The sequence below is a fragment of the Amphibalanus amphitrite genome, unplaced genomic scaffold (assembly GCF_019059575.1).
Source record: "Amphibalanus amphitrite isolate SeventyFive unplaced genomic scaffold, NRLGWU_Aamphi_draft 000132F_arrow, whole genome shotgun sequence".
Classification (NCBI taxonomy): Eukaryota; Metazoa; Arthropoda; class Thecostraca; order Balanomorpha; family Balanidae; genus Amphibalanus; species Amphibalanus amphitrite.
In genome coordinates, this window is record NW_024881627.1 from 1 (window position 1) to 281,655 (window position 281,655).

At 52.2% G+C, this 281,655-nt stretch overlaps 18 protein-coding genes, 1 long non-coding RNA gene and 1 other non-coding gene across 59 annotated transcripts in view; 10 read left to right on the forward strand and 10 right to left on the reverse strand.

Moving 5' to 3' along the window:
• Positions 1-2,390: 2,390 nt before the first annotated feature.
• On the forward strand, positions 2,391-6,303 carry LOC122382055 (calpain-A-like; the record flags this gene model as incomplete). The annotated part of the gene is made up of 4 exons (XM_043366937.1): positions 2,391-2,641; positions 2,953-3,070; positions 3,500-3,621; positions 3,821-6,303. Coding segments are annotated over 4 exons (719 nt in total), but the record flags the coding sequence as incomplete, so codon positions are not given.
• Positions 6,304-6,425: 122 nt separating this feature from the next.
• Positions 6,426-11,169, reverse strand: LOC122382011 (E3 ubiquitin-protein ligase rnf146-like). 4 transcript variants are annotated; one of them, XM_043366850.1, is made up of 6 exons: positions 10,947-11,169; positions 9,300-9,585; positions 8,891-9,047; positions 8,597-8,738; positions 8,152-8,282; positions 6,426-7,876 (listed from the first exon to the last, which is right to left on the reverse strand). In XM_043366850.1, exons 1-6 carry the CDS (start codon positions 10,958-10,960, stop codon positions 7,629-7,631), a joined length of 978 nt encoding a protein of 325 aa, XP_043222785.1. In that variant the 5' UTR covers positions 10,961-11,169; the 3' UTR covers positions 6,426-7,628. The 4 variants fall into 4 exon arrangements, with proteins under 4 accessions (XP_043222785.1, XP_043222787.1, XP_043222786.1 ...); XM_043366852.1 differs by lacking the exon at positions 10,947-11,169 and adding an exon at positions 9,755-10,184; XM_043366851.1 differs by lacking the exon at positions 10,947-11,169 and adding an exon at positions 9,848-10,098.
• Positions 10,285-12,257, forward strand: LOC122382002 (EF-hand calcium-binding domain-containing protein 7-like). Its single transcript, XM_043366841.1, has 3 exons — positions 10,285-10,514; positions 10,955-11,951; positions 12,186-12,257. The coding sequence occupies exons 2-3, from the start codon at positions 10,980-10,982 to the stop codon at positions 12,255-12,257; spliced, it is 1,044 nt and encodes a 347-aa protein (XP_043222776.1). The 5' UTR covers positions 10,285-10,514; positions 10,955-10,979.
• A 903-nt stretch (positions 12,258-13,160) lies between these two features.
• LOC122382012 (ATP-dependent RNA helicase SUV3 homolog, mitochondrial-like) lies at positions 13,161-21,558 on the reverse strand. Of its 4 annotated transcripts, none has more exons than XM_043366854.1 (15): positions 21,497-21,558; positions 20,770-21,089; positions 20,389-20,489; positions 20,101-20,222; positions 19,642-19,810; positions 19,228-19,339; positions 18,469-18,771; positions 18,125-18,266; positions 17,689-17,830; positions 15,987-16,145; positions 15,403-15,582; positions 14,971-15,119; positions 14,352-14,563; positions 13,905-14,020; positions 13,161-13,611 (listed from the first exon to the last, which is right to left on the reverse strand). In XM_043366854.1, exons 2-15 carry the CDS (start codon positions 21,047-21,049, stop codon positions 13,555-13,557), a joined length of 2,244 nt encoding a protein of 747 aa, XP_043222789.1. In that variant the 5' UTR covers positions 21,050-21,089; positions 21,497-21,558; the 3' UTR covers positions 13,161-13,554. The 4 variants fall into 4 exon arrangements, with proteins under 4 accessions (XP_043222789.1, XP_043222791.1, XP_043222792.1 ...); XM_043366856.1 differs by having other exon boundaries at positions 21,446-21,509; XM_043366857.1 differs by lacking the exon at positions 21,497-21,558 and adding an exon at positions 21,410-21,419.
• A 543-nt stretch (positions 21,559-22,101) lies between these two features.
• Positions 22,102-30,350, forward strand: LOC122382033 (serine-enriched protein-like). Its single transcript, XM_043366899.1, has 6 exons — positions 22,102-22,446; positions 22,856-22,991; positions 26,966-27,083; positions 27,406-27,563; positions 28,201-28,329; positions 29,070-30,350. The coding sequence occupies exons 1-6, from the start codon at positions 22,253-22,255 to the stop codon at positions 29,463-29,465; spliced, it is 1,131 nt and encodes a 376-aa protein (XP_043222834.1). The 5' UTR covers positions 22,102-22,252; the 3' UTR covers positions 29,466-30,350.
• Positions 30,351-33,616: 3,266 nt separating this feature from the next.
• On the reverse strand, positions 33,617-49,976 carry LOC122382059 (PAT complex subunit CCDC47-like). Of its 11 annotated transcripts, none has more exons than XM_043366950.1 (10): positions 49,905-49,976; positions 43,330-43,609; positions 42,175-42,285; positions 41,751-41,925; positions 40,541-40,668; positions 40,061-40,219; positions 39,567-39,752; positions 39,099-39,272; positions 36,231-36,365; positions 33,617-34,562 (listed from the first exon to the last, which is right to left on the reverse strand). In XM_043366950.1, the coding sequence occupies exons 2-10, from the start codon at positions 43,597-43,599 to the stop codon at positions 34,461-34,463; spliced, it is 1,440 nt and encodes a 479-aa protein (XP_043222885.1). In that variant the 5' UTR covers positions 43,600-43,609; positions 49,905-49,976; the 3' UTR covers positions 33,617-34,460. The 11 variants fall into 11 exon arrangements, with proteins under 11 accessions (XP_043222885.1, XP_043222877.1, XP_043222886.1 ...); XM_043366942.1 differs by having other exon boundaries at positions 39,099-39,275; positions 49,905-49,933; XM_043366951.1 differs by lacking the exon at positions 49,905-49,976 and adding an exon at positions 49,808-49,825.
• LOC122382060 (chromatin complexes subunit BAP18-like) lies at positions 44,644-52,955 on the forward strand. 4 transcript variants are annotated; one of them, XM_043366953.1, is made up of 5 exons: positions 44,644-44,838; positions 50,392-50,527; positions 50,999-51,093; positions 51,550-51,651; positions 52,114-52,955. In XM_043366953.1, the coding sequence occupies exons 2-5, from the start codon at positions 50,510-50,512 to the stop codon at positions 52,379-52,381; spliced, it is 483 nt and encodes a 160-aa protein (XP_043222888.1). In that variant the 5' UTR covers positions 44,644-44,838; positions 50,392-50,509; the 3' UTR covers positions 52,382-52,955. The 4 variants fall into 4 exon arrangements, with proteins under 4 accessions (XP_043222888.1, XP_043222890.1, XP_043222889.1 ...); XM_043366955.1 differs by lacking the exon at positions 44,644-44,838 and adding an exon at positions 50,228-50,264; XM_043366954.1 differs by lacking the exon at positions 44,644-44,838 and adding an exon at positions 50,258-50,286.
• Positions 52,956-53,558: 603 nt separating this feature from the next.
• On the forward strand, positions 53,559-87,625 carry LOC122382062 (lysosomal-associated transmembrane protein 4A-like). Of its 8 annotated transcripts, none has more exons than XM_043366960.1 (5): positions 53,559-53,704; positions 84,085-84,268; positions 84,629-84,972; positions 85,672-85,828; positions 86,266-87,625. In XM_043366960.1, the coding sequence occupies exons 2-5, from the start codon at positions 84,122-84,124 to the stop codon at positions 86,494-86,496; spliced, it is 879 nt and encodes a 292-aa protein (XP_043222895.1). In that variant the 5' UTR covers positions 53,559-53,704; positions 84,085-84,121; the 3' UTR covers positions 86,497-87,625. The 8 variants fall into 8 exon arrangements, with proteins under 8 accessions (XP_043222895.1, XP_043222898.1, XP_043222894.1 ...); XM_043366963.1 differs by lacking the exon at positions 53,559-53,704 and adding an exon at positions 82,191-82,395; XM_043366959.1 differs by lacking the exon at positions 53,559-53,704 and adding an exon at positions 82,245-82,391.
• Positions 87,626-88,169: 544 nt separating this feature from the next.
• LOC122382061 (cullin-4B-like) lies at positions 88,170-100,671 on the reverse strand. The gene is made up of 13 exons (XM_043366957.1): positions 100,064-100,671; positions 99,752-99,925; positions 96,666-96,858; positions 96,173-96,361; positions 95,503-95,836; positions 94,988-95,180; positions 94,610-94,746; positions 91,653-91,817; positions 90,801-91,022; positions 90,328-90,435; positions 89,820-89,990; positions 89,440-89,598; positions 88,170-89,143 (listed from the first exon to the last, which is right to left on the reverse strand). Exons 1-13 carry the CDS (start codon positions 100,197-100,199, stop codon positions 89,048-89,050), a joined length of 2,277 nt encoding a protein of 758 aa, XP_043222892.1. The 5' UTR covers positions 100,200-100,671; the 3' UTR covers positions 88,170-89,047.
• Positions 91,386-91,457, reverse strand: Trnac-gca. Its single transcript has one exon. It is a non-coding gene; the product is annotated as a tRNA-Cys (tRNA).
• Positions 100,672-101,406: 735 nt separating the features above from the next.
• On the reverse strand, positions 101,407-143,113 carry LOC122381995 (CCR4-NOT transcription complex subunit 10-like). Of its 7 annotated transcripts, none has more exons than XM_043366830.1 (13): positions 142,920-143,113; positions 141,491-141,734; positions 141,200-141,350; positions 107,105-107,241; positions 106,754-106,867; positions 106,140-106,398; positions 105,668-105,870; positions 104,610-104,737; positions 104,185-104,332; positions 102,862-103,078; positions 102,174-102,334; positions 101,866-101,935; positions 101,407-101,640 (listed from the first exon to the last, which is right to left on the reverse strand). In XM_043366830.1, the coding sequence occupies exons 2-13, from the start codon at positions 141,725-141,727 to the stop codon at positions 101,585-101,587; spliced, it is 1,881 nt and encodes a 626-aa protein (XP_043222765.1). In that variant the 5' UTR covers positions 141,728-141,734; positions 142,920-143,113; the 3' UTR covers positions 101,407-101,584. The 7 variants fall into 7 exon arrangements, with proteins under 7 accessions (XP_043222765.1, XP_043222762.1, XP_043222766.1 ...); XM_043366827.1 differs by having other exon boundaries at positions 142,916-143,008; XM_043366831.1 differs by having other exon boundaries at positions 142,936-142,980.
• Positions 108,174-109,460, forward strand: LOC122381998 (1,5-anhydro-D-fructose reductase-like). Its single transcript, XM_043366836.1, has one exon. It carries the CDS (start codon positions 108,318-108,320, stop codon positions 109,308-109,310), a length of 993 nt encoding a protein of 330 aa, XP_043222771.1. The 5' UTR covers positions 108,174-108,317; the 3' UTR covers positions 109,311-109,460.
• On the forward strand, positions 121,216-123,731 carry LOC122381996 (1,5-anhydro-D-fructose reductase-like). Its single transcript, XM_043366834.1, has one exon. It carries the CDS (start codon positions 121,728-121,730, stop codon positions 123,285-123,287), a length of 1,560 nt encoding a protein of 519 aa, XP_043222769.1. The 5' UTR covers positions 121,216-121,727; the 3' UTR covers positions 123,288-123,731.
• On the reverse strand, positions 136,751-137,993 carry LOC122382000 (1,5-anhydro-D-fructose reductase-like). Its single transcript, XM_043366839.1, has one exon. The coding sequence runs from the start codon at positions 137,991-137,993 to the stop codon at positions 137,022-137,024; it is 972 nt and encodes a 323-aa protein (XP_043222774.1). The 3' UTR covers positions 136,751-137,021.
• LOC122381999 (1,5-anhydro-D-fructose reductase-like) lies at positions 136,751-140,330 on the reverse strand. The gene has a single exon (XM_043366837.1). The coding sequence runs from the start codon at positions 140,214-140,216 to the stop codon at positions 139,242-139,244; it is 975 nt and encodes a 324-aa protein (XP_043222772.1). The 5' UTR covers positions 140,217-140,330; the 3' UTR covers positions 136,751-139,241.
• A 160-nt stretch (positions 143,114-143,273) lies between the features above and the next one.
• Positions 143,274-150,196, forward strand: LOC122381997 (reticulon-4-interacting protein 1 homolog, mitochondrial-like). The gene is made up of 10 exons (XM_043366835.1): positions 143,274-143,479; positions 143,788-144,022; positions 146,083-146,231; positions 146,537-146,692; positions 146,983-147,150; positions 147,500-147,624; positions 148,081-148,266; positions 148,541-148,718; positions 149,124-149,314; positions 149,641-150,196. The coding sequence occupies exons 1-10, from the start codon at positions 143,423-143,425 to the stop codon at positions 149,681-149,683; spliced, it is 1,488 nt and encodes a 495-aa protein (XP_043222770.1). The 5' UTR covers positions 143,274-143,422; the 3' UTR covers positions 149,684-150,196.
• A 497-nt stretch (positions 150,197-150,693) lies between these two features.
• On the forward strand, positions 150,694-155,178 carry LOC122382001 (elongator complex protein 5-like). Its single transcript, XM_043366840.1, has 5 exons — positions 150,694-151,084; positions 151,457-151,783; positions 151,950-152,110; positions 152,391-152,581; positions 154,964-155,178. The coding sequence occupies exons 1-5, from the start codon at positions 151,030-151,032 to the stop codon at positions 155,073-155,075; spliced, it is 846 nt and encodes a 281-aa protein (XP_043222775.1). The 5' UTR covers positions 150,694-151,029; the 3' UTR covers positions 155,076-155,178.
• Positions 155,179-155,418: 240 nt separating this feature from the next.
• Positions 155,419-225,404, reverse strand: LOC122381994 (serine/threonine-protein kinase 26-like). 8 transcript variants are annotated; one of them, XM_043366825.1, is made up of 12 exons: positions 225,380-225,404; positions 222,492-222,589; positions 187,155-187,250; positions 170,701-170,829; positions 165,214-165,379; positions 164,437-164,594; positions 162,953-163,138; positions 160,326-160,468; positions 158,653-158,833; positions 157,298-157,411; positions 156,530-156,847; positions 155,419-156,160 (listed from the first exon to the last, which is right to left on the reverse strand). In XM_043366825.1, the coding sequence occupies exons 2-12, from the start codon at positions 222,513-222,515 to the stop codon at positions 155,945-155,947; spliced, it is 1,731 nt and encodes a 576-aa protein (XP_043222760.1). In that variant the 5' UTR covers positions 222,516-222,589; positions 225,380-225,404; the 3' UTR covers positions 155,419-155,944. The 8 variants fall into 8 exon arrangements, with proteins under 8 accessions (XP_043222760.1, XP_043222759.1, XP_043222761.1 ...); XM_043366824.1 differs by lacking the exon at positions 225,380-225,404 and adding an exon at positions 225,203-225,267; XM_043366826.1 differs by lacking the exon at positions 225,380-225,404 and adding an exon at positions 225,134-225,220.
• Positions 225,405-244,895: 19,491 nt separating this feature from the next.
• LOC122382031 lies at positions 244,896-247,185 on the reverse strand. Its single transcript, XR_006256620.1, has 2 exons — positions 246,874-247,185; positions 244,896-245,945 (listed from the first exon to the last, which is right to left on the reverse strand). It is a non-coding gene; the product is annotated as an uncharacterized LOC122382031 (long non-coding RNA).
• A 453-nt stretch (positions 247,186-247,638) lies between these two features.
• LOC122382045 (serine/arginine repetitive matrix protein 2-like) overlaps positions 247,639-281,655 on the forward strand; it is a 34,421-nt gene continuing 404 nt past the window's right edge. The window contains exons 1-14 of the mRNA XM_043366924.1: positions 247,639-247,916; positions 260,745-260,791; positions 267,543-267,584; positions 270,782-270,882; positions 272,658-272,767; positions 272,981-274,003; positions 274,348-274,487; positions 274,721-274,935; positions 275,460-275,587; positions 275,969-276,545; positions 276,945-276,995; positions 277,210-277,505; positions 277,893-279,315; positions 279,364-281,655. The exon at positions 279,364-281,655 is cut by the window's right edge and continues 404 nt beyond it. Coding sequence (XP_043222859.1) covers positions 260,786-260,791; positions 267,543-267,584; positions 270,782-270,882; positions 272,658-272,767; positions 272,981-274,003; positions 274,348-274,487; positions 274,721-274,935; positions 275,460-275,587; positions 275,969-276,545; positions 276,945-276,995; positions 277,210-277,505; positions 277,893-279,315; positions 279,364-281,655 — 6,404 coding nt within the window. The 5' untranslated portion in view covers positions 247,639-247,916; positions 260,745-260,785. The remainder of the gene's footprint in view (positions 247,917-260,744; positions 260,792-267,542; positions 267,585-270,781; positions 270,883-272,657; positions 272,768-272,980; positions 274,004-274,347; positions 274,488-274,720; positions 274,936-275,459; positions 275,588-275,968; positions 276,546-276,944; positions 276,996-277,209; positions 277,506-277,892; positions 279,316-279,363) is intronic.

The window sequence follows — 281,655 nt, forward strand, 5'->3', positions numbered from 1 at the left end:
GAGAGAGAGAGATGGAGAGAGAGAGAGAGAGGAGAGAGGAGAGAGAGAGAGAGAGAGAGAGAGAGAGAGAGAGGAGAGAGAGAGAGGAGGAGGAGAGAGGAGAGAGAGAGAGAGAGTCTATGAGTTGTAGTTTAGCAGTGTGGTTCAAGTTCAGACATCGGATGCCAGCGAAAGACTTGGGTCTTTTGCAAAAGCATCGTTGAAAGGTACCACTGGCGTATAACCAGGCTCAGTGTAGTATGTTTGATATCCACATTCCTCTTTCCTTTGATCGGAGACCTTTCCTGGCATTGCTAATGCATACCGTAAATTGTGAAGAGTATTCGTCATTTCGTTGAAAGCCACAGCCTTTCTTACCCAGAATCTAACCAGCGTGCCTTTGATACCTGTAGGTACCAAAGCCTCTGGATCTGACAACGCGCGGAGTGCAAATGTCAGCGAGTCGCGGCGTATGTTGTGCAGCGGAACACAGCACTCTTTCTCATTAGGAGGTCTTGGCGGAAACGCGGTTACCATGGTAACATTAGCCACGCCCGACCGCCGGGAGTTTCCAGGAGACCGTACAGAGTTCACTCAATATACCCTGGTACAAAGTAGATCGTATCCGTTATTCACCTGTCTCCGGAGTAAGCGATTCGCCGGCACGTTTCACCTGGTTCCGGTCCCTGTATGGTTGACCTGTCCCCGGTACTTGTCATGATCCACCCGGGTCTCCTCTGTCTTCTCTCGCCTTTCTGTCCAGTCTCCTGTTTTCTTTCTCCTGGCTGTCCAGTCAGTCTGTCACCCTCCGCCTGTTTCCGGACTTCCCCTGTCACCTGTCTCCGGATTATCACGTCATTCATCAGCTATCTCTGGGTCTCCCCGTCATCCTTCATTAACCTCACAGGGGTCAGAGTGGGTGACCGTGATGTTCGTTTGTGAGTCGATCCGCCACTGGTGTCCTCTCAATATGTCTCCAGTCTCAGTGCTCGATGTGGCAGGCCGCTGTGTGCATCCTTCTGTGGTTGAATTGCGCTGAACTCAGCATGACGTAGGTATACGAGCACAACAGGAGGAATGCCTGATGCATTGTGTACAGGTCTCGCGGGTTTTAGCGGTAGGTTTTGCACCTAGAAAATTTAGTGTACTTCAGGCTATATCTTCGTCGGCTATATATCTATATAGATATCTGGCTATATCTTTGAAGTGTTGAAGATGCGATCGACTTGTTGGGTAACAAGCCGGCCATGATCGTGTAAACTGGCTTCATCGTAGATCGATTAGTTTCTGAGATATAACCGGAAATGTGAAAGTGCAAAACCTACCGCTTAATCTCGCGAGAGCCGTACGTCCAGCAGAGCATAAAACCCCAGTTGTGCTGACTCATAATGAAAAATCCCCAATGTCATCACGGCTCAAATCGTAAGATATCGGAACTAAAAAGTGCATTGTGTTATCCTTACCCAACGGATAATCAGCCCACTCCCAGTGCGTCGTAGAGACCTGTCGGCTGTATTTACAGCAAAGCTGGTAAACTAGCCCAGGCAGCAGCTCGGCAGGCTGAGCGCCCTATCGACCGCTGGCAGTGGTAACTGATCAGCCGACAGTGTCAAGGCCGATACTTGCAGTTGCGGCCGTTAGTCGACCCCTCCCCCTGTCTGTCGAGGGGGGGAGGCGCCTGTTGCCCGGGGCTCTTCCTGTGAGGGAGTTGTGTAGGCGTAGGGGAGGGGAGGGGGAAGGAGCAGCACTCAGCTAATGAGCTATACCGGTCGACTGGAGAACGCGGCGGCTGCGCGCCAAATGAAATAACCAGCGGTGATTCCCGTCCGACTGAAAGAGACCGACCTACATCCTTTGAAGCCATGGAAACGAATAGTAGAGCCATCGCACGCGCCTTTGACCTGGCTGAATAAGCAAGCAGCTTACCCATGGCAATATACTTTACAAACTGTGCTCGTTCTCTCAGCAACAGACCTCTTCACTCCTCCACGCGACATTCATTGGAACGAAATCCTGATTACTGACTGTCTGCCGGTGTTGCACTCCTCTGTTGGTGATCTACGCAAATAAATAAATAAATAAATAAATAAATAAATAAATAAATAAATAAATAAATAAATAAATAAATAAAAATGACCCTAGCTGTCCACACACTCCACACCCTGATTGCGTCTTACCAACCGTCTGACCGTCTCTCTCCGTCAGTGATGAACGCTGGTCGGGTGTGGACGAGGTCACCCGGGGCCGACTGGTTGTTACTCGGGCTCGATCACTGGGTTCACCTCTGACCTGTCTCTCCCCGGCAGTGACGAGCGCTGGTCGGGGGTGGACGAGGTTACCCGGGGTCGACTGGGGTCACCTCTGACCTGTCTCTCTCCGGCAGTGACGAGCGCTGGTCGGGTGTGGACGAGGTCACCCGCGGTCGACTGGTGGTTACTCGGGCTCGATCACTGGGGTCACCTCTGACCTGTCTCTCTCCGTCAGTGATGAGCGCTGGTCGGGTGTGGACGAGGTGACCCGGGGCCGACTGGGTGTCACCTCGCTGGCTGACGGGGAGTTCTGGATGGAGTTCAGCGACTTCTGCGCCCAGTTCGAGGAGGCCTCCGTGTGCACACTGGGGCCTGATTACGACAATGACGGCCGCGTGGACCACGTGGGACAGGTAAGGCCCGGTTGGGTCAGGTCGGGTCAGGAGAGCTCGGGTCAAGTCAGTAGAGATGCGAACGGCTCTTGTCAGATCGGAGGAGCTCAGGTTAGGTCACGTCAGGTCGGGTCGGGTCGGGTTGGGCTGGGTCAGAAGCGAGAGGTCACCGCGGGGTCAACGAGAGCTCGCATAAGATGAGAGGAAGCGAGTTCATGCAATTGCAAGAGGTGCAAGAGGCCTCTGCTTGGAATAACTCCCCAAATGAAAGCCGTAAGAAGTGCATGCACCCGACAACTACCAGTGACATAAGGTTTTGTTTTGGGTTTCAGGTGCAGCAGATAAGGGGCGAGTGGGTTCCGGGCAAGAACGCCGGAGGCAGCCGGAACAACTTTGAGAAGTTCGCCACCAACCCTCAGTACCTGCTGACCGTGGTCGACCCGACACCAGGTGAGCCGGTAACAACGGGCGGGAACAGTATAAGGTGGTAATTAGTGAGGCGGTCTGGTTTGTCACTATCTCGCAATACTTACAGCCGTTGGTCGACCCGACACCAGGTGAGCCGGTAACACCGGGGGTGGGGTGATGTTGCGAAGCTTGGGCACAGGAAGGATTCGACTGCGGGCAGATCTGAAAATAAGCTTGGCTTGAACTGAGCAGCCGTTATCCGTCAAACTGATCTGAATGATCAATGTTCTTGTTACGAAGAAGGGTTGCGTTTAAAAACGCTTCCAATACGCGGAACGGTTACGTTTTCAATAGTTCCGTTAGTACAGCGACAGTATGCCTTACATCATTTTTATGATGCCGCTCGAGCCTGTCGAAGAGTCCCACCCACGTACACGACTGACGCCTGTCTCGTCTCCCGTCCTTCCCCAGACGAGACGGATGACGACGACTCGGATAAGGTGCCGGTGCTGGTGACGCTGATGCAGGAGTACAGGCGGTCCCAGCGGCAGTTCGGTATCAAAATGGCACAGATCGGATTCCTCGTCTACAAGGTGAGACTTCTCTGGACAGCGGACACCATAAACAGCGCATATTTCAGCAGACAGCTTCAGTTGCTCAACAATCAATAGCGGCATTCAACGCAACATTTCTGCTATTCACTCTGAACGAATTAGCTGAAGACCGCTGGACGGTTTTACTGTCCCAGCCGCCTGTTTTATCCTCTCACCACATCCGTCCTTTGCGTCACAGGTGGACAACCCGATCCAGCGCGTGCCGCAGAAGCACTTTATGTACCACTACGAGGACGCCTCGTCGGGCACCTACATCAACTACCGCGAGGTGGCGGCGCGGCTCGAGCTGAAGCCCGGACACTACGTGGTCATTCCGGCGACGTTCGCGCCCGAGACGCCCGGACACTTCATGCTGAGGGTGTTCTCAGCCGGTAACTTCACCCTCAAACAGCTGCCCGACGCGTAAACACCTGTGGAAAGCTGTGGGCAGCTTCACTCTCAACCAGCTGTCTGATGTGTAACGGCTGGCAGAGCCACAGCTCTGTGGCCAGCTTCGCAATCAACCAACTGCCCGACGCGTAAAAGGCAGCAGGCAGTTTCACTGTCAAACAGCTGCTTGGTGTTGCTTGTATGAAGCTGGCAGCTTTCATCTCTAAACGACAGTGTGAAGTGCAGGCGATCGTCAGCCAGTGATCGCTGTCCGGCGAAGCGAACCGATCTCTGCGCGGGGTACGACTGACAAGGACTGAAGTAGGTGGATGATCCAGCCGAGGACTAGAGAACGGTTTCAGCCTAAGAGACTAGCAGTTGCAGATTACGAGTTACGACACTGTGGCCCAGATAGCCCCAGACTGCGGCAGCTGCGCACTGGCAGCTTCAGACAGCCATGGCGGCTATAGACTGCAGCAGCAGTGGCTCATACCGCTACACTGGTTCCGTCAGCGACAGATCAGCGGTTTTCTGGCTGCGACAGCTGCGGAGAAGCTAAAACCTTCGACCATTCCGCGGCAGACCATTAGGCGGCAGATACCATTCCGAAAGCCGCTGCTGTGGTCGTTTCCCAGTGCGGTACCGGTGGGTTTACGAGTGCGGTATCGGTGAGTTTCCGAGTGGCGGCATCGGTAACAGTTTCCGAGCGGCGGCGGTGGCAGTAATTTCCGAGTGCGGCGGCCTCGTACGTGGACCGCTGCGACTGAGCGGCCAACGTGAGCCGATCTCCAGTAATGGAGCGGCGCTGACTGTACTGATCCCGAGCCCTCCGCCGCCGACCCTGAGCCTTCCGCCCCGGCCGACTGCGCACAAATAGCTCTCACAGCTCCGACAGTACATGTTACTCAACCCCGGCACAATTAGGCTCCAGCGCCGCAACGCTAGAGCAGTGCTGGATTTGCTGGAATGTGAATGGAGCTCTCTGATGCTACATGACGCTTTTGACAGTCTATGATAAGCATACATCGTATAGTATACCTAGTCGCTGTAGTACTCTTACAATTTACATCGGCTATAATTTTGCCGGACGTCAAGCGCATTACATTTTTGCTATTGTGCCATTGTCCGCTACAGCATTCCATAAATATCAAGGCAGCCAGCGTATTGAACCACCATAACGATTACATTCCCTCGCTTCAGCGTCAGTTAGGCATATGCTCGCCGGACACTGCGGTTGGCCAGCTAGGATATTATCCACGTATTGATCTCATCAATCACGACAGGTGATATTAGTTTCCATACTCCTACCAGTCACACTGTTTGCGGCGAGTACCTGTATCGGCCGCGTCGGACGGATATCGCTTTCATAGTCGTGTCACCAGTATCCCCTGGTTACCTGGCTCGCACCAACTCCCGCCTTCAGACCTCCTAATGCACTTCCCCAGTTCTTTTAGCGGCACTCGCGACCCTTTCCTCAAGTCTGGTCCCTTTTCTGCGCTCTCACGGTGCCTTCTGGTGCAGTGGAACAATGCTACAAATCCGACACAAAATGATGATAGCGTACTGAAATGTTCAACGCACTGCGTTAGCTACCTATGTTAGCATTTGATACGCCGGTGAATAGTTCTCAAACTATCTTCATCCGTTGTATGTCGATTACCTTCGAGTTACCATTGATCTACTGATGAGTATCTGGTCAGCGTCTTTGTATCGGAACAGTCCGGACAAGGCACCGCCGATCGCTGTGAACGGCGAGCCGGGTGCCGCAGTGCAGTGTGTTGACGTAAACCGTGTGGCGATGTCGTGGTGCAGTGTGCCGGTGCCTGTCCGCTGATGTGCTTTACAGCGCCGACCTCTCTCGCTCGCTCGTTGTGGATCAGTCGCGGATCTCGGGGGTGAGTGACGCACAAGTGCGACGGCGAACTGGTTCATCCAAATGATAATCTCGCTCATCAGATACTCAGCAAAAGAGCCAGAGTGGGCATCTAGAAGCGCAATGAATTTTACTTCAACACGGGTGGGAGCGGTCTATGACATAAGGTTGTGTGCGTTGATTTATTGTGTATTATCAACCAACCACCTAGATAGAAAATATTCAGTAACATTTTCTGTGCGAAAATGTCTGTGATATCTCGCATACATAGCTGTGTCAAAACAGGCGATATTTTGCTAAAGCATCTAGTAGTCGGTAGCAGCACGTTTCGTCTTAAACAGAAAGTCTGTTTGATGGTTTAATTTGTGATACGCATCGTGCGCCGCAGCATTAATTCGTAAATACACAAAACAACAAAATGTGTTTTTGAGCTTTGGTCACCCGCAGCACATCTAACGACATATGGCCTCAACCTACGATCCTGACCCCATGAGGTAAGGCTCTAAATTAGATAAGACGAGTGTCTGGAACCAGCACAAACTTATTTCGGCTGAAGCGTGATTTCCTTTATTAGCGAAAGCAACTATGATTGTGAAGCTCACAAACGTATCATTCTTTACGTGAAGCAATACTTTGTACACACATACATCTATCAGGTACGGGCGGGAGCGCCACCTTCAAACTTATCATAAATAGCACGGACGCAGCATTGAACACAGGCACCGTGTAGCCATCACCGAATTTCAGTACGGAATCAATGCTCGCTTGATTAAGTATCAAGCTGCATGCAAGACAGCTTTTCTAAGCAATTTTTTCCAAGCACAGCAATCCGCGTGCACGATTGTGACTGTCTAAGGTAGACACTCCTGTACGTTAGGTTAAGTATATGCTGAATCATATATGTATAGGGCACAGCATGACAGCAACTCTAGGGCAATTTCCCTTAAAACAGAACCCGTTCGATTTTCGAATGTGACATTGGTCACCCTTCACAGGGTGAAAAGTACGTGATACACGCATTGCACAGTCAAACACTAACAAACCAATATAGCTCAGCCATACTGTGCGTCTCTGGCTATCAGTAGTCGGTCGATGGCCAGAGCCGTTGCCTCGCTCGTTTGCATTTTCGATTCGGTTAGGCACAGCGATACGCAAGTAGCGTCGACCCGGCTCGCACACATTGTCCAGCCAAACTGGCTTCAGTTACCTCATAGCCCATAGCGAGTCGACAAACTAAGACCAACTGGCCCAGTTATATGCTTCGCACAGCGCATAACTCGGCAAATCCGTGCATTGCACCCTGAGAACAGTAGCCGGCATGTACATTGTACACTCTGAGACCCGAGTCCGGTACAACAACTGAAACCAATCGGAACCAATATCCAAAGTCGGTTCACGACACAATTTTGACTTCGCGACGCGTTTGAAAAGCTCGTTCTAAGTTTAAACTCCCTCATCAATGTAACCACCAACAGTTTCAATCAGCTTACTGCTCGTAATACTGGTTGAGGGGAGGCTGATAAACCCCAACTGCCACCCCAACTGCTGCTAGTTCTACGGCAAGAGGAAGAAACCAATCACAAATAGGCCTGTCTTTTGCCACTAGCCGAATACCAATAACCAGACCACTAAAATCCTCCATCTAGCCCACTCTGGGTCAGGTAAATCAGCCCCAGTGCGCCCTAAGGCGTAGCAGCCGACCTACCTGACTACCTGAGGGAGCTCCCTCCCCCTCCGAGCCTCATCACTGCCTGCGCCGCTTTTTCCGGAGCCCGGCCACCCCCTTACAGTTGAGCGCCGGGTCGGGCGGCGCGTCAGCCGCCTCCCGTCTCACCCGTCTGCGCCGGCCCCGGCACTGGTCGTGGAACTGAGTGAACGTTCCGAAATCGACCGTGTACAGCTCACCGGCCACGGAGATCTGGACGGAGGGCTGCTGGGCGGAGAAGGCCGTCTCGATGTCGCGACTGGTGCGCTCGTCGTACCGCCACCAGCCTGGGGAAGAGCGGGGTCAGAGGGTGGGGTAAATTTAAAGGACGAGAGGCCAGGAGACTGAGGCAGAAGGGACGCCATCAACGATTATGAAAATCATCGAAGATGGTGGCGATTTTGACTTTATGGAATGCAAACAGTGATATGAGATTTGCAATTTTGTGGCATGTCTTGCAAGAAAAAAAAAACTGTGATCGTTTTCAGTGGACAAGGTCACTGATCTTTTAAACCCTTTGCTAGCCGGGTCTGGATGGTGTCATTATTTTGATGCCACTGACCGTGCCTGCCCTGGTACAGCCAGTGGTGACTCTGACTGGTGTCCGTCAGCTCCCGCTCCACCTCCGTTTCGTCCAGCAGCCGCGGGTTGTTGATGAATTTCTCAGTCACCTCGGCTCGGCAGTACGCGCAGCTGGCGGTGTGAAAATGTGGGAAGATGTCAGTAGCCAGCCGCGCACAGCGGCGGGGGCGGGGCACTGATAGATACCGAGAATGGACGACATGCAGCTAATTTGTGATTCACATTGCACAGACAGACACCAAGGTCATACAATTAAATAATCTGTTGAAACGTACCACCCAACTGCTAGATTAAATAAACGATCGCTTAGCATATCTCGAACTTACAATACCTGCACTAAGCATTCAATGTCTACTCCCCTGCATCAATGGATACAATTCGTCCAGCTGACGCCTCCCCCGGCCTCGGCCCCGACCATTTCTCACCGTGCCGACAGTTTGGCGGCACCCTTGACGCAGAGGTAGCAGAAGACGTGGCCGCACGGCAGCTTCACCGGGTGCAGGCACGTATCCAGGCAGATGCCACACTCGGGCTTCTCCTGCTGGGCCGACCCGGTCGCACCGGCCGCTGGGAAAGATATCACAGAGATCAGCCGTGGGCAGGATGGCGAAAACCGATACACAGACTACACCGTCACCGGTATAGCACACATTTTACGATGTTTTACAAACTAGGTGGTGGGGATACTACTGTAATCCATAACAAACGCAGTAACTTACCGCTGGTTGTCGCAGTTGAGCCGCTAGGTCCTGGGTCGGTTGAGCCTGGTGGCGAAGTCCCGTATTCATCGTTCGCATTTGGACTACCAGAGGCACTGGTGGCAGCTGGCGTCTGCTCCGTCGTATCCAAAGGAGCTGCGGTGGCATCAGATGATGGCTGGGAGGAAATGGATAGAATAATGATAAGAATGTTGTTAACACATCAAAATCAGGAATACAGCTTATAGGAATAAGGGAACATTCAAGTTCAATTAGGTTTTGACTTTGGTAGACTAAAGGATTTAATTGACCTAAAGCAAGAACCACAGCTTTAAATATGACGAGCTAGAAATGACAAATACCGACAAATCTGAAGTAACTATTATCAGTAGAGTTCACTGAGTCTACACAGCGTGCAGTACATGCTTACCGAGTCAGAATCCAGACTGCCGGCAGTGAGGAGGCCGGTCCGTGGCCGTTTTACGGCACCGGGTCGTCCCGCCGCCTCGTCCGCAGGTCTGTCTGCCGAGCCACCTGGTGGGGGGTCTGCCGGGCTGACTGCCGCCAGAGTCACTGGTACGGCGGGCTCCAGCAGCTGCACCAGCGAGGCAACGCGGGCTGACCGTCGCGGCCGCCGCCCACCGGCATCGGGTGGTACCACAATGATTGTCCGGGACATCTCCAAACAACTGGGGGAACTGGAATCGTGCCAGAATCTGGAAAAGTAGAGATGGAAATCAAACCAAGCAGGGATTAGTTGAAAAGTTTGCACATTTCGTACAGCTTTTAAATTGATGACTTCAGTCATAGATGCAAGTATTCATCAAGAAATTAGAGGCCTGTTTTACTAACAAAAGAATAAAATAAAAAATTAACACCACCTACGGTATTTTTCTTCTTGTGCATTGTTGGCAAAATTTTAGGGTGACAATTACCACCCCGGAACTGCACTGCATTGGCATCTGGTTGTCGATGTACCTGCAAGACCCAAGTGCTGAACACTTTTCTGGCTCCTATATAAGCTTTGAAATTCTACAAAAAAATAACTGTAATATCAATATGTAACCCTGTTATCAATATATATCAATGGCTACCAAGCGAGAACGGACACGCAGCTGTTAGGCCAGCTATCGTTCGATAAGGCATTCTTGTGATTTTCTGTTCATTATTATTCGCAAGCTGATCTTGCGCAAGAAAATACTATGCTGTCATTTGTGGTTGGCTCGGTTACCATGGAAATTTGATGAAACAATTTCATTTCGAAACGTTTTTTGAAGATTTTGAACAAAATATTTTGTCGCAGCTGCGCTATTTACTTTTCCAAGCCCTTTCCCGAGTCCTTGGTCAAGTCGGGTCAAACCGTGCTTGAAGTTCTCTATATACCGTGGTGCTTGAAACCGTGGGTCAAACCGTGGGTCAAGTCAAGGGTCAAGTCAAGCGTATCTCAAGGCAAGCCGAGTCCGTTGAGTATCAAAGATCTGCCGACCAAGGCAGTATATACCCTGCCGACTATTGAGTATAAAAAGAGGGTAAGTATCTTTTCACAATACTTAAAACATTTGAAGAATTATAAGGGCCTGGAATGCACTAAGTGTCGAGACTCAAAATACAGAGCCACTGGAAAACCCGAATAAACGCTGCATTCGTAAGTCAAAGTAGTACCTAAACTTGGAAACAAGTACCGACCTACCCTACTACCTAGGTTTTTATTTTGGTATGTTTCTAGCGTTTCTAGGTAGATAGGTAAGGAAGACATGAAATAATTTTATGATGGTTTTTAAATTTTAATGCTTTTACCTGCGACGTAATGGTATTACAATTTTACGTTCAACTGGTGGCATTAGAAAAAACAAAATAGCAAAATAATGCAAGATCAAGGTTCCAAAAGCCTGTGAGCGCCTCTGTTGTGCAAACCTCATCTTGATGGTGATGCTCTGCTTCCACATTTCATAGCAATTGAAAAGTAGGCTATGGATGGAATGAATGCATGTCAACCTGAGCATATTAATAAGTGTTCATGAGCTAGTTATTTGAAAGCAGATGTTAAAAGATGTGTTGAAAGTTGACTTTTGGTTACCTGGGCAGTTCCATTTCAGTGCCGGCAGATCAGATGGAGTCGCTCTCGGAAGCAGTGGAGGCTGTGACCCAGCACGCCGGAGGGCGGCCGCTGCAGTGGAGGGAGTGGAAGCAGCAGCTGATGCAGGGAGGTGACGCCCTCTCCGCGGACGAGATCGCGCAGCTGGAGACGATTCTGGCGGCGCGCGGAGACCCGCCGTCGATGAAACTATTCCTGGACGACTACGCGGACAAGCTGGCGCAGTACGAGGCGACTCGGGCGGCGCTGCGGCCGAACCATCTGGCTCTGGACGCTGCTCCAGAAGTGGCGTCTGTGCGCGGCTGCGCCATCCTCTCCGCGGAGGGTGACGGCCCGCTGGGGCCGCAGCAGTGCACCCAGTACCGGCTGACGGTGCGCCGGCCGGCCGGCTGCCGGCTGCTGCTGCAGCCCGCCGAGCCGCAGCGCTGTCTGCTGCTGCTGCTGTGGCGCAGCTCTGACGGCGCGCTGCTCGGCGTGGCCTCGGCGGCGGCCGGCGGCAGCGCGCGGCTGGACCGCCGACTGGAGCCCGGAGAGTACACGGTCACCGCGGCGCTGCTGCGCGAGCCTGACCGTGCGCCGGACTCGCCGCAGCGCCAGCTGTTCACCGTGGACCCCGGCGGCGAGGTGCGGCTCACTGAGGCGTACACGGCGCACCTCCGGGAGCTGTTTCGGCTGTGGGACTTTGACGCCAGCGGCGGCCTCAGTCGGGACGAGTTCAGTGCGTTCAACGAACTGACCGCCGGCGAGAAGGTGCAGGACGAGGAGTGGGCCATCGTCGGCGCCAACTTCGAGACGCGCAACGGCGAGCTCACCGAGGCCGGCTTCGTGCGGCTGCACGAGCTGGAGGCGGAGGATAACGCCTCGGAGCCGGGAGAGCTGTGGCTGTCGCTGACGGCGCTCGGGTTCGGGCCGGACCTGGCGCCGCGCCGAGTGGCCGGGTTCCAGCTGACAGCCCGCTGCGATGCCGCTGACGCCGCCGAGCTGACGGTCGGCGGGGTGGCGCCGCTGCCGGCCGGCCTCCTCCGCCGGCTGGCGCTGGGCGGCGACGCGCCGGCGGCCGGCTGGCGGCGCGTCACGCTCGAGCATGCCGTGCTGGTGGTGTTGGTGAACCTGGGCGCGGCGCCGGTCCGCGCCGAGGTCGACGTGTCGCGCTGTGTGGGCTGCCGGCCGCTGGTGGCGCGGCCGCCGCGCGTCCCGCCGGCCGGCTGCGCGCTGGCCCAGTGTCTGCTGCCGGAGCGGCCCGACCGGCCCTGGAGCGTGGAGATCACCGTGGACGCCGTCCCCGACCAGTGAGACGACCAGTGAGACGCCGTCCCTGATCTGTGAGATGTCCCTGACCGGTGGGCTGTCCGTCCAGACCAGGTGTCGGCGAGTGAGATGCCGTTCCGTTCTCTCGTCGTCAGTCGACATCCACACAGATGGGAGTAGACAGGCGCAGTTAGTACGAGTACCTATGCTTGATAGTGGGCCGGACTCCGAAGGTGGCGCCTAGTGATTGAGAAAGTAGCCGTCCGTCGTCCGTCGTCTGTCCGTCTTGATGGGATAGCTTCCATCTGTAATCGTCGGTCAGTGGCGTAGACATTGCAAAGGTCTCGTGTTTCTAGTCATTTTACAATTTATATCGTGTCACCGTATTGGCAGAGTTTAACTGGGCGCTACGGTTGTTGCTCGTGAGGTATGTTTTCCACAATGTGTTTTTGTCCACGGTCAGGCTGAGTGCATACTGAATAAGTGCCAGCCCAAGTTAAACTCAGTTTCACGGTCGTACTTCGTATGATTTTTCTAGTCAGCACGATAATCTCTTCGTATCTGTTTTGCACCAATGAAGCGGTGACAGAGAGAACTAGCATTGCATACTTATCGTAGATATAAATAAGCGCTATGTTGATATCCGGCTTGGCAATGGCCAGCGATAGGCAAAGACCATGGTAAGTAGCGTTACCTATCGTGATATGTTTATGACTGGTGATGAAAGCATTCCGTCCACTGCAGTGTTGGCAGTTATGTATTATTTAACTGTGATATTTTGCTAAGTATGCAAGGCTAATTTATTGCCAGGATTTTGTTCATTTACGAATAAATCGTTCTTAGAACTCAGCGGCTTTGGGAACGAACGGAGCAAACGCTCAAATGCCCTGATTCATTTAGCACCGAACAACGCCATCTACCGAATGTGGGCGGAAAACACCATTGGCATCCGGTCTTCGCCGTATATTGTCTGACACGGTTAGATCACTGGCAGTATCACTATCACTTTCCTCCTACCCTAGCACTGTAGCGCCAACCTCGGCGCCGATAACAAGTCACTGGCAAAAACAGCCCACCGTACGACGAGCCTCTCCGCTCGGACCCCGCGATTGGGAGCCTAACAACCACACCATCGTTATCCGCCATATCGTCGTCGTGTGTCTGCCATCACAAGGGTCCTGTTCGGGCCGCTGACCCACCGATCCGTGGCAGTAGCGGGGTCAGAGCCGGACCAGCACACAGTGGGGTCTGGGAGAGTGGAGGACTAAAGGCCGCTACACAGCCGGGACGAGACGCGGGCTGGGATGATTACAAACGCTCACCGAAGGAAGGTGGGCGAGTGTCACCGGCGCTTCCTCGACTTGCCCTCACCGCGTCCACCCGTCGACGGCGACGACTTCTGAAAAAAGAGCAATGAATCTATAAAAGGGAGGTGAGGGGGACGAAGTTACAAACAGATCGCCAGACATTGTTTGGACAGGTCTGACAAAAAGTATGGGTCATGCCAGGGAAAGTGCCCCATGTCTATAGCCTTAGCCACATCCGCTAAGAAAACAGTTGAACAGTGGACACTGAGAAGCGTACCAGTAGCGGTATTCCTTTAAGAGCACGTTAGGCGCCCCATCCAGCGGTCGCACTCACGCCGCACCAGCCGACCCCCCCCCCCCCCCCTGGAGTCCCCGATCCGCTCACCTGTCTGTTTTTCTCCCACTCCTGGTGCAGCTCCTCCATCATCTTGTGGGTCAGCAGGCCCTGGGACAGCAGGCGCTTGGACAGCTTTCCCAGCCGAGCCGACTCGTCCGAGTCGTCTGTAAAAACGGCGGGCGGCGGTCAGAGGCGGCGGCAGTTCACAACTCAGAGCTAACAAAACCAGTCTTTACAGTCTAGTTTAATCGATCTTTTACATAAAAATAACATTGCTAATAATTACAGCCCCCACTGACTAACAAGCACAATTTCAGCCGACTAGCTGGTTACCAACACCTTGTTTCCGCCCCATCTCAAGAGTGTGTACTGCTCCGTCGCTATCACTCGCCGCTATTCTGGAGTTAGGCCTGCTCTGTAGCACTGGCCCAGTCTCTCGCTATAATTCCGGAGGCTACAGTGACTGCTGTGAGTGCTGTAGCTGTACTAACTTACCGTTATTCTGCAGGTAGGCCTGCTGCCGCCGGCTGGCCGTGTAGCGGTCCTCGTCGTCCACCCGTGCCGCCGCCGAGGAGGACGCGCCACCCGCCTCCGTGTTCTTCAGCAGCTGCACGATGTTGGCCACGCCCTCCTGGATTGTGGCGTCCAGCTCTGCCTGCATCTCACGCACCTCGTCGGCCGCGGGGAACAGGTCCATGAACCGGTAACTGGCGGCAGCGGGGGCACAGAGCGTGGGTCAGGACACCTCGTCGGCGGCAGGGAACAGGTCCATGAACCGGTAACTGGCGCAACGACACACAGGAGGTCAGAGCACCGCACACTGCTGATGGGGCATTAAAAACAAGCGGGAAACAGAGTCATTCAGACATTGGAGACATCCTGCCTCACCTGAATCATCTGAGACGTCCCACTAAGGCCACAATTAGACATTCCCTCATTGTCTCACCTGAGCCAGATAGCTACATACCAGAGTCTGAGACACAAAGTCGGCCTATTGTCTGAGCCAGGGATACACTCGTCTCCCGTACTGTCTCACCTGAGCCAAACTTACACTCGTCTCCCGTACTGTCTCACCTGAGCCAAAGTTAAACTCGTCTCCCGTACTGCCTCTCACCTGAGCCAGAGGTAGAGGTCGAGCACGTCGAACACGTGTTCCAGGTGCACCAGGTCCAGGATGGTGGCCGGCGTGGTGAACGGCCAGCCCACGTGCGAGCACAGCCAGTCCACCGTGATCGGCTCGTTACGGCTGTACTGGCGCGCAAACTGAACACACAGAGACAACGTTATAGTGGCGGGAAAACTAGACACAGCCAGTTCACCGTGATTGGCTCATTGCGGCTGTACTGGCGCGCAAACTGCATAATGCATGCATACAGTGCGTCAATATACCGCACAAACTACCCGTACGAACACAAGATGATCAAACAAATAGCGGATCCGTTAACAAATCTGGAACCTGTCCCTAATGTTAATTATTCCCAGTGGCAGCGAGCAGTAGAAGCTGAATGCTGAAAGACCCCTCACCCTGACGCCGCCCGCCACATACCTTGAGGAACATGTTGCAGATGAAGGGTATCTTCCTGTCGATGGGCGAGCAGCAGAACACGTATCGGACGCGCAGCGGCAGCGGCACGTGCTGGATCATATCGGCCAGGAACTTGAAGCTGTCCGTCTGACACATAAAGTACAGAGAGTCGTCCACCGTTGACAGGTTCACGAAAATGTCCTGTGGGGATGAGATAGCGCAGAGTTAGTCAGCGAACCAAAGAAGATAAAACGCAATTAGTAACTGCCAGCCTGAGAAGTTAGGACTAATTTTTATCATCAGAGCTATCCGAATTTAAACTTCTAGCAGCAACACGACAGATGTACTAAAAAACCGACATTTAGACTGTGACAATCACGCATGACAGAGTAAATGACCCGAGTGACGGCCGCTCTCACCATCAGGTTGGACAGGGTGGCGTTGGGCAGGTGGTACGTATACCCTCCCCCTCCGCTACCCCCACTGTCCGGCCGCTGACCGCTCTCACCATCAGGTTGGACAGGGTGGCGTTGGGCAGGTGGTAGGCTGAACCCCCCCCCCCCCCTCCCCACTACCCACACTGTTAGGCCGCTGACCGCTCTCACCATCAGGTTGGACAGGGTGGCGTTGGGCAGGTGGTAGGCGTACAGCTCGATCTGATCGGCGGTGGGCTGCAGGCCGGCGGCTTCCAGTGGCGGCGGCTCCTCCTCCAACAGACGCTGCAGCGTCGGCAGGTCGTGAGACTTCATCGTCGTCACCGTGCCCTGTCGATAAACACAGAAGTTAGAGCACATAACTTACAGCCATCACAGGCATTTGCCTGCCTGCCGACAACATACCCTGTCGGCAGGCAGGTAAGAACAGATAACCACAGCCACCGGAGACGGCCATTACTTATTGACCAAGTGTTGTCGATTAGGGGAGAGTGGGGTAATTTGGCCGCTTTTTTTTAGAAAACGATGTAACTTAAAATTGACGACACATTTCTGCATTTTCTCAACGCTGGCAGGTGTCGCATTCATTTTACTTTACTGGACAGTGAACTTGAAATGATAGAGTAATTACTTATATTGAAATTGTGACGTATTACAAAGGTCTGCAAGGCGGCCAAATTGCCCCACTAGCAGGGTTATTTGGCCGGGGGTGTGGGGCAATTTGGCCGGTGTTAGTTTGCGGTCAGGATTTTCTGTTATATTGCGAGTCAGCTTCAGATTCAGCAATGACGTGTGTCCTATGACGCATTTATCACGTTTTGGAGGTTGACTCATGGGGTCACAGGGGTCAAAATAGCCAAATTAGCGGCTCTAGATGCGAAGACAGTTTTTTACGAATAACTTTTGAAGTAATCAAGCTAGGCCAAAACTTCGAGTACCATCGTAATTCTCTCGTCATTCCGCATCGAAACATATATTTGTTGACCTCGAGAAGTCAAGGTCAAAGGTTGACCTCAGGTCACGTTACCTCAGGTCACTTGACCTCAAGGTCACGTGATTTCAAGGTCATCATGCATATCATTCGATGCGCCTTGGCGAGCTGAACAGAATGAGACCATTTGTGCGGCTGTACCATTTTCATGTAAGGATTTATTAGCAAAAAACGTTTGGTAACCTTTGATGACGTCACATGCTCTTACAGTTGACCAATCGGAAGTAAGGCATCAAAGTAGTCAAAGTTGGTCATGAATTATGTCATTTATGGTACAATTGACCATGAAAACTCGGCCGTCCCAGCATAGTGACCATGAGCGCACCGGCCAAGTTGCCCCGCTAGTCCCGGCCAAATTACCCCATATTGCCATTCTGAAAATTTTTGTGTATAAAGTCATCACGGCTATACGGAATTAAATGAAATTGCTCTTGTAACCGCTGAACACCCCCAAGAATGGCGCTATAATGTCTGAATTCGTTTTTAGCCCAAATACTGCATGTTATACAACTTTGTAAACAGAAGTAAAAGTTACCATTTTCTAATGAAATTAACGTTTTATTAATTTTGAATAAAACTAAGAGGGGCAAAGTTTTGACATTTGTCCTCCAGTTATTTCTACCCATGACAAATGAATAGAGACTAGAGTTATTTCACTCACTTTTATTAGACATCGTACAGGTGGGGGCGGCCAATTTACACCACCGGCCAAATTACCCCACTCTCCCCTACCTATAATATGTGCAGAAAGATGAACAGAAATATTAGAATATACCGTCACGGTCGCACATCATTTAATCTCAAAACATTCGATCACGGCTGACAGGAATAGTGTCCTGCTTCAATCCAGACTGAAACGTTCAACGCACGCTAGTTACCCACCTCCTCCCACTGTGTGCCGTGCCGGCCGGCCCTGCCGGCGATCTGACGCGCCTGGGAGCAGCTGATGACGTCTATCTCCTTCTCGCCCTTCTCGTTAATGGTCGGCTTCATCAGCGAGTGGAAGATGACCCGGCGGATGCTCCTGAGGTCACGGAGGGTCACGGAGGATTACCGGCTGGGGCAACGAGCACTGGCCGGTGTTAGGAAATCAGAGAAGCGTACAATGTGAACCTTGCCGTCTACACTGAGCACAGATTGTGTTTAAACGGTACTAAAGTGAGGCGCAGACAGGCACGTCATCAAAATTACTCCCTTCATCAAAGATATACCTACCCAGGCACTTTCCTTCCAGGGGACGTCAAAAGCTTAAGAGCATCAAGTCCAGTAGAGGTTGCATAGCCACTAATGTCCCCGAGGGCAGATTCTCCCCACTCACAGGTTGAGTCCCATTCCGATGGCGTCCGTGGCCACCAGAATCTTGCACGGGTCGTCCGGATCGTTGAAGCGCCGCGCCTGCGCCAGTTTGGCTCCGGGCGGCAGGCCGCCGTAGATAACGGCGCACTCGTGGCCCAGACGCTCTGACGAGTACAGTGGAAGGGGGAGGGGTGTAAGGTACTGGTAAGCAGGCGGGGAGGCTGCGGTGCTGTGACAGGAACGTAACTGGCACGTTGCACAGACACCATAGCATGGCAGGAGCGTTGAAAGTGAAAACTTGCAGTTAGCCAACTTGATGAGTAAGTGTCGATAGATACAAGACCTTCCACTGGCAGACCAACTCACCAATCTCCCTGGACACCTGGTAGATGTCGTTTTTGCTGAAGCAGACGATACAGTCGCCGGGCCGGACGTTCTGGGTGCTCTCCAGGGCGGTATCCTCACACACCAGCGGCGAGAGTCGTTTGTACCGTCGCACCTCGACCTCCTCGCCGCAGCAGAGCGCCATCTCCTGGATCAGCTCGAGGGCGGCCGGCTCGCCGCACAGGTGCACCTCCTCGGCGGCGACTCCGAGCAGGGCGCGCGTCCAGGCCCAGCCGCGCTGCGGGTCGCGCAGCAGCTGGATCTCGTCAATCACGGCCACCTCGTCTGCAGCGAGAGGGGGAGCGGTGTTAGGTGGGTGGAGGACGGAGCGGGAGAGAGGAGGAAGGGAGAGGGAGGAGGAAAAGGAAGAGAGAGAGAGAGAGAGAGAGAGAGAGAGAGAGAGAGAGAGAAAGAGAGAGAGAGAGAGAGAGAGAGAGAGAGAGAGAGAGAGAGAGAGAGAGAGAGAGAGAGAGAGAGAGAGAGAGAGAGAGAGAGAGAGAGAGAGAGAGAGAGAATAATAAAGATACGGGATAACGACAATATAATTGCCTGTTTGCTTATCGGAGGTTTACGGCACGCAGACTAAAAAGGTCATTTTGCACCCATACGACGATAAAATTAGCATCGTGCTCAGCAAAATTGATCAAGTCATTACACTCAACTGGTGTGGATTTTGTCAAACACTCCGTGGCAGCTCCCGTTCCGTTCCCGTATATATTTTCCCGTCTCCCCCTCACTCACAGGGTGTTTTGACGGAGGTCATTTCCACGGTACAGGCGACGTGTTCAGAGGCCAGTCCGTCGGGCCGGCCGAGCCGCCGCTCCTCCCCCGTCACCAGGTCACAGCTGGTGCCCTGAGCAGAGTCACGGGGCATGTGAGGTCACTTACGAGACTTAGGTGGTATAATTCATAGAAGTTGGCTTTAAGCCCATGGGACTACGAGTCTGCCCGAAAATTGTAATGTGACAGTCGGAGCACCAAGCATTAGAGGTAACCCGTCTGCAAGTGTCAAACAACAACAACAACAACAACAACAACAACAACAACAAAACCAACCTAGTCTATGGTTACACTGTTTCAGCCATTGAATGGCATCAAAACGCACAGGTCCCGCTAGTCGCCGCCCGGGTTAGCCCACCCCTACCGGCCCCTCACCTGACCGTTACACTTCTCGAACACCTCGGCGGCCAGCAGTTTCAGGGGACCGCAGTAGACGCCCGATCTGGCCGCCATGAACCGCTGCAGCGCGTGGAACGTCTTGCCGCTGTTGGTGGGGCCCATGTGGAACACGATACGACGGTTGATAGCGCGCGCCTCCGGGTACCTGCAATGGCGAGGAAGTTAGTTGGCAGACCGGGGGCAGAACAGTGGAAACGGTAGGCCGAGAGGTTTAACTTCCCGGAAACAGTCGCGGAAATCGAAGGCAGCTGCAGTATTAGTTATTGAGGGCAATAGCCAAAGAGCGGTCATTCAACTACACAGTGGCGTTAAATGCCTCCACGGCACATCACATTGAAACAGCCTGTGCCCAGATGATGAGAACACCACGAGCCCTGATGGTCATGAGCGCAGCAGAGCTCACCAGCCCCCGCTGGGCGACGCAGCTCTACCCACCAGTTGGCTGGCTCCCGGAGGTCGCTGATCTTCTTCAGGTCATCCATACACTCCAGATGGGGGAAGATCGTGCGCGCGTGCCGCAAAAAGTACGGAATCAGATCATCCGTGTGACCGGCATCCTGCGAGAAAAAAGACAGTAATCTCTGGGTCATGAGATCATTTGCCAAACTAATCTCTTGTGTCATCTCATTATTCTAACTCATCTCAAAATGTTGCATTATTCCTTAGCCAGTAGGTATGTACCTGACCATGAAAATGTCACTGACAGCAGCATAGATAACTCACACGCAGAATGTCGCTGAATATGATGTGCAGATCGGGCGGCAGATGAGCGGTCTCCACACAGTACCGTCGGAAACTGACGTACGCCTGGTGAAACAGGTATGCTGTGGAGGCATGGGGGGGATGGGAGCAGGAGATCAACAACTGACATGACAGTACAACAAAAGTGATGCACTGAGCACTGGCCAATAGCACAGTACAACACAAACAAAAATATCTGTCGTCTGATTAGCATGAAAACCAGTCACCAGAAAATGAATTGAACACAGAGTAAAATAATTGGAAAAAGGAAAATGAACAATTTTAAACCAACAAACATCAAGCACTGCAAATGAGATGGGTCCATTTCAACAGCAGCACCACCTTATCAACCAAGCCACTCACTGTCAAGGCCATTCTCGAGGCTGATACGGCGGATCTTTGGCCTCTGATAAAACTTGTTGAGTATCCTCAGCACAGCTGGCTTGACCAGTTTGCCAGCTAGCTCTGAGCCCACAGAGTTGATATCATCTGATTGGGATGGCTGGATAGGCACTGGCACAAACAGTCGCGAGATGTCGTCTGATTTGTGGCGGCTTGGGCCCACTGCAGCTATGGTCACTGGTCGCAGGGGTGGCACCCGCCTCAGGGCGGCCAGCCGCAGCCAGGATCGTACACTGCGCATTGTGGCAGCTGCTCAGATCGAGGCAATGCCAGCAGGCGCCCTGTGAGGTAAGATGGTAAGATGAAAATGGCTCCCAGCCAGCTCAACTCCGGAATAAAAATAAGACGAATGGGAGTCAAGTTTTCCTAGCATAATTTTTCTAATGACTTCTCCTATTCTATGACCGAAAGATTGGTGACAAAAGATGAGTATGACCAATATCCGCAAACTGACACTGACACAAATTCCAGAAACTCAAAACGCTCAAGCCTTGCTCAAAACCAAACTGTGCGGCGCGGCTATAGACTTATAGAGTCGGCCATCAATACATTATACAATGCGTGCTTTTCATAGCTTCAAAAGTGCCGATTGAGACTTCACTGTCGTAAATAGCGTATATTTTTTACTAGTGCTAACCTTTTAATGCAAAAACTTTATTATTGCATGCAAACAATACTTTTCCCTCACCTTTTCGACTTCAACTTCAAGTTTTGCACCGTGTTTTCTCCACACAAAGCGTGGAAATATTTTGTCTAAGCTGCGCAGTAATCAGAAATAGTTTGGCAGCATAAAATTGCGATGGAACACCTAAAGGTAAAGGAATTCCCTTCCAGTGCTCGGCGCCAATTGCAAATAACATGTCAACATCCTTCCGTGCTTTATTATCAGCATAATCATTATTCGATTTCGGTTCGACTAATTTAACACATAAAAATGTTCGCAAACGCTATCTTTCTAGAACAATATAGCTGAAAATATGAACCCTGAACCAAACCGTCCAATGTCCATGCCTATTGCCTATACTGATACCATAGGTAAAAAGCATATCAAAAAAGGCTCTTACAGGAAAAAAAAACGTTCGATGATCAAAGCTCTGTCCATAGTCTCCCGCTGTGATCCCGCCGTCAAACAGCCGGCTAATGGCCCGGTTGGATGACTCTGACGGTGCCAGCCGGCGGGGGTCGCCGCCCCCCGCCGTCCAGCTCTCCGGCTCACCGCACGGTGCGCTGCGGAGCCGTATCGATCGGCGCGCCCGGACCGCCGCCGCCGGCAGCCGGGAGCCGCCCAGAGCTCTGCGCCGTGTCGCGCGCCACGCCGGCACCCGGCCGCGCCTCCGCCACGGCACGAGCAACAGGTGAACGGGAGCGGGCCGGCAGCGGCAGCGGGCCGGGCAGCAGCACCTGCGGCAGCCCCTGCGGCCAGCCGGCGGCCGCCCGCCCACCCATGACCTACCTGGCGGCCATGGCCGAGGCCCTCTCCGAGCAGCCCGACTTCAACATCTTCGAGAACAAGACGGGCCTGGCAGAGGACCTCAAGTTTCTGGCGAGCATGCCTGAGCTGTGTGACGTCACGTTTCTGGTGGGCGACACGCGCGAGCCCGTGTGTGCCGTGAAGGCGGTGCTGGCCTCCCGCAGCAGGTGAGTAACGGCATAGGACGAGATGACTGGTGAATGGTCAACCGGCCATAGCCATTAGCCAGGTAGGTCATGGTGACACAGGAACTGACCCGCATATGGTGGATTTGTGTATGTGTGTACCTAAATATTTATTGCTGCTACCGTCTCTTAGAAGGATAGACTTAGACAGACCATGCAGATGAATGGTCGCATGTGCGGCTACCCACTGCAAAAATCCCGGTACCTACCCTTATCCCACATTCATCCGACAGTAAACGGACTCAAAGGAGGTATTAAGCTAGATAACCGATACCCAATTTACTTGTCACTCAAACCATCTCGATATAATTTGCTGGCGCTATTCGCTAACGACCATTTGCAGCCATATTCCATACCCTTTTCACATGTATTGTTCGTCTGTCCTTCACAGGGTCTTCCACAAAATATTTTATTCGTCGTCTTCCCCGCAGCGGAAGAAAGACCAGCCTCAGAAGGAGAATAAACTGAGACTATTCCTGAAGAGGAGTAGCGAGCCCCTCCTCAATTTACAAAACACCACCGAAAAGGTATATATAACTAGGAACACATGATGACGTCTATATCTTACGTTTATATTTTCCTTTGGTGACAGTGTTAGTTAATCGTTTCATTTTATGTGTTCGGAACAAATCTCAACATACCAACTAATAAATGTATCATAAATCGTTGGATATGTAGCTTATATAAGTAAGTGTTTCATTGTTTCAGTCTTCCACCACGACCGAAAGCCTTCCTTTCTCTGTCCGGGTAGATGTGATTGTTCGCTGTTTTGCCGTTTTATGTTGCCGAAGCGTCATTATTCTTTTCCTCAGGTTAATAAATATCTAAAAAGTTAATTGTTTTCAAAACGGGCTTCGCTGAGGAAAACTAAATATTATAACCAAATATTTCGGCTTTATTGATCAGCCTTGTTCACTGGTTTGAAATACCAGTGAACAAGGCTGATCAATAAAGCCGAAATATTTGGTTATAATATTTAGGGGAAGTTGGGGCAATGCCGGAGTTGGGGCAAAGCCGAAATTCGAGATATTTCGAAAACCGTAAGACATGGATGCCACCTGTCAGTGATGCTCTGAAGCTTAAGTGACTACAATTATCGCATGTTTGTTACGAGTCGTCATTCGGAATACTTCGGCTGTGAGGGCGCCAAGAGCGTTTTCAAGGTACGCGTTCCTTGTACTATATGCGCCTTTGAAGCTGCATTTCTTACTCATTATGCTACCGTTTGTCTGACCAATTCGGTCAAGTAATCTTCAGCATGTCTTTGCATAAGTGTGCTGCCTATTTGAAATTTATACGGCACGTTGAAAAGTTATGGGCCTGCAAATGAAAGTATGGCTGGCTGGGGTAATGCCGAAAACGTGCAATTACGCACGTTAAAGCACGCTACGTGGACTTTACTGCTGTATAATAGCAACGCGAATTTTTAGTCACACAAATTACACTTTCAACCGACACAACGGCCTGTTACCTATAAGGAATTATTTACCTGGCATTTTCTTATTATATCACACAATTATAACTTCCAGTGTGCACCAAGCGTCCTCAAGCTCTTAAAACGCGTGTCAGCTTTGATAAATTCTGGATAAAGTTTGAGATAAAGTGGCAAAACATCAATGTCGGCATTCCCCGTAGATCATTTCTCCCATTTTCGGCTTTCCCCGCAGTCCGGGGCAACGCCGAAAAAGTCACTTCTTTGATATTTTTAGTTTGTGCGCTTAACGGTATGCGAATTCATCAAATGCGCCTGGTATGTTTGAAAGGCAAAAGACTGGCCTCTCGAATGACGCCAACAAGAATAGCTTATGTTGTCTACCTTGCGTGCTACGGGCGTCAGAAAAAAAGTATTCGGCGTTCCCCCAACTTCCCCTAGTTTTCCTCAGCGAAGCCCGTTTTGAAAACAATTAACTTTTTAGATACGTTTTATGTTATAATTGTCTCATCGAGGATATAACATTAACATTACGCATATTTAGTGTGAATACTTTAGGTGATTGTGGGCCTTGGTGAAACGGTAACCAAAACTTGTTACGAGTGACACCGCGGACCTACTACCCGATGTCTTTCTTTCGCGCCGCGCGTGTTCATACTCAACCATCCGGCCGGTGCGATTTTAATTGAGTCGTTTTTTTATAGAATTATTACAGATTAGGTATGTTGCATTGTTTATGAAACATGTAAATCAATTCATATAACATTAAAACTGGGCGAAATAATTTAAAAAAATATATGCCTGTTAAAAGGGCAGAGGTCGATAAAATGCTTGGAGTTGCTCCAACGAACATCTTAGTCCCATCACTGTCTCCAACTTAGCCCTCGCCTTGCGGGGGAGCAGCCTCCCTAACTTTTTTTCGCGAATAGCGTAAAAGTTGGTGTCGCGTAGCGCCGCAAAATTTGGCACAACGTCTGGGAATGAGCCTTTTGCTACCTATCCTGAAAATTCACTGCCATCCGCCGCGTCGGCACACCGGTATCTCCTCACCTTCTCCCTATACGGCCTTGATTCCCCAACTCACACCATCACACTACTGCATAGTTACGGTGACCGGTCGCACGGTGGATCTGAATGCCTACGTTTTCGCGCCAAAGTCTGAAACAACTAACGATTATCATCAGCTTAGAGATAATCAAATTTAGCATTTTAAAGCTTTTAATTTAAAAGTTTATATGTGTGCTTTAACGCACTTGTCCTTATTGATTGAGAAAAGAGCGGACTTTTTATCGTATTACCTAATACGAAGTAACGCAATCGAAGTGTGATTTCGGTCCACTGTGCGTTTTCAGGCGCGCTCGATAAAACACCCAGGCCTGGAGAAAGTTGGAAGGGTGATTTTCTGATCCTCCTCACCACAAAATGACCCTAAGCGAAAAAATGCCCGCAGGGCGCTGCCAACGCGTGCCAGCGGCCCTGCTAGTAAGGGCGAAAATCAATGTATGTGTATGCGGAGCACACCCTTAGCGCTACGATGGCTCCTTGGAGACACCTGGAGAAACCTCTGCCGGCGGTAAGGTCCCTCGCAGACGGCGCGGCACGGCGGGAGCTCAGCGGGTGGCCTAGCCGGAAAGAGGATAAAAATAGCCGACTGGCCCGACCCAGCGAGGGGTGACCGAAGGGTGACCAGGAGTGAATGAGGGAACATACACGCGGTACCGAGCAGCCGATAACAGCACCGGACGATTAGTAAGTCATAAGTCAATGCTGTATTTTAGGCGTAAGGAAGCATCCATGTAGACGGGCGGACTGTCTCCAGCTCTTCCAAGTATTGCTAATATCTTGCTCCAACGAGCGTTGGCACGTTGGAAGTTTTATCGACCACTGTAAAAGGGCATTGAAAGCCACATAAAGGCAAATGAAGCGAATGCTCTGACGATGAGCCCTCTGGAGCCGCCGTCTGACCGGCTGACTGGATCACCACTCACCACTCACGGCAGCCGGTGTTTCAGCGTCATGGCCTGTACGCCCAGCAGCTCCCCACCATCCCAGAGGTAAACTAGCCAGCCCCTTCCTACCCGGCCCGAGTGCTGCCTCCGGCACCGGCCTAACGGCCAGACCACGCACGCACGCCTCTGATGCGCCGCACGGGTCCCCTTGCAGCGCCACCCGCATCCACCCAACACCGGACCATAATATAGCCCACCTCTATCGGCGGTTGGCCTAGCACAGACCTTTTTTCAGCGATCTGATGACATTTTTGAAGCAGAGTCTTGGACAGCTCTTTTGCTAACCAAGAGGAAGCGCCAACACTTATTTTTGTAGTTGGGCTTGACCCGCCCGTGAGCCGTTTGTCGTTGTTAATGTTTAGTTAGTAATGCATGCGGCACATGTGTGGTAACTGGTAGCTAATGGATAACTATACATAAATGCATCTTAAAGTAGATATTCATGAATGCATGATCAGTGTGTAGTCACGTAGTCTCAGCTAATTTTAGAAAACATCCAGTGTTTCTCGTAACATACATAATCTTGGCCGAAATAATAGCCGAACTGAACAGGGAATCATCTTCCAGCAAAAGAAACAGTTCGCTGTTCGGTGACGGACGAATTGTGGCCCACTGTTAAGTGTTAGTTACAGCTAATGCAGCCCCACGCTTTAATTTTCCACAGCGACTGAATATGTGGCTATAAAAGCTTATTTAAAATTTTCACAGCGTGGCCGGGCCGTGAAGTGACCCGACCACCTAGTCTCAGCCCTGGTCTAATCGAGGCGAACTAGGGGCCTGATCGACCCATTTGCTATGGACAGACCTCGTCTCACAAATGATCTGACCATATCTGATGAGTGCCTTGACCTAGTCTGACCAGTGAGTGACCCCTCCTTGTTTGACCGGTGACCTGGTCACCTGACCCATCGGCTGTCATTTGACCGGCGACCTGACCAGTGACCCCTCCTTATTAATTATTTGACCGGTGACCTGACTTGTGACTTCTTGTTTTACAGATGACATTGCCAGCGACCTCTCCTCGTTTGCATTGTGATCTGACCTGTTTGGTGCCCTACAGCCAGCGCAGAGCCAGCACCAGACGCTCATCATTGAGGAGTTCGAGCCGGACGTGTTCCGTCAGCTCATAGAGTACATCCACACCGGCTGTGTGACGCTGCAGCCCAGGACCCTGCTCGGTACGTTATTCCCTGCAGCCGCGGACCCTGCTCGGTACGTCTACTGATTCCCATTGAGGGATACTTCCCATTTATCCCCACACTGAGGGACACGCATTTCCAGTTCCCACACCCTAGAGCTAAAATGGGGATGTCAAGTGCCTCGATAGGTATGTCTGGGGCTGGGCGCTGTAGCGCCAAAAGCCTTCCGGATAAGGGTAGGCGCACACAGAAAAAAATCAGTCGACTATTGCCACGCAAGATTACTTTACTAATAATTGCCACGGACCAGCTCTAGTATTGTCACTCAACCAATACTTCGTTTCGTATATCCGTGCACCAGGTCTGATGAACGCGGCCGACTACTACGGTCTGGACGAGCTGCGTCGCGCCTGCGCCGGGTTCGTCCAGTGTTGCATCAACGTGGACACCGTGTGCGCCCTGCTGGCCTCCGCCGAGCGATACATACAGTACAAGTGCACCAAGTCCATGGTGCAAAAGGTGAGAACACAGAATATGACGTACCAAAAATAAGACTAGGTTCAATCCACGGTTAATTGTCATAAACGGAAACGGAATGCAACCATCAATCGTAAAGTGTAAAAAACGATTTAATTCGTTAGGAATTAACAACCATGTATTTAAAGGTTCACCCATGTTTGAATAGCCAACAGGCTCTTGAGAGATGGAGAGTGAAAAATCGAGACTTTCTCACAGTTGCACGAGATCCCTCCGAATGATACGCCGTCTTCACTTCAAACGCAGACAAGACAAGAGGCAGGCTCGATATCAGTCACCTCAGCTGGGGCTGATCAGACGGGAGATACGAGGTGGTTCCCGCCCATCAGCATCCGAATCCCGCCTCGGTGTGTCACAAAGGCTGATGCGTCGGCACGCAGGAGTCACTATTAGCAGAGCAGGAAACGCGACACCGCCCGCCGTCCGCCCAGAAATCAATGCCAGCAGTATAGTGCCTGTATCTAGGCTGTGCCGCCGGGCGGAGCTGTGCTGCGGTACAGCCTACCATCCCAGTGAGACGGCAGGACGGACGGCGGGCGGATACACTGGCGGAGAGTCGGGCGGACGGACCTAACGTCACGGGTGTGACGACCGTCACGTCTCTGTGTTCTGCCGTCAGGTGCTGGAGTTTGTCGACCTGCACGGTAACGAGGTGCTGAATCTGGGCTCGTTCACTCTGCTGCCCCAGCACGTGGTCCGGCTGATCCTCGCCAGGGAACTCAAGGCCGACGAGGTCACCAAGTTCCAGGTCAGTTGGTAGACGCCGCTACATGGTTCCCGCCACCCCTCTCTCTCTCTCTCTCTCTCTCTCTCTCTCTCTCTCTCTCTCTTCTCTTCTCTCTTTTCTCTCTCTCTCTCTCTCTCTCTCTCTCTCTCTCTCTCTCTTCTCTCTTTTCTCTCTCTCTCTCTCTCTCTCTCTCTCTCTCTCTCTCTCTTTCTCTCTCTCTCCATTCTTCTGTTAATGAACAACTTGACCAGTCCGTCACTGTCAAAAGTTGATTCTCATAGGCCGCAACCGCACCTCAGTTCGGACAGTTCCCATAGGCGCGGGAGCTGGGGGGGGGGGGGGGCAGTTCACCCCCCCCCCCCCAACTCTGGGGCCATGTTGGGCGGTGCCCCCACAGCTTTGAGACGGAATACCACACTTTTTTTGCAAATGTTTTCTTTTTTGTTGAAAAAGCCAAGGGATGAAAAATAAGTGGCCTAAAACCGGTGAGAAAACTAGATTTGGGGGTAGGTACCCTAGGTTGATCTCTATTACGGTGTGCCCCCAGTCTGAAGGTAGTTCCCGCGCCCCTAAAAGTTCTATTACGAAAATTAGGACATTCGAATTTTGTTGGTAGCTCCCAGGATTCCCGGCGCATGTCGCAACCGGCTCTGAAAAAAATCCATCATCCCAGTTTTGCTGAAACTGTGCGGAACGCGGATGTAAAGCGGGTGTTATGCGGACATTATTGGACCGACACTGTGTCTTTTAACGCTCACCAGGCGGCGCTGATGTGGTCCAAGAAGTACTGCGACAATTCGAGCCTGGACCTGCGGGAGATCATCTCCACCTTCCTCGAGTTCATCCAGTTCCACAAGGTGCCGGCGACCATCCTGATGAAGGACATCCACCCGCTGGGCATCGTGCCCGACCACATCATCATGAACGCGCTGGCCTACCAGGCGGACCCGAGCAGCGTCGAGCCGTCCCGCGTGTCGCCCAAACGCGTCCACCGGCGGCGTGAGCTGTCCGTGCAGAGCTCGCTGGACCCGTCCGGCAGCACGACCACGCTCTCCTCCAGCACGTCCAGCGACATCAACAGCGACCGGCACAGCTCGGACGGCAAGCCCGGCCTCGAGGGCGGGTACGCCGGCTCACCGCTGGGTCGGCCCAACTAGCCTCGCTGCCGCCGCCGATACAGGAAAGGAACCACTCATCACACGTTACCCGGCTGTCTTATGGGGTGGAGTGACTGTTAACGAGGGCTGCTGAAAGGGCCAGACACTGCTCTGATTGAAGGGCTCCAGTCTGGTGAGGAGAGACCTGCGTGTGATCGACCTCGAGACGAGGGATGCCTGACCGGGAGTGTCGCCGTCACCGCCGGCTCTCAGATAGAATCGGATAGGATCGAATCGGATCCCTGAACCACCCGGGCGTCTGTCGATCAAACCAAACCGGCGCTGATGCCCAGAACGGTACCACGGCGGCCGGGGATCGATCAGCTCACAGCCCAAAGCATCGACGTCTGCGTATAAGTAGTCTTGTGTTACGAACAACTGTCCGTTATAACGTCAGATAAGCGGATATTAAACAGTTTCTGAAAACGTGTTGCTCGATTAAACATCGCAGGGGTGAAAATGTTGACAATCACAACCGACAATCAAGCTATTAATTTATGACAATCATGAAACAGTAGGTACAGTTTAAAGCTGCGCATATCGAATGCACTTAGAAGTGGACGAAGATGATCAATCGACTAAATTTCGAGGTTCACGTCAATAAAAAGTCACACTTTGAGCTTCGACTTCAATATGAGGAATTTTATATTGAGCTATTGTTCTAGTCTAATCTAACGACCACCCACTCCGACTCCACTCATCGGAATTCGTTGAGGTTCCCGGTCGATTGCTGTGGAAACTGTACGTGATGCCGTAGCCGTATCTGTATACCTATATGGCGGCGAAAGACGCCATGTCGACTGTGTGTTGATATTTGATGTGAAATGTGCGGCAGGAGTTGCTGTGGAAAATGTATGTTAAAGGGACCCTCCCACCTTCAAAAAAGTTTATGAATTGGCATGAAAGTGATGTCGCTCGGTTCAGAAAGAGCGAAAACGAATATCTACCTAATTTCACCGAAAAATATTCACCGGTTTTCAAGATATTAGACTTTTACTTTTGTTTACTTTTTTGGGATCTCCGCTGTTTCTAGCGACTTTATTTTAGAAGTGCGGCGTTTGCGGCAGATGTTGCGCGCAAATATTATATACCACCGCGTGCTACAAAACGTTTTAGTCAAACATTTAAAAATCGTTAGATATTTGCGCTGACGTCACACATTCAGAGGGGTATTCCTAAGCATTAGCCCCTCTGAATCAAAATGCTGCAATTTTGAAATTCAATATTTCCGATTTAAGGAATTTCTCGATGTTGTGAGTGCCGAAACCGGTAATTGTGAGCCAGGGACCCCATTTTGGCTATCTCAACTCAAATCTAATGTTAAGGTGGGAGGGTCCCTTTAAGTTGGTGTTTTGTGGCGGCGCGCGCCGGAGAACGGTAATAGGGTAATGCATATATTTAATACAACGGTGTTGATAAAAACGGAGTCTAACTGGGGATCAAGAAGGTAACTAAATGTAGTTACACGTTAGAAGCTAGACGGAGGTTGGTTATTTTTCTCGAAAAGGCGAGCTTTAAAATTACAACACATGTGCAGTTTGGTGCGGTCGAAATTTGGGATATCGCAGGGCAAATACGCTTCGCCCGCATACATTGCCGCCTAAGATCAGCTTTGCCCGCCCACCGACTTCGCTCGCTCGTAATTATGAGCAGATCAGACACGGACAGGACAGGAGTCACATAGTCATTAGTCACGTACACTAAACTACAACTAAAATGTCCGGTTCGGGCACGGGTATTTATGACCGTGAGACGGGCGCCGTCTGTCCGGGTGGCCACGGCCGCGTGCCCGGCCGCCGCTGACGGAACTGGTACATCATTTAGGCTGTCTATCAGTCGACATAGCCACGGGCGGGACCCAGTCACGGTCTCTGCCCGTGGTCCGAGCCGCCGGTTCACACCGCGGGCCGAGCTTCAGTGGCCGCTCGGCGCTCGACCAGTCCCTGACCGGTCCGTGCTGGTCATGGCGCCGCTACTGGTGACGCTGGTGATGCTGGTGCTGGTGCCAGCGCTGGTCGCCGGGGGAGGGGTGTATGTGACCCAGCGGCCCGGCCGGCAGTGGCGACTGCTCGGCGCCGCCGCCCTAGACACCCTGAATAACATCAGCCTGGGCCAGTGTCAGCTCTCCTGTCTGCAGCGCACCGGCTGTGTCAGCTTCAACCACTTCGGCGAGTTCGGGCCGTGCGAGCTGTTCGGGGTCGACATCTGCTACAGCAGCGGCATCTACGCCGCGCCGGCCGCCGGCTGGAGCTGGTTCCGCGTGTCCCAGGACCTGCGGACAGAGTCGGCCCAGCAGCTGTGGTCGACCGACGCCTGCCAGCAGCACGGCAGATGTGCCGACTCGTGTCTGCGTAACCTCGGCGAGGGCTGCCGTCACAGCGCGCAGTGCCGGCAGTCAGCGCCGGGCGGCACGGCGGTCTGCAGCGGCGACCTGACGTGTCAGTGTGACAGCCAGCACTGGCAGTACAACACCACCCTGTGCCTGCCCAGGGGGAAGCGGGTGCACACGGACGGCACCTCCTGGCTCTGGCAGCGGATCGTGCCCACCCTGTGTGCGGCCGAGTTCGAGGTCAGCACCGACACCGAGGCCCGGCTCACAGTCTCCGAGCAGTACTCGCTGCAGGCCAACCGCTACCTCTTCAGCATGTCCACCAACCAGGTGGAGGCGTGGAGGTACACGGCCACCAGCAGCTCGCGCGTCTACCTCAGCTACGTCAACCTGCTGTCCACCACCACCGCCTACCGGTACACGGTCTCCTGGTGCAGCGGCGCTCTGAGACTGACCCGTAACGACTCGACCACCCGGCACGTCGCCTGGGACGACGGCATCGCCTTCTCACCGTCCTACCTGGCCGTCTGGTCGAGCTCCACGGTCGGCTCGTGGCTGCTGGACGGGCGGCTGGTGGACCCGTGGTTCGGCCTCGACTGGAGCCCGAGCCGCAGCTACTACCTGCCTCGGGACACGCTGCTGGCCCGGCCACGCGCCGAGCAGAACTTCACCGTCCAGTTCGAGTGCCGCGTCGCCCTGGACTGCCAGTGGATCGCACTGGACGGGTTCCGCTATGACGCCGCCAGCCGCTGGCAGATCATCATAGGAGGCTGGCTGAACACCAAGAGCGGCATTCAGCGCGCCGAGCCGTTCGGCGACTGGTCTCTGGCCACCCAGGTCGATTCTCCGGGCATCCTCAGCACCACCGAGCTGCGTCTGTTCCGTATCCACTTCTCGCCGACCAACATCAGCGTGTACCGCTCCAACGAGACCACGCCGCTCATGTCTCTGGCGGTGACGAGCGCGTTCACCATCCGATATGACGGGCCCATGATGTGCTGCAGCGATGACAACATCGAGTACCGGCTAGTCGAGTACGACAGCGGCTGGAGCCACGAGGGCGGCTTCCAGTGGGGAGTCAACATGCTCTGACCGACCCAGGACTACCAGCGGGGACGGCACGGCGCACGAGGATGCTCGCAGATGTACGTACACCGCGAGTGCCGCAGTAGCAGGGCAGGAGCTGTGTACGCCACGACAGCGACCCTCGGCGTACCGCAAAATCCGTCGCACAGCCGTCAGCTAGTGGACGGGCGTCATTTATATTTAACGCACATACCACGCAATTTTCGGGAAAGTTTGAGTGCTTATAGCTTTACGCAATATAGTTGACAAAGACTTTGGTGACATGTTGTGTTGAACCCTAAATGCAAGAAAAATAATACATTTATTCTTAGCAATCAATTTTGACCTAAAAAGCGCAATCCTAGCCTTCAGGTTCCCCGGGTGTTTTCCTCATCTACTTTGCCTTTGCACGCCGCCCGGCGCGAAAAAGCAGACTCGAAGCGCACTGCACCATTTCGAACAGACACAGACCGTTCAGTTGATGTCTGGCATTGTATTATCTGCCCTCATCCAATACAAACACTGCAGCCGATTGGGGTCAATGGGTCGTCGGTATGGGACTTGGCCGCGCCGCCGGCGAGGGTACTAGGAGCGAGTATTGTAGTACAAAACGTGCCCGTCGCGATCGCCAAAGGGCGGGGATCTCTACTGAAGACCTGCCTCCACAGTCCACACTGCCCACAACGGCATCAGGGATGGCAAGGTACCCACTCCGCTGCAGAGAGGGGGACTGTCACCGCACCAGACACACCGTGAGACCACCTGATCTCAAACACCCGCCACTCATCGCCTGAACAAGGCCGAGTAGCGCACAGCCCAGGGGCCACGCAGGCGGATGTCGAGTTTGTATTTGGAAGAGTTCATTTCAATCGATAAACAAATTTTACCACATAAAATCAAACATAATAATCCAATATTACTAGGGGATACATAAGCGCTACCGATAACGACACATGAGTAAGTTTCCCAAGACTAGTGCCGTCATTTTTAGTCGTAACAAAATGACTCAATATGGCGCCGTCTGACACATTAAAATGCGTTCTCCGCCCGTCTCCGCAGCGCCCGCGTCGTGCCGCAGTGATCCCCGCTCCCAGGGAGTCAGTTCATATGTCACTGACTGGATCGAGTGCTGGACCGGACGGTGTGCCGGACGGGGCGGCACCCACACCGGGAGTAACCAGACAGCACACCGTGCGTCACACACCTCACACGCCCACACCGGCACACCCACACATACAGACGGGGACCGGGCCCGACCACACACCGCCCCGCGTGTCACCACCGGCGAGACAAACAGACACAAACACCGGCCCACAAACAACAAACAGCCGACTCTGCACGGGCAAACACGGGGGCCTCATCAAACTAAAACAAACAAACAACCCACTTTTTAACTAGGTATATATATGATATCCACACGATATTTTGCGAAATGCCCGGCCGCTGAGATATGAGTTCCCGTCCCGGCACGCCGCGGAGTCGATGGGTTGTATGAGTCGATGGGGGTTGAATGGCCAGCGCCCGCTAGTCTGCTTGCCTGTCGATGACTGTGGCGCCTCTGCCGCCCGGCGGGGCGGGGGCGGGGGCGGGGCCGGGGGCCCTCACAGCGCCTTCACCTTCATCTGACGCATCTGGGCGCGCCGCTTGGCCTCGCGCTTCTCGTTCTTCTCCTCGAGGCGGCGCTGCTTCTCCGGGTCCTCCTCCTGCCGGCGGACGGAGGTCACCGGTGACGTCATATACCACGAGCCGGTGACGTCACACAGAACACAGATCCACGCCTACGTCAAACCTACGGTGTACCATACCATCCCAGTGAAGCAGCATGTATAATTAACCGACGACGTCACACAATACACCGGTGGCGTACAACTCGATGCACCTATGACGTAATGCGTAAAATACTACCACAGTGACGTCACATACACTGCTGACGTCACGAATATCGGAGATGATGCCCGTCGGCGCAGACAGGTAAGGTTACCACTGATTACGTACCGAGGTCCAGAAATAAAGCTGCATTACAGAGTATGTGGACAAATGTTCCTAAACTAATGGGAAAGAGAAATACGAGGGAACATCAAAGGAAAATAACACTCCCCATTATCATGTCGCGGCTAGCTTACATCCACACCCAGCTGGAATAGGAACTTGGCATTTCACCGAAATCGTACTCAGTATTTAATCACGTTCACGACGACATTCTTTAGTTATATCATCCATTCCTCACAGCACCGTCAAGTATATGGTGGACCAGCCAATCCTACCGCAGCTGACCAAATCAAAATTACTCCCAAATAGGGCCGAGCACCGTGATGTCACTCCGGGCCACATTCTTCCGGCTCCTCTCCGCCCGCCCCCCACACCCGGTCGGATCGTGTCGCCGCACTCCCGACAGACGGTGCCGGGGCGGACCGTGCCATGGAATACGGGCACCGGTCGGCAGAGGTAGGCTGACTGGGCGCCGGGTGGAGCAGAAATGGACACACTGAGCGGCCGGAGGGAACCGTCGCGGGTCTCAATGGAGGGATGGTATGGAAGAACGGCGAGAAACCACATTGAATGACGTCGACGTGGCCACCAGAGCCAGCTAAGCAGCCGGCCATATCAGAACCGCCGGCTAGTGTGCAGCGTGCTCAGTTTCGAGCGACAGACTACACAATGCTGGTAGTAACAGCGACGAGTGACGCACATACGAGTTAGTACTCATGGCGTGCTAAGGTATTCGACATTCGTGATAGGATTTTCACATGGACAACACAGTGAACCACAGCGGGCACGAGGGTTGTGGTGGGCGGCTGAACGCCCAACTACCTTGGGTGGTCTCAATAAGTCATGTGACAGGCGTCGCGATTAATATTTTGTGAGCGCACCGTTAAAAATGCAAACACTGAATCAGCGGTAAATGAGCGCTAATGACACGTCGACAGAAACGATGAGCAGACGGCATCTATTTGTGATCCTACTTAAGATCATACAATTACCGGTCAGAGAATCATTAATGAGCGAGGTTAAAAAAAAATGAGGAATTAGACCTAGCACTTGCAGCTGACATACGTCCCACAATTCTCGTTAGTTACGATAAAGAATAGCAGATCAACGATTGATGACGCACAGCTCTAAAAGGGCACCGATATGCGAAGAAACACAATTCATGGCTAGATGTCGTTCCAACAATCTATCATGTCGCACAGCTCTAACAGGGCACCAATATGCGAGCGAAGAAACACAATTCATGGCTAGACGTCGTTCCAACAATCTATCGACCGGTCACGTCACACCGATTTATTCACAGCTAGTTCACCTCACGCCGCAGTGAACGACCCCCACCTCACGCTATTGGCGACCCACCGCCGGCCGGCCCGGGCTCTCACCTCCAGGATGCGCTCCTTCTCGAGGCGTCGCTTCTCTTCGCGCTTGGCCTGCGCCTTCTCGGCACGAGACTGGTGCGTCTGCTTCAGGAAAATCTCCTGCACGCGCAGACGGTTCTTCTCGGCCTTCAGACGGCCCTGCGGATGACAGATAGACGGGTCAGTTTGAGGACCGCTGGCACACGCCCTGCAGATCGCTGATACCCCCAGTTTAGGGACCACCGACCACATCGGCTTTCATCGACAAACACTCTCGTCGAACGCGTTAAATGTCAGTTTCGATAGTCAATACAGTAACTCTAGGTGCGTTCAATAAGTAAGTTCCGGAGAGCAATTACATAAAATTCACGCGGTCTAAGCACGTGATTTTTTCAGGGATTAGAATTCAGACCTTTATGTCGAAGTGACCGCATTTTCAGCTTCTTATTCCATTTCTGTGACGATATGGAGCGGATCAAATAACACCATTTTTTTAGACTGCTTTAAAAATGGCATCGACCGCCCGAGAGGATCAACGTTCAGTGATACGATTCCTAGCTATCCAGGGCTAGCCGGCGGCTAACATCCACGCCAACTTCGTGAATGTGTACAGGAGCCATGCTCTTAGTGATTCCGCAGTTCGGAAGCGGAAGAAAAAGTTTGGGAAGGGGAGGGAGAGCGTGCGCGACCTGGCACGTGCGTCGTGCAGGCAGGCTGAGGACGTTGGTCACAGCCACTGACGTCGCCAAAGTGGAGGAGATGGTGATGGCCAACAGAAAGATTACTGTCCAGGCGATAACAGAAAGCCTAAACAAGCCTACGCCAGGATCATTAGAGACCATCTCCTGCCAGTAATCGCCAGTTGCCGCCCCGAGAAGGCCCGTGGTCGGTTCATCCTCCACCAGGATTGCGCGCCTCCTCACCGTGCCCTCGTGGCGAGGGATGCCCTGCAGGCAGAGGGCATCGAGGTGCTCTAACACCATCCCTACTCTCCCGACGGCACGCAGTGACTATTGGCTGTTCGCAGACATGAAGAAAAATCTCCGGGGCCGGAGGTTCGGCTCGCGGTCTGCACTCGGGTCTGCTTTTTACCAGTATGGCGAAAAGACCCTCACTCAAAGCTTCCGTGCGGCCATCCGGGACCTGGCCAAGCGATGGGAACGATGCGTTCGCCTGCAGGGCGAGTTCGCCGAGCCGTGAGCCATGTTTGGTTGAGGTGTGCCAAAAAATAAACGAGTTATATCAAAACGGAACTTACTTATTGAACATACTGGTATATCCTCATAGCGCTAATTCGCCGCGTCTCCCACGCTTTCCACAGCACTGGATGAAAATGCAGTAGTTTAACCTTCCAGGCGGTGGGGGAGGGGGACATTTTTTGCCCCCCCCCCCTTTAGTTTTTTCGATATATCTCGAGAGCCGCTGCGCCGATCGTCACCAAACTTTCAGTACCCTCCCGGGAGTAGCTAGCGCACATGGTGACCAAAATTTTTCCAAAGGCTATGATAGGTTGGCCGCTAATGACGTCAGAGTGACGTCATTTCTGCCATTTTCGACCCAAAAAAAGGTTTCGCGGGAAGAGCTGTCAGGCCTACAGCTTTAGAGATACAGAAAAATGTTTCAGACATAAAAGGTGTAAAATTTAGAGGGCTACAAAACTGCTATTTCGGTTTTCCGAACTTTTTGGATTTTGACCCTAAAAAAATCAAAAAATAGATTTTTTGAATATAATAGCCAAAAAATCCAAAAAGTTTTTTGAATTTAAAAAAAAAAACGGAATATATGTTATAGTCCCTACCGCCTTCTATTTACATACCAAATTTGAGATCGATACCTCTTTTTTTTGGCCAAGTTATAGCGAAAAAACTGTTCAAAATTGATGACGTCAAATTTTCATACTCAATTTTTAGCAATTCAAGACCTCGTAGCGCAAAACAAAGACCACCATTAGACTTCCCGTGACGAGCTGCATCGAATCAATACCCATTTTATGCAAAAATATCAACTTTGAAATTTGACCTTTTTTGACCTGACCTTGACCTGACCACCAGAAAGTGACCTAAACCGTACCTGATGGTCTTATAACCAACACCATTGAGTTGGAAATGAAAAACTAGCCATAAAACATGCATCGCACAACCTTAGTAAAGTTGGGTTTATGTGGTGACCCTTGGTGACCTTTGGTGACCTGACCTGTGACCTGACCTGGTATGACCAGTGACCTCTAATAGCAACATATGTACTAGACAACTGACGCCTTATCGCTGATTTTCGACAAAATGAGTTTTAGTCGGTGTTATAGCGCTTTCCCTAGAAGCCCCGTGAACGGTGAAACATTTTATCTTTGACCTGACCTATGACGTCATCGGTGACCCCGAGGTCAATGAAATTTGGTTTCCTACGACAAATTTGACAGGGCTATCGAACGCCGTTTGAATTTTCCGGATCTGTCCAGTAGTTTCGGAGATACGGGGGGGGGCAAAAAATGCCCCCCCCCACCGCGCGGAAGGTGGCCGGGAGGCCCACCGCCTGCCGGGTTAAGATCGACTACGACTAAATGTGCTGTATGGTCGCATCAGAAACAATGAAGTCATTTGATGCCTGGAATTATTATGAACACCACGATATAGTAACACGACTACACCTGACTCATATCCCCGACATAAATTTCGCAGCACTCGGCCGGAAACTGAAATATCCGCTGCGGAAATTCCGCACCTTTCATACCGCGCAACACACCTCCACACTTCCGGAAAACACGGAAGCCCCTGCAGTGCTCCCCTCCCTCCGCATTTTACGGCTTCCTCACCTCCCGGGCACACCCTCCCCTCTCTCCGGCACACCCTCCCCTCTCCCCGTGCGCCCTCCTCTCTCCCTAGACGCGTCTCTCACCTCCCTGCCGAGCTTGCAGCGTTTCATGCGGTCCACCATGTAGAGAACGAGCTGCATCAGGGGTCGGACGGTCTCGACGTCTGCCGGCTGCAGGCGGCCGCGGCCGGGCAGGTTGAAGCAGAACGCCAGCGTGGGCTTCACCTTGGGCAGCTCCACGGGAGCCTGATCGTCCAGCTGCTGGTGCGGGTGGGGGGGGGGGGGGGTGTCAGCGAGTGGGTAAAGGTGGGGATGCCGTACTCATAGCGGTTGAAAGACGTTGACATTTGAAAATGGCTCCTAGCCAACTTCTCATTATCGTAGTTGGGAGATGGAAATAATAAACTCAGAACGTGAGCTAATAATCTTTGTGACGCGCCTAGCGGCACCAGTCACTAGCCTCTAACTGTTGTCAGCAGTACTTGTTCTGGGCCCCGAGTACTGGTCGGACAGGCACCAGAGCGAACACGTTCTGGTGTAGTTCGTACTGACCTGTTTGGGCCCCGAGTACTGATCGGACACGTGGATGTACTCGACCAGCTCGGGATACTTGTTAACCACGGCCACCACCCGCGCGTCGAGCACGGCCGCCGCCGCCTCGTGGATCTCCGAGAGGACCGAGAAGTGGGCCGGCAGGCCGAACCGCTCGGCCGACTTCCGCTCCGGGCAGTAGGTGCTCTGACGGAGCACGGACGAGCAGAGATCGGTCACGGCAGGTCACGGCAGGCCGCTCAGGGCGGGTCGACGGGTAGAGGGATATACGGGGCTGCAAACGCGCACATGTCTGACATACTTTCCTTAAAGGTACTGGACAGAGCGCCGCTTCAAACAAATAACGCCGGTTTTAAATTTATCGCAATCATTGTCATGTAAACACAATTGGGACACAACTGAAAAAAAAAATTTAGTAGCGTGCAGAAAAGGAAGCAAACCAAACCAGGTCACAACACCCATGAGTCATGGCCAGCAATCAGTCTGCTACTCACAATATCGGTCATCTCTTTGGCCAGCCGCGCGGCCGACTTTTTGTTGGCCAGGCAGAAGACGAACGTATCCATTTCCTCAGCGTTCATGGTGACCCTGATCTCCACCTGGTCCGAGGCTGCCTTCATCATGGTGGAGATGACCGACACCAGGTCCTGCCGCTGTGGACGGGAGCGGCGGACGGTCAGCGGGGAGTTCGGAATTCGGGGGATAGTTCAGAGGTAAAGTAAGACGACATTGGTTCCACAATTGCCACGAGAGAGGCGGAAACAGTCATCAGCTATACAATAGATTAGATCATCCCTACTGGCTGCCTGAAAAGTGTGACTCTGAAAAGTAAAAAGTAGGCCAAAACAGCTTCCGAAGCATTCTTCGATCAGCACCCGACTAATCTCATTCACTAAAGGCTATTAGTCACTGAATAGAGCTGCAGCTATTAGGTCCATTCAGCCAAAACTTTCGCCACCGCCCGATGTCTTTACCTTGAGGAACTTGAGCTGAACGAGCATTCCCTCGCAGCAGACCCGTCCGCTGCACCACAGTGTGTACATGTTCTCCGACTCTTTGAGCAGGCCGGCGCCGCTGCCCGGCTCCGCCTTTCCGTCATCGCCTGGCGGGAGGACAGACAGGGTCATCATCGGGTCAGAGCAGGGAAACAGTTTATTCAGAGGAGGAGCTTAGCGTACTGTCGGTTGGGAAGAAGGGAAAAGGGCACACCACAGCGACCGACAGACGTGTGGCTGCCCTCCAAATCGCTAGCAGCAGAATCATCCACCATCGACATCGCATCACAGGACTCTTAGAAGCGTCAGCTTTTTATCGTGTTTCTTGATCATAATGACAAGACACGATCAGAAATAGCAACCCAATCTGAGCGCGTCCAGCAATAGTGTCACAGACCTCCCTACGTGACATCCGACCATCCGGCGCGTCCGGTGGGCCATTTTTACCCGGCCCTCGGCCGTAACGAGCTCGGTGCGCGGTGCCGATCCGAACTGTCCCCCCTGTGACGTCACGAGGGGTCCGGCAGCGTGACGCGGTGCCCGCCACAGCCGGCGGCAATCAGGCGGTGTCAGCGCCGGTGTAGCGGGGATCAGTGGCCGCTGTATCGGCGGCCACACGGACGCGATCAGCAGCGATCGATCGGATTACACAGACACGCAGGAGGGATTAGCGCGGTCCGGCGAAACAACACCGCGGAAATAGAACGCCAACGCGGCAAACGGAATTAGCAGAACACGAATATTCATGGAAATCTGGATCATTTATCATAGCTTTGTCTGAATATATCCACGCGCAATTGATTTTCATAGCAACCATCCGTTATTCGCATTAAGGAATGAGCCCTTTTAATTTAGTATTTACTAGTTGCATTATCTGGTTCTAGTAACGAAATTGTATCGGCTTTGCCACTTTTTTGTTGGGTTAGGCCCTTTCGGTCTGACGAGACCATTTCAGGACCGGGAGGATGATAGGAATTAGGGGGAGACATTAGTCTGGGCGAGCACCCTGGTGAGTCGCCGGAACTAACTCACCGCACCCGGCTACGGGCGTGCTCTTACCGCATGGGATAAAAGTTGCCCGTCCAGCCCGGAACAGGGTGTTGAGGTGAAGAGGAGAAGGATCTGAATGTCCTGAGGATGGAAACGAAGGAACGGAGGACTTTGTCACACCATCCGGCTGCATACGTACCGACCATGGAGAAGTTGCTCTCCAGGAGGTTTTTGTGCGCGCTGAGCCAGGCGTTGGCCAGCTTCTGGTTGCGCGTCTTGCCCGACACGAAGTTGATGAAATACACCACAATACCGGCAATCATCAGCATCTCCACGTAGAACTTGTCCCAATTGGTGGAGCGATGTACGGGCACCTGTAGGGCGTCACCACGGTTATCGAAAGATCGCAGCACAGAGCAAACAAAGAAAATCAGGGAAATAATGAAACGTAGTTCCACACACAACCATCAGTAACGCGAAAAAAACTGAGAACGATGATCAGCAAGCTATTCACTGGGCTCTCCAAACCAGAATCTAATAAAAATCGCAGAGAAAGCATACTAATTAAAAATCAAATTATTTTGATGGTTCAGCAAAGGAGTCGAAATCCGATCGATACTCGCATTGGCTATGGTGATTTTCGGCTGCTCCTTGCTGCTGCCCCTGCTGGGCGATGCTGATTCAAATCCTTCAAACTCTTCCTCGTCTTGGAAATGTTCAAACTCATCTTCCGTCTGTAATATGAGAGGGGTGATTTAACAAAAACTTCAGTTTTCAACATATCGGTACATATCAGGAGGATATAAATACCAGTATAATGCCTTTTGGGCGAAGAACGAGCGAGCGAGATAGTGAGCCCCGCAAGTGCGGAAGGGCGAGAGGGTGCTTCCAACGGGCTTGCGCAAAGCACCCTTCTAACTGGTCGCTAGCGGTGTGCCAAATTTGAACGCAATCGGCCCAGCCGTTCCTGAGATCTGGAAGCGGCATTCTGCACGTGCGCACGTGCAAACGGGGTCCAAAATGACTTTTGCACGGCACCCTACTAACTGGTCCCCAACCGTGTACCAAATTTGAACGCAATCGGCCCAGCCGTTCTCGAGATCTGGAAACGCCCCCTGCACGTGCGCACGTGCAGTGGCACCCTAACCGCAACACATGGGAATGCATTGCCTGGTGGATGCCTACCTGTATGCCAAGTTTCAGCGAAATCGCCCCAGTATTACCGAGTTACTGATATGGGAACAAATTTGGCACCTCTTATTGTTGTATTTTGCACGTGCACTGGGGGTGACCCACATGCATCGAGAGTATCCTATTTTGGGTAGAAGGGATGCTGCTACCCTATAAAAATTACCGCAAGTCAATCGCCCAAGCGGCTGCTGAGATATGAGCCTCTCAAAATCAATACTTTTGCAAAAAAGCTTGAACACCCTTGACTTTTCACGTGGCACGTGCCACAACGGTCACTGAGATGTATCAAAAGTAGTCAATTACGAGGTAGAAGGGATGGGGCTACCAAACAAAAAAGACCGCAGGCCAATCGGTCCAGCGGTTGCTGAGATATAAGCCTCTCAAAAGCGTTACAGGCCGGGCCGGGCCGGGCCGGGCCGGGCCGGGCCGGGCCGCTCATACTGAGATTTTTCCGTTATATTGAAAAGACTCACTTCGCTCGCTGCGCTCGCTCGCTCGTAATTACCTATGTGATGTCAAAAACAGGCCATGATTTGAACAATGTCCTAAAGTAAGCTCAATTAAAACCACTGCCGACATTGACCGACCTCCACCAGTGCGTCGTCGTCGTCGTCCCCGTCGTGCTGCTGCACTCTGTCGGCGGCGGCGGCGCGGCCCGCGTCGGCGGCACGCTCCGGCTCGGCCGCGCCCCCGCCGTCCGCCGGCGACGCGCCCTGGTACGGCCTCTCGAAGTCGTCGTCAAACTCCTCAAAGTCGGCAAAGTCGTTGTCCTCTGTCTCGGCCTGGTACTTGGAGGCGCGCACGTACAGCGACAGCACCAGCAGCACCAGCAGCGTCTTCAGACGGGCGTCCGCCATCACAGTGTGCCTGAGGGCAGAGGGGGGGGGGGGGAGGTGACCTTTTTTGATTGGGTAAAATTACAAGGTGACCTTTTTCAATTAGGTCATGACCCTAACCTAAGGAAAAGTATGAAGATGACTAGTCCCTATCAAATGAATAGGTATATAAGTAACTTTATCTGGTCACTTCTAGATGATTGCTCCATTCCACCTCTTTGCCATAATTATGTACCTAGGTACATGATTATAATATTCATACAGCATCTAGCTAAATCTTCTACAACCATGTTATACCAATGCAGACAGAAAAGCGCAACCAACTTATCATTGCCTTAAAACTACAGAAAATAAAATAAATATAGAGATGCAAAAGTTATTACACATAGAATACCATTGATCAGAAGCTCAATGGCTCAATGCCACTTGTACTCATTTGAGTCAGGTGAAAGAAGCAGCATTATCATCACTCTCCCAAGTTTTGATTCGCTCTCGCGCTCTCGGCTTGGACGGACGTGCTTTGTCGAGCTCCGTGACCTATCGCACATCCGTAATTCCTTGCTAACATGCCTAACTTACACCACTCCCCACCGCCACAACGCCGAACGAAACAAAAGCAGCTATCAGCAGAACGCGTTACGGCTTCCGTTACGCCCGTTACGACGACCGTCACGCCATCTACACCATCTTCGGCGAACGACGCACGTGAACCGCGTGAACTGAGTGCTGTTCACGGGCACCTGCGGTAGCTGCGGTAGCTGCGGCTCGGCGGTCAGCCGGGTAATGACGTCACAGAAAGTGGGGATGGGGCGGGTGGTGTGACGTCATACGGCTGCGGCCGGCTGCGGTCGCCTGCGTCTCCTGCGGTCGAAACGATCCGACCGCAGCGGCCGCAGGAACCATTTGTCATGCAAAGTGGCGCGGCAGTTGCGCATTCGTGTAACTTGGGCGGAAAATTGACACGGCCGCCTCAGACGAACGCGTGATGACGTACGCACAAGTGGGCGGGACTTACAGCCTGCGATCTACCGCAGCTACCGCAGTTACCGCAGGTGTCCGTGAACAGCACTCCGGACTTTAACGCAAACGCCGCGCTCGCCGTACCCGTTGGCGAAAATCAAAATGCAAATGGCGAAAGTGAAATCGGTGGAATCGTTAGGGATGAAGTGGGCAAGGACGGTCAAGATGGATTAAAATCGAGAGCAGGCGATTCTTGTGGTGATAAGAAGTCTGCAAGTGCAGCGCCAGGGACTACAGAAGGTATGGATGCTAATGCTGGGGTGAGAAAACTCGCAGATCATGTTTTTGATATCTGGGGTGGGAGATCCCGTACACCAAGTGTAGATGGGGGGGAATCCGAGCCAGATCAAGACCAAGATAAAGACAAGTGTCGGGGAGGCCCTGGTAAATCACACTGTGGTGAGCCGGTCAAGGAAGGGGAAAATGGAATTAGATGCGACAAATGCCACTTCTGGTATCACGGGGCTTGTCAGGCGATCCCCAAAACTGCCGTAACTGCCGCAGGAAAATTTCCCATGCTCCACTGGTTCTGTTCAGCATGCCACTTTTCCATCTTCAACACTGGTGCTGATGCCAGATCTGAGTGGCAGAAGACAAAGGATGCTCTTGACTCCCTGGAGAGTGGCGTTCTTAACAAGGTGGATGAAAAAATTGAGCTCCTGACCAAATCCATCTCGGACCACTGCAAACTGGTGAACCGAACACTGCGGCAGCTGGAAGAGCATGCAGTTGATCAGACTAGAATGCTTGAAAGGACCGTTAGACAGCAACACGAGGAGAAGGCCTCCTATGCTGAAATAGTCAAAAGCTCCTGCTCGGCTCTGACAGATTCTGTTGCAGAGAAGCTCAATGGAATTAGTGGAACTGCCCAGCTATCAGAAAACCAGTCCCAGTCCTCCAGGGACATCCACAAGACTGTCAGCACGGTTCTGGACAAAGAGCGTAGGAAGTTGAATGTGGTAGTGTTCAACTTGCCCGAGAGCACACCTGAGGATGGTGTAACAAGAGAGGAAAAAGACCTCAGTAAATTTAAAGACATTGTCAAAGAAAATCTGAAGCTGGTCGTCAAGGCTTCAAAGTGCTATAGAGTTGGCAAATTACAGGAAAACCGCCCAAGACTGCTCATTCTAACTCTCGAGGATCTGGACTCCAAGATTGAACTGCTAAGACTGTCGTCTCAGTTGCGGCATTCGGAAAGCTGGAATAATTTGTACATTAACCCAGATCAGACACCTGCTGAGCGAGAGGCCCACAGACTGCTGCGACAAGAGCTTGCACAGCGACGTGCTGCAGGTGAACAAGATATTGGCATCAGAAATGGCAACATCATCAAACTGAAGAATGGAACTGGCCGGTCAGGTGGACCCAGCAGTTTCCGTGAAGTTCAGCCACCTGCCCGATTGAATCTGGATACAAGTGCCCCCCAGCAGGTGCAATCCAAGCAATCAAAGCAAAAATGACTAACCAATGCATGTGGGAAGGGCGTTGGGCTTACTGTTTTGTACACTAATGCAGACCAGTTTATCAATAAGAGAGATTGTCTACTAGCTGAAATAGCTGGCTCTGAACCAGATGTAATGATGATTACAGAGGTGTTGCCAAAAGCCCAAGTCCTAGCCCTGTCGACAGCTATTGTCAGTTTCAAAGGTTACAAGGTGTACACAAACTTTGACCCTGATGCCGCCAATCTTGGGAAACAGGGACTGCGAGGTATTTGTGTCTATGTCAAGGACCAAATCAGATGTCAGCCTGCTAGCTCCTCAGCTCTGGAGGGGGTTGAGTCTGTCTGGCTAGCCCTGAAGCTCAAAGGCAGAGACACTTTAAGGTTGGGTTGCCTGTACAGAAGTCCCAGTAGCTGCCTGGAAACAAGTACAGACTTGATATGCAAAATGCTGGAAGAAAATCGCAACAGCTCATCACACATGCTTGTCACTGGTGACTTTAACTACCCTCACCTGAACTGGGAGACTATGTCTAGTCCTGCCCGAGAAAATCACCCAACTCATCTCTTTCTTGAGAAGCTGGCAGATCTGTTTTTGATTCAGCATGTTACAAAACCAACACGATACAGAATTGGAACAGTCCCTAGTCTTCTAGACCTGGTTCTCACAACCGAAGAAGGAATGGTATCCACCATAGAATACCTTCCCGGACTCAGCAAAAGCGACCATCTAGTCCTCAGGTTCACTGTTCACTGCTATACAGTTCCAAAAGCTGCCCAATTCACAAAGAAACCTGCCTTGAATCGAGCTGACTATAACCTGTTGAGGAGTAAAGCTGCTGAAGTAAATTGGGCCCAAATCCGGAACATGCATCCACAATGTGCCTATGAGTTCCTTGAGAGAACTGTATCAATGCTAGTTGAGCGACATGTGCCCAAGACTCGAACAGGCAAAACAAAAAACCTGTACATGAACAGAGAAGCCTTACAGCTACGCAAGAAGACGAGGACCCTGTGGGCTACATACTCCAGGACTCTAGACAATGAAGATCTCTCAAGATTCAACACATGTCGCAACAAACTGAGAAAAATGACTAGGAACTTGAGAAGAGATTTCGAAACACAGATCGTTAATGAGGTCAAGTACAACCCAAAATCTTTTTGGAGGTATGTAAATTCCCGCCTTAAAACCAAACCAGGGATTGACGTTATTGAAGACGAGCTAGGTCAACCAAGGAGCTCACCCAACGATAAGGCAGATCTGCTCAACCGGTATTTCTGCAGCGTCTTCACCACTGAGGACCAGACCTCTCTGCCAGAACCTGAGCACCACTCTCTTCCTGGGGGCACCATGTCTGAAGTGACTATAACACCAGAAGAGGTTTACCTGAAACTCCTAAAGGTTAATGTTTCAGGAGCCCCTGGCCCTGATGGGCTGCATCCCCGCGTGCTCAAGGAGCTAGCTCCACAGCTGGCCTGCCCACTTGCAATCATCTTCAATGCTTGTATCCAGACCTCTTGCATACCAGTTGAATGGCGCCACGCTCTTGTCGTACCGATTTTCAAGAAGGGACCAAGGCAATCGGCGAGCAACTACCGACCAATTAGTCTCACATCCATCGTATGTAAAGTCATGGAAGCTATCATGAGAGACAAGATAATGAGCCATCTCACAATGAGCAACTTGCTTAGTCCCCACCAGCATGGTTTTCGCCCTCGCCGATCTTGTAGTACCCAGATGCTGGAAGCTATGGACATCTGGACCCAGACGATTGAGGCCAAGCAGCCACTGGACGCTGTGTATCTAGACTTCAAGAAGGCTTTCGACTCTGTGCCTCATGGTAGACTCCTGTTGAAGCTGGAGACTTACGGCATAGTTGGCAAGACTCTGGACTGGGTTAGAGCCTTCCTTGCTGACAGAACCCAGCAGGTCGTAGTCGAAGGGGTCAAGTCCACAAGATCAACTGTAACCAGTGGAGTGCCACAGGGCTCTGTCTTGGGACCTCTTCTGTTTCTGCTCTATATCAACGACCTACCTGGCCACATCTCGTCCTCCATCAAGCTGTTTGCTGATGATTGCAAAGTGTTTCGCCCTGTGCACTCCCCAGAGGCTAGAGACGTGCTCCAAACCGATTTAAATGAACTTGGAAACTGGTCGCAACTGTGGCAGCTTCCGTTCAACTTGGATAAGTGTCACGTATTACACCTTGGCCCTGGAAACCAGAACGCGACATACACAATGCTGGGGAGACCATTGGAGGCCACGGAGAGTGAGAAGGACCTGGGAATAGTTGTCGACGGGTCGCTCGACTTTCACCAGCAGACCGCAGCAGCTGTTGCTAGGGCAAACAGGGTTCTGGGCCTGGTTAAGAAATCGTTCGTGAACCTCGACGCGAAGTCTCTGCCCTTGCTTTTCAAGTCCCTGATTCGGCCTCACTTGGAGTTTAGCAACTGCATCTGGGGCCCCTACTCGATAGGCGACCAAAAGCTGGTTGAGAGGGTGCAGCGCAGAGCAACGAAGCTGGTGCCAGAGATGCGTACGAAGCCTTACTCTACGAGACTGCGTCTGCTTGGTTTACCGTCGCTGACGTACCGCCGACGACGGGGCGACATGATCGTCATCTACCAGATCCTCCACGACGCGATGGACGTTGACGATGAACTTCTTCGCCTGTCCGAGACTGGGATCACGCGGAGTCACGGCTTCAAGCTCCACAAGCCCCAAGCCATCTCTAGAGCAAGACGGAACTTCCTCAGCGTCAGAGTGGTCAACAGTTGGAACAGTCTGCCTCTACACGTCGTTGCTGCACCCTCTGTCAACTCCTTTAAATCCCGACTGGACATCCACTGGGAAGCTATCCGCTTCTCCTCTGCCTTCGACGACCAGTAACCTTCCACGAGCTAGTACTTAGAGTAAAGATCCGGACCAACAGGTCTACACAGGCCTCTAAATTCCGTGTACTCCTAAGGTAAGGTAAGGTAAGGTAAGTTTGCCATTAGGTAGGTTGACTTACCAACTTATATGGACAAAAAACCCTAGGTACCTACCTACTACCTACTTCACAATTCATCTTATTTCAGTGTAAGAGTCAAAGGAAACATACCACCTTTAACATGGGGTTTTAATCTGGAATAACAATTTTGTAGCTTAAGCTGTGACTAACACAAATCAGGAGCTTTAAGACCAATAACCAGCCCAAGGATCAGCCTAGGCAAAGATAGGTAATCCATTTCTCGTTCTAAAATTAGTGCCTTCAGCCTTGAGCAGGAATTGAACACCTTACGAAAGATTGACAAGAATACAGCCATCTGTCAGAGGCCAGTAGCATCAGCCAATTAGCATGCACTTGGTATTGAACTACGCAAATAACAATGTGATTGGTCAATGACAAAGCGTAATTAGCTTCCGCCTTAAACACTGTTAAGCCTTTACCAAAGATGGAATAAAGCTCTTCCTTTATGAAATAGTTTTAAATTTCCTTTTGCAAATATTCATTTTCTTATAATTCTAAGAATAAAAATCATAAAAATGTAGCACAAAAAACTAACTAGAGGAAAGTGGTAGGTACCTACATTTCGCTTTAACAGAAAATACAATTTCTATTTAATTGGCTGGATAGGTATCTGTAAAATGAGAAGTAGTGTTACCTTAAGGGGGTATTAAACAGAAATAAACGTTACATCCAACAATATAACCAATATTATACGTTAACGACCGGCGAAATGCAACACACGACACTCTATCTCTGAAATGTAGACAGTTCTGACGCTGAAATGACCCCCGCGTTCGATGTCTCTCGGACGGCGAAGATTCTACGCCGTCCGGCCAATCACGTTCTATAACCGCAGCCGAGCCCCCGCTGACCTTGGACGGGATTGGCCGGACGACGTAGAATCTTCGTCGTCCGAGAGACATCGAACGCGGGGGACATAAAAGTAGCCTGTAAGAATCTTGCAGGTAGTAACGATGAGGACGCCCCTAGGTAAACATTTTATCTACACTTTACAAATATGACAATTATCCATCAATTACTTGATTTTTCCCATTATTTACCCTTAAATAATTATTTTTAATGTGTAAATAAGAGAACACAGTGGAAAAACTCCTTTAAAGAGCAAAGAGTTACTTTGAGATCTAAAAGCTGCTATAGGTGGCAGCACCAGCAACTAGCAATAGCCATAACCTTTACAATTTTTAGCACCTTCCTCATTTTTAGCACTTTTTGTTAGCAGCGCGTTGATGAACTGTGTTGTTTGCTTGTTTGTTTGTTTGAACACTGGCTAGTGGCTTTGTACATCGTACCAGTGTTTTTATATTTCCTTTTGCCACCTGACATTCTTATGATTTCCAGAAATCAGATTACTGTGAAGTGGACATTGATACCTAACAAATAAGAAGAGACCACTGTCTTGCACTATTGCTGGAACAACTGCAGTTGACTGTGGTTGACTGCAGGGTTTATAAGCAAAATGAATTCAGCAAGCAAGGTTGGTGCTTGGGTTTTTGCTTATATATTTATAGAAAGCTTTAAGTGACTTGAGATATGCAGAGGCGGATCCAGCTCAGAGGTTTGGGGGGGGCAAACCATAAAAATTTATCGATTCTTTCCATGCATCGTCCATAGGCGTAATGTTAAAATCATGCCGTTTGGGGGGGGCAAATGCCCATTTTGCCCCCCCCTGGATCCGCCACTGGAGATATGAATATATAAACATATTTTCTACCAGCCTGGCTAATTGTAGTTAGTCAGACATGTAGAAAAAAGTTTTATTGTTCAAAGAATCACCTTTCAAAGAAAGATAAAACTTTTTCTCTCATGAGCCCACTTCAAAGTAAAATTTCATACCACTTCTAGTTAAGCTTAGGATTGATGAGTTCAGTTTTGTGTGTGTTTTAAGACATTACATTAGGTACCTATGTCTTAACTATTGTTACATTATTAAATGCCACTTTTTCAGGTTGGAGAAATATTTGTTGAAGCTGGAGAAGCATTCAACAGGCTAGGCAGTCTGACAGTACAGTTACAGCAGGCATCTCCAAACCCTACCAACAGGTCAGGCCAGCACAAGAAGTCTTTGCTTGCTGGTAATTTTGCTGGGAATTTTGAATTCACCAAGCTACTGAGTTGATATATGGCAGTGTTCTAAAATTGGATATTGGTTGGGTGTGCCGATGAAGAAGAAAAAATCTTAGGATGAGAAAAAGAAAGAAAATAACTGCAGCATTTTTGCAAAATGGTGTAATGCCAATTTTTATGCCAACTGATAAACAAGGATTTCATGTCAGGATCTTGACAGGGTGTGGAACAAAAGGATGTGGGTGCATCAACTGTCAAGTGACATGTGAACTGGCTGTTGGGAATACATAAAACTCTTTTCAGAGATGAAGTTAAGTCGGTCATTCATATTTTAGGGATGAAAATATTTTCCCCATTAGGTGTGATTTGCCACCAAAAAGTCTGAAAAATGGAACAATGCTTTATCCAGTACATTTTCTTGCGTTATTTCAGCGGAAAATGGCAGGAGGATGAGATCGATCTACTCCACGACGCCGTTAAACGGTTCGGCGCCGATCCGCAGAAGATCAGCGAAGTGCTCAAAAGTCGCAGCGTGTAAGTGTTTTGTAGGCAGGTGTGTTTGATTTATAGTGAACAGGGAACCGGTTCAAAATAGGCTACATAAACCACAAATACAGGTGCACATTTTTACGGTACCGGCTCTACCGGGTATAACAGCCCTGCTTTGATGATAAATGCACATTTATTGGCTGCTCACTTGCACAAATCGCAATGCACATATTGCATGATCATGACTATGAGACCAATTTGATCTGATACAAGAAAAAGCAAGGTATGTGGTTGTCTCTCGGCACGAAGTGCTCAGTGTCCCCGTTCTTTACGTTCTTGTCGGCGTTTTTGTCGGTAAACACCATTTGATCCCTCGTAGTGCGATCGTTCACGAGAAATTATGCATGAGAACATAACATGGATACACGATAACATTGCATTGAATGAACACTTGAGCCATAACTATCGAGCTAACACCGCTGATTTTTCTTCTCGTTCTCCTACCAGGAGCCAGATCAGAAACGCGCTGCGGACCAAGGCCTTCGAGGGTGTGCAGGGCGGCGGGAAGCCGCGGCCGCGGCCAGCCGAGCGGTCCAAGCAACAGTCTCAGCCGGCGCCCCAGCCGGCACCCCAGCCACCGCAGCAGCCGGACCAGCAGGCCGGCATGGTGGCTCAGTCGGACGTGACGCTGAACATGCTGAACGCCGGCGTGCCGGAGCACGAGGGCGACATGAGCGGCGCCTACTACGTGGGGCCCACAGAGGAGGTGTCGTGAGACGCCCGAGCCGCTCTCCCAGGGACGGGTGGAGGGGAAAGTGACTGACGGGGGCGGTCCACGGTGACACTCGGCCGGCCGGTGACCCGTACTCCGCAGTGGTCACTGGCGACACTCCCGCACTCGTGACTTGAATGGACGTCCTGTATTCGGGACTGGGTCCGTCGGGCAGTCACTGACATGGAGACTTGACGGATTCTAAATCGCAGAGGACAAGCGCGGATCAACGCCGCGCGGTTCTGGCTAATTAAATGCCGCGCTATGTTTGCGCAACCCGCCTTCTTAGTTTGACATCATTTGCAACTCCCAAACATAATGACAGTCTGCTGTCTGACGAATGTTGTTTTGTGTGGCCTTCGACGAGGTTTGCTGTCGCGTACCGTTGCAGAGCAGCAGCAAACGATTGACAAATGCAGAATACCTCGTGGTTGGAATGTGAACGTGATCGATCGAAGTTTATGTTTGTCTGGTTTCGTTATCATTCATTTGCTGCCGTCTTGAGTTTGACCATAGTTCACCACATTCATGCTTCGCGTATTCATCCATTTGTGTAATAAATTCCATCACACTCGTTTGGGGAGCTTCTCGTACGACGTACACGGCGAGAGGCTAGACCTGTGGGGGCGGGTCTACCCATGCATTTCATGATAGTCCTGTTTCATGGCTGGCAGGTCCTAAGATAGGATAACATAGGCACAGCTCTTGTATGCTACATAGTAAATGGCCGCGGTTATATGCACTATAGTCCCCTAAGTTGGGGCATGTATTAGAGACCTATCCATGGTTGGGGAGTGGGGATGCAGACGAAGGTAGGGCGATGGTGACGCATGATTATGACGCAATACGATGACGTCAGTACGGGGACGAAAGCGCTAAAAGACAAGGTTGTTATATTGACAATAATATTCCATTCAAGTGTGATGTCATAGGCCCGAATTTCCGAAAAGAGCCCTTTTGATTGATTGTGATGCAGTAAAAGAAATATTCGCGGACGGACCCGCAACCAAAAGATTTATATTGAAAAATACATATATTCATACCAACATAGAAACTACATGCACTTACAAAACAAAATGTAAATATATCATTTTTGATTGCAAGCGGAATGAATCAGTCTTTTTTATGACGTCATTTAAAATGCTAATATTTTTGATTGCAGTTAAATAATTATTTGCGCCAGAATTGACTACCAAAGTAATCGATCGACAACTGTGTTGGAGAGAGCTTGAGGACGAATTGAAACCCATTTTTGAGCTTATATTGCGGAGCAGTTGTCCGCGTGGCGCGTTTTCGCAGAAGTGCAATTTGAAGTACAGACTAGTGGTAAGCTGTTTTATGAACTGGCAAACTCATCTTTGTTTTCATTTAAGTTAGGTATCAGAAACAATAGGTGAAGCCCATCAGTTGGGGAAACTACGAGGCGAACGTCCAAGAATGGATTGACCAATGAATGGCTTGGGATGCGTGGGGCGGGGTGGAGCCATGCCCATATAAGGTCATGCAATCAATAAATTGACCTGATTTCGTGCATCCTAGTTAGAAAATGGTAAAAAAACGGCATATGGAAGTATTATAACCACATACAGCCCATACTTACTCTGTAGACAAAACACCAGCGGTCCTAATCCAATTAGTCACGTTCCCGAACGAATCTAGTGGAGGCGGCCGTGATAGAGAAACCAGCGGTGTTGAAAAAACGTGCGTTTGTAAATGAAACATAAACATTAAATTTTAATTATATTACTCTATCGTTATAACCCAAAATATATCACAAATTTTCAATAAATACTAATCTGTCGATTTGTCAAGTTCTTTATTTTGAAAGTCAAATATTTACGGCAAGGCAGACGGCCATTTCCGGTAGGCGTCGTCCCTCTGGATTGTTCTTCCGGTTCCAGAAAGGTGTGTGTCCCCGGTTTTTATCTCGTGCCGATGCCACATATGTGAGGATTTGCAATTTTTTGAGTGGAATTTGCATAGGAAGACCTGTTTGATATTTTTCGGTCTCTTTTCTAGTATAAGGTTGTCTAGAAGAGAAGAAATAGGCGGCGTGAGAATGATGGTGGTTTTGAGGCAATTGCGGTGCGTGACGCTAGCGTCGTATATTTTTGTTTTTTATATATTTTTGGAGGTCAGGTATCGCGTTAATATGGCAGTTCATATTTTTTAAAGGAGTGTTTATGCTGTTATGAGCAATTTCTTCTCGGTAGGTCCTATACCCATTGTTAAAGGATGAGAAATGTGAGCCACCAGTACAATAAGGGGTGACCACTGTGACACTAGATGGTAAGCAGCTGCCCTTTTTTGTAACATTTTAAAATTTAATCAATCGAAATTACTTATCTATTGCTGGAATTGGCTTTTCCTTGCCTTATATTGGTACTCTAAGCAGATGTCACCCTTGCTATCAATCAATGTTGTTTCGTCAATAGAACACAATGTTTTTCATTAATGTTCATTACATGTTAACAATGTACATTGAGCACAGATAAGCATAACATATTGCGCATTATGCTAATGTGATAAGCATAATGCATTTAGCATTAAGCACCATACAACCAGTCTCCTGGTAGCTGTTAATCCTGACTAGTAGATCAGTGCAGCATTTTGGCTCAGCAACACTCGTTTTGGATATCATTGTAGTTTGTGCTCAGTAGTTCTGATTTGGACTGGGACCTGGGACCCTGGGATGTAGAAGTGGTGCTTTCACTGGGTACCTGTAACGCAAGGGTCATATAAGTGGTAAATATCACACCCTTTGATTTGTGTGGGATGCTTTGTCATTGAAGTACCAAGAAAAAAATCTTCAGCCACAACATTGGAGAACAAAATTCCTGACACTCCTGGATACCAGGAAACAAAGTTGTCCAACTAGGGGTTTGTTCTCGTCGCTCCTCTAACCTCCTCCAAGCTCCTCTAACCTCCTCTCGTTTCAAAAAATCGTTCCCGTCGCTCCTCCAAGCTCCTCCAAGCTCATCTTGATTTCACATCTCACCACCGCTATTTGCCTCCTCCCTCATCCCAAACGAAAGTTGGTTTTTTGGAGGAGGCTCTTGCGACTTAACACTACCTAGGAATTCTTGATTAATCAATGATGCAAAGGTAACCGCCCGCAATGCCAGGATAAAATATCTGGACATATTTCTTCCGTATTTTCAAAAGTCGACAGTAGGTACCTACCTAACGGCATGACAGTATTTCGCGGGAGGTTGCTCTACGGACGTCTTTCGTCACGAGCTTATCTCGCAGATTGTGGTAGTGTTGGAGAGTTTGTTGATGTCTCCATGGAAACCCAATTTGACGCTGATAGCAGCATGCCAGCAGTGGCCGTGAAACACCGCCCAGGCCGCTCGGAGGCCGGAGCATTTGTCGCGTGGTCATCAATGGCAATTTAAATCTTGTAATAAATTGTTTGATAGCGTGGCGTAAATCCGTAGAGGACAAAATCGAGTGTGTACGATTACTGGATATGGAAACACAATGGCCAATCGATTTGGGTGCCAATTAATCGTTCGCCTTGACCGTGCTAGGTAAGACTCAATGGAAATGATGATGCATAAATTAGAAGTAGGTGAATGATAGCGAAAGGTATTTGAGAAAAGCATTATTCAAAATGTTCTGTAAATGTGCACAAATTTACATGACAAATGTTTTGTCTCAAATGCGTACCCATCACGATACTACACATCGCTCTTTCTATTTCTTTTTCCAAGTAGTGCTGAGCCACTCAAACAGGCAAAAGTGAGAATGGCAATGACTGTATCTGAATAATATGGCACTTTTAGATTTGTTATGCATACATTGGAATCAGCTGTGCATGGAGCAATCCAGCAATCTCATAGGACAAGCCGATCCACTTATATTTCCCAAACCCTGATAATCCCTTTACACTTGTATTTACTCAACATCATCCATCCTAATTTACATTTGACATTGTGCTTCTTTTCCCTACTTAGATGGCTTTATACGTGGACGAGGAAGGAAAGCCCATCGAAGTCCACCAAGTGGTCGAGCTTGACGATGGGGACCAGAGATGTGTGGCTACAGGGAGAACGACGCAAGTGAAGCGTGGTGGCAAAAAACGAGGCCGTCACGTGACACAATACATAAATAATCAGCAGTACCGCCGCCAAAAGTACCGAAAAGCTACACAAACCTTGATAGCAAAGGTGAGTGATTATGAAGCGAGCAGAGTCTTTCCTTAGATTAACGGAAATTTCTGAGTATGAGCGGCCGGCCGGGGGGGTCAACTTCCCCCTCCCCCGGCCCGGCACGGTTTGACACTCCGTCGGCTGATTATCGGTCTACTTCGTTTCCTTAGTACCTACTTTGTTCAAATAATATGTTACCAGTAAAACGCCTTTTAGACGAAGAACGAGCGAGCGAGATAGTGAGCCCTGCACGTGCGGAAGGGCGAGAGGGTACTTCCAACAGGCTTGTGCAAACCGCAAAGCACCCTTCTAACCGGTCGCTAGCGGTGTGCCAAATTTGAACGCAATCGGCCCAGCCGTTCCTGAGTTCTGGAAGCGGCATTCTACACGTGCGCACGTGCAAACGGGGTCCAAACTGACTTTCGCACGGCACCCTACTAACCGGTCCCCAACCGTGTACCTACCAAATTTGAGCGCAATCGGCCCAGCCGTTCTCGAGATCTGGGCCCTGTTTCACCGCCCGACGCTGCGCGCGCTGGGAGCTGAGGCGTACCCCTGACGTCACTCGAATGACGTTGCGTGCGATCCGTTAGCTTTTGATGAATCGCGTTTGGAACAGAGGTCCAAAAGAACCCAGTACAGAGAGAACAGAGGTTTGAGTGCGAATGCTGCTAGCGTGCTGATGGTGCTGGCGCTTGGGTGCTGGCGTTTTGCGATGACATCATAGCGTAGCGTCAGAGGGAGGTTTGTTGATATTGCCATGGAAGCCCAACGCGCCGACGCGCGCAGCGCACTGCAGCGCTCCGCCGTGAAACAGGGCCCTGGAAGCGCCCCCTGCACTTGCGCACGTGCAGTAGCACCCTAACCGCAACACATGGGAATGCATTGCCTGGTGGGTGCCTACCTGTATGCCAAGTTTCAACGAAATCGCCCCAGCAATTACCGAGTTATTGAAATGGGAACAAATTTGGCACCTCTTCTTTTTGTATTTTGCACGTGCAGTGGGGGTCACTACCATAGATCAAAAGTATCCGACCTTTGGTAGAAGGGATGCAGCTACCCTACAAAAATTACCGCAAGACAATCGCCCAAGCGGCTGCTGAGATATGAGCCTCTCAAAATCACTACTTTTGGAAAACAGCGTGAACACCCTCGACTTTTCACGTGGCACGTGCCACCACGGTCACTGAGTTGTGTCAAAAGTAGTCAATTACGGGGTAGAAGGGATGGGGCTACCCAGCAAAAAAGACCGCAGGCCAATCGGTCCAGCGGTTGCTGAGATATAAGCCTCTCAAAAGCGTTACAGGCCGGGCCGGGCCGCTCATACTGAGATTTTTCCGTTATATTGAAAAGACTTCGCTTCGCTCGCTGCGCTCGCTCGCTCGTAACCATTGCCTCTATGTCGTCATGCTGGTTGAGGTCTGATAATTGACTTGGCTTGTGCTAAATGACAGTTACTTTACATGCTAGATAACACTAATAATGGTGTCATTTAATCTGCCATCAGGCTAAGGATCTGGAGATCAGCACCGGGGCAAGGGTAAAACTACACATCTGCCACAGCGACGCTAGTTGCAAGGACGCAGGACACCCCAACATCCCAACAACGGCTGATTCGTCCGCACAAGTCGAGGAAGCTGCGCACACGCCGGCTACGCCAGCTGACATGCAACAAGTAACCCCGGTACAAAGCGACGCTCTTTCCCCGACCAGATGCGTGCGAGTGACGCGCCATGTACCCTCGGCTCGTCGGAAGGCGGCGTCAAAATCCCCATACGACCGTAACTTATGTCACGTCTGCCGAGCGGAATATGTCCAGGGGTGCGAGGGCCTGTGGGTTGGCTGCAGCTACCGTGGCGCGCGGGGACGCCAAGTATGCCAGTGGTGGTGTCACCAGAAGTGTGTGCGGCTGCGATGTGAATCGGCCGAAGAGCTCGCACGCATCCCAATCTACTGCCCTACCCACCTCTGAGCAGGGATAGTAGACATTGCCTTTGTATGGCACTACGTTAACTCGCGCACCGACGGGGGTTGGTTATCGCTCCCTCCCCCCTCAAAGTGTTTCTAAAATGGGGGGGACGTGGCGCTGCGTTTGTCTTGGACCTCACCAAAAAATGTTCTTATAAATAGCAAACCTTGTCTGCCTGATTCCATGCCCTTTACTGCCTGCCGCTAGTTTTAGTTTTTCTTTCAGATATCACGGGAGTGAGGTGGGTCCGGTATCTCATCCCCTGTCGGTACGACGTTGTCGCTGACTCCGTCGGTGCGCGGGTTAGCCTTGTTACGGGAAGGGATGGGGACTTTTTAAAGTTTGTTACTTGTTTGTTACTTGATGAGGGTGCTAGTTCCCTTTTGATGACTGTCGCACTCTGACATTCATTTCAGGAAGTAAAAGCGATCATTTAGGATTCACAGTGCAGAAATGTAGAATGCGTCGGGACTGGCCGGGTCGGCTGTGCCGTTACTCTTTGTTAACATGTTTTGAGCTTTAAAGTGCTGCGGAGTGCTGCGTTTATTTTATATCATCGGCCTTGGCATAACTATTGTTCTCAGGCTTCGTTTGCCATTTTCTGTGCGTTTGTGCTCTTTGCATTTCAGTCACTTTGGTGCCTGCTTTGGCTGCAAAGGCTTAGTTGCTTGCAGTTTTGTGGCGTGCCTATTTGATGTTTTTTAAGGAGTTGTGCTCGCTTGTGTGCTTCTTTGGATGTAAAGAAGGATGATTTTGTTGCATGCAGGTTTCTTGCATGGCAATGCGATGTTTTTAATCAGTTGTGTTTGGTTGTGTCACGTCTTAAGGTGTCAATAACACTGCTTTGCTGCATGCAGGTTTGTGGCATGTCCTTGTGATATTTTCCATTGGTTATGATTTTTAACTAAAGACGGGGATGCCTGTGCCAGGGGTTGCTGGTATTGCATTGATTAGTATCTCATAAAATTAAGGATGAAGTCATGAAACATTTAAAACTTTTACATTCACCCGGCTCATAGTTTTTCAATGCCCAAGTGAGGACTGTCCTGTTCAGGTTAGTTGCACATTGTAGTATTTCAATGTCTTACTTATTATGAACTACCTGTTTCACAATTCCTCGTATGTCTGTCGTTGCCTTCAAAACTATCACATCTACTTCGCTTCCTAGGATCCCCAAAGTGCAGTTGAAAACATAAACTCTGATTTGCTGGCGCTGATGTTGCTTTGCTTTTGCCAGTCTGGGTGTTGTTTGCACGTGGAATGCCTGCCTGCTACAGCTATTTCAGAGACATTTTTTGTGTGTGTGTGTGGGAATGGCGTACAATAACCACTTTGTTATTTACATACTTTGATATTTACAACTTACGAATGCCTTTCGTCTTTCAGCCACAAATATGCCAAAACCAAAGCGTTGTTGCTCTAAGCAGCATGACAGTGTCGCACGGCTTTTCCGTGATGCCGGCCGTGCCTTCCGAAGAACTGACAGCTTAAACGTCAAGCTCTATGTGCTGAACTATTTCGGTATATCACGCCAGCCAGTACGCCACATTTGTACATCGTGCATTGAATTTGCACGAAACAAAGTGAGAGAAGTTCAAGAGCGTCAGCAGGTAATAACTTTTGCCGCATAAATGTCATTTTATAGACTCTGTGTTTCCAGTTCATCAACACTAGAAGCATAACGTAACAGTAATTTCCGGACCAGCTGTTGGAGACTGGGCTGCTTGAAAGTGGCGATGCGCAGATTAATTAGGTTCCTAATTACATAGGTTCATGATTTAAAATTTGGTTTAGCATTACTTTCCATGCTGTGGATTATGCTCTTTTTCATGTATCGAGATATCTGTTTTTTAACTCATTTGTTCCGTCTCCCACCAGCCTGCACGCCTCGCGGGCGACTTCGGTGGCGGTGCTTGTCAGCTGCCGGCGACAACAGGGCAAGCCTGCGGCCAGAGTACGTCGGCTGCCGCTGCTGGCCGCTGTCCAGCGCCAGCCGGTGGGTCACATCCGACGGGACCAGAGTCTGCTGGGAGCGCCGTCAGCCAGGTATGTTGGTGCAGTCCTGGAGGTATCCTATCGCCAAGCCCTCAACAAGTGTTTACCCATCGTATAGTTGATGAAACCCAATACTGCATAGTGGATACAATAATTGCTGCAGCACCAATAGACATGTCGTTTAACATCCTGTTGAGTGTTGGTTACATACAGCTATCTGTTTTCTAACTCATTTGTTCCGTCTCCCACCAGCCTGCACGCCTCGCGGACGACTTCGGTGGCGGTGCTTGTCAGCTGCCGGCGACAACAGGGCAAGCCTGCGGCCAGAGTACGTCGGCTGCCGCTGCTGGCCGCTGTCCAGCGGCAGCCGGTGGGTCACATCCGACGGGACCAGAGTCTGCTGGGAGCGCCGTCAGCCAGGTATGTTGGTGCAGTCCTGGAGGTATCCTATCGCCAAGCCCTCAACAAGTGTTTACCCATCATATAGTTGATGAAACCCAATATTACATAGTGAATCCAATAATTGCTGCAGCACCAATAGACATGCCGTTTAACATCCTGTTGGTTACAGCTATCTGTTTTCTAACTCATTTGTTCCGTCTCCCACCAGCCTGCACGCCTCGCGGGCGACTTCGGTGGCGGTGCTTGTCAGCTGCAGGCGACAACAGGGCAAGCCTGCGGCCAGAGTACGTCGGCTGCCGCTGCTGGCCGCTGTCCAGCGGCAGCCGGTGGGTCACATCCGTTGGGACCAGAGTCTGCTGGGAGCGCCGTCAGCCAGGTATGTTGGTGCAGTCCTGGAGGTATCCTATCGCCAAGCCCTCAACAAGTGTTTACCCATCATATAGTTGATGAAGCCCAATATTACATAGTGAATCCAATAATTGCTGCAGCACCAAGAGACATGTCGTTTAACATCCTGTTGGAACATGTAGCTATCTGTTTTCTAACTCATTTGCTCCGTCTCCCACCAGCCCGCACGCCTCGCGGGCGACTTCGGTGGCGGTGCTTGTCAGCTGCAGGCGACAACAGGGCAAGCCTGCGGCCAGAGTACGTCGGCTGCCGCTGCTGGCCGCTGTCCAGCGGCAGCCGGTGGGTCACATCCGTTGGGATCAGAGTCTGCTGGGAGCGCCGTCCGCCAGGTATGTTGGTGCAGTCCTGGAGGTATCCTATCGCCAAGCCCTCAACAAGTGTTTACCCATCATATAGTTGATGAAACCCAATATTACATAGTGAATCCAATAATTGCTGCAGCACCAATAGACATGTCGTTTAACATCCTGTTGAGTGTTGGTTACATACAGGTATCTGTTTTCTAACTCATTTGTTCCGTCTCCCACCAGCCTGCACGCCTCGCGGGCGACTTCGGTGGCGGTGCTTGTCAGCTGCAGGCGACAACAGGGCAAGCCTGCGGCCAGAGTACGTCGGCTGCCGCTGCTGGCCGCTGTCCAGAGGCGGCCGGTGGGTCACATCCGTTGGGACCAGAGTCTGCTGGGAGCGCCGTCAGCCAGGTATGTTGGTGCAGTCCTGGTGGTATCCTATCGCCAAGCCCTCAACAAGTGTTTACCCATCATATAGTTGATGAAACCCAATATTACATAGTGAATCCAATAATTGCTGCAGCACCAATAGACATGTCGTTTAACATCCTGTTGAGTGTTGGTTACATACAGGTATCTGTTTTCTAACTCATTTGTTCCGTCTCCCACCAGCCTGCACGCCTCGCGGGCGACTTCGGTGGCGGTGCTTGTCAGCTGCAGGCGACAACAGGGCAAGCCTGCGGCCAGAGTACGTCGGCTGCCGCTGCTGGCCGCTGTCCAGAGGCGGCCGGTGGGTCACATCCGTTGGGACCAGAGTCTGCTGGGAGCGCCGTCAGCCAGGTATGTTGGTGCAGTCCTGGAGGTATCCTATCGCCAAGCCCTCAACAAGTGTTTACGCATCATATGTGTAGTTGAAGGAACCCAATAGTGGATACTCAATATGGTATCCTGTAAGCATTCTCAGAAAGTGCCATTGTTTAACCTTAGTAAGGTTGTGGTACAATTTCTGTTTGTGATGCTCCTTCTAAGAAGGGATATTTTAAAAAGTCATGCAATTTTAAAATCACCCGTGCCCTGCTGGGAGGGGGGATGTTTAAACACCCCCTCCCTCCTGTGGTTTTTCGCAATTATCTCAAAACGCCGCTGTTTTTGGCACACCTTATCATGCATCGATTCTACACAAGTTGTGGAAATTTTAGCCCGAGGTCATTCAAGGTCAGGTCACCAGGTCAGATCAAGTGACCTCACTACATAAAAATATTCAATGTCTGCCAAAGCTACACCGAGTGACGATGGCTTTGAAACTTTCAGAAATTGATAAGAGTAACATTATGTACAAAATGTGTATCTTGGAATTTTGATATCGATGACCTAAGGTCACGTCAATTTTGCTACATCCCCATTACAATAAGTCATGGGAGAAAACTGAAATGCGCCTCTTTTGGACGAAAGCCATTATAAACACTCCCAAACACTGAATTACAAGTAACTTAGACACAATGACGTGAAAATGGTGTCTGTGACCCCTGTTTATGCCCTTGAGGTCATCTCAGGTCACGAATGGCATCAAACAGTTTTTTTCGCGAATAACTTTTGATATATGCAGCATTAGAGCGATGAAAATACCTTAGATGTGTTCAGCTCGACGATACGGATCGACTGACATGCTACATGACCCTTACTGGTCAGGTCATGACCTTAAGGTCAGAATTTCAAGTTGACTTTTCAAGGTCAAATTATAGGTCATTCGATGCGTCTTGAGAGAAACGCGATTGTGGTGAAAGTAAGCTCGTGCAAGGCTTGAGTCAAAAGTTATTGAAAAACTGTTTCAGAAAATAATCGGCTATTTTGGCAGTTTTTGCCCCCTGCAGGTTAAACCGTTGACGTTAGGTCAAATCCGAGAGAATTACTCAGAAAGGGAGTTATAGGGATATCGAATGCGCTTTTCTGCGGCGCTGTAGTTCTATTGGTTCCAGAGTTTTGCGTTGGCTTCTTGGAAATTGTCGACATTCGACCTGAAAATGGGCGAAATTTTGCCTTGAATGACCTCGGATTACCTGACCTTTGACCTGACCAAAAAATGACCCAAGTGATTTTTGAATGTACATACAAAACAATAACAAATATGAAGAATTCAGACACTTCTCAGACCAACAAAGGTCAGACACTTCTCAGACCAACAAAAGGTCATCTTTTTTTTTTGCTTTTTTACCAAAAATAAAAAAGCAAAAAAAAAAAGATTCTTGGATGAAAGGCGCGTTAGATCGTAAAAATTCCCACTGTGCAGTGTGCACTGTTCAATCAAACATTCGCATTTTTTTTTTTTTTTTTTACAAATATGTCTTACTATATACGTTACAATTGGCAAAGGGGCATTGTTTAAAAACAAACTTAAGTTTTTTTTATACAAGGAATAGTCGACTACTTTTGACTCATTTTTTTTTCTTTTGCAACTAGTGCAAGAATTCAACTCTATGAGACCCTGACGTCGCGTAGCCCTCCCATGTCCGCAATCGAAGTCATCGATTTTTTTATGCGAACTGCAGATGCGACTCAGTTTGATTTGAGCGAATACCTGGCTACTTAGGCGTTTGCTTTGCGCAGTGTCCAGACCAGCCCCTTGAAGGCAGACTATGCCGCAATGTCACAGCCAGCGTCTATGACCGTGTAAGTTCTACATGCGTTACAATTTTTCAAACGGAGGTACAAGTTACCATTTTCTCGTTTTAATGAATTTTGAATGAAATTACTATGGGAGAGTCTTGGCATGTTCCACTGTTTACTTCCAACAATGGCAAGTGAATGTAGGCTACTGTTATTTCAATCACTTTGTCAAATATCGTACAGGTGGGGGCGGCTTCTTTACACCACCGGCCAAATTACCCCATCGTCCACAAGCCAATCGATTATGCATGGTTTTGGCAGTTAATTGGCATTTACAGCGTGTGTGTACGTTGTGTGGTTTGCCTATATAAAAATCAAAACGTCTGTACGTGTGTAACGCGTCAGTTCCCTTCGGCGGGCTGTTGCGAGGAGACGGTGCCGACTTAACTCGGCCGCTACTGGGCCGATTTTAATGAAAATTGATTCATTACGCTGTGCGTAATGCTGTCCCTCTTTACGCTGCGCGTAATGCTGTCCCTCTAGTTCACTTATATAAAAATCAAAATGTCTATGTATGTATGCATGAGACGCGTCAGTTCCCTTTGGCGGGCTGTTGCGGGGCGACGGCGGGGTCTAGGGGATGGGAACTTTGGTGCCGGGTCGGGCGCGTGCAGACATTTGTCGTATTAAACTTTGGAGGGGGTGCGCTCGGTGGTTTGCACGTGGCGGGCGCATCTCTGCGGCATTTTGGGCCGCGGCCGGCGCCGATCAGAGAGCACGCGCCTTAGGCTCAGTTTCTTCGCTTGCAAAACGGAGCGAAATAAGAGCCGGGAGGTGATTGACCTTTGACAATGAATACCGGAACAGACCACCGCCCGCCGAGAGGAGGCGTCAAATTTATTCTTGCAATAACTCGGCCGTTACTAGACCGATTTTGATGAAACTTTATTTATTACGCTGCGCGTAATGCTGTCCCTCTAGATGTATATAATTTTCCAATCACGCCATTTTTGGTAGAAAACTCCAAAATCGTGACGTCACTTAAGGTTTCATATATAATAATGCTAAATAGATTTCTTTGGTGCTTAAACACGCCCCCCCCCCATTCCTTAGCAATTAGCGTGTTAACCATTAACCACCCCAAGGCACGGTAAGATTCGTCCTTTTTACCAAACCTTTCTCTTATTCCAGGACGTGCTGGCGGCCCAGGTGGCTGAGCTTCTCAAGACTGGCGATTTACCGCAGCACTCTGTAGCTGAACTGGCCACCGCGCTAGGTGTAGCGCTGAACGGTAAACTTCTGGAAGAGTCATGTGACATGGCAGCTGGCTTCAAAGACCTCGACGCACTGAAGTCGCTGGTGCCATCAGTTTGGCTCTCCGAAAGAAACCCAGCCCTTGTTTCATTCCTGCAAAACTTGACGGCAAAGAAGGGGAAGGGCGATCGCGAAACCTCCGATTTGAGACTTGTCCATGCGTATGAGCAACTCATTGGATGTAGGAACAAGAGATACGTTGGGCAGTGGAGTTTTAGCGAAAGTCTTGTGAAGAATTCGTTCCGTCAGAGCAAGACTGCCTGTGCCATCGATTCCGCCATTTCACCTTCCGGTTCAACTGCTTCACATGCCAACTTCCTGGCGGCCACCGCAGCTCATGCCACACAACTTCAGGATGGTGATATAGAGGTGTGGTTCGACAACAACCAAATTGTGGGAAAAACTACACGTGTATGTGTTGGGGGAAAGGCTCTGATGAGTGGCTGCACAATGCTGTGCTCGATTCAAACTGTCAGCGACAACTTGCAAGTGGAAGCGAGCCTGATGCCCGGTCTTCATGAAACCACCGATCCAAAAGAACTAAACACCGCCCTGGAGAAAGTGGAAGAAGAGGAGAGGGCGCTGCGAGAACTCTATCGGGCTCATCGCACCAAATTCTGGGAGAAAACTATCGAGGCGGTTTCCGCAGAACAAACTGACACACAATTCGGCGTTGAAGATTATGTTGACCGAATGGCGGCGCAGCTGGCAGCCGGCACTGCAAACACCATTTGCAAACATTGCTTGACTGTGCAACCTGACCACTTCGATGTATGTCCCAAATGCGCGAAGCCATCGACTCCTTCAGTGGTCTTGCGGGAGGACCGCATGCACGGCGTGCCGTCTCAACACGGCGGTCACGTTGACGTAGTTGTTGGCGAGGTGTACAAAGACATGCCCAACTCCTACGCCAATTGCAAAGCCATTCTTGCACATATTCGAATGCAAGCAAAGATTGGTGAAGAACGCCAGTGGGTGTCAGTTGGTTGTGATGGTCAGCCATACGATATTATCAGAAACCTTCTGGACCTGACCATGGTCTGTAACCACTGCGGACTGGTGACAGATGCGGCGGACATGAACGAACACGTGTCAAAGGAACATCCGAACGACGGACAATGCTTCAGGAAGTTTTATGACTGGGTCCTGCTTCGTCCTGGTGCGGGGCACGTCGAGATGAACATCTGCAAGGCGCTCTTTCGTCTCCTCTGGCTACCCATCCTTCGACCAGTTGCACGGGTCCTGGGTTTCACGAGTGACGCTTCATTGTCATTCGTCAAGACATGTGGCAACCACCATGTCACGTGGCAAATCCTAAACATTATCCTTGAAGCCTTGTCCAAAGAGCTGGCCGTGACCTACGTCCGTCAATGTCTGGAAGCACATCTGGAGCTCAGTGCGACGGGAATGCTAGAATGGCTTGCGTCTGCTCAGAACAACAACTACGTCCTTCTCTCCAAGCTGTGTGACATCATGTTGGCGACATCTCTCATGCGGGCGGGTGTGAGGAGAAATAACAGTGAAGCAATGCTTGCTGGAAGACAGAGGGCCGCGTTGGTCTTCTTCACGGGACCCCACTACACGTATCAACGATTGATTGTTCGGGACATGATCCAGCGTCAACAGGTCCCGCCTGCAGTCAAGAGGTTCATCGAAGCCCGAACATCATACTCAACGTCAGGAGACACTACGAGAGGCGAAGGTGGCGACTTCGTTTTGGAGAACAAGAATCGCCAAACGAAATCGTGGATCCCTCCAGGTATGCACAAAAATGATTGTCCATAATCCAACCATGTGTATGCTGAGACATTGCATATTATTGAGAATATAGTATGACGTTAAATTTTCACGTCGTTCATTAGCTACTGTATTTGTGTGAGTGCTTCCTTTGCAGACAAATCGGCGTAAGAAATACGTTGGCAACAAAACCCACTAATTTATGTAGCTCATCCGAAAGTGTATTCTTCCTCGAAATACCAACTCATTCCCTTGCTTTAAATGCCAGTTCTTTTAGGTAGCTCGCTCAACAGATCCTAATCTGGTGGTAGGACGATTCACTCTGTGAAAGCTACGGAAATGTAATTTTGTTCCTAAAAGATTTTGCATGTTCCATTGCAGGCCAGCCGTCCGTTACCCAGTGGCAGGAGGCAGCCAGGTGCGGCGACCGTCTGGAGGGAGTCAAGGAAAGTGTGCTGGAACGGTGCAGTATCGGTGCGTCGACGTTCAGTGACCAGGACCTGCCGCAGGAAGCAAGTGTGGATCGGGTTCGAGCCGAAATGCGCGCTAAGGGACATCTTTCGAACCCCAGGGACGAGGTGGAGTACCTGCAAGGACTGGACGGTGATTACTTGCACCCCGACTTTGTTAACTTCGATGTCTCGGCAAAGCAGAACGTGCTGTCACTCAGGGGTGCGATGTCGGGGACGTTGGATCAGAAAATGACCAAGGTTTTCATAGTGCCAGACGATGCGTCCGCCGACAAAATGACAAAGGCTGAGCTATTTGAGCACGTAACGGCAACCATCAAATCTACATATTTGGGCGAGGACCAAGCTATGCGCATGTCGATCTTGCGCCGTGCGAAAACAAAGTCGGACTTACTGGGCCTCTACCAAGAATACGGATGTGCACGTGAATAGGCCCTCGCGTGAAACGGTGTCCATCCCGGCGGCGGTGCTTGTCAGCTGCAGGCGACCGCAGTCATGCAAGCCTGCGGCCAGACGTCGGCTGCCGCTGCTGGCCGCTGTCCAGCGGCAGCCGGTGGGTCACATCCGTTGGGACCAGAGTCTGCTGGGAGCGCCGTCAGCCAGGTATGTTGGTGCAGTCCTGGTGGTATCCTATCGCCAAGCCCTCAACAAGTGTTTACCCATCATATAGTTGATGAAACCCAATATTACATAGTGAATCCAATAATTGCTGCAGCACCAATAGACATGTCGTTTAACATCCTGTTGAGTGTTGGTTACATACAGCTATCTGTTTTCTAACTCATTTGTTCCGTCTCCCACCAGCCTGCACGCCTCGCGGACGACTTCGGTGGCGGTGCTTGTCAGCTGCAGGCGACAACAGGGCAAGCCTGCGGCCAGAGTACGTCGGCTGCCGTTGCTGGCCGCTGTCCAGCGGCAGCCGGTGGGTCACATCCGACGGGACCAGAGTCTGCTGGGAGCGCCGTCAGCCAGGTATGTTGGTGCAGTCCTGGAGGTATCCTATCGCCAAGCCCTCAACAAGTGTTTACCCATCATATAGTTGATGAAACCCAATATTACATATTGAATCCAATAATTGCTGCAGCACCAATAGTCATGTCGTTTAACATCCTGTTGAGTGTTGGTTACATACAGGTATCTGTTTTCTAACTCATTTGTTCCGTCTCCCACCAGCCCGCACGCCTCGCGGACGACTTCGGTGGCGGTGCTTGTCAGCTGCCGGCGACAACAGGGCAAGCCTGCGGCCAGAGTACGTCGGCTGCCGCTGCTGGCCGCTGTCCAGCGGCAGCCGGTGGGTCACATCCGACGGGACCAGAGTCTGCTGGGAGCGCCGTCAGCCAGGTATGTTGGTGCAGTCCTGGAGGTATCCTATCGCCAAGCCCTCAACAAGTGTTTACCCATCGTATAGTTGATGAAACCCAATATTACATAGTGGATACAATAATTGCTGCAGCACCAATAGACATGTCGTTTAACATCCTGGTGGTTACATACAGCTATCTGTTTTCTAACTCATTTGTTCCGTCTCCCACCAGCCTGCACGCCTCGCGGACGACTTCGGTGGCGGTGCTTGTCAGCTGCCGGCGACAACAGGGCAAGCCTGCGGCCAGAGTACGTCGGCTGCCGCTGCTGGCCGCTGTCCAGCGGCAGCCGGTGGGTCACATCCGTTGGGATCAGAGTCTGCTGGGAGCGCCGTCAGCCAGGTATGTTGGTGCAGTCCTGGTGGTATCCTATCGCCAAGCCCTCAACAAGTGTTTACCCATCATATAGTTGATGAAACCCAATATTACATAGTGGATACAATAATTGCTGCAGCACCAATAGACATGTCGTTTAACATCCTGTTGGTTATATACAGCTATCTGTTTTCTAACTCATTTGTTCCGTCTCCCACCAGCCCGCACGCCTCGCGGACGACTTCGGTGGCGGTGCTTGTCAGCTGCCGGCGACAACAGGGCAAGCCTGCGGCCAGAGTACGTCGGCTGCCGCTGCTGGCCGCTGTCCAGCGGCAGCCGGTGGGTCACATCCGTTGGGATCAGAGTCTGCTGGGAGCGCCGTCAGCCAGGTATGTTGGTGCAGTCCTGGTGGTATCCTATCGCCAAGCCCTCAACAAGTGTTTACCCATCATATAGTTGATGAAACCCAATATTACATAGTGGATACAATAATCGCTGCAGCACCAATGTTAAACATCCTGTTGGTTACATACAGCTATCTGTTTTCTAACTCATTTGTTCCGTCTCCCACCAGCCCGCACGCCTCGCGGACGACTTCGGTGGCGGTGCTTGTCAGCTGCCGGCGACAACAGGGCAAGCCTGCGGCCAGAGTACGTCGGCTGCCGCTGCTGGCCGCTGTCCAGCGGCAGCCGGTGGGTCACATCCGACGGGACCAGAGTCTGCTGGGAGCGCCGTCAGCCAGGTATGTTGGTGCAGTCCTGGAGGTATCCTATCGCCAAGCCCTCAACAAGTGTTTACCCATCGTATAGTTGATGAAACCCAATATTACATAGTGGATACAATAATTGCTGCAGCACCAATACACATGTCGTTTAACATCCTGGTGGTTACATACAGCTATCTGTTTTCTAACTCATTTGTTCCGTCTCCCACCAGCCTGCACGCCTCGCGGACGACGTCGGTGGCGGTGCTTGTCAGCTGCCGGCGACAACAGGGCAAGCCTGCGGCCAGAGTACGTCGGCTGCCGCTGCTGGCCGCTGTCCAGCGGCAGCCGGTGGGTCACATCCGTTGGGATCAGAGTCTGCTGGGAGCGCCGTCAGCCAGGTATGTTGGTGCAGTCCTGGTGGTATCCTATCGCCAAGCCCTCAACAAGTGTTTACCCATCATATAGTTGATGAAACCCAATATTACATAGTGGATACAATAATTGCTGCAGCACCAATAGACATGTCGTTTAACATCCTGTTGGTTATATACAGCTATCTGTTTTCTAACTCATTTGTTCCGTCTCCCACCAGCCCGCACGCCTCGCGGGCGACTTCGGTGGCGGTGCTTGTCAGCTGCCGGCGACAACAGGGCAAGCCTGCGGCCAGAGTACGTCGGCTGCCGCTGCTGGCCGCTGTCCAGCGGCAGCCGGTGGGTCACATCCGACGGGACCAGAGTCTGCTGGGAGCGCCGTCAGCCAGGTATGTTGGTGCAGTCCTGGAGGTATCCTATCGCCAAGCCCTCAACAAGTGTTTACCCATCATATAGTTGATGAAGCCCAATATTACATAGTGGATACAATAATCGCTGCAGCACCAATGTTAAACATCCTGTTGGTTACATACAGCTATCTGTTTTCTAACTCATTTGTTCCGTCTCCCACCAGCCCGCACGCCTCGCGGGCGACTTCGGTGGCGGTGCTTGTCAGCTGCAGGCGACAACAGGGCAAGCCTGCGGCCAGAGTACGTCGGCTGCCGCTGCTGGCCGCTGTCCAGCGCCAGCCGGTGGGTCACATCCGTTGGGATCAGAGTCTGCTGGGAGCGCCGTCAGCCAGGTATGTTGGTGCAGTCCTGGAGGTATCCTATCGCCAAGCCCTCAACAAGTGTTTACCCATCATATAGTTGATGAAACCCAATATTACATAGTGAATCCAATAATTGCTGCAGCACCAAAAGACATGTCGTTTAACATCCTGTTGAGTGTTGGTTACATACAGCTATCTGCTTTCTAACTCATTTGTTCCGTCTCCCACCAGCCTGCACGCCTCGCGGACGACTTCGGTGGCGGTGCTTGTCAGCTGCAGGCGACAACAGGGCAAGCCTGCGGCCAGAGTACGTCGGCTGCCGCTGCTGGCCGCTGTCCAGCGGCAGCCGGTGGGTCACATCCGACGGGACCAGAGTCTGCTGGGAGCGCCGTCAGCCAGGTATGTTGGTGCAGTCCTGGAGGTATCCTATCGCCAAGCCCTCAACAAGTGTTTACCCATCATATAGTTGATGAAGCCCAATATTACATATTGAATCCAATAATTGCTGCAGCACCAATAGACATGTCGTTTAACATCCTGTTGAGTGTTGGTTACATACAGCTATCTGTTTTCTAACTCATTTGTTCCGTCTCCCACCAGCCCGCACGCCTCGCGGACGACTTCGGTGGCGGTGCTTGTCAGCTGCCGGCGACAACAGGGCAAGCCTGCGGCCAGAGTACGTCGGCTGCCGCTGCTGGCCGCTGTCCAGCGGCGGCCGGTGGGTCACATCCGTTGGGACCAGAGTCTGCTGGGAGCGCCGTCAGCCAGGTATGTTGGTGCAGTCCTGGAGGTATCCTATCGCCAAGCCCTCAACAAGTGTTTACCCATCATATAGTTGATGAAGCCCAATATTACATAGTGAATCCAATAATTGCTGCAGCACCAATAGACATGTCGTTTAACATCCTGTTGGTTACATACAGCTATCTGTTTTCTAACTCATTTGTTCCGTCTCCCACCAGCCTGCACGCCTCGCGGACGACTTCGGTGGCGGTGCTTGTCAGCTGCAGGCGACAACAGGGCAAGCCTGCGGCCAGAGTACGTCGGCTGCCGCTGCTGGCCGCTGTCCAGCGGCAGCCGGTGGGTCACATCCGTTGGGACCAGAGTCTGCTGGGAGCGCCGTCAGCCAGGTATGTTGGTGCAGTCCTGGAGGTATCCTATCGCCAAGCCCTCAACAAGTGTTTACCCATCATATAGTTGATGAAACCCAATATTACATAGTGGATACAATAATTGCTGCAGCACCAATAGACATGTCGTTTAACATCCTGGTGGTTACATACAGCTATCTGTTTTCTAACTCATTTGTTCCGTCTCCCACCAGCCTGCACGCCTCGCGGGCGACTTCGGTGGCGGTGCTTGTCAGCTGCAGGCGACAACAGGGCAAGCCTGCGGCCAGAGTACGTCGGCTGCCGCTGCTGGCCGCTGTCCAGCGGCAGCCGGTGGGTCACATCCGTTGGGATCAGAGTCTGCTGGGAGCGCCGTCAGCCAGGTATGTTGGTGCAGTCCTGGAGGTATCCTATCGCTAAGCCCTCAACAAGTGTTAACCCATCATATAGTTGATGAAACCCAATACTGCATAGTGGATACAATAATCGCTGCAGCACCAATGTTAAACATCCTGTTGGTTACATACAGCTATCTGTTTTCTAACTCATTTATTCTGTCTCCCACCAGCCCGCACGCCTCGCGGGCGACTTCGGTGGCGGTGCTTGTCAGCTGCAGGCGACAACAGGGCAAGCCTGCGGCCAGAGCACGTCGGCTGCCGCTGCTGGCCGCTGTCCAGAGGCAGCCGGTGGGTCACATCCGACGGGACCAGAGTCTGCTGGGAGCGCCGTCAGCCAGGTATGTTGGTGCAGTCCTGGAGGTGTCCTATCGCCAAGCCCTCAACAAGTGTTTACCCATCATATAGTTGATGAAACCCAATATTACATAGTGAATCCAATAATCGCTGCAGCACCAAATAGACATGTCGTTTAACATCCTGTTGGAACATACAGCTATCTGTTTTCTAACTCATTTGTTCCGTCTCCCACCAGCCCGCACGCCTCGCGGGCGACTTCGGTGGCGGTGCTTGTCAGCTGGAGGCGACAACAGGGCAAGCCTGCGGCCAGAGTACGTCGGCTGCCGCTGCTGGCCGCTGTCCAGAGGCAGCCGGTGGGTCACATCCGTTGGGACCAGAGTCTGCTGGGAGCGCCGTCAGCCAGGTATGTTGGTGCAGTCCTGGAGGTATCCTATCGCCAAGCCCTCAACAAGTGTTTACCCATCATTTGTGTAGCTGAACTACCTATCGTGTTTTTCTTTCGACCCCCTCTGTAAACGTCTCTGTGAATACAGCACGAGATTTGCGAGATGAATTGCTTGGAAATCTGGCTAGCGCACATCGCTTTTCACAGATGATCAACGTGATCAAAATTGTTTTCATTTCACTCCATTTCCCCGTCTCGTAATGAGTGTTTGTCTACATTTACAATCCAAAAGTGATGCTCGACTTGTCGTAAATTGTAACTGAACTCATCCATCAATCGCACGGTGTTGACCATTATGCTACTTGATCGGTGTTCAGAGGACATATTGAAAATATTTTTTATCTCTTCAATGAAATGTGCACCAACCAGTTTTGTTAGTCATTCTCTTAGCAAATCTCGTGCTGTGTTCAAAAAGATGTTTACAATGAGGGTCGAACTTGAGAAAAAGAACTGTAAGTTATAAATCGCACGGCGTGCACCATAACGCTATATGTGCCATTGGTGGTCAAAACTGGATTCGAAAGTTGAAACATATCATCCACACCTCCAATACAATTTGCGCTAACCAGTCTTCTGAGCAATTTAGCCAGCGGTTCTCGTGCTGTATTCAAAAACAGGTTGACTGTAAGGGTCGAACTTGGAAAAAAAGAACTATAGAACAACGATCCCTTGCGTTGCTATTCTTCCAAAGGGCTTTCAGAGTATGTTAACATTGCCCCCCGGCGTGTTTGGCCACATCTGCCAGTTTTTGCGTGTGTGAAGAAAACCGCGGCTCGCAGCGCCGCTGGGCGCTGATGACCACTGTAGTCCGGTCGCCCAACAACCCCAATTCATCATCATCATCATCGCAGCGCTGAAAATCTTGGTATTGCTTGTGAGACATTAATTGCGCATCGTGTGTGAAACGTTTGATCGCAGGTCGGATATGGTCAGGTATGGTCGCATATGGTCAGGCCATTCTTTCAGTAAACATCCCAGAAGTTAAGCGTTGTAGTCTAGTGGTTCGCGACTTATGCGCCGACTTGTGTGAAATCGAGGACACAAATTAATGATAATTTTACTTTTGTGACTCCCAAGCTTAGCGATGACCTCATTGAAAAATGACCTGAATGATCATGAAAATGTGATATTGATCTTTTTTTCCTTTTCACCTTTTCCGTTGCGAAAAGGTGGGACCATTTACCCCCCCCCCCCGCCCCTCAGCAACTAGCGTGTTAACCATTAACCACCCCAAGGCACGGTAAGCTTCGTCCTTTTTACCAAACCTTTCTCTTGTTCCAGGACGTGCCAGCGGCCCTGGTGGCTGAGCTTCTCAAGACTGGCGATTTACCGCAGCACTCTGTAGCTGAACTGGCCACCGCGCTAGGTGTAGCGCTGAACGGTAAACTTCTGGAAGAGTCGTGTGACATGGCAGCTGGCTTCAAAGACCTCGACGCACTGAAGTCGCTGGTGCCATCAGTTTGGCTCTCCGAAAGAAACCCAGCCCTTGTTTCATTCCTGCAAAACTTGACGGCCAAGAAGGTGAGGGCGATCGCGAAACCTCCGATTTGAGACTTGTCAATGCGTATGGGCAACTCATTGGATGTAGGAACAAGAGATACGTTGGGCAGTGGAGTTTTAGCGAAAGTCTTGTGAAGAATTCGTTCCGTCAGAGCAAGACTGCCTGTGCCATCGATTCCGCCATTTCACCTTCCGGTTCAACTGCTTCACATGCCAACTTCCTGGCGGCCACCGCAGCTCATGCCACACAACTTCAGGATGGTGATATAGAGGTGTGGTTCGACAACAACCAAATTGTGGGAAAAACTACACGTGTATGTGTTGGGGGAAAGGCTCTGATGAGTGGCTGCACAATGCTGTGCTCGATTCAAACTGTCAGCGACAACTTGCAAGTGGAAGCGAGCCTGATGCCCGGTCTTCATGAAACCACCGATCCAAAAGAACTAAACACCGCCCTGGAGAAAGTGGAAGAAGAGGAGAGGGCTCTGCGATAACTCTATCGGGCTCATCGCACCAAATTCTGGGAGAAAAATATCGAGGCGGTTTCCGCAGAACAAACTGACACACAATTTGGCGTTGAAGATTATGTTGACCGTATGGCGGCGCAGCTGACAGCCGGCACTGCAAACACCATTTGCAAACATTGCTGTGCAACCTGACCACTTCGATGTAGGTCCCAAATGCGCGAAGCCATCGACTCCTTCAGTGGTCTTGCGGGAGGACCGCATGCACGGCATGCCGTCTCAACACGGCGGTCACGTTGACGTAGTTGTTGGCGAGGTATACAAAGAAAAACAATATACATACGATATACGAAGATATACAACCCTTACATTAATGGCAAGGGAGTTCTGGATCACATTCGAACCTAAACTCCGCTCTAGAGAAAGTGGAAGAAGAGGAGAGGGCGCTTCAAGAACTCTATCGAGCTCATCGCACCAAAGTCTGGGAGAAAACTATCGAGGCGGTTTCCGCAGAACACACTGACACACAACTTAGCGTTGAAGATTATATTGACAGTATGGCGGCGCAGCTGACAGCCGGCACTGCAAACACCATTTGCAAACATTGCTGTGCAACCTGACCACTTCGATGTAGGTCCCAAATGCGCAAAGCTGTCGACTCCTTCAGTGGTCTTGCGGGAGGACCGCATGCACGGCATGCCGTCTCAACACGGCGGTCACGTTGACGTAGTTGTTGGCGAGGTGTACAAAGAAAAACAATATACATACGATATACGAAGATATACAACCCTTACATCAATGGCAAGTCGGGTGTTCTGGAGCATATTCGAACCTAAACTCCGCTCTAGAGAAAGTGGAAGAAGAGGAGAGGGCGCTTCAAGAACTCTATCGAGCTCATCGCACCAAAGTCTGGGAGAAAACTATCGAGGCGGTTTCCGCAGAACACACTGACACACAACTTAGCGTTGAAGATTATATTGACAGTATGGCGGCGCAGCTGACAGCCGGCACTGCAAACACCATTTGCAAACATTGCTGTACAACCTGACCACTTCGATGTAGGTCCCAAATGCGCAAAGCTGTCGACTCCTTCAGTGGTCTTGCGGGAGGACCGCATGCACGGCATGCCGTCTCAACACGGCGGTCACGTTGACGTAGTTGTTGGCGAGGTGTACAAAGAAAAACAATATACATACGATATACGAAGATATATAACCCTTACACCAATGGCAGGGGAGTTCTGGAGCACATTCGAACCTAAACTCCACTCTAGAGAAAGTGGAAGAAGAGGGGAGGGCGCTTCAAGAACTCTATCGAGCTCATCGCACCAAAGTCTGGAAGAAAACTATCGAGGCGGTTTCCGCAGAACGAACAGACACACAATTCGGCGTTGAAGATTATGTTGACAGTATGGCGGCGCAGCTGACAGCCGGCACTGCAAACACCATTTGCAAACATTGCTGTGCAACCTGACCACTTCGATGTAGCTCCCAAGTGCGGAAAGCCATCGACTCCTTCAGTGGTCTTGCGGGAGGACCGCATGCACGGCATGCCGTCTCAACACGGCGGTCACGTTGACGTAGTTGTTGGCGAGGTATACAAAGAAAAACAATATACATACGATATACGAAGATATACAACCCTTACACCAATTACGAGGGAGTTCTTGAGCTCATTGGAATTCAACCAGAATTGGTAGTAAACGCACAGGTCGCACTTTGTTGTGATGGTTAGCCATACGATATTATCAGAAACCTTCTGGACCTGACCATGGTCTGTAACCACTGCGGACTGGTGACAGAATATGCGGCGGACATGAACGAACACGTGTCAAAGGAACATCCGAACGACGGACAATGCTTCAGGAAGTTTTATGACTGGGTCCTGCTTCGTCCTGGTGCGGGGCACGTCGAGATGAACATCTGCAAGGCGCTCTTTCGTCTCCTCTGGCTACCCATCCTTCGACCAGTTGCACGGGTCCTGGGTTTCACGAGTGACGCTTCATTGTCATTCGTCAAGACATGTGGCAACCACCATGTCACGTGGCAAATCCTAAACATTATCCTTGAAGCCTTGTCCAAAGAGCTGGCCGTGACCTACGTCCGTCAATGTCTGGAAGCACATCTGGAGCTCAGTGCGACGGGAATGCTAGAATGGCTTGCGTCTGCTCAGAACAACAACTACGTCCTTCTCTCCAAGCTGTGTGACATCATGTTGGCGACATCTCTCATGCGGGCGGGTGTGAGGAGAAATAACAGTGAAGCAATGCTTGCTGGAAGACAGAGGGCCGCGTTGGTCTTCTTCACGGGACCCCACTACACGTATCAACGATTGATTGTTCGGGACATGATCCAGCGTCAACAGGTCCCGCCTGCAGTCAAGAGGTTCATCGAAGCCCGAACATCATACTCAACGTCAGGAGACACTACGAGAGGCGAAGGTGGCGACTTCGTTTTGGAGAACAAGAATCGCCAAACGAAATCGTGGATCCCTACAGGTATGCACAAAAATGATTGTCCATAATCCAACCATGTGTATGCTGAGACATTGCATATTATTGGGAATATAGTATGACGTTAAATTTTCACGTCGTTCATTAACTACTGTATTTGTTTGAGTGCTTCCTTTGCAGACAAATCGGCGTAAGAAATACGTTGGCAACAAAACCCACTAATTTATGTAGCTCATCCGAAAGTGTATTCTTCCTCGAAATACCAATTCATTCCCTTGCTTTAAATGCCAGTTCTTTTAGGTAGCTCGCTCAACAGATCCTAATCTGGTGGTAGGACGATTCACTCTGTGAAAGCTACGGAAATGCAATTTTGTTCCTAAAAGATTTTGCATGTTCCATTGCAGGCCAGCCGTCCGTTACCCAGTGGCAGGAGGCAGCCAGGTGCGGCGACCGTCTGGAGGGAGTCAAGGAAAGTGTGCTGGAACGGTGCAGTATCGGTGCGTCGACGTTCAGTGACCAGGACCTGCCGCAGGAAGCAAGTGTGGATCGGGTTCGAGCCGAAATGCGCGCTAAGGGACATCTTTCGAACCCCAGGGACGAGGTGGAGTTCCTGCAAGGACTGGACGGTGATTACTTGCACCCCGACTTTGTTAACTTCGATGTCTCGGCAAAGCAGAACGTGCTGTCATTCAGGGGTGCGATGTCGGGGACGTTGGATCAGAAAATGACCAAGGTTTTCATAGTGTCAGACGATGCGTCCGCCGACAAAATGACAAAGGCTGAGCTATTTGAGCACGTAACGGCAACCATCAAATCTACATATTTGGGAGACTGAACAAGCTATGCGCATTTCGATCTTGCGCCGTGCGAAAACAAAGTCAGACTTACTGGGCCTCTACCAAGAATACGGATGTGCACGTGAATAGGCCCTCGCGTGAAACGGTGTCCATCCCGGCGGCGGTGCTTGTCAGCTGCAGGCGACCGCAGTCATGCAAGCCTGCGGCCAGACGTCGGCTGCCGCTGCTGGCCGCTGTCCAGCCGCGGCAGCCGGTGGGTCACATCCGACGGGACCAGAGTCTGCTGGGAGCGCCGTCAGCCAGGTATGTTGGTGTAGTCCTGGAGGTATCCTATCGCCAAGCCGTCAACAAGTGTTTACCCATCATATAGTTGATGAAACCCAATATTACATAGTGAATCCAATAATTGCTGCAGCACCAATAGACATGCCGTTTAACATCCTGTTGGTTATATACAGCTATCTGTTTTCTAACTCATTTGTTCCGTCTCCCACCAGCCTGCACGCCTCGCGGGCGACTTCGGTGGCGGTGCTTGTCAGCTGCAGGCGACAACAGGGCAAGCCTGCGGCCAGAGTACGTCGGCTGCCGCTGCTGGCCGCTGTCCAGCGGCAGCCGGTGGGTCACATCCGACGGGACCAGAGTCTGCTGGGAGCGCCGTCAGCCAGGTATGTTGGTGCAGTCCTGGAGGTATCCTATCGCTAAGCCCTCAACAAGTGTTAACCCATCATATAGTTGATGAAACCCAATATTACATAGTGAATCCAATAATTGCTGCAGCACCAATAGACATGTCGTTTAACATCCTGTTGAGTGTTGGTTACATACAGGTATCTGTTTTCTAACTCATTTGTTCCGTCTCCCACCAGCCTGCACGCCTCGCGGGCGACTTCGGTGGCGGTGCTTGTCAGCTGCAGGCGACAACAGGGCAAGCCTGCGGCCAGAGTACGTCGGCTGCCGCTGCTGGCCGCTGTCCAGCGGCAGCCGGTGGGTCACATCCGACGGGACCAGAGTCTGCTGGGAGCGCCGTCGGCCAGGTAAAGCACGCTGTTTGGCATTGTTTAAATGTTTAAATGCTAAGTGGCCTGCTCAACAAGAAGTTTTTAGGGTAGATGTAAATGTGATCAACTCGAGGGTGCTGAAAGTTTTGTCTCGCAATCGGCCGCTTTTTACTCTAGTTACGCGAAATAGCGAGGGTGTGGAGTCCGTTCGGCCCCTCCCCCCCCCCCCCCCATAGGGGCGAGGGCTAAGATTCCAAATTATTGGTACCAAATTGCAAGTGGAGGTAAAGAACTTATGACGTCATAGAAACAGCGGAGGCCCTTAAAATAAAAATGAAAGCATAATATCTTCAAACGTGGTGAAAGTTTTTCGGCGAAATTTGGTAGACATTCGTTTTTGCTCTTTGTGAACCAAGGTCTTTATCGAAGTCGTTATTTTTTTAAAGCTGTGAGAGGGCCCTCGTGAAAAGATAACCACGTTCGTGCTGATAATTTTTCATCTTCCCGGCAGACCCATGCATAATTATATATATTTTTGTTTAGGGTGATCGTCGGGCCGTAAAAACTCTTGATTTGCGCTTGTATCAGCTGAAGCCACGGAACTGCTATTCCAGTTCAAAACCCCATGTTAAAAGTGAACTATTTCCTTTAACAGATTTTGTATGTTTCATTGCAGACCAGCCGTCAGTCACCTAGTGGCGGAAGGCAGCGAGGTGCGGCGACCGTCTGGACTCCGGAGGAAGTGGAGGACAGTGTTGAAACAGTGTAGTCCTCAAACGAGTGTTGTGGGTTGATAGGTTTGGTACGGGGACCCGCAGTTGCTACTGTACAGCGACCCTGAGTAAATTGTCTCAGCACCCTCACAGTGAACAAAGATAAGCTGTCCGAGGGCACGCACAGAAAACCTCAGCTGCTCTTGTATAGGGACCGGCAGTCGATATCAATATTATCGGTTGTTACTGGACAGGACAGAGGGCTAGAGTTGGGGTTCGTGTACAGTAGCAACTGCGGGTCCCCGTACGGCATCATCACTGATTTGTTACCGATGTTCCTCATACAAGCAGTTCGCGTAGAATTAAGGAACCAGGGCCCAATCTGATAAAATGTCGTACTATTCTATTTACGGTATTTGGTAACAGTCACAGTGATACCAGTGCTGACAAAGGTTTATCTGAGTCTACGAAATGATTCTTCAGACCGTCAAATTACGATGGCCTGAAATGCGTGAAAACCATTTTGCATTTCATAGTCGTTTTCTGCAGCTGAACTTCAGCCAGTGCTGCCATATCCATTCCACGGCGTTTATAAGATAAGATATATAAGATCGCAAATGAGGTTAATGTCCCTTATTTGCGGAGTCATCAGTGTATTTCTCCAAAGTGATGTGTGAGGCTGCGTTGAGTGTAATCAGCAGCAGCTTTGCTTAATGTGAAGAATCAGACATGTCATGGGCTCAAACGAAGGGGGAATTTTACGATACAGATTTTTTCCTTGAATTGCGTCATCGCCGCTCGAGTACTTCAGTTGCTTCATATGCGGTGACCGTTTAGGCGTATGGCCTGTCAACTATCTGCTGCGATGATATGCAACAATATCCGTGTGCGATAATCATGCTATGAGGAGCAATATATCTGTTGGAAGCTCGGACGTCATGCTGGTGGGCATATGTTGGTCAATTTTATATATGGCCACCATGTTGGCCAATGCTACAAATGGCCCCGATCAGATTACTGGGTGCTCATTGTTATTAATGAGTAATGGCGCATGCAGTGGGCATTGGTGGAGAATTGTGCCGAACTGTGGGTGCTTGGGCGTAGCAAATCCGCCGCCGCCCTATCGGTGACCTTGACCTCCGCCGTCTGTTTCGGCTCCAGAGCCAAACCGGCGTAGAATTGGGAGAGCTCGAGCACCCACAGTTCAGCACAATTCTTCACCTATGTTGATGTGCGGTGGGGGATGAACACTGCCCGGCGGACCGGCTGTGCTCACTTCCAACAGGCGTCTTGGATCACCATGACGAAGGGTATGCCTAAGCGACGCCAGTGTGGGTATGAAATACAAAAGAAATCAAAAACGAATCAGTGGTGAGACTGCTACAGGGCAGTAAAAAGGTAGGCACGCGTCTGGCTGCGATTTACTTGTTGCCCCAGGATAACTTATCGGCTGCGGCTTAAAGCGAACGATAACTGATCTGGTGGCTTCACCATCGCCGGATCTAATAGTTTTCCACATGCGCCCCGGCCGTGGGGAAGGGTTGGACTCGGTACGCCCCCCCCCCCCCTCTCGCCGTCTCGATCTCGATAGAGCCTCTTGAAAGAAAACGAGCTCTTCTGGCACTGAGAGCATTGCGAAGTTGTAGCATTTTAGGTGCACAGGCTTACTAACGACGAACAGGTCAGTGACCTGACCTGACCTAAAAATGTGGTTGGTGTCAAAAGATCGGTAGCGGCGGAACACCTTCAATTAAAGGGGGGCACTGCCGACTTTTGGTCCCATTCTTTCCATGCAACGCCCAATAGGGCTAATGTAAGGGCAGAAGACCATTGTCATGTCATTTGGCTTCTGCTGTTCGCACTCCCACCGCATCCATATTTTGATCAGCCAGCTGTTTGCCGATCAATTTATGGAATGGCCAGCTGATTGCCAGTCAAAAAATGATTTGTCGCTGGTGCCTAGAACCTGCAGAAAAGACATTTTTTGATCGCCATTTTTAAGTAAATTCGCCGAGTTCCGTTAAGTATTCACTCACAGTCTTCGTTCCCAATGGAAAATGGAACCTAGTTCTCTCCGATGGGTGGACGCGATGCCGCAAGTATTGTCTATTTTCCCGTTAATCACCCGTAATAGCGATGGCTGCATTTATGCCCATATATGGTCATACGAAATCCATTTTTTGACCAATCCATTTTTTGACGTTCGCCTCGTAGTTTCCCCAACTGCCATTGCGTTTCAACTACCGTAAAATGGGGTGTTAAGGGACAGTTTTGAGGTGTTTTGTTATATAACTCAAGAAGGGTTGGAGATAGAAGCATCAAATTGTCAGCATTTTATGTGGAATTTGGTGCTTTACATGCCTGCCACATTAAAGTTTTTAAGATTTATACCTGCATATTATTTTTTATTATTTTTCATCACTGTCCCTTAGCACCCCAATGTGGGGTGTTAAGGGACACCTATACTATTCCAAGAAATGGTCATCAAATGCCCACAATTGGGGTGTGGAAGGGCACACAATTTATTTATTGAAATGTTTTGCATATTCTGTCACAAAACAAGTCAGGTTCATTCACCACTAATGACCTTTTTAGCCAATTACGTGTAATGCTGTTTACGCTTGTGGAAAATGTGCTAATTATAAGGTAAACAGAACCAAAAAGTAATCTTCTGTCATCAATAAAAACCCATGTTGAAGCTAGTCACTTGTCATTATGTTGCCCTCTTTGTTTTGGCCTTTTTATGATGACATCACATTTACCTACATCAGTCTCCATTGACCCATCATTGTAAAAGAGAGTGTCAAGATGTTTTGTTACATAACTTAAGATGTGTTAGAGATAAAAGCATGAATTTGCCAGCATTTTATGTGGAATTTGGTGTTTTTCCATGCCTACTGAAAGAAAACTTGATTAAATTATATTTAGATTTTATTTTTTCTTTTTTCTTCCCTGTCCCTTAGCACCCCACATCCACCTCAAAATATGCATGTATCCGGAAAAGAGGAAGAGGATGATGAATGAATGGGTGAATTTGCACAAGTTTTTCAGGAAACATGTGCAATACATGTGACAATACACCTATGCATTCATTTTCCCTGTACACACACTAGTTTATGAGGTACACACAGAGTTTTGGAGATGTTTCAATTTTGTGAAAATGTAGCATGATTTTCAAATCCATTTTTGAACCAAATCACTTGCGTGAAAAACCATAGCATTTTGTCCTATGGTCAAGAGCAAAACAGTGTCAACTACCACACTGAAGTTTTTATTGAACCTTCTCAAATTAGGAAGTTAATATGACTCAAAGTTTTTCCCATGCAACTGTCCCTTAACACCCCACTGTCCCTTAACACCCCATTTTACGGTACTGATTTGCTGAATTATATTGTTATTGGTGGGTAGGTTGGTACTAATCAGAGCTTCCTGCTAACTTATTAACTTTGACCGTTTTCAAATTAGTGGGAGTGCATTCACATAGCTCCTTTCATTTTCATCCATCAGTAAATATTAATATCGATCTGGCTGTTTAGGAACTCTTTTCGCGGAACATGTGAAAAATGGGGTCGCCTTATGTCTTATTTGACCAAACGTTTTCATGCCAAAAGGTCATCTTTATTAAGGCTCCTAATCTAAAATACCAAAGCAAATATGACCTAATGATCATGTTGATGAGTTAGTGAGTTATCATTATGTGCCTAGACTGCAGTGGTTGTCAGTTTACTCAAAGCTGATTCAAACCAGTTGTTTCACTGTGTCTCAGTGACTGCCTCGCTGCTCCCCAGCCCGCCGGTCGTCACAGTGGAGGGCCCTGTGCCGCTGATGCTGCCTGGTCTCATCATTATGGAGGAGCGAGACGGCTCTCCGGCGCCGATCGGGCCGCGCCGCCGCCGCCGCGACAGCGGACAGCGCGTCTGTGGCTGTGTGCACGTGCGCACCGGCACCATCATGCTCGGCATGTGGCACCTGGTGAGTGGGGGCGCGCCGCGGTGGGAGCCGGCGTCACCGACTAACTCCGGAGCTGGAGGCGCTGGGTCAGCATGGAGGCTGGAAGGGACGGTTATCGGGACTGGCCGGGGATGGTGATGGTGCAGCCTGCAGTGTCACTTTGTTACTGGTAACCGGTATTCTTATTTTAGGTGCCGATCATAGACGACTAAGACGAGACTGTCAACAAGTAGATGAAGGTGTAAACAAACTGATGTGCTCCTCATTTTCGTGCATTTATGAGCGAAATGAGTTATAGGTGTCTTCCTCCAGCCGTCCCCCTCTCCACGAATCGCCATGTGACAGTTCCTGACGCTGCTCCCCCTCTCGCTCCGCCCTCAGGTGATGAACGTGCTGGCCCTCTCGGCGCTGGCCATGGTCATCTTCCACCCGGAGATGCTGCGCCGCGTGCAGCTGGAGGGCACTCCCCAGTCGGGTAACCTGTCGGCGGCGGGCGCCGGCGCCGACGAGCCACTGCTGCCGCCGCGCGTGATGCCCAAGTATGGTCCCACTTACAGCGTGCTCGGGGGACAGGTGTGGAACGTGGACGACCTCAACATCGGCATCATGATCACCTTCTGCACGTTCATCATCACGCTGCTGATGGTGGTGGGCGCCATCAAGGGCCAGCCCTCCTACCTGATGCCGTTCTTCTGCCTGCAGGTGTTCGACTTTTGCATCTCCAGGTGAGGCTCGGTGGCCCGGGGATAGGGTGGGATGGTGGCGGGGAGATGGAGAAATGGAATCGTACTGCGGTGTGAGGTTAGTCTAGTCACTCAACTCGAGTGTAACGAGCGCGTGTAACTGATGAACTACATCTGGCTCGATATATTCCGTCGAACTACCTATTTCCTCGTAGCCAACACTAGTTTTGTGTCGAGCTGCCAGGGTTGTACGTCGATGACCGGGCATGCAGCTGAGAACCCTGAAACGAAACTCATCGTTGTCGTCGTGGGTGTTTTTTATGCGGACTGATAGTACAGCCATGTGCCTGAGTCAGGTGCCAACGATAACCGCCCGCAAGCACTCGAGCTGCCGATTAACGTAGGATAACGCCGCCCCTGTGACGAGGTGATTACGATAGGCAGGGTTTACGACGTGCGGGGTAACCAATATCGCTGGGGCTGGTGGACTTGGTAGGTATGCACATTGCACAACATGATGGGGATGTATGTGAATCATATGCTCCTCAGAGCTGGCAATGCGACCTCGATGGGAACTTTCCGATACCGTGACCTTTAGACGATTATGTGAATATGTTCGCGGTTTTATTTTCGCCCGTACTTCCAACTTGCCAGCCTGCCAGTAAGTCTGTCCTCCCACTCTGTCGGCGAGTCTGTCCACCAGTCTGACCCCCATCCCCCTGGCGTTTGTCTATCCGGCAGTCTGACGATGATCAGCTACTTCTCGCTGATGCCGGACCTGCACGTGCTGCTGCTCCAGTCTCCCAGCCTGCCGTTCCGCGACCAGCTGCTGCGGCTCGACCAGCGCTGGCTCTCGCTCATCCTGATGGTCGCCTTTCTCGTTGCCATGGTGATCAAAGTGAGTCGCTAAATGCGCGGTGGCGCGCGGCGTAGCGTTTCCATGGTAACCGGGCGACCGCAATAATAACAATGGATCTGCGTGACGTGACGTGTATTGATATAATCTATCGATGGGTGACTGCTAACCGCGATCGGGGGCGTACTAGAACCGTGCCAAACCTGTTGACAGTGTTTTCACTGCACTATGTAGGGTTTTTTGGATGTCTTCTATCAACAAGCTTTTGTGCCTTTGATTGGGATGTAAATGACGCAAAATTGAATAGTGCCCCAAATGCGTTGTCTATACAATTATGCTAGTTATTGAAGTGTAATACCAACACGAAACACATACCTGCCGATCGCTTCCAACTTGTTTTCTCTCCTTTCCATCCCCGTTCAGGCCGCCTGTCCGTAGGTACTCTCCCGCTATAACCCATCGCTCTCGCTCCGTTTCAGCTGTACCTGATTGCCATGGTGTGGTCGTGCTACCGGTACCTGCTGCTGCGCCAGGGTGGCGGCGGCGGCGGCGGCGGTCAGTGCGCAGAGCAGGAGCCCGTGGCCTCTCTGCCGGACTACGAAGCGGCGCTCACCGACCCGCGCTTCTCCAAGGTAGATCTGGCCGGCTACCCGACCCCGCCGCCCAGCTACGCTGCGGCCACCAGCGACGCGGGCCGCGGCGGTAAATAGACCGGAGAGGTCGGCCATACAGAGGGAGATTGACGGGACAGGAAGAGTCGGGGGACGGAAAGACGGAGGGACAGGGGAGACTGAGATGGCGAGAGACGATGGGACAGGAAGAGGCGGAGAGATGGAGAAACAGGGAGCGGCAGAGGAGGATAATTTCTTTAGACTGGAAGAGACGGAGACGGGATAGACTAGCAGAACTGGAATCGGCATGGATGCAGGGGGAGGTGGATGGGAATGGGGGAGAGACTAGGAGTGACGCTAGACGGGGACGGACAGACAGGTAGTCTAGAGGGATGGACGAAAGAGGAAGGGAAATGGAGACTGGGAGAAGACGGGCGCTGTTACTTACAAAAGAGTTTGTGAATACCCAGTTGAGGAGAGCTATGAGGGAAGGTTATGTGACGGTTTAGCCCGCACTCTAGACAGATCGCTGATGTATATTCTCCGGCCGGAGCGGTGCTGATCGTGGTTCGGGCCGTGGCGGGCCGAGAACCCCGCCTGAGCTGTGTATGTTTTACGGGCAGTGTACAGAGATGTTACGGTTTGTCACACGGGAGTAATTACTGGGGACTCGCCGCGAGAGGAGATCTAATATTGAGTGAAAAACAACGCATAATGCTGATCAAACTTAGCCTGCTGGGGATAGTGCCGCTGCGGTGTTTTGAGAGTGGCTTTGATGCGGCTGAGTGCAGGCGATGTAACAGCCAGAGGCGCTAACTGAGTGGTAGTGATAAGATCGGCCGGACGGCCCGAACAGTGTGCTAACGCCGACGCATTTCTTTCTCGCTGGATGATGGCGTTCCGCCCCCTCGCTGTGCCGATATGGCTCTGGGCGCAGCAGGCTCCGTCGTAAGGCGTGACGACTCCGGCCCGGCCCGCCTGCTCAGCAGTCCTGGGACACTGGGCAGAGGCCGGGCCCGCCACCTGTTTTGTTTTGTCTTTCACCGAGCAGAGGGGCTGAGTCGCCCTAGTTTGACAGAGGCCCTCGGACACGAACCGGGCTGGGGCGCCGCCGCGAACGGGCGAGAGCAGATGGAAGCCGCACTCCTAATACGCACTGAATGTCTGCACCACTAGAAGCTATCTTGGTTCTAAATCCGCTGTGAATACACGCCAAAGAAACGCGAAATGTTTTGCTTGTGGAGCGAAGTTGACCGTGCTACGTCATCAGATTCCATGCACGAACATGGAATTCAGTACCCCCCCCCCCCCCAGCTTTACAAATGCCAGAACTTATCACGTGACCAACCGAACCGGCCATCAGCCCATAGATCCACAGAAGCTGGTGGTCCGAGTCACACACATAGAACGCGATCATTTCTCGGGAGATGCCCACTGGAATGTGGGTCCCAGGTGGTGAGACGGGAGCAGAGAAATGCAGGCCGTTAGCGTTAGCGACGCTCCTCCCTCGGGATAGGCGCGTTACTGCAGCTGGAAGGCGTCTTCTATCGCGGCTGGGTCACCCCTCCACAGGTGTGTCGCGGATTGAATCACATGCCTTCAGATAGGCCGAATGATGTGGCCCTACACATGAAAAAACTGATGCCATAACTGGTTGTCTATCTTGTGACTGTGGTTGTCTTGTGGTCGAGTTATGCTCATTCCCCACGCATTACAGGTTTACGTAAGAGACACAGTAGTTATCAGGTTTGTTTTGTGTTGAAAGGTGAGCCTCACCTGTGCCATCTATATTTCTCTCTTCATAAACGCAGGAAAGAGCAACGCGGCAGGCCGACAGGCCTGAATGTAAACACACCGACATACGCCCTGCGGCCGACACGATTCGGGCCGTACAACACTCTGACAACGCCGGACCGCACCGCGGCGGAACGGTCCTGACCTAACACCCCCTCACGGCGACCGGGCGTTCACTGAACACTCGCCCCGGCCCGCCCTCACACACAACCACACATACAAACACAGACACAGACACACGTCGTACAGCAGCTTCACACACTAGATCACTTTTCGCTGCATCAAAACGTGCTCACAATCCGCCTGATCGCCTCCACGTGACGAACTCACGCGGGCTGCTCCCGCTGACTGCGCACCCGGCTCGGGCTGAATCTCGCGATCTGACGAGGTTCCTGTAAGAGCTCCGTTTCCTAGTGCCTGGCATTCAGTTACCCCAGCGGGGCCACTGGCGACCTACCCCGGCCCCCGTCTCGACTGCTGACCCATCCAGCCGATCGGCACTTGACAGGGCGAGCTGAGCGGTCCTGGTACTTCCACTGATCGTCGGGGGCACTCAGCGACACACGCACTCGGGGTGCCGGACTCTGGCACTCCGAGCGGTCAGCAGCGGTCCGAGCCCACGACTGTGCCACAGGCGCTAGGCCAGGTCGGTAGCGAAACACCTTCCCAGCCCGACCGACCAGTCAGTACCCTGTCCACTCACAGACAACTTGTGGAGCTCCTCCGAACCCCAGGTTGACCCGCCGCCGCCAGGCAGCGCCACTGCGCCCTGACGGCGGCGGCGGGCGGACAGACACACGGCGCGTTCCGTACAGTCTCACAGAGTCCGCCGTACAGTCTCACAGAGCTCACTGACTCAGGCCACGTAGTTGTACGTGTTGGGACTGTCCTTGTCCCGCTCCATGTAGTCACGGTCGATGAGAGATTCGATCCGCTTCTTCAGATCGGTCGGCTGCGGAAAGGAGAGGAGTGTTTCAGGCAGGGGTAATTTGTTTTAAATATGCACAGCATAGAGCACATATTGTGCGCTTATTTACCATTTACCCCTCTGAAAATTAAAAGATAACACCCAAGAGTAAAGTTGCCAACGAACAAGCAGCCGATAAAGGCACGTAGCTCCTCTAATTCAATCTCGCATGCAGAAGCATGCACTTCCATCATATAAAGACCGAATTATCAGCCACAACGTCGTCACGACCTTACCAGGACGTCCCCCGCTGTACAAGTACAGCTCTTTCGAACACGTACCTTGACCTGGAACTGCGACTTGAGCTGGTGATACAGCTCCGATATGAGCAGGCTGTGGGAGAGCGACTTGCGCATCTTCATGATGCGCACGATGGCGGCGTCAATCTGGTACTGTCGGTCCTGGAAGACGCGCTCCTCCGTGTCCTTCTGTTCCTCCATCTGAGTAGAGAGGGCGCGGAGGAGTGTTAGGTAGAGTGGGGAATATTCGCTCAACCCGAATTCACGCAGACTGAGAAACGAGAAACTTCATAAGAAATTACGACTTGCAACAATTTACACCCTCACAAGAACAAAACCGTCAGTATTATCCACCACAGTGCTAAAACTCAGCCGTTATTCCACAAAGACCATCACTCTCCCCCCCCCCGCCCGCCACTGACCGTCTCTTTGAGCTGGATCTGGTTGATTTTGATTCTGTACAGCTGGTGAGTGAACTCGCGGTTAAACACAAACTTGTCGCCCGGGTTGATGTCCTTCCCGCGCGGCACCTTCTGTATCACTCGCGCCTTGCCGCAGGCCAGCGACTGCACCGTGCGCCTCAGCTCGTCCTTCTGTGGGTGGTGGGGCAAAGAGGGGGTCAGCGGTGGAATATACCTGCGCCGCCTTCCGCGCAGAGACGAAACTGAGAGCGGCGAGCGCAGAATAGCACAGGCCGAACGTTCTCTGGTGTGCTGCGAACAAGTCCATTGCGAAAAAAGGAAATGAGAGAAACGCCATGGATAAAACGTCGGACATTTGGATGACAAAAACATGTTTGAGTCAATAGTCGTCTGCACCACAACGTGAAACTCAGTGTGAAACGGAAATAAATCTAAGGGAAGCTACGTCCTACTGCAATTTTAATGCAATCCGACATTCTTTCACAAACCATCCCGTCCCATATCGTACCTCGATTTTGGTGGAGGCCTGCACTTCCTCCAGCGTCAGCTCGGTGCTGTCGTTGAACAGCAGCAGCACCAGCGCCTGGTATAGGGACACGTGCAGCTCCTTGTACCCCTGTAACGCGAAAGGAACGAGATGTGCGAGTTGTATACGAGATTAATATGCGGACTTGGACAGCACCGTGCGGATACAGAGACACAATATGCTCGTCGATAGATGGAGGGCATAACAATGAAAGAATACAAGTAGACCGAAGATCCACCACGATATTGAAAAAAAAAACACAGTATAGACACGGAGACATTGAGAGCAATGTCACCATCCGTCCACCGTGTCCCTATCTATACTCACTCCAGCTTTTTAAACAGCCGGTTGAATAACCACACACCATAGGATACCCAGCCAATAGTCAATTGAACGTCCAGTGGTGTTTGGCTCTATCGGGTAGTACCCATTGCCCTGGCCGCTGCGCTACTCACGCATTTGAAGTTTCCCCGGAGCAGGCAGTGCCCGAGCGAGGGCTGCCACTGCAGCTTCCGGCCGCTGTGCTTAGACAGGTAGAACTCGTTGAAGGTCTTCTGCAGGGTGAACATGTCTGGCGGCAGGTGCGCCTCCACCGGCGGGTACGTCGGCCAGTAGCCCATCGTCAGGATGTTGACGTTCAGGTCGAGCGACGGCGGCTTCCGCTGGTTGGCCAGGTGCTGCGGGGGAGACACGGCATAACTCAGACACGGAACGGGGTAGGCAACACAACACGCAGAGAAAACAATACATTGTGAGCTAGCATACTTGCAGTCGACTGCACGAATAGCAAATGTTATCACAATGTAGTTTTACCCCTAGATTTCTACTTTTCTCTTGGGCTACGGTCTGCCGTCTAATAAAAGAGCTACCGTCCCTCGATAGCTGATTTCCGAAAAAAACTTCTGATCTCTCAACTCGATCTCACCACGCTCGTGACACGTGGTGACTGGTGAATGCACCAAGGAGCATCGTGTCCCCAACATTACTTTACGTGTTCCGACTCCGGCAATCGGCATAGACTGAAGAAAAACGACACTTCAAGGGGGCACCCGGATTTGAACCGGGGACCTCTCGATCTGCAGTCGAATGCTCTACCACTGAGCTATACCCCCTCACGGACACTCACGTTCGAAAACCGCAGGGAATTCGAGTGTCTATTTGGCACTTGCCGTAGCAAGCGCACTCAAGGCAAAAATATATGTACATTCGTATTCGCATTATGTAATATCCCCGGTGCTACTTCACAATACGAACCAGTGGGCCATTGTGAAAACCCCAGACATTGCGAAAACTCAGCCCTGGCTGACCTGTTTGAAGGTGAGCATGATGTCCTTGCTGAGCTCCATGTCCTTGAACATGCCCTCCAGCTTGGACGTGAAGCCGGCGCCGCACTCCTGCTTCAGCTTGCTGAGCATCGACTTTTCGGCGTCCACGCTGGCCGACTTTCCCAGCAGCAACCGCTTGGCCAGGTCCTGCGGGCGAGATAGGCGGGTGGGGTACGGACGGTGAGACGGGGCATGGATGGTGAGCGATGGTAAGGACGGCACAACGCGGGGCATAACCGAATCGATGGTAAAAGGTCAGACGACCGAGACCCCACGAAGGGTGGCGGTAATTGTGACAGACGAACTCAAAATGTGCGCACATAACTTTCGGACACAACTGCAAGACGAAAATACTTATTACGAGCGAGCGAGCGCAGCGAGCGAAGTGAGTCTTTTCAATACAATACAACCAGTGGCGCGGGAACTTCTTCCAGACTGGGGGGGCTGAACCATAATAGAAATCAACCTAGGGTACCCCCAAATCTAGTTTTCTCACCGGTTTTAGGCCACTTATTTTTCAGACCTTGGCCTTTTCAACAACAACAAAAAAAAACGAAAATATTTTCAAAAAGTGAGGTATTCCGTCTCAGCTGAGTGAAGAAACTACCGTTTTGGCAACCTGGAGTAAAGGTTTTAATCTGCCAAATGAGTTGCCGAGCCAGTGAAATAGGTGGATTTTTCACTTACATGCTTTCTTCCTTTGTGACCCATTCATTCATTCATTCGTTTATTGACCTTGGGTATCGGGGGGGGGGGGGGGGGAGAGACACAAACGCAAACATGGCACATTAAAACGATGCAAGCAAGACAGGATAAAATACATTAAAAACAACCCTCAGTCCATCAATGATCTCTAGCGATTCGGCGCGGCGCGGGCTAACCGCCCGTGGGACCTCGGAAGTCGGAACCATCTCGACTCCGGGCCTAGATATTTGTAAGCAACATATAACGCGCAATCGGCAATCGATGAGTACAGACGAAACGTTCGGCAAACGGCGGACACTACATGAAGGCTCTAAGGACGTCGTAACAGAGTTTCGGGGCATTAACATTCGTGTACATTGATAGAACGTCGGGGAGGGAATCGGCCTCGTTAAAGCTTGAGACGTTGCGTGTCAGCCTACATTGTCGTATGACATGATCCTCATCCTGTACGAACGGACCACACGAACATAGGACCCACAACCCCTAATTTGGGGAGGACAAGCTGCCCGACGGTTCCTGGCCTCATGAAACGTTGTGGGGCACCGCCCCCACGGCCGCAGAGTTGTGGGGGCAAGCTTCCCCCACTGCCCCCTCCCCCGGTTCCCACGCCTATGTATAAATCTATGAAATTATGTTGGTAGATTTCCGATTTCGATTCCTCCAGCTGGGGGGGCTCAAATACATTACGAGCCCCCCCAGCCGAAAAGCTGGGGGGGCTCAGCCCCCCCTAGCCCCCCCGGTTCCCGCGCCACTGAATACAACTACAACAATTCAATACAACGGAAAAATCTCAGTATGAGCGGCCCGGCCCGGCCCGCCTGTAACGCTTTTGAGAGGCTTATATCTCAGCAACCGCTGGACCGATTGGCCTGCGGTCTTTTTTGCTGGGTAGCCCCATCCCTTCTACCCCGTAATTGACTACTTTTGATACATCTCAGTAACCGTCGTGGCACGTGCCACGTGAAAAGTCAAGGGTGTTCAAGCAGTTTTGCAAAAGTAATGATTTTGAGAGGCCCATATCTCAGCAGCCGCTTGAGCAATTGTCTTGCGGTAATTTTTATAGGGTAGCTGCATCCCTTCTACCAAAGGTCGGATACTCTTGATCTATGTGAGTGGCCCCCACTGCACGTGCAAAATACAAAAAGAAGAGGTGCCAAATCTGTTCCCATTTCAGTAACTCGGTAATTACTGGGGCGATTTCGCTGAAACTTGGCATACAGGTAGGCACCCACCAGGCAATGCATTCCCATGTGTTGCGGTTAGGGTGCTACTGCACGTGCGCACATGCAGGGGGCGTTTCCAGATCTCGAGAACGGCTGGGCCGATTGCGCTCAAATTTGGTACACGGTTGGGGACCGGTTAGTAGGGTGCCGTGCAAGTCATTTTGGACCCCGTTTGCACGTGCGCACGTGCAGAATGCCGCTCCCAGATCTCAGGAACGGCTGGGCCGATTGCATTCAAATTTGGCACACCGCTAGCGACCGGTTAGAAGGGTGCTTTGCACAAGCCCGTTGGAAGTACCCTCTCGCCCTTCCGCACGTGCAGGGCTCACTATCTCGCTCGCTCGTTCTTCGCCAAAAGGCGTTTTACTGGTCGTAAAACGTTACAAATCGTAACTCCATCCAACGCCACGTTACCGCGGTACGGGGACCCGCAGTTGCTACTGTATATGCAGCGACCCTGAGCAAATTGTCCCAGCACCCTCACAGGGAACAACGATAAGCTGCCAGAGGGCACGCACAGAAAACCTCAGCTGCTCTTGTACAGGGACCGGCAGTCGATATCAATGTTATCGGTTGTTACTGGACAGGACAGACGGCTAGCGTTGGGGTTCGTGTACAGTAGCAACTGCGGGTCCCCGTACCCTAACAAAAGCATGGTATGTACTGTTTTGTTTTTTGTTTTGTTGGGTTAGGCCCTTTCGGTCCAATGAGACCATTTCAGAGCCAGGAGGATGATAGGATATAGGGGGAGACATTGGTCTGGGCAGGCACCCTAGTGAGTCGCCGGGGCTGAGCCCGTCCAGAGGACAGGCCACCCAGCCCCAAGGCACTCACTGCACCCGGCTACGGGGTGCGCTCCCTCGGGAGCAGCGGTGCCGCTCCAAGGGAGCAGCCCGCATGAGATAAAGTTGCCTGTCCAGCCCGGAGGGGGGTTGCGGCGTGGAGGAGAAGGATTTCAGTATCCTGAGGATAGAAGCACGGAACGGTGTGATATGTACTGACGGTGCGCACCTTTTTGTAGAAGGCCTCAAAGACGTCCTTGCCGTGTATGAAGCGGAAAAGCACCATGATTTTGTCCATGAGCCGCTCCAGTTCCTCCTCGGTGGCTTCCTTGTTACCGGAGCGCAGCTTCGTGTCGATGTACTTGGCTGAGGATGGCCGGGGAGGGGAGGGTCAGGTGCTGGGTCAGGTGCACAGTACACAGTCAGGAGTGAGTACCTACACCGAGCGACACCGACGACATGTAATAATTTCGGTATGAATGTCAAGTGAAAAGGTCAGAATGGAAAGGTCAGACTAAATAAACGCACTACTGCCGCTAGATTAAACCGGTGGGTGTCTAGCCACCCACACGGGACCACTCATGTTACGGCCGCCGCCCCCACTGACCGATCATCTCTGCCGGCTTGTTCTGTCGCTGGTTGATGAAGTTCTCGAAGGCGTCCCGCAGCAGCTGCATGAACTTGTCGTTGTTCTGGAAGCACTGGACCATGATGTTGTCCATGTGGTCTTTGAACTCGAGCAGCTCCTGGACCATGGCGCGGTCCTTCTCCTCGTCCACCACAATCGTACGGCCGCGCTTCTGTCGAACGGCAGCAGGAGACGCACACACGTCAGAACAGAACGACGGGTGAGGCAACTCACAGTCGATGCTCCAAACATCGACTAAACAAGGCGTATGATGAATGCCATGGATGATGGTTGCTAGAAGTGTGACATCAAATAATACATCGTAGTTGTTGTTTATTGCATATTCGTTTTCTTCAAACAATCAACGAGGGAGCCACGAAGGCCAATAGAGAAATTAAACCTTTGAAAAGTATCCTGAATGCTTTGCAGCCTGTAATGTGAAACATTTACAAACTCTTTGAGCCCAGCCCACGCCACCAGCCACTGCCGCCCACCTTGACGTAAGTGCTCATGCCGGTGCCGAGTTCGACCAGGCCGTTTTTGACGCGGGAGACGAGGCTGTAGAGGAGTCGCAGCTCCTGGTGGCGGCCCTGCTCCAGCAGCTGGTCCAGCCCCTTCTGCAGCAGCGTCACCAGGTGCTCGCTGATCAGCTGCTTCTCCACCGAGTAGATGAGCATGCGCCGCGTGCTGGCGTCCAGGTAGTAGAGCAGCCGCTCGTGCTCCTCCTGGAGGCGGCGGTCCACGTGCGCCAGGTACTGGGGCACGTCCCGCTCGTGCAGCAGCCGCTGGCCCTCGGCCGCGTACAGCCGGTCCGTGGCCTGCAGGAACCTGCGGTGACACGGCGCACAGTGACGGTCACAGGGCGGTCATGGGCGAGGGACGGGCAATGACAGCAGCAGGGATGACGAAATTGGATGAACCCACCATTTGCCGCAGGAGGTAATGAAGTATCGCGAGTGGCTGACGGATGTAAGTCGAAAGAAAGGCAGAGGCACCTATATCCTATAAGAACACTCTGAGTACCAATAAAATTAAAAGGCCAATACATTTCCCAATAAAATGTCGTTTCAAGCTACAAAAACGCAGTACGAGGCCCCGTAATATCCACGCGAGCGGCCAGTCCGACGTTCCCAGTCTCTGGCAATGGTATCACGGTGTTCCCACCTGTCCTCAAAGGCCGCCTGGTAGATCTGCAGGTCACAGAGCATGCGCAGTAGCGACTTGAGCAAGATGCGGTCGACGGCCTCGCCGGCGCGCTCGCAGCCGATCAGGGACAGCAGGCCGGTGACGGTGCGGTTCTGGACCAGCTCGTCGGTGATGACGTGGGTCCGGAACGTGTCCAGACCCATGTCCCTACAAAGAGGCGGAGCAACGTCTCAGGAGACGCACTAATCGACGACACTGGCGTGCCACAAAGGAAGGTGATGACTGATGAGTCAAGACTCATCACACACGCGGGAAATACTATTTGATAGTGAAATGTTACCTCTTTATGTTACAACTTCACCATATACCGTAAGGTTCCACACTCCCTTGTCTGGCCAAGATGGACAAAAAAGCATGTTCAGAAGCAGATGCAAACCGGACTAACTAGGTGACCGTCTTCCCCTAGCAATTCCCTTTCTAAGCACGCCCCGTTTCCCGTGTTTCCACTGACCATATGCTGAGCACGGCCGGACTCTGCAGCACGTAGGTGCGGTCTAGGTAGAGGAAGATGCTGCGCACCATGATCATCTGCCGACAGTGGTTCTGCCAGCACTCGTTCATGGCGCGCAGGAACAGGTCACGGTCGGCCAGCTCGTCTCCCAGAAATCCCAGCACCTGCTGCTTCACGTGCGCCTCCGTCAGCGCTGAAATATGATGATGGATGTCAGCCGGCTGAAACCCTGGGTGAATGATCAATGTGTCAGCACTGAAACGAGGAAATATAGGTGTCAGCACTGAAAACCTATGTCGAATTGATACGCGCGAAGAGACTGCGTCCGTATTGAGACTGAATCGGTAAATGGCGGGTCTCAGCCATTGCTGAAGCAACAAATGACCGATCTCTGTAAGTAAATAATGAACATTTAACACCTAATGGGTTTCTAGCAAATTGCGCATCCACTGACTTGCCTCAATGTGAGTTCTGATTAGGCTCTCAGCACAAGTCGAAGTTCTTCCCCTCGGGTTAGCGTACCGCCGACCATAGCCCAGATACTTTGGTGCCAGAGGTGGCCGCGGCTGCGGCCCTGCAGCCCCCAAGCTGCGTGCGGTCCGTTAAATTCAGCTCATTTTATCGTCTCTATAACGTTTCTGTGTCCGTTCTGATGTTGCCGAGTAGGCAGAGTCTCGAACGGCCACGCACGGACACCCAAGCAACACATGCTCCGGTACCGGTGTGTCCGGGCCCTCGCGGCACACCAGGCAACGCACCGCTGGGCAGGACAGGTCGCTGCACTGTGGGCAGTCGCGCTTAGGGCGGCGTCCGATTCTGTGCAGGTAGCTCTGCGAGCGGCTCCAGTGTCCCGCCCGCAGCTGGTGGATACTGACCACACCGTTCCGGCCCTCCGAGACCAACGGCACCGGCATACGGGCCTCCGTGATCGTCTTGAAAAAGCTGTCTGGCCAGCTACGACGCCCTACCTTAGTGGAGGAGAGATCAACAGCCTTCACGATAAAGCGGATATCCGTCGGTACGGCGGACTTCGCCAGCGCGTCCGCTATTTCGTTTCTGCTTTTGCATCAACTTATCATACAATAAAGCGAATTTAATTCAATTAACCCGCGCCCGGCTGGGGGTCCTGGATTTCCACGCCCTGCTGGGGGGGGGGGGGTGTTTGAACACCCCCCCCCCTTCTAACTCGGCTCCTGGGCCACGTAGCGATACGCGGAAGGCGGCGTTCGAAAGAGCGTCAAAAATAATGACGAAATCACTTCGGTCAATTTTTTGGTCAGGTCAAAGGTCAGGTCACCAGAGGTCATTGAAGGCAAAATTTCGCCGATTTCCAGGTCGAATGTCGAAAATTTCCAAGAAGCCAACGCATAACTCGGGAACCAATAGAGCTACAGCGCCGCGGAAAAGCGCATTCGATAGCCCTATTAACGCCCTTTCTGAGTAATTCTCTCAGATTTGACCTAACGTCAACGGTTTTGCCTGCAGGGGGCAAAAACTGCAAAAATAGCCGATTTTTTCGGAAACAGTTTTTCTGCAATAACTATTGACCCAAGCATTGTACGAGCTTACTTTTACCGGCATCGTGTTCCTCTCGTCAAGACGCATCGAATGAACTATAACTTGACCTTGAAAGGTCAACTTGAAAATTTGACCTCAGGTCAAGGTCATGACCTGACCGGAAAGGGTCATGTTGCATATCAGTCGATCCGTATCGTCGAGCTGAACACATCTAAGGTGTTTTCATCGCTCTAGCATGCCTCTATCAAAAGTTATTTGCGAAAAACTGTTAGATACCATTCGTGACCTAAGATGACCTCAGGGCACAAACAGGGGTCACGGACACCATTTCCATGTTCAGTGTGTCTAAACCACTTGTAATTCAGTGTTTGGGAGTGTTTATAATGTCTTTCGTCTAAAAGAGACGCATTTCAATTTTCTCCCATTGACTTATAATGGGGAGGTCGCAAAATTGACCTGACCTTAGGTCATCGATATCAAAATTCTGAGATATACATTTTGTACATGCTATTGCTCTTAGCAATCGCTGAAAGTTTCAAAGCGATCAGTCACTCGGTGTAGCTATGACAGACATTGAAACTTTTTATGAGGTGAGGTCACTTCAAGTGACCTGGTGACCTGACCTTGAATGACCTTGGTCTGAAATTTTCACAACATGTGTAGAATTGATGCATGATAAGGTGTACCAAAAACGGCGGCGCTCCGCGCCGCCGTTTTTGAGATATTCGCGAAAAACCACAAGGGGGGGGTGTTCAAACACCCCCCCCCCAGCAGGGCGCGGGTTAATTGACAGATAAATAAGGTGTTTGACTTTTACCGACTCACGATATATTGGCAAGGCAGGGACCTCTTCTAAGAAATCAATACCTGCACTCAAAAGGGCATGTTGAGCAGGCACTGATTTCCAAGGTCAATTCAAGAAGTTTTCCCACCCTATGCTATGGAATGCCTGATCTAAAGTCTGAAGTTCAGCATTCCCATTTTCACAAAAATGCATGTATGCATTATTAACATTGCATGCCTTCAACATACAGCATAATCTATAGGAATCTTGGCAATCACATCACCAGACATGGTTAATCCCACTCAACTGCCTTAACTGGTTGTGATGCTTTCACCAGCTTCAGGCTAGCCCTCCCATAAGTCTTCTACCAACTAGCAAAAAATACAGGCATCAGAGATCAGGTAAAATGCAGGATTATGGAATGTATGCTTATGTATAGCCCTTTGTGTTATCAATTCCCGGGAACTATAGGAAATAGTGAGACCCAGTTAACATTAAGAAAATTATGTTTCCTTTAGCTGTTGTAGCCTGTTTAGCTGATGTTATTATTAGGTACCTTTAGCCAAATTCCAGGCTGAGTTAGGTCAGATGAGGTTGGGTCAGGTGACGTCCCCCCAATGGATTATTATGATACTTGCTCCACTTAAGGCGTATCATTTTTGGATTCAGGACATAGAAAACCATGGAAGGCAAAGTTTCCCTTCAAAAAGCATGTGGGCCTCAACTTCAGTAATACTAAAAATGAGAGCAACGTACAACAGCCAGGCCCTATTCAGCACAGTACCTTTCAGATTGGCGTACAGCTGAGCGGCCATTTTATGGTTGCACATGTTCTCCACGGCCTGGTAGAGCTCCTCCAGGCTGTAGGTGATGGAACGTGACTGCTGGATCGCCAGCACTGCCTCCTTCAGCTTACTCCACGTCACCTCCTGGTAGTTCTCTGGTAGCTTTGGCCGCTCTGGAACAAATAAATAAGCATAGGCAACATGGAAATCTAACAAGAATAATTATTATTGCTCCTGGGAGTGCAAATGCACACTCTGAAGCACGTAAAAATATTTGTACCACATATACTGATGATACTGTAACTACTCACCTCGTAGGTTTTTGATGACCAGCTTCTTTGCCGAGCCAGACTTCGACGCAGCTTGGCTTGCTCCAGCATTAATGCCATTGCCTCCCAAATTTATTGCAGAAAAATTTGGTCTTTTTGATTGGACTGTTTCAGCCATTTGATTGTCCCCTTCTCCAGCAGGGGAATCAAAATGAGTTGGCGTCCTGGTACCTATGGTGACTATTTAGAATTAACCGAAAAAGAACCGCCGCCGATACCAATCAGCGTCAGGCACGGCCAGCGCGGCACTTCTTGCGCAGATGATTCGATTGCTCAGTGATCGATTTGCAACTGACTCGCTGTAAAACCCTTTACTATTACAAACTTTCTGAAGAATTTGGTGACCAAGTTATAATATATTCCAATTAGTTGCCTTTAACTGATGAGCTTGGAGCAGCCACGGGCAGAGCAATTCACACCAAAACACCATCAAGCACGACCTGACGCAAAAGATATCAAGGATGAGATAATTTTGTATATAATAAAAGCAGTAGCTTAAAATCAAAATGACGTCACAAATTCCATTGTCGGCGCGAGACCGCTTCACCACGGAAATATTCTAAATATTCAAAAAGGCTTTCAAATTTGTCGATTTGTTTCGAGGATGAAATAAAAGACTGATATTTTAATTCAACGGACACCATTTTCATAGTCAGTAACCATATTTTTAGGTAGAATGAGGAGGAGACAGACGAGCCGCTGACCTGGGAAAGATAGGCACGTAGGCACTATAGTCCGTTTCATAATTCATAGACTCAGAAATGGATAGGTGCACTGCAGTCGAATTTCTAGGGTGGCGTGAATTAAAAAGCAGTGACTTTGCTTTCAAAATATTTCATTTCGTTTCAAAGACGAAGGAATAAATCATAAATCCCTTATCAATCACTCATTCGCAGGTACACCGCCACTTCCTCCGAATGGGGAGGGGAGGGGGAAGCAAAAAAAAAAAAAAAAACAGACCTTTATACATTATTAGGCTGCATTACGGAAGTGAAATCATCCAGACTCCCATGACCCCCCCCCCCCCCCGGTCGCAGCAGCCCTGCTCTAGGTTACTTTGTTTCGCTGGGATGCGTCGAGATTCCATAGGTCAAAGAACATTTGTTGTAAGAGGGATCCGGGTTGTTTATCCCGGTTAATTCTATCCCCTGATTTGCCCCTATTCCTGAATATGACAATGATCGTCTTACAACACTTCTTGATACCTCATGATTGACAGTCCTAGCACCCCCGGTCCTCTTCGCCTCCAGTAGAAACACACGTATGGCATCACGTATGCTGATCCGACTAAGTCGATTCTACTTTTACGATTAAAAAACATCGCAGAAATATCCCACATGTATTTCATCTCGCAACACGGGCATTTGCAAGTCAATAATAATATTCTGGCTCGCCGAAAATTCATTAGGACACGGCGGCTGGTCGCCCGAGCGGTCCGGACCCATCGCAGTCACGGCGAGTCGGTCGCGGGCCGATTGCAGTCACGGCAGTCACAGGATGCCGCTAACGATACTGAGGGGAGTGCTGCTTTATGATGGACCGCACTATGTCCAGATTTCCTGCGGAACAAAGGGGGCATGTGTCACCGTCGACAAGAGTAAGTGAAAACTGAGTGCTTGAAAGGAATGCAAAACGCCGCTAAATGCTGTTCATCTACATGGCTCACAGCTTGCTAGTGATTACGCTTTACAAAATACGAAAAAAAAATGAAAGCTGAATGTTTATCGAGCCTACAAATACACTTCGTCTGAAGATCATATGTTTGTTTTGGGCCAGTGACGTACCGTGTTTCAGCTGGAGGTAGAGGGCCAGCTGAACCACCTGAGGCGGCACTTCAGGCGCGGCAGGGTTCATCTGTCCAAACACGGCGCACCTCGTCAGAATAACACAGTAAGAAGTAACCACAAGGCAAACAAATACGTGCATTGAGTACATGTCATATTTAAAACATGCATTTACATCAACAGGAAAAGCTGTGCACTCCCGCCAACCAACAAAACACTTTAATCAGACATGAAAAACGCAAAAAACTCAGCTTCCTTTGAAAAAGTATCCGATCGCCGGTCTCGGAGCACCCGTCTCCCAGCCGTACCGTTCTGAGCAGGTTCCAGGCGAGCTCCAGCTCGCCGCGGATGGTCCGCACCACGGCCATATTGTACTGGAGGCACATGCGCGCCCCTACCGGCGAGTTGGGGTACCAGCGCTGCTCGACTGGCGACGGCGCCACGTCCGGCGCGTGCAGCGACACGTCCGCTGGGGGAGCACCGGGGACGGTCAGAACGGAGCACCAGGGGCACCAACAGTCACAGCACTAGTCGGACACCAGAACAGCGTACCAGGCGCACCAGGGGCACCAGCGGCTGTCAGAGAGGCACACGAGAAATACAGTGGGCCACAGGCGGTGCCAAAAAGGCTGATAACCGCGGTCTTCACAAACAGAAGACGGCCGGTGATAACCAACGAAGGCCAATGACTGACAAAGACAGATCTCCAGCAAAGTGCAGTTCACCTGGTTACCTATGTCTCACTCAAAAGCGCTAAGCTACTAATCGAGTATGAAAAACTAGGTAACCTTAATTCAGAATTTTATTGCCAAAATATCGGTGACGACAATGCATGGTTATCCCTGAGACCACCTCTCTCCCCATTCTGCCCTTCTCCCGACTACCGGCCGCTCCCCTCTCTCCCTTCCCCTCCGCCCCTCTCACCGCTGAGATCTGGCGTGAGGTGCTCGAGCGCCTCGTCGGCCCTGTCCCCCGTCCGCCCCTCTCCCCTCTCACCGCTGAGATCTGGCGTGAGGTGCTCGAGCGCCTCGTCGGCCCTGTCGAGCAGCAGGAGCGCCTCGGCGGCGTACAGGTGTCCGAGCAGCCGCTGGGCGGGGGCCAGTAGCCGCTGGGTGAGCAGCTTCCGGGCATCCTCCAGGGCCAGCACCGGGTCGCCCAGACACAGGTGCACGTAGGAGGAGGCCGAGAGCACCGAGCAGCGCAGGGTCTGGACCTGGAGACGGGGGAGGGGGGGGGGGAGGTGAGATCAACTGGTGCGGCCGAGAGCACCGAGCAGCGCAGAGTCTGGACCTGGGGGTAGGGGAGGGGGGGGGGGAGGGAGTGTGAGATCAACTGGTGGGGCAGAGAGCACCGAGCAGCGCAGAGTCTGGACCTGGGGGTAGGGGAGGGGGGGGGGGGGGGGGAGGGAGTGTGAGATCAACTGGTGGGGCAGAGAGCACCGAGCAGCGCAGAGTCTGGACCTGGGGGTAGGGGAGGGGGGGAGGGAGTGTGAGATCAACTGGTGGGGCAGAGAGCACCGAGCAGCGCAGCGTCTGCACCTGGAGACGGGGGAAGGGGGAGGGGGGTGAGAGAGGGTGTAGGTATACAGCGGACGATATGGACTGATAGGTGGAGACATGGAGATAGAAGGTCCGAAATTCGAACCCGAGGCCATTGACTGGGCCAAATTAAGGTCTGGATCATTCAGGCCCCAATTTTAGTGTGATGCGTTTGAGCCCAGACTAACTAAAATCAAGAGCCATTGGCTGTACCAAGGGCCGCTGTCTAGTGTCAATAAAGGCAAGCGGCCATTTTGAATTGGATATTCGAAATCACCATTTATCTCAGTCCATTATTGCATCTTCCTTCGACAGTCGACATGCTCTGTACGCTGGACGCACTACCACCGAGCCCCACTGTTTTAGTCACGCCTTGGCGTCGTCTGTTTGCACGACCACGTCTGGAGAGTCACGTCTGGCTGGGACGGCACACAGAAATAGCTCCGAGAAGGCATCGAGCCATGGCTCACAGTGACTCAGGTGTTAGCAAAGATGACATCATCGAATGTCCAATACAGCCAGGTACGGACGTCGGACAATCTCGTGACTACATCCACCACGGCCGAACTCACGTGTGCTATGCAGCTGCGTAAACAACAGGCAACCTTAACCAATAAAACGATCGTCCTTCTATCCTGCCCTCACCCATGACCATCCAGTACTGCCCTGTCCTAACCCGTGGCCGTCAATCTGCAATCTGTATCCCTGTCTTGACCTTACCCTCTCCAGTCCACTAACTTAGTCGGGTGTCACATGGTTGGCATGTGACCCTGTTACTGACCTGGTCGGGAGTGACGGGGTTGGCCGGCTCGACAGTGACGGGACTCTCTCCCTCTCCGTCCTCCCCAAGAATCAGACAGGCGTTCCGCAGAGCCAGCGAGGCGAACTCCAGCGTCGGGTTGGGGATGGCTGCCGAGATCTGGTCCGAACTGGAGGACAGACGCGGACACGGAGGTCACACAAGGTGGACGGAGAACACGGTGGACGATGGACTGACACTCCGACAGACAGCGTGGATGTTATTACTAAGTCTTTGTACCGCTAGAGGATATGCCTATAGCTTTCAATGTAAGCTCATGTACCGGTTTCATGACGTGGAGGCTTGTCAAGCTGGAAAGTATATAGTCGAATGTGTCAGCACTATCCGAGGTACAGTAGGCAGAGTATGGGACTTTCTGCAGAGGAGACTGCAAACAATGCACACACCTGGCCGCGGTCGGCGTGGCCCGGAGTATCAGTTTTCTGTGCACGCCGGCCCCAATGCTGCCCTGAATCAGACTCTGCCTCTTCACCCCGACTCCGGCCGCCGTGCCCGGCTCGTCGCCGTGCTTCTCCTGAGAAAAACAACACACAAAACACGTCACTTATCATTCGTCCGACCAGCCCTTCGATCGCATACCTGCGGCGGTGTGTCAAATGTAACGCAGCACCTTCTCCCCTTGTCTGACTCGATCGGAGACACAGCAATAACTCAGGTTTGCAGACTACGCCGGCTACACAGTACACAAACAACATTCTTATCGATCGCCCTGCACGGTGCAGAGAGAGAGAGAGAGATGCATTCAATTACGTAGAGAGCTGGTGCGCCGCAGCGAATTACACCCTGCGCTAGCAAACTAGTTTTTTTTTTTTTGTTGCATCTCCTCTCGCCTAACGCATCGCCAACAATGACGATCGCAGCTGGATAGCGCCACCTCGGCAGACACTCCAAACCAAGGACGCGTGACGTCACGTGCTCAGCTCGCTCACCAAAATTCACCGCCGAGTCACAACAGTCACAGCAGAGGTACGGAGACACCAACAGAGGTATTAACAGAGGTAACACCTTTCTACCTGCGAGTATCGGACCCAAGGCCGCCGTTCTTTTTCCATATACGTTAGACACCACTGGTAGCGGATACTGAGCTGAACTTTTGTCGCCATGGCAACTAGCCTGTCATTGCTTCTTCGCCATGATGGTAAGCCTCAGCGTAAGCCTTGCGTCGCTGTATCGTGTCGTGGTAACACTGATGTGGCATTTTTTCATAATTCGTCATGGTGACAGCTAAGTGCTAACCATGCTAAGCTCACAGCTATGAGCTAACAGTTTTTGTCACCATTCTGACTACCTTTGCATTGTACCGTCGCCCTGCCTACTAACCTGTCTGTGGGCGAGTATGCAGCACACTGCCAGCCGCAGCCAGAGTCATGGCCACTGACCTGTCTGTGGGCGAGTATGCAGCACTCTGCCAGCCTGGCGTCCCTCTGTCGCCCTGTCTACTAACCTGTCTGTGCGCCAGGATGCAGCACTCTGCCAGCCGCAGCCAGAGCCGCGGGTTGGTGTGGTACACCTGGATGGCCTCCGTCAGACAGTCGAACGCCTGCTTGGGACGGCCCGCGTGCAGGAAGGCGATACCGGCGTTATAGACCAGCTCGTAGTGCCGCGAGCCGCCGATGGCGTGCACAGGCACGCCGCCGTACCGGTCACCTGGAGAAGAACGAATGGGTCAGCAGTCGGCAGCAGATGGTTTTTCAGTTCATGGGGTTACTATTACACATTACACTTAGTGAGGCTCGCAACGGAGATAGCAGCGTTTTTTTGTAATTAATCACCGATAACCCCAACATGAAAAGATACAATACAAAACTACACCCATTGCTTCTTCCAGGCACCACTATTTAGGCCGTCCATTCCCACAGTACCCTGCTGGCTAAATCACTTTTCAGCCATGTTACCGCTCCGTCACTCCTGCCCACCATCGGTTTTGGCCGGCGGCGCGGTGGCGGCGTCGTTCTCAGCGATGGCCCGCCGCAGGTAGTATCCGGCCACGTTGGGTTTGTTGAGGTAGTGGTGGATGCAGGCCAGGTTGTTGTAGTACATGGTGGCCACGTGCTCCCCGGTGGCCCGGTACGGGGGGAGGGTCATACCGGCCACCCGGTTCAGCACGGACACTGCCGACCGGCCGCGGCCCGACAGGTACTCCGAGTAGCTCTCGATGAACGCGCGGCTCATGTCCTGGTGGACGAGAAGGATGGATTCGAGGTGATCGCTAGTCGAATGGTAAGAGTGAATGACTAAGCACAGCTGCAAAACATAACAAATCTATCCGTTATCATCCCAAAATGAAGCGATTAATGCTCCAGAAACTGAAGACAAGCTTACGATCGTGCAGGCCACGTTCTTTTTACATCTACACATTATTTTACATTTATTTACACCAGATCTATTATCACTGCCAAAGAACCTTTATTATAATCTCTGCCGCTGCTACCAGCCGGAGGGTCCCAAGGCCGGTGCGCAGCCCCCAGATGTGGCCAAGGATCTCACTAGCTCTGTGAGGGCCCTCAATCTGTACCCGGTCCTGCCGTACCGTGTCAGCGAGAAGACGCACGTCCGAGGCCACGTCAGAGAGGTTGTGCAGCTGCAGGCCGGCCCGCAGCCGGTACCGGTGCATCCGCAGAGCCAGGCTGGTCAGCGTGCCGTCCTGGTGACCCAGGGACGGGGTCAGACGGCGGACGGGGGGCAGCGACCAGACAGAGCGCCCTGCACTGTGTCACACAGTGACCAGAGAGTAACAGCGGCATGGAAACAGGCACACAAAAACTAAACAGAACTGATACGCGATAATTCTGACTTCATATTGGTTTATGGTTACAATCACCATGTACAAAAGACAGTTATACTGTCGAAAATAATGTATCGAGTTGCCATCGCACCCGACCTTTTTGCGCGCGTCCTCTGGCTTTGTGACGAACTTGGCCTCGATGAAGCGGACGGCGTCGAGCGCCTGCGCCGGCTGGTGGGCGCTCAGGCAGCACTCGGCCAGAAGCCAGCAGATTTTTTTGGCGGTGCCGTCATCTGTAACATAAATCAGCGGCGCGTTACAGGCAGCCACGGAAGGGACGGCGTAGTAAAACAGCCGCACACGCGAAATGGGAGCAACAGGTCATCGTGTGACCTGTTACTCGTCCACGAAGTTTCCACCAAACGATATCGAGACCTAACAAGCACGCTCGTTATCCGTACGGTAACGATTGCTGCTCTGTAAGTTCTATTTGTTCAGTAAGAACAAAAGAATTAAACATTCAATAAGAATAAAAGAATCAGTTCGAGCGTTCACTTTAGAATTAAGACAAGTAGCTCCCTTCAGATACCGCATAATGTATTTCATTCTGTAAATCAAAAATCACGTGATCGATGATCGATATCCCAAGTTGAAAACGGGAATGAATTTCAATCTTGAACGATCATTATTCCGGACACGAGCCCTTGTTTGCCCCTCCGAACAGTTGATCGCAGCGAGCTGCCGCTTATCTCGTACACAGCGCTGACGCCGGCTGTGCGGCCCACGCATGTGTGCGCGGTGCAGCCGGCGTTCGCTGTCCGCAGCGCTGATTAGCATTTCGTGTAAACAGGTTGTGCCGCGCCTCTCTCTCTCCTCTCTCTCTCTAACTCACTCACTCACTCACTCACTCACTCACTCACTCACTCACTCACTCACTCACTCACTCACTCACTCACCTCTCTTCTCTCCATATATCTCTCTCTCTCTCACTCTCTCTCTCTCTCTCTCTCTCTCTCTCTCTCTCTCTCCCTCTCTCCTCTCTCTCTCTCTCTCTCTCTCTCTCTCTCTCTCTCTCTCTCTCTCTCTCTCTCTCTCCCTTCCTCTCCCGCTATCCTCCACATCACATTGTGTGCATAGTGACAGGCGGCTGGGCGACCTCCGCCCGCCCATGTGTCGAGTCATTGTCTGATAGTGGGACTGAATCAGCCTGAGGCCTCCCGCAGCCAGTCGCCACTCGGGGCACGGACAAAGTGCGCCCGTCCGGCCTCACCTGACAGCTCCCTGCTCTGCCCTGCGGCTGCAGACGCGCTACCACTGAGTGCAGTGTCGGCTTCAGCGGACCAGACCGGGTGATCACCAATACTCAGCCATGGCGACCACCGTACAGCTCAACAGCGGCCACAAAATGCCGCTGCTCGGCCTCGGCTGCTGGCGGGCCGTCGGAGACGAGATCTCCACCGCCGTGGAGACCGCCCTGCTGGCCGGGTACCGGCACATCGACACCGCTGAGCTCTACCACAACGAGGCCGACGTAGGACGCGGCATCAAGGCCGCCATCGCCACCGGCAAGCTCACCAGGAGCGACCTGTTCGTGGTGACCAAGCTGCCGAGCGTGGCGATGCGGCCCGAGCGCGTGGAGCCGAGCCTGCGCCGCTCGCTGGCCGCGCTCGGGCTGGACTCGGTGGATCTGTACCTGGTACACAGCCCGGTGGGGGCGCTGGAGCGCAGCGAGCTGACCTCCCCGCCACCAGAGGACGGACGGATGCCGCTCCATCACGGCACTGACCTGATCGCCGTCTGGAAGGAAATGGAACGCATGGTCTCCCTGCGCTTGGCAAAGTCCATCGGCGTGTCCAACTACAACGAGAGGCAGCTGCTGAAGACAGTGGCGATTGCTACCATCCCACCGGCCGTGCTGCAGGTCGAGTGTCACGTCTACTTTCAGCAGCTGAAGATGCGCGAGGTCTGCAAGAAGCACAACATCGCCATCACGGCCTATGCGCCTCTGGCCTCTCCCGGCAGGAAGGTGCTCTATGAAAAGCGCGGCGTCAAGATCGAGCTGCCCGACCTGCTCAACAATCCCGTGGTACGTCTGGTGGCCGAGAAACACAAACGGACGGCGGCCCAGGTGCTGCTCAGGTTCCTGGTCCAGCAGGACATCATCGTCATCCCCAAGTCAACCAACGCTGGTCGCATCAAAGAGAACGGCGACCTATTCAGCTTCAAGCTGGATGAGGTGGACATGGGGGCTCTGCGCCTGTTGGACCAGGGAGAGGCCGGCAGAAGCTTCAAGTTTTACGATAGTTTTCCGGGAGTTGACGAGCATCCCGAATTTCCATTCCCGGTTAAGTCAACGGCGTGACTGTCAAAAGGAGAAGTTGTAAAGTTTATGTTCATTTTAGCGATATCTGTCGTGCAATTCCACTTGAGTATTGCGCACATCGGAGTGTGCGCATGGAAGTTTTCTGTTAAATTGTGAATGTCCAATACAATATACGCTCCCTAATCCCTATTCTGTCTGTTGTTTATTCCCAATTCACAAATCACATTCCCCTATGACGGTAGATTGTAGCTTAAAGAAAAACTTGAAGCCATCACCACTCAAATGGAAAAGTTTTCATTCAGCACACTGGCATCCATCTTAAAAAGCGGTTAAAATCCTAGGAGAATAAACAGCGGTTTCCTCTCTCCACTCACGCTACAATCGGTGTTCAAGAGAGGCCGCTGCCGCCGACCTTTAGACAATGGTCCGATACTCGCACCATCGTCGGTCACGTGCACTCGGGCAGGAAACGCCACTTGTAGATCCCGTGTCTTGCGTTGGGTACTCCAAGGCAGGCACTCGAGCCAGATGATCAGACAGTCCTCATTCCCCTCCCAATACCCTCTTCACATTACGTGCCAGTTTGTCCTCTCGTATCGAACGCGATGTCGTACTCGAGTGGGCAGCATTTTCTGCTTTGTATGCTACCAAAGTGAGAAATATGGGAATTCATGACCAGGATATTCCAACCGACCCCCGCAGCTTAGATAGCTGGCAGGGGGCAATTTTTGCCCTTTAGGTACGATCTCTGAGAGTTCCTACCGGATGCGGAATTCAAACGACATATCAAATACCTAGGTCAATGTAAGATTCGGGTTGGGTCAAAGTCAGATAGGGTAGAAGATGGCAAAACGCCCATGCTAAGGGAAACTGATCATAACTCGCTTATCTTGGTACGCAAAGAGTTTTTATTTTGCCAGCACCTCATTCATTTGCATTTTTTTTTTTTTAGCAGCGAGAGTATGAAAATCTAGCTTGCTTAATATACCATATTTTTCTTCACTTTCTTAACCCGCGCCCCGTAGGGCTACCGGCGGACCCACCCGTAGGGGGGGGGGGGGCGTTTCGGCCCCCCTTAGATCTCGGAAATTTACCGGCCGATTTTCAAAATTCAAACGGCGTTCTATAGCCCCACCGGGGAACTACCTTGTGACCAAATTTCATTGACCTAGGTCAAACCGATGACGTCACAGGTCAGGTCAAAGGTCGGATTTTCACCGTTCACAGGCATTTCAAGAAATGTGTTGTGAAATCGAGTAAATTGGTAAGTTATTGAAAACCATCGATGGTACATTGTTCGTCAAACACATACTTCGCTATCTAAGGTCACTGTTACCAGGTCAGGTCACAGAGGTCAGGTCACTGGGGGTCACAATATGAAAGTGTCGTGTGATACATGTTTTATGGTCCATTTTACATGACAAATGCGATTATGTGGGTCAGGCAGCTTTTGGGGCCAGCTTAGGTCACGTTTTGGTGAAGGTCAGGTCAAGGTCAGGTCACATTAGGTCAAATTTCAAAGTTGATATTTTTGCATAAAATGGGTATCGATTCGATGCAGCTCGTCACGGGGAGTCCAATGGTGGTCTCTGTTTTGCCCTACGTGGTGTAGAATTGCCAAAAATTGCGTTTGAAAATTTGACGTCATCATTTTTGAACAGTTTTTTTTTTCGCTATAACTTGGCCAAAAAACAATATATCGATCTGAAATTTGGTATATAGATAGAGGACGGTAGGTACTATCACATATATTCCGTTTTTTTTTCGAAATACAAAAAACTTTTTGGATTTTTTGGCTAATATATCCAAAAAATTGCTTTTTTGATTTTTGAGGGTCAAAACTAAGAAAATTCAAAAATCCGAGATAGCCACCTTTTATGTCTTGATCATTTTTCTGTATCTTCAAAGCTGTAGGCCTGACAGCTCTTCTCGCGAAGGTCTTTTTTCGGTCGAAAATGGCAGAACATGACGTCATTCTGACGTCATTTGTGGCCAACCTATCATAGCCTCTGGAAAAAGTTTTGGTCACAATGTGTAAAATTGATGCCCGGAGGGGTCCTGAAAGTTTGGTGGCGATATCTCCAGCCGTTTAGGAGATATCGACGGAAAAGGACAGGGGGCCGTTTCGGCCCCCCTACGGGGCGCGGGTTAACGTTTACAAAGGCGCTTCTTACCCATGGTACTGGGTAAAACGCCCGGGCAAAAAGGTAATTAAACGGACTGATTGGCTTCCACTTTTTTACTGTTGTCCGATTGAAGCCATCGGAAGTTGAAGTAGTGCATGAAGTCCAACATAAGCATAAAAATGAAACGTCGAGCTCAACGATGTCAAGATCAAAGCCCAAAGGTCACTCACAATTCCGAATGACCCGCATATGCATCTTATCAAGACCTGCAGAAGTCACAAGTGTATGACGGTTGCTTGGCATCGGCACCGGTCCTGGGAGTGGGAGGCACGCTCAACAACATGGGCCTGTCTCCCAGCCGAGCCTAACCTATTGGCGTTAGGTAAGACTACCCAACCTGAATTAAGGATAGTGACGTTTTACCCTCAACTGCCGATGAACGTTTTGGCCGCTTGCACCGAATGAACATTAAATGAAGTGCAACGAAACTACGAGCCATTGTGGTGCAGCGCAATCACTCACGGCAAATTCAAACGTGATGTGAAATAGAAGAACAGCATATAAGTCACGCAGGTCGTACACAACATGAATTTTTAAATGAACTTTTGAATGAGCTTTTTTTTTTTAGCATGAACTTTTAAATGCAGCTTATATTTTAAGAACTTCACGAAAAACAGACTCGACCTCACTGCAGATGTAGAACACATGCCTGTTCCACCTGGCCCTGGCGTTGTTATTTCGAAAAGACTTCTGCTGCGTAAAGAGTTCTCATAGTTTTGAAACAGTGGTGCAGTGGGCATCTTACTTGACTGGGCATCTTAGCACCTTTTACCCTAAACATTTAACCCTCGCCCGTATTGGTGTTTTGCCAGCCGCGAACGAATGGGGGGGGGGGGGGGTCCGTTGGACCCCTTCTTGCCGTTTCGCCCATAATCGAGCTAGAGCTTCGCAGAAAAAAACGAGCGTGTTGCCCGTGACGAGAGGAAGCCGATGATACCCAATTTTAAAGTCCTAGCTCATTGGTTGACCTTCCAGGTCAGGGCAATGACCCAAAAGTCGGGAAAATCGGGACCTATGAGAAAAAAAAACACTTTTAAATGGCCTCCTTTCCTTACAACGAAATACCAAATGATGAAATAATGAAATAATTATTGATGATTTCGACCACAGGTCATTATCAAAATAAGCCAGACAGAACTTTTGTCAGACACAAAGTTCAAACAAAAGTTCTGACAAAAGTTTGTCCGTGTCTGACAAAAGTTCTGTCTGGCTTATTTTGATAATGACCTGTGGTCGAAATCATCAATAATTATTTCATTATTTCATCAATTGGTATTTCATTGTAAGGAGGCCATTTAAAAGTGTTTTTTTCTCATAGAACTTATACCTATGCCTTACATACAGCAAGTGCTTCAACAAAATCGGGACCTGTTAGAACGTCGTAAAGAGTGGTTGCTAAAGGTTTTTTCGGGGTGCTGATCACGAATATAATGCTAGTTATGATCATAGATGATGTCTTCATGCAATTAGGCCAGGTCAGGTCAACCAGTAAGGGTTTTGCCGGGTATTCGTAGTAGGTGGCAACCGCCTCTGAAAGCTTCGTAACATCGAAAATATTCACAAAGGCACCAAAACTACATCGTAAATATTCACATGGTTGCTTAATTCGAATTCAGCTAAAAAACTAGCCTAGAAACATGTAAAATTTGAAAAAGTGAACCAAAGTCATCAAAGGTCAATGACCTGACCTGACCTTCCGATGACCTTGACACCAACCCTAATGCATGGGAGCAACATCATATCCCCTGTTTGAACGCTTGAAACCACGAAAAGACCACAAACGCGCGGCTAATGCGAGCCGACACACGCCGAATCGCGATTCCGGCCAAACATGGTCTTGAAAAGTAGGTCACATGTCAAAGGTTATTAGGATCAGGGTCATGAAATTATCAGGGTAGGTGTAAAATTGATTAACGCGAAAGTTCTGAAAGTTTCGTCGCAATCAGCCACTTTTTACGCGAGTTATTCGCAAAAAACCGAGGGGGGGGGGTCCGTTCGACCCCCCCCCCCCACCGGTGAGGGTTAATGTATTGGATGGCGTTTTTTTTTTGCCATGATAATCGTTAATACAATGGGAAAGAAATTGATAATAAACATTACACAAATGTATTATTTTAGCACTTGAAAAAGATCAAAACACCGAATCCTGTGTTTCGATCTCTTTTAAGTACCACTAAAATAATACATTTGTGCCATGTTAACGATCATTTTTCCCATTAACCCGCGCCGGGACGGGGGTGTTTGAACACCCCCCCCCCTCCCTGCGGTTTTTCGCCGATATCTCAAAAACGGCGGCGCGGAGCGCCGCCGTTTTTCGCACACCTGTTCGTGCATCTTTTCCGCACATGTTGTGAAAATTTCAGACCCAGGTCGCCCAAGGTCAGGTCACCAGATCACGCCAAGTGACCTCACCTCAGAAAAAATAGGAATGCTCGTCATAGCTACGCCAACTGAACGATTGCCTTGAAACTTTCAGCGATTGATAAGAGTAACAGTATCTATAAAATGTATATCTCGGAATTTTGATATCGGTGACCTAAGGTCAGGTCAATTTTGCGGCCTCTCCATTATAAGTCAATGGGAGAAAATCGAAAAGCGTCTGTTTTGCACGAACGCCATTCTAGACACTCTCAAACATCGAGATGCAGGTAAAATTGACACACTGAACCGGAAAATGGCAACTGTGACCCCTCGTTATGTCCCCGAGGTCATCTCAGGTCACGAATAGTATCTGACAGTTTTTCGCTAATAACTTCTGATAGAGGCATACTAGAGCGATGAAAACGCCTTAGATGTGTTCGGCTCGACGTTGCCGATCGACTGATATGCAACATGTCACCGGTCAGGTCATGACCTTGACCTGAGGTCAAATTTTCAAGTTGACCTTTCAAAGTCAAATTATAGTTCATTCGACGCGTCTCGACGAGAGGAACACGATGCTGGCAAAAGAAATGTCGTGGCTCTTATGAGTTAAACGTTATTGCCGAAAAACACTTTTCGTAAAAACGGCTATTTTTGAAGTTTTTGCCCTCTGAAGGCTAAACCGCTGACCTGAGGTCAAATCTGAGGACATATTAGCGAAAGAGCGTTAAAAGAACTATCGAATGCGCTTTTCCGCGGCGCTGTAGCTCTATCGGTTCCCGAGTTAGCCGTTGGCAGTTTCCAAAATGTTGAAATAGCCAACATTTTACCTTTGGTGACCTCTGGTGACCTGACCTTTGACCTGACCTAAAAAATGACTAAAGTGTTTTCGTCCTGATTTTGGCCGTTCTTTCGAATGCCGCTTACCGCGTGTTGCTATGTGGCCCAGGAGCCGAGTTAGAAGGGGGGAGGGTGTTCAGACACCCCCCCCCCCCCCGGCCCGGCGCGGAAGTCGCGGAGCACCGGCCCGGCGCGGGTTAAAGTCAGGTAAAACAGGATTACATACTTTTAACATTGCAATAAGATTGTTTGAAATGCACTCAAAACTTTATCATACCTTCATTGCGTGAACAATTTACATTCAATAGCAAATCAAGTCGACTGCGACCGAATTATTGAAGCAGCCGGGCAGCTTTAAACAGATTCATGTACCGGAATAACTTGCTTTCAAACCAGTGCAGTTGGCTGAGTGTGCCAATGCCAAACATCTCAACATTTGATATTCTACTACGCACGATCTGTAAGCTAAATTTAGCTGCGCCGGCACTGTGTTTGTACCAACCGGTTTGTGCAGAGGCATCTGAAGCAACACTGAAAGAAAAAAATACCACCCTAGTTAGTTTTTGGGTGGTGGTCATATTTTGAACAGCCTTTTACTTATGGTAAACCAGTTTACGATCCAAATACTAGGCCCAATATCAAAGGAATACTATGCAACTACCAATGCTCATCAAAATACCATGGTCTTAGTACGGTAATATTTTTTCATCATACTACCTTGAAACTAAAGCATAACTAATAAGAAACCAAAGCTCTACTAACGCTAGTATTATCCTGGTACCGCCTACTAAGAAAAATACCACCCTAGTTAGTTTTCGAGTGGTGGTCATATTTTGAACAGCCTCTTACCTATGGTAAACTAACTTACGACCCAAATACTAGGCCTAATATGAATGTAAAACCATGTGAATACCAATGCCAGTAAAAATTACCATGGTATTAACACGGTAACTATATGTCGTCATACCATGCCCAAAAACCCACGTGATACTAGCACGAAACTAGGACTTTACTATCGTTAGCTACTCCCTGGTAATGCTTACTAATGACTTATCATGGTAAAACCATCCTTTTGTCATCTGGATACCAGCTTTGCTTTGCTGGCCAACCATCGTAAAACAATAGTTTACTATGTGACATTTATTGTGATATTACCAGTCGGTTAACAGGATCTTACTAGTCATCAACCAGCATGCTTCATATGCTGTGCTTTAGCCTATCCATGCCAAATTTGTTTATCATTACGACAGCCACTTACTGATGCACAACAGCATGCATGACAGTATCTACCTAGCAGTCGACAAAGCAGCTCTTCACTTTTCCAAAGCATCTACCTAGTAACCTACATGAAATATTTCACACATAAAAAGCATTTGGCCACAAACAAAGTTACGTCTGCACATAACCAAACAACGCGCATGAACAACAATTATTACAGTTCACTTTATCATCACAATGCAATCGGTCTCTTTTCACACAATCGTTGAATGTCGCCCTTCCAGCGATTTATCACGCAACACCTTCTCCAAGGGCATTGGTAGCCATATACCGAAGGTTCGAACTTCGAAAGCCAGCTCTGGAAAAGAGCAGGCATTGATATAAGATAAACCAATGGAAAGATTGATTGTGTGTGCTGCAGTGACACTCTATCTCCTACCCCTCCCACCTTGACTCGCAGTGTCCCGTGACCTAGCTCCCAGTTTGATGAAACAAGGATTTAAGATAAGTTGTTTTAAAAAAATGGCAGCATCTAATAGAACAGGGGATTTGTAGGGTGAGGAATTTAGCAAATTTGGGACATTAGGCCAGAGGCTGGTTCAGGTAAAATGCCCTATAATGAATTAATTGCCATGAGGTGCAGTGTTGAGTGTTGGCAATAATTCAAAAATTCTACTCTTAACCAGCGCCCCATTGGGGTATGTTCTGTAACGCACTCCACTGGGGGAGGCGGGGGCTATTTATAGAACCCCCCCCCCCCGCTCCAACTCCGAAACTACTGGGCCGATTGTCAAAACTGAAACGGCGTCTGATAGCCCTGGAAAAACTGTCGAGCAAAACCTAATTTTATTGACCTCGAGATCACCGTTGACGTCACAGGTCAGATCAAAATAAAAATTAGCAACGTTTTGGCTTGTTAACCCTCCCCCGTATAGGGGGGGGGGGTCGAACGGACTCCCCCTCGGTTTTTCGCGAATACCTCGCGTAAAAAGCGGCCGACCGCAACGAAGCTTTCAGTACCCTCGAGTTATAATCAATTTTACACCTACCCTAAAAAATGTAATGGCCCTGACTAATGACCTTTGACCTGTGACCTACTTTTCGAGACCATGTTTGGCCGGAATCGCGATTCGGCGTATGTCGGCTCGCATTTGCCGCGCGTTTGCAGTCCTTTCGTGGTTTCAAGCGTTCAAACATGGGATATGATGCTGCTCCCATGCATTAGGGTGGATGTCAAGGTCACCAGAAGGTCAGGTCAGTTCATTGACCTTTGATGACCTCGGTTTACTTTTTCGAGTTTTATCAGCATCTTTCTAGGCTAGTTTTTTTTAGCTGATTTCGAATTTATAAACAACCATATATGAACATTTACGAAGTAGTTTTGGTGCCTTCGTAACATGTTACGAAGCTGTCAGAGGCGGTTGCCACCTAGTGCACCTACTACGAATACCCGGCAAAACCCTTACTGGTTGACCTGACCTGACCTGACCCGACCTGGCCTAAATGCATGAAGACATCATCTATGATCATAGCTAACATGATATTCGTGATCAGTTCCCTAAAAAACCCAATAGCAGCCACGTTTTACGACGTTCTAACAGGTCCCAGTTTTCCCCACTTTTGGGTCATTGACCTGACCTGGAAGGTCAACCGATGACCTAGGACCGACGACCTAGGATAAAATTGGGTACCATCGGCTTTCTCTCGTCACGGGCAGCACGCTCGTTTTTTCCGCGAAGCTCTAGCTCAATCAGGGGCGAAACGGCAAGGAGGGGGTTCAACGGACCCCCCCTTAAACGTTCGTGGCTGAAAAACACCAATACGGGCGAGGGTTAACCCCCACCCTACTGTGGGGAGGGCTATTCATAGCCCCTCTCGTGTTTACGCAATATCTTTAAAACCGCTGGACGTATCAAAACAAAGCTTTTAGGACCTTCGGCTGCATCAATTTATTTGACACCTTGTGCACTAATAAAATTTTCGTAGCTACTATAGATCGGCCGGAAATGACGCCAGAGTGACATCATGTTCGGCCGATTTTGATGCAAAGCATTGAACAACGGTAATCGCTCTCAAGATCTGAGTTTTAACCCGGCAAGCGGTGGGCCTCCCGGCTACCTTCCGCGCGGTGGGAGGGGGGGGGGATTTTTGACCCCCCCCCCCGAATCTCCGAAGCTACTATGACGGATCGGTAAAATTTAAATGGCGTTCGATAGCCTTGTTAAATTTGTCGAGGGAACTTCAATTTCATTGACCTCGGGGTCACCGATGACATCACAGGCCAAGTCAAAGATAAAATGTTTCACCGTTCACGGGTCTTTTAAGGAATGCGCTGCAACATCGAGTAAAGGGCATTTTGTCAAAAATCAGCGATAGGGCGTGAGTTGCCTATTATACGAGCATATGTTGCTATTGGAGGTCACTGATAATACCAGGTCCGATCACCAAGGGTCAGCACATGAACCTATCTTTACTAAGTAGGGTTGTGCGATGCATGTTTTATGGCCAATTTTTCATATTCGCCTCAATGGTGTTGGTTATAAGACCATCAGGGACGGTTTTTTTGGTCACTTTCTGGTGGAGGTCAGGTCAATGTCAGGTCAAAAAGGTCAAATTTCAGGTCAAAGTTGATAGTTTCGCATAAAATTGGTATTGATTCGATGCCACTCGTCACGGCGAGTCTAATGGTGGTCTTTGTTTTGCGCTTTGTGGTCTAGAATTGCCAAAATCGAGTTTGAAAATTTGACGTCATTAATTTTGAACAGTTTTTTTTGTTATAACTTGGCAAAAAGGAGTTATCGATCTAATACTTGGAATGTGAATAGAAGTCCATAGTGGCTATTACATATATTCCGTTTGTTTCGAAAATCGAAAAACTTTTGGGATTTTTTGGCTATTATATCTATTTCTTTTTATTTTTGGGGTCAACTTCAAAAACAAAATCGAGAGAACAGTATAGTAGCCCTGGTAATTCTACACATTTCATGTCTTGAACATTTTTATGCATAATCAAATTTATAGACCTGACAGCTCTTCCCGCGAAGCTTTTTTTTTGGTCGACAATGGCAGAAATGACGTCACTCCGACGTAGCGGCCAACTTATCATAGCCTTTGGAAAAAAAATTTGGTCACAATGTGCAAAAGGGTACTGAAAGTTTGGTGAAGATCGGCGCAGCGGTTCTGGAGATATATCGAAAAAAAAACTAAAGATGGATGCAAAAAATGCCCCCCCCCCCCCCACCGCCTTGAGGGTTAAGCTAGATCCTTTTTTTTGCATGGGTGGACTCTACAGGGCTACCAAACTGATTTCGGACTTTCGAAATGTTGAATATTTTGAAAATTATAAATATAAAAACTCAGAAATTGTATTTTTTATTTTTTTACATATACGTTTCTGAATGAAAAAAGCAGAATATGACCACGTTTCCATGGGCATCACTGATCCGGATCAGTAAAAATGGATTAGCTAATCCAGTATAGTTAGACAATATATGAAAATGAAAATAAGGGATTAACTGATTATATAAGCCTAATCCACTTGGAATTATATCATGTAACGAAGAGTTCGAGAAATATAATACGATTTAAGTTTGCTGATCCGGATCAGTGATGCCCATGGAAACGGGGTCTATATGTGTTTGAACACATATGCGTTGAATATATGTGAACCTCATCTGACAAACACCTTTTTTGTTGAAAAATGTCAACTTCAAAATTTGACCATTTTTGACCTAAAGTGACCTGACCTGACCTCAGCTATATTCAGCTAAAATGGCCTAAACTGACACATACAACACTGATTTCGATATATATGGCCTACATGAACCATAAAACATGTCTCACGTCACCGATGCACGATATAAAGCTTTCGTGACCTGGGATGAGATGGCCTTGACCTGAAAAATTCGAAGTACAAGTTCGGTACCCTCAGGTTATGTTACGCATATATTCACGAGTGTGCAAACAAAAAATGAGCCTGATCTGATTTGTTGGCCGGCGCCCAGAGTGCCAAGACGCTGATATTTTTACTTTGACCTGACCTGTGACGTCATCGATGACCTCGAGGTCAATGACATTAGGCTTCGCTCAACAATATTTCCAGGGCTATCAGGGGCCGTTTGAATTTTGACAATCGGCCCAGTAGTTTCGGAGTTAGGAGCCCCCCCCCCCCCACTGTAACGTGCTGTAACGTGCTGTGGGGCGCGTTAGAGCACATACCCCAGTGAGGCGTGGGTTAACAAATAAAAAAACACGTTGATTTCCGACGCTGGGAAATGCCCGCAATGATACCCACCCCACCACCCTCCCCCTACCCGGTCCAACAGGGTCTCAAGGAAATTCAACAACATGAACCGAAACAAAGGCTGCGATCTTTGCTGGAAATGGCACTCGTGAGATAAGTATTATTATGCTGAAGATACAACGACTTACTTGTTATTTCCGAGTATCCTCCACCGTCAGCTACGCTAACCACCCACACAATCACCGTTCAAATATTTAAAACCACGGAGCACCTTCACAACGCCGGCGCGCGGCCGGAACTGACATGGCGGCGCCGCTGCAGCAGGCACGTGGATTGTTAGTAAGGGTGTAGTGTTGTCATGGTGTTGCCATGGTATACCTTACCATAGCAGCAGAAGCACACCCAGGGAACTGTTGCAAGAAATTTCTGGCCTTTCGTCCATAAAACTATTAATTGCTCAGGGTCTCAGCTAGTCCTTGGATGACGCTCCTTCCAACATATCAAAAATTGGCAAACACCTCTATGGAAAGGAGGAGACTTGATCGCCGAATTCACCTGCTGGATCCGCCCGTGGAAAGGTTGATTTTACTATGGTAGGGAATATTAGCTTACGAGGGTATCTACTAGCCTCAGGTGGTTACCACCTTGTAAACTGGGGTACAAAACCACCCCTGATAAATGTAACCATGGTAATATCAACATGTCAAGGCAGGATAGTATTCAGCACCATAGTAGGCTGGTAGTAATATGATGGTAGGCTGATGGTAAAATTTACCAAAGCTAGTAACTTAGTAAATTGATGGTAAAAACTTTTTTCAGTGAACACATGCCCAAAGGCGAACACACCTTGCAGAGGTGTACAGCTAAGCATTAAGGCAGGTGTGCAACAACAACAAAAACTAGGAACCATTCCAAACCGACCAACAGACAGCATCCTCGACACGAGATACTGTCAGCAGCCGCAAGAAAGCTAATAAGGGCCGATAAGCCACACAAAGAGCCACAAGGAGTCACACTGATCTCCGACGGGGGAGCCGCCAAGGTGACCTCGGGTGGAGGCACAGCGGCACGCACAAGCAGCTCCGCTGCAGTCAGACGGTGGGTACCGCGCGCGGAGGGATGCACGCAGGCGCTCCGCGGTGTGTGCGAGCTGCGGGCTGACCGCTGAGCGTTGCTGACTGCTCCGGGGAGAGTGGGGAGCATCTCTGTGAAGCCGACCAGCGCCGGCTGGTGCCTCCAGTGTGCACAGCGGCAGATCCTAGCCGGAGAGGGGTGCGCAAACAGCAGCCCGGTGGTCGGCAAGGAAAGCACGGACAGTCATTGGAGATCGAGAGGCGACGGGACAGTGGCCAGCGTCCATCGCACCGGCTGCATTCAGGAGCCGAGGCATTGGATGACCGGAACCAAGGCCCGGAATTGTATAAGACAGCGTATTGTATTGTATTGTAAGACAGCGTATTGTATTTGAGACGTCTTATACAATTGTATTGTATTTATACAATTGTATTGTATAAGACGTCTCAAACGGAAACAACCGCAACAGCCGGCCGCCTGGCTGACGGGAACACTGAGCAGTGAGAAGCAGTTTGCCAGACGTACCGTTCCACAATGAAGACACACAGTGTGCAGCTGCGGGGCGGCCTCAAGATGCCGCTGCTGGGGATCAGCTGCCCGGCCGGCGGAGAGCGCCGGGACGTCGGCGCCGCCGTGCGGGCCGCCCTGCTGGCCGGCTACCGGCACATCGACACCGCCTTCTCACACGGCCACGAGAGGGAGGTGGGCGCCGCCATCAACGCCGTCATCGCGTCCGGCAGACTCAGCCGCAGCGACATCTTCGTGGTGACCAAGCTGCCCATGACGGGCATGCAGGCCGGCCGGGCCGAGGCCTACCTGCGCAGATCTCTGCAGCTGCTGGACCTCGAGTACGTCGACCTGTACCTGATCGAGCACCCGGTTGGTCTGGTAGAGAAGCACCGAGAGAACGGTAACCACGGCGAAACACCATGCAGCGTGACTCCAGCAGCGGACGAGCTTCAGCGGCGGAGAAAAGGCTTCGCACTCAACAGAAGCATCAGTCTTCAACATGATGCCCTTATGACTTTTGGAGCCAGGTACAAACCCAACATCACTACGGGCCGCAGACGCAGCGTGTCCCTTCAAGCCGAATCCCACGCGGACAGAGAGCTAAACCTGGCCCTGTGTCTGTCACCCACGGACACCGACCGTCTGGAGCTGGACCTGGGGACCGACCTGCTGGCCGTGTGGCGCGACATGGAACGTCTGGTTCGGCTTGGTCTGACCAATAACATCGGCGTGCGCAACTTCAGCGTCCACCAGCTCACCAAGGTGGTGGCGGCGGCCGAGATCGCGCCGGCCGTCCTTCAGATCGAGTGTCACGCCTACTTCCAGCAGCGCGAGCTGCGCCGGCTCTGCCAGAAACACAACATCGCGCTGACGGCGTTCGGCGCGCTGGGAGAGACTCCCGGCCAGCGGCAGGCAGAGGTGAACGGCAACGGACTGTCCGAAGTCCAGAACGGGAAAAGCGTTGTTCAGAAAGCTCAAAACGGTACCAGAGTGGTTGAGGTGATCCAGGATAGAAACTGCGTGGACAAAAATATGTTGAATGGCAATAGTATCGTCAAGTGGCTGCAGGACAAAACGGCCGAAATGGTACAGAAGGGAAACGGAACGGCTGAAAAGATCCAGAACAGAAACGACATAGTCGATAACATGGTGAACAAGAACAACATGGCCAATAATATGTCAAACGGGCACGACGCGAGCAGGACGATTTCAGACGGGAGCAGCGTGACCAACAAGACACCGAACGGGATTGGTGAGACGGATGATGTACTGAGCGACGACGGCGACGGCGAGGAGAAGACGCCGGACCTGCTCCACAACCCGGTGGTCCGGCTGGTGGCGCTCCGACACAAACGGACTCCGGCGCAGGTGCTGCTCCGCTTCCTGGTGCAGCAGAACATTGCCGTCATCCCCGCGGCGGCCAGCGACATGGCCGTCAAGGAGGACAGGAGCATCTTCAACTTCCAGCTGGACCAGGTGGACATGGAGGCGCTTCGCTCGCTGGAGCGCGGCCAGGCCGGCCGGCGCTTCTACTTCCGCGACGCGTTCCCCGGGTACGAGAACCACCCCGAGTATCCGTTCTGAGCCGAGTTTGAACGCTCTCTCGGGAGTCGCGAGTGATGGTCGACTGATGTATAACTATCTTTTGCACGGTGCACAGTGCACACTGTGTGTTGCAGGTGCTATCTACAAGTAGTTTACGGGAGTGTATTTTTGTTATTAGTGTAACCCAGAGACACATGAGTAGGCAATTATTGTAAGGAGGTAGAAACTACACAATCGTACATTTTACCACATGGAAATTGGGAAATGGTTCAGGAATCTTGAGGCAGAAAACATCGATCCTGCACTTTACTGGCGAATTTGTAATGGTCTTGTAAGTTGTATTCAATTCCTTCCAGCCACACCCTCTTTCTTAACTTAGTTTATACTTTCGAAAGCGAAACGGGAGGACAAGTGTACGTTACCATGTTACGTGCAGAAGGGATAATACACGAGTTCCATCTGTGACAAACTCAGCCGAAATTGGCCAGTTGTTTCATGCAATTCCACATTTGGGTAACCCGCTGTGTTGACTGGTATTGCTATGGTTGCTTATTGCTCCTGCCAATGAATGGGCTGCCGTTGATAATGTCTGTTGCATCAGCATGACTATCCGATGCTTGGTAAAAGGGATCCAGCTCCACAAAAAAAGACCGCATGCGAATGGGCCCAACGGTTGCTGAGATATAATAAACCAGTATAGCGCCTTTTGGAGCGACTAACGGAGCGAGCGAGGGGGTGAGTCTTGCACGTGCGAAATTTCGAAGGGGTACCTTCAACTGACTTGTGCACGGCACCCTACTGACCGGTTTCTAACGATGTGCCAAATTTGAGCACAATCAGCCCAGCCGTTCTCGAGATCTGGGAGCGGCACCCTGCACGTGCGCACGTGCAAAATGGGTCCCAACTGACTTGTGCACGGCACCCTACTAACTGGTCCCTAACCGTGTACCAAAGTTGAGCGCTATCGGTCCAGCCGTTCTCGAGATCTGGAAACGACTCCTGCACGTGCGCACGTGCAGCAGCACCCCAACTATGGCACATGGATGTGCATTGCCTAGTGGGTGCCTACCTACATGCCAACTTTCAGCGCAATCGGCCAAGTAGTTAGGGGAGAGTGGGGTAATTTGGCCGCTTTTTTTAGAAAACGATGTAACTAAAAATCGACAACACATTTCTGCATTTTCTCAACGCTGACAGGTGTGGCATACATTTTGCTTTCTTGGACAGTAAACTTGAAATGATAAGAGTAACTACCTATATTGAAATTGTGACGTATTACAAAGGTCTGCAAAGCGGCCAAATTGCCCCACTAGCAGGGTTATTTGGCCGGGGGTGTGGGGCAATTTGGCCGGTGTTAGTTTGAGGCCATGATTTTTGTTATAGGCGAGTCAGCTTCACATCCAGCAATGACGCGTGTCCTACGACGCATTTGAAGCATTTTGGAGGTTGACTCAGCCGTCACAGGGGTCGAAAATAGTCAAAATAACGGCTCTAGATGCGATGACAGTTTTTTACGAATATCTTTTGAAGTAATTAAGCTAGGCCAAAACTAAAAGTACCATCGTAATTATCTCGTCATTCCGCATCGAAACATGTATGTGTTGACCTCGAGAGGTCAAGGTCAAAGGTTGGCTTCAGGTCACGTTACCTCAGGTCGCTTGACCTCAAGGTTACGTGAGTTCAAGGTCATCATGTATATCATTCGATGCGCCTTGACGAGCTGAAAACAATGATACCATTTGCGCGGCTGTATCTTTTTTTCTGTAAGTATTTATTCGCAAAAAAGCGTTAGGTAACCTTTGATGACGTCACATGCCCTTACAGCTGTCCAATAGGAAATATGGCATCAAGGTAGTCAAAGTTGGTCATGAATTATGTCATTTATGGTATAATTGACCATGACAACTCAGCCGTCCCAGCATAGTGACTCTGAGCGCACCGGCCAAGTTGCCCCGCTAGTCCCGGCCAAATAACCCCACATTGCCATTCTGAAATTTTTTGTCTATAAAGTCGTCATGGCTGTACAGAACGAGATGAAATTGCTCTTGGAACCGCTGAACACCCTCAAAAATGGCGCTATTATGTTGGAATTCGTTTACAGCCCAAATACTACATGTTATACAAATTTTTAAACGGAAGTAAAAGTTACCATTTGCTAACGAAATTCACCTTTTATTAATTTTGAATAAAACTAAGAGGGGGAAAGTTTTGACATTTGTTCTCGAGTTAGTTCTGCCGACGACAAATGAATAGAGACTGAAGTTATTTCATTCACTTCTATCAGCTTTCGTGCAGGTGGGGGCGGCCAATTTACACCACCGGCCAAATTACCCCACTCTCCCCTACCGAGATATTGCAACAATTACAAAAGTGACACCTCTTCGTTTTGCACGTGGCACGTGCATAAGGGGTCACCCACATGCGTCGGGAATAGTCCAATACTTGGTAGAAGGAATGAAGCTACCCTACAAAAATTACCGCGTGTAAATCGGTCAATTGGTTGCTGAGATATAAGCGTCGCAGAATCGTGACCACGGCCGGCCGGCCGGCCGCTCATACTCAGAAATTTCCGTTTTTCTGCGTAAGACTCCGCTCGTTTCGCTCGCTCCGTAATAAGCCTCTCAAAAGCGTCACAGGCCGGTTCGGGCCGGACCGCTCATACTGAGATTTTTTCCGTTATATTGAAAAGACTCGCTTTGCGGTTCGCGCTTGCCCGTAATAACCAATATATAAAGCATACAACCAAGTAAATTTTTCGGCACTAACAGAGTTTTTTAACTATCGAGGAAAGGGTCAAGGTTATAAATTTCCACATTTTATTAGCAACAGATATGTAGCCAGGATTTTGCTCAGAGAGGGGCCACAGGTCGCGGCCTATTATAGTGTCGATCCCCTCAAAAAAGGAAAACTCCTCGGATTTGGCCCTTTATTTTTGGGGGTGTTGTGCAGCTGTTTTGTTGTTTTTTTTTTTGTTATTTTTCGCCTACAGGGGGGGGGGGGGGCATGGCCCCCTTGCCCCCTTGGCTACGTCCCTGATTAGCAATCTTCCTCGCACAAGTACTTTCCTCATTGAATGATTTCTATGTGAATTAATAATTATTCCCGATGAATTCCATACCTAATGGATAATTGGATAACTACCATGGACGGAACCGCTTATTCGATTCTGACCAAGGTAACAGTAAAAAAACAAGTTTTCCTAAAATTCGTCGACACTTTATGAAACCGTACCGACAATATGGGTGCCCTGGCAGGAGTGACGTCATCATATTAGCATGCTCATTTTTGAAGACACAAAGTCCATGCACTTACCGAGCACAATTTGAAATTGAATAAGTAGGTACTTAGGCATTTTAGCGGTAAAAAAAAATCTTGGTAAAGCGCTGAAGCTGCCAAAACTAACGTGAGAGCTTCGATAATTAACTGGGAGCCAAACCACTTTTGAAAAGAGAACGAACTATAGGTACCATAGTTCGGCCAAAAATAAGGCAAGAGTGACGTCATGTTCACTCGATTTTGATAGGTCTATTTTTCAGAAAAAAAACGTAATTAAAGCGATAGAACACATGCAGATGAGCGTCTCTCTAAAAAGTTAATCTGCTATCTTGAAAAATCTTTATTGCAAATAACAGTTATTCGCAATACTATTTTAAAGTAGTTTATTATTTACCATCATTATAGTACCTACCTAATTAAAATACTTGCAGGTCCAGAGAAGCAATCAATCTTGGACCTCGCGGGGGGTCGACCCCCCAAAACACTTTCTCCAAATTCCAAAAACTCCTTGGATTTCAATTCCCTGCGCACTGCTATACAGTAAAAAACAAACTTTTCCTAATAAAAGTTGTTGAGTTTCGTTTTATTGTAGAAAAAAACGCAAATTTTTGCCAATTTCGGGTGCTGGGGGGGGGGGAATTTGCCCCGAATGCCCCCGGGAGCCGTCATTGATTAAAATCCGACAGTAAGTACATCACACACCAAAAATAGTAAATTGGGCGCCGAATAACGCAAAATTGGGTAGAGCTTAACAAAGGGTGGTTTCTGGGACAAAAATGACCGCTGAACCCGAATCTGACCGGTGCGCACCTCTAATGTTGCACCACTTCCAGAGCACGTGCAACTGCGTGGTTCATCTTTTTTGGAGAATGGTACCTTTTTAATGAATTGCAGGGTAACGCCGTTGATATTTGAGATATTGTTTTGATATTTTGTCCCTGTACTAAAAACACATGGCGTAATTGAAAGCTGAAGTTTCGCAATGTTCGGACAGCCGATGACGTCACCGTGACGTCATTTACCTATAAATGAGTTCAAAAAGTCGTCTTGTCCTTAAAGCATTTAACTTTATTCCCGTCGTATGCAAATCAGAGAAGGGAAAATAATCAAACATGATCTATGAACATTTCTGGGTCGGATCATGCTAAAATCGTTTTTGCAGAAGTACATGTGAGTCACGTTGAGAACGTGACAGTCCAAGTCACCACCTGACAGATTTGGTCAAACTGGATGAAGTAGTACAGCAGATTGATAAATCACGTGAAACAGGATATTTTATAGCATTTTTACTGTGTTCTGGCGCTGCGACGGCATTTAAATCAAAATGCTGTTGGTTCTATGAGAAAAAAACACTTTTAAATGGCCTCCTTACAATGAAATACCAAAAGATGAAATAATGAAATAATTATTGATGATTTCGACCACAGGTCATTATCAAAATAAGCCAGACAGAACTTTTGTCCTATGTTCCTATGGACAAAAGTTCTGTCTGGCTTATTTTGATAATGACCTGTGGTCGAAATCATCAATAATTATTTCATTATTTCATCTTTTGGTATTTCATTGTAAGGACGGAGGCCATTTAAAAGTGTTTTTTCTCATAGAACTTATACCTATGCCTTACATAGGGGAAGTTGGGGCAATGCCGGAGTTGGGGCAAAGCCGAAATTCGAGATATTTCTAAAACCGTACGACATGGATGCCACGTCTCAGTGATGCTCTGAAGCTTAAGTGACTACAATTATCGCATGTTTGTTACGAGTCGTCATTTGGAATACTTCGGCTATGAGGGCGCCAAAAGCGTTTTCAAGGTACGTTTCCCTTGTACTACATGCGCCTTTGAAGCTGCATTTCTTACTCATTATGCTACCGTTTGTCTGGCCAATTTGGTCAAGTAATCTTCAGCATGTCTTTACATAAGTGTGCTGCCTATTTGAAATTTATACAGCACGTTTAAAAGTTGTGGGCCTGCAAATGAAAGTATGGCTGGCTGGGGTAATGCCGAAAACGTGCAATTACGCACGTTAAAGCACGCTACGTGGACTTTACTGCTCAGGCGCGCACACAGGATTTTTGAATGGGGGGGGGGCACGACCTTCGAACTGGGCCCCCCATGCCGAAGGGCCCCCCCCCCCAAAAAAAAAATACGGCCCACGGGGCTATATTTCGGTTGGTTTGAAGCTTGAGCAATTGGTTTGTCAGTGCATGGTAAAACAATTATTTCGGTACCAGATTTTCAAAACATATATATATTTTTACGCTAGGCTGTTTTTTTCTCAAATGCGACTCAGAGCCGGTACATATACCTAATCATCTAATTTATTACGTAAAACATTTCATTAATAAACATTTTTGCAGGTCCCTCAGAAATCAGCCCCGGGCAGCGACTGACTGCCGGCCGGCCGACCGGCCCCGGGTGGCTAGAAGCAGGGGCCGGTCACTGTTTGGCCCGGATGTGTAGGAGCGGGAGCAGCACTCCTTTTTCACGTATATTCGCATATTTTTTTAGGCACATCGACATGAAATGTCATTATATCTGATACGGTGCGGGATCACAGAATAGAGATCCAGCTTATAACTTATATTTAATGCTTAACCAATGAATCAAATCAACAGAACTATGTACGATGCATGTCGGACACGTACCCAGAATTTCGCCCAAGGGGGTCACCTGCTGGTCACCTGACCCCGGGCCCGCGAGTCGCCCGGGCGCCCGGGGTCAGCTCAGGCAAGGATGTACCCAGGACCTTTCGATGGGAGGAGGGAGGCACGGTGGGTCCAGTCTCACTGGCAGACGGGTCTCTTTAAAACGGTCTTTGCATGAGAAAATGTGGAAAATTGGCAAGCAAAAGTATCATTTATGCCCGAGGAGTGTGCCTAATGTACACTTATGCCTAATTTACATGGTATTTTACGAGCGAGCGAAGCGAGCGAGCTCCTCAGAGTCACCGGTGTGTGGCGCATTCAGAGGTGCCAGTGAAAGGCCGTCAGATGCGCTGGTGTTGGGTCCTCACAGGCGCCGTTGCGGGGTCTTAGGGCTTAGAGACACTGGTGGGGCCATCATTGGCATGTGTGTGGCCCTGCAAAATGGCCTGCAAGTGGAAAGTGGCCCGTCATAGGCTGGCAAGGACACTCGGAGGCTGGTAAGAGGCCCTCAGAGTCACTGGTACGTGGCCCTCAGAGGCGTCGGTGTAGGCCCTTAAGATGCGCTGGTGGGGGTCCCTTGGAGGTGGGGCGAGGGGCCTCGCAGTTGCCGTTGTGGGTGCCTTTAGAAACACTGGTGTGGACCGTGTGTCTATCACAGACGGATGTGGAGCCATAGCAGCCAATCCCTCGTTGGCCGTTACTACTTAGGGCCCTGAGCGGCCGGCGAGGTCTCTCAGAAACCGGCATTGGGCCTTTATGAAGATAATTGTGGCTACATAGGAGCCAATAACGTCCCCCCACAAGCCCTGTGGTGTCCTTCCGAGTTGAAGTGCGGCCAGCGCGAACCCTCTGCTACCAACTGGCGCCGCAGGGCCCCTCGGTTTCGAAGGAACCCTAAACCCGAGAACGGGCACGTACCCCCTCGCTCCCTTGCTATGTCACTGAATCCAAGTGATGGGACCCTTTAGGTAATCAGGGGCGTTTCAGATGACCAGAGGTTTTCAATTGATTAGGGGCCCACCAGGTGACCATGGGCCCCTCTGGTAACCAGGCGCCCCTTAAGTAACCAGGGACCCCATCAATAACCAGGGCCCCCTCAGTAAACGGGGGCCACTCAGGTAAGTGTAGAAGTCCCGCAGATAACCAGGGCCGGCAAGGTTTCTCAGGTCCGTTTTTTGACAAGGCTCTTATTGACTCAGGTGCGAGCCCTTTGCCATCAGCAGAGGGCCCTTTCAAGCCTTTTAAGGGCCGTTTAACGTCTCTTGAGTTCCCATTGAGGCCTTCTAAAGTCCCTTTGAGCAGTCGAGGGGCCTTTGAGGCCTTTTGAGGATCTCTTGACGTCAGCTGAGGACCGTTGGACGCCAGCTGAGGATCGTTTTTGGGCCTTCTGATGGCCATTAGACGCCAATGGATGACCCTCTGACGCCAACTGGGGCCCTCTGACACCAGCTAAGGGCATTTTAAGTTTGACGCTAGCTCAGGGCCCTCTGACATTAGCTGGAGGGAGGGGGGCCCTCTGACGCTAGCTCAAGGCCCTTTGACGCTCTTTAAGACCTTCTGAGGGCCCCTTGAGGTCTTCTAAGGGCCCCTTGAGGCTTTTTGAGGGCCGCTTGACGCCAACTGAGGACCGTTTGAGGCCTTCTGATGGCCATTTGGCGCCTGCTGGGGGCCATCTGGCACCAGCTGGGGGCCCTCTGTCACCAGCTAAGGACCCTTTAGAGCCTTCGGAGAGCCATTTGACGCAAGGGAATGGCCCTCTGACGCCAGCTCAGGGACCTTTGACACCCTTTAAGGCCTTCTGACGTCCGTGTGACGTTAGCTGAGGGCCCTTTGAGGCTATCTGAGGGCCCTTTAAGGCCATCTGAGAGTCCTTTGAGGTCATCTGAGGGCTCCTTAAGGCCATCTGAGGGCCCTTTGACACCATCTAAGGGCCCTTTGACACCAGATGAGGGCCCTATGACGCTAACTGAGGGCCCTTCGAGGCCATCTGAGGGCCTTTTGAGACCATCTGAGGGCCCTTTAAGGCCATTTGAGGGCCCGTGGTACACGGTCTTCGGTGGTCTAAGGATTAGTTAGAGGCCCATTTGAGGCGGCCTTCGGCCGCCTCAAATGGGCCCCTTCCTTCGAGTTGGGCCCCCCAACTCGAATGGGGGGGGCACGGGCCCGTGTGCCCCCCCCTTGTGTGCGCCCTTGTTACTGCTGTAGAATAGCAACGCGTATTTTTAGTCAAACAAATTACACTTTCAGCCGGCACAACGGCCTGTTACCTATAAGGAATGATTTACCTGGCATTTTCTTATTATATCACACAATTATAACTTCCAGTGTGCACCAAGCGTCCTCAAGCTCTTTAAACGCGTGTCAGCTTTGATGAATTTTGGATAAAGTTTGAGATAAATTGGCAAAACATCAATGTCGGCATTCCTCGTAGATCATTTATCCCATTTTCGGCTTTCCCCGCAGTCCGGGGCAACGCCGAAAAAGTCAGTTCTTTGATATTTTTAGTTTTTGCGCTTAACGGTATGCGAATTCATCAAATGCGCCTGGTATGTTTGAAAGACAAAAGACTGGCCTCTCAAATGACGCCAACAAGAATATCTTATGTTGTCTACCTTGCGTGCTACGGGCGTCAGAAAAAAAGTGTTCGGCGTTCCCCCAACTTCCCCTACAGCAAGTGCTTCAACAAGTAAAATGCTGTTGGCGTTGAATTGACTAAATATCGTTCTTTTGGTCTTATTTATAGTTCGAATTGTATAATTTTTTATTTACCTATTTCAAGTAAATATCCATTCCTATGTATAACGGAAAGTCAGCGTGGGTTCAGCCTAGTCGTTACGCGCGTTTGGCAAGCGATAGAAAATGATCTATAATTGTGCTTGTCATGAAGACTGGGAAAAAAATAAACAGCTGTGGTTTTCAAAAAGGGCCAAAATCCCCTTTGTAAGAAAGTGAAATATCTTGGATATTTGAGGAAAACAATCTAAGATCGAGGCGAGACCACACGATAGACGATGCAGGAACAAAAAAGTACCTACAAGAATGATCTGACAACCGAATGCCTCCTCGTAAACCTGTTTTGTGTGAAGTGCATTTTCTTGGGACTACATTGCAAGTAAAAATTCATTTGTATCAAAGGAGCATGGATTTCTGATTGCCCTATAAAGTTGAAACTTGAAGCTTGGTGACACCTTTAACATGCATGCGGCTCGACACAATCAGATACTCTTGGTGCACACATGGAACCATTTTAGACAAAGCTGCAGATTGATGATGACGCAATGATTTATGCAATGATTTTTGACTATTATATTAAAGTTTTGGAATACAACACAGCTACACGACTAGTTTTATTTTGAACTATATAAAAAGGGTACCATTCTTCAAAAAAGAAGAACCACGCAGTTGCACGTGCTCTGGAAGTGGTGCAACATCAGTTAGAGGTGCGCACCGGTCAGATTCGGGTTCAGCGGTCATTTTTGTCCCAGAAACCACCCTTTGCTAAGCTCTACCCAATTTTGCGTTATTCGGCCCAAAATTGGGCCTGCTTCCCCTGACTAAAAAACACGTTTGTGTTTCTGAGCTCAAACTGCATCATAGAGACACCTTTTTGTCGGCAAACCTCAATTAAAAATTGTCATTTTTATTAACCAGTGACCTCTTCTTCGATGTAAATTGTAATCGGCTAAAATGGCTTCGAACGGCAGAGACGACATTATTTTCGTACTATTTGATAGCTAAAACGGACCATATAACAGGAGTCACATGGCCTATACCTACATACATGCCTTAAAATTTCCGTGATCTTTTGCAACCTAGCCTGACCTAGCTTTAAACTCAAACATATCAAGTACAGTCTCGCAACCTCATTCAGCATTCATCTGTGAGCGCGAGAACCAAATATCAGCTTGACGTGAATTATTTGGCGGCAGCCCAAAACAGAAGTGATAACATGCCTAAACGTTGATAATTTTCACGTTCAACTGGCTTGTGACGCATCGGTGACCTCGAAGTCAATACAAGAACGTTTCGCTCGACGTTTTTTTTTTTTAGAACTATTAACCCTCGCCCGGATGGGGGGGGGGGGGCGGGCGTTATTGGCCACACCTGCCAGTTTTTTGCGCGTCGTCGAAAACTGCGGCGCGCAGCACCGCGATACTTGGTAAGTCAACTGCAACCAATCACTGAAGCGCCCAGACAACTACTGTCCACGGAGCATACCTTGGTACATAACAGAAAGACCCGTTTTCGAATAAGTGGGTTGGGCGCACGCAAACATCCGACAACATATGACATTATTCTACTCGTACTACGCAGGACCTGCTGGTCACGTTTGGCTAAGCTGCCTCCCCGCACTGCTTTTGCACTAACCAGTCCCTGCAGAGCCATTTATAGCATCCTGTGCCAGAGGGTAACACGCACCTGGAAACCGGTATCACAACGGCCACAGTCCAGACATCGGGATGGGTGGCCAGCAACAACAATCGAATTCGGACACATTTCTAAACGACCGACACACAGTCGACACGAGACTCTGTCGGCAGGCACAAAAAAAAAACTACTCAAACTGATAAGGGCTCACAAAACAGCGGTCCAGCGCCGCCCGCTTTGTGTGTCGAGGTGAGCTGGGGCAGTGGTACAGAGGTACACACAAACAGCCCAACTGCAGTCGGCCGGCGAGCGCCGCACGGAGAGGGAGGCACGCGGCTGGTCTGCGGTGCGTGCCAGGGCTGCCGACCGATCGCTGAGCGCCGTGGGTAGCGAGTGCGAAGTATCGCTGTGAGGCTGATCAGCGCCGGCGACTGACGCGGTGCCTTCTGAGGGCACAGCGCTAGATCCTAATCGGCCGAGGAGTGTGCTGACAGCACCTCGGTGGTCACCCAGGCAGATAGACAGCCATTAGAGACCACGACTAGGCGAGACAAAGGTCAGCGTCCATCGCTTCAGCTGTGTCCCGGAGCCGGGGTCCTTCAACAACCAGATACAAGGTTCTACATATCACAGGAATAATAGTCCCAGAACGGAGGCCAAGCACATGCCAGACGAATAGCAGACAGTCGTCTTGCTGACGGAAAGTCAGAGCGGTGAGCAGCAGCCTGTTGGACCTGCCACTCCACAATGAAGACACACAGTGTGCAGCTGCGGGGCGGCCTCAAGATGCCGCTGCTAGGGATCAGCTGCCCGGCCGGCGGAGAGCGCAGGGATGTGACCGCCGCCGTGGAGGCCGCCCTGCTGGCCGGCTACCGGCACATCGACACCGCCTTCTCACACGGCCACGAGAGGGAGGTGGGCGCCGCCATCAACGCCGTCATCGCGTCCGGCAGACTCAGCCGCAGCGACATCTTCGTGGTGACCAAGCTGCCCATGACGGGCATGCAGGCCGGCCGGGCCGAGGCCTACCTGCGCAGATCTCTGCAGCTGCTGGACCTCGAGTACGTCGACCTGTACCTGATCGAGCACCCGGTCGGTCTAAGAGAGAAGCTCACACAGAACGGCGAACATGGCGGGACCACAAACGGCACCGTGACGAACATAAAGAGCGAACTCCAGCAGCAGAGAAGGCGCTCTGCGCACAACAGAAGAACGAGTTTTCAATGTGACATCCTAGCGACAAGCCGAGTTAGCTACAGGCATACAATCACCGAAGGCCGCAGGCGCACTGTGTCGCTTCGATCGGCATCCCTCGCGGACAGAAACATCAGCCTGAGCTTATTGTCACCCACTGAGACGAATTGTCTGGAGCTGGACCTGGGAACCGACCTGCTGGCCGTGTGGCGTGACATGGAACATCTGGTTCGGCTTGGTCTGACCAATAACATCGGCGTGCGCAACTTCAGCGTTCATCAGCTCACCAAGGTTGTGGCGGCGGCCGAGATCGCGCCGGCCGTCCTTCAGATCGAGTGTCACGCCTATTTCCAGCAGCGCGAGCTGCGCCGGCTCTGCCAGAAGCACAACATCGCGCTGACGGCGTTCGGAGCGCTGGGAGAGACTCCCGGCCAGTGGCAGACGGTGACGAACGGCAACGGCATGGTACAGGGAGTGCCGAACGGCAACGGATCGTCCGAGATATTCCAGAAAGGTACTGGCGTAGTCAGCGGGATCCAGAACGGTACCGGTGCGGTTGAAATGATCCAGAACGGAAACTGCGTGGCCATGAACATGCTGAGCGGGATTGGCGTGGTCAAGAGTATTCTGTACGGAAAGGGAAAGACCGAAATGATCAAGAACGTTAACGGAACGGACAAAATGATGCAGAGTAAAAAAGGAACGGCCGAAAAGATCAAGAATGGAAGCGACTCAGACGAGAGCAACCTGAATGGAAACAACATGGCTAACAAGATGACAAACGGGCACGGCGTGACCCAGACGATTATAAACGGGAGCAGCGTGGCCAACAAGCTACGAAACGGCATTGGGGAGACGGAGGAGATACTGAGCGACGACGGCGACGGCGAGGAGAAGACGCCGGACCTGCTCCACAACCCGGTGGTCCGGCTGGTGGCGCTCCGACACAAACGGACTCCGGCGCAGGTGCTGCTCCGCTTCCTGGTGCAGCACAACATCGCCGTCATCCCCGCGGCGGCCAGCGACGTCGCCGTCAAGGAGGACAGGAGCATCTTCAACTTCCAGCTGGACCAGGTGGACGTGGAGGCGCTCCGCTCGCTGGAGCGCGGCCAGGCCGGCCGGCGCTTCTACTTCCGCGACGCGTTCCCCGGGTACGAGAACCACCCCGAGTATCCGTTCTGAGCCGAGTTTGAACGCTCTCTCGGGAGTTGCGAGTGATGGTCGACTGATGTATAACTATCTTTTGCACGGTGCACAGTGCACACTGTGTGTTGCAGGGCTATCTACAAGTAGTTTATGGGAGTGTATTTTTGTTATTAGTGTAACCCAGAGACACATGAGTAGGCAAGAATTGTAAGGAGGTAGAAACTACGCAATCGTACATTTTACCACATGGAAATTGGGAAATGGTTCATTCTTACGTGGAATCGGGAGGCAGAAGACATCGATCCTGCACTTTACTGGCGAATTTGTAATGAACTTGTATTCAATTTCTGCCAACCACATCCCTTTTCCTACCTATATATTTTCCACAGCGAAACGGGAGATCAGATCGTTACAATATACGTTGCGATGTTACGTGCAGAAGGGATAATAAGCGAGATCTCGCTGTGACAAACTGAGCCGAAATCGGCCAGTTTTCCCAGGCGATAGAGATTAGGAAACCGATAATGTTCGTTGGTACTATGGTTGCATATTGCTCCTACTGATGAATTGGCCGGCGCTATTATGTTTGTTGCATGAGTTCTGCTTTTGAATGAATATAATTGCATTGCAAAAAAATCAACCTTTACTAATATTAAAAATATACGAAAACAGATCGAAGGCATAAGCAAGTATAACGATTTTTTTTTTCAAACCTAAATAAACCCAAGAATGATATTGCTTAAAGAGTGCAGGTCAGAATCGCTGCAATCGTTGCTTCTCATCGTTGCGAATAAAACCGACTACCAGCACGGAGTAGTCGGGGATCACTCAAGGTCTCTCTTATCTCCCCCCAGAAAAAAAAAAAACAGTCAAAGGCATGACCATTTAGGACTTGATATAGCACGTTTGGCAGTACAATGGAAGATATAAGCGACTAGTCTCACGTCTGCACACAGCAAAAACGATGCAAAACGACGACACCGACTCACTGCGGACGGTACAGAGGAGCAACAAACCTCGCGACACTGCCAGGTCAGAGGATCTGCAATGCGTCACAACAAAATACATTTCTTCCTCTAAATATGCTAATAGGACAACCAACAAACAGCTGTTTGTGAATAAGAAACGCGTAACATTTTTCACTTAGAATGGACACTCGGGGTGACGTTCAACGCCAGGGAACGAGAGCATGGTGAAGCTTCTGCCGGCCTCTCCTTGATTCAAGAAACGCAGGGCTTCCATGTCTAGCTCGTCCAGCTTGAAGCTGAAGATGTCGCCGTTCTGCTTGATGCGACCAGCGTTGGTTGACTTGGGGATGACGATGATGTCCTGCTGGACCAGGAACCTGAGCAGCACCTGGGCCGCCGTCCGTTTGTGTTTCTCGGCCACCAGACGTACCACGGGGTTGTTCAGCAGGTCGGGCAGCTCGATCTTGACGCCGCGCTTTTCATAGAGCACCTTCCTGCCGGGAGAGGCCAGAGGCGCGTAGGCCGTGATGGCGATGTTGTACTTCTTGCAGACCTCGCGCATCTTCAGCTGCTGGAAGTAGACGTGACACTCGACCTGGTGTACTGCAGGTGGGATCTTGGCATTCGACACGATCTTGAGGACCTGTTTGTCGGTGAAGTTGGACACTCCAATCGACTTCGCCAAGCCCAAGGAGACCATCTTCTCCATGTCCTTCCATACGGAAATCAAATCGGTTGAGCAGTCCAGAACAACCTTACCGTTGTCCATCGGGAAGGGGTCTGACTCACTCCTCTCAGCGAATCCTAGCGGTGCGTGAACCAGATACAGGTCAACGTAGTCAAGACCGAGAGCCTTTATCGACTTCCTGAGGTACTTCTCTACCTTACCCGCCTGCATCCCGATCATCGGCAGCTTCGTCACTACGAAAATGTCGCTTCTCTTGACCTTACCGGTGGCGACGGCGGCCTTGATGCCGCGGCCGACGCCGTCCTCGTTCAGGTAGTTGTAGGCGGTGTCGATGTGCCGGTATCCGGCCAGCAGGGCGGCCTCCACGGCGGCAGCTACCTCATCTCCCGGTGCCTGCCAGCAGCCGAGGCCGAGCAGCGGCATCTTCTGTCCATTGTTGAGCTCAACAGACGATCCCATGGTTCGTCACTGACGTTTCCGCTTCACACTGAGAATCAGCTGGGGGCGGTGGGCGAGCGGAGATGGACGCTGCGGATAGCACGGACTCTGAGCTCCGAATGCGGCCGCCGGCCCAGAGAGGGCCTTTATCGAGCCGCCGGCGACACGTGAATGCCCTGTCCTCAGGTGGGGACCATGACCAGCACTGCGAACCGCCCAGAACCGTGTAGAAAAGCCCAGTCATGCTGACATACTGCATACGAGTATGCCAGAGAGTCGGTCCATCGCGCTGTACTCAAATGTACTCGTCTAACATTGTTTGATTGCTTTTACTCACAAGTACCTCCACACGAACACGGCCACTAGATTGGTCAGTGCGTCCAACTGCCTATCGTGTGTCCTCGTATGATAGCATTCGGCTCCGACTGCGCGGCGGGACGGCGCGGTGCTGCGTCATCCGGCCAACCCGCGTCGGGGGGACGCGCCGGCCAAGGTCAGGGAGACGGACAGAGCGAGCGGCCCGGCCGGTGCCGACCGGTCGCAGTTCGGACCCGACCAAGCCGGACACGAACCGTGAGAGATGCTCAGGTAGACAACAGGTCAGACAATCACCCTTTTATAGCGCTCCGCAGGGGACGAGTTGAAGGTCAATGTGGTGTGCCCTTAAACAAAACAGCTGCAGGTTTGGTGAAAAATGTGATTACCTTACGTTTTAGAAGACAAACTAGTGTGAGAGACTGGTCGAGAGATGTGTGATGCACATCGTGTCGTCGTTCCCCAGTTAATAGTCTAATATCATGTAGTAAGCCAACGCCAACATCCAGAAATAGTCTAATATCATGTAGTAAGCCAACGCCAACATCCAGAAACATGCCGCTGTCGTCCATTGCCACGAGCCCGCTTCAGCTTAGGATGAACTTTATTCACACAACTCCGAGGCTACAATATAAGCAGAGCAACACCGGCACCGAAAGTAGCTCATGGAAGTCAGAAATGACACTATCAACACCTCAACCAGGCACGGCCGAGGCTGCATCGACACTGGCGTGAGACAAAACGCATCAATTATTACGGCACAAAGCAGGAGTCGCCGAAAAACCTCACACACCACAGATTATTTGTACATAATGCTAAGCGCCATGCACCAAAACCAAAGCAACAAATACAAATACCACGAAAATATCTCTCGAATATCTCTCCAAACGCACCTGATGACTTCCAGAGAAACATAGGACATTTGACCATCAAAATAGTGCCAAAAGGCTCAGTCTAGTGCGGAGCTTCGGGATGCATGTCGGAGTTGGGGAACAGGTCCTTCATTCGGACGATTCTGCCGGCCTCTCCCTGGTCCAACAGACGCAGAGCCCCCATGTCCACCTCGTCCAGCTTGAAGCTGAATAGGTCGCCGTTCTGCTTGATTCGTTCCACTTTGACTGATTTGGGGATGACGATGATGTCCTGCTGAACCAGGAACCTGAGCAGCACCTGGGCCGCCGTCCGTTTGTGTTTCTCGGCCACCAGACGCACCACGGGGTTACTAAGCAGGTCCGGCAGCTCGACCTTCATCCCCATCTTTTCCATGAACATTTTGCTGCCGGGCGATCCCAGTGAGGAGTAGGAAGTGAAGGCGATGTTGTGCTGTTTGCACATCTCCCGCATCTCTGTCTGCTGGAAGTAGACGTGGCACTCGACCTGCTGCACAGCCGGCGGAATCTTGGCGATGGCCAGGATCTTGCGGACCTGCTTCACGGTGAAGTTGGACACGCCGATGGACTTGGTCAGCCCCACGGAGACCATCCTCTCCATTTCCTTCCATATGGCGATCAGGTCAGTCGAGAAGTCCATCAGAAGCTTCCCGTTTTCGAAGGGGAACACATCTGTCTCGCTCCTCTCCACCAGACCGATAGGAACGTGGACCAAATACAGGTCTATATAATCCAGGCCCAGCGACTTGAGCGACTTTCTCAGGAACTTCTCCACTTTCCCAGCCTGCATGCCGATGTTTGGCAGCTTGGTCACCACGAATATGTCGCTTCTCTTGATCTTACCAGAGGCGATGGCGGCCTTGATGCCGCGGCCGACGCCGTCTTCGTTCAGGTAGTTGTAGGCGGTGTCGATGTGCCGGTATCCGGCCAGCAGGGCGGCCTCCACGGCGGCAGCTACCTCATCTCCCGGTGCCTGCCAGCAGCCGAGGCCGAGCAGCGGCATCTTCTGTCCATTGTTGAGCTCCACAGAGGGCACCATGGCTGGTTCGACTATCCAGGATACGTTTAAGTCTTGGGGAAGCTATAGAACGGCGCGGCGAAGAAGCTACAGCCGTTGTAGGCGGTGCGAGCGACGAGCCTCAACTGGCAACGGGTTACCGAGGCTCGCTCTTATCAGGGGACCAAAGGGCTGATGCAACTAATGGCAAACCATGACCAGCAGCCGAGACGTCGCGAACACTTCACGAAAAGACGAGTCATCCAATAGCGGAAATAGCGAGCAGTGGAATGTACACGAGATATTTAAAATGTAATAAAACTCATACGAATAAAAGTTGAGATTGGGCCAGCACTTGATGTCACACTGATAGGTACCGAAGCCCTGAAGCTGCAGCAGCTGTCATCAGCTTGAAGTTTGAAAAAAGCTGAGGGCGATGAAATTGAAAAAAGAAATAAGTAATGGAAAGTGGGCTTCCGAGTAAGATACAGGGCTAAGCAGGCCTAGCTCGTGCCTCTCTGCATATTGGTAAATTATCTGAACACTGAACAGTCCCTATCACCTGTCCCATGTCGGACAAACTCAACACATTATCTCACGACTATAGACAGACGGACCAAGCGCAGCACATCTCCGACCTGGCACGGACGGTCAGGGCGCGGCCCGCTACCGCAGCGCCCGGGGACCAGCGGCGCCACCTACCTGGGTCAGATAGACGACAGCCTACATTACGGATTCACCCCAGAACCAGCTGGCTGACACCGACCGACGCCGCTTCTGATCGACTTTTTTAACAGCGTGTTGTTGAGTTCACGCACGTTGGGGTCCAACATTAGGTGCCCTGAATTTAACAGTACTTTTTCGTCGACGTACCTTCAATTAACCGGATATAAATCACCGAGTGTATCTCTAAAGCATGCATTACTGAAAACATTCATTCGAGCCTGAGTTCAGTCACTAGCACGTCTAATGAAAAGGTCACATAATGCACCATCCGACCGTGGCAGCGTGACAAGTGTACTCACCGAGCGGCTCGATGTAGCGTGAGATCTTGCTGACGATGCCGAGCGCGGCGCGGTACTGGCGCAGGTGGTAGAGGATGACGGCGTAGTTGTAGTAGAGCACGCATGTGTCAACGTCCTCCAGTGTCTCCAGACGCTCCGGGCGCAGCTTGGCCTGCAGCAGCGTCACACATTTGAGAGACTGGCAGCCACAGTCACACACAACATTAGCAGAATAAAATATTGTCTTTCAGATTTAAGATTTGGAAAACCATCAAATTTACCAAATGAATATTATCAAACAGGCATACCTACCTTTTCAAAGATGGCCTTCAGAGCCTTTTGGAAGGATTCTGTCTTCTTCAGACCTCCTTTGTAGAACTCTGCTACTGCCTTATTATGGGCCAGTTTGACATCACAGCTTTTGTCAGCAGTCAGCTTCTCCAAAATCTGTACACAGTTTCCATAGTTTCCTTTATTAAACTCTGATTTGGCTTTGACAGCCAACTCCTTGTCAGAGTTACCAGAATTCTTGTCACTTTTTGATGACATGGTCACTCTGAAAAAAGAAAAGTGGCATACATATAAGATACTATTATCTTTTAAAACAAGCATCCACAAACAGTAAGTTAAATGAATGGCCAGTGGACAACACAATGTAGCCACTGTAGCCAATGTAGCCACCACAACAAACCAACAGCATTTGACCAACAAGATCATCAATGACCCATTATTGTTGATTTACTTCCTAACATCTATGCAGGTGTCTTCTGTCTAATCTCAATCAACACTCAAGTCAAGGATGTTAATTATGGTAGTTTTACACTCAAACAAGCACAACTGTCTTTAATCTGCAGCTCAAGAAAACTTCTGTATGTACAATTTAAAGTAAAGCTTTTTATAGAAGTCAAGTGTTCATTCCATACAAGTTTCTCTCATGCATAAGTAATGGATTAGGTGGAATATGAATCATTGCACTCAAAGGATTAATCAACTTCTTTTTGTTCTTCTAGCAACCACATACCTATAAGGAACTTGATGAAAAATAAGCACTACCTAGACCAAGCAGGTGGGCCAGGGAATGGAAAGAAGCCATTGTAGAAAATTGTTTAAGTGGGATATAAAACATTTGTAATTTTGATCTAGTGTTAGAAATGAGCAGGAAACACTTGCTGATTCAGTGGGCATTTGAGGCAAATATCCCACAACAATATTCAATATTGATGAAAATTGACCATTTTTGGAAAAGAAAGAAAGCCGAATAATTACAATAAGGTAGAGTTAGCTTTAAATTGCATGAGGAATTCATATCCAGAGACTCTGTATGGATTTTGGAGGATTTTTTTTAGGAATACCTACTTCCTGTAGCATCACAGGCCGTTTCAAGGCGTGATGCCACTGAGCACTACAGTATTACGTGAATAGCAATATTGTATGATGAAATAAAGAATAATATTCAAATTAAAGTTGAATATTAAAATCAATCCAGTAGCCCCAGCTTCGCGAATTGTTACATCATAGCTAAATTCAGTGAAAAACATTTTCTAGCATGACAAGCCTTTACAATCAAACCTCTAGTACACAACTTGAAACCTTTGTTTGGTGTTTGATATATGATCAAATGCTTAACATATCATCTCATTATTTCGACTTGAAATATCACAAGCCGTAATCGCCACGCCGGTCGGAGCCATATGTGGAAGGCTTTTGGTGTCAATACATACATACATACATACATACATACACTCGGACACTCCAACCTCAGCGCACTCCCACAAGTCACCACATAATGTTCCAACCACAACCACAGTGTACGTTCCAACTTCCAAATCAAGTGTTCACGGGCACCGCACGCCAAAGAAGGGCATACTTTTCTGTAATTGGGCAAGTTAGTTGTTAGGCCTTCGCAATCATTATAAAAGAACATAACTCCATTTTGCGTATCTACCTCATTGCGTTTCAGTAGAATAACGCTGAAGAAATACATACTGTGTTCGGTAGACATCAGAATAATCAGCCATTGGTACTGAATTTTTGTCGACAATTAATGGCACAGCTGTTTCAACTACGAAGAGTTCAAGGGTTAAGGCTACCAAACATTTTTTCATCTTCCAATCTAAAGGATCGAACGTGGGATCGAACTGCGTGCAGTGCACGATCTAGGCCAGATATTTTATCAAGTTTCTATGCAGGAAATGCCTGGCCAACAAATTTACAGAGACAATACTATTGCTTTCACTTAAAGAAATGGCCAGCACAGATGAATTACTTTTCCACATCAGTGAAAAAATAGATGAGCTCCAGGCAAGTTATTATAAATCAAATCTCTTCCATCCGCTGCTTATCCATTTGCATGTGTACCTTTATTTAATTGATGCCTTTATATAAAGCTCAGGCTTTGCAACATAGAAGTTTTAAGTCCTTTTCTGTCAATTAATAGTTGATGTCATTTTTCTTGCATATTTGTGCCAAAGTTATTGAATGAATTGATTCTTGTGTTTGATACTGATAGTGTTCATTGATAAATCTTGTCATGTGATATGCTCAATTTGCATGCTGGTGGCAACAGGCTTCATATGAGCAGTGCTCACTGTTTTGGCTGTGTTTGTCAGGTCCAGCTGTCATCATCTGCAGCAGCAGCCCGGCTCTCGCTGCAGGCTGGCTTGACTGAGCTGCGTCGGACTGGCGGACGACTGGCCAGTGGGGAGGTGTGGCAGCAGGCTGCTCAGAGATGGCGTCTAGCCACTGCTGCTGCTGCCGACCGCTGGACTAGTCTGCGGGAGTTTGTCAGCGAGTTTGATGTCAGGGAGTTCATCGAGACAACTCGATTGCTGGTGCTGACTGAAGGTGAGTAATGGCCCAAAAGAAGCATGTGTGGTTTCTAGAAATGGAGACCCTGTCTCTGATGAGATGGGCGTGTTGATGTGATTCATCTGCTCTCCAATGTATGTGATCATACACAAATGCTATCCACCGAATATCGGGTACTGGTGTGTGACCATTCACATTCGTTCCGCTGACGTTCGCGTCCAACGTAGCAGTCGGGCGCACTATGGTATCGGCAGTCCATTTATAGAAACGTTTCTATTTTTGGAAGAAAGTTCCAAAAATGGAAACGCTAAAAACCAACTGTTCCAATAATGGAAACGCTCCGTTTCTATTTTCGGAAACGCAAGGAGCACATAAACCTGTTCGGTAGTTTCCGCAACAAACCATAGATTTCCGCATCAAACAAAGGCCACCAATCAAAAGACCGCATTTCGCTTCATAATTCCAATGTTGAACAGAAAAATCGGCTGTTGAACAGGCTTGCACGGTCCACTTCCTTTTGTAAACAATAGATTTTTTCATGATAGGTGAACTTTTATGTGTCATTAATGAAATATACCTCATGTTTTTGTGGAAAAAATTGATTTTCACAAGAATGGCAATTTTTTAATTGACAGACTTGCTGTCTGGTATTCATTAATATTTTACATTGCTGTAAAGCAAGCCCTGAATGGCGTGTTGGTGACCACGTGCGGAGATCGTCTTTCCGGCTTTGGAAGGCGGTAAGTTGGAAAATATTTCGTACAGATGCTTCTAAGTGGGCAAACTGAACTTCTTAGCACCCATTTAACTTACGAATGTGTGAAAGTTGGTAGAATGTATGTAAATAATTGCATTAAAGGTCTGATATGTTACTGCTTGTCGGAAGCGATCCAAGCTGTCGTCCAGTTTTAAACGATTCAATTATATGAAAAAGCGATGACAAGGTGTTATAAACAATTTCTATGGATAGGGAAATGCTCAAACTGTACTAATTGCCCACTTTGCACCGTATTAGTTCAGTAGGCCTTCAGTTAGTGCCTGTGTAAGGCCCATTGAATAATGCTTTATGAAGCTCAGTTTCCATTTTTGGAACAAATGACGAATTTTAACTCATGTTGTACATACAGCTCACAGATGCAGTAGGTTATATGTATTTCAACTCTTATTTGCATTTAATGTTTTTAGAAGCACTTTCTGCCTTTCTCATTTCTAATAATCCACGAGAAGGTTGGAAAAGGTGCACGCTCCGACAGCATGAAATGCGAACCGGAGCTTCTGAACCGGCCTGATTAGGCCGAAGTTTAACTCCAACCTTACTTATAAAGCCTTGCTTTTCTTGGGAAGCCAGAGTCTGTTAACCACAATTCAGGGCACATCGCGACGCTTACTGCAGTCACGCATGCATGCTTGAAACAGTTAAAATATGTTATAATGTGGGTTTCGTAAGCAGTAGTAGCTTAGTAGGCAAGACGGTTGGACAGTTCTGGGGTTTATGTAGGTGCCTAGAAATTGGGGACTTTCCCCAGAAGACACATTTTCGTAAGCATTATTGTACCAACATCGGCTTTCGGGCACTATGCCCAAGCAATTGGAGGACCATTCATACGAAATTTAGATGCAAAGGGAAATCACCCATATCGGAACATGTACCGGCATCAATAGCTCGGCAATTACTTAGAGGGCGTGGGGTAGACAGGCCCACATATCAATAATATGGTGCTTATGCCTTTTCCTGTGTTGGCTCATAGTTTCCATTTTTGGAACCTTCCGTTTCCAAAAATAGAACGTTGACAAGGGTTTGTGTCAGGGCATCAGATTCGCCATTTGCGTACAAAAATATTGTTGGATTTTACTGTTTTGGGAGAAAACATATCGACAAAAAGACACGCCAGCTGAAAAGATTACTATTAACTTAAGAAATACAGAAATATGCCTGCTTAAAAATTGGCGTTTCCAATTTTGGAACTGGCGTTTCCATAAATGGAACAAAGTGCCTTCCAAATTTGGAAACGTTTCCTTTAATAGATACGTATCCATAAATGGACTGCCGATACCATAGTGCGCCCGACTGGTAGCGCCGTGTTCCGCACTTTCAGCGAGCACCGTGCACCTGTGTCTGCTGGGCGCCGGGTTTGGCGCCGGCCTGCTGGTCGGCTACCTGGTCGGCCGCGGCCGGCGCGTCCGCACCATCCGACAGCCGGCGCTGATGCGAGCCGTCATCTGCGGGACCTACGAGGGGCTCGACGTAAGTGCAGCGCAGACCTTGTGCGGCGCTTAGCACACACCGTGTTTTGTGCTCGCGATCGACTTAAGTTAACCAAGGTCAACTGATAAGAGAGGAAAAGGATATGCGATGAAAAGATATACACTGTTAGATTTAGGTGCTGGCAGCATGTATGTTTGTCATGTTCTGTAAGTTTTTTTTACAGATAAAGACACATCAAAATATGGCTAAATCGTTGTATATGCTCGTCTTGAGCCATTGGTTGTCGTACCCCCGGTGCACTCTGTGTCATTACGTTACCGCTCTGCCGCTATCGCTGCCTCCAGGGCGTTCTGACCGTGGAGGATCAGCCGCGGCCAGAGCTGGTCTCGCCCACCGAGGTGCTGGTCAGGGTGAAGGCGGCCACCGTGGACCGAGTCGACCTGCGCATCGCCTCCGGCTACGGTCGCGCCCTGCGCCGCCAGGTCAACAGATATAACCCGGTGAGAAGGTGACGTAAATCGGGTCGATAGCGTGATGGAATAGAGATATGGAGCGTGAACTTGCTGGACCGCTGTGTTATGTGTTTCGGCTCTCAGAGGATTGGGCCTTATCACCGTACAGCGTCGCTTTGGCTGGGTTGCACTGTAATGCTTTGCATGTGCTTTTATTCTGTGGGACGCCCCAACATGTTCACTGGTATGCATATGTGATTGGATACAGTGCCTCATCGGTTCTCAAAACCGCCCCTTGGTGTATGACTAACCCATCCTCCCCTCCGCCGCCGTTCCAGCACGTGGACTCTGAGCTGCCGGTGGTGCTGGGCCGTGACCTGGCCGGCGTGGTGGACCAGGTCGGCTCAGAGGTCACCCAGTGGCAGGTCGGCGACCCCGTCTGGGCGGCCGTCCCCTTCTGGCGGCCCGGCACGCTGGCAGAGTTTGTCGTCCTCGAGGAGAAGGAGGTAGGGCGCTGATGGTGGAACATGCTGTGTGTTGTGCTTGGCTGGTGCATCGGTATTTATGCGTATTCGTGGGATATATTGGATGACGTTGAGATTATTGTAGCGCTGGTTTTTGTGACAGGATAGTATCGAGCAATTTATGTCATTCCATCATGAAACAGCCATTCATTAACCGCCTTACGATGCTATCAGCTACTCAACGTACATTGACATCCTCCCACTGATAACTGTTCCGCCCTGTCGACAACACTTCCGACTGATAACTGCTCCACCCTGTCGACAATATCCCCCCGACCCCCGTGCACTGTTCACAGTCACTCACTGACCACCCTTCCCCACCCGCTCCCAGCTGTGTCGGAAGCCGGACGCGGTGACGTTTGAGCGTGCGGCGGCGCTGCCCTACTCGGGAACGGTGGCCTGGAACGCGCTGGTTACGCAGGGCGGCATTGGGCCCGACACGGCACAGGACAAACGGTGAGACAGGCCGCACGCGGGGACAGCTTTAAACGGGGGCCACAAACGGCGACCTTGGCCAAGTGGTGAGTCGCGCCCTATACCGCCCGTGTCAGTGGTAGTTAATCAACGCCGTAAATACTACTTGGCTGCGGCAGCCAACGATCACGCAGGACATTGTATTCGTGTACGACTTCTAAGATAAGCCAACGTGAGTGGGTTCGGGGAAGGTTGAATATTGAACGATATTTGGCCGACCGGAGATCCCCACAACACAGTCACACCTTTTATGGTCTCGCGAGGATGATAGTTTGGGCTCACAGGCCTTCCGTTATGTAAATAGAAATAGTCTTTTTTTTTGTCGGTCAGAAGTTGTGCTGATCTACAAATTTTGTGGTAATCATCGATGTTCATGGTCAGCTGAGAGTTGCAATGAGATAATCAGCTTCTGACCCCACCCCCACTACTTTTCGGCAGGGTGCTAGTGCACGCGGCCGCCAGTGGAGTCGGCCTGGTAGCCACTCAGCTGCTCAAGGCATGGGGCGGTCACGTGACCACCACCGTGTCGGCCCGGCTGGTGCCGCTGGCCCGGATGCTGGGAGCCGATGACGTCATCGAGTACGACACGGCCGACTTGGAGAAGGAGCTGTCGCTGAGAGACAAGTGAGTGCCGCAGTGCTATAGCAGGCTGCCAACGTGAAAGGCAATGTGCTATCGTCTAACGTGCCTTTAGCTCGTATGCATTTGCAATGCATGCTGTAATCTAGCTGGTGCGGGTTTTGACCTTACATTTCACCGGATGCCAGGTTTGGTCTGATGGGGGCATATTTTAGTGCGGCGATTTCCTTGCGGCAGAAACTAGCCCTAGCGCTAGTTTATATTTAAACAGGTGTGTGATCCGGTATTTGGTCTGATGTATGACCCGCCTGTCCCACAGGTTCGACCTGGTGCTGAACACTGCCGGCCCCTCGCTGCACGCCTCCTGCCTGCGCCACTGCGCCGAGACCGGCCTGGTGGTCAGCACGGTGGAGGCGGCCATGCCCTCTGACCGGTTCGGGTTCGTGTTGGGCACGCTGTATGCTCTGTGGATCCGACTCACGCGGCTGGCAGGACAGGTGAGGAGGGAAGAGGAACGGATTGTGAAAGGGCGGGAGTGGGAGGGAAGTGAGCAAGAGAGGGACCGAATACGGCCGAATTTGACAGCTGAGAGGCGGACCTGATGTCTCTTCTGTCGAGGGGAGGAAGGCTGGATAATGATAAGATGGTTGTCGATCGGAATTTGCCTATGAATTTAAAGCTGCAGTTGGATGAAGTCGGATCGCCCTGACATGACTGGGGATTAGCTGATGTAATTTGCGCCCCGGATGCCTCACAGTTTTGTAGTACAGTGTAGCGTTGTATCGTCTAAAAAGGCGTTCGCGATCACAGTCAACACGAGGTGCCTCAGAGCGCCCTCCGGTCCCTCCGAGTTCCTCTGACGCCTTCTGCCCCCTCTGACCGTCCTCCCCGCTACTCGCCAGGTGCTGTTCCTGCCGGAGAGCTGGGGCACGGTGACGTTCTCTGCCGACACGCTGGCCCAGCTGGCCGCCCTGGTGGACGCGCGCGAGCTCCAGGCCGTGGTGGAGCACACGTTCGACTGGCAGGACGCTGACGCGGCCTTCCATTACCTGGCGCGGGGTGACGCCGTCGGAAAGCCGGTGGTCAGCTTTAGGTGCGGCGCAGGGCGGGGAGAAAGGGAGCCAGCGGGATAAGTAGCATCCGAGCTAGCGCAACTTAAGATGCTTGCTGAACGTAGCGCTCTCGGTAGCGGCTCTTTTTCGATCGTTTACTTTACTTACTAATTTGTTTCGAGTTTCATCCTTTTTAACGAATCATGTTTTGAGAATCGTGTTATTACCACGGTCAATAGAGCTCAGAACAGTGTCCGCTGGGCAGTGAGCATAACACTGAATCTTTGTTGAAAAACTCGATTTGGTCATGTGATACTGAAGAGTTTTTCATGCCCCTCTTTCTAACCTGTTGCCGGTGTGTTTTCAGACACTTGGCGCCGCCGCAGCCAGTGACCGAGGACGGATCGTGACGGGCCGGGCCGAGCGCTCCGACTAGCCTCTGGTGCAATTCAGTAGTGCCTGCTCCCTGCCGCGAACCGGGAGAGCTCAATGGCTGGGGAGGGAGGAGAGGGTCGTGCTGGTATAGACAGGACGACACTTCTAGTCGGGGAGAGGGGTGGGAACGAGAGAGAGAGAGCGAACCATGTGTGGCTCGACGATCAGGTTAACCCCGATAACGATCGAACGTACGGTGATGAGAGGACACTATCATGAACTCAGTAGAGACAATATTCTGACGCGATTTTTAGTCGCCCCTTTTTGGACCACTGTTTGTAGTACCGTGTATCTGTGTGGCTGGCGTGTGCCTTGTTACTTAGCGGTCATGGCGACAGGTATATTATCGTCGCTAATTGAGGGCTCGACTTGTTTTAGAGGAAGTCGAAATATATTCATAAAGTGCCAACTGTAAGACGTGCTCCCCCGGTTGTTCCATCCCTATGCCCCGCGCGATTCACGTTGTCAATACATGTGTTTCGTGTGGCTATGGCGTTTATGTGCATGCTACCTGGAACGAAATATCTGTCTCCAATCTCCAATATGAATATTATAATTTAAGTATCTAATATGAACATCAGGGCATTTTACTGATTGAGGGTATCGAAGGTTTAAGGAAAGAAGAGTGATAAAAAGGTAGATGGAAGGAGTGATTGGAAGCAGCCGCCAACCGGATCTTTCTTTGGAGCCTTTGCAATCTTAGGAAGAAAAAGATGAAAAGATCTGGTGATCCGGTGAAATCTTCATGTTTCAACATATAAAATTTAATTGAGGGACTCCAACATGTAACTTGCCCCTGCAAATGCACCGCAAAATCATCGCGGAATTCAGGATCATCAATACCACCCAATACCGCACTCCAGCTTCCCTGCAGATACTTTGAGGGTATTCGTTAATATTAATTTGCTTGCGTCGTTCTACGTCAAACTTGACGCTACTTAGACATTAAACTTTCGATAAAATATGTTCGATAAGCCTTATTAGCAGTTGACGATATCAAAAGTTACCGCTTATTCGAATGCGTATACTTTTGTCAACGATCTGTTATCACTGATATTAGAACACATTACCCTCGCTTACATTTTTTCGTCCGTTTGTTTTAGGGTCTGCGCATAAATAAGTAATTAAGTTTTATTCTGATTCATGCCAGGGTGTTTGCTGGTCAAACTGGGTGAGATGTATCTGTAGGTACACCACCAGATTTTTCGCCACTGCCACTTGCAAAGATCGAATATAAGCAGGCTTCAGCTTAGGCGATTGAGGATAGTAATACAAATACCTGCTGGGTACCTACCTAAGGTGAACTGTGAAGGTGTCAGAAATGTTTGAAAAGATTTTGTCGGTCAAGCCAGAAGGAACATCAATATTGATCATCGGTAAGTAGATATTAACTTAAAATAAAGGATTTATACCAACCATGGACTGATTGTGAAACCAGTGTGTAAGGGCCGTGGTGCTGTTTCCATTTGACTCCAAAACTTGCATTTGAATTGGTCATGCAGTTAATGGCCAGTGCTTGTGCTTGCCTACTCATGATAGTAAATTCTTATAATATCATAGATCTAGCATGAAACTGCCTTGGGGTTCACTGGGATGATAGATCCCCCTTGCAACTTAATCACGAGATCGCCACTGGTTGAAACCTTGCACATGTCGTTAACCTATTAACAGCAGCAGTGTTAGAGTAATTTTCAAGGAGTGGCTTTGTGGACTTATGCTTATACTGACTGACTGTAAATGGTTTCCAGATGCAGGTGACGGCAGCTACAGGCACCTGCTCTCCAGCTATGTACAGCATCGACAGCAGCAGCAGGTGTCGGTCAGCTGGGTGCCGTGTGGACAGAGTGCAGATGAGCTGCCAGGCACCTCTGGGTCCTCTGCCGGCCCGATTGAGCAGTCAGACTCATCTGACCAAGACTGGGAGACTGCGGAGGACATAGGTCGGCAGCTGGAGGCCGCTCTGCCGCTGCCCGGCCCTCCGGCCCGTCTCCTGGTCGTCCGGGATGCCTCCCGCCTGCTGCACTGGCTCGGACCGACTGCGCTCTGCCGGCTAATACGGCGCAGCTGCGACAGAGGTGAGACGACAGACTTTCAATTAGACCTCGTTCTTACACCTTCAGCACAATTCATTGTGGCTCGTTAGGTGACTCGATTTTCCGTCAGCCTCTGTCCGCTTTCGGCCCGGTGCGGCGTCGCCGGTCGTTGACAGTAGCGCCGCCTGTCCGGTTGTTTCGCCGCCAGGCCACCAGGTGGTGCTGGGAGTACTGGAGGAGGCCGTCCCGGAGGAGCACCTCTCCCAGCTGCGTCACTACTCTACACACGTGCTGAGCGTGGAGGGCGCCGGCCGGGAGCTCACTGTCAGCGGCACGTACCGCTTCAAGGCCGGCAAGGTGGAGACGGCGGTACGTGCGCCCTCTCCTCTGCTTTCCCCGGGGTAACGCTAGCCCCGTGCCTCTGATTGGCTCGTGCCAGCCGCCAGGCAGCGATGTTTCAACGTTTCCGGGTCTGGCCGGTCGTCTCACATCTGAATGGAGAAACATGAAAACAAGCCGAGTAATCCGTATGATTGTTTATTTTCAGATTGTCAACTTGTTTTCAGCTTTGTCAGTTACGTCGCCCTTGGTCGTTCGATACTTGCCTCTCGGTTTGTCGACTGACAATAGTGTCCGCCGTGCCCCGCAGACGGAGCGGGTCAGTCTGAGCGCCGATCTGGTGGTGACCCGTGTGGAGCCGGCGCGGCCCGTGCCGGCGGTCCCGGCGGCGGCCCGGGCCGCTCCGGCCGCTCCTCTGGCGCCCGGTCTGACCACCTTCAGCCTGCAGCTGTCCGAGACGGAGAAACAGAGCCGCGACCGGCTGGTGCTGCCCTACCTCAGGTGAGCGGGAACGATACTGCCTTACCGAGGACCGGCTGGTCAGCTGCCCTACCTCAGGTGAGAGGGAACGATACTGCCTTACCGAGGACCGGCTGGCCAGCTGCCCTACCTCAGGTGAGCGGGAAGGGGACTGCCTTACCGAGGACCGGCTGGTCAGCTGCCCTACCTCAGGTGAGAGGGAACGATACTGCCTTAGGTACCGAGGACCGGCTGACCAGCTGCCCTACCTCAGGTGAGAGGGAAGGATACTGCCTTACCTAGGACCGGCTGGTCAGCTGCCCTACCTCAGGTGAGAGGGAAGGATACTGCCTTACCGAGGACCGGCTGGTCAGCTGCCCTACCTCAGGTGAGAGGGAAGGATACTGCCTTACCGAGGACCGGCTGGTCAGCTGCCCTACCTCAGGTGAGCGGGAAGGATACTGCCTTACCTAGGACCGGCTGGTGCTGCCTACCTCAGGTGAGAGGGGTGCTGTCCTGCCTCAGGTGAGCGGGAAGGATACTGCCTTACCGAGGACCGGCTGGTCAGCTGCCCTACCTCAGGTGAGAGGGAAGGATACTGCCTTACCGAGGACCGGCTGGTCAGCTGCCCTACCTCAGGTGAGCGGGAAGGATACTGCCTTACCTAGGACCGGCTGGTGCTGCCTACCTCAGGTGAGAGGGGTGCTGCCCTACCTCAGGTGAGCGGGAACGATACTGCCTTACCTAGGACCGGCTGGTGCTGCCCTACCTCAGGTGAGAGGGAAGGATACTGCCTTACCTAGGACCGGCTGGTGCTGCCCTACCTCAGGTGAGAGGGAAGGATACTGCCTTACCTAGGACCGGCTGGTCAGCTGCCCTACCTCAGGTGAGAGGGAACGATACTGCCTTACCGAGGACCGGCTGGTCAGCTGCCCTACCTCAGGTGAGAGGGAACGATACTGCCTTACCGAGGACCGGCTGGTCAGCTGCCCTACCTCAGGTGAGAGGGAAGGATACTGCCTTACCGAGGACCGGCTGGTCAGCTGCCCTACCTCAGGTGAGAGGGAAGGATACTGCCTTACCGAGGACCGGCTGGTCAGCTGCCCTACCTCAGGTGAGAGGGAAGGATACTGCCTTACCGAGGACCGGCTGGTCAGCTGCCCTACCTCAGGTGAGAGGGGTGCTGCCCTACCTCAGGTGAGAGGGGTGATGTCCTGCCTGGGTGAGAGGGGTGCTGTCCTGCCTGGGTGAGGGCAAGGCCTTATATGGAGATGCTGCCCTACCGGAGGGAGGGATACTGCTCTGCCTTAGGTGAGAGAGGTGCAGCTGTCCTAACTGAGTGAGAGTGGCGCTGGTCTATCTGAGGTGAGAAGGGATGCTTGTTTGGATCAGAGAAGATGGGTGCCGATGTATATCACAGGGACGACGGATCTCAGTCATACGACTAGTTCGGGTGGGATAGGTGTATAACAGCTGTATAGCACTGCCCTGCGTCTGCATGTTATGAGACGACACAAATTTGTTTCCCTATCCTGAATGGGAATGAGCTATGGGGTATTGACGCTTGTCAATCTGAAGTTCATTAGGTGTCGTCTTTGCATGGCAACAATCCCGCTAACCGAAATATACTGTGTTGGCGGGTGTCACTTGTGAAGTGGGTTATATAAATGTCAAGTATATGGTCCCCAAGTGATCCTTCATGTTGATACCGTTTTGAGGCTTGAAAATATGAAATATTGACGTCATTGACCCTGAGTGTGAATCAATAACGCACGCTCTGGTATGTAATCCATTCAAGTGTCTGACGCGTTATCTAACTCAAAGATCCGTTGTCTTCAGGCGTCACTGCAGTTCCCTTAATTCCGGTATACGGTATAGACTGCGTTAGCTTATCTGTGCGTCGATCCGTCCTGATACCGATTCGACCTCACCCGACCGCCACCAAGGTCGTGTGGGTGTCTCGCGTCGGCTCATCCATCGGCCGGTCTTTGTCTCAATCGACCGGCTGTTTGTTGTTCGGAAGATCGCTTAATCTCGGCTGTCTGTGCGCGTATCGCTGCCAATACAACCCTTCCTCTCGTCGCTGACACAAGTAATGTCCCTATCTGTCTGTATCTGTCCCGGTTATCTACTGAGTGATCGCGAGCCGCCTGTGCCTTCGTTGTGCCCCCCCCCCCCCCCAGTCGCTCGGCGATGTGTGCTGTCGTAGCCTAGCATTGTCTCCGAGAGATCAGCCCGTGATTGACAGCTGACTTTTCCGTGCCGGGAGGGGGCATTCAGAGACCGCGAAGTCTGTGACTGACCTCGACAAACCAACCCTCATGTATATTACAAACCGTAGTAACGCGGCGGGGAGATTCAGCGACCCGGGAGTCCACGAGTGACCTCGACTGACCGCGGATGACCCCGTCCCGTCTCTTACAGGCCGGAGCAGGGCGGCGGGGACAGCGGGCCGGGCACCGGGCAGATTTTCTACCAGCCCGACGCCGCGGACGACTGGGACGAGGAGGATCCCGACGACGACCTCGACATCTGAGCCCCGGTACCGTCCTACAGGGGGCGGGTGCTGCGTGGGAAACCGGCCTCACTGGGCCAAATGTTATGTGGCCTGATCCGCAATACAATATCGACATTTGTTATAATTGGCTTTATGTGGTCTTTGCTGGTTGCTCTCAGGTAGCTATATTGCCGTCTCTTATAGGCCGGAGCAACAACAGCAACGTCAGCTCGGTAAATATAATTAGTTATCTGGGTCGATGTTATATAACATTCTTACCACGCCTTCCAGGTTATCCAAGGGTTCATGTCGTCCCTCCCCACACCAACGTTTGTCGGCCAGCGATCACGAAACTCGCCCGTCCACCCTCACACGCCAGCACTGCGCGCTCAAATATTGTATTGTTATTAGTATATACATATTGTTACACACATAATTGTCGCTATGATCAACAACGCTGCGCCGGCTGAACACAGGCGCGTCCCTCCAATAAATATATACTAGACTCTGGGCCGCTCGATGGCCCAACAACAGACTCGCTCTGGGAGAACCGCCGGCCGGCCGGCCGGCTGACCCGCGCGCTGCCCGCCTCCGCGCGGCCCCGCCCGTTTGTTCGAGATGCAGCTGAGACCCCCCGAGCCGGCGGCAGCGGCGGCGGCGGCCGGGGTTTTGATTTCTGCGCGGGCGCGCGCCGGAGGCGGCCGGCCAGCGACTAGTCTGCGCGAGCGCGCGCCGGCCAAGGAATGCAGCGCGGCCCCAGCGAGCGGGGCCAACAACACGGCACATGGCTCCGCCACTGGGCAAAATAGTCTCCTGGTATGTACACACGGCGTGGCGGTGGGCGCTGCGGCCGGCCGCGCACATCACTATCACAAACACTGAGGGCGGCGGGCGGGGCGCCGGGCGGCTCACCGCGCCAGCCGCTCCATGGCAGCGCGCAGGCGCGACTCGCCCATACTCGGCACCAGCTTCACCAGCAGCTGCTGCACGAACTGGTCGCTGATGCCTGGCGCGCTGCGCTCGGCCAGCTCGAAGGCGTTGCGCAGCTCGTCGATGGCGTCTGTGCGCTGCGCCAGCGAGGACGGGTCCCGCGACCGGTAGCTGTTCCGGTGTCGCCGCTGCAGCTGCGGGCGGAGAGCGGTAGCAGTCAGACGGGATACTAACACGAACGAAGATACGGGGATCAACGAAAAACGCCAACGTAAAGAAAGCAATAAGACCTGAGAAACGACATGGACACGGACGAGGCTGCAACCCGTTGGAGCGCCGTTGAAGCGGTACTTCCGCGTGGGATGCACTCCCAGCTATGACAAAACGTTCTGGGGCACAACAATTAAATTTTGCTTTCATGACTCACAACTCAAATGAAAGTCACCAGGCATTAGTTCACCTGGAAGTACCGCTTCAATGATATATTTTGCTATTTCATTCACGCCTCCCAGCCCGCAGTAGAGCGCAATCAGTCCCCATCCACCTTTGCCCCCGGCTCTCACCTCTGCCATGAGCGGGTGGATGACTCCGGTGAGCGTGCGGCTGCGGTTCGGCTGCTGCCCCGTCGGGATCACCACCTTGCTGGGGCTGGCAGTGGAGCGCCGCTTGTTGGCCGCCGCCGCCGAGGGGGACGGCTCGGCGGCGGGCTCGGCCGGCGGCGCCGAGCGGCGGTGCTCCGACAGCCGAGAGTCGCCGCTCGACCGGCGCCGCTCGCGGTGCTCCACCAGCGGCTCCGTGCTCGAGCGCCGGTGCTCCACCACCGGCTCGGCGACCGAGCGCCGGTGCTCGGGCGGCGGCGGCGCGGCCGCTGTGGGCCGCGTCTGCCGGAGACAGAAATGGGGCCGCGTGTCACCGACATTTGTTGCAGATAAGGTCAACACGGGCATATTATCCGGACCATTACAGTCACATATAACACACCGAGGTATATTATGGCGCACGACATGGGATTTGTATTCACAGACCAGAGTTCAACGGAGCACGCCTCCCGACAGAAGTCACAAATTTAATCAGCTGACATTTCACAGACACTAGCACTGGAATGCATACACATTCGACCCATGCAACTCAGTTCAAATATAGCCTCACAGAACGGGGCCAGGGGGCGTATTCATATCGGCAATTTGCCAGACGTCAGTAATCAACACATCTGGCACTTCAAAAAACACCAGGCTGACGTCTGCTGCAAACAGCCTTCTACAGAAGTGACACAGCCCGGTACGTGACAGGGGCTTGGTCACCCGGACCGGCCGTGGGCCATCCCAACTCACTGGACTCCGCGGCAGGGGCGCCTCCTTCTCCGGGGAGCGCGGCGCCGGCACCGTCACCGACGACGAGACCGACGACATGGAGGACAGGTCCGGCGCGCTGGAGCCGTTCTGAAGCTGAGGGACGGAGAAGGTGGGTCAGTCAGGCGGCAAAGGGAGGGGCTGACGGCTGACATACGCACACAGGGTGAAGAAATGAGTGGACTCGGAGAACCCGAGGAAGTCGAAAGAGATCGAAACACTATGAGCTCGAGGGGAGCCGAGTGAACCGAAGGACCAGCGCGGAATACAGAGAGCGAGTTTATATACTGAGATTGAAGCGTGCGATTTACTATGCGGATCCAGGAACAAATGTGACTGCTACTGCGTTAAACATGAGTCAGTTGTGATGAGTGATCACATGCTATGTGTCCAAAGGGGCATCAATAACATATTAGCGATAAATAAGTGAAGAACGGCTAACAGCATAAAACGGGCACCCCATAGCATACTCCCGTCATCGCTGCCTGCTAATTTTACTTCCCCACTACTCATGCTCGACGATATCACGTTTTTTTCTCCTAGTCATTCACACCCGATGCATAAGTGATTCGTTCGTCCCACCAGCCGCATACGTGTCTCGGGTCGAAAGATCACTACGATAGCCCCCTCGGCCCCTCTCTCCCCCTCCCTCCATCGTCCCATATCGTCACTATCTACCGGCCTAAATCGGGGCAATTAAAGCTCCTCCACAGCCGCGCGATCCCCGCTCGGTGTGTGTGGGCGGAGCTGACGGCAGTGGGGGCGTTCAAACACCAACTGTGCGAGTCACCGCGCGCAGATAGCACTTCTCTGGGCGGTGCGCGTGGAGCCACATTCCGACAGCGGTGATCAGGGTCGAGCCCCGCGGAAACATACAAGGAGACAGGTAACACGTGCGCACGCGTGCGTAAGACGTCGGCAGAGAGGAGGGGAGGGGGATACTGACACCCCCGCAGCGGAGGGAACTGACAGTCATGCCAGAGAGAGTGATTGACGCGGCCACCTGCTATCGAACAAGTGCAGAGCCAAGTGCGCATGAAAAATGGAGAGTAATGCCAGGGAGGAATAAAAACAAGGCTGTGCACACAATTCATCCCTTTTCATCCTGCAACGGTCACTTTTGTAACATTGGAATACTTTTACATGACATTGTTCCGTCCAGTAATTTTTACTGGGATGACCGATGATCTCCGGTCAGCAGTCTGTAGCTCAGTACCTATGTGATCCATCTCTCTCTCCCTGGGCGGTGCTCCTGTCAGTGACCCCTCTCCCCCGCTCTCCGCTGACCTCAGTGATGAACTGGGACGGAACCCTGCCAGTGACCCCTCCCCACTGACCTGTGTGATGACCTGGGACGGTATTCGGTTGTTGTGGTTCATGCTGTCGACGTCCTGGTCGTCGCCGCCGCTGTTGTCCAGGCCGCCTGAGTCGGGCTCGGCGGCGCGCCGGCCCGAGGACGGCCCCCGGATGGTGGGCACCCACGGCTCGTCTAGGTCCGAGTCGTTCCGCGAGCCCTCCCTGCCGGTCGGACAGCGGTCAGACGTCAGAGGACGGGTCAGAGAACGAGGTCACAGGTCAGACAGCGCGACTCCCAGGTTTCATGCTACGGTTTGGAGATGGGGCGATACGCTGGTGAAGGATCAGAGATCATGACAAGGTGCGACCACCGAGTGAAAGACTGTAGTAAAAGGAGTCATACTTCAGCATAGATTCCGACAGAAAACGACAAAACGGTCCGGTCCATCACCATCATTGATCACAAAGAAACTGAGCCCGATTAGGTCCACATCAAGTGGTGCCTCTATCCATTGTGGCACGCACTTCACAGGTGGTTTATTGTTATGACGTCGGGCCGCATCGCTTTCTCTCGCACAAACTATCTCAGCGGCGAGGGAGGTATCGGTAAATAAACCAACAGTCACGAGCGGCAGCTGCAGCGCTGACGAGCAGTAAGAACCCTTAAGGAGGCGACGAATTAAACAGCCAGAATCAGGAGGCTTGTCAGGAAATATGTGCGGTATTGCTATTGTATCTCTCGCTCGCTTCTCATCCCTAGCCTTCATTTAGACGTGTATAACAATAGGTCCACTGTCATCTATGATTAAAGCTGAACATAAGACGCAGACCACTGAGTCCAGGACTGCAGCGGTAACCTGTCACATTACAGGGGCGTGGTCCGGTGGAGACGACCCAGACCCCGGGGAGAGGAGGAGTGACCGCCAGGGCCCCGGCGATTCAGTCAAGGTCACGGCATCGACCAAACAGCCTGACCGAAAACAGCACACGGTCGGACGCTGACCCGCCGCCGACTGAAATAGCAAATGCCCAGTGAGACGAGAGCTGCTGGTGGGGTTTCGGTCTGGTCGTGGTGTTGTCGATTTAGACTAGTGGCCTGTCAAACGCAGGGCGATGTCGACACAAAGTAACCGGCTCATGTCTCACCCAAACGGCTCAGTAAACTGCGCTCAGCGCCGCACCATCAGTGTTTTTGTCCGCCCATTTCATTAAGCCTGTCGCCGACCGAGCGCCATAACATTATTCTCCGCCACGAGTACATCGATTTATGCAAACAAGCGCGGCTATCACACCGATCGGAGACCGGGGCGGCTTCAATAGACGTTTCATTTCCCCACAACACTGTTCATCAGGGCGGTGGTGGGTATTCTCCGATATCGGCGATAGATCGGCCGCCCGCCCGGCCGGTCTCCGGCGACAAACATCCTGTAATGTTGAACCAGGCAGCGCAGCCTATACTATACACTATTCCGCACTCAACGACAAACATCCAAGTATGTAAGGCTAGTCGCGGCCTCCCGGTACCAACCACACCAGTAGCGGCAAATAGCGATAGCAGGTATCGGCCTGCGCCGTAACGATACATGTCCACGCTTTCAATGTGTGTAAGAACGAGATGTAAGGATGTAATCGATGGATGTAATGAATGGATGATGCTATGAGAGAAGCTGCGCGGCCTGGCAGAGCCCCGGAGGAAGGGAAGGGCACTACTCACGAGTCGGTCTCCTCACTGCTGTCCGAGTCATCCTGTTTGGTCATCTTGAACTTCTTGTGGCGGTCAATGAGGTCGATCAGGTACGAGGTCTTCTTGGCCTTTCGGATGAAGGGCAGTCGGAGCAGCTCCTTGGCCGTTGGCCTCTGTAATCGGACACAGGGCGGGTGAGTGCCGCGGAAAGACTTACATAATACAGCGGCGGAGCAGGTCGTCTGAGAGTATGCAGGGTAAGCACCGACACAGCGCTGCCGTCGCACTCGACCAGCCGACGTTAGCTCGATTGGATGTGACTTCTCGGAGAAAGGGCCTTACAGGCGGCACATACACTACAGACGACCCACTTTACACAGAACACTTGGTTAATTGTGGGGCAGACTGACTCGCTAAAATCCAAATGCCCGGGTTCATTGTATAATTATGCAGGCCAGGCCCGGTAGAGATGGCCGCACACTTGGTGCTTTATTGCAGTTTTGGCTCACAGGAAAATTAAAACCATAAATTAGCTGTGAAAATGGGACGTCACACCACTAACAAAATTCATTTGTCTCGGGTTCCGTCCACGGGGACATGTTTGTGCTGTGGTCCGCCCGTCACCACGCCCCAGTCCCATTCCCAGCCGGGTGACTAAGGGCCCCACCTTCCCCATCCACTATCCCGGCTCCGGGCTCTGAGCCGCCGGATCCTCAGCGGCCACCTGCAGGATATATGGGGCGGCCGCCAGGAGGCCAGACGGCCAGCTCCAGCCCCGGTCTCAGCTACAGCTACCAGTCAGGATAATACCGTACTGACGCACACCACAACAGGACTCTCCGACGGTACCGGGTAAACAGCACGCTCTCGGCAGCCGGAGAGCTCCACTTTAATCTCTCGTCCTGCCACAGCCCCGCACAGCTGGCCTGTGCACGCCGCAACACAGCAATTTCCAACTGCTCACAGCAAGCTGCGTCTTCACCCGAACAGAATCAAAGGAACACAGTCCTGCGACTACGTACGGTGCGGTGGCCGGGCCATAGCCTGGAGTGGCGGCAGCATCTATTGTAGGGATGGGTAGATGAAGGAGTCTCCAAAGGGCTGCCAACGTCCCAAGGTCCTCCCCCGTCCCATCAGCCCACCGGCCGCCCCACCGATCCACCCACCATCCCACCGACCCAACCATTGCTCCATCAGCCCGTTCAACGGGACCAAGTCAGTCGTGTGTAGCGTCCCGTGCCCTCGTTGTCAGAGGACGGCGCCACTCGACAACCCCCATGGCCAGCCGAGTTTTCAGAAGCTGGCTCACTATTGACCAGCTGTCAATCATGGTCGGAGCCGCATCATTTGCAGCGTCTGAGCTGCAGGATAAGCCGCAGCGCGGAGCGGCCCGCCTGGTGCTGAGGGGATTGACGAGCTGTACTGAAAACAAGGTACTGACGGGAACTGTAGACTATTGGTACACTTGTCAGAATTACAACGGGAAAAAACTACTGTGACGAGAAGCCCGATAAGATATCTCAGCGATAAATGATACAGACGGACAAAAACCTATGGCAATGTGTGACTCAGACAGGAGAAAAAGGGGATATATGGCCATTGATTGCGGACAGCGCCTATCAATGCGACATGATTTAACTATGATATTCCACGTAATACAGTGGAATGCGTCCGTCAATGCCGTGCTAGGATTCATCAACTTGCCTGATTGCCCCCTTGTAATTACTAATTCCTATCGTACATTGGTATACGAAGGTAGCGTTTGTAAAACAGCTCAACGTTCGCACATGTTCACAGACGAGCTCCTATCCGCGGTCTCCAGCTAAGTCCTCCGTGCGGCCTGGACAGTGGAAACAGAGCGTCCTACAGACCCCCCCCCCTGCCGGCGACGCACCCCCCCCCCCCGCGGGAGACCGGTGAAGTCGGACAACGGGCGGCAGCACCGGAGGCCCTACAAAGCCATCCTCCCCAGGAAGACAGTGGGGTGACGCTTGGTGACAGACCGCAGACAGACACTGTGCTGTCGGCACTAGCGGACGCGGTGAGGACAGGTTATAAGACAGGCCAGACCCGTCGCTTGTCGCCAGCCTGAGGCAAGAGAGAAGCTATCAATTGGGTTGTATTTAGTGAGATTCGCGATAAGTTTCAGAGTTTTGGCCTGTGAACGTGGCAGCGACGGCCGTGGCCGTGTGAGGACGCCGGGCTGGGATTTATCGCCCGGGATTACGACTGCCAACAGTTATATGTCAGGTCAGTAAGGTTAAACGGCGACGGCCGCCGCCACAGTCGCGAAATACGGTCAAAGTTGCGGCCAAATTCTGAACCGGTGGACATTCAGCCGATTATGAATCCCCGCCAGCGCTGACGCAGCAACAATATTTCTGAACACAGAGACCCGAGTTTTTATGAGTAGTCTCCTGAGCTCCATCTCTGGGAGTTACACACAGCAACAATCGCTGAATGCTAATCCACGGGTGTCGCCATCCCTATTCCTTTTTGTTGCCTATCTGTGCCGTCCTTGTGCTGTCAGTACCAAATCCCTGCGCGTACGCCATCGCGCATACCAATAGCCCATTTCACTGTCAGCAGAGCTGCATTCCACCGACTGGATAACTCAGCACCTCACCAGACTCAGCCAGCACGGTCGGCATACTCACGTTCTCAGGGTCCTTGTTGAGACAGGCCTCGACAAACTCCTTGAACTGGCGTGTGAACGATCCCTGCAGCTGCGGCGGGCTGTTCTTGGGGATCAGGAAGAGCACGCGCATCGGGTGCAGGTCAGAGTTGGGCGGCTCGCCCTTGGCCAGCTCGATGGCAGTGATTCCCAGTGACCAGATGTCCGCCTGTGGGGACGCAGATGGAGGTTAATACAGATCAGAATGGCCACGTCAGCGGAGGCGGGAGGGAACGAGTTGAAGCTACGCTTCACGGGGACGTGCGTTCGTGAGTGGGGTCAAGGGGGGGGGGGGTTTACCCTCAACTCGGGACGGTGATAAAACAGGTGGAGACAATGATAAAACAGTGCTAATTAATTGTACGCACACGACTCAGGGCAAGACAATATATTCCTGCCCGGGGCCGGGATGATTCAATAAATGTCACCGAGGTTTTTTAGCAAAAACTCCGAGGGCCGTTAGGCCCGAGGTGCTTTTCGCTAAAAAAGCGAGGTGACATTTATTGAATTCTCGGCCTTAGGGCTGGAAGGTGTTTCCCATACCTGCCAAAAAGCTCACAACTATAATTGATAGTGACGTCAGCAGCCGTGTGGTTCAACGCGTTTAACCACACCCCTTGAACCACACGGCTGGCAATATTAAAGCACTGCATTAAACTTTGAAAAGTGTGGTACAGTGCACGTGCCATTAAAATGCCTGGATGTCTCGATTTAATCATGCAATGTAGCAGGTATGGGAAATATAAATCCTACACAATTTTTTCTACATACTACATTCTCTGCATTGTCATCACAATTAGCACAAACAAAATGTTACAACATTCCTCACAATCAGTCAACCATTGCTCTGTGCTTTATTCGACCGGCGCACAACCTCCAAACCCCACACACAACACGACACCCTTCACAGCCCGGGTTATGGTGTACAAACAACTCCTCCTCCCCGGTCCCTCCACTCCCGTAATGATGCGGCCGCCGGCCCATTTCTGGCACCCGACGCCTCTGCCATATACTGCCGGGAGAGCTGGCAGATCCACAGAGCCGCGGCAATCCGGACTGAGCCAGTTAAATCCGGACACGTCCGGACACAGCTCCAATAGGACCAACTCGTCAGGGCTCGGTCAGTGCCGACAGTGCCGGCTTGGATTCATTACCATGTGGACCGACGATACACCGAAATTAAATCACTATCGGGAACCCAGCGGTCGAAAGGCTGCCACAAATAGCATGCCTAGAACCAACCAGAATCTGACAGCGCCTCGCTGAGGACTTGTCAGGAATTCAGACAATGCCAACAGTTCGTCACACAAAATCCCCACAAACATGTCATGATTCACCGCAATAACTCATTACATAACTACACATACCCTAACGACGGCAAACAAAACAATTGAAAGGATGCCCACGCTACCTCAACCAATGACTAGCCTCGTGCACCACGCCAGCCCCACAGCGTCCCGAACTGACCTTGGAGTCATACGCCGACTGTTTGATGACCTCTGGCGCCATCCAGAAGGGCGTGCCGACAAACGTCTGTCGCTTGCTGGTCGTGTTGGTGAGCTGTCCGGCCACGCCGAAATCGGCCAGCTTGACGTCGCCCATCTCGGAGAGCAGGACGTTCGCCGCTGAGGGAAGAGAGGGCAGGTGGTGAGAAGGGAAGAGGGCGTCAGCCGGCGGTAGACAGCAATATGTGTGTGCGTGGGGGGGGGGGGTGGAGGGTGAGCGTCAGAAGGTGGGGGTGGGGAGGGCAGTCAGCCGGACGTGGCGGAGATCGATAAATCAGCGACACCCCCGCGATCGTATGGGAAGCACCCGTAGACCGGCATGGCTTCATAGAGGTCGCAGAAGCAAGGAGGAAAAGGATGGGCGCTCTGTTTCCGCCGCGAGTACTGGAAAAGGTGAGGCTGCAGGTATGGTCTATGGGGACAGTGATGGGCGATGAGTTGTTACTATAACACTAGTCTCAGACAGGTGAATGGCTCACATGACACCCATTTATTAAACAAAGTTGTAAACTCGTCACTAACGCCACATACTAGCTCCAAATGAAGACGTGAGGAAAACTGTGAGAACGTCGGCAATAAATATGAATTCAAACGAAATGAGTGATCCCGATCAGATGGCACGTTTCCCAAAACAGTCACAACCGGAAATACAGCTGTGTGTTTTACACGGATAATGCCATCCACTCAGCCGGTAACTGCCAATGAGCGCTCCTTTCCGCGGCGGAGGGGGCGGGGCTACCTTTGATGTCCCTGTGCAGTTTGCGCTCAGAGTGGAGGTAGTCGAGGCCCTTGATGACCTCCCGGAGGATGATGGAGATGTGGATCTCCTCGAAGCTGCCCGCCTTCATCAGGTCCAGGGCAGAGCCGCCGCCCAGGTACTCCATGATGATCCACAGCTTGGTGCCCTGAGGAAGAGGGAGAGGGGGGCGGGGCGGATCAGAGCAGTGTCGGGAGAGACACGGGTGGTGTTTGGGTGGTGTGTGCGTGGGGGGGGGGGGGGCAATCCACTTCCGATTCGGTAAAAAGGGAAGCCGGTGGGCTAAAACCGGACGACTCTATTAGCTCATGAAAGTATGGTCGGAGTGTTTAATTTATGTCGAATCGGCACTGGACAACATGTCGAGATGGAATCAAATGCCACGGAGGGTTTACCCAGGTCATGTCAAACCAGTCCAGCAGGTTAGTAAACGCCGCAGACTAGGCACCATCAGTGGAAACACTACACTACAACCCACGCTGGTCACACATCTTGGTCACACATAACCAGCTAACAAAAACCCGTCCACGGAAGGTCGATCAATGCAGCAGATAGATCAGATGGCGGAACGGGCGCCGGTGACACGGGTCACATATCGGGCGGCGGGTCACACTGAGCGGGTCCGTCAGAGACACTGATGGATTAACCCGACCCGTGGGACAGAGGTGACACTCTTGGCGGGATAGTATGGAATGGTATGGTCGACAAAACGTGGGGCTTGAGTGTTCAGTGCACTGTCTAATGGCGCAATGTTACAATGCATGGAAATGAAGTTTAGCTGAAACATGGTCCCTGCTTGCAATCAGTCTAATTTGTAAGGCTTCCTCAGAAAGAAAGCCGAGTAACCACCCTGCGGTGCCCCTGAAAGTCACTTACTCGTTTTACTTGAATAAGTTGTTCAAGGCGAAATGAGGCTTAACGTTCAGCCATTTTACAGAATTCCGTAAGTGCCTTTCTCAGTAGTAATCTAGCAGCCGCTTTAACGGACACCACTAAAACCCAAACAGGACCTTGCGACCTAAAACCACCACCCAATAAAGGCACGTAGTCTTGTTTTCAGCGCCAGACAGGGAAAGCCTCTCAGCGGGGGCACCATTTCCGTGAAGAGGTCATTGAGTTCCGTCACACCGGGTGCCGACAAAACCAGCGGCCGGCGCTGGTCCTCTGCCGTCCTGGACAGTCGTCCCCGCCACTGCCACCGTTCGGCCGCCGCTGACCAGGTCAGACCGTCTCCGCCGGCCCGAAGAGGGCCCATTCATCGCCGCTCAATATCGGGTCTGAGCCGGACCGGGGGTGAGGAGCGGGGACTGGGCAGCGGGGGCGACTCTGAATAGAGCCGGCACGTCAGCTGATCACCACACCGTCAGCCCACGTCAGCTGATGGCGGCTGACGTCAGCCGCACGGCACTCATTACTGGCCATCGGTCAGCGGGTCTGCAGAGGGCGCGGCGCGCCGACCTGCAATCAGCGCAGAGTCGCCCCGGTCCCGGACCCCCGGGCCGCTCCGGGCTCCTTTTACAGCGCCCGCAGTGGGCGGGCCCGGCGCCCATGCCGATCAACGTGAGCGCTATGAGATCGAGCTGCGATAGACGCGTGACGGGTGAGTGGCGGTTATATTGAGCTGCTTCGATATGAGACAGAGAAAATCAGCCCTACTGAAACGGCCACCTTCGTCGCCAGCTGCAAGTCTATAAATAAACCCTCACACTATAGCAGACCCTACTCGTCCAGGCAAACTCTCTGGTAAGCACAACCGTGCCACGCAGCGGCACTACTGCTCCATAACCACCACCCAGAACCACAGACAGCAGAACCGACGGCCGACCCCGGGTGTGGCGCAGTTGAGCGGCTCGGCCGTCCACGCCATGTGCACCGCCTCCGTCCCTCCGCCCGTCCGACCCAGCTGGAGCGGACTCTGTTTACAGTGGCAGTGGCAGCGGCCGTGGCCGCGTCCCGGCCCTCTCAGGGTCACGGCGACTGGCGGCAGACACACTGCAGCCAGGGCGGAGGGGCCGACGGCGGCACGGAACACATGGGGAGAAGAATACAGGGTACTCGACCACGGAGAGAGAGAGAGAGAGAGAGGACATGGCTGAACAGAGCCGGTGAGAACCAATGAAGCGGTGGAGACATCACCCCGTACTTTACCTGTCTCAGATAAAACTACGAGCTGAGAACGAGATAAAACTACAAAGACTTTTACGCCTATCTACAACATTCTGGACCGCAGCTGCCGTTTTTTTACACTGGTCAGCCCGGGACAGTCAACTACGCCGCGCTCGCCGCGCCGTCTCGCGGCCGGACCCCGAACTAGTTTGGAGCGGAGCTGGTTGGCGCAGTGTGGGGTGACGAATTTGGCAGCGCGCGCCGGAAGCCGCAGGCGGGGGCGGCGCGGCGGGGGCCAGCAGAGACCGACACTGGCCTGCGCCGCGCGCTCCGGGGGTCGACGGGCACCTACGGTGGGCGGGGAGGCTCCGTGACCGGGATCGGTTCTCGCCGTAAACCGGAACGGACCCGCCCTCACTTTACTCCATTCCCTCACCAATACCGACCGGACGGAGCCCTTTCAGTCACCGGACACGGCACGCAGCCCCCCCCCCCCTTCCCCTCCGGTGCACAAACACCTCTGCCATTCACACCTCTCGGCACGCTCATCTGTGCGCAGTTAGCGCAGGGCGGCGGCCGGCGCCGCGCTGTGCCGCGCTGTGCTGGCTGCACGCGCGCTGCGTGTTACGTGCTGGCGGAGGGACTGGTGAGTCACACCGCCTGTACCGCCGCCGCCCCCGCCCTGACTGGACGCCGCGCCAGCAGCCAGCCGACGCCAACACTCCAACAGTCTCCAGACGGCCGTGTTGTGACGGCCGACCGGAAGGCGTCGGACAGACGCAGCTACACGTCCGCCCTGAGAGCCGGTCTGTCCACCATAGAGTTACTCTCGGGGGAGCGGGTACAGGCCGCGCCGTCAAAACGACCACCGGGCCGGCCCGTCCGGCATAAAGCCACCCAGAGCGAACGGCACACGCGTTAGGTCTGGAACTGTGAGTCAGGGCGGCGATAGGTGAGCCCCTAGCGGCAGCTTTGTTCTGTGTTTACCGGGGAGTGCTACAAGGACCCTTTTACAAAAGGAGCACACACTTCGTTTTGCGCCCCACCCCATTAACTAGTCCTGCTCCGTTGAGCATATCGATTCCTTGCCAAATACAGAATATGACAATAAGCCATCAACGCAAAGGCCGCCCCTTCTAAACCATGTTAAACCATGTCCGAGCCATCACTGACATCCGTCCGAGCCGTCAGTGATGTAAAACCCTGTCAGCCACCAGCTGCACAGCTCTGTCTCGGCTGTCAGAAAACCCATCGGCACCGCCAAAACGTCCAGCCAGTCAGTCTTATCGAGCAGGAAATCACCACGGAAAACTGACCTGGCGGCTCAGCATTAATTAGCATCAATGCAGAGCCATAAAGGCAGTCGAACATGGACCATTCCGCCTCCGCGGGTCCCGGTACTGATAAATCAACCAGACGGGGTAATTTGTGGGTGACGCCAGGGATATGAAACTTATTCAGAACGCTCGCATGCGTGATACGTGCAGCGATGCGTTGCACCGGTGAGCGTTTGTTCTATAACTTCATTATGCACTGGGAATTTCATAGTTATAGGCAAATCCAGTATCCATCAACCATGCCCTATGGACAGAGTCGTGAGCTGCGCCAGTTTACAGAAGCCACGTCTCTTGCATGTCAGAATGACGGCATGTCGCATGACGGTTAGTCTCACCTCCTAGCACAGTAAGTCGCGTACCGAGACGGCAGACCAGAGCCTCATCATCCCCGGACACCGACCAGCCTCTGAGGAGACCGGCCCGGTCAGGCGGTACGAACGCCGCACTTCCCCGCCGTCGTGGTGCGGTTCCACGGTGGACGCTCACACCACCCCACACTGCCGGCCGGTGGGCGGAGTCCTCACCGGGAACGGGCGAGTCGTCTTCTCATCGTAATTCACCGCGCCAGTGTGGGGCATCGCTGGTGAGTTTCGGTGGTTCCCAGTGGCGCCACACACTGCTCCCCTGAGCAGTGAACTGGGAATGGCGCTCCGCCTGTACCCTGTGTCCCTACTCTGAGTTAGACTCTGGCGGCAGTGTTACCCACTGACTTACACCTCTCTGCGGGTTACAGCCTCAGGTAACGCGGGGACAACTGCCCGTCTGGGGCCGGCGGACCGGCTGACCCGCCCGGCCGGGCGGTGCCGGGGACCGACCGCCGCAGCTCCTATGAGGACGTCTCCGTGCAGTCACCACTCCGCCAGATACAGCGACGCCGTGAGTCGTCAGTGGTTCGTTCTGACTAACCACGACATGCCCACGGGGAAAACGAGTCGCCGAGAGCGGTCAGGTCATCACGGAGATTCCCATGGATCGGACAGAGCCATTCGGCACACTCTTGAACACGTCTGGATAAAAATAGTAGACAGCGCAGTGATGAATCACTATTCATGAGGCAGTAGGACGGCTGACGACGGAATTTCGTAGCCGCGAATACAACCTAACCGTGATCGAGTGGAGCAAGATGCTAGTTGACGACCTAGCAGGGACAGCGTTGTTACGAAAAAAGAATGCTCGACGCAGCGTGATAACTGAAAAAGGTCACTTAACACTGATTGCCTGCCTGACCAGGCAAGCAGGCATGTATCTCCAGGTTAAACCCAGGGGAAGCCCGGACATTTACCTACAATGCATCACTAAACACTCCCGTGATAGAGCAATCATCTGGATTCTGCAAACGATCAGAAGCCCACGCGGGAGCATGTTACATAACGACATCATAAACAGAATCAACTCATCGCTCCTAGGGCGCCCAATGCCATTTGCGGCTGATGAGCTAGTGGGAGTTATCCGGGGCTGTTTGAGTTTGAAGCTGATCAGCTCTGTCCGCCACTGGTGCTGATTTACCCGGAGTAATCCCGGGTCTGTCACTGGCCCCAGTCGCCACAGAGGCGTCCCCGGCGCCACACACGGCCAGACAATCAAACCAGACGAGCTCGGGGACCGACTGACGTGATTACCGCCGGATTACCAGAGCACAGCGGCCGCAGACCACAACGCGCTGATTGCGTTTCATCAACAACGACTGATCTTATACGGCGGCCGTGACCTGGCCAATGTCCAATGGAGGCGGCTTCGAGAGAATCTTATCAAAGATGAATGCTCTGATCATTGAGCTGCATCTGAATTCGGGGTAATCGAACAGACCCATATCCCATGATAATAAAAGTTTCAGAGGAAAGAGTCAGTGAGCATAAAATCAAATCAAATCTGTCAGAGTTATAAGGAACTTTGACAAAGATATCCGGCTCAACTTTAGCGAGGTCCACTCGGAACGGAAAATAATTAACCAATCACACCCAGCGTCTTCAATAGCCCTTCACCTTTCCCTGATGCTGACCGAGTCCGGCAGTAGTTAGGTACTGACCTTGAGGAAGGAGCCGTAGTACTTGGTGACGTACGGCGAGTCACACTGTGACAACACCATGATCTCCTGCTGGATGTCCTCAATCTCATCCTCGGCCTCCTCCAGATCAATTATCTTGATGGCTACAACCTGTAAACAAAACAGAGTTCGTGAGATACTCTGCCAAAGGAGAGCGGTAAGTACAAATCCTACCACTTGTCTCAAACCAGACAGAATAGACAATATGACATTCACGATTCACTATGTACAGATCGCCTGAAATGACCAACAGAAAAAGACGGCACTGTCAGTGTAATGTGAAACTGACGAGCTGTAAGTGGCCGTTAGCCGCGTCCACTGGTCGCCATTCTCGGGCCATTGGGCGCTGAATGCGGGTCAGCAGTGCGGCTAACCGAGCAGCTCAGCGTGCCCCTGGACCGTTCGCGCTTCACCGGTCCCTCAAATCGCCACCATAACTCGGCTTTCATCGCCAGCGACGCCTAAACATCGGGCCACGACGACGCTAAATGCCCTGTTCTAAATCAAACAGCATTCACGTGGAGTTCGCCCGAGCGCGACCAATTGGCCGTTCAATCTTCGATCGTCGAGAAACAAAAACGCTCATATTGAGATCCAGCCGGCAAAATTGTGCAGCCATGCGACTACGGCCGGACTGACCATTTCTCATTCCATCTGCCGGCTCGGCAGACATATTCCCAGACGGGTCTCGACGGCTCCCTCCCGTTGACCCAGAGAGTCGTATCCAAGCCACCAGACAGCACTCAGACAGGCCAGACAGTCGCCACCAGACAGCAGACAGCCCGTTCAGACAGATTGGCCGTGGTCTAACGACGTCGTGCCGCCGCCGACCGAACGGCGCCCATCCACAGCGCCGCAGCTGCGACTGACATCGACCCAGAGCTTTTCAGACTTGTCTCATCGTCCTGTCCCTTAGGACTGCTCGTCCCTCGGCGCCGAACAGTCGTCCCCGGTGCAACAAACCCGTGTCCTCAGCCTGTCGAACTCACATCCCTAGCCCGCCTAACGCTCGTCCCATCTCACCTAACGCCCAGCCCAGCCCGCCGAGCTATCTCGCAGCAGTAGAGACGCGCTCAGACGACCCCCAGCCAATCGTGTCAGAGATATGGTCCCGATCCATCACCGAATGAATGACCTTGCCGATGGTCACCGCGATAGCGACACGGACTACCTTTCAGTGTCACCCGGCGCGGTCCTATCGCCTTTCCGGGCCACAGCTGCTGACTTTTCGCCGGGTCACGTGATCCCATTCTCATCCTGATTACAACCTACATGTCGCCGACCCTGACGAGCCTCTGATGGGGGCCGGGACATTTATTGTAGCGGAGGAAAAACTTCGATGAATTTTGAAGAATGTATTGAAGAAATCCGGACGATAGATGATGACGAACGGTAGATGAGGGTGAATTGAAGAACGCAGAGTAGACAGGTAGACCAGAGAAAACACAGGCACTGCCGATGGTCACTGTTGTCCGCCGAGGCGGACACACCGGCGCCGCCGCGGACGGGGGCGCCGTCGGATTCACTCGCAAACGCCGGCGCACGTCGGGGCGCCGGCGAATTCGCGCACTGCCACTGAGCTGGGCTCAGTGGCGTTCACTGGGCACACGAACGGGGTGCCGTCGGAATCGTGCTCGGTGGCACGATTCCGTCACTGTTCACAGCACCGGCGCACTTCGGGGCGCCGGCGGAATCGCGCACCGCCGCCGAGAACTGCACTCGGTGGCGTTCAAAACACGACTGCCCGCAACGACTCGAGAAGCCGCCGCGGACAAAGAGAACAGTCAGGTCGTACATCTAAAAGCACTCAGAAAGCGAAACTAGAAACCGGTGAGAAAAGTCAGAAAAAGGCTTACACAGCACGTTCGGTAAAAGGATACGGTGCGCGGCGAGCACGCCCAGCCGTCAAGTGAAGCGATAGCGCGAGTGACAAATTGTAGGCAATTAAAACATGAGACGAGAAATAACACAAGAGGTGGTCCAGACTCACTGGGAACGACCAACCCAGCGATAGGTCACGCGTTGCTGTCAAGTGTAAAGCGATACCGCGAGTGAAACATGGTGAGAACGGACAAAGGGCAAAGTGAGGGAGAGAGAACACAAACTGGCTTTCCATTTCGTCGGTGACACACTCCTCCCCTGTGATCGACTAGACAGGAGATTACATTATCATCGAACACCGACGGAATACTCTGTACAGTGTACATTCAATTCACGTGTTCACTGGAAGATTTTCGCGAGTTCTTTCTAAAACTACACAAGTATATACAGATTCACGTTGCACTCAATCACAAAGTCATGACGAAGACAATCACTTTCGGCATTTTCGACGATAGTTCAGTGTGTTAGCTAGACGTTGACCTGGTCAGCTACACATCAGTCCACTGACCGCGTCACTGTCATCACTCTTTAGGTCAGTGTCCGGCGCCCAGTGTACAGCTACACTAGAAACGCAAATGTTCGCACGGCTGTTGTCGGTTTCCGTTGTCATCTACCAGAACAGCTGATGTGTTGTCCTTCCAGCAGTCAGCTGATCGGTCGCCGTTCGCAGTAGGTCAGCAGGGTCCCTCGCCGTCTCAGTTTCCCCTCGGTAGTCAAGGTCAGTGTCACCGGCGTCGCGGGGTGGCACGCGCCAGACAGCTGAGCTCCCCCGCTCCCAGATGTCACGCGTGCCTGATGGCCGGCTGCGCGGACAGGGGAGGGGAAGGCGGTCCATGTGGCGAGCCGGACTGGAGGGGGACACGGGAAAAGACATAAATCTCGGCGAGTTTGGGGTCTGCTCCACGGGACGGAGGGTGGAATAAAGTTACAGAAATGGTCTAAAACCAGGTTCAGTGAGTCAGTAGGAGCACGGTCGAAAGGACAGCTGACAGGATGTGGGAACACTGTGGCGGCGAGCCCGTTGACTAATGCTGAACGGCTTCTTCTAGGACGGCGACCTTGGTGACCGGCCGTGTGTAGGTCGCTCCATTCGTTGTGACGATTCGCACAGCGCGCACTCGTCCGTCCGGTCCTGGCAGGAGCTCTGTTACCCGAGCGAGGGGCCAGAGTCCTCTCGGTGTGCCAGGCTCGTTCATGACGACCACGTCGTCGACTTGTAGGTTTCTGGCCTCCTTCTGCCATTTTCTTCTTTGTATGAGTGTTTGCAGATACTCTTTCTTCCATCGGCTCCAGACGTGCTCGGCGATTGCTTGGGTTCGTCGCCATCTCTTTCTGGAACACGTGTCATTTTTGAAGTCTCCTGGGGATGCGGCCGAGTTGACCCTCCCCAAAAGGAAGTGGTTGGGCGTGAGGGCTGTCAGGTCACGCACGTCGTCTGCGACATGAGTGATTGGCCGGCTGTTCACCATGTTTTCTACTTCACAGAAGACAGTAGCGAGAATCTCGTCGGTCGTCACTTGGTTGTGCAGCACGACTGAAAGCGCTCGTTTCACTGATCCTACCAGCCTTTCCCACACACCGCCGAAGTGTGGGGCGGCCGGCGGGTTCCAGCGCCAGATGATGTGACGCTGGGTCAGTTCGTCAGATATCTTCCGCTGATCGAGCCTGCTCAGCGCTTCCCTCAGTTCTCGTTCGCCGCCCTTCAGATTGGTTCCGTTGTCAGAACAGATTTTCATCGGGCGTCCGCGTCTTGCGATGAATCGTCGCAGTCCCATCACAAAGCTGTCCGTGTCCATTGAGCACGTCACTTCCAAGTGAATGGCTCTTGTGGCCAGGCAGGTGAACAGTAGCCCGAACCTTTTTTCTGTCCGTCGGAATTTCTTGACCAGCAGTGGGCCGAAAAAATCCAGCCCCACGGTGCTGAATGCATGCGAGGCATCAAAGCGCTCGACTGGCAGGTCAGCCATTCGGGGTTGGCTTGGACGGGCACTTCTGTTGCGACAAAAGGCACAGTTGTGTAGCACCTTTTTTACCTGGGCCCGACCTCTTGGGATCCAGAAGCGCTGCCGAACTTCATTCAGAGTATGCTCGACTCCTGAGTGTAGTGAATGACGGTGCTCCTCCTCGATGATGAGTCTCGTCACCTCGGTGTCAGGGGGCAGCAGCACTGGGTGCCGAGCATCTTCCAGCAGTGGCGAGTTGCTCAATCTTCCGCCGACTCTCAGCATTCCTCTGTCGTCTAGAAATGGTGAGAGGTCTGCGATGCTGCTGGCCTTTTTTCCACCTTGTATCTGTCGTCCCTTTTTCAGCGCCATGCGCTCATCGCCGTAGCTTTCGTCCTGGATAGCGCACAGGATGACGTCTTCTGCCTTTTGAAGCTCCTCAGCCTGGAGCGGACCAGTCTGCTGCACTTCAGATGTGTCTGCCTTTGATTTGCAGTTCCTGACAAATCGCAGCATCCATGCTGTGGTCCTCTTGTACTTTGTCCATGACGAGTACTTTGACGGGTCCGGGAGCCAGCTTCTTCTCTTGGACACAGCTGACATGTAGATGTCTGCGTCTGTTTTCACTTCCGGGTCTGAAGATGACAGATCACTGACTTCTGGTTGAGCCGGCCACGCCTCTTCACCGGCTGTCAGGAACGCAGGGCCAGTCAGCCAGACGGTGTCATCTTTCAAGGCGGACGCTGTCGTGCCTCTTGTGCACTTGTCAGCGGGGTTCAGTTTGCCCGGGCAGTGCTTCCATTGTCTCTTAGTTGACATGTCTTGAATTTCAGCCACACGGTTGGCCACGAATGTGCTGAATCTTCTGCTCTCATTCGAGATGTATCCCAGGACGACTTTGCTGTCGCTCCAGTAGATCACGTCTGCTTGGGCCATGGACGGGAGCTCTCTCAACATTGCATCCACCAGTCGCACGGCAAGCACTGCCGCTTGCAGTTCGAGTCTGACGATGGATAGCTGTTTCAGTGGAGCAACCCTCGTTTTGCTGATGATGAACGCGCTGTGATGTGTCTGATTGTCTGATTCCGTTGTGCGTAAATAGGCCACCGCACCGAAGGCATTTTCTGAAGCATCACAGAACACGTGTAGCTGTTTTTTCCCAGTCGGTTTGCTTGCTGGGAGCAGACATCTGTCGATGTAGACTTCTCTCAGGTTCGGCAGTTCTTGGAGCCAGCTCTCCCACTGCAGCCTTTCATTACCTTCCAACTCCTCGTCCCAGTCGAGTTGCAGCATCCAGAGCTTCTGCATGAGGATTTTTGCCGTGATCAGGTAAGGAGCGGCGATGCCCAGGGGGTCGAAGATTGACGCCGTTTTCCTGAGCACTCCTCGTTTGGTCGCCTGCGTCTCACTGTCTCGAAACCGGAAACTGAGCGAGTCTCGTTCAGCGTCCCATACAACACCCAGGGCTCCTTCGGCAGGGAGATGAGTGCCGTAAAAGTCGAGCTCGGGGTGCGCCTGCTCCTCAGGTGGGATACTGCCCAGCACCTCGCGCGAATTGCTCATCCATTTCACGAGCCGGAAGCCACCCTTGGACAGCAGATCTGTGACACCCTTTCTCACTGCTCGAGCCGCTGACACGGTTTGTTCTGAATGGAGGAAGTCGTCCATATAGAAACTGTTGTGAAGCGCGGATGTAGTTTCTTCATCCAGTTCGACTTCTGCAGCGTGATCGGTGATTGTTTTGCGCAGCACGAAGTTAGCGGACGCTGGCGATGATTTGGCCCCAAATATGGCGACTTGCATCTCGTAGACATCTGGTTCTTGTCCGTCGTTCAGGTCTCGCCAGAGGAAGCTTTGGGCCGATCTGTCCTGCTTGATGATTTTCACCTGGTGATACATTTCTTGGATATCCGCTACTAAGGCCACACCCCTTTCACGGAATCGTAGCAGGACGCCGGTCAGATTTTTCAGCAAATCTGGCCCGGCGAGTAGCTGGTTGTTGAGTGAGATGCCTCGCACCTGAGCAGCGGCATCGAAAACCACGCGGAATTTCCGGGGCTTATTCGGGTTGCTGACTGAGTGGTGTGGGAGATACCAGCGGTTTGTTGTCTCGGCTGCCTCTTCTGCAGTCAGTTTTCTGGCGTACCCTTTTTCCAGGTAGGACTCAATCGTGGTCTTGTAGGCTTTAGCCTTTTCTGGGTTCTGTTTCAACCGTTTTTCGGTGCTTATCAGACGCCTGGTTGCCATTTCCTTGTTGTCCGGCAATTTGATGTCGTCTTTCTTCCACAGAAGTCCTGTTTGGTATCGGTTCTTTGACACTTTGGTGGTTGTTTCCTCCAGAATCTGCTGAGCTCGTTTGTCTTCGATTGATTGCGTCACACTCTTTTCGTACTTGGTTCCGAATGACTCTGTACTCCACCACTCCCTAAGCATTGCCTCAAACTCAGACTCTGGGGAGACGCTGTCCTTTCTTATGAACATTGCCAGGCGAGTGACTGCCGGAGCCAGATGTGTCATCAGCCCGGTCAGCGCCCAGCCGAACGCAGTTCGAACGGCTATCGGCTGGCCGGGCTGCCCCACTCTCACTTCACGCTGGATAATGGCCTCGACGACATTTGCTCCCAGAAGGAGCTCAACCTCTCCATCGGTGCAGTCTGGGATATCGAGATCCTTTAGGTGTTTCATTTTCTGAAGCTGTTCGTGCGTCACTCGCGGTCGGTTGACTTTCAGTTCGGGAATCGACCAGGCCTCTGGAACCGTTATTTTCGCCTGGTCGCCGATGGCTGAGATTTGGAGAGAGACACGAGCTGCTGATCGTTCTTTGCTACCGTCGACGGTTCTCAGGTTCAGTTTTTCAGTCTTGTCTTTCTTGTCCATTTTTTCCAGAAGCGAGTCGGTTAAAAAGGACGTCTCTGCCCCGGGGTCGAGGAGGGCGAATGTCTGATGGGGAGAGTTTTTCAGGTACACCGTTACGGGGACCACCTGCAGTAGTGCTCCGGTTTCACGGCCGCCGGAGCAGACTGAGGCGGCCACCACACGCGTCTGCTCTCCTCCCCGTTCTGGCTCCCTCTCTCGTTTGTTTTCTTTTTCTCGCGTTTCCCGACTGGTGCCGGCCGCCGGCGAGGGCGCCTGGGCCGCGGCGACACGCGGCGCGCCGTGGAGAAGGCGGTTATGGCGCTGCCGACACCCGTCCAAACCGCAGGCCCTGGTGCACGTGCATTGACGCATGATGTGTCCTCTGTCTAGGCACGCCATGCAGAGACCTTTAGAGAGCACGAACATCATTCTTTCGCTCTTCTGAAGCGATTTGAAACTGTCACAGTGGTTGAGGATGTGCGCTCCTCCACATTTCACACAAGACAATTTCAGCGGCACGGCGGCCGACGCTCCGGTGGCATGGGCGGCTCGCCTCGCTGCTGATTCCTTCCTGTGCGAACTTTTCACGGCATCTGGGGCGCAGAGAATGGGCAAAGGTGACGCATTAAATGTCGCCGACCCTGACGAGCCTCTGATGGGGGCCGGGACATTTATTGTAGCGGAGGAAAAACTTCGATGAATTTTGAAGAATGTATTGAAGAAATCCGGACGATAGATGATGACGAACGGTAGATGAGGGTGAATTGAAGAACGCAGAGTAGACAGGTAGACCAGAGAAAACACAGGCACTGCCGATGGTCACTGTTGTCCGCCGAGGCGGACACACCGGCGCCGCCGCGGACGGGGGCGCCGTCGGATTCACTCGCAAACGCCGGCGCACGTCGGGGCGCCGGCGAATTCGCGCACTGCCACTGAGCTGGGCTCAGTGGCGTTCACTGGGCACACGAACGGGGTGCCGTCGGAATCGTGCTCGGTGGCACGATTCCGTCACTGTTCACAGCACCGGCGCACTTCGGGGCGCCGGCGGAATCGCGCACCGCCGCCGAGAACTGCACTCGGTGGCGTTCAAAACACGACTGCCCGCAACGACTCGAGAAGCCGCCGCGGACAAAGAGAACAGTCAGGTCGTACATCTAAAAGCACTCAGAAAGCGAAACTAGAAACCGGTGAGAAAAGTCAGAAAAAGGCTTACACAGCACGTTCGGTAAAAGGATACGGTGCGCGGCGAGCACGCCCAGCCGTCAAGTGAAGCGATAGCGCGAGTGACAAATTGTAGGCAATTAAAACATGAGACGAGAAATAACACAAGAGGTGGTCCAGACTCACTGGGAACGACCAACCCAGCGATAGGTCACGCGTTGCTGTCAAGTGTAAAGCGATACCGCGAGTGAAACATGGTGAGAACGGACAAAGGGCAAAGTGAGGGAGAGAGAACACAAACTGGCTTTCCATTTCGTCGGTGACACTACATCATACCACGTGACCCAGGTCCCATGTGATTCCCCTTAGGAGTCCCAGCGCTGGCATCTCCTAGGACATCACCCTTTAGAAGACAGTACTTTGAGTCGAAATGGCCGCAGTCGCGTGTAATCACCCGTCATTTGAAGATCTCGGCACTAATGACCAATCATTTGCGAATCACTGAGGGTTGTCAGCCTGATCAGCCACCCGACCCTGACACCTTAATCTGGCCAGCCACACAACACCGCACACCCCAAGCTATCTCCCCCCATGTCCGGACAACGACCGACAGATTCACTATCTTGATGACGCTCATCGTGTATTCACGTATCTGACCCAATCGGGTTAAAATTAGGCCGAAATTTTTGCCCCATTATCTGACAGCACTCAAATCCTCGATAGACGGCTACATATTGTTCACATTCATTTATGTCAATAACGAGCACAATATATAAAACTAAACCGTTATGCTAAACGAGGGACGCTATTTTGATGAATAGCATAATTCTGGTCAGCAGAGATTGTTGATTTCTCCGCATTAAGCATGTGTCCGGAACGGTGAGTCGTAAACAACAGCTTTTACCGAAGAAACCGCACGTACTGCGATAATTCATTCAAGCCCGACAGATAACAGCCGCATCAGGCTCAATTCGGAGACCTAAGCCAGGAAAATGGACCCGAGGAAAAGAAGCCTGTCAGCTTAATCACATTTCACAAAGAACATCACAGAGCTCGCACCTACAAAGGAGGGAGCGTCTCGCTGTAACGACCTACCGTCCCCATTCACTCGCAGAGCCGACGCAGAGAGCTGCTTTGCTCGAGTGACCCCGGGCCGGGGCTGATGGTTGGAGCCAGATCCCCGGCTGATTGTTCGACCTCTGCCAGCGACCCCCCGCTCTGGTGGTTCGACCTTAGCGAGACATCCCGGCGACTGCCTTGATGGTTCGACCTCTGCGAGACACCTCTAGCTCTGGCAGATCGACCTCAGAGAGACACCGGCGACTGCCTTGATGGTCCGACCTCTGCGAGAGTCTCCGGACCGGGGCTGATGGTTCGACCTCTGCGCTGCCAGGCTCGCACAAAGCCGACAGAGCTGGCGGGCCGCCCCGGCGGAGAGGACTGTCACCTCCGGTGGACAGTGTCATTAGTCAGAGCTCTGCGCCGTTCAGACGCAGTCCAGGCAGGGCAGCTGCAGCTCCCGGCCAGAGAAATAGAACATAGCAGTCCTACGACCGGTGCAGGGGCCGGAAGCGTTGGCCCTTTAGCATAGACGCTTCAGACTGTCCAGTCGCAGGTATCAGAAGTCTCTGCCACCTGTCTACAATCACAGCAACTCCTGTGGCCAGCTCTAGTCACAACGGCGGCCGATGACGGGCGCTAACCGCTCACCGAATCGAGAGCAGCGGCCGCGGGCAGCGGCGGGCGTGCATAGCGCCGGCCCGTGCGTCTCGCGGCGACAATCACCAGCAGACGGCACTAGAGACGATTTCTCTCTCCTATCCTCGGCTGCGTGCCGCTATAGCTGAACGGCCAGCAGAGGTAGCCAGCGAACGGAGCCCAGAGGCCATCGGACGGAGCCCAGCAGTTAGAGGGCATCAGACGGTGGTCAGCAGCCAGGCAGCTATTACTGAGAGTCGGCAGTCGGCAGTTGACCGCCAGTGATCAGCGGCTGGGGTTTAGGTGATTCTTGAATTCTTTTAGTCACCTTTCGAAGTTTGTGTGTGGCTACCACCAGTCCCAACGTTATTCTTATAAGGCGCTAAAATTTAAAGGGCAATGTGAACGCGCTCTTCGAAATTCCTCAGACGGGCTTAAATCGACAATCCGACCAGATTACAAAGTCTGTCTCTTAGTGTTCTCAACTATTTTAATATCTCCACTGGGACAGCTCACAGAGCAGAAGCCCGTATACGACAGCAGGTGCGGGGACGGACGGTCACCGCGTCTCTAGCCAGCCACAGGCCAAACGACTTCCCCGTCCGCCAGTGGCGCCGTACAGGGACAAACAGCACATCCGGCACATCACCGGACGGAGCACACAAAAACCCGGCCGCCGACAGCCCACCGAGCGCGTAAGTGGCCTGGTAATGCATCGTCGGCAAACGGGAGAGGACAAAAAATATACCAAAAAGAACACGGGGACACGATGCAGACATACGGCCTGGCTAGAATGGTGCCAATCAATTGGAAGATGACATCCGATCTCTCATCACGCTGATAGAGTCGGGGCCGCTCTCTAGGTCAACTGTCGCACGAATGGTCGTCTAGTGGCCCGTTCCAGGTTTTATTGTCCCAGTGACGTAAGGGCGAGTGTTTCCAGTCACCGGGTTCTCCAGCATTACAGACTATTTCTACATACACTATCAAAGAGGCGAGTCGTTAAAAGACCATTCAGCCTCGCTGCACGCTATAAAGACTAGAGAGTAGGTATTGCAGCTCAATTCAGTACGGCAATCACAACGGCTCAGTAAAATAGATATCGCTGATCGGTTTTACAGTCAACGAAAAAAGTGCTCCCAGCAACCGCTTATCTGAACGACATAACTCACGACGGAATGCAAAATGAATCAATATCCGAACCATCTAGAAAAGTTTACGGGTCTAGTCTCGCGACACCTTTAAAAATAGCGTCTGGATGGCGCTATCAAAAGTGATTGGATGCTTACATTAGGAAACAGTGCCATGCCTTTTACGCGGCTCATCACACGAGGCAGGGTCACAGAATCAGTAGCGGTTATAACATGGTCGCTCACACGATTTTATCAAAACACACCCTATGTCGTTGGCAGTGCTTAGTGCCTATCTGATTGACTGCGGTTCCGCTAGGTATTGATACCACCGTGTTGACAGAACATTTGGTAACCTATCTGATTACCTGGTGCTTGGCAAACGGCAACGGAATGAGGCATTAACAACCAATCACCAATGCACTGGCGGATCCAGGGGGGGGGGGCACCGGGGCCATGGCCCCCCCCAAAAGCCTGAAAGGGGGGCCAACATATCTTTTGGCCCCCCCCAAAACGCTTGGAGAAAAACTAATGTGAGAAGGTTGCGTAGTAGACACCTACTAGAATCAGCAGCGTGATTCAATAGCGTAGAGAAAGTCAGGGGCGCGGGAACTACTTTCAGACTGGGGGAGCACACCATAATAGAGATCAACCTAGGGTCCCCCCAAATATAGTTTTCTCACCGGTTTTAGGCCACTTATTTTCCATCCCTTGGCTTTTTCAACAAAAAAAAAGAAACAGTTGCAAAAAAGGACGGTAATCCGTCTGAAAGTTGTGGGGGCACCGCCCCAACTGGCGGATCCAGGGGGGCCACCGGGGCCATGGCCCCCCAAAAGCCTGAAAGAGGGGGCCAACATATCTTTTGGCCCCCCAAAACGCTCGAAGAAAAATTAATGTGAGAAGGTTGTGTAGTAGATACTTACTAGAATCAGCAGCGTGATTCAATAGCGTAGAGAAACCCAGGGGCGCGGGAACTACTTTTAGACGGGGGGGGGGGGGGGGGGAGGTCACACCATGATAGAGATCAACCTAGGATTCCCCAAATATAGTTTTCTCGCCGGTTTTAGGCCGCTTATTTTTCATCCCTTGGCTTTTTCAACAAAAAAAGAAAACATTTGCAAAAAGGAGCGGTATTCTGTCTGAAAGTTGTGGGGGCACCGCCCGCACGGCCCCAGAGTTGGGGGGGGGGGGGGGCAAGCTGCCACCACTGCCCCCTCCCCCCGGTTCCCGCGCCTATGGAGAAACTACCGGGTTTACTTTACTAGCTTCCTTCATAAAGTGTCGTCATGTCTTATCGTCACCCGAGAAGGTCTTATTGCATAAATATCGATTGAGCTGTCAAGTTAACAAACTTGCTGTGGCAGCCTGACCTGACATGACCCGGCAACTTTTCATTCACGGAATATGCGCAATAAATTTTTTAGGAAAACTCACTGAGTTTTCGTTGAAAAAAATTGTTTTGTTTCGTAATTGCACAAGAAGCATATGAGGGACCTTTTTGTCCCTTCCTGCGAAACGGTAAAAGACTTATTTCGGTCACAGCTCAGGCCAATCTCTAAGGGTCAGTCGGGTCACTTATTTCTTAAAAGGGTCCTTACGGCATCCAAGGACCAATTCCGGCTTTTGAGTGCGCCACATCAGCATTTGATGCTACGACAGATGTCGAAATCTGAATATATGTTACAGGCCGTATGAAAATTCGGTCTGTTTCCAAACGGCCTGGCCCAGTCAGGCCATATGAAACTACCTGAAAACACCGGCCGTTTGCAAACTATGACCTGAAATATCAGACCGTTTGAAAACGACCTAGTTAGTTTCGGCCTAGCGGATCCAGGGGGGCCACGGGGTCATGCCCCCAAGCCTGAAAGGGGAACAACATATATTTTTTGTCCCCAAAAACACTTAAGAAAAATGAATGTGAGAAGGGCGTAGTAGGTAGAGAGAAAATACCGTATCATTAAAAATCTGTGAGCTTGATAAAAGTGTTGGTCTTGTCTTCACCCAAGAAGTTCTTATTGCACACTTTAACCATGGATGAAAGAACCTTCATCCCCAGGTTCTCCTTCATCCATGCTTTAACTCTCGATCGACGTGTGAAGTTATCGTGTAAGGTATCATGAAGCCGATCGCGACGAAACTTTAGTACCCTCATGGTGACAAATTCTGAAATTTTCATGACCCTGACCCAAGTGAACTTTGACTTGTGGCCTATTTCTCGAGACTGTTTGGCCATGTTGGAGGCCATGTTTGGCCGGAATAGCGATTCGGCGTATGTCGGCTCACATTATCCGCGCTTTTATAGTCTTTTCGTGGTTTAAAACGCTCAAACATGTGATATGATGTTGCTCCCACGCATTAGGGCGGATGCCAATGTCACCTTACGGTCAAGTCAGGTCATTGACCTTTGATGACCTCGGTGCACTTTTCCGAGTTTAACATGTTTCTAGGATAGTTTCGTTTAGCTGATTTTGAATTTAGCATTTTGCAGCCATTTGAACATTTACGAAGTAGTTTTGATGCCTTCGTATCATGTTACGTAGCTGCCAGTGGTAGTGGACACCTGCTATACGGACGCCCATAAGTACCCCTACTGGTTGATCTGACCTGACCTGCCCCGACATGGCCTAAACGCATGAAGACATTATCTATGATCCAAACTAACATGAAATTTGTGATCAGCACAAAAAAAAAACGTATTACAGCCTTACTTTAGGAGGTTCTGACAGGTCCTGATTTTCCCGTCTTTTGGGTCTGTGACCTGACCTGGGCGGTGTTTCACGGCACGCTGCCAGCCGCTGCCAGCGCTGATGGCACTTTTGGTTTCAATGGAGACATCAACAAGCCTATACCCACAACACTACCGAAGGCTGACCTTAGCTCGCAGAATGCGCTGTCAGCGGCTGTCAGCACGACCGTGAAACACCGCCCTGGAAGGTCAACCAATGACCAAGGACCTTAAAATCGGGTATCATCGGCTTCGTCTCGTCACTCACGGGCAACACGCCTGTTTTTTTCCGCGAGCTCTAGCTTAATCAGGGGCCGAACGGCAGGGGGTCCAACCGACACCTCCCAGCCCGCGAAGGCTGCGCCACGCACCGACCCGGAGCGGGCTAATTGGTCGACAAAAGCAATTTGAAGTGTTTTCAAAGTAATATTTAGGCTCGGGTTGGGTGGGCTACCATTTCTATATTTTTTTATTTTTAGTTTAAAAAAATATCGTTTCAGGGCTGTGACGAAAAAATAAGTGGCCTAAATCCGATGAGAAAACAGGATTTGGGGGTACCCTAGGTTTGGTTACTTGCAGGAGTTGCCCCCCCCCCCCAAAACGCAAGTCTGGATCCGCCAGTGCACCAATGTGATTTCTGCAGCTTGGTATGAAACAGCCAATCGATGGGAAATTGTTCGGCAAGTAACAAGCTGCATACCCTGGATAGTGGCTAGATATCACGAGCCGGACCGTTTACATGCTCAGTTTGACTGGAAAACATTCGCGAAAAGAAAATGCATCGTTCTATTTAGCTCATTCCTAAGACAGCGTCGGAAAGAATCAGTGAAATTCAAATGCGCTAACAACAGTCCCAACGCAACCCAGTTTTCTGCAACCCTCACCGCGGCGGCTTACTAACTAGAGCACACTGCAGCGACAGCTTTATGTACAGTCCCACGTCACGTCCTAATCGGCTTCCCACAGGAACTCGCAGTCGCCCCAGGCCCTACCCCTTCTCATTATAGCCCACAACCGCCGCAGGTCACCCCAAAACGCTTTTCACAGGAGCATACAACCGTTCTGTCCATATCCCCTTCACAAAGAAGCACACAGCCCCGGGTATGGCCCAAAGTCTGCCTCCCGGGCAGGCAGACTGTGTTCCGGGGACCCGCCGTCGAGCGGGTACTTTCTCCTGCACGGTGCACGCGCCGTCACCGCGCGAGCTGCTCGTGACTGCCGACTGGGCTGTCGACACCGGCGCCGAATGGCGCCATTAACGCCGCGACATGCCGCCGCCGCACAGCCCGGTCCGACAACCAGCGCGAGTGTAAGAGCTGGGCAGGATGACAGCCACGCCACAAGAAGGTAATCACGCGAGCGAGCAGCCACAGTAGTTACAGGTGCGTAACAAGGGAGGGAGGGAATGGGCCTTGGAACATCGGATCTCAGTCACTAATGAGAGACCAGACTGCGTCACACACAACACAGTTTTTTAAAACGTTACCCCGAAGGTGTTGCACCTCCGAAAAATGTCACCCGTGGTACTTATTTTTATGCACCAGTATAGCGCCTTTTGGGGCGACTAACGGAGCGAGCGAGGGGTGAGTCTTGCACGTGCGAAATTTCGAGGGGGTACCTCCAACTGACTTGTGCACGGCACCCTACTGACCGGTTTCTAGCGATGTGCCAAATTTGAGCACAATCGGCCCAGCCGTTCTCGAGATCTGGGAGCGGCACCCTGCACGTGCGCACGTGCAAAATGGGTCCCAACTGACTTGTGCACGGCACCCTACTAACTGGTCCCTAACCGTGTACCAAATTTGAGCGCCATCGGTCCAGCCGTTCTCGAGATCTGGAAATGACCCCTGCACGTGCGCACGTGCAGCAGCACCCCAACTCTGGCACATGGATATGCAGTGCCTAGTGGGTGCCTATCTACATGCCAACTTTCAGCGCAATCGGCCAAGTAGTTACCGAGATATTGCAACAATTACAAAACTGACACCTCTTCGTTTTGCACGTGGCACGTGCATAAGGGGTCACCCACATGCATCGGGAATAGTCCAATACTTGGTAGAAGGAATGAAGCTACCCTACAAAATTTACCGCATGTAAATCGGTCAAGTGGTTGCTGAGATATAAGCCTCGCAAAAGCGTCCGCACGGCCGGCCGGCCGGCCGGCCGGCCGGCCGCTCATACTCAGAAATTTCCGTTAATCTAAGGAAAGACTACGCTCGCTTCGCTCGCTCCGTAATAAAGACAGTCAAAGGTCACATCAAAATACATTATTGTGGCACTCCCACATGATTATGCATGCAAATGATGAGCACCATCGGCTACGCCTATGGTCATATTTTACTTAAACAAAATGAAAGGCATCCTGGAGTCGAGGAAGTGCAAAAGAAAGCGATGAATGAATCAAAAGTCAGATTATGAGCGTCACCGGAACTCGTCGCCCTGCGGCGGCCCTGTCGCCTCGGCCGGTCCCTCGCCAGGTCACACGGGTCACCGGAGGTCACCGGGGCCACTCAGGTCAACCGAGGCGCCGTCGCCGGCGGGAGAAAGGTGAGTGAAACGGCGGCGGGCGGGCGGCCACCGCCGGCGGACCGCGGGCGCCGCTGCCGGCACTGGCCGACCGCACCGCCACGCCGGCGGACGGAGCAACAGGCCGAGGAGAGGAGGCGGAGGAAAGGAGGAAGGGAGAGGGAAGTGAGAGAGAGAGAGAGAGAGAGAGAGAGAGAGAGAGAGAGAGAGAGAGAGAGAGAGAGAGAGAGAGGAAGAGGGGAGATAGAGACAGAGGGAGAGAGAGAAAGGTGGTGGTGGGGGGGGGGGGCAGACAGACGTGCAAAGAGGGAGAAAATAATGTTTTTTTTTAAGAATTAAACTATACCTATTACCTAAGGGAATAAGGGAAAAGGGGATGAGAAAGGGTAAAAATAACAGGAAGGAAGGACAGGAAGCGAGAGGAATTGAAGAGAGGAGAGATAGCATGGAAGACGGACAGAGTGAGAGACCATGATTCCCCCCCCCCTCCCCTGGCTAGCCTCCCCGGCCGCTCACCTGCTGTGTCCGGTTGTCGATGCCTTTGAACACCTCTCCAAACGACCCCTTGCCTATCCGTTCTTGTTTGGTAAATATCCGCTCGGGGTCGATTTTCTGTAACAAAGGAAAATCCAGGTCAGTTGAGCCGTCTCGGACCGCTCGTCTGAGCCACACGGCGGCAGATAAGATCACAGCCAAACACGATAGATCACGATCGGGCACGGCAGGTCACACGGGTCACGGCGGGTCATGGCGGGTCAGGCCACTTCTCGCTGCGTAACCAGAAACGCCTCAACAAACATGGAGCGCGGGTCGCGCCCGTCGCCGGCAGGATGTTGACACCGGCTGATGAACGGCGGTAGTGGTACGGACGGTCACTGGGAGTGTGAGGCGGTCCACACTGGTCTCACACTGAGGAACCCCTGTTACGGAATATGGCCTCAAATACAGCAGGCGTGCGTTTTATGACCTCTGAATACCATAACCATCCACTATTGTGAAAACGGAAGACGTCAGTTCTCCTTTAGAACATTCCACCTTTTTCAGACGACTAGCACGGACGGACTGGCAAAAGGTCATCTACAACAAAGCACTGCTGGACAATAATTGTCGCACGAGCAACATACAGCTTCACCACGACCAGCCGACCGGCAGACGGCTATATATCCTTGTCATCCCGTCTCGCACATCCCCGCGGCGCGCCGGTGGGTTTACACCGACCGGTGCACTTTTTACGGCGGCCAAGGTAAGCCCGACTGAGACGGCGGCCTCTGTCAGCCTACATCCGGCGCATTCTAATCGGGCCTCAACGGGAGACCGGCGGGAAATGAGCCGCGCACCGAAATCTCTCCAGATTCGCACAGATTCCGCCGGATTCCGCCCAGCTGATTCGGGATTCAGCTGCGCCTGAGAGGAGAGCAAAAAGCCGGAGAGCAGGTTTAAGAGGCTTACGCACAAATGTGTCTGAAAATGGATGGGCCGCTGGTTTACACAGCTCGACGAAAACAGACCTTTCCGAGATTTAGAAATGTCAGTGAGCGGCGACTATTAGCGACGCCGACAAGACGGGATAGCAGAACAGCGTTCCACAATCCTTGCTGTAAATCCATAACAACCCGAGGGCTCTATTCGTCCAACACACAGTCAACGCCAAATGACCTCACCACCGGCACAACCGCGAAGGGCAACGACATCATCACGCTAATCACGCGGGCGCCGTCGCGTTATCGCCACCATTAGCGGCGGGTTCCCAGGGGCTAGGCCGGCCGGCCGGGCGGTGTCCGACCTTCGGCGCCGGTCGGCACCGCAGGCCCTCGGGCCGCCGGCCGCCGCCGCCCCAGGGCCCGTTCAAATGTGATGTGATTATGGCGTGTGGTAGCCGCCGGTGGTGGCGGTGGTATGGCGGCCCTGGCCTACCCGAGGTCGGGAGACTGTCCTGAACCGCCCGCCGCTGAGCATAGAAGAGAACTGATAGAACTCTGACAGAGAGCATGGCTACAATAATAGCACTTCGCCCACTCTCCCCGTATTCCACCAGACAGTGATTCAGTCCGCTGCTGGATAGCTCTCCCCACATTCACCCCCTCAACCCGCTCACCTATTGAGAAATGTGGTCGGGGTCATTAGCAGCACGCCGCTTCCCACAGCGCCATTAACAGCCGGGTCATTAGCAGGTGCCAACACACTCCGTCCGGAAACCAAACCAGACCCATACCCATACCAGGCCTGTAATTGCAAACCACCTACCGAAGTCCAGAAAAGGTCGGATACCATTACTAGACCCAACGACCGATATCAAAGCCAATAAAAAACCTGGAGACCACATGGAGAGCTGAAGACCATCACCAGAACACACCAGGCACAATTAGCACACCCAATACCAGACCTCGCGGAGACCAATCGGACCCGCCGCAGACCATCGCCCACCCGCCCATCACCCATTACCCGATCCGGAACCCGGCACAACCCGCTCGCTGAATGGCCGCCTCCCACCGCCATTCTGCTGACTAATGCGCCCGTCGACACGTGAACAAAAGTACGCCGACCGGCGTGTCGCACGAGCGGCGGTCGGCACCGATCGCCGAGAAATGGGTCGCCGCCGCTGTGCCGACACGCGGCGGGATGCGGCAGACGGAGCAGGCAGAGCACGCACGCCAGGCACACATAGGGAGTGGGAACAGGCGGCACGTAATAACGTCTGGACAACACATCTCCAATATACTCCCTATTCAGGATCTCCATTATCGAACACCATTGTGCAGCCCAAATTATAATGATGGACAAGTAATATATGATTTGATCATACAAAGACCCAGTGTCCTGGTACCATTGATCAGGAGGCGTGGTGGAGATTATCGCCAAGCTCAGCCTCAGCTCCGAGTTCTGATTGTCACTTTCAAACTTGTCACAAATCCCGCTCTCTTCCGACAGTTTGACGAGGGCGCTCTGGGAAGTCCTGAGCTGATTATCACCCGGCCGCGAGGGGTGCGCACAATTAGCGCGCCCCCGGTCCCCGGCGAGATCAGACTGACGTCATTCCGCTGAGTCAGACTGCGGGAGACCGGCCCGGCGAGCCGGCGGGGATCTGCAGTCCTACCACCTTCCTAGGGGGCACAGAGCTGAGTCACGGAGAGGAGAGCGGCCCCCGGCCGGGACTCGGCACACGCTGCCCCTGAGCCGGGGATGAGTGACCCGTGAGTCAGCGGCTCAGAGCGGATCGATCAGCCAGTCTTCCGGTCCCGTCGGAGAGGTGGCCGTCCCCCGACGGAGGGGCGTGATCAGGCCTCTGCTCAACACGCCGACCATTCCGGTCAGACGCCAAATTTTAAAACGAATGGGAGCCGCTTTAGGACATATCACAACACCAGCTAACACCTGGGGGACGTAGAGAAGTCGCAGCGCCACCGACTTAAAAACAGAGGCATCCCAGGGGCCGAACTGATGAGATAAATCCCCGGCTCATCTGCAGCCGGCCGGTTCATTTTCCAGGTTTACGGGTGCGGCTCGGCCGGCGGCGCTGCGCCGGGCGGCTGCTGAGGGAGTCTGTCAGCCACATCAGTTCCACGGGCTGCCTGGGATTACCTGAGCAGCCACCCAGAACGACCGGTCGCGGCCCCGCTGAGCTCCGAGGCGGCGGCCGTCACAGCGGTCCGAGTGGCAATCAATAGCACGCGACAGGCACCAAAGGCGCGAGCTGGCGCCGCCGCCGCCGCCGCAAACGGCGACATAAAACGGCGCCGCGACACCGGGCCTAACCGGGCGTGAACCCGCACATCAATAGCCCTGTCGGCGCCACCATTGTCCGCCGAATGTCGCCAGTTAGGCAAATTTGGACTGATACCGTATGATACCGCTGAAAAGAATGTATCACGCTAGTTCCTGGCGGCAGTATAATCTGGAGTTCCCCGTCTGAAGTCGACTCGGCGCGCGTCGCTCGGCGCCCCTGCCACTGCCGCCGGCGTCCGGCCGCCGCGGCCCGTCCGGTCAGAGGCTGAGTCATGTAACACGGCGGTTTCTCGTGCCCAGGGCGGGGCGCGCCGGTGTTGTAGTCAGCCCTTGCCAGAGAGATGCTCTGCCGGTCCAGGTGTATTGTCGAGCACAACACAGAGCGAGGTGGTCAGCTACAGTGTCGGTCGAGACCGATGCAGGTACACGTCCGGCCTCAGTGGCCGCCGGGGGTCTTCTCACAAGCACGCGGAGCAGATGTTATGCGTCCAGCGGCTGTGGAGCCCTGTGGTCTTCCCGGACTGGTAACACGTCCGGCGCCGGTGGTGGCTCTAGGTCTTCTGCCGGTCCCCCCGATCGGGAGACTTCAGCAAAGCTATCCTACTCTTGGGGCGTAGCCCTCTAGCCTACGTGGCAGCTTACTATTGGCCAGGAGAGGATTTCATATATGGTTACACAGTTTGCGATTGGTCACTACCTCGTCGGAGGTGGGAGATGCACTGCCCGAGGCTCACCCGGTACTGACTAAGTGTGACTAAACTATGATGGACAGGTATGTAAACGGTAGATCTAAAGCTTTTGTTAAGTACAGGGCAGAGCCGAGATAGTTGAATAGCGCGCGCCGCTAAATCCTCAGAAGATGGACATGCGTGACACCGTGACGAACCGGCTTTGGGCGGCGGCGCGGCGCCACGGCTGGGCGGCGGCGCGGCGGCACGACAGCGCAGCGGCGTTCGGCGAAGTCGGCAAAGTCGGCCCCATATGGCAGAGATAATGAACGTTAAAGATGTCTAATTGAAATAGGGCCACCACGCAGGTAAAATCGAACTACAAACTATTTAATCCTAAACCCACTAAAATAGAAGCGACGGTTAGCGTAGACAAACAACAATAAGCAATTAATCGAGAGAGACGCACGTTACACACCTCCCCCACCCAGGGCAAGAGCTTTGACCAGGACAAAGCAGAGGCCGACGCCTGAAGGGCGAAGGACGCAAGGCACACAACAGGCACGACGAGAACGCAACACAGGGAGGGAGGGTGGGAAACGCGACGGACGAACGCGGAACGCGACGGACGAACGCGACGAATAGCACTTGTGCACTCGCTGCAGTGCACGGAAGCAGTGGTTGCAGTCCATGACGTGAGTCATCGTAGCCCACGGTGTTAGATGATGACCTGGATCGTGAGCCGTCGAGTCAACAGGTGACCCGGATTGCTGGTGCGCGGGGGCACTTCGCTTGGTAGCGCACGTCTGCGCTCGGTGCGGAACACTGAATCATACGGTGATTCGGATAGTTCCTCGGTCCATTGTGATGCAGGCTCGGCACCGGGCTCGCACTCACACTGAAAAGAGGCCTCACACCTGGCCATACGTGGCCCGTCGCGGCATATCCGTTGTGGCACTAGACTGAGCGCTGAATGATGCCGGTGCATCGTTTACAGTTACCACGTGCTGGCTCTGCTAGCGAGCCGAGCACAATGTGACACTCGTCAAGTTATGGCTGGCTCGTGATAGTCTCGAGAAGTGGAAGCTGGGAGGACCAAGGGAGGACAAAGGGAGGAGCGGTAGGTAGCCATGAAGCGTGAGCAGTAGCGGTTAGCGCAAAAGCATAGTAGCGGTCAAGGACGGGGCCTTTAGTAATCATAGGCGACGTGTTCGGTATTATCAGCAGCAGCATTCATTCTCAAAAACATCCATCCATAATGCATCCGTTGTGACACCTATGGTCCCAATCACAACGACCAATGCATCGTTGTGGCTCCTACGGTCTCCACCACAACGACCGTGTATTACATCAGGCTAGGGAAAGCCAATCAATAAAAAAAACTAAGTATTCGGAAGCTTCCGGTAACAATCTGATGAGTCACCTCAATCATGGTGCTACATCACGGCAAATGGCTGTTGAACGTCAACGTCATTTGGATTGCTAGCTAAACTGCCAGCCAATCAGTTCCAGATTGTACCTTCGTCTCTCGATTGCAGGGCACTCATAAAAAATATTTGTCTCCTCTAGTACGCAGCTCTGGTGTACGTTCCGTCGTACACAACCCTTCGAGAGGCTCGAGACCTCAGACCTAATCGTGCAGCCTCTGTGGCAGCGGTAACATCCATGCTCTCCACTGTCCGGTAACTGTGGCGAGATTACAGTGGGGTCACCTATTGCTGCTGAAGGGTTCTGAAAATTTGCAGTGCACCTGTCTAGTACGTTTGTTGGCTTTACTCAGAAAGGCAGACCAACATCAGTCACCGTGCGTGACTTGACCACACTCGGTCACCAATTAATATATGTTCCTCTCCTAGGTAAATGCCTCCCTAAAAAGATTCTTGCAACATCATAAGGGATTATCTCAACATCGTAGTCCTCTTTCGGGCGTAGTCATCAATTGCACTAATTCTGTTCGGCCCGTTTACATTTTTATTTCGTTTTGTAGGATTATTCAAGTGGCCTAAATTAGTGCTTTTCGGAGCGATTACACAAATCTGAGTTTATCAAGGTCTGGGTATTTAGGTTCCGGCTGAATGGGCGCTTGATTGACTCGTCGCTGTTGGGTTTCGTGATCCTTCCGTCCAAGATAAGTGTCTCTTTCGTTAATGATTGATAATACCTCTAGGCGTTCGGCTCGCTCACTAGAATTTAGATCAAAGAGGTCGGCTTTGTTTATTTCTGCGCGCCATAAGTCTAGTTTGTCGCCAAATGGATTTATTCTTAATAACTCTCGGTCCTTTGCAGGCTGGCGTTGGGGAACACTGGTATTTTTCCTTGTTACCTTCACCGAGGATTTGGAGGATTCAGAATCAGGATCATGCAGGCGGGACGAGTTGGATTGAGCCATGATTGACACAATTGAGAGCCAAAAATACCAATTCATAAAGTGAACAAGTTACGTTACGCTGAGGTTTACGGTAAAAAAAAATATAAAATTAAGTGCCACTCGGGAGATGTCGAGACGTACCTTTGATGGTGTCACCGAAGATGGGTCGTTCACTCGTTAACTATCACTCCACTATCACTTTCACTACGCACCGGGACGGATTGTTTCGATTACGCGCGAGAGTCTGTTGTAGCGCTGGGCGTTGAACGCCTTTGAAGCCACTCGATGAAGATGCCTCGCAGAAGAGCGTCAGTTGACCTCTCTGATGACGTCAGTTGACCTCGTTGGAGAGCGCGAGTTGAACTCTCTTTCATCAGCGGCTTAGATCGAGCGCTGGTTGAGATGGCTGCCGTATAAGTCGTGCAGATTGGGGCCTGAACTGGTACAGTTCTGATTTCAGGGCCCTTTATGGCTGTTACCGGTACGGGTACTTGTACTTCAGACTGTCACAGACGAAGACAAACGGTGCCAAGTTTTGGCGTACTCACTTTGGAGCGGTATTGTTCAGCGGCTCACTGTGAAGTATCGGCAGATGTAGTAGCCGTGAGAGCTGGCTAGTAGCAGCTGTCGTTCAGCAACGATGACCAGGTACTTGTCATCGGCAGAGTTTGTCAGCGGCAGAGTTCGTCAGCGGCAGAGTTCGGACTGAAGAATAGAATCGGCGCACGAAGAAGCAGATGGAAGTGAGAAGACGGCTTCTTCGGCAGGTTCGATCCGACGTCAGCGGCACCAATGTAACACGGCGGTTTCTCGTGCCCAGGGCGGGGCGCGCCGGTGTTGTAGTCAGCCCTTGCCAGAGAGATGCTCTGCCGGTCCAGGTGTATTGTCGAGCACAACACAGAGCGAGGTGGTCAGCTACAGTGTCGGTCGAGACCGATGCAGGTACACGTCCGGCCTCAGTGGCCGCCGGGGGTCTTCTCACAAGCACGCGGAGCAGATGTTATGCGTCCAGCGGCTGTGGAGCCCTGTGGTCTTCCCGGACTGGTAACACGTCCGGCGCCGGTGGTGGCTCTAGGTCTTCTGCCGGTCCCCCCGATCGGGAGACTTCAGCAAAGCTATCCTACTCTTGGGGCGTAGCCCTCTAGCCTACGTGGCAGCTTACTATTGGCCAGGAGAGGATTTCATATATGGTTACACAGTTTGCGATTGGTCACTACCTCGTCGGAGGTGGGAGATGCACTGCCCGAGGCTCACCCGGTACTGACTAAGTGTGACTAAACTATGATGGACAGGTATGTAAACGGTAGATCTAAAGCTTTTGTTAAGTACAGGGCAGAGCCGAGATAGTTGAATAGCGCGCGCCGCTAAATCCTCAGAAGATGGACATGCGTGACACCGTGACGAACCGGCTTTGGGCGGCGGCGCGGCGCCACGGCTGGGCGGCGGCGCGGCGGCACGACAGCGCAGCGGCGTTCGGCGAAGTCGGCAAAGTCGGCCCCATATGGCAGAGATAATGAACGTTAAAGATGTCTAATTGAAATAGGGCCACCACGCAGGTAAAATCGAACTACAAACTATTTAATCCTAAACCCACTAAAATAGAAGCGACGGTTAGCGTAGACAAACAACAATAAGCAATTAATCGAGAGAGACGCACGTTACAGTCATGGGCTCGATTCGGACAAGTTGCAAGCGCGAGCAGAATCACTGTCGAGAAGGTGTGCCCGCCGCTAGCTCAGCGCACCCCGTGGTGTCTGACACCTTGTTCTACACTCCCCAGCCACCGCACTTCTTTGCCAACCCGCCTGCCCTACCAAAATACCCACTCGCACCTCCTTTACTTTCCAACACACACGCGGTGCCTGATGCTGCTTTACCAGGTGCCGCTCGCACACCATCGCTCACCGTCGCCCTCAGGTGCCCGTCAGCGCACCTGAGGGCAACTCCCGACAGATCAACACCAGCCACTAAAGCCGGCCGAGCAGGTGCGGCAGCCGGCAGTAACAGTCCGGAGACGGCTGCTGGCGGCCCGCACTGCCTCACCGATACCATCCGGGCGGCAGCGGGTCGCCATCACTCAGCCGCCCGCTCCGCGCCCGCTATGGGCCGGGGTGCGGGCTCGGCGGCGGTCGTGGCCCCGCGATCACGCCGCCAGTCGGTGGACGCACGGTACATAGCAACCGACGGCCGACGGCAGAGGGCAGGGGGTCGCGGGGAGAGGGGAGAGGAGGAAGTGGCGGATCTCATCTCGGACGTCCGCGGAGACGGGGAGGGGGGGGATAGCAGAGGTCAGCGCCCCGGGCTCCATCAGTCATCACAGCCATCAGACGGTGACCTCTGGGAGCGGAGTGCCGGGTGCGGTACCGACAGTCGGCCGGTGACCGCTGCTCGCTGCTCACAGAGAGGGTCTGTCTACCCGACAACAGACAGCTGTGGGGTGAGCCGAGCGGATCACACAGGCTGCCGAGTGGCCACTATCGAAGGCCGAGTGGGGCCGATAAACGAGGACTCGACCTCGGCCTGAGGAATGCTGCACAATCGCTCTGACGCCAAATCACACATCTCTCACTATCCCGTCGACAGCCAGCTCATCTCACATCATATCTGCCGGACCATAAAAGCACACCGATAGCGCTCGGTCACAATCGCGTCACAGCGACCCACTACAGCTCTGTAACAAGGAGCCGTGATAGGCAGCTCACGGCTGTTGACGTCACGACGGGTCGTCCCGGGGCCCTCCCCTGACCTCGAGCTGGCCTGCCGGTCCGGAGAGGGGAGCGTGGTGGCGCAGGTGGCCGCCGGCCGCCCCGCGTGCACAAGGCCACCGCCGCAGCCGCCACGCCCGAAACTGGTCGGCAGCGGGGCCGTTTTCCTCGAGCGACTGGTTTTCCTTCGCCGCGCGGCGCGGTCGAGTTCAGCCGGAGCTCAGAGCCGCGGTGCCGCTCCCTCCCCTGTTGGACCGTGCCGCCGCTGATATATACCCGACCACGACTCCGCGCCAGGGTCACGGCGCACGGCGGCGACAGCTCACACCAGCTGGCACGAGTTAGACAGTCACAACCCGGCGACGGCTCTCTACATGGCTATATTCCGCGCAAATTACCCCGTCAGTCCTCAGCAATGCAACGATAATAGCTCGACGGTTTGACACAGTGAGCTGGGCAACTTTCCACTGTCGCACGGCCGAGGGGCGGCGTGGTGCGCCGCTGCAAACGGTAATTGGCACGGCGATGAGCATGACACGGAGTGGAGATGCGCCGTCACCGAGACACCGGACAGTAGGTCACGGCGACGGCGGCGGGCTCTGCAGGAGCGGGGCCACACCAGCAGTGTCACTCACACCCAGCGACAGAGCGCGGGGCCACACCAGCAGTGTCACTCACACCCAGCGACAGAGCGCGGGGCCACACCAGCAGTGTCACTCACACCCAGCGACAGAGCGCGGGGCCACACCAGCAGTGTCACCCACACCCGGCGACAGAGCGCGGGGCCACACCAGCAGTGTCACCCACACCCGGCGACAGAGCGCGGGGCCACACCAGCAGTGTCACCCACACCCGGCGACAGAGCGCGGGGCCACACCAGCAGTGTCACCCACACCCGGCGACAGAGCGCGGGGCCACACCAGCAGTGTCACCCACACCCGGCGACAGAGCGCGGGGCCACACCAGCAGTGTCACCCACACCCGGCGACAGAGCGCGGGGCCACACCAGCAGTGTCACCCACACCCGGCGACAGAGCGCGGGGCCACACCAGCAGTGTCACCCACACCCGGCGACAGAGCGCGGGGCCACACCAGCAGTGTCACCCACACCCGGCGACAGAGCGCGGGGCCACACCAGCAGTGTCACCCACACCCGGCGACAGAGCGCGGGGCCACACCAGCAGTGTCACTCACACCCGGCGACAGAGCGGGTCGTGACTGGCCGTGAGGCGGGCGCCGGCCGACCGCGCTCACCGGCAGCTCTTTGAGTGACCACAGGCACGCGCTCGTGACCGCTCACCGGCCGGCCGGAGCCGGGGATCGGCCGAAATCGGCCGGCACAGCACGAACCAGTCGGTCCACACGGCACGGAAGAGCCGGCGCCGCACGGAAGGGAGAAGGCAGCCGACCGGCAGGCGCCGATTGCAGGTGTCTGCGGAGGCATTCACCCGGGTAAAAAATGATGGCGGCAGGTGGTTAGAGCGATAACCGTGACCGCCAAGGCTGACGAGTCCGCCACACAAAGATCGGATGGCCCAAACAGCGGCACCGGGTGCTGCCGCGAACCAGGGGGTTCCTCGCGTCCTGCCAGCACGCCCTCCAAAGTCGGCGCCGGGCGGCAGCATTCCTGTTGGCGAGGAGTGGCCGGCACGCCAGCAGCGCGGCGCGGCGGTGCCGGCGCCGTGGGCCGGCTGTGCCACTTCCCACCGTGACCGGCACGGCGGCACACCTGCGAACGCGCCGGAACGTCTCCGAGCGCGGACAGAGCGCCGGGAGAGTGACGGCCAACACCCCGCGAGCTGCGACAGACAGCCGCACCTGTGTATAAGCCGTGTCAGCCCACACAGAGACACACAGCGAGCCCAGCTCCGCCACACAATCCGAGTCGGCCGGCTCGAGTGTTTGGTTTGAGCTGCTCCCGAGTTTGATATGCACTTCAGTGGCTGACATGCCGTATGCTACACCGGCGAACTAAGATATGAGAGCCTCTGAGGCCAACCGTGCAGTCAAACACGTCCGACCGCATATTCCAGTGGCTCCGACCCCGGATCCGAGGGCGTCGTTTCTGCATGAGTGATGGCTGCCTGCCCGCCACGTGACCTCTCCGCATGCCTCTGCATGTGTTACCGCGCCGGCCACGTGACCCGCCGGTGCCGGGTGACCTGTGGTATCGGGTGCCAGGCGTGCTCCGGGTGCAGATCGGGGTGTTGCTACCAAGGCCGGCTCCGCCACCGGTTACAGCCGGCTGTGGCTGCTCGGCCTGACCGTGGCCGCTGCAGCTGCCGCCTGCAGTTCATCACCTCACGGCTCAACCCTCCCCGCAGCCCGCCGGCCACACATGGCTCCGACACCGGCAGCCAGCACTCCTCCAGCGAGGAATCCCTCCTCCCAGGAGTGCCAGGTGATTCACGCGGGCCCGTCCGACTGGCGTGATTCACCGACCTACCTCTCGGAGACGCGCGCCGGCCGCCGCCCCCGCCCAGCACACACGCCGCCCCCGCCCCCGCCCAGCGACCTTGGCAGGCCGGCCGAGGCCCGTCACCGGGCCAGGGGCGGCCCGTGCCACGCACCGGCCGGGCGGCCAGAGACGCTGTTCCTGAGCCGCCTCACCAGGAGGGTTCGGAAATGGGTGCTTTCTAGAGCTGGCCGCAAGTTAAATAAATGCAAGTAACAATCCCAGCATGCCAGGCCAGGCTGATGATATTGGGATAAAGCAAAGGAGCAATAGAAAAAAAAGCGAAAGAAGCTCTGGGCTATTATAATTATTTACACAACCTTTCGAATGTTGCTGAGCAGAGCTGAAGCGAAAGGCGATTAGTAGTTATGTAAGCATGTAGCCCAACCGCATTCTTATTTGCCAACAAGGAAACAGTTTTGATTATAAAGCAATTACCATAACACCACTGTTTATTCAGAACATGAAAAGCGCCGTATTGAAAGCATAACAAAGTATATAACTTCTTAAATTTGTACAATGTTTAGCACTACGGTTTGTGCCGTACCCAGACGACTTCCATTCACCGATCACCAGTCGGCGACACTGACCATGAACTGGCGCTCACTGGGTCAGCGGGAATAACGGTCTGTCCCCGACTTACCGTCCCCAGAACCCTGTCCCTCTCGGATCGGCGACACTCGCACAATGGACGGTCGGCGGACCCGCTCTTGGCCGTGAAAACTGGCCACAATGGTGCTCCCGCGGGACGCTCCAGATCGGTCACTGGCCGAGAGGGACCCGCCCGCGGCCAGCGCCGACAAAGGAAAGGGTCGGACGGGTCGACAGGGGAAGGCCGGCCGGGCCAAGGTTACTCACAGGAGCCGGCGCCGTAAAAACGGGAAGGGTTCACCGACACCGACGTCATGTCGGAGGAAAAGGCAGGTGCTGACATCAGGCCAGCTTTGTAACGCAACAAATCCACAGCGCCACCCGGCCATTTAATCTAATGCATAGATCACTTCTTGCGTCATGTACTTTTCGAAAGACATCACCGTTGGCAACAAAGCCGTAGATTTGTCGCAGCATTAGCGGCGGCGTAGTAAAACAAAGCGCACCACTCGGCAGTCCGACACACGCAGCCAAACAGCCCTCAGTCGCCGTCGGCGAGCTATTCCAGACCATCGAGCGAGTAGAGCCCGGGTCTGGAGTGCGGACAGACACTCCCCCGTACAAAGCGACATCGCCTAATGGCAGCCGCGCGGACAAAACAAGCGAAACGAAAACAGTCCCACCCTTCGGGACCAAAACAATGCACAATAGTACTGCGGCACGCAGCACACGAGCCGAGTAGATCGTCTGGAACGGGATGTGGGAGAGAAGAAAAAGAAAGGAGATGAGATAAAAGAAAGCGCCGGCGGCAGGGAATGGCAGAGTGACGGAGGGAAGAGACGGAGGAGAGTCGGTGAGAGGAGATGGAAAGCGTAGAGATACCAGCGAGATAGAGGCAATAATCCCCAGCTTGCAACAGCGCCAGCCACCTGAGATCGCACTGCCGTTAAGCCGCGGTTTAAAAGTGAAAGCCGTTTAGGGGTGCAAAAACAGATGTTTGGGGAGGGGCCGACGGACGCCGGAGAGCGGAGAGCGGCCGGTGGACCGGTGCGGTCAGAGCAGCTGACCACTGAACTGAGCAACAGACCGCTGAGCCGTACCACACGCCGCTCCCGTCATCGCATTCCAGACAAATGTGAAAGTCTTCCACGGCGGCAGCCGAGCGCTCCGGCGACCGTAGGCGGCCGGTGCTGTCTTTCCGTTCGTGTGTGCCTGGCTGGGAGTCCCGGCGGAGTAGGCGGGATGTGGTGTGGCGTGGCGTGGCGTGGTGTGCCGTCTCCCACCCCTCTCCCGCCTCTGCCCGCCTGCAGGCCGGTATTCGGCCGTCCGCTGCGAGCTCGGTGATTAGTGGCCGCTCGCCGTGGTATTACAAAACACCCGCCACGCCGGCGCACCGTCATCCGTCTTCATCCCATCTCCTCCCCGCTCGTCTCCTCTCCTTCCTCCCGCTCATCTCCTCTCCTTCCTACCCCGGCCGGCGAGCGGCGTCCGAAAGGCCGCGGTCACGCCCGAACCCCCTCTCTCCCTCTTTCTCTCCTCTCTCTCCCCCTCTCGCCGCTCCGCCGGCCACAGACCTTCGCAAAGGTGAAACCTCGCCGCGCACCGCAGTCGCGCATCAGTAGCCGCCGGCAGCAGAAGGAGGCAGGAGCAGAGAAAATATGCGGCCCTCTCAGCGAAATCAGGCAATTTAGATACGGTGAATTGCTGCGGTCACAGCAAAATCATTACCAACTTCCTTGATACCAGAGCAGCTGTAAGGACAAATCATTTCAGGAGCACGGACACGCCTACGTGCTTTCCAAAACACTTTGCACACCAATCTACACAAAATCATGAATACGTGCAAAGTATTGGTCTTTCAGTGACGCTCATTGCACATGTGTCGCTTTCCATTTCTCGTCCCCCTCCCCCCTCTCCGCCACACCCATCCAGTCACCATGTGGCATGACGCTGCCGCTTTACACTAGAAGCGGCATGCCGTCTCACGGACCGGCCAAACGCAGAGAACAGACAGACGAGTCGTCAGTCAGACGGAGACCCGTCATCACACAGACGAGAGACGGCCGACCAGGTGAAATAGTCGGCCAGTCCAGACGAGAGTGGCATCGCGTGCCGCCCAGCACCGACAGGAGACTGACAGGAAGGCGACTGGTATTGATTAGTCCGCCAGTTCCGGCTATGAAGACATCTGGTGGGCGTGACGCCACATATCAGAAAGAAAGCGCAAACGTCTGATTTATCTCAGACACCAAATGTTTTGCAATGCATTGCTAAAGCTGCTTTGCTGCACTCGCGAAGCGGCAAGGAACGATTAGCACAAGCATTGAACCAGCAAAGATGATTCGCATGCTTCTCTCGCTAGATGTCACTAGTTGTCCCGCCTGAACGTAGGCTGTACCGCATAGCACGAGCGCGACTGCGACTTCGCACGATACGCAAAGCTAAGGAAAACGTCTCCACGCGCGCCTTGCCGCACAGCCTGCAGCTCTTCCCGGTTTCCTGAGGCGCCGGTCCCGGCCGGTGGCAGCTGTGACTGGTTTCCTGAGGCTCAGACCGCGGCGCTGTAGCAGCGGGCGTGGCCGTGAGGCGGTCCGCCGGCCGGTTGGCGCCGGGAGATCGGGGTCAGAACGTGCGCCGCCTCTCGCGGCCGTCTCTCGTTCCGAGCGAGCGCCGGCGGCCGGGTCACGCCACGATGGTGCGTCACGGCCGTCCGGGCGCCACCGGGCCGTGACGGGCCGTCACAGGCGGACTCTCACTGAGAGGCAGTCCGTTACCCGTCACCGGCTCCGATCGACACGGCACCAGCTTCCGGCACCGGCGCGGCGCGCTCCCGAACTAGGCGTCTGACATGTTAACTAGGGCACTGCTGCCGACGGCACGGCGCTCAGTTCGAAACCAATCGGCAATTTTGCCAGTACGTCGGCGAAATCCCGACACGCCTCGCTTGCTCTGGCCACTAGTAAATGCTGCTGCAGCTCGTCGGAAAGTAGTGGCAGCTGCTGCAACTCCGGAGCTGAACCGCCCGATGGAGGTGCCGTCGGTAACTCTGCCGTCGGCGGCGCCCCGCCCCCGCCGCCGCCTCGACGGCGCCGCTCGACAAAGGTCAACTGACCGCCGCCGACACCCGGGAGCGGGCCGGGCAGTCGGGGTCGGCACGGACCGTGCGCGACAGGCTGATAGCCGGGTCCGCCGCCCACCACCGCGCCGGCCGGCGCATCATCGGAGCGCAGTGCACCTCCCACTGCCACTGTGACAAACCGACCGACTGACGTCACCGCCGCAACACTCATGACGTCATCTCTGACGTCACAGGGACGCACCTGGGCATCCCGCGTGTCGAGAGCCGGCTCATCTGATCAGCTCCATTTGAATGGCTCTCCAGACGGACTTCTCTGAGGTGTTACCGGGTACTGGCGTTACCAGATGACTTCTGGGTACCGCCTCCGTTCCACAACTGGTAACGTGAATAACTGAATACAGAGGATGGTAGTATGGTGAAGGTTCTCCCGTGTCCCTCCATGTACTCTGTCCTCTCTAGCACCGACGACTGACACCATGGCGAGGGTCACACCCACCCACTGTCATAGCTCCCACTGCAGTACGACGCAGGCCGGGCGAGCAGCACAAAGGGAACGGACCACCACCACCGGCGCCAAAACAAACCGCCGGCCGAACAGAGTCCATCTATGACGTCCGAGGGAGATTAATAACCCGACTGCGCCGACACGCTGAGCGATGGCCAGCGGCGCCGGGCGCGGCGCACCACGGCGTGAATCACCAGCACAGAGGCGCAGTCAGATCAACAGCAACACAAAACCAGTCAACACGTCTCTGACCGCCACGACCTTCGTCCGCGCCGCCGCACAGCGGCCTCGGCGCCGTCACTTACCGGCGAAAACGGGCCAATCATTAGCGGCCCAATAATGGCCGCGCCATAAGTCAGCCTTATCGACGCTCCGGTGCACAAAACATCCGCGCAGGATATGACAAAGACGACGGCGTCAGCGCAGGGGAAGAGCCCAGTGAGGCGAGCGCACCGGGAGTCATTCTTCAATCGCCGATTTATATACAGACACCAGCAATAAGCATACATACGGCCGGTTTGAGTCTGTGACGGCAGCCATTCCCCAGCATTGAGGGCGGGTATTTTTTGTTGGGACTGGTGCAGTCCATTCATTGCCGCCGAAGACCGGGCCAAATAGTCGGCCGGCCGCGCAGTCAGCTGTGGGACCGCAGCGGTGACGGCACGCACCGCGGCGCGCCGGCATTGTGGCCCGGTTCGATCGCGGCGCAGTGCGGCGGCGGTGGCACTGTGGCGTGGCGGCGGCCTTGGCGGCCGGACCGACCTGCTGGAAACGGCGCTGAGCCGGCCGGCCGGCCGACCCGCACCCCGCCGCCCGAGCCGCCGCGTCGCGTGACTCGGCAGCGCCATTTTTGCCGCAGAACCGGCAGCAGAAGCCGACGGGCGTGCCGACGTTTGTGCCGTTCACCGGAATGCTGGCCTGATTGCATGCAAATAGACCCGGATACAGGCGCTTTTTGGTCATCGTAATTATTCTTGACGAAGCGAGGAGCGCCGGTCGACGGCGACCGTTTCGGGCTGGAAACGACCGAGGTCACCGGGGGCATTGCTCCGCAACACCGACATTGCCCAACGTTTTCAGCGGCCATGTACAAAGGACGGATGTTGCGTTAGGGCTTCTCAGGCCCGTTTCACTTGCGGACAATGTCTCCCGGGCGAATCGGCTCATCGCCGGTCCAATTCGCTGCAACGGGCGCGGCGCGGACGGCATATTGACCAAACGTCTCCTGACGGCGCGCAGGGACCACGGCGGAGCCGGGCGGCGGTCGCTACAGCTGGCAACAGCGGCGTGACAGCTGACAGCGCCGATCTGACAGCTGGGAGTAGCTGCGTGACAGCCGCCGCAGGTGACAGCGCCTGCTGACGACCGTGACAGCCGACACCGTTCCAATCGTGACAGCAGTGACAGCGCGGCCAGCCGACATACGCTGCAGTCTCTCCTATTTAGACCCTGGCGTCACTGATACGGTGGTCTCTCCTCTGACCCGACCTGCACGGCTGCCCCGCCAGCCCGGCGCCGGGCCGCACCCTGTCCACCGCACAGTTCTGCAGTTTACCGCCACTACCACGACCGGCGACACAAGCCGAGCCGCCCGCCGGCCAGTGCTCAGTGCACACAGCACACAGCGCAGTAGACCGCGCGGCCGGCGCAGCAGCTGCCTCTGTTTACGCTGCTGGGCGCCGGCGGAGTTTACCTCAGCTGCCTCGGCTGCCAAACGTTTGTTCGGCGGGGAGATCCATGGTCGGTTTGTACGGCGCACCAGGCACCACTCACCGCTGTGGGTCGTACGAGCCCGTGCGAGCCGGTCTGTCAGCGGTGTCCGGTTCGGTTCAACCGATCCCGCCCCTCCCCTTCCCCGCTGCACTCGGTGCAGTCACACTACCTCACAGAGCGCGGCTGATGGCCGCCGACAGAGACTCACCCGGGAGGAGGTGGCGGGCTGGCCGGGACGCGGCGAGCTCCACTGCTCCCAGCCGGTGCAGTAGGGTGCCAGGTACGGGCCGGGACCGCCGCGGCCGCGACCCGCCGACCCCCCGGGCGGTCCGGGCGGGCCGCGGGCGTCGCGCGGGTCACGAGCAGCCGGACCGCGCACGTCCAGGTATGAGCTGTGTCGGTTCGGCGCCCCGCCGCCCCGTCCGTACGGGATGTAGTTCAGCTCGGCACCCAGATCGTGAGCCGACACGCTGCGCACTTTGTCCAGGCTGGCGCTCTTCGAGTCATAGTACTTGCTCGACTTGCCGCCGCCATTGAGATTCAGGCTGAAGTTGGAGCGTTTCTCCCAGAACAGACCGCCGCTCGGTAGGAACGGCATGGCGGCGGGCCTCTCTCACATCACAGTCACACGGCGCGTCACGTCACAGCGCGTCACGGCACGGCACGGGCGGCTCCCGACGCGGCACGTCCCTCCCGGCTCGGCTCTCGCTCACCACTGCCGCGCCGCCGCCGCCGCCGCCGTGGCGCGCGCGTCGGCCGGGGCCAATGGAGCGGCGGCGGCGGCGGCGGCGGCGGCGGCGGCGAGCGGCGCAGCGCCGGCAGTCGGCCGACCCGGCGACCGGCGCGGTCGACTCGACCGGCGCGGCCGCGCTCCGTTACCTGGCCGCCGGCGGAAGGCGCCGTTCAGAGGCCCGGTACCAGTGGAGATAGGCCGCCGGCCGGCAGACCGCAGCGCCGCTCCGGGTCCATCTCCACACACAATCCGCCCGGTCTCCGTCCGTCCGTTCAGCCGGCAGCGGACCCAGGGGTGACACGCACCAGCGCGGCGGGCCGGGGGCGGGAGCTGCGTACAGACAGGTGTCCGCTCCCCTCCCTCTGAATTCCGCCCCTCGGCGGCCGCCCGCCCCCGGTGTGTACGACCATTAGTCGGTATTCGCCGGGCTGTCACCATCAAGGTCACCGACACAGCCGCGGCGTCCGTGAAAAATGACGGCACACACACAGATGGTGTTCCGAGTCCGACCCTCCGATTGGTGTTAAATGAGCTGTAACCATTTGTAACAAGAAATGTCCCAGTCAACATAATTTTTCTTCATTTTGTTCAGCCATTTAAAATACCTACTGCATCGGGAATTCTGAGCAATAGACCAGTTGCTGCTCGTGGCAACATTTTAGCGTAGGAAATACCAGTCACCACGCTGCCTATAACTATCAGCACACAGCCGGGCTGCCCCAGGACCCTGTGAGACAGCTGAACATCCACATACACATCTGCCTGCACGGGCAGACACCAGTCCGGGCACGGTCCCGCCGCCGGCAGCGTCCATCTCCAGCTGCGGCTACACGGCGTCACCTCAGCCGCTCGCCGGGCCGAGTTGCGCCACACTAATAAAGCTCCGGAGGTGCCCCGGCCACCAGCCGGCCATCCGAGCTGTGTTTGTGCAGCGCGGCGAGCCGAGCAGCGCCGGCTGCACGGGACGGTCACCTTGCCGACACCTGAGATACAGCGCAGTGGCGGCCCGGGTCGACTCTGCCCGGCCCGGGCCGAGCCGTGCGGGTTAAGTCAGAGTCCACAAATCCGCGCCGCCGAGCCGGGCCGATGGAATGCACAGCTCGCCACGCCGCCCGGCCGAAAAAGCGGCGGCCGTTTTTACCAAGGCTTTCCGCCGCCTGACGCCGGGCGGCTCGGCCACGAGCGATCCGCCAGCGTATAGGCCCGGCGAGGCCGTACGCTGATCTATACGGCGCCGCACCATGCACTCCGGACAGTGAGCCTCTCGTACTGCATCATACATTATGTGGTATTGAGCCTGTGACAGTAGCTGGTAGGCTGCAGAGCCGGGCGGTGATGGAGCGAGGGATGGCTCCCACGGTAGCGGCGCAGATACCCTGGGTCGCAGACTCCGCCCGGACCCAGCCAGGTTTTCCGGTGAGACTCGGCTCCCAGCTCGAGTAGGCTGGCCGGGCCGGTGACACGGGACTGGTGGCTACCCCGGACTCGACCCAGTGCCGCGTGGAATGCAGAGGCCAGCTGACCACAGGCGGCAGCAGCGGCGGCGCGGTCAGCGTGCAGTGTGCAGCATGGACCCGCACCTGGCCGCGCCGGGCTGGGAGCGGGACGGTATGTGGTCAGTGGTCACCGACATCCGAACGAGCTCCTCAGTTTTCACTCACAGTGAGCCTACAACAAAGATCAGGAGAGACATAGGAATGCAGGGAACCATCAAATGCAACTTGTTTGAGGCTGATAATGATAGCAGACAGTTCGTGAATTTTTCAATAGGATGGCTTATGGATGGGTATGGAATATGAGTTTAGTCGAATGTTGGTCAGTTTGTCAAAAGGAGAAAAAAAACAACAGCCAATACTCTTATCTCAAGTGTGCACAGCATCTCAAACAGACTCTGAACTGATACTATTGTGCGTGCAGCTCAAGTAGCGGTTCACACTGTCTCGCTACAAACATTCGGACACGTCTGCAAACACAACTGGAGACGATAATCGCTGACCAAACACTGCCCCGAAATGTCAACGTCTGGCCGGGCTACTCCAGACACGTCGCTCGGAGGACAGAGAAACTCGGAGACTGTGCAGTTCTCTGCCCTCTGTCCAGGAGTCGTTAGTGCGATCAGTGACCGGCGACAAACCGTCAGTGGCAACTGGCAGGTGACCAGTGGTCAGCGATCGGTGACCAGTGGTCAGTGATCGGTGACCAATAGCCAGTCGCCATTGGCCGACGTTAATCGCCACTGACTAACCCCATCGGTCAGGTATGATTCCGGCGAGGGGTCCAGCCATTTGTCAGGGAATGGTCATCGAGCCAGTCGGGTCATTTCCACCCTGTGACGGCTTCAGCTATCATCACCCGTCTCCGTAATACGCTGTAAATGAGTCGTGAATGGTCGTGATTCGTGTTCGACCGTCTCTCCGCTTTTACTTTCGCGTGCGTTGGTCAGTTCAATGACAGTCCGTCCGTCCGTCCGTCCGTCCGTCCGTCCATGAGACAGTCCGTCAATCAGTGAGTCTGTCCGTCAATCTGTCAGTCAGTCCGTCTGCCCGTTCGTGGAAGTTGCTGCCGCTGGGCTGACGACACTATCGTGAGGAGCAACAGCACAGATGGGACCATGGCAACGGCATGAGCTCAAACAAAACGTCAGAGGACGCTTGGACGGAGATAATTCGAATGGCTACTACTGCCTGTTAGGTGTGAAAAATATACTCCCTCATTCGGGGAAGGAATCGTGACAGTGCTGGTCTGGGGAGGGTTTCAGGCATTTTAGAGAGGCGTTGCATTATAAATAAAGTTACCCGACGCTGTTGGATATACAGTTCCATCTGATGACACCAGTCAGTGATGGGACAAGGGTAACTCATCGAGCTAAGTGACATCAGCAAGGGAACTGTTTGGACATGAATGCACCAGAGGTTACAAATGCCTTGCAGCTTTCTTTGTTTACGGCTGACAGCTCACTTGGCAACCCCAAATCATTATGATGCAACGGAAGAGCATTTGGGTAGATGGGTATTGGGTTATAAGGACTTTTACAGTCCGTTTTCCTCCAATGGACCCCCACTTATAAATCCGACACGTGTTTCTTATTTTTACCGTTAACAGCTCGGTACGCACCCCGTTCTGTGTGCTGCCCGGAAATACCTGCCGCCGCGGTAGAATGGACGGGGTGTCTGCCGCCCTCCCAACACCCACGGCACGTGCGCTGAGCACCTCTGACTCAGCAGATCCGGCATACCTTCTGCCGAGCCCACACACCGCCAGCGAGGCTCCGATCAGACGCCCAGAGTGATACCTCAGATTATAGAGAACACACGCCCACAGCCGCAGAGCAGGGCGAGAACATTGGACATCCTCTCTTCACTGCAGCCCAACAGTTACCGTACAGGTGTAAGTCGCCTCCCCTCTGACAAGGAACATGCTGTTTCCTCACAATACACGGATGCACTTAATCATGTACTAAAAATTTTGGTGCACGCACGTCGACTTTAAGCTACAACTGGGGAGCTTCCCTGTACGCCCGAACGCGGATTTCCTCGGATGGGCGACAGCTCAAAGGTGCCATTTGTTGAGTAAGACCCTAGCGCGGATCCGATTAGTTATAAAAGACATCAAATGTGGATCATTGCAACGAAAAAAAAAACAGTAACAGCAACCGATGCATCGGATAATCACACTGATACTCGCACATTACCAGGAAAAGTGTCATCAGCGTTCAATAATCCAAACAAATCACTGCACGGATGCAGTTGCGGCGCTCAGACTTTGCAACACCACTGCTATTCGTCAGACAGGGCCAGAGTCGCGCCAGCGCAGTCATAGCACCCAGGCGCAAACACAGAGCCCACACAAAAACCAACGACAAAAAGACTGATTGTGTCGCCGAGAAAAAGAACGCTCACAGTACCAGCGTAATCACAAGGAATGAGAATGTCTAGGGAAAAACCTACGGCCGGGTGGCATGTCTCACATCCATTAGGGCTGTCACCACGCGACAAATGCTCGTCCCCATCGGACTACATTGCGATTAGAGTTGCAAAGTTTCCCTACCGCATTACCGGCATGCCGGTAATTTTTCACTACCGCAGGTTTTTTGTGGTATCTGGCATGTCTTGCCGGTAGCATGCCGGTATTTTTGGTTTTGCACAAAAAAAAATTATTAGCATATGATTCAAACTTTGGACACTAAGAGGAAAATGTGGCAATTCTTGTAGGGGTAAACTGGAATCAACAATGCAGGTTTTTTTAGTATGCCGGTAATTAGGTGGTGTTTTTGCTTTGGGCGTGGTAGCATGCCGGTATCCCCCCAAAAAATTGTGGGGCGGGGCGGTGCCGGTAGCAGCCTTTGGGGGAAACTTTGCAACTCTAATTGCGATGCATCTGTGAGTGGCCATGTTGTGGGCCCTATCCGGGCCGCGGCGCGGTGATAACCGTCCAATACCGCCGCCAGGCAGACAACACAAGGTCGTCGTGCCGGCGATGGCCGTTCAGAGTTGATCGATCGGTGTTTGTGCCGGCCAACCGACCCAGCCGCCCGCCACGGCGGTATCCCACGGCGTCACAGACTCGAAACTCCTCTCACAATCCCAAGACATTTGAGACCGGGCGTTCCCCTCGTAGCTACCCTAAGGCTCTAGAGTGTCGAGGGTTAGTACCCGTCTGTTACCCTCATGGGCGACCGTGGTGCTCCTCTGTTACATAAACGGTGGTAGGTAACGATCTTTGGCCGTCAGCCGAACGACTCCGCACCGGCGACTCGCACTACAGCGATCAGCAGACAGCAGCTCAGTCAGTGGTCAGCAGGCAAAGGTAAGTTGTATGCAGTCAGCAGTAGGCAGTCAGCTATCACAGCAGTCACCTGTCCGTAATCGGCAGTCAGCTGTTCGCGGCTGGTTGTCAGCGCTCGGGCGCGGTTAGTGGCTGGCTGCCCAGCGGTCAGTGGTCACGCCATTCACCAAGGTCACATCGATTGTCGGGAAGCACACACAAGTGTGGGTCGGTGTCGGACGCCGAGGCCGCGGCCACAGCACCGGGCCAAGGTTTCACCCCGCCCGACCCCCCACCCCTGTCCCCCTCCCTTCCGTGACCCACCTGGGGGCCAGTCAGCTGATCGTGCCCGGTGGCCAACACGGAACAGCCCGACACTGACAGTCTGACAGCCCAGTGGGACCAGAAACGGCTGATTCGAGCCTTTGCCCAACTTGACGGCGGTGCGTAGACAACGTCAAATATTTTGGACAGCAATGACAACTCGTAAAAATGGCCCTGGATCGCGGACAATGTACTGGCGCGTGGGAGCAGGATGCATTGAGTGAAGCGTCGGAACACCTGTGAACTTGTTGCATGTTTATTTTTCAGTCATTTCGGAGTCACAATTTACAGCTGTCACTAAGAAAAAAAAAAACAAATGCCTCGCTCCGTATAGGTTGTACAGCAGACGTACCCGCCCTGCTTTGAGTGGCATGCCTGCACACGACGGCGTCACCCGACCGTACACTCAGCGCAGTAACTTCTGGATACGTCCCCATGGCCTGACCGGTCCTGAAGTGCACAGCTGCAGTGGTGAGCACCCGTACCTGTTCAGCATTCCGCTGACCAAATCGGACCATCGCCGCCGGCACCGGCCGGTGCACGAAGGACGGCCAGAGGTCGGCGGACCCATCCTGCAGGTCGGAGGACCCGAGCTGCAGGCCGGCGGACCGGAGCTGCAGGCCGGAGGACCGGAGCCAGAGGTGGGCGGACCGGAGCTACAGGCCGGAGGAACGGAGCTGCAGGCCTGAGGACCGGAGCCAGAGGTCGGCGGACCGGAGCTACAGGTCGGCGGACCGGAGCTACAGGCCGGAGGACCAGAGCCAGAGGTCGGCGGACCGGAGCTACAGGTCGGCGGACCGGAGCTACAGGCCGGAGGACCAGAGCCAGAGGTCGGCGGACCGGAGCTACAGGTCGGCGGACCGGAGCTACAGGCCGGAGGACCGGAGCCGGAGGTGGGCGGACCCGTACTACAGGCCGGACAGGAGGTCTGCGGACCGGAGTCACAGGCCGGAGGACCGGAGCTACAGGCCGGAGGACCGGAGCTGCAGGTCGGAGGACCGGAGCTGCAGGTCGGAGGACCGGAGCTGCAGGCCGGAGGACCGGAGCTGCAGGCCGGAGGACATGCGGAGGTCGGAACTCGGAGGACATGCAGGATGCAGATATGGAGGAGACATGGGTAATCGGAGGACAAGGAGAGGTCTACGAAGCGGAGATCGAGGTTACAGAGTATCCAGATGTCTTTGGAACAGAACTAGAGGTCTGAGGAGATGCAAAAGTGGCGCACCTGGTCGCGCAGATCATTAGTCACTGTCGTCCTTCTCTGACCAGTTAACTTCCCTCGGGAAAAGAGCATAACCAGATCTATATAATGACACCAACACAGAGCTGTTCCCGTTCAATGGAGTCGGGAACATAGCTCGGTCGCCCCTCCACCCCTGGACCGGTCACTCCGCGCTCCGCAGGCCTCCCCGGTCGAGCGCCGTGCACGTGCCAAGGTCACGGTGCACACGCTGCGGGCTCGGGCAACACGTCGTATGCAACAAACTCGCGAGCCGGACTGCTATAGAATGTAACTGACGGACTACTGACGGACGCTAGCCCAGAGTCGTTTTGTAGAACCCTCAGACAGACAGGCAATTCTACTGAGATCATTTCACGCCGTGTGGCTTGAAAAGTTCCTCGTTCAGCCCAGATGGTTTACTGCAATGTGTGGGTGTTCGTGGTCGTTTCATGCTGGTAATTCGACGCATGACTTCCAGAAAGTGGCGGACTACATATATCTCTCATACCACCCTTTGCTGCTCAGTCCTCGCCCTAGCAACTCCCTTCACCCCAGGCTGTTCAATTATAACATTTTCCAGAAGACGCGGCATTAGCTGAGTCCATACCAGCAGATTCTGTGTCATTACCGTGCGCTAAATGCGGACGGGGACGGATGCGCCGCTGACAGTTCCACGACCACGGTCTCCGATAGGGACGGTATCAGCCAGTCGGGTGCGGTGACACAGCTGTCTACAGCGCCTACCGACCGACCGACCAGCCGAACGGCCGCTCACCGACCGACCGACCGCAGGTGAACGCAATCGATGGTATCCAGGAGCGCAGAGGCGCACAACACACGTCATCACCAGAACGAGTGGCGACAGAGCACACAGCTGAGTATGACTGAACACGGTAGAGCACAGTAGAGCACAGCTGACAGTAGAACATCGTGCGACACAGCAGAGCACAGAGCACGTTACATTAGCACAGTAAAACGCGTCACAGCACAATAAAAGTGTGGCATCAGTGCGTTAGCGAGCAGAGCAGTATCTCGCCATATCACACGCAGCATTGCTCAGTACGACACGCAGTTAAGACAGCGGCGCGACATCAGTATCACAGAAGTACGACACGCAGTAAGACAGCGGTGCTACATTACATCAGAGCCGAGTGCAGCGCCGCTGTATCACATCACACGCGGACGGCAGTGGGACGGAGCTCGCATCAATCCAAGCGGGCTGTTCATTCCGCATGTAAAATGGGTCCGCCTTTAGCATAATGCCACGGCGCCGTGCATGTGTTAACTAGATAAGCGTGCAATAGGGCGCGGCCTTTCCGGGAAGGTGGCGGTGCCGGCCGCTGCCCGAGGCTGCCCGGGGCGCGGAGACCCCCCGGGCGGCCGGCAGAGTTTCGGGGAACATTCCCCAGGGTGGCGGAGCAGAGACAAATTTCAGTCCGCGCCTAGAGAGAGCACTGGGAACCGCTGAATACTGATGAGTACATGACAGCGAAATGCAGGCCCAGCGAATTTTGTTCGTCCTAACCTTGACAGAAAGGTCACTGGGCTGACCTTGCCGAAGACTGAAATTCAAAACAGCGAACTTGAAGCACAGTATTTCAACGACGACGCATAATACCTACACATATTTGTGCATTAGCATGTATGCACCATATTCAAAGGTGGTCTGGTGAAATATGGGGACACGAATGAGTGGCGAAAATGATCCCGGCCATTAAGAAATTCACGACAGGTAAGTTTCAATTCACATACATCGGCATGGGTGACATCTGACTAAAAGCTTTGACAGGGTGATGGTGTTGCTTTACCGCGGAAAACGAAATGATCCGCACCATTCCAACTGCTCTGACCACCATTACAGATACGCACGCACGACTCCGTCTCCTAAACGACAGGTCGTCGGCATTAGTGACACTCCCATAACGCTGATATCGCATACCGGGCTGTAATCTCCACCGCACGCCCCGGAGGCCAGAGCTGTGTCACAGAGGACTCCAGTCGTCAGCCAGCGACAGACAGTGACACAGAACGACGGAATACCGCCTAACGGGCGAGCGTCGCGTGCAGAGCGCCCATCACAGGCGTCACAAATACACACCACTAACACGACACACTAGAGGAGACATAACACAGCCATCGCGGCGCGAATGTCACGAAGGATAAAAGCACACACCAGGGACACGTCACACACAGTTATCAGTCAGTCACATCAGTTATCACACACGTCACCATCACTGTGTCACGACAGCATCATAGCGTTACACAGTACACACAGCACCAACTACCAGCAGCACATCTTAAAATCACGACTTCCGCTGAGCACACACCAGTCAAAACCACAGCATCCTCATCCAGTAAAACGCCATCCATCCTCGCACACTCCCATCACTCCCTTCCCCACTCACCTCCGTGTCAGTCAGCGGGTCCATATCGGCCGAGCCCATGTTGACGGAGCCCCGCGAAAGGGACCTCATATCCGACCTTCTCCCAGGTGACCGTCCGCCTCCTCGGCTGTCTCAGTGACACTGTCGCTCCACACACGCACTCCCCTCCTCCTCTCTCCTCGCTCTCGGCCTCTCTCCGCCTCTCGTAGGGCTTCCACTCGCTGTGCGACGCACTAGATCAGACCACCGCGCCGCCGACTGTGATCCGGTGAACCGCTGTTGTGTTCCGCGCACACCGCCCGTCCGTCACGTCCGTCACGTCACGTCACGTCCGCGTCGGTCGGCGTCACGGCTCACAGTGACGCAGATCGGCTCTCTCGCCGGCAGAGCCGGACGGCGATTAGATAGGGGCGCGTCGATAGGCGACGATGACACGCATTAGTAGGGAGGCCGGATGATGACGAGCCGGCCGCTCGGGGGATTAGAATCCACGGCGGTGATGGCAGGACACGACCTCTGCTCCCGGGGATTACAGGGGGCAGCAGGCGACCTGCGATACGGCCCAGGAGGAGCGACCTACGACCCGGGAGGGGGCGACCCACAGCCTAGGGGTCTTAGTGACAACAAGACCTTCACACGGGGCCCTACGTCAGCAGCTGTGTCATACGCTGGGCTACTGTTCTCCGACGGAACTGAGGAGAAAGGGATCGATGCGACACCAAGCCAGAGGCGTCACAGCCGACCATTTTACCAGCAGTCATCTCATCATCACTACCTCGAACGACAGTCCTCTCTGATAGATCCTCCCTGACAACAGGCGACACAGTACGACTTTCCAACCAATCTCAATTTCCATCTGCGGTCGGATAAAAGACAGCCCTCATGGCCGACAATATGTAGCCCGGGGACGGGCTTTGCGACATCATGATGCCGCCACTCTGATGGACCACCATTTCTCCATGCTCGTCGCCGTGGAACAATCAGAAAGCTATTTGCCGTATCGTCCCGGCAGCGCAGATGCACGGAGGAGTGGGGACAGCCGACGCCGCTCATGTTTACATTATCTCTGCCACGGCTGACGGTACAGCCCGCCGGCTGGAGATACAGCCTGTCGCCGCTGATATGTGGAGACACGAATTGATTGTGACCTCGGGTGGGAGAGGGGGCGGTTAAGAGATGCCCGATCGCGTCCGGCTTGGGACCCAGCGTGACCTCGGCGACTAGGATTAGATCTAGCGAAAGCAGTGACCAAATGCGCCACACACAGGACACGACTAGCTGAAACAGCGCGGGTCGTGTGACACCTCTCCCTCGGGGGTGTGACCGGTGCCGGGCTCAGGCCGCACGCAGGCCGGCCGCCCTGCCGCCAACTGGGCCAGTCCGTCACGGCCCGTCAGTCACAGTCCGTCATCCCGAGCAGATCGGCGGACCGACCGGCAGGGGGAGGGAGCGCGGGTCGACCGGTGGGCTGCAGGGTGCAGATGGCTGCGAGGTCACACAACGGGATGGGTTTTAGAGGTCCTGATTACGGCGAAAGTTCCTTGCTTTTCTTTTTAATCACTTTCATTTAGACATGCGATAGAGCTCACTGTCTTGAACCATGTAACAATTTAAGTTCGTTCATCTGACGAAGCTGTTTGGCCGTGCCCGAGTGCTGGTAAGAGGTCCGACACGCCACCAGTTCGAGCGGACTGATTCGCCGTCCGGAGGACAGGGGCCGGCGCCGGCGGTGCTGTGTTGCACCCGGCGGCCGTCCGGCTGACCCGATTGGTCTCAATTGGGTCCAGCTGTGTCGGTGTCGGCGGCCTGCGCAGCACGACGCTCTCAGATTGTCTCTCTGTGTAAGGCTGTGACCTTTTCAGGGCAATGGGACGCCGACCTCGGCCTCGACAGGGCCGGACACTGAGAGACAGGCCGAGTGACAGACCATTTCGGACCGCGGAATGAGTCGGGTCGGACTGGATGACAGGACGCACTGCATCGGGAGAGAGAGCGATGGATAGGAGTGATCCCCGGTGATTAGTTGTAAGTTGATAACAGCGAGGGGAGAGAGCGGGAAGAAGGGAAATGAACCAGTTTAGAAAAATATACAGAAACAATGTAAGAGATCGACACCCGGCTACTCCGATGCAGCGCGCGCATCACAGTCTGATCCCAGAAGCCTCCCATTTGAGACCGATACCAGCTGGTAGGCCTCTGAGCAATTTAGTGCCTCAGGCCAGCCCAAATCCTGAGAAAACAAATACCAGCCGTCCGCCAATCCCGACATGAGCTCTGTCTGCTGAGAAGACCGGAAAGGCTTCCTTGGAAGGTCCAGGAATCGCTCGGCTCTCTCTCCCCCTCCCCCCGCGCTTCCGAGACCATTTCACGGAACTGTCGACCGTTTCAGTGCCGACTCGCGGCAGCCAAACCCCTTCCAATGGGGGTGGAGCGTCTTTCCCGCCGCCGATAGGCACGACGGTGCCGACGGAGAGCGCCGATCCGTCGCGATCATCCGACGGGGGAGGGTCGTTCGGGGAAACACTTTCCGTCGAAGGTCTCGGGAAGAGTGGATATTCGGCGTCCATTACCGCTTCGACCGGTAGCCCGCGGTGGCTGATAGACCCGACACGAGTTTCACATCAGCATCACTTTGGCCAGCGTGGCGCATTAATTTGCTCGGCGTCCCCGTATCACCGGGTCAAGGCACAGGGGCTGATTAGGGAATACTTTCACTGCAGCTTCTCTGGAGGAAGGCTTATCAGGAAAAATTGCATTAGGGTTTCCAATCAACCGAAGCAATATTGCCTAGCATTAATGCTATGGTTATTTCTCTGCATCAAGCGATAGCAGACCCGCTAACAAAACCGTAGAAATGCGGATAGCTACCTCATTCAATTCACCGTTATTCCGAGTATTTTGGAAACTAAGCTACATGAAAATAAAAGACCGGTCTAAAAAAGACATACAATCGGAAGCCTTCAGATGGTGCATATAGTTACTCTCAGATAAACTACCGTTCTGAGCCGCCGCGATGGAGATACGTGCTGCGGCACAGTGCAGTGGTCCGACCTCTGTCAGCCATTGTGTGGAAAGCGGACACGTGTCGTCTGCTGTCACGTCTGGCGGTCGGCGCCATCGGGAGAAGCCGTCTCAGCCCTTCAGCGGGCGGCCAGCGTGACCAATCGTCCGACGGCCGGCCCTGCCCACAAAGGAGCCCCATCGCCGTCCACCGCCCGTCGTCCCATCTCCCGACAGCACTTATCGCCGGCCGGCAGTTGCATTCAGACGAGCCGAATTTCTCCCCGCCGAAAGTGATTTAATTAAGCGGCAGAAAATAAATTACGCGTGCACAGAGCGGAGGCAGCCAGCCGTGGAAAGAGACGGCGTGTCCAGCCGAGTTGCAGTTGCTAACTATGTGGAACATCGGCTCAAAGAGAAAGGCTACAATTACTGGGGTAACTCGGGAACCGACCGTTTCCGGCAATTAGGAGAGATATTGAAGAAATTGGACGGTTGATTACGGATGCTTTCAGCCGCTTCGATGTCTAGATCAAGGCCATCTACAGGGTCTATATTACTTAGGTTCTATACTACCGATGTCGAACTTTCAGGCAAAGAAAAGTGAAGACAACGGTGCCACCGGCGAAATTCAAATACACTGAGAAAACATTGATATGATGTTGCATCAACACGGATTATCTTATCAGCCATGTCCATTTGAGGAAGCACTCGTCACCGCCCTTGTGAAGGAGTCCCGGGGAGCGGGGGTCTATCGCGGTCGGCAGCGGCGACCCCGGCGGTACCAAGGTCGTTCTGTGACGTCCGCCACTGCCCCGGTATCGGTGACGGTGAGTCAGACATCTGACCTCAGCAGAACGGACGACGGGCGGGCTGCAGTTAGTCCCCGAGCTGAACATAGCAGAACGGAGGACTGGACAACGGGCAGGGCTAGCTGGGCTGACGGCCTGATCACAGCACTGCCGGATAGCGGACAGGGGGCAGGACAGGGCAGGGCTGGCGGTCAGCCTCCAACCGAACCTGACCACAGCACGGCGGGGGGAGGGCGAGGACTGGCCGGCCGGCGGTCACGCTGCGCTGGGCTGGACGGGCGTGTCGCCGCGCACCACCGCCATAATGAGGTGGACGCCGCCACCGCGCCGGATCGTGCCCCCGCACCAGGTGGCACCGCGCCGTCCGCCCGATTCACCCTGCACAGGATGGAATCAGAACGCTGTCACGTTCAGCCATCATAGCCCCCGCAGAGAACTGAGCAGTCCCTTCGAGCGACACAAACAATGCGCTCAGACCGACCTGCGAGGTCATCCAACCGGTCTCGGTCACCCAAAGCCCACTACAATGCTATCATGGGCATCCGTCATTCAAGGTGGAAGACCACTCTTCCTGTCACCAAAGACTGACTAAGCGCACACATCAGCATCCAAATAATGGCACAGGAAACGGCGCACAGAGGAAGGTGAGGGAACTCCGCGGTTCAACCTTCCTCCGACGTGACCGAACTCGCCGTCCATCTTCCTCCCTGGTGCGGGGAAATTGGCTGGCCCCGGTAACCCACTCCGTGCGGCTGTGATTCACGTTATCCCGTCCCGGCTGCGTGGTCAGGGCAGTAGCTCGGTCCCCGGCGTTCCCACGTCTCCGACAGCGCGGCGAGACGACACAGATTGGGGACGGCCAGCGGTCAGTCGAGAGAGCCGTGAGCAGCCGAGCGCCGCCGTCAGACAGGACCGGGTTAACACGGACCGGTGGACTGGGTGTGCACGCCCCACCGGGCTGGCTGTACACTGTGCACGCCCAGCCCGGGCTGAGCGACGGGCGTGCACACCCCACTGCTACCGTCTAACCTAACCAGACCGGGTGCTGGAGGTCAGACCGAAACGCATCATCCCACCAGAAGCCACCACTTTACTGGGTGGCACTGCACTGCACTGGGTGGCTGCTGTGACCTGTGACCACAGTGTGACTGGAAAACCAGTCACACCGCCGCCCCACTGGCCGTGCGGGGCGGACACAAACACCCAGCCCGTACGCCGTACACGGCTGTGGGAGCGCAGCTCCTCTCCTGCAGTACCCAGGAACCGGTCCGGCGGCGCTACACGGCAGAGTCGTGAGGCCTCCGAGCTCACCACCACCACCGGTGCCACAGCGGCCGCGGCGTGCTACCGTCGGAAAACGATGCAACACGAGAGCCCGCCGGCGGCGCCAGGCACGGCACGACCCGGCACCCCGGCGTAGCGTGGCGGCGGCGGCCGACCCGGCAAGGTCACGGGGCCGACGAACGGGCCACGTGCGCCGGACGACGGGCGGACGGAAGAACGCGACGCACGGCGCGGAGTCACTAACAAACCAGATCACAGTCGGCCGCGCTCACCTCTGCTGCACTGCGCGCTCTCACTGTCCGGTCGCTGACACTGGTCCCACTGCTGGCCGCTCGGCGCGTCCCGGCTGCACTGGCCGCAGCGGACGGCGGCCGGTGATGCGCCGCGGCGGCAGCGGCCGGCCGGCAGGATGGCTGGCCGTGCCACATCACAGCCCGGCCGGCCAGCGGACTGCCCAGACCGGCCGCGCGCCGGCCGGTCCCGCTGCCGTCCCAGGACCGACCTTCACCCCAACACCGACCTCAGCCACCTCCCTCACCACCGACCTGACCTGCCCTGGCCCCCGGTCAGGTCAGCAGCCGGCGCCGGGAAACGGCGTCCTGTGCAGACCGCTGCCCGGCCAGGTATGCGCGTCGTGGGAGGCTCGCGCGGCGGTCCGTTCTCACACCGTTAGCTGGCTGCGGCGGCTCGGCTCGGCGGCCGCGGCCGACCAGCGCTGGACCAGCTGATGGACTGGACACCGACCAACAGACGGACATGGCGCTTAACTAGAGACTGACAAGAGACGAGCAACGTCAAGGGAACACACAGCAGTAGAGGCCTCAGCTGAAACCGCAGCAGCACCCGACACAAACAATTGACTTCTGCCCAGTCACTAGTGACGTACGGAGAAGGGTCACTGGTCTGAAGGTCAACTCAGTACATCATCGCTCAATAGCGGGCCACTCGAGTACTCCAGCTCCTACTCTAGCCCACCGATCACAGGCCACAGCCCGTCCAGCGGGTGACGCCGGTCACAATGACGGCCATCTGTCCGCCATTGTCCGTCACCGGGCCGGTTACGATACGTGTTGGCACGAGCGAAACGTGTCGGCTCGTGGTGACCGCCCAAAAACCGGGCCCTGGATGACAACTGAAACCTTTGAGCCCTTAGGCTCTCTGATCTACCGACCTAGTATAAAGGAGAACTCGTAGGAAGATCACATAAGCCACAGCCCACAGATGCCGGTGTGACTCTCCGATATAGGCGTGACACAGCGACGGGGCAGTCGGTACTTGTAGATCCTTCCGCCACGGTATATCGCACGGGCGTGCCATCAGGCTTGACTCCACGCTATGGCGTGCAGTTAATGACCGAATCGTCACTGGCACGAGCATTTTTTCTCCGATCTAGTCCAGATTCGTGCTGGTTGTTAGCATACGACACCGCGGCACATGTCTTGTGCCGTGCGTCACCGGCTATCCTTTACCAGTGAACACGCGCTAATGGTGAAACGCATAGCGCCATGCAGAACACTGGCGGATGCAATAGTACAGGTTTAATTTCATAGTTACGGGAGAAAGGAAACGGTAGGAGTAAGCACTCAGCGTGATGTCATCCGCCATTATTTACGCCCGCTAAGCATTTATAATGTAAAAAAGACCAGCGTGTCATAGCCGGTGAAGACATCAACAAAAACATGGCACGATCGTTCATACTTTCCCCGTTTTGCACATAAGCCCGCATCAGCTTCCAATCTTCACTCCGTTTATACCCGGCTATCACGCAATGTGCTCGGTAGTATCAGTACAAGGAGACAGCCGTGACCAATGGGCTCACTAACCAGGTCATCCATGGCCTGACTCAGCGTTCGGCCGCAGTAATCCAGCCGCGGATTTACACCCCGTTCAGTCGCCGTTTGCACAGTGGGTTAGCGACGGTCGTACTGCCGCCGTCCGCTCTCCCTGCTCCCCTCCTCTCCCTGACTCCCTCCTCTGCCACAGAGTGACACCACAGGGCACGGCGCCGCCGACCCCCACCCCGCCACACGTCCCGTCGCGTCCCGTGACGGTGACGGCGAGCCGGCCGACCGGTCTCTGATTCCCTCCGAAGGCCGGCGGTCGGCGCGGCCGCTCAGAGTCGGACGGTGGCAGCGCACCGCGTGCAGGCGGTAACCTGTGTGACCGGGCCGCCGACCGGGCTGCCGCCGGTCACACGGTGATGTGAGTTTGGGGGCGCCACAGGACACACGGTGATGTGAGTTTAGGGGCGCCACGGGTCACACGGTGATGGGAGTTTAGGGGCGCCACGGGTCACACGGTGATCTGAGTTTAGGGGCGCCACAGGACACACGGTGATGGGAGTTTAGGGGCGCCACGGGTCACACGGTGATGTGAGTTTAGGGGCGCCACAGGACACACGGTGATGGGAGTTTAGGGGCGCCACGGGTCACACGGTGATGGGAGTTTAGGGGCGCCACGGGTCACACGGTGATGTGAGTTTAGGGGCGCCACGGGTCACACGGTGATGTGAGTTTAGGGGCGCCACGGGACACACGAGTAGCGACGGGTGGAGGGCCGAAGGTGGCGAACGGAACGGACAGGGAGATGGCAGTCGGGTCCGGTAGCTAGCTGATATCTGAATTATCTGCTATCATAGTTTTTTCGAGTAAGTCACCCATCCCCTAGCTGTGAACTACCACCTCGTCAGCACCGACCGATCAGACCAGTGCAGCACTCCAGTGTCCCACCAGTTATAGCAATCCTCCTGCACATATCGGTCGCCGAGTACCTACAGAGGGCAGCAGTCGCCACTCGCCGCCCCGAGTCGCTGGCGGGCGGACCGCGGGCCCAGAAAGGAGCCGTGGAGCGGAGCGGCCGTACCGGGCAGGGGGCGCCACCGCACGGCACGGGGCGGCACCGGGTGGGACTGACGCTGCTGGAAGCGGCCGGCGGTACAGCACGACACATGAATAGTGGTGCACATGTGCGGAGCTTAGAAAGATGCCAACCATCTCCAAATATATACCATTCATCTAAAGGCACTGTGTAACATGTGTATCTGGTACGAGTGAACGATAGGATGCTTCTCGGGAAACGGACATTTCTGCACTGGACCTCTAAGAAAACGGTTCATAACCATGACGATACACATTGAAAGCGTATAGTTCGTGATTCCCAAACCCATACATGGATTCAAATCCCGGCGAGTATAATATGAGAGTAGAATCCAGTTTTAACTCTTTGACGTGATCATTTGCGGAAACGGCAAAGAAAACAAAATATCTCAATACTGAGCAAATCAACTTGGCATTGCCTAAGGCGAGACCGAGAGGCGAATCAACAAATTTACACATTTACCAACATGTCATATAACGCCATGCCCCCGTCGGACCGTCCGTCCGAAGTGCCGGAGACACGGCCGGGCCCTCCCAGCCAGTGGCCAGCGGAGTCTGACGAGCCGGCTCAAAGGGCGCCAGAGCCAAACAAACAAACACAGAGGACGCACGGACAGCAGAAGCGGCGGCGGCGCCCGGCTACTCACCGAGGTGGACTGATTGAAAGCCATCGTGTTCCCATGTAGCGGTCAGCAGCGCTCACATGCCTCGGCCCCGGGACGGATCACAATACCAAGCACAAGCGCTGCAAAACAAAACAACCGACAGCTTCATAAACGATCAGCAGCACAGGTAGCCAGAAGCAATAATTTCACAGAGACACAAGTAGTGACTTTTGGTACTTTGCACTTCATCAGCCACACACAAGGCTATATAAACCGCAACACACAACAATGTTGGAATGGTAAGTGTTAAAAAAAAACTTTTACAGATTGGCTTTTGAATAGCCAACTAGAAAAGAGAGATAGAGGGTGTTGGCATAGAAAAAACAAAATCAAATCAGGTACAGTACTAGTGGTGCCAATTTCATGAAATTTCAATTCCAATTCCGATCCAATTCCAAGAAATTGCCAAGTAAATTTCCAATTTTGTCCAAAGCGGGGGCTATTCCAATTTTTAACGATTTTTGCATTTTTTGCATAAATTTTTAAAGTGTTTAAAAGCGTTTTAAAGGCCTCCGTTTTAAAATTTTAAATTTTAAAGGCCTTGTGTTCCGATTAATTTCCAAAAAATGTTAAGAATTCCGTCCAAATTCCAAATTGGAATTGGACAAAAATTGGAATTCCAAGAAAAGAAATTCCGATTGGCACCAATATACAGTACACATCAGCAATAAGCAGGCACTAGTGAATGGATATAAATGTTTGTCACTGTGGTGGGTCCTTGAAGTATGAGCACATACTTTTGAGTGATGCATTTAATGATAGGCAATCCAATTCAATGCTAATTTCATACCAAGTTAGTTTTCATCTATAAACAGGCCTGCAGTCATGTTAGAGCTATGAAGTGGCCTGAACTGACTTGTGGGTCCTGTTACACTTGTAAGCTTAATATACTGCAAGCATTTACAACCACTTATGCTAAAAAGATAACAAAGGTTTTGATTATGTATGAGATTAGTTCTCATGGCAAGAATGTTTTCATCCAAAGGGAAAGCTTTGCCACCAGAGTTATCATGTACAAATGCCTATGCATTATAATATAACTGCCCCTCTGAAATGTTAACTAGGACAAGTTATAAATCTTCAGGCTCAGAGCTTCCAAGACCATTGTGGTGTCAATTCAAGTGGCAGCACTTAAAGATTATGCAGGAATCCTCCTCCAATATTGTTATTTTCATGTTAACTTGGTCAAGCAGCTTTTTCTTAGTGGCAGGTGGTAAAGTTTATGTGAAGACTGAAGATGAAGTCTGAATGGTATGTTGGTAGATTGCAGGCTGGTAGGTTGTAGGCTGTACGTTTTAGGTTTGTAGGTTATAGGTTGTAGGTTTTAGATTGGTAGGTTATAGGTCTGTGGGTTATAGGTTTGCAGGTTCAAGGTTGTAGGTAATTAGGTAAGGTTAGGTCAGGTTAGATTGTTTTCTATCTTCACAGTACTTCATCTAAACATTTACCAGTGGTAATAGCAATCCCCTTGCTTCAATACTTCTAGCTAGCAGTCACAAGCAGGGATCACATTACTTAGTTTTTCATTTGCCTACTTGACTAAAAATCATACTTCATAGTCCACATTCCACATTCACTTAAGTTTGCAAACGCCTCCCAACTAGAAAACACCAAACCTGATTTAATTAGCCACAAGTTAACAGAAATAATGAAACTGATATCAAAACTGCTTTTCAAGGATATTTTTCTTTTCCCAATATTTTTTCATGTTCTTAATTTAAGAATGATGCTTACTTATTATGCAGCAAATCATTGTAGTCCACTGAGATGAGGTCACCGTAGGTAACGTAGGTCACGTAGGTAAGAATACCAGACCTAGCCTTATCTGAACTTATTCAGTAAAGCCTTCTGCCAGAAGAAGGAGTAGGCTTTGGTAAAGACAGATTGATCATGTTGGGGTGAGTTGGGATATTTTTCTAGCTCCCTGCAAAATATGCCATGTATTCAAGTGGGAGGGGCAGTACCTACGTGATTTGCATGTTGATGTGTGAGAGCTGTATTTTAGTAACACCCCAGCTGTGCTTTGTGCAGCTCATGCGAATTGTTGTAATATCATTTAATGCATCTCATGAACAGAAAGGAAAACAATAAATGTCTGCCTCTGATCCTGTGACTACTAGCTTAGTCAGTAGGTACCTGTATGTGTATAATTATCAATATCTTGTGACAGAGGTGGCGGAACGGAAAGGGCACCGGGGCACTGTGCGGCGTGCCCCCCTTTGATTTTGGCATTTTAACATTAGCCCTATGGGCATTGCATGGAAAGAATGGGACCAAAAGTCGGCAGCGCCCCCCTTAATTGAAGGTGTTCCGCCGCTACTGTCTTGTGACAGATGCTTATAGTTGAATAGAATGTTAAAAACGTAGACTTGTTTTCTGATAGAAAGGTAATGCACAAATTATCTAGCAATATAATGAAAAACTTGGGCTAGGCGAAAAGGATACCAGAAAATGAAATACTAGCTAACAAATGCTGGTTTCAAGTCGGCTTTGCATTTCAGGTTGCTGAGCTAAAAAGTACTAATTCATTGAATTGAATTGAAAATTTCATAAAGAAACACTAACTTCATGTTATAAATATGCGCAAACTTGAATCCTATTTATAATCGCATGCGCTCAGTTACCTGGAAGACCTTAGTTTCCACGCGACCTTAATGAAAATCAGAATATTATACTTTCCATCCCCCACCGACCTTCAATTTTATCCTGGCAAGAGCCATCAGGACATCAACAAGGATGTGTGTTCTTTAGATGTCTCTGAGCAGCTACACTCGGAAGTGCATTTTCCGAAGTGAAATTGAATAGCAGGCACTTCGAAGGAAAACATGAACAAATGTATACAATTTAATCGCTACAATTTAGCTACTTACTAACGAAGGATGGAATTCAAGCGAAAAGACTATCATAGATGGGATTTCGATACCATAAAACTATTTTTCCCCACTAAAACTGGTAGCCGCGTATCCTGATCAATGATTGGTTGAATTGATAAAATGCGCGCTCAGTACTAAGTAACGAACACATTGGACTTTGTTGCTCCATAAATGGCGCACCAGCGACAAGGAGGTAAACTCCACTAGCAAATCAAAATATGAGTGATTATTAACTACCTATATAAGTACCTATTTATAAATCATAAGTATCTTGTATCATTCGGTTCCGTCAATATAGAGACATCTCACCTTGTTTACTCACCTTGTGGGGTTCCTCCACTTCCCAGCCTTACAGGACAGGTGTAGGGAGGGAGAAGAGGAACCCGGAAGCACAAGACACGCCAGTTCTTCAATGCTGGAACTAATCCTGGCAGTAACTACATATGAAGATTACAAACCGGAAAAGTGTGTCTGCATTGTGTCCATCATCAATTCAGGCTGTGTATCCCAACATACTGACAATGTAAATGTGTTGTTTTACACAAAATCATACAGCTCGTCAGAAACGGTTTCGACCTGCGCTTGAAAGTGGAGAGATTTGGGGCCATCACCACTCTCTCAGGGAGGCTGTTCCATAAAAATACCTGGCGGTGTGAAAAACATCTTTTGCGTACGTCTGTTGCTGCCCGAGGAACCTGTAATTTCAAACTGTGACCTCGAGTGCTGACATTCTGAGATGGTGTAAAGAAATGTTCCGGGACATTGCAGCTTTTTCCGTGGAAAATCTTCCAGTAATGAATCAAGTCTGCCCTACAAAGGCGACCTTTCACCGAGAACATGTTCAACTTTTTCAGCCTCTCTGGGTATGGCAAGTCCCCAAGTCCCTCCACCTGCTTTGTCCACCTTCTTTGAACACGCTCTAGCTTCCTTAAGTCGTCCACATAGCCGGTGTTCCAAAGGCATGACGCGTATTCTATGACAGGTCTTACATGTGTAGTGTAGAAGAAAAGCAGAAAGTCAGGACTGCGACAAACAGTTGCCCCAAGGAAGCTCTGGCACAGAGCAGCTGCCTTGTGGGCAACAGATGAAATGTGTTCATGAAACTTTAAGGTGTTGTCGATAATAACTCCAAGGTCTCGGTGGGTTTCACAGGCCGGTAACGGAGCGCCATTCAGGAGGTAGCCCGGTTGTGGCGTGTTGTGGCGCTTCCGTGAAAATCTCAGTACCGCACATTTCTCCCCGTTGATGGTCAGGCCCCACGACGTTGATGTTTTGCACAGTACATCAATGTCGCGCTGCATTTCGTCCACGCCTGGTAACACAGTCGCAGAGTCTCTGGAGACATGTCTAACGCACGCATATAGCTTAAGATCATCGGCAAATATCTTATAGGTCCCGTTGAGTTTGGATCCAATAAAGTTAATGTATATCAAAAATAACAAAGGGCCCAGCACGGATCCCTGCGGAACGCCACTGAGTACTTGCCTCTCGCTGCTGGTTATCCCTTTCACACACACGCGCATCGTTCTCCCGACGAGAAACGAGCCAATCCAGTCTAATAATTTGCCGTCAATCCCAATGCTTTGTAGTTTCTTTAGCAGTATTTCATGGCATACAACATCGAAGGCCTTACTATAGTCGAACAGGATTACATCGACCACCTCCCCGCTATCCATGCAGCGCGCAACATGATCATAAACAAGTAGCAACTGTTCCATGGTTGATCGTCCTGGTCGAAAACCGAACTGGTGGTGGGACAAAATGGAGTTCGCTTCCAGGTACTCTCGCAAGCATTTAACAACAATCTTTTCCATGATCTTGCACGGTACCGATGTGATGCTGACCGGTCGATAATTTAGGGGTTCGTAGCGAGTACCTTTTTTAAATATAGGGACTACCAAGGACTGCTTCCAAAGTGCAGGAATCCTTCCCTCTCGCAATGATCGGGAAAATATCACATGCAGGGGATATGAAAGCTCCTGGGCACACATCTTAAGGACCATGGGATGGATATTGTCTGGGCCTGCTGCAGTATTTACATCAGTAATATTCAAAAGTGCTTTAACTTCCCCTACAGTGATCTGTGGCTGATCTATTTGTCCCTCGAAGGTCTGATGAGGTTCCTGATGCAATGGAACTGTTGAGTTGTAAACCTCACTGAATGCTGTAGCCAGGCACTCATTTATGTCCTGAGGATCCGTGAGTAACTGGCCACCTGAACTTTTCAAGGGCCCAATGCATGACTGTGCAGATTTCTTTCCTCTTATGTATGCATGGAGAAATTTTGGATTCTCCTTGAATCTAGCAATTAGGCCATGTTCGTACTGAGATTTAGACCACACATGAAAAGACTTTACTTTCCTGTTCAGCTCTGCAAATCTTGCAAACGATTCCTTAGCTGGGCTGGACTTACGACCATATTTGTTGCGAGTGGTCTTGTATGATCCCCACGCCAATTTGGCTGCTCTGGTTAGTCTTCGAGGTGGGTTGCTTTTCCACGACTTTTTACTCAAACCGTTGTCTGATCGCATTGGGACACAATCTTTTATTAGATCTTGTAAAATCACAACTAGTCGATCATATGCATCTGAAGAACTAAGCTCTGCCAGTTCAAAATCCCAATTTATGCCAGCCAAACCCTCTTTCATGCGGCTATATCTACCTTTATGCCATGCCCGGTGCTTTGAGACTTGGGGCTCAACTCCCTCCTGCCGCGGTTCTCCATCACACAGATAATCAAATATGATAGGGCAATGGTCACAAGATGGGAGTGGCTGTACAACCTCAACCTTTCCCATGCAATCGAATTGAGAGGTGAAAATGAGATCAAGGGTGTTGCCCGACTTCGGGTAGGTTGGCTCTGATACCCATTGCATTAAACCAACAGAGTTAAATGCCTCAAGAAATCTGCTTTCCAAGGGCGGCACAGGGCTGACAGGTGGACAGAGTTCACTTATGGACCAGGGTATACTGGGTAAATTAAAATCCCCTAATATGATACATTCTTTTCCTGTAGTCACCCCTTCAATAAATTTTGCAAGTTCCTCGTTTTGAATTGTGTCATTTGATGGAGGACGATACACTAAAATAATGTGGACATTGAATGAACTCAGGCGAAACATCAAAACGTTGCTGGCAGGGAAACTAATATTGTCAGTTAACAGATCCTCATGTAAATATGCACAAACTCCATGCTTATGCACCGATCCCTTTACATCATTCCGAATGAGATTGAAATGAGGTATAGCAACAAAAGGGGATAGTATTTCATGAGTAAGGTGCGTTTCCGTCACACAAACTAACTGTATCTCATGTTGGTCTATAAGTGCCTGTAATGTATGTACTTTATTGCTGAGTCCATTCAAGTTCACATTGCAGCCTCTAATCATGGTATATTTTTTCACGGGAGGCAACGCCTTTAGTTTGACTGACCCGGAGGTGGGTGAGAGCCCTGAGCTTGGGACCCCGGTTCATTCTGCCGCTGCTGCTCACTGGGCGATATGTTCCCAGGCTCTGTAGAATTTTGTGGCTGGACTTGTGGCGAGCGGCGTTGCAGACCTTCTGCTGACTGAGCTTGTCTCTCCCTCCTGAGCTTAAGCTCTTGTCTCTGTGCAAAAGTCAAATCCCTACGAATAAACACTTCACTGTATTGTGAGCCCTTTAAAGTCTTTGCCTTCTCTAGAACTAGTTTTCTCTTTTCCTCATCCAAGATTTTTGCCCTGCACAGCCCAGGATGATCCGGGATCCTCACCACCTCAGAGAGGGTGATTCGAGAACCTACCATGCTGAGAGAAATATCTTCAAACTCCTTGATAATGTCACCTGGTCTTGTACCTTTAAGCCCCCTCACTATGATTGAATCCTTCCTCTTTTCCCTCTCCCTCAACTCTTTGATCTCCTGTCTGATCACTGACCGATACTGGTCCGACTGTTGCAGTTCTGGTGAGGTTGTACGGGTTTCAGGTGTCAGGCCGGAAGCTCCACGAGCCTGGGGGTTTGGAAGAGGAGGAAAGTCCTTGGAAGTACTTTTGTTTGTCCCTTCAATTAATGCATCAAGCTTAGATGTCAGGCTAGCCACAGCTGTGCACAAGCCTTTGACTGTCAGGAAAAGTTGCTTGATAGATGCCCCCTGGTTGTCATCAGACTTCTCAGGTGCATGCCTCTGACCTGCCTTAGTCCAGGTTCCCGGACCAGGATTTACTCGACATCCAGTGCAAACAAAAAGCACTGAGTTATCTGACTGGTGAGCAGCAATTAAAGAAATTGCATCTTGGGGGAGGCCAGTGCACATTTCAGTGGGGTGGAACCATGCAACGCACCTGTCACAGCCAATGCCATTTTCCCCCACCACCATTCCGCACATGCCACAAGCACATTGTTCTTTCCCCTCCGATGCCGGTGCAGACGTCCCCTGCCCCTCTGCACCCGCGGTCAGTGCACTGGGTGTTGATGGAGCAGAAACATCAGGTGAGGGTGGTTCTGCCTCACTCCCTACACCCCTTCCCCTACCCCTTCCCCGACCCCTTGCCATACTCAACCGACTGCTTGAGCAAGTGCAGTCGTGCAAGAACATCGGCTGGAAGTCGGATTTACAACCGTTTAACCGTTATTTGATTTACTATTGCCGTGAATCTGCTACTGGCACTACAGTCACACATTCGGCCGCGCTGATAATTGGCCTGGCAAGATATATGCTGCTCTGGCAGGGGATTCGCCGAATGTCTGTATCAGCACAGACTCAGAGATGAGCTACCTATTAGGTATCCGGCCCCGAATATGCTGCCATACCGGCAGCGGACTCGTCTTTCCATCGCCGTTACTAAAAATGGCAGTGGTGACTGGTGAGCGGGGTCTCTTGCATTGCAAGTGCATACATATAGAGCTTGGTAATGCTCGCACTGCTTATCAGTTATCGACCCGGCCCAAACTACTGCGGTGAATTTCAGGTATGCGGACCTGGTATTGCTGCTTCCCGCTTGCCGCCTTTTCCAAGGCCCTAGTCCCGAGTCCGACAGTTCCTCGAGTTTGAAAACGCCATCGGGGGTCCATTCTCCAAAGAATACCAGGGGAGCAGCTGGAGCGAGTGCAACGACGGGCGGCACGTTGTTCTATATACCCTGGGCGGCACGCCCGCAGACCACGGACCCCAGAGACTCGCCGTGCCCAGAAAGGTTTCGCCGCCTCGGCCTTCCGTAGCTGCAATACCTTTACATGAACTCCGGGTACCACTTCCACTTGAGTCACTCCCAAGTCACTCCTGACAAGCGACACGAATCGCAGACCATGAGAGGTCGCTGCAGTACGAAAGCTGGGGAAGCCGAACGTGCAGGAGCGTTCCTGCCGCGGCGCTTTTGGAAAACGTTCCAGAGCGTTTTCCAAAAGCGTTTCAGTCGTGAACGACTGGAAGCCCTGCTGTCAGACGTCGTCTCTGCTGAGTCGCTGTTGTCGTTCAAGACGCGACTGGACTGACACTGATCAAGCGTCATGTTTGACATCCCTACCCTCAACTATGGTCCCTTTCCGATACCTATGTTCCCAGCCAGCAATTTTGCTCCGGGCCCAAGCAGGCTCAAGTGCGGATTGCCCGAGATTTTAAGTCGGGCTAAAGTCGGCTAGGGCTTGGGCTAAAGTCGGCGTATGACACAAAAACGCCGACTAAAGCCCATGCTCTGCCGGAGGTATGCCCGCTCTGCGAGCTCCGGACAGCCGTAGTTTAGCCCTAGTTGAGCGACGATTGGCGTTAGCCCGATTTAAGCCCGAGCAGTGAATCCATTTATATAATGGAGGTTACTCTGGGCCCGAGCGGGCTGAACTCCGGCAAGCCCACTCTGTGTGCCCTGTCTATCCCGACTTAAGCCATAGAAGTGAATGGGGTTTATACATTGCAAACTGCTGTGGCTTTGCTCGGGTTCGCCTCGAGTGACGGCTCCTGTTTTCTCAAGTCTCGACTTGACTTCATCTTGCTTTTGCTTCACACTGGATCAAGTAGCAAGGAGCAGCCAATGCACTTTCAGCAGGTTGTGCGGTTACAATGCATATTCAAAATTGTTACGGTCACTCATATGCTCTGTTAACCGGTCATCGAGCATTGCGAAAGGAAAGTAGTGGTTGACTTTGATTGAATGTATATTTCAAACGACTACAGACACGTCAAATGAAACAAAAATACATGAAACAGTGGACTGCAAACTGCAGCAATATTAAGGCATGAGTCATGAAAAAGCGCCATCAAAACTATAAAACAATCACAAGGCCCGCTAGCCTCCCTCTCCGTTCATAATACTTAGTTGAACACTCAACCGAAAGCATAAAGTAAGGACAGCAAGTAATCGCTCATAAGACATAAAGCAATTAGCAAACAATCGTTTATAAGGAACTTCACTCTGGTGAATGAGAGCTTTGTAGGCGTCTAGCTCCTCCACACACACATACACATCTGCAGTAGATGGTCGGCCAGCTTTCGGTGCAGTTTCCATATACATATGTAGGTAGGTGTACCTTCTTAACTGTTACATCGTGGTCTCGTGACAGACTGGCAGTTCTGGCTGACGCTGTATTCTTCTCAGCGATCAAACGTAAACACTGAACAGTACATCTGAGTACATCCGACCTTGGCCGGGGCCGTGCACCGACTGATGTAAACAACACCACAAACAGCTGACTGCCCGTAATGCTGGTCACACTAAAACGCTGCCAGTTACGGATAACGATACGACACTCTGCCCCCCTTGAGCAGCTAGGCTGATCAACTACACACCGTTTCACATTTCCTCGATGAGGCGCTTGGGCGGCACCGGTCGCCGCTCAGACCGCCGTCTGCCCCCCGTCTCATCTCGCGCCCCGCCCCCCATCGCGCCGCTCGCCTGCTCCGGCTCGTCGGCACTGCCATCCTGGGCAGTTCCGGGGACGGCTCCCGCTTCTCCGCGCTCGTCCGGCCTACCGCCGCCGCCTCTTGCCGCGTGTCTCGCTTCCTCTCCTGCTCCTCCTTCGACGACTGCTGCGCTCCGGTGCCAACGGGCGTCCGCTGCGCTCCGGTCCCAGCGGGCGTCCGCCGCGCTCCCGTTTGCCGCTCGGCTCCCGTCCGATGCCTCCGTTCCGGTCGTTCCCGCCGGTCCGGTCGGTCCAGCCGCCAGCAGCTGGTCTGCGTGCCGCGACCACAGCGCGCTCCCGACGTCAATCTCGTAGGAGACGGGGCCTGTCTGCGCCGCTACCGCGCCTCGCCTCCACTTGTGTGGTCCGCCGTAGTTCCGCGCCCACACCGCGTCTCCGACGTTGAATTTTCTCGGCTGTCCGCCGGCTGCCGACCACTGGCGCTGCTGCTGGTCTCTGCTCCCGCCGCCGCCGCAGTCCCGACTGACCCGGCTCCCGGCGCCGCCGCAGTCCCGACTGACCCGGCTCCCCGTGCCGCCGCGGTCCCGACGGACCCGGCTCCCGGCGCCGCCGCGGTCCCGACGGACCCGGCTCCCAGCGCCGCCACCGTCCCACCGGACTGGTCTCCCGGCGCCGCTGGCGTCCCGCCGGCCTGACCTCCCGGCGCCGCTGGCGTCCCGCCGGCCTGACCTCCCGGCGCCGCTGGTGTCCCGCCGGCCTGACCTTCCGGCGCCGCTGGCGTCCCGCCGGCCTGACCTCCTGGCGCCGCTGGCGTCCCGCCGGCCTGACCTCCCGGCGCCGATGGCATCCCGCCGGCCTGACCTCCCGGCGCCGCTGGCGTCCCGCCGGCCTGACCTCCCGGCGCCGCTGGCGTCCCGCCGCCTACAAGCGCGCCGGCGCCCACCAGCGTCCCAGCGCTCGCCAGCGACTCGGTACCCGCAGACTGCCGTGTCCCGGCGTCCGCTGCTTACTCCACTGGCGTCCAGGCGCCCAACGGCTCCATCGGTCTCCACTTGCGGCAGCAGCGCACACGGTACGGGTCGCGGTGGCAGCCGCCGCGGCACCGCGCCCGGCTTCAGCGTCAGGTGCGCCTGGTGACTCATGACACCGAGCCCGTCCGCGAACACCTGCGCGTGCGCCGCCTTCACCGACTCCAGCGTCCGCCGGCCGCTTGCCCCGCCGACCTCGCTGACCTGGAACAGTGACCGCCAGTCCAGCCGGATCACCTGCAGCCAGTCCCGCCCCAGCAGCGGACGGTGTCCCAGCTGGCTGCTCAACACCACGTCCAGTCGCCTCCGCTGGCCGCCGTACAGCACATCCACCGTGGCCTCGCCGCGCACGGGCACCGGCTGCCCGGTGAATGACCGGAGCTGCATCACGGACGGTCTCACCTCCAGTCCCGGGATGCTGCCGACCGCCACGATCGACACCGGGGACCCCGTGTCCACCAGCATCTCCATCTGCCTGCCGTTGACGGACACCGTGACCAGCGGCAGACGGTCCCGGCGCCGTGTGGCTGTCTGGTCCACCGCCATCACGATTTCTTCCACGGATGCCACCTGTCCGCGCTGAGGACAGTCCCGCTTCAGGTGTCCCGTGTCGCCGCACTTGAAGCAGCGCCTGCCGCCGCTCCTGCCACCGGGCGGGCTGCCGCGTCCGATGTCGACCCGCCGACCGCCGTCCGGCCGTCCGGGCGCTCGGGAGCCGCCCGGCTCCGGTCCCGCTCTTGCCGCGGGGCCGTCGCCGTAACGGTAGCTGCCTCGGCCACCGTCTCTCCCGCCGCCGCCGTCGGCTGACCTGCCCGGCCGGGCTCCGTCCGGCTCCGAGCCCGTCCGGCCCGTCGGGCAGTCCCGCCGCCAGTGCCCCCGGCCGCCGCAGCGGAAACACGTGCCCGGGGGCACGGCTGACCGGCCGGCCTCGGGCCGCTGCGGGCGTCGCAGCGCCTGGACTGTGTCCTCACCCGCCGCCGCCGGCTCCGGCGCCCCCGCCAACTGAGCTGCAAGATCCTTGACGTCTCGGAACGCACGCGCCGTCCTCCGGACGTCCTCCAGGGTGAGGCCAGCTCCCTTCAACGCCGCCTCTCGCACCAGCTTCTGCTGTAGCTCCCCGCGGCTGGCCAGCACGCAGCGGTCGCGCAATTCTCGCTCCACCTCCGCTGCCGTGTACCCGCAGCGCTGTACCTGCGCACGGAGACGACCAAGGAACACCTCCAGGTCTTCATTTTCTTCCATTGCCATCGCTTGGAATTTGCCGCGCTCCGCGACGACGTTTCTTGTGGGTACGAGGTATTTCGTCAGTTTCGTTTTCAGTCGAACGAAGTCGTCGTCCGTCGCCTGGCCGTCCGGCTCCTCCGGCAGCGAGTCGGAGAGGTCCGCGATATCGGGACCAACCAGGTGTAACAGTAGGGCGCACTTTCGGGCCGTGCTCTCGACCCCCATCGCCACCATATACCGCTCCAGTGACCTGAGCCATCTCTCAAAATCACTGCCCTGTCGGTATGGTGCCACCGCCATCGCCTGCAGTCCCGCTCCCAGCTCCATGACGTCGTCGGACCCGACCAGCTGATCGCCGCTGTAGAGCCGGGCCGCCACTCCCTCGCTGCACCCACGCCGCACCCGACCAGCTGATCACCGCCGCGGCACCCGGACCAGGCCCCCCAAGCCGAGTTGGCTTCCCGCGCCGGCCCCCGCCGGCCAGCCAATCACGGGGCTCGACACAGCCAGCCGACCTGAGCCGACCAATCACAGGCCGCCGCCGGCCGCCGCTTCCGCGTTCACGTCCCTGCGCGGCATTCGCTGCACCAACAATAACAAAACGGCCAATATTTCGAGAAACATCACCAAACAGTATACCCGACAAGCAGCATCAATAAAAAAATCACACACCAACAAAACAAAGAAACTTTTCTAATCCTGCGCCGACCACCGCCCGGTTTTTACACCGCCGTAATGGCTGTCACATCCCAGCGCCGCCAAAACTCTGGGCCACCGCCCGGCGAACACCCCAACAGGCAACCGGTCTGTTCCGCCGCGACTGACACGCCCCGGTCATCGGCTACACACGTGCGCACTTTAGTGTCCACTCCAGACCCTGCGCCGTCCTCGAGCTACCACTCGGACCTGACACCGCCAGTTCAGTTCAGAGGACCACCGTCGCCCAACTCGGCGCGTCACCGTCCACCCCGCGTGAACTGACCGCCGTCTCCCTCGGCTCGCCTGCGCTCGACCGCGCACCCCGGCTCTGCCTCTATCACTGTCCCTGGCCGGCCTCCCTGTCCGCCATCGGTTCCGGCCCCGAGCGCCACCGACTCACCGCGAACTCCACTGGCGTCTGTCCTGTCGGCGCCATCTTTTTGGCCTCTTCCGGCCGCCTCACGATTACCACGACTTAAAGCAAATGAATCTCATCCTCGATCGCCACGTTGTTACATCGTGGTCTCGTGACAGACTGGCAGTTCTGGCTGACGCTGTATTCTTCTCAGCGATCAAACGTAAACACTGAACAGTACATCTGAGTACATCCGACCTTGGCCGGGGCCGTGCACCGACTGATGTAAACAACACCACAAACAGCTGACTGCCCGTAATGCTGGTCACACTAAAACGCTGCCAGTTACGGATAACGATACGACATTAACTATAGGTAAGCAGACAGTTTCCGCTAAGCCACTTGGCGAGGGCGACTGCGGCGTCCACCCGATCCTGGTTTGTATAACTATTCATTTTTTTGAACCATTTGCTCTAATGGTACGCACCTGAAAAAGAGATTAATTGGTTTAATTTACATTGCATGTTTGCTTGAAAAATAACTTATTGTTGCATTTATACTGTAAAAGCACTTCTCATTGATCCGTATATAAAATGTTCATTCGATTTTCAACGCGGACGGAGAATGAGCGTGCTCGGTGATAAGTAGATAAATATTTGTGTTTTGTATTTCATTTTCCTGGTCCAGAGGCCAGTTTTACCAAAAAATACCAGCCGGCCGCCGAAATAAAATATCCAGCCGATAAAATAGCCGCCACACAGCCACGAGTTTCACCAACAAAAAAATTCCAGCCAACATCGGCCGGAAATATTTGTCGCCGGCAGTCAGCTGATATTTTAATATCGATAATGGTCAAGGAGATTGATAAATTATTTAAAACATGTTTCAAATAAAGTTAAGCGTGTTTTTTAAAGCAAATACAACAAAGATTGAGAAATATTATTATTGGAAAACATAACATATATTTTCAAGAGTTGTAACCACAAAATAGACCATAATAAACTTGCCAATACAAGACCACCAAATTGTAAACCTACGTCATTTATGACGGTCACGATAGGAAGCGTGCGTTTTAGTGGATCTTTTTTTCCTGTCAGCATATTATTTTTCATTTTTACAATACCTTCAACTTGCAATTAACCTTTTTGTCTGCTTTTAGTTGCACCTTGTAGAAAATAATCGTGTCGAACGTGCACGCAATGTATGGACCCCCACTCCCACCTTTTATGAGGTGGGGACTATAATAGATGGGACCCGCTCCCGACGCGGGAGTCGCACCTCTTTCCTAGATGTCAAAAGAGTGGGGAAGAAGCGGCAAACATTGTTCCCAGAGGCGCCACCTGAATCTGGACGGACAGTTCCGCTGCCGAGCGAGTGAACTGCGGTGCTGCGAGGCGGCTTCGCGCGCACTGCATTACACCTACTTCTAGGACCAAGAGGGCTAAGGATTCGCCAAAGCCTATATGGGTAAAGCCTTGTGCCAAGGCGAGTGTCATACCTCAGGAAGATACCTACCCAGATTAACTGCACCGCGGTCATTGCAGGGCTGAGGGCGGTCGTTCGCCCCACTTCGGCGAGGTGGAGGTCATGCTGCCCGGCTAGGTGGTTTCAGCCGATATGCAGGCCCCGTTTGCCGGGCCCGGTCAAGACGAAGGAACGCCACACAGCAAACAATATAAGCTCCGGCCCCGCTACACTGGTCCGGCTCGTAACAATACCTGCGCTAGCTTCGTCGACCGTCGTTCGACTGCGCCCAGTACCGCTCAGTGGAGAGTCCTGCCGAACTCGTCCACGTGTGCCGAGATCATTCGTTGCGCACGGACACAATCGTCCGACGGAGACCGCTTTACATGATGATCGCGTGGTGACCACCTTTTCGCCGGCTTCCACGCCCAGTCGAGCCGTCTGGCTACGCCCCAACCAAATGATCGTTCTAAGCCTTTCGACTGGTTTGCAAAACTCGGGTCTAATATCGAAGTATTTGGGAGTTAGGACACGTTAAATCCGTGTTCATGAACAAATATACATTATGCAACTAAAAACGCCTTACCTACTTTAACTTTTCTGGGCTGATGACAAGGTAAACACCTATTCATTGTAATATTTCTAAAATGTAAATAAATCATGAGCGATGAGCGTAAAAAAGGTGAAAAAAGCGATCAACTAGAAGCTAGCGTGGAAATCCACTGACGTAGGTCGCCTCGTACTGGCGCAGCTCGTACAGCGGCACCGGCGTCTCCCGCACCCGGCCGTCCACCTTGCCCGCCTGCGCCATCAGCCGCTAGAAATGGCTGCGCTGCCGCTCAAACATTAGCGTGACCGCCTGGCCGGCCCGGCTAACGCGCGCCGTCCGACGCACGCAGTGTGCCTTCAACAGCGCCGGGATGTCGTACGACACGACCGCGTCCACGGCGTCCACGTCAATACCGCGCGCCATAGCCTCGAGCACACCAGCATCTCAGCTGGCGCGCGCCGCCGCCGCGCTGGCCCGCCGGCACTGCCCCAGGGAACTCGGCCTCGCGCGCGCCCAGCACCGACAGCGGTAGCTCCAGCTGGTGCGCTGCCTCGTTCCAGTTGACCAACACGAGCGAGCGCCGCCAGTCGGGCTGTCGGAGCAAATTGTGCATCAGCAGCGGCTTCAGCGGCTGCGGCGCCACCACGTTGAACGACTCGCTCAGCTCGACCGGCGTGGTGAACCTGCCGACGAACTGACCGGGCAGTGCGACGGCGGCCGGCCGTGCCGGCCACCAGCAGTCGCGGCTGGAACAGCGACATTCGCTCCAGCTTCTCCGGCCTCCGGGTTCTGTGACAGGGTAGCCAAGAACGGCAGCTTCTGCAGCGGCCGGTGAGGCGCGCAGACGGCGGCGGCCGTCAGCCGGCCGGCGATGCAGGGCGGCGGGCCGTGGCTGCCGCCACCCGCTCCACCGCTTTCAGCCAGCCCGTCTCGGCCCTCTCGATCACCCGGTCGGCTTCGTCGATCACCAGGTAGCGCAGGTGCGCTAGCGAGAAGCCCTCGGCGCTGGGTATGTGATCCATCAGCCAGCCAGGAGTGCTCACCACGATCAGCCAGGGAGACTGGGCCGCGCGGCCCCACCGCCACCAGTTGGTGCCCCCCCCCCTCGTGCCACTTCGTCTCCACCCAGCAGCCGGACGCAGAGCGGCGTGTCGGCGTCGTACTGGCGGAACACGGCGGGCACCTGAGCGGGCAGCGCCTGTGTGGGTAGCACAGCTAGCGCGCGCACCCGGCGGCCGGCGCACCGCGGCGCCGCGCCTGCACCAGCGGCAGCACGAACGGCAGCGTCTTACCGCGGCCGGCCGGCGCCGAGACGCAGAGGTCGGCCGGTGGCAGCGGCGACTCTGCGGCCGCCAGCAACTCGGGCAGCACCGTCACCTGCACCAGGAACACCTGTTCGATGCCCTCGGCGTCCAGCCGGGCGCGCAGCTCGGGGCAGAGCGCCGGCAGATTGGCCGGCGCCGGCCGCCGGTCGCCAATCGGCTGCGGGTGCGCCAGCCAGTCGGGCAGCGCACGCGGTGCACGGCCTGTCGGCTCGAGCGCTCCACCTCGTCCAGCACGGTGAAGTCGTCCGCGGCGGCGTCTCCGTCCGACTCGGAGGTGTCCTCACTGTCGTTATTGGCGACGGCGGCTGCCGCTGTGCGCTCAGTCAGGTCGGCCATCACAGCAACACTCGCCGATGATTGGCGTCATCGAAACCGTCGGACGACGGTGGATTCACCACCGTTTTTGCAGCAGAGACTGGAAAAACCTCAGCAATAAACAAGGAAAAACATCACAACATGCCACAACCCGCAATTGTGCATATTGTCATTTTATTTCTCACATGACAGAAAATATTGGCTGCCTTATTCTAGGAACTGGCATGAAAAACATAAGCTAAAATCAAGCTAAGTGAATTATTATTGTATTTCAACATGAGACTGGGAAAAAATCCTTGTCACTGTCAACATGACCAGCGTAACGGACGGGCTGCATGAACATTTCGGCGCATGATCTGAAAACTCTGTGTGCAGAAATTTCAGCGCTGAGGTGAACAAATAACATTTTGACCGCAATTTGCCTGGTGCCTCCACAATTTAGCAAAACTAACTCACAATACTTACAGCCAGTTTTAACATGATCCCTGCATGACTCATGCATGCAAGATACACATGCATTCAATATCAGCACAGTGCACACTGCACACACATCAGTTATGAATTCATTTACATTTTACAACATTACTATTATTTTCTTTTTCTTCAATATTGGCAGCATGACTTGCTGAGTTCAGTGGCACAATCTTATGACAGCATTCAGCAAGTTTGTTCGGGTTCGCAACCATGCAAACTTTGCAAGTTTTGCTTAAAAAACAAGCCTTTATACATTTCTTTCATGCTATTCAATTTCTTTTTTTTAATTTATTCTATCTTGAGTTGAATTATCTTGAATTACTATCTTGAATTATTATATCTTGAAAATCTTGCCATTTTGGTCTTAGCAATGTCAATGAACCATGCCGCACAGCTCGAGTAAGTTCCACCCAAAAGTAGTAGTGGTATCAGTAGCTGGCACCTTGCAATGTCAAATGTTGATGAATATGTGAAAACAGTGACATATTTATTTAAAATCTTGAGTCCAATGAGCCTACCCTCTCTGCCTCTCCTTCCAGCATTTCTTCAATCACCTTCGATTTTCGAAAATGACCTTCCATCATTATTTTCCACTTTCGTGCGAGCAATGAACTTGTAAGCTGACCACTATGTAGTTAATGCGCTATCATCTTGCTGTTGGGTGCTGGTAGCAAAAAGATAATATAAAACGAAAAAAACTAACACCACAACACCAAACACCCGTCTTGTTGGTTCCTTTTGGTCCTGCCTGGTGACAAAGGCTCTTTCTTTACGCAATATCATCAGTATTCCTCTTCTAATCTTGAAGCCCAGATGCTTTACAAATTGGCCATGAATGATACTAAATTATTATATCAACTGAGAAGCGCAAATCACGATAATTAGTAACAAATGAGGCCAATTATCCCCACACGACATCAAAAAAATAGACGGGGTCGCCTGTCTATTTTTTTTTGGGCTGTTTTTCTACATATAATGGCGCAGATAAACACTCCATTAATGCCGCATTTGCCGTTGGTGAAACTCAAGATTACTTTACTACTCAGGTTGGTTCACTAGGGAAATAAAGGCGCCGTAGCTACGTCACGGATTTGGTAGCAATCTGGTAGCAATTTTTGCAGACATCAATGGCGCACGTGTTGTTTGATCGTCGCCAATACTATTTTACTGCACTGTTTTGTTATTTCACTGCAATGTATTGTAACATTACATTTGAAAATTAAAATAAAGAAATATTCGTAACCCAGCAAGTCAGTTATTCTTTGAGGCAGCACTCTGTCAGCATTGAGCCTTCAGAATGTGTTATTTGATAGACTTTCCCACATTTTCTACACTTGTGGAAAACTTTCTTAGTCATCAAAAATGTATGCACATATGAATAATTAGAACTTCATTTTCAAAGTTTTATAGAAATAAGATTTCATATTACATTATCATAAGGCTACCTGTCCATTTCGTCCAACCAATTAAATATTCATCCAGCAGAAGGCAGGTACCTCTGAGAAGGTACTGATATCTCTTATCTACACCAATATTTCAGGAAAATGACAGAGACTGAGAAGCTATTAAAACTTCAGCGTATGAAAGGGATGTTATGGCTTATGCACATTGAAAAACATCAGATAATGCTTTTGAACCATCTCATTCACCAGCACACATCAATCCGGCTCCTGGCTTCTGTCAAGGAAACATTCAAAAATAATGCATTATTTTATTTCATTGACCACCTTGCAAAAGACAAACAGCAAACACATCACCACCAAAAACAAAAATAGTCAACAGGTAGGTACCAGCTGATCTAGCCGTGCTGTGTAATGTGCCTTTGAAAAACTTGAGCAGTCAGGGTTGAATAAACACCCCAAACTTACCCATTCATGCATGAACAAGTGCAAATTCTGGTCGAGCATTTTAATAAAAATGAAACTAACAGCATTGTAGGTTACAATTATAAAAGACAATTACAAAAAAAAACAGCAGAGCTTACTCTACAAGGTATAACCATTGATTTTGTAACTGACATCCAAATTCGCATCTCCGAAGTTTAACCCACTGTGTATTTATATACACTGTGGTTTAACCCACCTACCAGCCACCTGCACATTTCTGCGCACATGTGCTGCACAGTGTGCACAGTCACTACACATTACACAATTATGAGAATTAAAATAGTTTTAAACAATCAAGCAAGTCAGGACTGGTATGCAGATTCACAAGTTCTCTCAACATCTTCAACTACCAGCAATTTCAAGAGCACCTTGTGATGTAACTCCGCAGATCCATCTTCTGTTTTCCATTTTCAGTTTTCAATTGAAATATAAGTTCCATCTGGGAGACACATGTTGCATCATTATGTTTAAACAATTATTATGCTTGAACTTTTGATTTTTCATGTGAACTTCACTTCAAAAGTTGATTCAATTTTTAAATTTGATATAATTTGTATAATGCTACGATCACGGCGCACCAAATCACAGATAACTTGAAAATAACCAAGCAAAAGCCACATTCTTCAGCAAACTATGAGAGCTATCTGATCCATGCTGCGTTGAAATAATTGAAAATCGCCAAAATCAGTCAAAATATGACAATTAAATTAATATAAACTTCACAAAACTCTGATTTGTGAGGCAATGCGCAACAGAAATGCGAGGGAATATGGTAGTAATCTGGTAGCAAGTATGAAGGATTTCCCCTGTCGCTGATGAAAAAACACTTGAAACAAATTTTTCAACGCAGAGGAAATCCTTCATTATGAGTTGCAGGGACCATTTGATTGGCCCATTTTAGATAAATATAGGCCGAATGTTTCGATTTCAACCCCATTTATCGTAATGAGACGAATCCATTGGCTTAGTGGTACGTCTTTTGAACACATGTAGACCTTAGATTTCTCCTTAGCCCGCCTGAAACACACCATGCTTTGCATGCATTTCTATGGGTGAAGGAAAATTCATGCGCCGTGATGACGTCACGGTAAAGGAATTCCGAAGCTCGTGAACGGGGGCTGGGTGAAACTCGTTGGCAATTTTTCTGGCTGATATTTTTTCACGCCGGCGGATATTTTTTCGCCTGGTTGGTGAAACTCGTCGGCTGGTTTTTGACAGAAAAATTGCGCCGGGCTGCTATTTTTCTGTTGGTAAAACTGGCCTCTGAAGTGCTGGTATTTCACAAAGATATAAAGGCACGGAATGCGGCTTTTCTGAGCGAGGGTATAAGTCGCCAGGCTGAACAGCTATTCAGCTTCATGTTTGATGGTCTGAAACTCAGTCAAAGTCATGACGTTTACATACGATCAAGCGCACCATTCAATACACTTACCTACCGTAAAACTCCATGCCAGTCCACTTGATAAGAGCAGTGAGCACTATCCCTTCTTCGCGCTGCCACACGCGCCCAAACATCAACCACCAAATGCCCCAACACCGGTGTGTCGTTTCGTCGCACAGCGCGCAGACTGTCACAAACGCTGCACATGATTGGCGCAGAACTGCGCATGCGCGAACAGCCGAACAAGTATGGCTAAGCTCCGGCTTTACTCCAGTTAGCCGAAGGACACAGCCAGCTTGATCAGCCCGCGCTCCGCCCAAGTTAGGCCTGTTTTGGATGCGCGGGCAGATGTCGGGCTGAGCTACTGCTTTCCGCACGTGGGCATAGCTGCGGCATGCCCCAGCTCAGCCCTAGTAAAAAATACATTGGTTTTGATCAAAGTGGGCAAACCCAAGCTAAGCCCAAGCTGCCCGACGTTTGCCACAGTTCAGCCCAAGCGAATTGCTGGCTGGGTTGCCTTTCACTCGAATTCGATGCGAGCGTGGTCCATTAGGCCGAGTGGCCTCTTATCCCGTCATAGGGGCGTCGACACCGGTCCGACTTTTCCGACTAGTCGGACCACTTTTTCGACTAGGCGGTGCCCTGCTGTGGCTCGCGGGGGCCCCTGCTGCAGACCGCGGGGGCCCTACTGCGGCTCGGGGGGCCCTGCTAGAGACCGCGGGGGCCCTGCTGCGCCTCTGGGGCCCTGCTAGACACCGCGGGGCCCTGCTGCGGCCCGCGGGGTCCCCTTCTGCGGCCGCGGGGGGCCCCTGTTGGGGCTCTCGGGGGGCCCTGCTGCGGCCACGGGGGCCCCCACCGGTGGGGCCCCCCCGAGAAAAAGTCGGACCAGTTTTCCTTACGCGTCGACGCCCCTCGGTAAGGTAAGCCACGGTATATAGAGAACTGGTAAGCAATAAGCATAGGCGGCGGAACGGGTCGAACGGGTAGGGCACCGGGGCACCGTGCCCACCTTTGATTTGGGCATTTTAACATTAGCCCGTTGCGCCCCAAGCTGCGCCTAGGAATGCATGGGGGTATGCCCATGGGGGTATGATAGGGGGGGTGCAGTTATTTTTTTACATCTTAGTTTTTGTTTACGCGTTTTTAGACGTTTCTCGGCGCACTGTTGTTGAAGTTATACAGGCCTATTTTACAGCTATTTTTGATTCACAAAACTGCTGCAATTTTTATAACTTTTTTTTGCATATTGGCATTTTTATGGAATTGGAATGCATTAAAAGATTTTCATTCTTAAATCTCGAATGCCAATATCATAACAATGTGAATCGAGCCACGCTCGTAGACAATGTGAATCGAGCCACGCTCGTAGTGAAATATTACGAATCAATGATAACAACAGTACTACCGGCAGAAAATATGTAGTTACCGCGATTGTATAAGATAATACTGTATGTTCCGCGTGAAATTGACAGGAGATACCACAAGAACAATAGCCTAAACGAATATTGAAATAACTGAAAGCTCATAATACCCGATTAGCACTGCTAACGCTGACCATTTTCTTCGATTACCATAGTCCATACCATAAAATCTGAAGATAATGAACTTGTACCTCGAAAAGCGAGTTGCCCAGTTTCAGCCTCAGTTTGTGCGGTACTGGGACACACTCATTATCAGTGAGTCAAATAAAATTGTCCGGGGCATCATGCTGTGATCATATGAACCAGGTAATATGCATAAATTCTAGTTATTGGCCAAACGTAACGGCCACGGACCGTAGGTTGACGACCCCGAAATTTAGCGAAATGAAGTATAGGTTCAAGCAGTTTAAATAATGCTGGTGCGTGGAGTTGAATAGTGATGTAAATGTGGCCACAGTCTACAACCACGATAACAAATATCGATTGCGCTTCGCTCAACCAGAGCCATGCTCGTTCTTGCTCATGAAGCAGTGCATCCCTATAAAATGAAAAGTCTGAACGAATGCATTCAGGTTCCTACCTCTGAATCACCTTATATTGAGATCCGTTTCTTAACAGGAACACAAACGCGGCCCATCAATTCGTCAGTACTAAGGCAACAACGTCTGACAAGTGACAACGCATCAAATGGCCAACTTCTGACACTATCTCAATCTACCAATACGGTAACGGCAGTAAAATTGCATTGCAAAATGCAAATAAAATTGCACGACTTCCAAGCGCAGTTTGAAACCAAGTGCGACCAGCTAGTGTCATTTTCACAACGAAGTGCGACCAGTTAGTGTATAGAGACACATTACAACTGCATAGGTACCGCAGTAACACATTAGGGGCGAAAGGAAACACATGACTTGTGTACGACCAGCGTTCTGTCAGCGTACGACGCATAAAGCAAACTGCTCAAACAACTGCGGTCCCGAACATCACAACACAGAGCTCCGAAACGAATGGTTTACAAAAGTCTACGACTGACGACATCGAAACAGTACGTTCATCGGGACTAGTCACATGACTCGCTCAACCCAGCTGGGTTATGGGTACTAATTGCGCTTCAAATTGACCTCTGACAGCCATTTACTTACGCTAGTTTGATGCATAAAACTGTACATTGAAACTCAAGCGGCAGCACATAGGTCTCCATCAAGGTGGTTATATACAACAGAGCACCACGCTAAAACGAGCGCGAGTCGCACTGTCACACTGACAGAACAATGAGCCGCGAGTCGTGACAGTCGCACTGCGTCATATGCACGCAGATGTCGCACTCACGGCACCGTTGCTGGCACTGCGCTGCGGGTGGACACGCGCGGTGCAGTAGCTCCACGGTGTGCGGCTCACCGGAGGGATTACCAGTCTCCGACCGGACAGTCCAGGCGGGAAATGCGGTGTCTTCAATCATGACCGCCGTCCCCGTCTACGCGGAGTGCCGCACGGCGGCGACGCGGCGGCGTCGGATCTTGAGCTGGTGGACACTGGACTCCTGCCAGAGCTACCAGCTTCAGCCCTTCAGAATCCTGTCATCAGCAAACTCCAGCAGAGCTCCAATGCAACTGGGAAAATAAAATGTATGCTGTTAAGCTAAATCATGCAAAACATTTCCTTGCACAGGATTCTCTTGCGCAGTTCAGCAAAATCTTCTGTGATATCCATGGCCGTGACAAGAGGACTTTATACCATTGTAAAAAACATAGGTTCATTGGTTCTCATTTACCCACATCGAGCTTCTATAGGTACCATTCATTTGTATATCATGATGTATGTTAACTACACAATATTTATGCAATAGACTGACATGAAATGTGTAGGAATGGCAAGAGAGATGGGTAAATAAGCCAAATAGGTTGCAGGATTTAGTGGCACCAAGCAGGTCAGAAAGTAGAAGTTCAAACAATCTTACAAAGTACACCAGAGAGTCTTTGAATTAGGTACAAAATTATGCCACAGAAATAAAAGCAATGCAGTTTTGTAGAGCATTTCCCAAAAGATAATTGTGATTCAGCCTTGCTCCCATTCTGAGATTGAATAAACACAAATTATGGGGTGAAAGTTACTAAAAAGCAGTGTTTTTTTTTAGAAAACAGCTTCAATCCATGTTTGCCTGCTATCAAACTCAAGGCAACAAGCTATGACATATCATAGCTTTGACAGCATGAAATGTCATTATTGAGGTTACAATTTCCATAATCTTGTCACAAACAGTGCACTTTAATATGGATAACTAACACCAAATCAGCCAACCTTGTATCTTTATCTAGTGAAACTCAAGAAACCAATAAAGCAAACAATTTCTAAGCAAAACATTTAAGTATTTGACAAGCTCAAGCACCATGCAGCCACTGGAGTATGATGGGGTCTCGTAACTTGAACGTTCAGTCTGTAAGAGCATGCCTGACTTGACTTAACAGATTTGAGGCATCACAAAGACCTTTGCAGCAGCTCCTTCTATTCTTTTTTAACATAAACTTTAACTATCATTACCATGCTATGATGATGCATTGATGAGATGGCTGGTTTCGGGAGCATGAAAAGTAGCAGCCCTTCTTTCATTCTATTTCCTTGTTTTCACAGCTGCACAAAATGTTTTTTTTCTTCCACGTTCCTTCTGTCATTATAAAAATAATAGGTATCATAATTGCTTCACTTCTTCCTTATATTTCAAGTATTGCTGCTGTAATTCACCACATCTCCCGTTAGTAAACCATTGCCCTATGGCCGCTAAAGTAAATAAGTGGAATGCGCCAGAAATTGTCAAAATCGCGCCAAAATAGCAAACTAAGATGAGAAAAAATAACCGCACCCGATAGGGGTCATCATGATTCGCCAAGTAATCCGCCAAGAATAAACTGGTGGTACTGATGCTAATGAATTTCTTCAGAGCATCAGAGAGTATCTCAAATGCTACCCTCTTTCAATAACAGAAAATGGTTGAAAAAGAAAAGAAATGATAGGTCAACGCTTCAATCCACGGCCAGACCCATGCTAGACCTCTAGACGAAAAATTTACGCGGTAGCCAAAGGCCATGCACCATATCGCCAAGGCAAAAATTCCTGCCCATGACCGTTACAACATTTACTTGCGACTGATGACGTCAATAGCCTAGCGAATCACGTTGAGATATGGACTTATTTCGACCAATCAAAATCAGGCCCGTAAATATTTCGGATTTCTATGACGTCATTTACTGTCATAGGGTCTCTTCCTCCTCAGAGCTTTCAAGACTAACTGTTTGCGTCCGCCATTGTTCATTAATATTTTTCGGCGTGGGTCGAGGGGCACGAAAACTTTTATCGTAGAATCTGATATTGTTTCTTCGGAGTCGAATTCATCATATTTTACGGATAATTTACTTCTGTCTCATCATAGTGCTCTTGTCATTGGGCAGAACCGTCTCCTGTGGTGATCGACCGCAGGACGAGGATCCGCTCCAGCTACGTCTTGCGGCGTGGGTGGCGCGCTAGCCGAAAGTGAAGAATCGCGGAAGACGTCCTATAGGAATGCTTTTGTCAGACTAGTCATCGAGGTACGTTTTCCACCATCTGTCCTCACAATTGAATGCTTGTGATTATGTTGTATTAACTCTATAGCTACTGCTACCAGGCTGTGGGCTCTCATTCATTGCCGACATGGGTCCGCTGCGTTGATCATCTGATGTTGAACCATCTACATGATGTGATGTTGTAAACCTTTGCTAGCAAGAAGGGTTCCTGCAAAGACTGTTAAAATATATGTGTATCTTGTTATGTATTGGGGTGGGCTATGTCACCGCTTGATCCTGGTGGTCTTGGGGCATCACCACTGTCAAGTCTAATGGTGTCCGTGGACCCCTTAGGGTAGACAACATGGTAAATGTCAAGTTTAAGTCCTAAGAAGATTTCATTGATAAATTTGTCATATTCTTATATTATTTGACATCCTGAATCCAAAAATGATACTCATTTGTCTCGCAAATAAAAGAAAAAACATAATCAAACCTGACCTAACCTTACCTACTTACCTAGGTATTAGTAAGCCTGGCGTCCCAGGAAGATACCAGATTGGGACGACAGAGATACCTATATACCAAAACAAACCTAACCAAACCTGACCTAACCTTACCTACAACCTACAACCTACAAACCTACAACCTACAAACCTACAACCTATAACCTACAAACCTACAACCTACTAACCTACAACCTACCCTACAAACCTACAAACAAACCAACCTACAATGGTATCTGGCATCTTCCTGGGACGCCAGGCTTACTTATACCCTTACCTATAACCTACCAACCTACAACCTACAAACCTACCCTAACCTAACCTAACCTATAAACCTACCTACCTACAACCTAAAACCTACAAACCTACAACCTAACCTAACCTAAAACCTAAAATTTTTGCTGTTTCATACTTGTATCAACAGCGTCACAATTGTAGTTAGGACCTAAACTTGACATATACCGACAACACTGTTACATCTCTCTATTATGAATCTGCTTAACAGTTCTTGTGGCAGCTCACTTTATCATCCTGTTTGACAACCTCTCAATGAAATAATTGCCAGATGATCATTCACACAAAAAAAGTGATAAGTTGCTTGTCTTCTCTGTTAGTTAGATATGTAGGGCTGCTTTTATGGGTGCAAAATGACCATAATACTTGGCACGCCCTAAAGTTCTAATTAACAAACAAGAAGGGTTGCTTTCCAACTCTGTGTCTGAGCTGTGTCAGTAATGATGCAGCACAATAATAAATGATAATAGTCAAGGTAATTAAGTTCTCAGGAGGCAGGTAGGTAATTTGACCAAACATTACACAAGTGCTTATTTTTGGAGTTGAAAAGTACGCCATTTTGAGATGTCTGTTTTGTGACCTGCTGGGATTGATTAAAAAAAATGTTTTGGCTGATCTGTCATTTGTTATTGACATTTCTATAATGAATAACATGGATAAATTATATAGTGGATAAAAAAGGATTGCTGTGATTATATCACAGCACTTATTTTGTAAAAATTAAGATATCAACACTTACAGATTAATTGAATGATGAAGTCATTTAGACTCAGCTTCATGCCCTGAAAATTGCCTTTTTTGCATCTTCAATGGTCATAAGGTACAAACTACTTCTGCAGTAATTGTTGTTATGGTAAAATCTGTGTTTTTTTAACAATAAAAGGAACCATTAATTTTACCTCTCTGTTATATAATGCATTGTCCTTTACCATTATCAGATGTTGATGTAGAATTGTTCTTTGATTGTGAATCAAAATAGGTGCAAGCAAGTAGCATAACTCATTATGTATAATAATGAGCTCAAAGTTGTTAATGGATTCTAAGATTCAAATAGAAGAAAACTGGCAAAAGCACCATGCATATAGCCCATTAAGTTTCACCAGAGTTTAGCTATAGAGTATGTTTGTCACTTGTCACTTACTGAATTACAGGAAAGGTGATAGGCTAGGAAAAGGAAGCCTGTGGATTTCCTGCTCATTGGCTTGTAGTTTAGTCGGTTCTGGTTTGGTACAGCAAGTTCTCCCAGTGTTTGTCTAGATGTTTGCTAATGTTACTAAATTATGATTGTACTGCATACCTATTCACAGCAGGTATATGGTAATTTTCATGTCCATACCAGGCCAGCCTATATGCTTACTGGTGTCTCTCCTATAGTTATTAAATATCTACGATGTTGTAAAACTTAGTTAAGTTTAAGTAATGCAAACCATGAATAAATATGTTTGCCGCTGACCTTACATCCTATTTTGAGCATGGGCAGTTGCTTAAATATGACAAACTTTGACGATTGATGTCATTGTAGAGGCTCCAGACCAATGCATTAGAACTATGATGCCATAATTTATTGCCACCTTCTGACTGTCATAGTTGACTATTGAAAGCTTTTTAAAATCAACACTTAGGGAGGTACAGCCCACCGCTAAAGTAATGTGTGGTTTTACCAATCTCGACGGATGGCTTTGACCGACGATTTTTAAATGCGGACTGATTGAAAAGAAGACGTCAATAGACAAAGTTGTCGCTGCAAGGGTGAATATACATGTAAGCTACATTTAAAGTCTCGTTGCAGTCTGGCTAATCGTTCCTAGGCTTCAGAAGCAGAACATACCCATGACTGAAACCACACATTACTTCTGCTGTGGACTGTACATAGGTTGCTGGGGGCTGGGTTCCTCACTCCTCATCACTCAAGTAGCAAGCAATGGACCTTGATAAGATTGATGTCTCTCTGTCTCTCTGTCTCTCTGTCTCTCTGTCTCTCTGTCTCTCTGTCTCTCTGTCTCTGTCTCTCTGTCTCTCTGTCTCTCTGTCTCTCTCTCTCTCTCTGTCTCTCTCTCTCTCTGTCTCTCTCTCTGTCTCTCTCTCTCTCTCTCTCTCTCTCTCTCTCTCTCTCTCTCTCTCTCTCTCTCTCTCCCCCTCTCCCCCCTCTCCCCCTCTCCCTCTCCCTCTCCCTCCCCCTCTCCCTCCCCCTCTCCCTCCCCCTCTCCCTCTCCCTCTCTCTCTCCCTCTCCCTCTCTCTCTCCCTCTCCCTCTCCCTCTCCCTCTCCCTCTCTCTCTCTCTCCCTCTCCCTCTCCCTCCTCTGGCTGTCTTCCCTCTCTGTTTGTTGTTTGATCTCATCTTGCTCAACTTGCTTTTGTTTGTAAGACTCTCTTGATGCTCAATGTCTTGAGCTGCACTTTAAGAGCTCTCTGTATGTCACTGAGTTTTCAGTTTTGCTGCTTGAGTTGTTTTTATGTTCTTTGGTATATGTTGCTGGTTGATTTATTCTGCTTCCATTTAAAGCTGCAATGGATTTGGAAAAAAATGAAATGCTGGAACGTAGATTCACTTTGTTGTTTTCATTTCGAGTCACATGGTTTCTTCGGAGCATTAAAATTTGAGGAAAAAATATTACACAAGGTTAAGCATTTATTTTGTTTCTTGTTTTTGAATTATCTTATTTGTTATATTTTGTGAGCACAAATTAAAGCTTATGCTTAAATTAGCAATTTTCTCTCACTCTCCATTGCTCTTTTCATTTTCTTGATACCTCTCTTCTCACTGTTACCATTTCATTACATACAGTCGTAAGTCGTGACATTTTTAGTTTTCGCTGGTGCTGGCCATTGTGATCTTTTGACAACCGAATGGAGAGTGGTTGGCTGACCTGCCTCGCATTTGGTCCCAAATTATAAGAGAGCTTTATTGAGGGAGATATTACCTATGTGTTGGTGTATGCGGGAGAAAGGTAAACGAGCGAGCGCAGCGAGTATATCCGTGTTCAACGGAAAACAGATATCAGTTTAAGCGGCCTTTCCCGGCTCGGTACCGCGATGCTTAACACGATCTTATGTCTCCGTAATTGCTGAACCGATTGATAAGCGTTCTGAACTGAAACCTTGCATATAAGTAGGCACCCACCAGGCAATGCATGGCCTTGTGGCAGAGTTGGGTGTTAACGCACGTGCGCACGTTGGGTCGCTTCCAGATCTTGAGAAGGGCAGAGCCAATTGCGTTCAAATTTGGTTCACCACTAGGGGCAGGTGAGCAAGGTGCCGTGCAAGTCAGTTGGGACTTGGGTTATATGGGACCGCGACAAATCAAAGCGATCCTGAATTTTAAATTTTGTGGTCACGTGATATAGGTCAAGGTGAAAGCCGAAAGGAATGGTGAAAAGTGAGCATATTCATATTAATGACGTGGAACGTTCTTTGTGGCCAGTTTTGGTAATAAAAGTCATGAAATTCGAAGTGTCGCCTGTCGTTTGAGACCAAATTAAGAGGTTTAGTGCCAAGGTCAGCTCCAGGTCAGGTGAAAAAGTCAAATTTCGAAGAAGATAACTTTCAAGAAGAAAGTTCCAAATGTAGGTTGAGCTCAGGATTCCAATGTTGCAGTTTTTATTTTCTTTCGTTGCTCCCAGCTCTCAACAATTGCTTATGACTTTGTCATTTAGTCCAATGAATAAGAGGTAATTTATTCTATTTGGATTTAAATTTTGAGATATCTTGTTAATCTTTGGCACAGTTTACCACTCATAGCTTTTTCATGATTTTTTTTTTTTAATTTGGAAAGAATGTATCTGAGATATGACTTGATTGTCATGATTAAAAAGCTTTTCCTCAGGATATGTAAGTAATGTTTATGTTTTTTTCGGAGTTGTTCAAGAAGATAAGTACAAATATTACATTTATTCAGATATTTCGGTACTAGTACCGAAATATTTGAATAAATGTAATATTTGTACTTATCCTCTTAAAGGGACCCTCCCACCTTCAAAAAAGTTTATGAATTGGCATGAAAGTGATGTCGCTCGGTTCAGAAAGAGCGAAAACGAATATCTACCAAATTTCACCGAAAAATATTCACCGGTTTTCAAGATATTAGACTTTTACTTTTGTTTACTTTTTTGGATCTCCGCTGTTCCTAGCGACTTTATTTGGAAGCAATAGTTTGGCAGCTGAAAGTGCGGCACTTCTTGCGCGCAAAGCAGCATATACCACCGCGTCCTACAAAACGTTCTAGTCAAACATTTAAAAATCGTTAGATATCTGCGTTGACGTCACACATTCAGAGGGGTATTCCTATGCATTAGCCCTTCTGAATCAAAATGCTGCAATTTTGAAATTCAATATTTCCGATTTAAGGCATTTCTCGATGTTGTGAGTGCCGAAACCGGTAATTGTGAGCCAGGAACCCCATTTTGGCTATCTCAACTCAACTCTAATGTTAAGGTGGGAGCGTCCCTTTAACAACTCCGAAAAAAAAACATAAACATTAACCCTCGCACGACCAGGCCATTTCTCATAACACGAACGACCAGGGGGGGGGTTGTTACGACCCCCCCCCTGGCGTTTCGAAACGGAAGGTCGTAGAGCTTAGCGGAAAAAACCAACGGATTGCTCTCAACGAGATCTCGCGATTGGTGGTATATTTTTTGGTCCTAGGTCAACATTTGACCTACTTTTGACCGGTCAAAAGTCAAATTTTCGGAAAAAATAGACTTTTTTCAACTTTCGGCGGCGATTGCGGCAAAACGGTGGGAGATATCGACTTGAAACCTTCACTATCGTGTTCCTTGATCAATTCTCTATCGTTTGGTATGTATTTCGTTTCCCTAGCTCTAAAAATGGCGCGTTGGGAGCGCCGGAAGTCGGCAAGGTCACAGTCGGCGGCAGAAATTCGAAAAATCAAAATTTAAATTTTTGAAATCTGATTGTATTTTTGGATTTGGGAGGTCCATTTGCTCCCTATAGAAGCTAATATTGCTGCATATTCCCATTGAGGTGACAAGAATTAGCAAAATAGTGGTTCGGGCGCTTTTCAAAAATAGTACCGGACGCTGTTCCTCTTGTGACGTCATAGCTCCGTGACCTGACCTGACCCGGTCAAATTTCTTATACCATATGATAGCCAATACTTGCCCCAACATGCATGGGAAGTTTCATCACGATCCATCAACTGATGTCCGTACCACCGGCAGGAAACCTCGGGCGTTGGCACTCAGTTTGTGAAAATCCGGCCGGAGGCTGTACCTCTTATGACGTCATAACTCCGTGACCTGACATGACCCGATCAATTTTTTTTCGGCAAAAGATGCGCAAAGGTTGCCCCAGAGGGTGTTGAAAATTTCTGCCCGCTACGACAAGCCGTTTAGCGTGCACTTCGAAAAAACCTCAGGGGGGGGGTTGATACAACCCCCCCCCTAGGCGTTCTAGGGTTAAGAATGTATTTGTATTCATAACTTAAAACAAGTACAATGAAAATATTTGAGCTAATAATCGATCGATTGATGCCCCGATGAAACAACGGCGCTGACGAAGTCGATGGACGAAAATGGTACGCTGTTAGTGTTAATCTTTTTACCAAATTTAGTCCGAACCTTTTGAATAAAAGGATTCACATGGACAGAGCCCCCGCTAAGCACAGCTTGTTGCGTTTGCTCTGCCCTCTGCCTTCCGATCGTGAAAGTCCTGGCCTGTGGCAGAGTTTAGAGTCCGAAAGTTTAACGTACATGTCATACGCACATAGTCGCGTACGGCCGCCCCCCCCCCCCCCCACACTGACTTCGGCTTGCTTTGGCGTGCTACGGCCTGCCACCAACCGCAACCATAGCCGCCCGGAGGCTTATAAAGATTGAGCGCCCGTCGCGCCTCGAACCCCGGAATTTGGAACCGGAACACGTGCTCTCACCAGTTGGAGTCCAGCGCTCTCGCGACTTAGCTACGCACTGAGCTTTTGAAATTTGAATGAACGGTTGGAATTTTGCATGAATTTGTAACGTGAATGTTCATATATTCTTGATTAATGCTCGTTCATATTTTAACTACATATGCGGAGAAGTGTCGAAAAGTTAACGAGTATTCTTTGCGATGGATTCGATGGATTTTGCCTAAAGCTCCTTCTGACATAAGATAACCCGCGCCGTGATGGTGGTCTGAGTTTTCCGTGTCGTGCTGGTGAGGGGGCGTTTTACCGCCTCCCCCCGTCTAACTCGGCTCCTGGGCCACATAGCGACACGCGGTAAGCGGCATTCGAAAGAGCCTAGAAAATAATGAAGAAAACACGTCGGCCATTTTCAAGGTCAGGTCAAAGTCAGGTCGCCAGAGGTCATCAAAGCTCAAATTTTGCCTATTTCAACAATTTTCGAAAACCCGGAGCATAGCTCGGGAACCAGTAGAGCTACATCGCCGCGGAAAAGCACATTCGGTAGCTCTTTCAACGCTCTTCGCTGACCTCAGACCTGTTTCTGTTTATTTTAACCTGTTTCCTCCATTGACTTTTAATGGAGAGGTCGTAAAATTGATACGACGCTAGGTCACAGATATCGAAATTCCGAGATATACATGCATTGGTGTTCTGTCACTTGTCAGCCGCGAACGTATAGGGGGCGTGGGTCCGTTGCCCCCCCCCCCTCCCTTGCCGTTTGGCTCCTGATCGAGCTAGAGCTTCGCGGAAAAATGAGCGTGCTGCCCGTGACGAGAGGAAGCCGATGATGCGACCCCCCTTGCCGTTTGGCTCCTGATCGAGCCAGAGCTTCGCGGAAAAATGAGCGTGTTGCCCGTGACGAGAGGAAGCCGATGATACCCAATTTTAAGGTCTTAGGTCATTGGTTGACCTTCTAGGTCAGGTCAATGGCCCAAAAGTCGGGAAAATCGGCACCTGTTAGAATGTGTTAAGGTGTGGCTGATAAGGTTTTTCGGGGTGCTGATCACGAACATCATGTTAGTTTTGATCGCAGATGATGTCTTCATGCATATAGGGCAGGCCAAGTCAGGTCAGGTCAGGTCAACCAGAAGGGGTCCTGCCGGGTATTCGTAGAAGGCGTCAACCGCCTTTGACAGTCTCGTAACATTTTGCGAAGGCGCCAAAGCTACTTTGTAAGTGTTCAAATTGTTGCTAACTTTGAATTGAGCTCTAAAAACCAACCCAGAAACATGTTTCGCGGCTAATGCGAGCCGACATACGCCGAATCTTGATTCTGGCCAAACATGGTCTCGAGAAATAGGTCACAAGTCAAAGGTCACTTGGGTCAGGGTCATTTATTTTTCAGGGTATGTATAAAATTGAATTACCAGAGGATACCGAAAGTTTCGTCACGATCGGCCACTTTACGCGAGTTATTTGCGAAAACTTGAGGGTGGATCCGTTAGACCCCCCTCCCCTATAAGGGCAAGCGATCGTTCAGTCGATATAGCTATAGCGAGTATTGTAACTTTTTATGAGGTAAGGTCACTTGACGTGACCTGGTGACCTGACCTAGAGCGACCCGGATCTGAAATTTTCACAACATGTGCAGAAAAGATGTATGAACGCGCCGCCGTTTTATTAGATATATTTGCTGAAACCTGAGGGGAAGGGGCATAAAAACGCCCCCCGCCCCCCCCCCCCCCAGCATGGCGCGGGATAATATACTATATGTTTGTCACTCTTTGCATAATGGTATAATGCCATGCAAAATGCTAATGGGAATGAAGATGTGGGATTTTGTTTGATTTTAGATATATTATATATGTAGTTCTAAAATTGTTTAAGGGATATAACATTTACTCGCCTTGTTTTTCTTTTTTAAATAATTTGGGTACCAGACGCTCTGGCGTGGTTTAGCAAGTTCTTCTGCTTTTACAAGAAATGGGACCCGATTTATGTACTTGTTTTGGTGATCTGAAAAACGATTATATGCTTATTTGATTTGGAATCAATGACCTATCTTACAGTGTAAGTGCACGTTTTTGTTACCAGTATTTCGCATTGACGGATTCCTACATTCTCCGTTTGTGATGTGATAAAATCGAACTTTGTTGTAATGTTTTCATGGGCTTCAAAATGTATTGCAATGCGGAAGTGATTTGTTTTTCTACAAATTATGCCCTTTAATCAATGGTAATTGTTGGTTTCATTTATGCCATCAATCCTTGGCAATGGGGATGTTCGCGCTAAGAGTTCCGAAAAGTCTCGCCAGGTGGCAGCACGGTATGCTTTGGACACAACGCGCCGGCCGGGCGCCGGCCGGGCCGGGGATAACACTGCGGGCGGCGACGGCGGCCGACTTTTCAGGTTCATCATTTTGCTAAAATGAGTAGCTACAGTTGATTTCGATATTAGGAAGACAATGACGCGTGTGAAAGGCAAACTACTACATCGTCATTGAGCGGAAGGAAAGGGAGCTGATCGAATGGTCACCAAAAGCTACGGAGTACGAAATATACGACGTTATCACATATTTTAACTTACACAGTTGAAATTAAAAACCTTATTACATTCAGACATATATTCACACACATGAAACAATCGATTTACAGCACACATTCCATGACAAGAACGCATACCTACGGTCTTAAGTTGACCTTTAGCGCTCGTCAGTCGTCACTGTCAGATAAGTCAATCACATCCCTGTAGTTTGTACAGACTATTGACTTAACCCTTCATCCGGCATGCGTTCATTCTGTAATGATGGGCAACGAATCACCGGCGATTTCTGCGTGGCTCTATATGACATCCTCGTCCGTTCCCCAGGTTAATTGGTTCGGTGACTTTTAAATTATAGCAGGCCCTTCCTCGGTCAGGCTTGATGGATCCACCGTCAATTTGCGCGGTACTTTTAAGACAGACTGTACCTTCTACTAACACGACTGACTGATTACAATCTGATGCGAAAGGGACAATATCTCGTCGGTCTATCAGTTAAAGTTCAATATTCAGCGACACAAGTGTGAAGGCTGCCTGGAAAACTTGCAACAAACTAAGTAATCTAAGCTTGGCTTGTAATGGGCACAAACTTGTAATAAAGAGGTACTTAATTAACAAATCCACAATGTTCTGTTCAGGCAAGTAGCCTTCACATATGAAGCATTGCTATGACTACTCTTCTATAGCTGATTGATAGCTTTTGAAGGAAGGAGCTGAGTGGCTGAGCCCTACCATTCACCACTTATCACCTTCAACAATTGCTTAAAGCATGCAGTTCTCTATCACTAGAAAATATCTGACAATTTGCTGGCTCTCATTTGTGTATGATGCAAGTGCAACACGCTTTGCATCAGTGATACTATGACACGAAATGTTTAACACTAGCATAGGTTGCAATGTAGATCCAAGGTGTCCCAGAAGCCAGAGCAAAAATTGACACCTTAATCAACTTCATGATAGTGGCAAAACTCCACTGCGTGACTACACAGAGCACCAACTGTTTGCTCCTCTAAACTTTCACCAAAGGAAGTGTTGCTGATGTCATTTGTAGCAGCAGTGACACTGGTAACTACAAATCACAGGATCTGGTAGCATCCATGCTCTTGAATCTGGATCTTATCAATGCAGCATTGCACCTGTGAATAAATGAAAAATGGCATAAGACAGCAGGAAAAGATCTTGGCAAGTCATAATGAGATACATATGTTTAACATGCATGGATAAAAGGACATTATATACTGAAGCAATTAGCAAAACATTGCAGTTTAAGGCTAAGCACAGTTGAAATCTGATATGATGAACTGGATACAGTGACATCATCAAGACCCATGAACTTAACACAAAGTATTTGCAATTTTGAAATGCACTTTTATTGCAGTTACTTATACAAATCTAGAAGGTGAAAAATTATTTTAGAAACAACAAAAAACTTGACCGTATTTAGTTGTTAAAAAGCTGAGTGAATATTCTAAAACAGTGTTCACTTCAGTGTGAATCAACCTAGAGTAAACAATTATTTACCTGATGAAATGAAGATATTATATCAATAATGAGTAGCTTTAGGTGGTGATGAGTTAAAAAAAAAACATTTTGCAAGAAAGGCTATCAGTTACTTCTGGATGATATACTGCAGTGTACAAGCTGTTCACCAACTCCTACCTGGTCTTTCAGTGGGATCCCTCTGTATGCACCTCAGAACTTCATCCACAGGGCTGGTTCCTTCATACGCAGGTCCTCTGCCTTCCTTGATTCCTCGGACTCCATCCTGACAACTCCGCACCAGAAGCATGATTGCACTGCAGGCACCTGTAACACCATGAAGATTATCAAATATCAATACTTGTAACAATTCATAAATAGTAGGTAGCTTAGTGTTCTATTACATATACCTCCTGGTTGCTGGTGTCAAAATAGATCCTATTTGTCTTTTTCCATCATAACCTTTATATAATAATAAACCTTTATCTGCATGCAATATCTTTGGTACCAGACAAAGTAGAACATTGCTAAAATGCTTGCAATGAATCTTATAAAAATACATTGAATTTATATAATCATTCTCATTTCTCAGCAGCATGTATCATCTTTTAATGACTTTCTCAAAGGGCTGGCCAATTTCCTATATTGATATGCCCATAAACTTATACAGGTAAATTACCTCATATGGGCAATACAAGATCCAGCTATGAGTTAAGTTAGACTATTTTATACTCTTAGTTATGCTCGCCATAAAAAAAATGTCAGGAAACGTGTTACATCGACGGTATTACCGTTTGGAGTCGGTCTATCTTCGGCTTCTCGCCTCTCTTCGGCTACGTCAATTGAAGCCTTTCTAAGTCTCCTGTCCTTTGTAAACTTGCCTTTCCATGTTTGTGACACTTTCTGAATATAAATTCACAACCCATCTGAGCAAAATTCAAATCAATTGCTATCAAATTCACCGAAATTCAGTCCCTCGGACCGACACCGTACGGACTCCACACAGTGCAAAACACATTGGCGCATTCGCCGCCACAGTTTCTGTGTCCAAAGAAGGCAGTGCTGCCACCTGGTGAGGAAATAAGCCGAACATCCCCATTGGATATTTAACGGGAGAGAATTAGCATGGTTTAGGCATCGAGTCGAATTTGGCTTTTCTTAAGATGTTCCGGTCATCAGTGTTTTCATCCAGGTAGTTTTTGGATTTTTTTTAAAGAAGCTTAGGACTGGTATTGGTTAATTTCAGTAATGCCTCATCGAGGTCCCTTTTTTTGTTCAATAGCATTTGTTTCATGCTGATGCTTTCGTTCTTACGGGGCTGTCATTTTGTAATTTCCCACTGAACTTTCATTAATTTGGATTTAACGGGTTAAAAACTAGGCAGGAGACACGTCATTTTCCTAGAACTTTACTCTCTTGTATTTTACTATATTGTATAGTTGTATGTAGGTAGTCTATCATTCGTGATGTTCTCGTATCACCAGCCGTGCGAACAAAGAATGAGCCGTATTTACATAGTCAGGCACTGCCTTGGCCGTGGTTGATTTGGAACAAGCAGTTACTTCAAATATATGCGATATATGACATGAGTATGCAGTTCATTTCCCAGCTTTGGTAGGCAAAAGGTGATGCAGTGTCTATGAAGGTAACGGCTAGAAGAAGATGCAATGTTCTAATGAAATCTTGAGATATCCATTGGCTCGGTGTTTAGATGGCTGTAATGGGTCCCCTCGGCGGCAAACAGCCGACATGACTTGTTTGCCGCGAATGGCTATACAACGTACAAGTTCGCCGTTTTCTGTACTGGGTTTGGTTAGTTTGGGTGCCGAACATTGACCTGTTTTTTTTACCTAAAATATGTGATGGCTCCTACCTTTGATGTGCTCCTGATATTTGTTAACCTTGACATTAACTGTGGTAAGTAGGAATGTCATGCCCATGATGGTGGTAAGGAGATTAGCGGCTTAAGATGACGAGCTGACAACATGTTACTGCGATGTTGCCCCAGCTAAATGCGTAATATTAGGCACTGGGTAACTTTAAAAGGCTAATCATCAACACCATCTATTAATTTAGATTAGCCAACCCTCAATTGTGTATGAATCATATAGCAATATCCAAAAGTCGCACTTAAAACACTTTCTTCTTTGCATAAGCCCACAAACTATTTGTGTTTCGCCTTTATTACGATGCGTTGTCTTTTTGCAGGAACCGGAGAGCACCTGCGAGCGCCGCCATCACGCCACGTCATGGAGGTATCCAGAGAGGCGACACCGGAAGACGCTTCGCCGGAAACAGACGGCGCGATTGTTAATTTGCCACCTGTCGCCAGTGTAGAGCCTGAAGCGAACTGTGATAGCAACAGTGATGATACTTTGTCAAAGCCTCAGTCGGCGGGTGTAGGGAGTGGTGCGGGTACTCCGGGCATTTCGGCCGAATGTCCGGAAGTCAAATCGCCTCCATCCTGTCCTGATCCAGTGCCTTCCCCGGATACAGTTTCAATAGGCCTAGAGAGGGACTCGGTAGCGGATAGGGATGCGATGATAAGCGCTTGTGAACCAGACACAGTTACAACACCTTCTAGGGTCAGCCCTGATTGCAGCTCAGGGGAGGTCGGAGCAGCTTCTTCGCCCCTGGCAGGCACTGCCGTTTCTTCCTCAAAGCAGCCACACTCGGATGTGGTAGTGACGGAAGATTATTTCCATGGTCCTGAAATTCATGACCTTCACGTGTTTAAACTCGATGTAGCAAATGGTTCCAAAACAACAGACGTCCCGCAACGCTCAGATGAAGTATCTGATGGAATCACGTCACATTCAGAAACACTACCGGATGCAACTGGAAGTAAGTCGGTTGTAGACAGAGCAAATGATGGTGTGACGTCTTCACATGTTGATGAGGGTTCACTATCGGCCAGTTGCGCTGATGTTGAGGAAGTATCGGAAACTGCGACACAGGACGACGAAAGTTCCAAAGTATCGGAAACTGCGATACAGGACGACGAAAGTTCAAAGGTATCGGAAACCGCGACACAGGACGACGAAAGTTCCAAAGTATCGGAAACTGCGATACAGGACGACGAAAGTTCAAAGGTATCGGAAACCGCGACACAGGACGACGAAGGTTCAAAAGTATCGGAAACTGCGACACAGGACGACGAAAGTTCAAAAGTATCGGAAACTGCGAGACAGGACGACGAAAGTTCAAAAGTATCGGAAACTGCGATACAGGACGACGATAGTTTCAAAGTATGGGAAATTGCGACACAGGACGACGGAAGTTCAAAGGTATCGGAAACCGCGACACAGGACGACGAAAGTTCCAAAGTATCGGAAACTGCGACACAGGAGGACGGAAGTTCAAAGGTATCGGAAACTGCGAGACAGGACGACGAAGGTTCAAAAGTATCGGAAACTGCGACACAGGACGACGAAAGTTCAAAAGTATCGGAAACTGCGAGACAGGACGACGAAAGTTCAAAAGTATCGGAAACTGCGACACAGAACGACGAAAGTTCAAAAGTATCGGAAACTGCGACACAGGACGACGAAAGTTCAAAAGTATCGGAAACTGCAACACAGGACGACGAAAGTTCAAAAGTATCGGAAACTGCGATACAGTACGACGAAAGTTCAAGATCGAAACAGATCGAACTAGTAGGCGATGGGCAACGGGAAGACAAAGCGTCTGAAGGCGATAACATGACCGATTTATGTCGTCACACAGCATCAGTGCAGGAGGAAAACCAACATGACGCAGGACAGCCACTCTTGGGCGTTGGAGACACCTGTATGTCAAATACCAGAGAGGACGTAAAGAGCTCAGATTCAGACAAAGAGATGGATGGCTTTGGAGGGGACGTGGTCGAAAATCAGGACCGTTCACATGGTAGTCCAGGTCCGCCGGAGGATCCACCAGAAGATCTCTGGCGAATTACGGACGTGAGAACGGTTTCAGATGAAGAGCAGGTAGCGAGCTTAAAATCAAAAAAGCTTTCGGAGGGGGATGCTGAGGAGCTCCACCAGGGCGATGAGTGGACACGGACGTCTGATGATGCAGATCAAGGAGAAATTCCGCAAACCGCTGAAGCCCTCTTGAACGATGGTCACGCTTATGATGAGCCGTCTATTGTATGCAAGGCTGAACCCGAGATCCTTGTGCATGCTTCAATCAAAGAACCATCCCGTTCCTCCGAGAAAAGTGAATACCTGGTTGATGGCGTTCCGGTTGTTCTTCGAAATTTGTCTGTAAGAGTTCAGAAGCTCAGTCTGAGTAACCACCAAAGGACTTCAAACAACTCAGGTCAGGAGGGACGTGATCGGAAGAAAGTGCATATTCGTGCTCCAAGACGAAAATCGACATGCTCCAGCCCAAGATCGGGTTCTGAAGAACTTGAACAGAAGAAGAGAAATAAAGCAAACAAGAAGAAACAACGGCTAAAGGAGATCGAAGAAAGACTTCATGATCATGACAGGGTAGAAAGGTCAGGGAGTGAAGAGTCCTTCGCTGGCTTTTCAAGAAGCGTCGTGTTTGGGAAACCTGGATCTGACTCGTACCAGATTTCCAAAAAGGTCCAGGAAAAGGTTGATCTTCTGACGGCTGGCGGCTGCAACTCCGATTGGTTAGATCATCTTGATGAAGTGTTGGATGAGGTGGTGAAAGGAGATGTCATCCACGCCCCGTCTTTCGAAGAGCATGAGCTCAATGAGCCGGGAATTTTAGAACGCAAACAAAAAGCCGGACAGAGTCGGAGACGTAGAAAGAGCTCATCGAGGTCAGAACATCGCGCACCGACTTCCTTGAATCTACCTCTCAGTATGCGGCCGATGCTGTGCCTACCAAGGCTGACAGAATCCGAGATACGTTCATATCAAAGGCCGACGATTAAAAGCACTCATTCTCAGTCCAGCGCCACTGAAGAGGATGCTTTGGCCGCATCGACTGAGTACGTGCGTCCAACTCCCAAGAGTCGCCGAAGGCGGGATTCCGCAAAAGAAGCGCGGAAATCCCCCAAGAAAGGTGAACACGTACGAAGGAGTCGGTCACGGGAAACCCAGGATGTGCCTTCAGAGGATGCGAAGACTTCTGCTGGTGAAGATGGAGGCACTCCAAAGGCTGTGCTGCCGTCGCCCATAAAGAGTCCCCATTCAACGGAAATTTTGAAGTCATTAAGCAAAAGCAACAAGATTGAGAGCCTGGATGCCGAGCTCGTCGCCCAAGAGCTCGACTTCCTAGAGTCGGCGGATAGCTCTGGTACCAAAAAGAACGACGCCGCAAAAGAAGTGTGGGGCAGCGCACAGAAGGGGTTTGCTGACATTTCATCCGATGACGGGGACCACGGTTTTGATGCCGCTGGGCTGATTGATATTCTGGAAGGTGACGATGCCAGTCCCGCAGGAGGCTCTGATCCATCCAGCCCGTGTGCCAGCCCGCCGCACATGTCCGGAGGGAGCGCAACTGGGCTGGATGTCGGCTCGCCAGGCAACACTGCATCGAGCGTCTCAAGAGATGGTGACGCGGGCCCTATGTCTCCAGACGTCCCAGTCAAAGAGGATTCCCTTACATCGCTCGCAGTGGATGTCAATCCAGTTGCACCTTGCGCCTCGTCTACACTTCCGCAGGCGGCTGATGACGGTTCAGCGCCGAGTGATGATGCTCTACCCTCGGCTAAACCAAGTGATGAACAAACTCCTCTGAAAGTTGAGGGAGGTGACCAGGACGCGCCGAAGAAGACGTACAGCATTTTCGTTGTTCATGAGGATGCCCTGCCATCTATCGCCAGCTCGCTCACGGAAGATATTGGTCCGTTGCTGGCTCAGGGAGCTGACAGTGGAATAACAGATCAGCCAGTTGAGAGCTCGGCAATCGAACCGTCTCCAGCGGATGCGCAGCCGGCGCACCCATCCGAAGCTCAGGTAGGCTCTACTGAAGTGCCAGCTACTGCTCAGGCGCCTCGTGAGACTGTGAAAGAGGAAGCCAGGGAGGTGAAGACGTATGGTGGCTTTGTCGAATCTAGAGCCGACAAGAAAATCCGCAGGAAGTTTCGCGTAAAGCGATGCGTGGTGAGGCTGCGAGATGTCAAGTTCTCCAAAAGTCATCGAAGGCTCTACAAGAAAGCCAAAAGATATCTAACGAGGCAGCTTTCAGACAAGCTGAAACAAGCGCCATCTGGCTCGAGCATCTCCGCCGATTCGACTCAGGCTGTCAAACGTGACGAAGAACTAGCGAAAAAGGAGACGAGCCAACCCGTCGCGGAAGAAAATCGCAAGGGTCCAGGGTCAAGTCAAAGCGCCGACTCGACATCAGATGCGAAAAAGCCAAGTCAGATGACCGAACGGAGCGACAGCGCTGCAAGCGGCTCCAGTGCCTCGAAGAAGACATCCAAGGATCAAAGGTGCGTATCTTCAGATTAATTCTTATTGATCGGTCAAAATCGTGCCACTTGCAATCTCTAGTGTAAAGTCATTTGTGAAGGTGTTATGTCAATCATCCGCGTTCTCCGAGTTATCCGGTTTATTTAAAATGAGGAGTACATTCCCAAATAATCTTGAAAGTTATGCACTGTTGTTATTGTAACTCTCGATTTGACCATTCCCTGTTCTGCGAGTTTGCTTTTTTTCTTTGAGTGGTGATTTTAAAGCATAAATGTGGGGTAGGGGCACGACACGAAGTACACTGGTACTAAAAGATTTGTTTCTTTTGCTGCAGAATCCCGAAGAAGTCTGACGGGAAGACTTCGCGGCAGAATCGGGTAGACCCGTTTTCAAGTGCGCTGAAGAGCAAAGCACCTCCGCCTCGTCTGACGAGTAAACATCCAAGATACGAGAGCACTTCCAGTTCACGTCCCTATGAAACTCCAGAAGAGAAAGAAAGACGTAAGCGGCAAAAGCTGCAGAACATTGAGCAAAAGTTGCGCGATTCGTCTGCAGTAGCTCAGGGCTCATCGCTTCTTGATACTCTGCTCACGACACCGAAGATATCTCAACCAAAAACGAAGCCGGATAAGAAGGAGGATAAGGCTAAACCACCGCTCATCGAAAGCAAGTCTTCGACCGAACGTAAACCCGTTCAGGAGGCGAAACCTTCTCTCTACCGAGCAAGTGGCTGGGTTCAAAGCGAAGCTGCTAAAATGACATTTGGTGGCGCACCAAACAAGCACAGTTCCAATGTCTCTAGACCAGCTGCGCACCCCGGCGAGACGCCGCATGGAAGCACAGGCCCCCACAAGGCGCCACACCGTCCCGAGGAGCAGACGGTGACGGCTAGAACGAGACCTCGGAAGACGAGGTGGGAGCCCGCCTCGCCGGAGGCCGGTGCCACAGAAGTGAGCCGGCTACCGGCACTGCCCGAGTGGGTGTCACGGATAAATAGTGGTCGAATCGGCCCCAGAACTCCGCCTCTGCCTGCTTTGTTAGAATCCTCCGCCCCTCGATCCACCTCTCGCTGCTCAGACGGGGAAAGAGTCACTTCTGTTTACAGCGACAATCATAGATCCTCGCCGGTTCACGGTGACTACCATCACAACAAATCCCCAGTAGGTTCCTTCGGCGAACACGAGGGTCAGTCAGAGCATGCACGCAAGGACAGGGCCCCGTCAACAGGAGGTAGTCACCATGGGCGCGAATTCGGAGATAGAATGGCAGATGATCGGCGGGCAGAGTCGCACGGTCAAGGATGTGTCGCGTCTCCGGCAGACGGAGTCTGGAGAAAGCGACAACGGTCCGTGGATGGAGACCGTGAGGAAGCTGCACGGGACCGGACTCGTAGGAAAATGTCTCCCCACGAGATGACGCCAGACGCCTCTCGGATGGATGCAGAGACGTTGAAAAACAACGAAACGGGAGGTGTTTATGGAGATGCTCGAAACACTCCTCCAGGGGAGCCTCCAGACGAGCCTCCAGACGAGCCTCCAGACGATCTTCCGGGTGATCCCGGCTGGGACGAGAGTGAGGAAGAAGTCAACGAAGAAGACGCGCCTTATTCTCCTAGCAACTCACCAATCCTGCTTTGTGATCTCAAGAACATCAAACCTCCCAAGAGGTCTCGTAAAGATGAAGGCAAAGAAAAGGACAGCGCTGCAGCGGAGAAGGAGAAGGAACCCGAGGCGCCCGTCCATCGCGAGGCCCCGAAGTCGCTCCTCAGCCTGCGTGCCTTGAAAGAAAAGGCGATGCTGTTGAGCAAAACTCAAGTGCATCCGGAAGCGGACGCCGTCGGACCGACCGAGGCACCAAAGAGTACAGTTGTAAACCCTGCCGATGTCCCTCAGGCTATTGGAGCGGTAGACGCATCTCCTTCTCCGTTTTCCTTGGCCGACTACCTGACTGGGGAGGTTCAAAGGGCGCATGAAAGGTATACCTCCCAAGCTCCCCCTGCAACCGCTGGGTCTAGCAATCAGAGTTCTGCTCCCAAAAAGTCCTCTCTTGGCCTGTTGGCTTCACTGAAAGGCAAGGCCCAGTGGCTGCTGAGCTCGGCGCCGCCGGTCGTGCCGGCGCCCCCGGCACCTCCGTGCCTTTCCGCACCAGTGGACCGAGATGACATCTACTCGTTCGGCGGCGCGCCGGCGCCCGAGCGCGAGCCCCAGCTCGATGGAGACGGCGGAGCCGGCCCGGCGGCGGCCGAGTGGCCCTCCGATCCGACGGGCCACCTGTCTGAGGCCGAGCTGAGCGAGCTGACACTGGTAAGCCTAGCGTGTATGTTCTCAGGTATCATGGTGCAAGTTACCGAGGCCGTGTCCCGCTGTGAATACCGGTGCCCCGGCTGTACTCCGTACCACGACCACCTCCGACTGAGGCTGTGTAGGCGTGCCCGCACTAGACTGCGGCCCAAGACTGTTAGCCGTGTGTGGCGGGCGATCTCGGCGAGTGCTGATCGATGGCCGTGTGGCTGATGGTGCTCGTGTGTGTGGGGCAGCTGGGGTTCGCTACTCGACAGCCGGTGTTTGTTCTCGCTGGCGCGCCGCGCGCCTCTTTCGGTTTACGGTTTTAACCGTTTTGAAATATTTTTCAGAACAAAAATGCATCCGAAAGTATCGAGCAAAACATTACTCTGGTGAGTGTAGCTTGCACCATGATACTTAGCTAGGATTAAGTTTGTCGTTTTGTCTCTGTGTTTGTGCTTGTGTCTGTTGATGTTCTAGTCAAAATTCGATGCCAGACTTTAAAGGTGCAAGTCAGTTTCACTTCAAAATTATGTCACTTATTTCGAACGAAAATCAATTGCAGTATTTTTAGTAACTAATTTACATATCTCTTTTTCGCAATGACTAAGTGGGTTATTGTTTTTTTTTACTCAAACATTTCTAATAACTTAAGACTCCTCTCGTGCATGTTAACCTTCACCTGGGGTGGGAGGTGAATGGAGTTGGCCACACTCACCAGTTTTTGCTGTATAAAGCAAACCTCGGAAGATTGGTATAGTTAAGCATCCATCAATCTTGCATCGTTTGTGAAATTTTTGATCCCAGATCAGCTAAGGATAGGTCACCAGGTCAAGTGATGTAACCATGGCTCTAAACAAAGAAAACTTTGCGATCAAATGTCATCTAGATGCTTGATACTCGGGGTATTGCACGAGGGTATGAGTACTAACTATTCTATATCTCGTAATACTCATATGCAAAAACTTTTCGACGCGTCTGAGCACGGCAAACACGATGATGCCGAAATCGCGGCTCTGCGATCATTTTTGGCGATGATATTTACCCAAAACAAAAACCATACCATTGGGCTTTTGACCTGACCTCAGAGGTCTCTGCGTGACCTGACACTTGTAAGTAGGGTACCAATTGCTGCGTCTCGTAACGGCGCTCACGTTCGTTTTTTACCGCGAGGCTAGCTCTAGTAGGGGTGAACCGGCGAGGGGGTCGTACCCCCCCCCCCCATCGGCCGGGGCGTATGCAGAAAACCATTGGGTCTGGAGAGGTTAAGTTTCGTTTTCTAATTTCTTTTTCGCCGTAAATTTTTTAGCTTGCAGTTTCTTTAGAAATTTGGTCGTAACTTGCTTGCAAATTACATGAGCATAGCTTCAACCATAATTTTCTCAATGCTTGTCTGAGAGATATGTGAATAAGTTTGTATCTAAATTTCTAACAGATGATAGGCGTGTTTCAGTAAGTTTGCCCGCGCTCAGGTGGGATCCCAGCCGGCTTCGCCGTGGTGATGGAGAGCTCCCCAATGCCTAAAAACAGTAGTAAGAAAGTTACTTTCAAAAGTGCTTCGGTGATTTTTTATCAGGTCAATGCTAAGGTCATCAAAGGTCCTTTTTTCGAGTGTCGACATTCTTGGACGCATTGGCGCATAACTCGTAACAGGGCTACAGCGTCACGAAAAAGCGTTGTCGATAGCTTTTTCAGTCTTCTTACCGTAGAAAGCCTTTTCACCATAAGAAAGAAAGAAAGAAACAATAAGAAAGTCTTTTCACTTTTATGTGTTCTTTAACTTAATTTGAAAGGTTTCTCCTCAAAAAGGCAATAACCGTTAAAAATGTCCTGCTTATTCAAAAACTTGTATAAAAATGTATGACAATATGTTTCTTTTTACCAGCATCACATTTCACATGCCATGGCCCTTCGAATAAGTTGTTATTTAATCATTATCTTCGCCCAGGTGGGGGAGGCGTTTTTGGCCCCATCTGCCAGTTTTTGCGAGTGTTAAGGAAACCGCTGCGCGCAGCGCCGCGAAACTTTGTATAGCTTATGATACATCAACTTCGCATCGTATGTAAAAAAATTAACCCCAGGTCACGTAAGGTCAGGTCACCAAGTTAAGTGACCGTGCCTAAAAAAACTGCTACATACCAGAAGTTTGAAACTCGGGCTATTGCACAAGGGAATCAGTACCAACAACTTGTGTATCTCTGAATTTTGATATCGATGACCTAAGGTCAGGTCAGTTTTGTGACCTCCCCATTATAAGTCAATGGGGAAATAGTGAAATGCTCTTCTTTTGGCCGAAAACACCCTCAAACATCGGGACACATGTGAGGAAAAATGCAAATGTGACTCCTTTTATGCCCATGAGGTCACTCAGGTCATGAAACGTGACCAACAGTTTTTTTAATTTCTATAATAACTCTGGATAGAAGCATGCTAGAGCGCTGAAAGCGCCATGAATGTGTTCAGCTCAACAATACGAATCAAATGTCATGCAACATGACTTCTGTGACCTTGACCTAAGGTCAAATTTTTGGGTTGACCTTTTCAGGTCAACATTCGACGCATCTCGACGAGACAATTGCGGTGCTTGTAAAATTGGGATAATACAAGCTTGAAGTCAAAAGTTATACAGAAACCTTTTCCGCCAAAACGTCAAATTTTGAGTTTTTGCCCTCTGGAGGCTAAACCGTTGACCATAGGTCAAATCTGAGATCAACAATTAGAAAGACCTATGGAAGAGCTATTGAATACGCTTTTCTACAGCGCTGTAGCTCTATTGGTTTCCGACTTATGCGCCAATTGTTGAAAAATTGTCAGGACCTGGATAAAATGGTGAAAATATTTCCTTTGGTGGCCTGAGGCCTCTAATGACCTCAGCGATGACCTGATCAACAAATGGCCTGTATGACTATGAAAGATCTTATAGCGAATTACTTATTGCTTTTTACCGCGTCTTTTTAGCTTGCTTACTTTCTGAGATAACTTGGTGTGGTTAAAAGCCCCTTCCCTTCCCCCATCGCGAAATTGGCTGAGAGGCCCGCCCGGGCGCGCGTTAAAGGTCATTTGAAAACAATGACTTGACTGCATATCAGTCTATCTCAACACTATGGGGTGTCAACTGACCATCAGCCCGTCCCGCTCATTGCATATAAGTGTGTCGTGTTTCTCAAAACATGTCTGATTTGGCATGTGTGTTCAAAACAAGAGACTTTTACACTTTTACACCAACTGACAGTGGTCATGAAGCTGACCTGACCGCAGGTGGCAGAAATAAAAAACCCTAGATTTATGAATTGGTGGCACTGGTACACTCATGCAATCTACACAATTTTAAACTTTTTGAAGCAAGATATGGGAATGACACGATCGCAAAGTTCTAGAGGCGAATGTGGCCCAGAGGATCCGTTCCCATTAATAGATGCCCCCATAAAATGTACTCCTTATTTATTGTTCAGCTACAGATCAATGGGTGTGCGCCTTTGAGTCCCCCGCTGAGATGTGCGTTTGTTTGGTGATAACCGCCGCGCACTATGGCCTGTATCTCGGGTTTGTGTGCATTACGCTGACGCTCGTGACCGGTGCCTGCGCACAGGGGAAGGCGTTCAACGATGAGCGTCTGGACCTCACCATCACGCTGGACGGCGTGCTCACCAGCGCCTTCTTCCTCATCTCCATCGACCCGCTGCGCATCAAGTAGGTGGCGCGTGCGCGCGGTAGCTTCCCGGTCAGCCGCCGGAGCTCTCTGCCCGCCTAAATCCCTCCACTGGCCATGGCTTACAACCCCGGAAATTCTCTTAAAAATGATTGCTATTGGCCCGCTGTGTCTTTCCCTCGGTGTCGATGAATCAGCTAGAAAAGTTTTACGTTTGTCCGATGCTCCTTCTTTCATCATTCGTTATAGAAATATGCCTGTCCAGTGTTCAGTCTCAACATAGCAGACACTACAGTAGCAATGGTTGGCAACATGGCGATCTTATTCGACAACTTTTTTTGACTGTCGATATTTGTCTTAACCCGCGCCCTGCTGGGGGGGGGGGGGGGGTGTTTGAACACCCCCCCTTGTGGTTTTTCGCGAATATCTCAAAAACGGCGGCGCGGAGCGCCGCCGTTTTTGGTACACCTTATCATACATCAATTCTACACATGTTGTAAAAATTTCAGACCAAGGTCATTCAAGGTCAGGTCACCAGGTCACTTCAAGTGACCTCACCTCATAAAAACTTTCAATGTCTGTCATAGCTACACCGAGTGACCGATCGCTTTGAAACTTTCAGCGATTGCTAAGAGCAATAGCATGTACAAAATGTATATCTCAGAATTTTGATATCGATGACCTAAGGTCAGGTCAATTTTGCGACCTCCCCATTATAAGTCAATGGGAGAAAATTGAAATGCGCCTCTTTTGGATGAAAGCCATTATAAACACTCCCAAACACCGAATTACAAGTGGTTTGGACACACTGAACTTGAAAATGGTGTCCGTGACCCTAGTTTATGCCCTGAGGTCATCTTAGGTCACGAATGGTATCTAACAGTTTTTCGCAAATAACTTTTGATAGAGGCATGCTAGAGCGATGAAAACGCCTTAGATGTGTTCAGCTCGACGATACGGATCGACTGATATGCGACATGACCCTTTCCGGTCAGGTCATGACCTTGACCTGAGGTCAAATTTTCAAGTTGACCTTTCAAGGTCAAGTTATAGTTCATTCGATGCGTCTTGACGGGAGAAACACGTAGCCGGTAAAAGTAAGCTCGTACAAGGCTTGGATCAAAAGTTATTGTAGAAAAACTGTTTTCGAAAAAATCGGCTATTTTTGCAGTTTTTGCCCCCTGCAGGCAAAACCGTTGACGTTAGGTCAAATCTGAGAGAATTACTCAGAAAGGGCGTTAATAGGGCTATCGAATGCGCTTTTCCGCGGCGCTGTAGCTCTATTGGTTCCCGAGTTATGCGTTGGCTTCTTGGAAATTTTCGACATTCGACCTGGAAATCGGCGAAATTTTGCCTTCAATGACCTCTGGTGACCTGACCTTTGACCTGACCAAAAAATTGATCGAAGTGATTTCGTCATTATTTTTTACGCTCTTTCGAACGCCGCCTTCCGCGTATCGCTACGTGGCCCAGGAGCCGAGTTACAAGGGGGGGTGTTCAAACACCCCCCCCCCCCAGCAGGGCGTGGAAATCCAGGACCCCCAGCAGGGCGCGGGTTAAGAAGTCTCGATATAGACTTACTGTTTGAAATATTTACCTTGAATAATGTGCTTATCGTTTTTGTCACCACATCGGACTTCCATCTGTTTGAGAATAGTGTTCAGTAATCCATATGTTGACCGAAGCCATGGCCATTGACTGCGCTCGGTAGGGTGGTGGCGCTACATGTGCGCTCTGTAGAGACGCCGCGTCTAGCCCCCTGTCCTCCCCGTGGAGCCGCCGCGTCTGACCCATCCCCCTCCCCCGCCCCGCGCAGGTGCAATGTGTGCGGCGTCTCGCTGCAGGGCTTCGATGCGTACAAGTCGCACGTCGACTCGCCCGAACACCAGAAGAAATGGCAGTTCGCGCTGGACAACCCCAATCACAGTGAGTGCGCGCCGGCCGCCTCCTCCTGCTGGCCATGGCAGCGGGGGATCTCTGATGTTTGGCCGTGTACGTTCATTTTCGTAGCGGCTCATAAGTCAGTAATTTTGAGCTGTTGGCTGGCTGACTGACAAGGGTGAAAAGTAATCTGTGGAAACGTGTTCGTGTTGGTTCGCTTCGAGCTGTTCTGATAACCGTTGTCTGTGTTCGTTTCAGAGCCGAATTTCATGCCCCAGGCTGGGTTCAAGGAGCCGGTGAACCGGTTCCTGTACCTGCTCAAGAGGTCGCTCAATGAGCAGCTGCAGATGATGGGCCCCGGGTTCCGGCCGCGGCTGCCGACTGTGGCTAACCCGCGCGTGCTGGCGCCGCTGGTGATGCGCGGCCCGCGGCCGCCGTTCGGCTGGCGCGGCCCGACGCCGCCGCCGGGCGCCTGGCGCGGACCCCGGCCCGGCATGCCCTTTCCGCCCGGATTCCGCGGGCCCCGTCCAGGCGGGCCGTTTTTTCGCGGGCCCCGGCCCCATATGATGAGGCCGGGGCTTAACATGGAAAATAACGGCGAAGACTGGGGAGACGGCTCTGAGGAGTGGACCGGCGAGGAGGGCGAGGGCGAGGAGTACGCCGAAGAGGAGCAGGAGGCCGGCGCCGAGGGCGAGGAGCAGCAGGAGGGCGCCGACGCGCCGCCGGGCGAGGAGCCGCCGGTGCCGGGCGCGTCCGGACCCGGACCCGGACAGATGGCGGCGCCCTGGGCACCCGGACCCGGCGGCCCGAGACCCTTCATGGCGCCCGGAGGACCAAGGCCTGGAGGACCGATGGCGGGAGGCCCGAGGCCCGGAGGCCCCATGGCGGGAGGCCCGAGACCCGGAGGTCCTAGGCCTGGAGGACCAAGGTTCGGGATGCCAGGAGGTGTCAGACCGGGAGGGCCCAACCAAGCGCAAGGCCAACAGATGGGCATGCCAGGACAACAGACGGGGATGCCAGGACAACAAATGGGCATGCAAGGACAACACATGGGGATGCCAGGACAACAAATGGGCATGCAAGGACAACAAATGGGCATGCAAGGACAACAAATGGGCATGCAGGGACAACAAATGGGCATGCCAGGACAACAAACGGACATGCAAGGACAACAAATGGGCATGCAAGGGCAAGTGCAGGGCCAACAAGAGGGAGGCGAGCAGATGGCTGAGGAGAAGGAGCAAACCTTCATCGACGGCTACCCGACGCTGGCGCTCGTGGGTGAGTCAGCAACGCTGCCGTGCGACGTGCGGGGGTATTCCATCGGCCTGCGTAGTGATGTCTAGGATAAGGGAATCATTGGAAAAGAAGGGATGGAGAATAAGCGGATAATTCAACAGCGATCCGGTACCTTCGTGCGTCATTCATGAAAAATGGAATGCAAATGCTGTTTTGAATTGTTTTGTAAAATAACTTCCAAGTATAACGTATGCGATGGAAGCATTTCCAGGTGGCTAGACTGCAGATATTGTCGGATAAGGGTATGACAGATGTGTCAGACGAGCGCCTCGCAGCGACCACGGTCAGTGTGTCGTGTTCGTCACCCACCCCCTCGCTTTCTGCAGGGACCGAGTTCATGATGCTGGTGGAGGGCGATGAGAGCGGCGCCGACTTTTACGTCTGTCTGATGTGCGTGCGCCGGATGGGCTCAGAGGCGATGGCCATCGCCCACCTGCAGGCGCCGTTCCACCGCACCATGTACCTGGTACGTACGCACTGCGCGCCGTGGGAGAGAGATAACGATCAGAGAAAGGACTGTTTAACTATGCGCGCTTCGATTTCCTGTACATAGTCTCGGCATACGTCTGTCGGTTTTTGTGCTGTCTGTTATGAGAATGCATACATGTTTCACCTCTCAGGACCTGTCGGCCGTCTGTCAGCGTTCTCCGCCGCGCCGTGTCGCCTAACTCCCTCCCGGCCTGCCCTGTCCGTCCCCAGGAGCGCTACTTCCCGCGCGCGTTCAAGCGTCTGGGCGAGGGCCTGACGAGCAGCGACAAGCCGTGGACGGCGGCCACGTTCCAGCAGCTGAGCGTCATCTGCACGCGCATCCAGGAGCGGTTCGGCCGGCTGGCCCCCGGCATGATTTCTGAGAGCAGGTTCAACATGGAGGCGCTCAAACTGAAGAGCATTATCGACGAAAACCAGCACTTCTCGTGAGTACCGCGCACGGGGCCGCTGCCGGCGGCGGAGGACTGGGAAATTGTGCGGGTTGATGACTTCGTACGACTGTTACCCATGCCCTGTTTCACCGCCGCTGCGTCCCGGGAGCTGACGTGATTCTCCCACTGCCTTCAGCGTTCGTGTTAAGGCCTGGCTACACTATGCGTTTTCTTCGTGCGTTTTTTGCGTGTTTGCGTGTTTTGCGTGATATCGTTCTAGAAAAAAGAACGATATTACGTTTTTGTGATGTTTTTCACCTTAAATTTTAGTTACATAAGAGTTATATTAGCTTTTGTATATAACCAAAGTAAAAATTATATTGTTTATAACTTTTTTCCTAGAACGATATTACGCAAAACACGCAAACCTGCAAAAACGCACGCAGAAAACGCATAGTGTAGCCAGGCCTGAATGGTGTAGCCGGTGTACCCTTCATTTCCACACTCTTCCCACACACTCGTTTTGGCCTCTGCCGCGCCGGCCCCAGCCGCTGACGTGATTCCCCCACTGCCTCCAGAGAGCCAATGGACATGACGTACTTCGACCTGCCGTTCCCGTTCGCCGGCAAGCCACTGACGCCGGAGGAGATGCCGAAACTGAACGTGGGCACGGTCATCAACCTGACGCCCGTCGGACAGAAACCTGGTGAGCCCGGCACATGACGAGGACGTGGCCGTCATACGACTCCGGGGGATGGGGGCCGTCTCAGACTGTCTGGATGGCAAGGGAGAACATGTCAAGTATTTACAATCAAATACGCGGGTTTTAATGGGACACGACTCGGTACCTCTTGTATTCGTACACTTTACAAAGGAACACTTTACAAAGAATCCAAAGGAACAATGTTTTTTTTTTTTTTTGCTGTCATGCTTAGTTTGCTATGCCGTTATGTTGTATATATCCGGTGTTAGCCTGTCGGTGCTGTTTTTCACCTGTTGGTTTGTTTATGGTAGTTGATCCTGATCGGGCTCCGACTGCAGCAGACCTGACTCGCCCACCCCGCTGACGGGGTGTCGGTGTTTACAGAGGAGGTGGCCAAATTGCCGGCTTTTCTCGTCAATCAGCAGCAGTCGGGGAGCGGGGCGGCGCCGGCCGCCTACCCACCGCCCGGCATGCCACCCAACAGCATGCAGCCCCCGGGCGCCTACCCGACTCCGGAGATGCAGGCGGCGGCCGGCTACCCGCCGCCGGGTATGGCGCCGCCGGGTATGATGCCGCCGGGTATGATGCCTCCGGGTATGCCGCCGCCGGGTATGGCGCCGCCGGTGAGCTCGTACCAGGCGCCGGGGATGTACCCGCCGGCCGGCTATCCTCCGGCCAGTATGGCGCCGCCGGGCGTCTTCCAGCCGCCCGGCATGCCGCCGAGCTCGATGGGTATGCCGCCCCCTGGCTACGAGCCGCCGCCGGGCTACGAGCCGCCGCCGGGCCTGTCGCAGCCGCCGCCGCAGATGTGGCCGACGCCGCCGCCGGCCGTGGCTCCGCAGCCGGCCGGCGCGACGGCGCAGCAGGACGACATGGACATCGAGCTGCCCATTAGTGACACCGACCGAACAGAGGACGAGGCGGAGAAGACGCGCGCCATCGTCCAGTCCGAGATCAAACGGTGAGGGTCCGGCCGCGCTGCGGGTGGCGGGGGCGCGGTGGGGAGCGGCCCCGTAGACTTCATTTTTTTTTGCATAATTAACCCGTCATATTTGATACTTCAGAGTGAAAATACATGCTCGTTTCCAGCGACTCGCAAATAATATGTCGATCAAATTGGATATGTGTTGTGGTTTCTCAGTGATGATTTCATTGGTAGATGCGAGATTCGCTAGGTTGACTGGTAGCTGAGCGTAGCAGGCGAGCCTAGGTAGGCTGGGGTGGGGGAAGCTGCGTCACTGTCCCTCGGCCCCGCGGTTCCCCTACTCCGTCTGTCGGTCTGCGCCACCCCGGACCATGATCACCCACCTGTCCGCCCCGTGCGGCACGTCACCCTGACCGGTCACGTGTCGGCCCGCAGGTGGAAGGAGTCCATGCTGAAAAGTGAGGCCAAGGCGGTCGTCAAGGAAGGGTAAGGCGGCGTGTTTGCTGCAGCGAATGTGGATGGCCGGGATCGTAAACCGATCGTTGTTAGCAAACATTTCCTAAACTTATTGTGAATCTTGTCGACATTTTTATATCATCTCGTTTGCGATGTTTGCTGTCTTGACTTACAACAATTTGGTGATGTTATGTTCTGTTCCTTTAGCTCTGTGTTCCTGATCAGTGTTGTCCTCTGCCCGCAGTCCCAGCGATCCGATAGAGGCAAAATACTACCAGGCTGCTAAACGGAAGGCGAAAGAAATTGAAAAACAGGACGACGACACGGAGGCCGAAAAGGAGTCCAAACCGGCCACAGCTAAGAAGGGAAAGGATCCGAACAAAAAGGAGATAAAGATCAACATCACTACATCTAAAGAAAAGCTGAAAGAAACAAAGCCAGAACGAAGCGAAAAGAAATCTGAGTCGACCGCTTCAAAGAAAACAGAGTCGAAGTCTGCAAAGAAGTCAGAAAACACGAAGAAAGACAGGTCCAAAACTGGTGAGCAAATGTTTTGTTCTGCTTGCAACATCGGACTTTGTTATCGGAGCAAAAACCACTTGGTGACTGAGCTAATATTTAGTGTTAATTCTTGAATAACGTGCAGCGCTGTAACAGAATGAAAGTTGTAATGTAACTTAAGAAATACACACTGTTAAAACAGACTTGCTCTTTAGTACTTCATTACCACTGTCCTTGCATTTTGCGATAAATCAATTTATTCGCCTTTGGGTGCGCATGCCCACGCATTTGACAGTCGGCTGTAAGGGTAGCCGCTGAGACACCTGCACTGCCGCGATTACTGTGTGGGGCTCGTTTTGACGCTGTTTGTCCAGTGGCGCGGTGCCTGTTTCCCCTGTCTGACCGTCGCTCTTTGCTCCCCGGCAGACACCAAGTCGGCGAAGGACGACGGCGCGGGTATGGAGGCGGTGAGCTCGGACGAGGATGAGTCGCTCTACAAGGTCAAGGACGCCGACAAGTCGTCCGCCGCCCGGTCCAAGCCGACGACCCCCTTCAATCGCGGACCCGCCTATCCGCGCCGGTCTTTCCGCCCGTCGCCGCCGCCGCGGCCGAGATATCACTACGACCGGCGCGGCCGGCGCCGCTCGTGGTCCCGCTCCCGCTCGCGGTCCAGGTCGCGGTCGCGGTCCCGGTCACGGTCGCGCTCCCCGTACCGGAGCTGGCGCGGCCGCTCGCCGCCGCCGCCGCCGCGCGATCGATCCCGCGGCCGCTCGCCGCCGCCGCGCGACCGCCTGTCCCGCGACCGGTCGTCACGCGGCCGGTCCGGCGCAGCCTCCGAGCTGCAGGAGCGGCGCCGAAAGTTCGAGCGGCTGGAGAAGATGATGCTCGACCGGCTGGCCACCAAGAAGGCCGTGTTTGACCGACGTCCCGAGGACCATCCGGACTACGCCAACGAGTGGAAAAAGTTCTGGGAGCGCCGTTACAAGGAGGTGCAGCGCGAGGGCAAGAACCCGGACACGTACGAGTACACGCCCGAGTGGAAGAGCGCCTGGGAGGACTACGTGGACGAGCTGTTTGTGCGCGAGCGGCACGACAAGCGCACTGAGCTGCTGCAGCAGTACGAGCTGGTGGAGGACGAGGAAGGGCACCTGGTGGACGCCAACGCTCCGCGGCGCGCCGACAGCCCCTGGGAGTCGGGCCGGAGCCGCGGCCGCTCGGCGTCCACCGACCCGGACCGCCGGCCGCTGCCGTGCAACCCGTCCCCGCCGCCCGGCAGCGGCGGTCTGCACCGGCCCGACACGGGCCTCTCCACGCTGTCGGTGGGCTCGGCCGGTGAGGCGGCGCGCGGCGCGCCCGCCCGGCCGGCCGCCGTCGACCTGCCCGGCGTGCTGCGCGTGCTGACGGCCCTGGAGGACCAGCTGGGCTCGTTCGCCAGTCCGACCAACCTGCTGCTCTCGCAGGCGGTGGCCGCCGAGCGGGTCAAGGCCGGCAGCTCGGCGCAGCTGCTGGCCGTCACCGAGCACGTCCTGCTGCTGGACACACTCAAGGAGAAACTCAAGGGCCAGATCGCAGCCGGGATCTTGCCGGCGGCCAACGTGAACGCCTCTCGGCTGGCCATCGACCAGATCGCCATGCTGCTACAGAACGTGCCGGCGCATGTGTTCGAGCCGCCGCTGAGTAACCAGCAGCTGGCCGACCGCGTGGCCAGCTCAGTCTCCAGCAACGACCCGATGGTGATCTCGCAGCAGATCGCTGTCACGCTGACCAGCCTCGGACGGACCAACGTCTCCGAGACAGACCTCAACGAGATCCTCATCAAGGTGATGATCGCCAAGAACCTGCTGCCGGCGGCGGCGGCGGAGGCGGCTGCCCCGGCCCCGGCGCCGGCGGCGGCCGGGGCAGCGGCGCCCGCCTCGACGGCCGCGCCGGTGTCGTCAGCGGCCCCGCCGGCGTCTGCCGCCGCGGTGCCGGCCTCGTCTGCCGTGGCGTCCGCGCCGGCCGCGCCCCTGCCGGCCAGGCCGTTCGTTAGCACGTTCGCCTCGTCTGCGTCCGCGATGCCGGCCCCGGTGGCGTCCACCATCACCACTCCGGCCACCCACCTGAAGCCCACCACGCGGCAGGCCGGCGGCCGCGGCCCGCCGCCGCCCGAGACGCCGCTCTTCAACGCGTACGCCGACGAGCGGCCCAGTCACGCGGCGCCGGTCAGCGGAGGCGCCGGACTGAGTATGCTCCAGTCGGCCTATGAGGATGACGACCACGACGGTCCGCCGAGTCCGACCCCGCCGGCCCGCGCCCCGGCGCGCAGTGAGTGGGAGCGGCCGGCGCCGCCTCCGCAGCCGCAGCCGCCCGCCCAGCCAGCGCGCGTCTCCCTGCCGCCGACACCGCTGGCGCGCGACCGCACCGAGCACCGCGAGCCGGTGACCAACCCGCCGGCTCCGGAGGCAGACGACGAGCTCAGCGCTGAGCAGATCCACGCGCTGCTCAACAACTTCGACACGCTGAGCCGGCCCGAGCAGGAGCAGCTGATGGAATACCTCAAGAAGCTGGAGCGGGAGAAGAACGACAAGGTGGAGCAGCTGAAGGTGCTCCTGGCGCGTGACCCGATCAAGACGGGCGGGCAGAAGACGCAGGCGGGCGGCGGCGCGCCGAACGGCGGGACAGCGGCGGCCGAGCCGGTCCGCCAGCGTTCGGCCAGCTCGGAGAGCCGCCAGTCGGCCGCCTCGTCGTCCGCCGCCGGTCCGGTGCCGGTCACCGGTACCACGACCACCACCACCACCACCACCGCGGCGGCGGCGGCCGGCGCCACCACGGCCTCAGTGACGGCGGCGGCCACAGCGGCCGCGGCAGCCGCGGCCGGCGTCAAACCCGGACAGAACGTCGATATCAGCAAGCTGCTGTCCAAGGAGGCGATCGAGGCGGCGCTGCAGATCGCCAAGCAGCTGCGGAAGGGCGGCGCGCCCGGGCGGCCGGCGCCGGCCATGGACGCGCCGCTGCCCGCCAATCACTTCCATGAGGTGCCCAATGTAGTGAGCAGCCTGGCCGTGGCGGCCTCGCTCTCCGAGTCTACCAGACCGCGGCCGGGCCGGCCGCACCAGGCCGGCGCCGGGGGCGGACCGCCGCTGCCCGCGAACCCGCCCCCGCCGCCGCCCGAGCAGCCGCCACCGCCGCCGCCCGAGCAGCCTCCGCCGCCGCCCGAGGAGCCACCGCCACCGCCGCCACCGCCGGAACAGCCGCCGCCACTGCCCAGTGACGGCGCCAAGCCGCCCCTCCCGCCGGGTCCGCCGCCGCCGCCCCCTGAGGAGGCCAACGGCGTGCCGTACCACCAGCAGCAGGCGTACCTTCAGCAGCAGCAGCAGCAGCAGCTGATGCAGCAGCAGGCGGGCCAGTACGGCTGGGGGCAGCCGGCCGGCCGCGGCCGCGGCGCCCCGTTCCACCATTACAACCAGTTCGGCGCTCCGCAGCAGGGCTACTACGACGACTCTTTCCAGCAGGGATACGGCGGCCGGGGAGCGGCCTTCGGCGAGAAGAAACAGGAACCGGAGAGCTTCAACGATCAGGGAGTCGACTACGGCGGCGACATGGATGTAGACGACTACTCGGAGGAACAGGGAGACGAGCAAGCGGAACAGCAAGGAGAGGACTACACCCATCAGCAGGGGGAGGACTACACCCAGCAGCAGGGAGAAGACTATAACCAAGGGCAGGGAGAGGACTATAACGAATACCAGGGAGACGACTACGCCGAACAGGAGTACCCAGAAGAAGAGGAGTACCCAGAGGAGTATGACGAAGCGAACGATTATGAGAGCATGGCCAGCAAGTACATTGACGAGGAGCCCGAGGACGACCCGTACGCCGACCCCGGCCCAGGGTTCCGCAACAGGGGAGGCTTCTCGGCCGGTCGAGGTGGGCCCAGAGGAGGGCCGGGTGGCGGGCCCAGAGGAGGGCCGGGTGGTGGGCCCAGAGGAGGGCCGGGTGGCGGACTCTTAGCAGAGCCTAGGGACGGTCTCGGTGGTGCCGGTCGCGGTGGACCCCGGGGCGGGCCCGGCGGCGGCGCCCCCTCGCCGTGGGAGGCCGGCGGGCCGCCGTTCGGCAGGGGTCGCGCCCGGGACCTGGGCCCGATGCTGCCGCCGATGTTGCCGCAGGGCGGCCCGGCCATGCGCGGCGGCAGAGGCCATAAGGGCGGCGG

Excerpts from the sequence above, each read along its gene's own strand:
- LOC122382011 (XM_043366852.1), bottom strand. The coding sequence starts at position 9,831 with ATGCCAATGCAGTGCAGTTCCGGGGTGGTAATTGTCACCCTAAAATTT. Across the intron at positions 8,283-8,596 it reads GCCGCCAAACTGTCGGCACG|CTGCGCGTACTGCCGAGCCG; the intron begins GTGAGAAATGGT and ends TCACACCGCCAG. Across the intron at positions 7,877-8,151 it reads GCTGTACCAGGGCAGGCACG|GCTGGTGGCGGTACGACGAG; the intron begins GTCAGTGGCATC and ends GCTCTTCCCCAG.
- LOC122382002 (XM_043366841.1), top strand. The coding sequence starts at position 10,980 with ATGGAGTCGCTCTCGGAAGCAGTGGAGGCTGTGACCCAGCACGCCGGA. Across the intron at positions 11,952-12,185 it reads CTGACGCCGCCGAGCTGACG|TGTCTGCTGCCGGAGCGGCC; the intron begins GTCGGCGGGGTG and ends GCGCTGGCCCAG.
- LOC122382012 (XM_043366854.1), bottom strand. The coding sequence starts at position 21,049 with ATGCGCAGTGTACGATCCTGGCTGCGGCTGGCCGCCCTGAGGCGGGTG. Across the intron at positions 18,267-18,468 it reads CCAGGTGTCCAGGGAGATTG|AGCGTCTGGGCCACGAGTGC; the intron begins GTGAGTTGGTCT and ends TGTACTCGTCAG. Across the intron at positions 14,021-14,351 it reads GGCCTACCTGCAGAATAACG|ACGACTCGGACGAGTCGGCT; the intron begins GTAAGTTAGTAC and ends CCGTTTTTACAG.
- LOC122382033 (XM_043366899.1), top strand. The coding sequence starts at position 22,253 with ATGACCTACCTGGCGGCCATGGCCGAGGCCCTCTCCGAGCAGCCCGAC. Across the intron at positions 27,084-27,405 it reads GCAGCCCAGGACCCTGCTCG|GTCTGATGAACGCGGCCGAC; the intron begins GTACGTTATTCC and ends TCCGTGCACCAG. Across the intron at positions 27,564-28,200 it reads CCAAGTCCATGGTGCAAAAG|GTGCTGGAGTTTGTCGACCT; the intron begins GTGAGAACACAG and ends TTCTGCCGTCAG.
- LOC122382059 (XM_043366940.1), bottom strand. Across the intron at positions 42,286-43,329 it reads ACGACGACGCACTGGTGGAG|ACGGAAGATGAGTTTGAACA; the intron begins GTCGGTCAATGT and ends CTCATATTACAG. Across the intron at positions 39,753-40,060 it reads CCAAAGAGATGACCGATATT|AGCACCTACTGCCCGGAGCG; the intron begins GTGAGTAGCAGA and ends GTGCTCCGTCAG.
- LOC122382060 (XM_043366953.1), top strand. Across the intron at positions 51,094-51,549 it reads TCTCCAAACCCTACCAACAG|CGGAAAATGGCAGGAGGATG; the intron begins GTCAGGCCAGCA and ends GCGTTATTTCAG. Across the intron at positions 51,652-52,113 it reads GTGCTCAAAAGTCGCAGCGT|GAGCCAGATCAGAAACGCGC; the intron begins GTAAGTGTTTTG and ends TTCTCCTACCAG.
- LOC122382062 (XM_043366959.1), top strand. The coding sequence starts at position 82,354 with ATGGAACCTAGTTCTCTCCGATGGGTGGACGCGATGCC. Across the intron at positions 82,392-84,084 it reads CGATGGGTGGACGCGATGCC|CCCGCCGGTCGTCACAGTGG; the intron begins GCAAGTATTGTC and ends GCTGCTCCCCAG. Across the intron at positions 85,829-86,265 it reads TCGTTGCCATGGTGATCAAA|CTGTACCTGATTGCCATGGT; the intron begins GTGAGTCGCTAA and ends GCTCCGTTTCAG.
- LOC122382061 (XM_043366957.1), bottom strand. The coding sequence starts at position 100,199 with ATGGCTGAAACAGTCCAATCAAAAAGACCAAATTTTTCTGCAATAAAT. Across the intron at positions 95,181-95,502 it reads GCATGAGCACTTACGTCAAG|AAGCGCGGCCGTACGATTGT; the intron begins GTGGGCGGCAGT and ends GCCGTTCGACAG. Across the intron at positions 89,144-89,439 it reads AGTCGCAGTTCCAGGTCAAG|CCGACCGATCTGAAGAAGCG; the intron begins GTACGTGTTCGA and ends TCCTTTCCGCAG.
- LOC122381998 (XM_043366836.1), top strand. The coding sequence starts at position 108,318 with ATGGCGACCACCGTACAGCTCAACAGCGGCCACAAAATGCCGCTGCTC.
- LOC122381996 (XM_043366834.1), top strand. The coding sequence starts at position 121,728 with ATGAAGACACACAGTGTGCAGCTGCGGGGCGGCCTCAAGATGCCGCTG.
- LOC122382000 (XM_043366839.1), bottom strand. The coding sequence starts at position 137,993 with ATGGGATCGTCTGTTGAGCTCAACAATGGACAGAAGATGCCGCTGCTC.
- LOC122381999 (XM_043366837.1), bottom strand. The coding sequence starts at position 140,216 with ATGGTGCCCTCTGTGGAGCTCAACAATGGACAGAAGATGCCGCTGCTC.
- LOC122381995 (XM_043366830.1), bottom strand. The coding sequence starts at position 141,727 with ATGTCATCAAAAAGTGACAAGAATTCTGGTAACTCTGACAAGGAGTTG. Across the intron at positions 106,399-106,753 it reads TGCGTCTTCTCGCTGACACG|GACATGAGCCGCGCGTTCAT; the intron begins GTACGGCAGGAC and ends CTCGTCCACCAG. Across the intron at positions 101,936-102,173 it reads CCTGGAACCTGCTCAGAACG|ATGAACCCTGCCGCGCCTGA; the intron begins GTACGGCTGGGA and ends GTGTTTGGACAG.
- LOC122381997 (XM_043366835.1), top strand. The coding sequence starts at position 143,423 with ATGGCCAGCACAGATGAATTACTTTTCCACATCAGTGAAAAAATAGAT. Across the intron at positions 147,625-148,080 it reads GACACGGCACAGGACAAACG|GGTGCTAGTGCACGCGGCCG; the intron begins GTGAGACAGGCC and ends ACTTTTCGGCAG. Across the intron at positions 148,267-148,540 it reads GAGCTGTCGCTGAGAGACAA|GTTCGACCTGGTGCTGAACA; the intron begins GTGAGTGCCGCA and ends CCTGTCCCACAG.
- LOC122382001 (XM_043366840.1), top strand. The coding sequence starts at position 151,030 with ATGTTTGAAAAGATTTTGTCGGTCAAGCCAGAAGGAACATCAATATTG. Across the intron at positions 151,085-151,456 it reads AACATCAATATTGATCATCG|ATGCAGGTGACGGCAGCTAC; the intron begins GTAAGTAGATAT and ends AATGGTTTCCAG. Across the intron at positions 151,784-151,949 it reads ACGGCGCAGCTGCGACAGAG|GCCACCAGGTGGTGCTGGGA; the intron begins GTGAGACGACAG and ends TTTCGCCGCCAG.
- LOC122381994 (XM_043366820.1), bottom strand. The coding sequence starts at position 205,043 with ATGCCGTTCCTACCGAGCGGCGGTCTGTTCTGGGAGAAACGCTCCAAC. Across the intron at positions 160,469-162,952 it reads TCAACAAGGACCCTGAGAAC|AGGCCAACGGCCAAGGAGCT; the intron begins GTGAGTATGCCG and ends GTCCGATTACAG. Across the intron at positions 156,161-156,529 it reads TCCACCCGCTCATGGCAGAG|CTGCAGCGGCGACACCGGAA; the intron begins GTGAGAGCCGGG and ends CTCCGCCCGCAG.